The following is a 276,854-nucleotide window of genomic DNA, read 5'->3' as shown; positions in this document are numbered from 1 at the left end:
GAGCGCCGAAGAATTGATGCTTTTGAACTGTGGTGTTGGAGATGACTCTTGAGAGTCCTTTGGACAGCAAGGAGATCCAACAAGTCCATCCTAAAGGAAATCAGTCCTGAATATTCATTGGAAGGACTGATGCTGAAGCTGAGACTGCAGTACTTTGGCCACCTGATGAGAAGAAGTGACTCATTTGAAAGGATCCTGATGGTGGGAAAGATCGAGGACAGGAGAAGGGGATGACAGAGAATGAGATGACTGGATGGCATCACCAACTCAAAGGACATGAGATTGAGTGAACTCTGGGAGTTAGTGATGGACAGGGAGGCCTGGCATGCTGCAGTCCATGGGGTCGCAGAGTCAGCAGGACTGAGCGACTGAACTGAACTATAAAACCATAAACAAAACCACAAGATATGCCCCAGGCCACTAGATGGAAGAAAAATGTCACCACCCTTCTAGTAATTTGATAATCCTAGTTTGACCTCATAGCATCAGACATGTCTCTACCTATTAAGAAGGAGGAGCTAGTGAAGGAGGAGCTCACAATGTATGCCTTACATCTGCATCTATGTCTACTTGAAGAAGATGGTCTTTTCCCCTCCCCCCTTTTTTTCATTATAAAATTGTAGCTCACTCAATCCTCAGGGCAGAGCTCCTTTGCCTGTCCGCTTGCATCTCTTATAAGCATCCTATATTAATAAATCTACTTCTTGCCTATCACTTTGCCTCTCCCTGAATTACTGCACTGAGACACAAAGAACTTGAGCCTTAGGAAGTCCAGGCACCAGGTGAGTGATTGTAATTATAAGATTATGGGTTCAAGTCCAAAGTTGGGTTTTGGTGCTGCTTGAGTCCCAGTCATGTGAGTTAGGGTCCTAAACTGGGTTTTGGCTGGGTTTGACTCCTGGCTTCATGGGCTAGAGTCCCAAACTGGGCTTTGGATGGTTTCAAGTCCTGGCTTCATGGGTTCAGTTTCCAAACTACGTTTTGGCTGGGGTTGAGTCCCAACATGTAGATTCAAGTCCCCTTTTGAGGTAAATGGATTCAAGAGGAGCCTGGCATGCTACAGTCTATGGAGCTGCAAAGAGTTGAACATGATTCAGCAACTGAACAACAACAATAAATATAATTTCTATATATAACTATAGAAGGTGGAGCTGGAAGCAAACATAGCAAATTCATGACAATGTTGGCCTTTGGGGAGGAGAAGAAAGTTAAATACCAATTTATTTAGGGTTGAAAGTCAAATACCAATTTATTTTCAGTATTTCCTTCTACTAGTGAAACAGGAGGGAAGGGGGAAGGGTACAACATTTAAAAAATGACATAGCTATAGGTCATGATAAAAACTGGCTAGGACCAACTAGCTCCAAGATGGTGGAAGATTCGACTTCCAATAGACCTTAAGCCTCACTATACATTGATTCTATTCATTAGCTAAATGACACACTCAACAGCACCATGAGTTCCAAGCTAATCATAAAACGCCAAAAAGTAGGCAGTGCCCAATTCCTGGAAATCTTCACTCCTTCCCTGAAATAGTTGAAATAATCCTCCCACTCATTAGCCTATGAAATTACCCAGATAATAAAAACTAATCACACCATATTTCAGATATTCTCATCTTCTGAGATGGCCCACACTCTGTCTGTGTAGTGAAAAAAAAAAAAGTGAAAATGAAGTCGCTCAGTCGTGTCCGAATCTTTTCGCGCCCATGGACCAGAGCCTACCGGGCTCCTCCGTCCCTGGGATTTTCCAGGCAAGAGTACTGGAGTGGGTTGCCATTTCCTTCTCCAGAGGATCTTCCCGACCCAGGGATTGAACCCAGGTCTCCCACATTGTAGGCAGAGGCTTTACAGTCTGAGTCACCAGGGAATTCTTGTGTTTCTGTCCAAATAAATTCACTTATCTATCACTTTGCCTCTCACTTTATTCTTTCTGCATCGAGAACCTGAGCTTCATTACATCCTGAGACCCACTGTGTGATCTAAATTAAAAAGCCACAGGTTCAAGATCCAACCTGAGTTGCACAGTCTCACTGGGATTTTCTACTGAGCCAATATTTAAGAATGGTCAATTCTGGTGGTGGGAATATAAGCATTTTTCTGTCGGTTCGGTTCAGTCGCTCAGTCGTGTCCAGCTCTTTGCGACCCCATGAATTGCAGCACGCCAGGCCTCGCTGTCGATCACCAACTCCCGGAGTTCACTCAGATTCAGGTCCATCGAGTCGGTGATGCCATCGTCCCCTTCTCCTCTTGCCCCCAATCCCTCCCAGCATCAGAGTCTTTTCCAATGAGTCAACTCTTCGCATGAGGTGGCCAAAGTACTGGAGTTTCAGCTTTAACATCATTCCTTCCATTGAACACCCAGGGCTGATCTCCTTCAGAATGAACTGGTTGGATCTCCTTGCAGTCCAAGGGACTCTCAAGAGTCTTCTCCAACACCACAGTTCAAAAGCATCAATTCTTCGGCGCTCAGCCTTCTTCACAGTCCAACTCTCACATACATACATGACTACTGGAAATTTTTCAAAGTAAACCAGATGCAGATTTTTGTCTTAAGTAATTGAAACACAAGCCTCGCAATGCTCCTTAGACACTTTAAAGGTGCCTTCCCTTGGTTCTTTGGTCTAAGTAAGGGTGAACCTATAAACCCCACTCTCCAGATGACTCAGAACAAAATCTATTTTCTTCTAAAACTGCAAATGTTTCTGGTGTGAAGTTTATAAATTCATCTTGACTGATCCTACTCCACTTTCTGTGTTTTGTGTCGGGAGAGCAGAGGCTCTTTGTGCTGAAGGAGAGAGGCCCAAGCAGCGGCAGCCTGGCTGGAGCAGTAACCTGGTTACTGGACTCATGCTGACACACAGTCCGCTGAGTCAGAATCCTGGGCTTTTGAACGTCTCTGTGCAGCTTCCATTCACACAGAGCCAACAGTCACGCTGGACCAATACTGGAAGGGCACGTGGGAAGTTTTAAACCTGTAGGTATCAGGTGATGTAACTTTTCCCTTTAATTTTGATGTCCATTCTTGCTGTTTGAGAAGTAATTTCAGAAAATCCATTAATTCATTAACAATTCCCTTTTCCAAAGGAGGCCCAATGGAAGCACAGACTACTGTGAATGAAAGCGCTTTTAGGCGCTCTCTTAAATCACTGACGTCTGTGGGTGGGCTGGTGAGAAGTAGTTTGAGAGGATAGAGCAACAAACATCCAGGCACTTCTCGGGAAACAAGAAAATAATCTGCAAGTGGAAATAAAGCCAAGAGCAGGATTACCAGGTGAGTATGTTTCACACTCAGGTCAATACCTTTCACGGTGTTTTGTTCACACTTTCTTTTCCTAACAATCCTCTTTGATAACAAGCGGCCATGCCTACCTCCAGTGTGCTGGGCCCAGGGAATAAGTAGGTAGAAAAGACAGCCTAAACTGGTATGTTCCTTAATTCCAGATGCCCCAGAAACTATACCCAAGAAGGAAACATTGGCGCAGAATAAGCCAGCGGCAAAATGAGACTGCCTCACCTATTCAGGGGACAGACTTGAATGCACTTGATGAGTGGGCTGAGCCCCTCTGCACTCTGGGGCCCTTAAGCTAGGGGCTCCCCAGACCCCCAAGACAGGATCTATATTCATGTACAATACTTTTCTAACAGCAGACTCTGATAATATGACCTTTTAAAATTCTACAGGCTGGCTTCATGTGCTGGCCCTGCAACTTCTGTAGGGCTTTGAGTCTCTGTAAAATGGGAATAACTACTGGACTGTTGTGAGAACTGCAGGCAATACTATACAAGGCACAAAGCAAGCATTCAATAAATTATACCTTATTGGTCTTGTAAAAGATATTCTGATTCCCAAAGTTTTACAAGAAAATATGATCCTTCACTAAACAATATTTTTCAGCTGCTGCCCAACCAGGGTTTCCTGGCCCTCACCCAACAATTCACAAGTGTTTCTCAGAAGATCTAAGGACAAGAAAAAGGAATTAGGGATGCATCTTCATCTATTTCTGGAAATTTCCACTCTGGGGCCTTTTGCCTTCTTCTCTATCTCCCTGGTTCATTCTTTCAATCATCATTTATTGAAAAGTCTCTATTCAAGACACTAGTGCAGAAGAAAATGCAAATATGAAAAGTCTTTGTCTCCAGGGAGCTTTCAATACAAGAGCAAACAAGAAATCAGTGCTCTCTAAGCAGAATCCCTGTAACATAATTTCCCTAGAAATTCAGTCCATTACTTCGAAGACTAGTTAACCTAATCAACAGATTCTTCTTTATTGTTTCTCAACTGCTCTTCTCTCAGATACTTGCTCAGCATCCTCACTACCAATCCCAGAGGTGAAACAATCCTTCTTTACATTAACACCAGGCTGAGGGAAGAAACTATACACTGGGACCTGCGTGTCCCTTTGCCCTCCAATCTTGAGAACCCTTTCGCATGTTTGTTTTGCTGCTGAACCCATTTTTCACAGGGACCACTCACTGCTCTTTTCAGATGGCCCACTCACCCATCCCCTCCTCTGCAGTGATTGCTGTCTCTTCCTTAACGAAAATCAAGGCCACCTGAAACATTACTCAGGTCTACTCTTCATTCATTCAACAACACTTATCAGAGCATAGTAGGAGCCTGCACTGTGCAGACGTGGGAGCTGCTACAGTGAGAACCAAGCGGCCGTGGTCCTTGACTTCACAGACCTCAGCCTACTATTAAGCTGCGAGGGAGCCATGCTCCCTCCAACTCTTTGCTACCCCATGGGCTGCAGCCTGCCAGGCTCCTCTGTCCATGGGATTCTCCAGGAAAGAATACTGGAGTGGGCTGTGGTGCTTCCTCCAGGGGATCTTCCCAACACAGGTCTCCCTCATTGCTGGCAGATTCTTTACGGCTGAACCACCGAGGAAACCCTATTATGCTGTACATTCAACAAAGATTACACGAATATTTGCACAACTTGAACAGAACTGAGAATTCCAGGTGTTGCAAGCCTTAGGATAGTTTTTCTTAGGAAATGACATTTGACGAACAATCTCAATCTCAATGGAAGTTAACTAAGGGAAGAGGCAGGGAGGAGCGTCCAGGCAAAGGGAAGAGCATCTGCAGAGGCCCTGGGCTGAAGGACTTCACATCATTTGAGGATCTATCTAAACGAAGCCAGGGGAGACTGGGCCAACATCATACACGGGGCCTCATGCCCATCCTAACGAGTTTTGATCTTGCTAGGAGTAATCAGAAGCCTTACAGAGTTTCAAGGAGACAATGCTATGATCGTTTTTACCTGCCCCGTGGCTTCAGAGCAGGCAAGGTCTGGTTTTGCCTACCCGGTTCACTCCAGCGTCCAGCCAGCGCCCGCTGTCAGCTGGTTCTTACGGAGGCGTCTCGGGAAGGAGTAAGAGTGCAAAGCCTGCCGCGCGGACCGCGGGCGGGGCTGGTGGCCGCGCGGGGGAGGGGCGGGCGGCGGTCGGCGCTGGGCACCTCGGGGACCCGAAGCGCGACAAACAGTCGGCGCGCCCGGAGCTCTCGCTTCCACGGAGGCTGCGTCTGGTTCTCGGCGAAGGGCCTAGGAGGTCCAGTCGGCGGAACCCACCGGTCTCTGGGCCCAGAGCCCCCAGAGGCCCACGGCGCCCAGGTGAGCCTCGCTGCCCAGGTGGGGCGGCGCGGCCGGCCCGGAAGGCCCCGTGCGCAGCGCCGGGCGCCCCCGCCGCGGTGCGAGCGGCCGCCATCTCCCGGCTGCGGCGACGGCGGCGGCGGCGGCGGGCGTGCTGGGCAGTGGGCGGGGTCCTGGCGGCGGTGCGACCCCGCGGTGAGGCCTAGGCCCGCGCGGGAGGTGGGGAGGGGGTCCGGGCGTCTCCCAGAGACCCGGCCGGGCGGCCGTTTGCTCCTGCCCGGCCAGGCCCTGGAACCTGCGGCTCCGGCCTCTGCCTGACTAAATTCATTTTGTCGCAGTCGGAAAAGTGGAGCAGACGTCACCGGGAAGCTCCCGGGGAGCACCGGGTTCGCATTAAGGTGTCTTTCCGTCCAGTGCCCTTTTCCCTGCAAAAATGAGCCGGCTGTATTTTTGCAGAACCCGGATCACAAAGTGCTGCAGCCTGGCTTCTTTGTCTTACCAATACATCCCACGCGTCTGCGCGCGGCTGATGTTTGTCTCCATCGTTTTTATTGGCCGCGAACGGGTGCTTTGGTGCCAGGTTTTCCGCGCCTGACCGGGCTCCAAGCTTGCTGAGTGACAGGACTGTGATTCACTCCACGGATTATCTTCACGATGGTGAACCAACAGGTGGTTTTTGGTTCTTACCTATTACAAAAAACGATTCGTTGAACACTGTTTCGTCTGGTTTTTTGGTTGTGTAGAGAGGCTTGCGGTACTCATTGCAAAATGCTCCTTGGAAAAGTTATTCGCGTCTTTTGTGCCTCACATTTGGGAACACCTGGCTCAGAGAGCTAACTGACAGACTTTGCCAGAGGTCCCGGTGCTGATCCTGCGGACACCGTCAACACCTCTTTGTTAAGTTTGTTCAGTAGCTGGCCTTACCTAGAGCTTTGCGGAAAAGAAACTGAATACCTTAGTAATTTTTAAAACCGACTTAGGTTTAGCTTGGATAAACCATTATAGTCCCCAGTACGATTAAACCTAAGTTAAAGGAAAATTCAAGCTGGGATTAGATAAATAGTGGAAACGTTTTAAAGTCCTACTCTGAAACATGGATGTTGAGTTGCTAGGACAGGGATTTAAAATGATTATGCTGAGGGATGTGTCACTAGAGCCTCAAGAAACTTGCCCTGAAGACCTGTAAACTTTCAAGTAAGTGACTTTGTCCTTATCAGTGAAAATAATTGGGATTTGTTTTTCCATCGGTTTTACTTACATTTTAAAATCTGTGTGCTGAAATAGAGGGAATTTTTCTTTGTAATGATCATTTTCCAGTTTGATCTCATGGTCCTGATAATTAAATGTATGTATAAGTTTAAAATGACAATGGATGAATTCCTTTCTCTCAAGTTTTAAAGGGTGGGCTTCCCTGGTCTTCCCACCCATTTGGCAGGGCTAGGATCCTTTCTCTGGGGGCCTTTTCTGGTTCTTTGTGTTTGTTTAGTCCCTAAGTCGTGTCTGACTCAGTTTTGAGACTTAGCCCGCCAGGCTTCTCTGTCCAAGGATTTTCCAGGCAAGAATACTGGAGTGGGTTGCATTTCCTTCTCCAGGTGATCTTCCTGACCTGGGGATATATCGAACAGCACCCCCCCCCCACCCCGCAACGCCCCTACCCCCCCTCCCCACCCCCATCTCCTGCATTGGCAGACAGACAGATTCTTTTTCTCTGAGCCACCTGGGTCGCCCTGTTCTGTTCTTTACTGTTTCCCTTTCCAAGGCAGTCCCATGGCTGTGCTGTAATCATCTTTGTCTCTCCAGAGTCTCTCACTCTGAGCTTAGTGCCTGGCATATGAGTGACTGATGACTGCTAGCATGGTGGATGAATTTAGAATATGACAGTAGCTTAGAGATTTGTGTGACAGGTAAATTTGTTATTCAAATGAGTAAGGTAGAAACCCAGGACATGGACAGCTGTGATCATCTCTTGGTCATAAGCGAAATCATATTCCAAGAAACGCTACTGGCAGGACACCTGGATTGGTTTTTTAAAAATAGTTTTGCTGAGATATAATTCATATACCATACAATTCACCCATCTAAAGGATACAATTCAATGGTTTTTTTTTGTGTATTACGGTATTAATTTTTAAAAGTTGTGATCACTATATGACATAAAAATTGCCATTTAAAAATGTCCAATTCAGTGACTTAAATGAACCTAAAGTTCATTTATGATGTACAGCCATCACCACTATTTCCAAAACATTTTCAAAACCTTCAACTGCTACTTCTTAAATAAATGTGGAATGTATGAATGAATGTTGATAGTAGAGAGAAGAATATTTTATGTGACCTTGATTTCTAACCTCTCTTCTAATTTGTGTTGTCTTTTATGCTTTATATGAAATATAATTAAGAGGGTACTAAGCCTTATCTTAGTGTGGTAATATTTGAAATTCCTTAAAGTGAAAAACTGGGCAGTTCTTTCAAGTTTGTTGAATTACTGAACATTCTAGAGTGTCTAAAAGTTGCAGAGCAAAATCTGAGTGATATCCCAAACTTTACTCTGATTTACAAAATACACATACCCGAGGTTATATTATGCTATTTAGCTTACTCTATTGCTCTGTGTTCTTTTTACTTTGATAGTTGCAGATACCCTTCACTTTCATAGGAGATATCCTAAGAGGTATTTTTAAGACTAGAAAAATCCACAAATATAGAAGGTGCTAATTTTAAACAGGGATTTATTTTAGGTACAATGTATTTTGAATCTTTAGTTTTTATTCTAAAGCATTTAGCTTTTCTTTGCCTGTTGGGTTGCTTTTATGGGTGCTAAGGTCTTCTTTAATATCTTTTAAAAAGCAATTTGTCACGTTTGGTTATTTCCAGACGAAAAAAGATTGGCAATCTCCCATTTTTACAAGGAGAGAGCACCCTTGGACATCTGTATGGAAAAGACTAGACTAGAGTAGGTCTTGGAAGTAAAACAATAGTTGAATTTATTATTCAGTAGGTTTGACAGGGGTACAATTGTTAATCCTAAATCTTCAAATGTGGATGGTTTCCTATGCATGTGAGTATTACATGTGCTTCTGATTTTTAGCATTATAGCTCAGATAATTACACAGGTGTTCTGGACTCGATTTGGCTTGGACTCTTCTGGTGACCTGAGCAAACCATATAACTTTTGTGAATTCATTATTGGCACTATTAAATTAAGTGGGTTTGAGTAAGTGGGCAAATTTCTAAGAGCAATTAAGTTTGCTCTTAGAAAGCAAACTAGTACATCCCTAGCTCCTTCTTGCAACTTAACGTTTCTTTGAAGTTATCTTTAAAAAATTTTTTAAATTATGTTTTGTACCATAATACACTTTCTAAATTTTAATATGAAGATTGAATTTTAAATTTGTTACTACCATGTAACATGGATGCCTCCAGAGGGTCCATTCTGTTTATCCTGGGGTTTTCTGTATTCCCTGACCTACTGCCTCATACCCTTAGGACTTCTCAATTTGAGAAGGAAGGGACCCAGAGGACCTCTACATCTCTTGCAACTCTGACATGGTATGATACTTGAAATAAACTAGAGTTTATTCTCTTGGTTTTAGGAAATTATAAATCCATAACAGGGAAAAATATGACTGACTGGTTTGCATGATTTAACTTATTTCCCTGACAATTAGAGATTGCAATTCTATTATATGTAAAAGCTGTTTCATCAGAAACTGCATGCATTTTAAGAAATGGATTGCAAAGTTAGAAAAACTCTTTGCACGTGTCATCTTTGTTGCTCTCAGTCTTTCTTTGCTGCACTTCTGCTTTTTTCTTTCCTGGCTCCTAATTGGATTAAAGACTGTTTTGCCAACCATGGCATCTGGAGATGACAGTCCTATCTTTGAAGATGACGAAAGGTAAATGTCTTGCATTGTGATAAAACTGGATTATGAAGCTTTAAAGATGGGCTTTAATCATTCAGGAGAGTATCCAGGCTACTTTTTTGGAGAACACATTTTGTAATACTGCAGAATCCATAGTTTTGCTTCTCTTTGATTTCCAGCAAGGGTGAATAACACCTGGCATGGAGGTGGTCACCACTAACGTGGCATCCTTTCCCATAAAACCTGGACGTGAGGTCTGCAAATCCCTCTCAGCACAAAATTCTTGGCAGTCACTTCCAAAATGATATAAAACCTATTTACTGTTTCTGGTTTAGAGCCTACAAAGGAGATTAGAGTGAAGGAAGAGGAGGATGTGTGTGGTTAAGAGAATAGACTCTGGGACCAGACTCCTAAAATTGTACCCCATCTGCCACTTACTGTCGTGATCTTAGACAAGCCTTTAGCCTCTCTGAGCCTCAGTTTCCTCATCTGTAAATAGAGGAATAATAGTACCCACCTCATGGTGAGGATTCTTTGAGTTAATGTGTGTAAAGCTCTTAGAACAGTGATTGGCACACAGTAAGTACTGAATAACTGTTAGCTATGAACATTACTGCTGTAATGTTACTTACCTCAAAGCTAAAAATCTGTATCAGTATAAAAATATTACTTATATGTTATATATGCATTATATATAATATATATTTTATAGGAAGACATTAATATAAAATACATGTTTAAGTTGTGCCAGAAACATCACAAAACAGAATCCTTTATATTTTTAATAAGATTTCCTGTAATAATGACAAGATTACTATCTTGCATAACATTTTTGTATCTATTAGAGAACATTTCTTCCATGACTTTTTTTCTCCATCTTAGTATTTTTAAATTAGAACCTTTTTTGTTAAAATGAATCCCTAGTTTTTGGTTCAAATATAAAAGGTTTTAAGAATTCTTGCTTTAGAGTGATAGGATCTGAAATGATAAAACCAAAATTAAATACTGTGCTTTTTAAATGACAGGAGGGAGGAGTAGAAACTTTTTACTGACCTTTCTGTGGCCAAGCTTAGAATACTGTCCTGGATAAGCTGATTGATTCTTAATCCTATTACTAATAAGGTGACTTTGGAATTATCTGACTGTATACCCATAGATAGTAATTTCATCTTAAAAGAATGCATAACAGGGTGAAAATAGTTACATGGATTGTAAGTAGGCTTTCTTAGCTTGTATCACTTTAATATTTTGTAATTTTAGGGCTTTTTAAGATCTGATATTTTTATCTTGGAAGGATTAACTGGTTATTCTGTTACTGTTTTTGCCTATTATAATTGCTTAATTTTATTCCCTTAGCCCTCCTTACAGCCTGGGAAAAATGACAGATCTTGTAGCTGTTTGGGAAGTTGCTTTAAGTGATGGAGTCCATAAAATTGAATTTGAACATGGGACCACATCAGGCAAACGAGTGGTATATGTAGATGGGAAGGTAGGAAAAAATGTTACTTTGTGAAATATAGTGTACAGAGAAGCTTGATTTTGCTAATGTATATTCATCCGACGTGAATTTAATGCTTTTCCCTTACAGTGGTTATATATACATTGGGTTTTATCATTTTGCCATACAAAGCAGACTAATAATAGTTGTGGAATTCATAGACTATAACATCTAATATTTAACTTTAAAATGCCTTTATTTTCTAAAATCTTTGTATCATGAAGTAATAAAATCACATCTAAATAGCATTACCATTTATTCCCTTTAATTATATTATTTCCAAAGTTAAACATTAAATTTTCTCCCATTTATATGTTTTTAACTTTTGTATTTTTTACTTAGGAAGTGATAAGAAAAGAATGGATGTTCAAATTGGTTGGCAAGGAAACCTTCTGCGTTGGAGCTGCAAAGACAAAAGCAACCATCAACATTGATGCTGTCAGTGGTTTTGCTTATGAATATACTCTGGAAATTAATGGGAAAAGTCTCAAGAAGTATATGGAGAACAGATCAAAAACCACCAATACTTGGGTATTACATTTGGATAGTGAGGACTTTAGAGTTGTGTTAGGTAAGTGAGAGCCATTTCTGCAGAATTTATTGGCTTATTATGACAGCTGTTTACTTTAGTTCCTCTAGCTCTCCAGACCTTTTATGGGAGCTTTGAATAGGAGAGTGTTACGTGCAGGTGTGTTTTTCATGTGTCCTCTGGGAATGAAGAATTTGTTAATTTGACCGATTTATATGGAAAATGTGAGAGTCAGATTTTATAGTGGTAGATTTGAAAATTATAAACTTGAGTTTAAAAAAAGAAATATTGATGTAAACATTTAATTTGTCATTATTTGATATTTCTCTTCAAAAGAGTGTCTAAAGGCAGTTGGAAATTTAAGGTTTATCAGAAAGAAGGGAATTTTTCTCTAGGTTTAGGACTATAGCAGATCAAAATAATCAAAGTCCAGGTAAAGTAGATTAAAAAATAAAAAGTAAGCCATTGATCCTTAAGCTAAGTTCTCCTGTTACAGATTGCCATCTGTGTTCTTGATTTCTACTGGGCCTACAAAACTTGAAAGACATGTATTTGCTACGTTTGTTCATTACTGGTTACTCCTAGTATTTTCTGCTTCTCATATCACTGAAGGTGAAAGTGTTAGTCACTCAGTGGTGTCCAACTATTTTGCAAACCTACCAGGCTTCTCTGTCCATGGAATTCTCCAGGCAAGAATCCTGGAATGGGTTGCCATTCGCTTCTCCAGAGGATCTTCCCAGTCCAGGGATTGAACGCAGGTCTCCTGCATTTTAGGTGGATTCTTTACCATATGAACTAGCCTCCTATCACTAAGTTAAGAATTACCAGGGAATCCAAGATTATGTAGATCATCTCATTGATTTATTGATTGATTTAGATAATACTGAGAACCTCATAAATGGCAGCTTATGTACCAGGCCTTGAGGATACATAAATGAAGAGACTTTGTCCGTGTCTTTTAAGAGAGTGTAGTTTAATTGAATGCTAGAAAAATTTTTAAGAATGAAAAATACTTATCAAGTAATAAATGCATATGGTTGGAAAAAAGAAACCAGAAAAAAAACCTCCTGTATGGTTTATTTATTAAAGAAATTGGGTCAGATTTTTCTTGAAGAGGATAGGATATGGTCTGAATTTTGTGGATTCCATTCCTGTGATATTTTTCTATTAGTATTTCCTGCAAGTTGGTATTTGAAGAATTGATCAAATTTAAGGTTTTTTTATTTTTCAGGCAAGACCACTTTATATTTATTCTATCAAGAGGCACATGGTTTTGCTTTGTCTAATTTTTTGATATTGGCATTACTAATACCTAAGTGTCTATATCCATTAATTCATTGGCAGATGAATTCATTAATTCATTGGCAGAAGGATATATTCTGATTCTATCATTTCTTGTTCATTAGCTGGAGTGCTCATACAGTGAGAAACTTCCTGTGTACAGTGAGAAACTTCCTGTTGTCTACTGTTTAGTTATACAGAGGTACATTTTGTGTAACAAATGTAGGATCACAGCTTGTTTTCCCTTAACTACCAGTTTTCAAGATATTAAATTGACTCCTTTTTCTTTCCTAAAGGTGATCATTTAAGTTTTTTTTTTTTAATCATTGGGCTTCCCAAATAACTTGTGGATTTAAACAAATTGTGGTGTTTCAGTACACTGCAATTATTATCCTTACTGATACTCAAATTGTCCAATTTTTGGCCAATATGGTGCTCTTTAGATTGGCTCCTATGTCAAGGGAACTGTGTACATGCATAGGTAGATAGATATCAGGAGGAATGGGGAAGAGAGGGAGAGACTTTATAAAAAAAAATAAAATAGCTTATGAGTTCATACTGATGCTTATAATTCAAATTCCGGGATACCAGTTCTTTTATTTAATCTCCTCTAATATCTTTATGTTTATTCTTCCACACTGAGAATCCTTCTTCTCAGGGATACAGAGGATGATGCAAATAGAAGATAATTACTCATTTCCTTTGTGCCATAATTATGCACATACTAATCTCAGTTAACAACAGAAATACTCTACCACCATTAATAGTGACTGCCCAAAATTTGTCTTCCTTGGTGGCTCGGTGGTAAAGAATCTGCCTGCAATGCAGAAGCCACTGGAGACACAGGTTTGATCCCTGGGTTGGTAAGATCTCCTGGAGGAGGGCATGACATCCCACTCCAGTATTCTTGCCTGGAGAATCCCATGGACAGAGGAGCCTGGCAGGCTACAGTCCACAGGGTCACTAAGAGTCAGACACGACTGAAGCGACTTAGCAAGTACACTTGCCCACAATTTAAAACAACTTTTAGCATATCATTTTCCAGCTGTACTGTATCTACATTGTCAGAACATACAGCTGTTATATACTATGCCAGGCTACCATTGGGTGGCCACTCCCATATCTCCTGGGCCCTCTGCCTTTCACTCTGTGCCTCTAGCCCAGCTCAAAGTCCTTTCTCCATTCTCCAGGTGAGGCTTCTGTCTTGAGGTGCGGGGAGAAAAGACTCTGTTCCTGGAGTAGATGGCTTGTCAGATGGCACCTCATCCTTGACTCCCAGGCAGCCTTTGACCCCCAGACTCCATATAAACACACAGGTCCTGCTTCTCTCTAGTCTTTGTTATGACATCCAAAGCTTGTCTTCTGGCTGCTTGATGACTGTAGTCTTCTCTCCTGACACTCCTGGGGACCCTGACATTCACAAGTGGTTCTGGGAGTCCTCCCCAAAATGCACATATGTCTTTGTGTGCACATGGCACACATATAGCTCAGTTGGTAAAGAACCCACCTGCAATGCAGGAGACCCCGGTTTGATTCCTGGGTCAGGAAGATCCTCTGGAGAAGGGATAGGCTACCCACTCCAGCATTCTTGGGCTTCCCCTGTGGCTCAGCTGGTAAAGAATCCACCTGCAATGCAGGAGACCTGGGTTCAATCCCTGGGTTGGGAAGATCCCCTGGAGAAGGGAAAGGCTACTCACGCCAGTATTCTGGCCTAGAGAATTCCATGGTATAGTCCATGGGGTCACAAAGAGTTGGACATGACTGAGTGACTTTCACTTTCACTTTCCCTGGAGTGAACTGTGGCCACTTAGCTAACGCCCAAGTGTATCATGGCAACATTTTGCTCTATTGTGTCGGCACTGTACTCAGCACAGCCCATCAAATACTATATTTTTTATGATGATTCTATTGTACTCTTCAGTATGAAATTTATGGAGAGGGCAATGGCAACCCAACTCCAGTACTCTTGCCTGGAAAATCCCATAGACGGAGGAGCCTGGCAGGCTACAGTCCATGGGGTCACTAAGAGTCGGACACGACTGAGCGACTTCACTTTCACTTTTCACTTTGATGCACTGGGGAAGGAAATAGCAACCCACTCCAGTATTCTTGCCTGGAGAATCCCAGGGATGGTGGAGCCTGGTGGGCTGCCGTCTATGGGGTCGCACAGAGTCAGACACAACTAAAGCGACTTAGCAGCAGCAGCAGTATGAAATTTAAGGCTAAATTGCTGTCTGTCTGTATGAATTCTATGCAGCCTGTTTTGTGGTCTCTTTGTGCCTTCGTCCAGGTGGGTCACTATGAGAGGCAGGGAGAATCAACCAGTCTCTTGATGTTAAAGAAAATAAGGGGAAGGATAAATTAGGAGTTTGGGATTAACAGACGCACACTGCATATATAAAATACATAACCAACAAGAACCTATTATACAGATCAAGGGACTCTATTCAGTATTTTGCAATAATCTATAAGGGAAAACAACCTGAAAAAGGAAAGCAATATTGGCTACAATCCAAAAAATAAAAATGAAAAATTAAAGGGATAAGGTCAAATATTATATTATTTGAAATATGCAGGTTTTTAAAAAGCCCAAAGCACTCTTTAATTTGCTAAAATATATTGATATCCTAAATGGAAACATTTTGTAATCCTGGGAGTGGGTAAACCCTTCTTTGATTCAATACCAGACCTTAGAAATTTAATTAAGACACTTCAGATGATATTTTTTAGAAAGACATTCTCATATGGAAAGGTCTCTTGTTACATTCGTCTGCATCCTCCTCTATAGATTTTCTGTAACAAATCTTCATCAGTATATATTATATCATGATTTTGTCTTAAAAGAGTGGTTTCATTTTGATTTTGTCTGTGAACAAAAACACAATTTCTTCAAATTTGGAAGAATTTCAAACCCATGTAAAGTTAATGGAGTTTTCAAAATCCAGTGTATCAAACTTTTCTTAAAATAATAAAGAGTTAAAAAAAAATAGTTAACTTTATCTTTAGATTCCAGGTTATAATTTGTTGTAATCGGTTACCTTTACAGAGAAAGACACTCTGGATGTATGGTGCAATGGTAAAAAAATGGAGACAGCGGTAAGTTGATCCTTTGATTACTGTCACCATGGGCATGAGTGACCAGTGAAACGTTGCTGTGTTTCCTAACTGTGCAGATTTTTATAATTAATGAAGGTCCTTTTGGTTAAAAACAAAAAAGAGATGAAGTAATCCTGACTCCAGAATCTGAAGCCTGGGGTAGTGAGAGTTTGGAAACAGTTCATCTTGTGATTTGGCACCAGCCTCGGACCCTGCTTGTCCTCTCCTGGACCATCGTCTATCCTAAAAAGATCTATCCCACTTTTTAAAAATTCCTCCCTAAAGGTTGCATCCTCCTGTGTTTATCCTCGTTTAAGTGGTGCTTTATACTACTGTTTCTCAAATTTGCATGCACAGAATCATCTCAGATCTTGTTAAAATGCATGTTCTAGCATGTCCTCAGGTGATGCCCAAGTTGCTGGCCCATGGTCACACTCTGAATAGGAAGGCTTTACATCATACACTCAAAACAGATGATACTTTCTAAAAGCAAAGGTTGTGAAAAAGAAACGAAGCACATGGTGTCAGAAGATACAAAGGCAAACAAAAAAGGGCACTGTCACAAACCCCAGAAGACAAGTGGAATTTGTAGACTAGCAGTGCTGAGAGGCTGCCCAGCTCGTTGTAGCTGAGAAGACCCTAGTATGTTGGACTTTTGCTGCCTTGCACTGTTATGGCTGTGGTGGGATGAGTATAGAAGTGAATTTCAAGTAGGGAGGATATAATCGTTGTGCACACAGCACAAGGAGGAAGTGAAGCAGAGGAGACAGTCCTGGACACAGGGACTGTGGGCCTAGGAACTGGAATCACTGGGGGAAAATATCCACATGTTATGGGATCAGCTGGCAAGTAGGGCGTACCATCCTGGGTGTCCCCTTTCATGCTGACTTCAGTTGTGACACCAGAACTAGAGATGATAAAAAGCACGAGAAGCTCTCTTTGCCGGGCATACTGTAGCTAGCTACCCATTGTGGTTGCTGCTATTACCTTCTTTATCTGTTGTACGTCTGGGAGGGTGAGGAGATGTCCTTGGAGGGAAGGGAATGAATTTATTCAGTAGACAAGCTAGAATCTGCTGGGCCTTGCAACTGCTTCTAAGGAAGTGCACAAGCCAGAAATCAAAAGTTACAAAGATTAATGTGTTTCTGTTTCTTAATCCTGATATTAATTCTTGAAGGGAAATGCAACCAGGGTTCACTCAAAATTGAATGTCAGCGTTTCAGCCACCCTCCGGGTTCCATCCACCCATTGAGACTTTTATGCAGAGAGGCTTAGTGAGCTCTTCAGTATTTTAGGGCCTGTTTTGGACCAGATTCAGTTACCATTAACATGGATTGGGTACCTGCTGTGTGCCTGATGCCATATCTGGTGGTCCTTTCTGTTCTTTCTGTCCTACCATGGAAATTTCTAGATGGAGAGTCAGCAGTTTGGGGTCACATTCCCTCCAACCCTCTAGGAATTCTCCCTTGCAAAAGTAGCATTGTTTCAAGAATGTGGTTGTAAATAAGCAAGAAGTTGAAATGATATCCATCCACAATGTCTTTCTTCCTAACTGACAAGAAGCCAGAAGTGTTTGGACAATACCTCTCTCTCACCCCGTTGTCTCCTTGTAACTGCAGCCTAGTTGGCAAAGTAGTTTTGGCAGCTCTGTGTCAGGCAGCCTTCCCCAGCACTATGCACACCTGCTCTCGCTGCCTGGGAGCTGCAGCTTTTTTCCTCCATTTCCTTTTCATCTCAAAGCATCATGACCAGATTATGTATCTGTCAAATTGCAAGAAGCAACTTACAAGTATTGTGTCACTCAACCCTTGCTCTCCTCTCTAAATTGATTTTGACAGAAGTATGCCTTAGAGGCTTTTTTCAAAGCTCAATGTGAAAAGGGCTAAAAGAATACATTGGACCCCAGGATCAGCACCCCACCACCAGTCCTTGTGGTGGTCAGTATACATCCGTGTTGGCCAGATTCTCCCCAGAGAAAAAGAAAAAGCTTCCCTCTCTGATGCCTCCTGTGCTTTCTTTGGTTAGATAATGTTAGCAATGGAGCCTTGCTCTGTCTGCTTTGGCTGCCAGGAAGCTCATAGCCAAGTTGTACATCTGATAGTGCTTCTTTTGCTTCTTGGCATAATTCATTTTTATCCTCTTAAGCCTCATGCTCTTCCTTTTCTATGCTACTTGGCCCCTATCTTTTTACTCTAAATCAGTGCTGTTCAACAGAAATATAGTATGAGCTACAGATATGAGCTTCATATATAACTTTTCTAATAACCACATTTCAAAAGTCTTATGGTGAAGTTCATCTTAATAAAAATTTAGGTCACTGTATCGAAAATATTATCATTTAAAATGTAATAAATATATAAAGTTTCCAATGAGTTTTTTTAACCATTCTTTGTTTCATACTAAGTCTTCCAAATCCAGTGCATATTTTCCCCGTTAATAGAGTATCTCATTTCAGACACACCACATTCCATGCTCGATTGCCAACTGTGGCCAGGGGCTATTGTACCATATACAGCAAGTCTAGACTCAGTTCAGTTGCTCTGTTGTGTCCAACTTTTTGTGACCCCATGCACTGCAGCACGCCAGGCTTCCCTGTCCATCACCAACTCCCGGAGCTTACTCAGACTCATGTCCATCGAATCGGTGATGCCATCCAACTATCTCATCCTCTGTCATCCCCTTCTCCTGCTTTCAGTCTTTCTCAACATGAGGGTCTTTTCCAGTGACTCAGTTCTTTGCATCAGGTGGCCAAAGTATTGGAGTTTCAGCTTCAGCACTAGTCCTTCCAATGAATATTCAGGACTGATTTCCTTTAGGATTGACTGCTTTGATCTCCTTGCAATCCAAGGGACTCTCAAGAGTCTTCTCCAACACCACAGTTCAAAAGCATCAATTCTTCAGCACTCAGCTTTGTTTCTAGTCCAACTCTCACATCCATACATGACTACTGGAAAAACAATAGCTTTGACTAGATGGACCTTTGTTGCCAAAGTAACATTTAAGCTTTTTAATATGTTGTCTAAGGTTGGTCATAGCTTTTCTTCCAAGGAGCAAGTGTCTTTTAATTTCATGGCTTCAGTCACCATCTGCAGTGATTATTTTGGAACCCAAGAAAATAAAGTCTGTCACTGTTTCCATTGTTTCCCCATCTATTTCCCATGAAGTGATGGAACCGGATGTCATGATCTTACTTTTCTGAATGTTGAGCTTTAAGCCAACTTTTTCATACTCCTCTTTCACTTTCATCAAGAGGCTCTTTAGTTCTTCACTTTCTGTCATAAGTGTGGTATCATCTGCATATCTGAGGTTATTGATATTTCTCCCAGCAATCTTGATTCCAGCTTGTGCTTCATCTAGCCCAGCATTTCACATGACGTACCCTGCATATAAGTTAAATAAGCAGGGTGACAATATACAGCCTTGACGTACTGCTTTCCCTATTTGAAACCAGTCTGTTGTTCCTTGTCCAGTTCTAACTGTTGCTTCTTGACCTGCATACAGATTTCTCAGGTGGCAGGTCAGGTGGTCTGGTATTCCCATCTCTTTCAGAATTTTCCACAGTTTGTTATGATCCACACAGTCAAAGGTTTTGGCGTAGTCAGTAAAGCAGATGTTTTTCTGGAACTTTTGCTTTTTCAATGATCCAGTGGATTTTGGCAATTTGATCTCTGGTTCCTTTGGCTTTTCTAAATCCAGCTTGAACATCTGGAAGTTCATGGTTCACCTACTGTTGAAGCCTGACTTGGAAAATTTTGAGCATTACTTTGCTAGTGTGCAAGATGAGAGAAATTTGTATGGTAGTTTGAACATTCTTTGGCATTGCCTTTCTTTGGGATTGGAATGAAAACTGACCTTTTCCAGTGCTGTGGCCACTGCTGTTTTCCAAATTTGCTGGCATATTGAGTGCAGCACTTTCACAGCATCATCTTGTAGCTCAACTGGAATTCCATCACCTCCACTAGCTTTGTTTGTACTGATTCTTCGTAAGGCCTACTAGACTTCGCGTTCCAGGATGTCTGGGTCTAGGTGAGTGATCACACCATCGTGGTTATTTGGGTCACGAAGATCTTTTTGTATAGTTCTGTATATTCTTGCCACCTCTTCTTACAGTAGTGTTTTATGTTATTTACATTATGTATTTATTGTAAGCCACCTATAGCCTGAGGAATCTGATTTTTAGAGTGGCAAAGAACACTCCATCCCTTACTGACTGGGGTCTTAAGCAAGTTATTTATTGACTGTGTGCCTGTTTCCTCATGTATAAAATGTGGATAATAATTATACTCCAATCAGGTTATTGTGAGGATGCCATAAAGCAATGCATGTAACCCATTCTTTGTATAGAAGGAATCACAAATTTCCTATCATTTTTACTTTTGAAAATAGTCTATATTTTCTGCATAGTATATGTTATAGACACATAGCCATGAGATATACTTTTTTTTTTTCCTCTGAAACAAGATTCTTAAAGACTATAGTGGTACAAATAAAAGAGTTTCAATTTATGACTGAGACCTTAAAACACCTAAAAATAAGCTTCTAATTTTAATTTTGCGAACATGTACTTCATCATGCCTCCCTTTCTCAGTGATGTTAATGCTCTGGACAAAGATCAATGTTTCTGGAACACTAATTCCTCCTTCTTTTGTTTGCCTAGGGTGAGTTTGTAGATGATGGGACTGAAACTCACTTCAATATTGGGAATCATGACTGTTACATAAAGGCTGTCAGTAGCGGCAAGCGGAAAGAAGGGATTATTCATAGTCTCATTGTGGATAACAGAGAAATCCCAGAGACTGTTGAATGACTTCATATTAATGAATTTTAATCTTAAGAAGTAAAGATCAGGACTTTTAAATTACTGTGGTAATTAAATATGTTCAGCATGTACTTTTCAGTACATCTAGTCATCCTGTTTTTTAGTTACTTGAAACTAGTGTTTTAAGCATCAGGAAAAAAATATGTACCATGAAAATTGCAATTTATTTTGTAAATAATGTAAAATGTTTTAGAGTCAAATGGAAAATAAGATATGGACCAAAAAATCACTAATGTTTCATAGGAGCAACTTTTACTATAATAAACACTATAAAGTAACATCGGTGCTGCTTGATTTGTATTTCTGACCAATGCATTCACTTTAAACTTTTGTTGTTGTTTTTATTTTTTGGCCACACTGTGTCTTCATTGCTGTGTGTGGGCTTTCTCTAGTTGTGATGAGGAGGGGCTACTCTTCATTGCATCGCACAGGCTTCTCATTGCAGTGGCTTCTCTCGTGGAGCACAGACTCTAGAGCAAGGGTTTGAGGCAGGAGACAGTGGATCTCTGGGCCAGACACATGGTGTTTGTCAAGTGCAGTAAAACTGAGCCTTTGTTCTCACCCTGATACTCCAAGGACAAAGCTAGTGGTAGAAGCTGAGTTCTGCTAAAGCAAAGAGATAAGGTGCCCACTCCTGAGGTCAAGGAAGACTTCCCTGTCTCTACATGCGCAGGAAGTCTTCTTGGGAGTCGAAAAGTGAGGAGACCCCACTCCATAATCAGTGTAGATATGCAGCCATAGGCCTTTACAGTGGGATCCATCTTAGCAAAAAGTTGTGCATACATCTTGGGGAAGGATCTGTGGACCACTCAGGTGTGAAAAGAGAAACAATTGGCCAAGAATAAGCAAAGACCCAGGACTGTCCTAATAAGTGAATGACATCGCCTCAGTACTGTGCTCCTCCTCACTCAGGACACCCGCATTTCTCTCCAGGTGTGTCTCTGCCTAGTGTCTGATGTACTGCACTCCTCCTCACTCAGGATGCCCACACTCCCCTCTGGGTGTGTCTCTGCCTAGTGTCAGATGCACTGCACTCCCCATTAGAGAGGCTGCCCACATCCTTTCTCGTGGGTGTGTATCTCTGCCCTGCTTCTGAGGTGGCTAAACAAACTGGTTTCCTGTGTGCTCTCCTATACATTGTGCTGTGCCTCTAATAATAAACTTTGTACCTGTTTTTACAGTTTTTGCCTCCTTGAAACATTCTTGCTTTCAAATAGGAGCAAAAACCAGAGTCACTTTGCTTCTAGCCCCAAGTCCCTGGTGGTCTAATGGGTAGACTCTTGGTCTTCTTTCAGGCTGCTGCTGCTGCTGCTGCTAAGTCGCTTCAGTCGTGTCTGACTCTGTGCGACCCCATAGACTTGGGTTTAATACCTGGGCAGGGAAATAAGATCTCTCCTCAGGACCATTCACTGCTCTTCCTCCGAGATCAGGTTCAGTAGTTGCGGTGCTTGGTCTTTGTTGCTCGATGGCATGTGGGATCTTCCTGGACCAGGGATCAAATCCATGTCCCCTGCCTTGGCAAGTAGATTCGTAACCATTGGACCACCAGGGAAATCCTTTTTGTGTATTTTTAACCTGTGCAGGTAGACTGTCTAGTTTAAAGCAGTTGTTGTTCAATGATATTAATTGGAGAAAATGAGAAATTTCCAGAAACTTAAGGAAATGTCAAATAGAGTCACATAAAAATTTAATTAAGAATCCGTTCACTTCAGTTCAGTTGCTCAGCCGTGTCTGAGTCTTTGTGACCTCATAAACCACAGCACGTCAGGCCTCCCTGTCCATCACCAACTCCCGGAGTCCACCCAAACCCATGTCCATCGAGTCGGTGATGCCATCCAATCATCTCATCCTCTGCTGTCCCCTTCTTCTCCTGCCCTCAATCCTTCCCAGCTTCAGGGTCTTTTAGGTTTCTGAAAATGCAATTATTTTTGTTTCAACACCAGGAGGTCACAAAAAAAAAAAAAAGAGGAAGAAGCAAAGCTTCTTTATAGCAGACAGCATCAGTTGCATCGTCAGGAAGTGTTTAAAAAAGTCAGAGTTGAAAGCCTGTGTGGAGGTAGCACCAGTGTTAGCATTTTGTGAAAGAAGCAGGCCCACCCAGGCAGACTCACACAGTCTACTCATCTCTGAAGTACTTTCAAGGCAGGACAGTTTAATAGTAGAGCCTTTTATTAGGGTATTTCATGTCTATTATCACACGGGGATCCTCCATGAGAGGGAGAATACTCCATTTTCTAGACTTGTTCTGTCCACTACAGTAGCCATTAGTCATGTAACTATTCAAGTTAAATAATTGAAATACAATCAAAAACTCAATTCCTCTATCACACTGACCACATTTCAGGTCCTCAGCAGTCACACAAAGCTAGCAGCTACCATGCTGGACAAACAGAACATTTCAATCATCACACCAAGTTCAACTGAACAGCACTGGCCTAGAGACATTTTCTCAAGTTTAGTGAGCTGTTTTGTACTAGCACAGTCAGGGTTTAAGCCCAGGTTTTTTGAATGCTAAACCCCATTAGCTTTACTACTCTCTCCCTGCCACTCACTTATTTCTAAGAGATGTGTGGTGGAACAGAGGTACAACCACTTATGCTCTAACATAAGGCAGAGAAACAGAACAGTGAGGGAAGGTGGCCTGCCTGGTTCACGCGTTCCCTACTCTGACATTGTTTTATTTGAAGCCTTATGACTGGCAGATCAGCACACCAGCTTTACAAAAACCACCCTCCTGCTTTGCCCATGCCACCCCACACTTTCCTTCACTGCCACTGAAAGACCAGGAGATGAACCAAGAGGGACGATTCTGAGGCTTATTAAACTCATTTTGCATTTGCTTTCAAGTGTTCGGGTGTGGTGGTTTTCAGGTCCCTTGAATAAAGGGAGTCTTTTAATGGCCATATTTTATCTGGTACAAAAAATGTTTTGTGCCACGTCCATAAGTAAACCAGTTATTTTTAGTCACTTTGTTTTAAACTCTGATTGAGTGTTTTGAAGATCAAACCTTGTGAATGTAGTTTGCCTTTGACTTGGTGAACTCATGTTTTTTGGTTAGTTTTGTAAATTTAAAGCAGCATGTTAATGAGGCAGGGGTACAGCCTGTGTTTGAACTTCAGCACAAAAGGTTAAGTTCTCCTTTTGTTTTAATACTATATTTTATTTAACTGGTATACAAAATTTAATTTCAACATGCAATCAGAATACAAATTATTTGTGAGATAGTTTCCATCTTCTATTTTTAAGTTCTTGAGCCTCAATTTCTCCATCTCAACAAATAAAGTTGTTTGTTTCGTTTAATGAGATAGTTTAGATGTACAAAAAACAGAAATATGACAAACCCTTGTGTTATTTTGCGGGTGCATCTATCATCTAGTTTAGTAATTAAAGCATTAAAATACAACTGAAGAGCCACATGCCCTTGTTATCCCAATACTTCTCCCTTGCCCAAGTAATCACTATCATGAACTTGACGATTATTATTCCCATGCAAGTCTGTATTCTTTATCTGTATAGGTGTACAGCCCTAAAAATATTCAGTATTACTTAAAATTTTAAATGTTAGATTCTATAGATTGTTCCTGCAACTTGCTCTTTTCCCATTCAGTACTGATTTTAAGACAGATCTGGGGTGGTACGTGTAACTTCAGTTCCTTTTAACCCTTGCATTCAGCCATATGAATTTGCCATCCACTTGCCTCAGTAGTTTTCAAACGATCACTATACCATCAGAGCTCTAACAAACATCTCTGTGTCTCTGTGTATGTCCCTTGAGGATATGCTTGACTTTCTCTTGGGCTTAGCTATTTAAACTGTGTCCCTGGACCAGCGGCAATGACATCACCTAGGAGCTTGCCAGAAATAAGAATCTCAGGAACTGGGAGATTGGGACTGACATATATACACTACTATTTATAAAACAGATAACTAATGAGACCCTACTGTATAGTGCATGGAACTCTACTCAATGCCCTATGGTAACCTAAATGGGAAAGAAATCCAAAAACAGTGGGGATATATGTATGGCTGATTCACTTGGCTGGCTGTACAGCAGAAACTGACCCAGCAATGTAAAGCAACTATACTCCAATTAAAAAGGAAAGGAAAAAAATGAAAAAAGAAAAAGAAAAAAAACCCAGAATCTCAGATGGTCAAAATTTGATACAATCAGGATCTCAGAATTATGCCAATCTTTTTTTAAAATGGTATGTCATTTTAATTTTCTCTGATCAATAATTGTGTCTTACATGTTTATTGACCGTTCAGGTGTCCTTTCTCAAGAATTACCTTTTTCATTTCTTTTGCCTATTTTTCTGTTGATGCGTAATCCCGTGACTGTAGTCTTTCCCTGATAGCAGTACAAAATGTGCAATAGATCAACAAGTCTCCCCATCATGCCTTCCACTTCACCTACTATTTATATCCTCTAACGAGCTCTGAAGGCAGGGATCATGTACTGCTGTATCCCCTAGGATCTAGCACACCCTTCAAAGATGAAGGGCAGTGAGATTTGTATTACTGTAGCCAGCTCAGAGGAGAGATCTGGAATGGAGATATATAATGAGCATTGTTAGCATATAGAAGAGATTTAATGCAATGGAAATGAGTAACATCAACTAGCAAGGTTGTAGAAAAGTGAAAAAGGAAGATTAAATTCTGAAGGGCTATAGCGTTTAGGCAAGGGAGATCTTCAATGAGGAAGGAAATTTTAAAGCTATCAAGCAAAAGACAAACTTTGATTATCTAGAAATCTAAATGTTGTATAGTAAAGGATACCATAAGCAAAGCCAATATACAAACAATAGACTAGGGGAAGAAACTTGTAATGGAGATGACAAGAGTCAAGATATATGTAAAAAGCTCTTAAAAACCGATAAGAAAAGTCTGGCTAACTGTAAAATGGATAAAGGATATTAATAACCTATTTAAATCCAAATAGCAAATAAATATATTTTTTAATGCTGAAATTAATTTATGATTAGGAGTATTATTTTAAAAATGAAAACAGGAAAAGATTTGAAAGAGCAATGACTGAAATGTGGAAGAAAGTGTACCCCCTCACACTTTGGTGACAAAATTAATAAAATAAGCCTCAATGAAATGAGGCAGAAGCCATATGAAAATGGACAAATAATTAGTAGAGGATGGAATAAAAGTGGAAAAGTTAATGGTGACAAATCTCTTGCTAACAACTGAAAAACTGGTCAAAATATATGAATGGGCAGCAACAGAAATAACCAACAATAGAAATAGACCCATATGATTTGTAGATTAAGAATTCATTAGATATAAAGCTTAAAATGATTATGTTTAAAATGTTCAAGGTAATGAAAAGACAACTCTGAAAATTTCACAGAGAACAAAAAAATATTAAAAGGCAAAGGAAAATTTGAAAAGAACCATAGAAACTGTAGAACTGAAAAGTATAATTATGAAATTAATAACTCAAAATCAGAAAAATAATAAATTGGGAAATAGGTGAGAAGAAAATATCTAGGAGAAAAATAAAAAGAGATTACAGAGAAGAGTAATTAAAATATAGACTATACAGTTAAAGGTCAAATACATGTAAACAGAGTTCTAAAAAGACAGAGAATTATGAAAAAGTAGATCTGAAGAGAATTTTCCAAATGGAAAAAGGTAGCAAGCAATAGACTGAGGGAGATCTGCAGATACCAAGTAGGAAGAAAACCAGCCCTCGGTATATTATAGGAAAACTGCTAAAAATCAAAGAAAAACATAAAAAATTTTAAAAGTGTCTAGTGGAAAAAAATGCATATTAAAATATAGTTAACTTCTTAACAGAAATGATAGAAATAAGAGAACATTGGAAAAATTCCTCCAAAGTGCTGAAATAAATAACTACCAAGCTAAATTTCTGTATCCAGCAAAAGCACCATTTACTAATCAGGCAAATAAAAGCTGAACAAATTAATCAAGTGGAGAACAACTTAGGATTTCCCTGGTAGTGCAGTGAATAAGAATCCTCCTGGCAATGCAGGGCACACAGGTTTGATCTCCAGTCCAGGAAGATCTCACATGTCACAAAGCAACTAGGCCCGTGTGCCACAGCTACTGAGCCCACACCCTAAATCCTGCTAGTAACAACTACTGAACCCACTTGCTGCAACTACTGAAGCCCAAGTGCCTAGAGCCTGTGCTCCTCAAAAAACAGAAGCCACCACAATGAGAAGCCCTCACACCACAAGGAACAGTGGTGCCTACTCACCACAACTAGAGAAAGCCCATGCAAAGCAATGAAGACCCAGTGCAGCAGGAAAACAAAACAAGGGTAGAAAAACTTTAAGAATTATGAAAGGGTATTCTTTGGTCTAAGAGAAAAATCATCCCAGATGAAAACTTGAAAATGCAGAGGAAAAAAAGATAAAAACCAAAGATAATAGTAAAAATATACAGTTGACCCTTGAACAAAATGGGTTGGACTTACAGAGGTCCACTTACAACAAACTTTTTGTTCCCCAATAAATACATCAGTTGACTGAATCTGTGGATATAGAACCGTATATATGGAAAGTGAAAGTGTTAGTCACTCAATCATGTCCAATTCTTGGCGAGACTGTGGACTATAGCCTGCCAGGCTCCTCTGTCCATGGAATTCTCCAGGCAAGAATACCGGAGTGGGTTGCCATTCCCTTCTCCAGGGGATCTTCCTGACCCACAGACTGAACCCAGGTCTCTTGCATTGCAGGCAGATTCTTTACCAGTTGAGCCATTCTGCCCTCGGACTAAAGTCTACTAAATGATCCACAGTTAATTGACTCTGTGGATACAGAACTCCATACAGGGAGGGGTGACTAAAGCTACATTCAGATTTCTGATTGTGTGGGATATTGGCCCCCACAGCCTCCATGTTGTTCAAGGGTTAATTGCATATTTAATGAACAATGGCTGTATAAAATAATATTTTCTTGTGGGATTTAAGACTGATATATGATTAAAATTCAATAACAACAGCATATAGGTTGGTAGAAACTTAAACAGATTTAAAGAGTTCTAAGTTCTTGTGTTGTCTGGAAAGATGATACAAGTACATTAGACCTGGATAAGTCTATATACTTTCTCATATCCATTGAGCTATACAAGTTCTTTTTTTCCCTTTCATCCATTAATGTGATCACCTTAACTGATGTTTCTTTCTAAACCAGAACCATCTCTCTTTCCTGGGATAAATCCTACTTAAAATATTTAGCTAGCCTGATATCTCACTTAGGTTTTATACACTAATGATTCAAAGTGGTACCTACAACTTACATCCCCTTGGACTACAAAGAGATCCTACAGTCCATCCTAAAGGAAATCAGTCCTGAATATTCATTGGCAGGACTGATGTTGAAGCTGATGCTCCAAAACTTTGGCCATCTGATGCGAAGAGTTGACTCACTGGAAAAGACCCTGATGCTTGGAAAGATAGAAGGTAGAAGAAGAACGGGGCAACAGAGGATCAGATGGTTGATGGCATCACTGACTCGATAGACATGAGTTTGAGCAAGTTCCAGAAGATGGTGAAGGACAGGGAAGCCTGGCATACTGTAGTCCACAGGGTAACCAAGAGTAACATATGACCAAGTGACTGAACAACAACAATAAATCATCTCTAAATTTGGATGCATTTAATAATATTGTTTCAAACTATAAAATAAAAATTGACATAACCAGTATAGGCAAATTCAAAATTATAGTAGGATATTTTAACTTACCACTTTTATAAATGCTTGGCAAAAACTCAGTAAACATAAATAAATCTAAACAATAAACTTAACAGCAGAATAGTTCTAATGAACATATATAAAGCAGTTGATCTAATAACTTAAATAGGGATTTTTTTCATGTGCACACTGAACATTTATGAAATTTGACGTCATAATGACAATATTGTGTCATAAAAAGTAACTTTCACAATTTTGAAAGAATTTAAACTCATGTTGTATGAATGCCATCCAATCTAGATATCAGTAACAAAATGATAATAATAAAATCCATGTGTATTTGGAAATAAATATACTTCAAAGTAACCTGCAGGTCACAAAGACACCAAAATGATAATTTTGGAAATATTTTCTATTGAATTGTGATGAAAAGTCTTTGTATCAAAATTTATAGGATGCAGATAAAGATTGTTATCATAAAAGCTAAAACTGATCAGCTAAGCAACCTTCTTATAAAGATGTAGGAGAGGAATAATAGCAAAATAAACCTAAATAAACTACAAAGAAGGAAATAATAAGGATAAAAGGAGAGTAGAAAACAAATGTACAACAGAGGCTCAAAAAAAGCCAAAAACTGATTTTTGTAAGAATTGAAAAACTTCTAATGAAAGTAACTGAGAAAACAGAGAAGACACTAACCAAAACCAAGAATGAAAAGAGGATATCACTATCAATCCTGCAACATTAATAAACTCTTAACATATGGATTATTTTATAAAAATGTTTTAAACGGTAGGTGAAACGGACACATGCCTAGAAAATCACAACTCTTCAAAACATATTTTTATAATCTAAATACTCTTCTAGCTATTAAACTAAATCCGTATCTCAAAGAAACATCAGACATAAGGTCATTACCAAGGTTCTATTAACCATTTAAGAAATAATGCAAACCTTACCTGTGTTGTAAGGTCATCAAAAAGTTAATGACAAAAGCTGAAACAGACCTTAAAAAAAATTTATAGGCCAATACAACTGATAAAAATAGATACAGAAATCTCAAATGAATTATTAGCAAATAAAATCCAGGAATATATATATTTTTAAATTTTACATCACAATCAATTTGGGCTCATTCCAGAAATGTAAGTATTTGGTTAAATATATGAACATCAATCAATATAACTCAGTGTTTCTCAAGTGGCTCAGTCGTAAAAAGTAGGAGATGTGGGTTTGATTTCTGTTGGGAAAATCCTCTGGAGAAGGAAATGGCAACTCACTCCATTATTTGGGTCCGGGGAAATCTCATGGACAGAAGAACATGGCAGGCTACAGTTCTTGGGGTTTCAAAGAGTTGGATACAACTGAGCAACTAGCTGGCACACAGTGATATAACTCACCAAATGAGAACAATTATTTGATCATTTTTGTAAAATGTAGACAAATAACTTCCTAATATTCAGCATTCTTCATGATTTTTGAAACAAGTCCTGTGAGAACTGAAGCATGCTTCCTTAACCTGATAAAAGATCCAGATTCCAAAGTAAACACCATACCTATTGAAGATTTTCCCTTTGAGATCAGCAAAAGGTTAAATACTGCTTCTATTCATCTTTTGTTGGAACTCCTAACCAGTGCAGAAGGGCAAGAAAAAGAAATAAAATGCTGAAGGGAATGGAAAAGAAGAAATAAAGCTACTAATCATCTGCACGATATATACAAAATCAAAATGACTTCTATAAATGGTTAATAAGAATGTTAATGTCTGCTAAATAGAAACATCAGTATCTATTGATTGCTCTGAAACTTTAGTTAAAACTACTAAAACACAGGTTGCTGGATTCCAACTCTCAAATTTCTGATTAAGTTTTGGGGTGCGGGTCAAGAATTTGCATTCTGCTCAGTTCCAAGGTGATGATATTACCTCTAGTCAAATCACTGTGGATAGATACTCCATTGTCATGGACTGTAAGAGTCAATATTCTGAAGATGTCAATTTACCTCAACCTAAGTTAGTGCAACTCCATTTAAAATTTTCATATTTGGGACATCTCAACAAGTATATTCTGAAATGTATACTGAGGCATCACAGATAACTGAGTAAAGGGCATGGACACTTAGATAGACTCCCTGAATTTGAATACTGCTTCCTACTTAGTGACTGTGCATTCTGTCACTTGTAAAATAGGAAAGAATTATCATATTAAATATATAAACTATATATATAAATATTATATATATATAAATATATATAGTTTAGATGTATGCCCAGCACATATTAAATACCATGCATGAGTTTAATGATAAAGTAAAATAAAATTAGGAAAATGAAATCTACTGGATATCTTCTAGAGTTCAGATGCAGACTCATGCATATGTAGACGGATAGTTTATGACCAACGGGGATATAGGACAGTGGGGAAAGAGGATTATATTTCCAACTGAAAGGTATTTGGAAAAACACATTATATGTAAAAAGCAGTTCCAAGTAGATTACAGATCAAAACAGATTAGGAAAAAAATTAAGCTTTCAGAGGATAATCCAGATGAATATCTTCGTGACCTTGAGATAGGGAGATTTCTTAAATACTATACAAAAGATATTAACCAGAAAGGAAAATAATGATAAATTGGACATTACAATTAAGATTTTATGTTATTAGGAGAAACATAACACTTGTATACAAAATATATACAGAATTTCACATAACAAAAATTGAAAAAGCAACATTAAAAATATTCTTCCTCAAAACAAAAATCCAAAACGACAAGTAACTAAGTAAATAGATAAAGGACTTATTCCCTTGTGGCTGAGATGGTAAAGAATCCGCCAGCAATGTAGAAGACCTGGGTTCGATCCCTGGGTTGCTAAGATTCCCTGGAGAAGAGAAAGGCTACCCACTCCTGTATTCTGGCCTGGAGAATCCCATGAACTGTAGTCGCAGAGTCAGACATGACTGAGTGACTTTCACAAGCAGGCATTTCACAAAGGAGAAAATCCAAATGGCTAAAAACAGGTATGAAAGAGCAATTTAATCTCATTACTAGTCAGGGAAATGCAAATTAGCTTACGATAAACACAAATGGCTAAAACTCTTTAAACGTTGGTTAAGTGGGTGTTGGAGAGAACAGGGAGCAATAAGAATTAAGTACAAGGGGAAAATAAATTGTTATAGACACTCATTTTAGCATTACTTGGTAAAAATAAAGATGTATATAATTCGGTGACCCATCAATTTTAACCTCAAGTATATACATCCAAAGAAATACATACACATGTGAAATAAGAGATGAATTCTAATAATCACAGCAGCATCATTTGTAATAGCCTCAAACTAGAAACAACCTGTATGTGCCCTAGACAGGGTATATAAATTATAGGGTATCTATAACATGGAATACTATACAGTGATGATAAAGGATGGAGATGCATGCAATTAATGGCTGAATCTTAAAATCACAATGCTGACAGAAAGAATCCTGATGATTGCCATAGAAGAATATATGGCGATTACCTTGGCAGAGCCTTTACCAGGAAGGGGAACTTGAATGCTTTCTGAGATTTTTGTCAATGTTGTTTCTTGATCTGTGTGGTGGTGACCTGGACGTTTGCTCTATATGCTAATATTATTTATATGTATTATTGCTTTATGTTCTTTATAGTATGTGCCTTTTCCACAATAAAAATGGTAGAAGAGCAGGTGGAGAAGATCTGAAAGGCCAGACTTGTAAGTATTAAACCTGGGTTTTGTAAAAAGTGAAGGGGAATCAGGAGTTCCAAAAATCCATTAGTTATATATTTTCATGTAGTAATAACCCAGAAAGTGATGTCAGTTTTTTCTTCATTGGAAAAGGGAATAAAACCACTACCAATACTGAAAGAGGAGGCTCCAGGATGACATGATCCTACCTGGAAAGAGATGTAGCATTCTGGTGTGCAGAAGGGGAAGAGACAGGTAGAAATAAGCAATTGTTGATCTGGTTAATGCCCATGAATCATGCTTTATATACGCTGTACCTCCCTGCCGACTATGCTCTTCCCACTACCCCTTCACCTAGCTCCTATCTGTCCCTGAAGAACTCAGCTCAGTGGCCCACTTCTCCAGGAAACTGCAGCCCCTGCTCCCTCCCTCCTAAGAGCTGCTTGCCCCCAACAGTCAGGCTAACATGGCACAGCACCTCTCTGCTCTTCACCTTGTGGACCAATCTTTCACCTCTGCAGACAAGTGATCCCTGCATTTCAGGCTAAGGTCTGGCGGTGACGGTCAGGGCTATAGGCTGGACAGGGCAGAACTGAGAAGACACTGGAAGACTGGAGACAGGCACAGAGCTCTGGAGCTTTCCATGAGATTCCTCCCTTCAGTGGCCTTCAGGAGGGGGAAGCAGAGAAATAAATGAGATTGCCTCTGAGTTGAGATTGCCTCTGAGTTGGGACTCAGCACGTTTCCATTCAGTCTTAAACTAGCCTGTTCCACAGAGTTGAGTACAGCAGTTATTACCAATCCCACACTACAAACAGGAAGCTCAGACCCTCAGAAAGAAAATAAACACCTTATTACAAGGTCAGAGAGGCAGAGCTGGACTGCAAATACTAGCCTCTGTAGCTCAGGGTCTGACTACAGACATAAGGAGAATACTCAGAAATAACAAAGTCATCCTTTGTCATCCCAGATGTGGTAGACATAGACGTTGTCCTCAAGTATGGAAATGTATAGGGTTTCCAAGACCTTGTTTTGGGAAAGAACCAAAGGCAGGGAGCCAAGGCAATGACTAATCAGCCGCCAGGCAGGAAACTGTTCTCCAACCCAGACCCCTAGCCCACGATGGACGTTGGCTATCGTTCATCTTTCTGACTCAGGAGAAGCCCCTGAGAATCAGACATGCAAGTCAGCAAGTGTGTACGGAGTACCTGCTCGGAGTGCTCAGCAGCTACAGAGTGCTACCATTGCTATCTATGGGGGCCTATGACAGCGGGCAGGACAGTCAAGAGCCATGCCAGCCTCAGGCCCAGCACTGTCTGAGCAGGTTCATTTCTCTTTCTTACTCATGAAGACATTCACTGATTAAGCATATGTTTACCAAGGAACCCATGGGCTGAGATGTCTTTGGAAACAGTGGTACCCAATTCTACATGGCAATGCTCACCACTTTCTAAACCCCTGACCCATATCCTAGTGTGTGTAACGGTGGATTGCTATAGAACAGAGACTCCCCAAACAAACCTGTCCTTCTTCGGTCCTATTCTTGGCACTCTCATCAAGTCTAGAACAGTCCCTGTTCATCGAGAACTGAACTGAATGGTCAGACAGTTCAGAGCTCCACCCCCACCATCAGCTGAGTTATTTCTGAGAAACTGTGCTCTGAGCTTCTGCCTAATGGAAGAGAGCTATAGAGTGACTAGCCTGGTCTTGGGTACCAAGTTTAACTGAAAGGACATTTTTCCAGACCTCAGGAACCTTCCCAAAGGCATGGGAACTTGGTGAGGACACCTTCATGTCTCAGGCTCCCAAAGTCCAAGAGGCCTCCCCATACTGCGGGAAACAAGGAGAAGTCACTGAAGAGATCATGATCCTCAGCTTACTCCTGAGGCTGCTTTGTCTGCTGACTTGACCATTTCTGACGGTTCCAGCACCAAAGTTCAAAGGCCTGTGCTGCCCATAAAGAAGAGGTCCACACATCCCAAGGGCAACCAAAACCAGCTCACCCATTTATTTGACTGAGAACATTAAGGAAGACAACAAAATTAAACAATTTTTAATAAAATTCCTATAGAAAATTCAGTCTCAGGGCAAACATTCAGTTCTCTTTTCCATGTCATTGAGGACTGAGAGCTCCCAACAGTCTTTGGAGAATAAGTAGTTTTGCTGGATGTTGCCAGCACTCAGAAAGAGCCTCCATTTACACATTCAAACCAGTAGTTCCTATTGCACATATTAACATCATCTGCAATCTAGCACCCTAAATATATGGTACCTCAACAAATAAATTAAAGAGTTCCATGTGGCATGAAACATTTCAATTTGAACTAATATTCTTGAAAAATCACATTATTACAAGTTTTAATAAATACAGTAAGAACAGCTGGCATTTTACTAAAACATTGAATTTTAGGTCTGGAGTTTATTCCATAAATAGTTTCCTGTTCATTTTCTTTCTGTCTTGGATACATTTGCTCAAGTATTATGCTCTATGAAGTGAACTCTTTCATAGATACCATGTAAAACCTGTATTAATATGTGCCTCATTATAGAAGCAGCTGGAAGAACTGGATCACATATTAACTAAAAAGTAACTTAGGAAAAAGCTCTGCTTTTGTAAAACTTTAAAACACAGGCTGAAGAAAATCAAAATAATATCTTTTTATATAGAACCCCCACTAGAAATTTTATAAATATATATGCAGCATAAATTATATTTGCCTCACCAAGCAGATTTTCAGCAATTCTGGCTGGGATGATGCTATCATGGTAGATGAATATCAACAAAAGAATTAATATTTCCACAGGTTTAAAAGATTTCTCTTGAAAAACAATCATAATTTCAAATTATATTATAATTTGTAGTTTACACAATTTAAAAAGGGAGGAAAGCAAGCCTCATTTGGAAAGTAAGAACAGCTACTAGTCCCCAGGTACGGATAAGTTGGCTGAGTGATAACACTTGGTCACAATATGAAAAAGAAGTATTTACATCTTTCCAGAAAAGTACCAAATACTTAAAAAAAAAAAAAGACAAAAAATAACCTCTAGTAGCATTCCTTGGCGTGCAAAGTCAGCAGGAAACGATTATCCATAATGTTGAGTTTTCATGATGAAACTTGGAAGCACTCAAAAAGCAGCGGGTGTTGTCAGGGATTATTTAGATTAGGTTACTGTGGGATGCCCCATTCTTAATTTAACTCTTGGGTTCCAGGATTTCATTCCCTTTGTAACATCTCTGGCCAGGGTCATGTTCAATTTAGTGCAAGTGCAAAATGAAAACTAAACGAAACCAACAAACACATTAGGAGCAAAGGCTGATTGTTAAGATCTGTAGTCTTTCCGAACTGTGTGGGCCATCCAATTGACTTTAGTAGTCCAGCTTTCCCTGAGTGCCTCATCAAATTTTTGCTTGAATTGCTTGAGTGCTTCTTCTTCACTCTTCCCTAAGGCAAGAGAGTCCTGGCAATGAAAGAGAAAAATGTGATTGTATATATTCTCCGTAGTGAGGTGCAAACCTCAAAGTCTGTAGAAGGCCAGCTCGGCCATACAGTGTATTCCATGTTCTTATTCAAATACCATTTACAGGAGAGAAAATGAACACCAAGGTATGGTGATAATACGACCTCTGCCAAAGGGTTTTTGTAGATGAAATGAATTTACAATTACTGCAAGACAACTATTTAGCTTCTTGCTGCCACCACTCAAGGGTAAATGATTTATTCCATTTCCTTTGAACGTCTGGATAAAAGAGGTAGATACAGCTGAGCTCTTTGTTTACAAGGCCCAAATTACAAAGGAAAGAGGTTTATACCTTAAGATACTGTATATCCTTGACTGAGGTGAGCTCAGGAAGCCCTGCAGTCAACATCAGTGCAAACAGCGTGATGAAGAGATTCCCATGCCGGCGTAAAATCAGATATGCATCCTCACAACACTGGCGGAACCTTAGGTTGATGCAAGCAAATCACAGGAGTATGATATCAGAACGAAAACAGCATATTTCATAAATGAAAATGAGACATATAGCGAAACTTTCCATACAAGCCAGAATTTTTACTTTGAAAATTGTTCCAGGACTAAAATTTACATAAAATAAATCAAGCTCTTTGAAACCATATATATCTTTTCCAGAAACAAAACTAAACAGAAATATATAAAATACAATGTCACACTTAATCTACACATTTTTATTCTGTGAGACATAAAAAATTAATTGTAAAAAAGTGGCAATTATACTCCATAAGGAACTCTAACCACATTTCTAGATTCTAGATTTGTGGGCTGATTCCAGAGACTTAATTTCTTTAATGTCCCCCAAATATATTCTGCAGAAGCCCACACAGATCTGGAAATAATACTAGGAATCATTTGTTAAGCCTATTGTATGAGTTGATCACATCATATAACATATCTCTCATTATCAAAATACCCCTGAAGCTTAATTATTTTTGTCACCATTGAAAATAAAGAAACAAAGATGAGATGCTAAGTAATGTGTTTGGAAACATCAAACAGCAAAGAATAGATCCAAGATTACAGTCTTTCTGTGAACCCTGACTCTCTTACATACTTCACACTGAATGACAGCAAAATGCCAGTCTCTTTCAGCATTTCAATATCAAATGTCTTAACAGTTTCAGAGAATTTTCCAATGCAGGTAAAAGGCAGCATTCTATTGGAATAAAACAGTAATTTATCTCAAATTCCTAGCATTATTTTTCATTCTCTGAATCAGAACATGGATCTCACAGGCCAATTCCCCGAAACCTCCTGTTAGCAGACTATCTCCCCAATTAAATATCTCTCAGCTAAGAAATGCTAGCCTAACTGGTCATTCGAGAAAACAGTAGATGTGTTTACTCTGACATGAGGACAATACTTACCGGCCAAATTTTTCTGTGTTTCCTGTTTTTCCTTGTTGAATCACATGAATGAAATCATAAGTAAGAATAAAAGGCACTCGCTCCCTTTTAATGCCAAATTTAGACTTGAAATTTCCAAGAATATGTCCAAAGTCAATGTGGAAGAGCTGGAAAACAAATGGGATTTAATTTCCACCCCCTCTTTTTTTTCTGGTGGGTTCTGAATAAAAAGGCAAGGTCTCAGCAGTCTTAGACCCTGAAGTACTACATCCAAAGTCATGAGACCCCTTCTCACTTTTCATTGACTCTTGGATCATTTGGGAAAAGTGCCTCTGATATTCATAGGTCTTTTATATTTAACAATAACCCTGATATTAAACTGCATATACCCAGTGGGAAAGAAGAATCTTTAAAAAGAAAAATATATGCAAATCACAAACATGTCTGATTTTAAAAAGTCAAATAGTTTTATATACAGAGCCAAACCAAAACAGAGTGCATCCCTGCCCCACCAGTTCCCTCACCACCTTAAGTGCTACTTAGAGGTAACTTCCTCCCACACTTTCACATGTTTTCCCTGATATTTGCCTCCATTTTCCTAAATAGTATTAATATGTTTATACTTATTTTTTACTTCCTAATTCTGGATTACTGTGAAAGGTAAAGATTTAGTTGTCTTGTGATGATGTAATGCCTCAAATGCAGCACAACTATATCATAATTTATGGTTAAATCACTGTTGTTGTTCCATTGCTAAGTCGTGTCTGACTCTTTCCGACCCCATGGACTGTTGCACACCAGGCTCCTCTGTGCTCCATTATCTATCTAGTGTTTATATTGTTCAAACCGTGTAAATATATTTCAAAGTTCAGTCATGTGGTAATGGTATATACTATTATTACATTTCCTTTTTTTTTTTTTTTTTTACAATTTTATTTATTTATTTTTGGCTGTTCTGGGTCTTTGACGTACAGGCTTTTCTCCAGTTGCAGTGGTGGGCTTCTTTCTCACTGCAGTGGATTCTCTTGTTGCGGAGAATGTGCTCTGGGGCATGCCGGCTTCAGTGGTTATAGCATGTGGGCTCAGTAGTTGCAGCTTCTGAGCTCTAGAGTACTGGCTCAATAGTTGTGGCTCATGGGCTTCACTGCTCCACAGCATGTGTGATCTTCCTGGATCAGGTCAAGCCCATGTCTCCTCCACTGGCAGGCAGATTCTTTACCACTGAGCCACCAGGGAAGCTATACATTTCCTTTTCTGCTCATCTTTTTCCTTGACAAAACTTTTGTTGTTGTTTTCTTAGTGTTTTACGATCCGGTCATTAATTTTTCACAAAATCTTAAAATTCTAAAGATCATTTCAAAACAGTTGTCCACATGGCCAGGTAGTCTGTCAGTTCCTGTCTGTGCCTGGCTGTTCTCCCGGCCTGCCCCAGAACCGTCACCCTGTGCTCACCCTTCACTCTTCTATTTGGAGTCCCTGATTCTCAAGTCCCACATCACTGTCTCTTTTGGTATACACCAGATTTTCTCAATATTGGCACCACATCTGGGCCCTGTAATTCTTGGTTGTGAGGTTCTATCATATACACTATAAGATATCTGGCGGCATCTCTAGCCTCTACCCAGAGATGCCTGAAGAACACCCCCATTTACAGTCAAGACAACCAGAACCATCTTCAGGCACTGACTAATGTTTCCTGAGGCAAAAGCACCCCCTGTTGAGAATTACTAGTTTAGACCTTTGTTCTGACATCTTCCTGAAAAAAAGGCACAGAGGTGACACAGCTTTGGAACCATTTTTCTACTTTTATACTGAAAGTCTGGTATAGAATTCTAGGTTAGAAATCATTTTCACTCAAAATTATGAAGGCTAATTTCTACTGTCCTATAGTTTCCAATGTTGCTATTCAGAAGTCAAATCTTTCTGACTCATGAACCCTAGTATGCAGCCTGCTGTGTCTCTGGGAAGGTTTTAAGATCTTCACTTTATGCCTGATGCACTGCAGTATCATGGTGGATGGCCTTAGTAAGGGTCTTTTCATCCACTATAACGGAACTTTTGTGGCCTTTTGGCTGAATATTCATGAACATCAGCTTTGGGAACCGTCTTTATTTTCTGGGTAAGTTCTTTCCCTTCCTCTTATGAGCTACTTCCTTCTGTAACTTTAGGATAAGATGGTAAACCTCCCTGGACTGACTCCTTGTCATTTCTGAATCTTTATTCTACATATTAGGCATTTTGTTCCTTTTGGGGACATTAAAGGGCAATATATACCATGGTGCCTCTAAAACAGAATCGGGGCCAAACTGCCAGGATTTAAATCCTGGTAGTCATTCTCTGTTTTATCAATGTTCTCGCCTGTAAATGAGGATACCACTACTTAATCTGTAAAGTTGTCATCATGATGATTGAAGGAGTTAACATATAAAGAATTTAAAGAACTATGCTTTCTACAAGTAAAAGAGTTCAAGAAATCTTAGTCGATCTTTAATCTATATTATTCTAATTTTATTTGTTCTTCTTAACATCCAAAAATTCCACTTTCTGATTTTTAAAAATAGAATCTTATTACTTCATAGATACAGTGTCTTTTGTTTTTTCACTTTTTAAATCATCCTCTGTTTACTGTAGTTACTCTGTTTTCCCAGAGTTCTTTTCCCATCATTTTGCTTCTTTTTGGTCTCCATCTCCATCTGTTTCATGGTGGAGGCTTTCTACAAATGTCTAATAATCTTTGGCTGACCATTCATGTTTAAGAATGAGTCACTAAAAAGATAAATGAAAAATCTAAGGATGTGGTAGGATTCTTGATCAGTGGGCTTCCCTGTAGAATGACTGGGGAGAGACCTCAACAGTCAGGATCTGTGAGCTTCTCTGGAACAGACCAGATTCTCTTGAGATGAACCACCTTGGGACAGTGGGAATATACACCTGGTTGCTATGTTCCTGGAGCAAAGCAAGCAGAAGTGGCTGGGAGTCATACTGTTTATCATGACAACATAATCACTTCATCTCCATTTTTAATATGGCAACTTACTCTTAAGCTTCTGTAGAACCTGTGTGTCCTTGAGTCAGAAGAATTGGTTTCTTTGGAGAACCGTCTAGCCCTTCTTAGAGTCAGGAAGAAGACATGAGTACCTAACTGCTCCATATATACACCACCAGTCAATCCTGTTTTTAGCTTCTTCTCCTCTCCCCTTCTTCAGCAGCACTCACTGCCTCTAATTCCTTAGGGTGACACACCCACCTACAAGTAGCCATTTCCTCAGCTATGCTAAGTCACTGCTATTTCTCCATTTTGCTTTTGCTCATCCCCAAATCTGCTGATGTCTTTCACCCACTGTGGCCTCTTTCCGTATTATCTTTGACATCTTGGATTTACATATTGTTTATTTTTTATTGAAGGATAATTGTTTTATAAAATTGTGCTGTTTTCTGTCAATCCTCAACATGAATGAGCCGTAGGTATACATATATCCCCTCCGTATTGAAACTCCTTCCCCATCTCATCCCTCTAGGTTTATACAGAGCCCTTTCCTGAGCCAAACAGCAAATTCCCATTGGCTATCTATTTTACATATGGTAATGTAAGTTTCTATGTTACTCTTTCCATACATCTCACCCTCTCTTCCCCTCTCCCCATGTTCAGAAGTCTATTCTCTGTGTCTGTTACTGCACCGCTGCCCTGTAAATAAATTCTTCAGTACCATTTTTCTAAATTCTGTATATATGTGTTAGAATACGGTATTTATCTTTCTCTTTCTGACTCACTTCACCCTCCATAATAGGTTCTAGGTTCATCCACCTCATTAGAACTGACTCAAATGCGTTCCTTTTTATGGCTGAGTAACGTACCATTGTGTATGTAAACCACAACTTTATCCATTCATCTGTCGATGGACATCTAGGTTGTTTCCATGTTCTAGCTATTGTAAATACTGCTGCAGTGAACAATGGCATACATGTGTCTCTTTCAATTTTGGTTTCCTCAGTGTATATGCCTAGGGGTGGGATTGCTAGGTCATTTGGTGGTTTTATTCCTAGTACTTTTAAGGAATCTCCATACCAACTTCCATAGGAGCTGTATCAATTTACATTCCTACCAACAGTGCAAGAGTGTTCCCTTTTCTCCACAGCCTTTCCAGCATTTATTGTTTGTAGACTTCTGGATGAGGGCCATTCTGACTGGTGTTAGGAGATATCTCATTGTAGTTTTCATTTACATTTCTCTAATAATGAGTGATGTTGAGCATCTTTTCATGTGTTTGTTAGCCATCTGTATGTCTTATTTGGAGAAATGTCTGTTTAGGTCTTTTCCTCACTTTTTGATGGGGTTGTTTGTTTTTCTGGTATTGAGTTGTTTCAACTGCTTGTATATTTCGGAAATTGTCATTTCTGTATACAGTTCTTTTGTCTCTTTAGAGCTAAGTTTATTCCTAGATATTTCTTTTTGTTGTAATGGTGAATGGGATTGAATCCTTAATTTCTCTTTCAGATTTTTCACTGTTAATATATAGAAATGCAAGTGACTGCTCTGTTTTGATTTCATATCCTCCAATTTTGCTAAATTCACTGATTAGCTCCAGTAATTTTCTTATACTATCTTTAGGGTTCTTTGTACAGTATCATGTCATCTGTAAAAAGTGAGAGCTTTACATCTTCTTTTCCAATCTGGATTCCTTTTATTTCTTTCTCTTCTCTGATTGCTGAAGCTAGGACTTCCAGAACTATGTTGAATAATAGTGGTGAAAGTGGACACCCTTGTCTTATTCCTGATCATAGGGGGAATGCTTTCAGTTTTTCACCACTTCAAATAATGTTTGCTGTAGGCTTATCATATATGGCCTTTACTATGTTGAGGTAGGTTCCTTCTATGACCATTTCTTGAAGAGTTTTAATAATAAATGGGAGTTGAATTTTGTCAAAGGCTTTTTCTGCATCTACTGAGATGATCATATGGTTTTTATCTTTCAATTTGTTAACATGGTGTATCATACTGATTGATTTGCATACGTTGAAGAATCCTTACATCCCTGCAATAAACCCAACTTGATCAAGTTGTATAAGCTTTTTGATGTGTTCCTGAATTCTGTTTTCTAAAAGTTTGTTGAGGATTTTTACATCTGTGTTCATTAGTGATATTGGTCTGCAGTTTTCTTTTTTTTTTTGTCTTTGTCTGCTTTTGGTATCAGGGTGATGGTGTCCTCCTAGAATGAGTTTGAAAGTGTTCCTTCCTGTGCAATTTTTTGAAAGAGTTTTAGAAGGACAGGCATTAGCTCTTCTCTAAATGTTCGACCCATTTCTTCCAGGTTATGTATTTTACTGCCATATGGTTGTTTATAATAGCTTCCTATAATCCTTTGTATTTCTGCACTGTCTGTTGTAACTTCTCCTTTTTCATTTCTAATTTTGTTGATTTGATTCTTCTCTCTTTGTTTATTCATGAGTCTGGCTTAGGGTTTGTCAATATTGTTTATCTTCTCAAAGAACCAGCTTTTAGTTTTATTAATCTTAACTATTATTTCTTTCAATTCTATTTCATTTATTTCTGCTCAGATCTTTAAGATTTCTTTCCTTCTACTAATTTGGGGATTTTTCTTCTTCTTTACCCAGTTGTTTTAGGTGTAAAGTTAGGTTTCTCTCTTCGATGTTTTCCTTCTTTCTTGAGGTAGGATAGTATTGCTATAAACTTCCCTCTTAGAACTGCTTTTGCTGCTTTGAGTTGTCGTGGTTTCCTTGTCATTTGTTTCTAGAAATTTTCTTATTTCCCTTTTGATTTCTTCAGTAACCTGTTGTTAATTTAGAATTAATAACACTAACCTGTTGTTTAATCTCCATGTCTTTGTGTTTCATCCAATTTTTTTCTTGTAATTGCTATCTAGTCTCATAGCGTTGTAGTTGGGAGAAGATGCTTGATACAATTTCAATTTTCTGAAATTTACTGAGGTTTGATTTGTGACCCTATATATTTCTTATTCCTCAATATCTTATTAGAAGGGAGTGAAGAAAAAAATGGAGAAAAACTTGTCTTTCAATCTGATTAACGAGTAGTCTAAGGGGATTCTTTTAAGTGTGGACACAAGGTTCATCTCTTTATAATAAATAACCTGGTATAGTTCCTAAGCTACCCCAAAATGATATTACTCACACTCCATTTCTCCTTACTCCCACAGATGATTATATTCGATATTCTAAAAGAAAAAAATAAAGTGGGATTTGTCTCAACTTTTCCGTTTCTTAATCTTTTCTTTCTTTACACCCTACATAATACTGCTTCTTCTATTCGCAGGTACATGTGTCCCCCAAATACAATTTCTTATATTGAAGGAATAGGTCACTTATAAATAACCTCAATAATTTTAAGCATTTAAATAAATGTTTATCACCTAACTTTAAGCAAGCAAACCAATAAATGAAGCAGATGGTATATGAAACAAGGGGTGGGAAATAAAAGAAAAGCCAAAGACATGACTCAGAGAATCATAAAGAATCTGAGTTTCATTAAGAGATTGTGCTGCATATAACAGCATCACTGAGGTCCTTGGCAGACTCTGGCAAGCTGCTTACCTGGCCAGTTTTTTTGACCATGATGTTATCACTATGTCTGTCACCAATCCCAAGGACATAAGAAGCTACACAGTAGCCGGCACAGGATAGGGTAAACTCCTCAATGGCTCGGTCCAGGTCATCCCTGAATGAGAGAAAAAAACAGAAGAAAAGATTTTCGTCTCCAAATATCGGATGGAGCCAATCCACATTTCTGTTTCCTTTCAGAGGAGCAGGGCAGGGAGGAGTCACCAGGCTGGCTCAGATACCAGATAACTAGAAATCAGCTATTCAAACTGCTGTGTCCTAGGGCTCATGTTTCAGTGGGGATGGGGGGCAGTTTCATATGAATAGTAATGAGAGGAGACCACAGCTTTGCTGGGTGATACTGGGCTTTGGAACCATTTGTAGTTTTGAACAAAAACTAAAATCCATATTTAAGAGTTAAGTATTGAGGTTCCAATCATTTAAGTCACTGATGTAAATCAGAAGCAACTAATATAGACCCCTTAGGGACAAGGCCCTAAATCAGAATCTGAAAACTGATTCTCATATACAAGGTTTTGGATTTTGCCAATGATAAACATTTAAGTCTGACTTCAGAGTCTTAAGCCAGTAATACTTTTAGTGTTTTCTTCTCATTGAAAATTCTTTAATTTCCTATGCATTAGGGCTTGTCCAACACAGTAACAGAATTCCTGGGCTTCCCTGGTGGCTCAGGTGGTAAAAGCATCTGTCTGCAATGCGGGAAACCTGTGTTTGATCCCAGGGCTGGGAAGATCCCCTGAAATAGGGAATGCCAATTCACTCCAGTATTCTTGCCTGGAGAATCTCATGAACAGAGGACCCTGGCAGTTCTCTGGGGTTAAAAGAGTTGGATATGACTGAACGAATAAGCACACACAGCACAACACAACTCCTAGCACTATATTGTTTAGATTGGAGAGACCACTTGACAAACTCATTTACTGCTACTGTGAAAATCTACTGAAAATTTACTTAGGTTCATACATTCCCATAATTACAGAAGTTCATGCACTTAAAAAGTTACGTTACTTGTTAAATACTTAAACTCTTAGTTTTGTTAAACAACTGCTAGGCTCTGAAATTTGATCTAGATGAAGTAGAATTCAATGCCAATCTGCTGTTAGACTCTAGGAAGGCCTGTTTGTCATTTTGATCTAACCAGGAATAAAGCAATAGATAATATTAATATTTCCTCTAGGACACTGATGAGTCTACCTGAGAGAATAGTTATTTGTTTGACAGTTTGTTCAGAAGAATGATAAAGAAAAATACACGAACCCAGAATTGTATTCTTTAAGCCAGTTCAGAAGGGCATCTTTGTTGAAGGCTGCTGCTGCAGCAACATTGCTACTGTTCAGCTGAATGTCAGCAATTGTTTCAGAGGTGCTCACAACTTCAATGAGGCCAGAACGGTCTCCTGTTGCTAAGCAGCCATAAGGTAGCATCCTGAAAAGAAGAAAAGGGATATAGAGAGTCACAGGTCTATGCATCCATAAATTGAGAGATTGACAGTTATTTTTTTCTTTGAATTTTAAAAAAAGTTTTATTACTATTGATACCCTTGTCACTATTGTATCAGTCATATAAAAAATATTAGTTCCACTTTCAGTTAGAGTATAAATATCTGGGCCAACAAATAAGAGTACTTTATAGAACTCCAAAGTGCCAGCTAAATGTATCATTTATAACCTGATTATTCTGGTGCAATATTCTACTCATTTATGCAGGGAGACGGAAGCATATCAGAGAAAAGAAAAGTCTTTCATCCTAACCCTAAATTTTGGAGAAGAGAATCACCCTTTACAGAGCGTCTAGGTGCCACACTGCAGGCTAAGCACTTTACACATTACCTTGGTTAACAGCAACCCATCCTTCCACTGTTCAAGCCACAAACGTAACATAATCTATGATTCTTCCTTCTATTCCCAATGTTTACCTATCTTGAAAATGCATACAGTCTAAGAAGTTCTTTGTCTCCACCCTTCCTTAACCTACCACCCTAGTTCAGGTCACCACCACCCCTATTCAATTACTCACATTTCCTAACTAGTCTCCCTGCTTCCACAGTATAGCCTGTTCTAAACCCAACAGCAATATGTGCTGTATGCTCAGTCATGTCCAGCTCTTTGCAACCCCATGGACTGTACTGGAGTGGGTTGCTATTTCCTTTCACAGGGGATCTTCCTGACCCAGGGATTGAACCCATGTCTCTTGCATCTCCCTGCATTGGCAGGAGAAATTCTTTACCACTGCGCCTCCATTTAAAATACATCCATAGGGCTTCTCTGGCACTCCAGTGGTTAAGACTCCATGCTACCAATGCAGGGGGTGTTGGTTTGAACCCTGGACAGGGAACCAAGATCCCACATGCTGCACTTTGTGGCCAGAAGATTTTAAACAACAAACACCCATTCATGTCATTCCCCTGATGCAATTTTCGGCAATCACTACCCACCTGATCTGAGTGTAAGCCAACGTGCTTGTTGGACTCCCAAGACCTTCAATCTAGTCCTGCTTCCCCTCTCTTAGTATCTTTCCCTTGCTCACTTGTTTTTACTACACGGACTCCCTTGCTACTCCTCATACATATCAGGTACAACACTCTTTCATTCCTTTATCTGTGTTATTTTCTCTGCCTGGAACATTCTTCCCCAAGACATCTACATGGCTTATTCCCTTACCACTTTGAAATCTTTCCTGAAATGGCACCGTCTCAGTAAAGAATTCCCAAATCATCTTATATGACAAAAAACTACCTGCTGTCTCTTCCCTGCTTTATTTTCCTTGATAGCCCTCAACACTCCAAAATCCTGTACATTTGTTTATGTGTTTGTTTATTGTCTATCTCTACCATTAGGATGTAAATTTCTCAGACAGGGATAATTTATGCACTGTGTATATTCAGCACCTGAGAGTGTGTACAAAGCAGTCACTCAGTAAGTATTTCTGAATGAATTAAACAAAGTTAACAACAAAATTCCTATAACTAAGGTGAGTTCCTTACTTATCAGTTTTACAAGCAAAATGTAAACTTAATTTGCAAAAAAGTCATCCATTTAAGTAGAAGATCCAAGACTTAAAACTAGGTCTAGGTGGCTCTAAAGCTATCTTTTTAGTCTGATACAGTCTACAGAGTCACTGTGTAAAAGATCTCTCAGGCTGCTTCCTGTACAAAATAATTTTAGCTAAATTGGTATGTAGCATTTTGCTTAAATTTGCATTTATATGATCCCTAATAAAAATAAACATTTTCTCAGGTCTCTTTTAGACATTTCAAGTAGAGTTTCTTTTGTGAATTAGTTAATCAGATATTTGGTCTATTTATTACAGTTTTAAACATTTTTCTTAGAGATTTATGTGAATTCTTTATATATTAGTATTATCCTCTCATTTTGGTTGTCAACATTTTCTTTGGTTTTCTAAAAACTGTATTATCACTAGGACAAATACAAAATGGAATAAGATACCTTGTAAATTTCAAATATAAGGCTGGTGTCTACAGAAAATGCAAAGTATATAGAATTCACTGATTCAATACATACAAGCGCACCTATATGTCAATCATTGTATTAGCTGCTGGTGATACAAAAAAGTGAGCAAAAAAAGAGAGTCCCTTTTCTCACTGATCAGATAAACCAGAAATGTGTAATGTGCATGTGACTGTTGGATGAATGAGAAGTGCCACTAGAACATGTCAAGGACTAAGAAAGGGCTCTGTGAGGAGGAAGGACACGAGGGACAGAGGCAAGTACAAGGCAGAGAATAAATGCCAGATGAGGAGAGGAAGTGGTCAGTGTTGGAAAGACCAGGTGGAGCTTTATCTGTCATGTAAGAACTTTACCAAAGAGAAACAAATATGTGTGTGTGTTGGCGGAATGAATCAGTGTGTTAGTGTGAGTAATAATCAGATAAAAGAGAGTTTCATTTAAAGTTTTTGAATTTCCTTCTAACCACAATTCAATTTTATGGCTCTTTAAGCTATTTCCTAGTTCTAACAAAATATGGTTGGGAGCAAAATTGTGAAACTACATGCTGACAGCCTGATGATATACAAATAGCCTGCCTTTACATCTGCATTATTGATTGATTTCTCTTTTTTAAAGTTTACCCTTCACTAGAAAAGGCAGCTATGGAGCATGACAGTTTTTACCAATCCCCCCATCCTTATCATGACACAGCACATGTGAGGTAAACACAGTCCGGTAAAGTGCACTTTGGCTCACTTTCCGACATCTCTTCCTACCCTACTTGTAGCCAAACTGGGCAAAAGTCCAACAACTTCCTTTTCAAAAGCAGACACTGATGAAAGCATTTAGTGTCTTGAGGATAAAGTGCTCACAATGGGTAGGAAAAAACATCCTTGTCATAAAGACAGTTTGACAGAAGTCAAGCTGGGGACAAACTCTTGGAGCCCTGACAACCTTACAGCAGCCCCCTTTGCACTCAACTTCTCATTAAGGCCATGACAACACTTAGTAAAGTTTATCTTCCCTTCTCAGACTCTCTGACTCAAGGTGCAATTTGTTATCTTTCCATAAAGCAAGAATTGTAAAACGAGATAAATTCTAAAGCAGCAGGGATGGCAGCCCCATCACCCTACTCTGAATGGGTATGTAGAAAGTTTTCTCTGGCCTTGACTCTGACACACTGACCCAAGTCTTGGTGGTACTTTAGCCCACTGCCTCAATTGGCTTGCATTGCTTCCATCTTCTTCCTTCATCCTTTTAACTACCAATACCAGTGTCATTAGAACTGCTGTGTAGCTCTCTTAAAGGGAAGTAAACCCCCATTAGTACGACACAGATATAAAGTCACAATGAAGACAACTCTCCAAAATTCAGTACCTATTTGATGACCAGTGGTCAGAGTTCTAATACTGATGGCTTATTAAAGTTCTAATTCGGCAGGGAAGCTATCAAGAGTATTTTGAGACATCAGAGAAAAATGAAAAATATGTACTTTAATTCATGCTAATGTAGCACTTTTGCAGGAGCTAAAATATTCTGATCAAAATAGTAATGTGTAGAAGGTATCTGAAGATTTGACATTGAACTTAAATGTAACTTTGCTAGAGGCTCAGTGGTAAAGAATCTGCCTGCCAATGCAGGAAACGGGTTCTATCCCTCACTGGGAATGATCCCACATACCACAGAGCAACTAAGCTCATGGGCCACAACTATTGAGCCCTTGCTCTAGAGCCTGCGAGCTGAAACTACTGAACCCATGTGCTGTAACTACTGAAGTCCATGCACCCTAGAGACCATGCTTCACAACAAGAGAAGCCACTGGAATGAGAAGCCCTTTCTGCCACAGCGAGAGAGTAGCCACCTTTTATCGCAACTAAAGAAAAGCCGGAAGAAAAATAGAAAAGAAAAGCTAACACAGCATGAAGACCCAGCAGAGCCAAAATTAATTAATAAATAAAATTATTTTTAAAAAATAGTGTGTGCTACATGAACCAGTTTAACCTGAACAGCTGGCCAAAAGAAAAAAACACAACACCAACACTGGGGCATGTATATTTATAGAAACTTAAAAAAAAAAAAAAAGTTTGGTGGAAAAAACAGCTATTGGTTTGAAAATGAACTCAAAAGAATTAAAATCCTGCATATTTTTAAAAACATGGGGTCAGAGTACAAAAAGTCAGCAAAGATCTCACTGAACAGACAAGTTCCTTTTTCTTGTCAGACACACATTGTTTCCCCTGAGACAGATACCAGGTTTATTTCTAGCACTCCCACATGTGGCTGCCTCCCTTTGCCTGAGGTCACAATGAACTTCATTTGATGCTAACTGCTTTAAAGCTAAATAGAATGGCCAAAACAAAAAAACTAGGAGAAAAGAACTTAGTTTGGATTTCAATTAGTCTGATTAAACTAAGGATAGTCTTTAGGTCAGTCTTTTGTAATTAAAAAGACTCATCAGATGGCTAGAAGCTGCTCAACTTTAGTATAGTAGCCCACTGTGGAGCTTGATGTGCTGACCAAGGAAACAAGTGACAAGTTACCAGCCAAAGCTTGAAAAGTTTTCCCCATTTTTTATGGACAAATTAAGTAAAATCAGTTTCATTGGGGTTTACTTTATAAGAACAATTAATAAACTTTTACTGAACTGAACCAGACAGTAAATATTTTAAGTACTGTAGGTAATTAAATCATTTTGTACCTACAGCATAAATGCGGCCATAAAAAAAAGAAGGAAAAACAAAAAAGGTAGGTCAGACCCCCTGAGTTTGTGTTCCTCAGGAATTTCTTACATTCACCCATTCCCCTCTTATCTACATAATATTTCTTATGACTAAGTTATTGACCAAAAGTTTGCTACCTATTCAAAACTACCTGTTCTATTTTGACACATATGTATTAGAAATTTCTGCTAATTGAAAAGCAAGAATCTTTTAAAATGACAGTAGTCAAAGGTCCTTTTTAGATGTACTATAATCTTACTTCTGTATTCCAATCACACCTACAAGTCCTATTTATGGAAGAAAACATATGGGAAATTGTTCAATCTACCTCAACAGTATTGGAAAAGTTTACAACGGAAAAATTCAAAGACCAGAGAACTCTTAAAAACAAACAAAACAATGGACAATTACATACTTGGGCCACCAGAATACTTTTATATACAAAGAGTTACTAGGTAAGTCTTACCATAATTTTTTCTAACTGCCAAATAATAAAGCAACTGAAATCAAATTTAGAGTCTGACAGACTGCAATTTGGATCTAGCTCCACCACTTACTATTTCTATAATTTTTGACAAACTGTTTAAAATCCCTTAAACTTTAATTTTCTCCCTTAAACTTTAATTTTCTCATCTGCTGAAAAGGAATTTTCTCATTTTCTTGTAAATTACATGACATTACATATGTGAAGAAACTAATACAATACATTGTTCAATAAATAAATATTTTAGGTTTTAATACATAGAACTTAAACAGAAATAAATAAATACTCCTAATCTTGCAGGGATAAAGTCAAGCACAAGTGTAACTGTTGCTAGCAACCTTGTGGACAAAGTTGCTGTAGATACTAAAACACATAAAAATAATAAAGTAAAAAAGCTTTTAAAAGTTACAATTAATAAGAAAGAAAAGGAGACTTCTATATTCCAGATATATAGATTATTTACAGTAGTGGCTCAGGAAGTTACTGACTTGGCTGACATTTTAATGTGCATGAGAAAAGAGACATGGCATTGAGCCCCCGAGAGGCAGGATCTGGACTTGAAATCCTACACAAAGCTGGGGCTAGAAAAAGGCTATCAAATGTATGAAGAGAACTAGAAAACGTCTGTCTGCTCATTTATAACAGGATATACCATAAGAGTTTGCCTTAGATCTAACCTGGGCCTGGGGTGGGCAATAAAAAAGGAGAGATTCACGAAACTGCAAAACACTCAAGCCTTCCCATATCCTTATGAGACTCAAATATAGTCTGAAATATGAGAGCCTGAAGGCAGAGTTAACATAAAAACTGGTTGCTCATGCATGAAGATCTTGGGCAAAAGCACAAACGAAACCAAAACTCATTTTGGGAGGACCTTTCACACCCCAGGTGGCAAAGGACCATCACAGAAAACACTATATTCACCAATAATGAATTCAAAACTAAATATTAGTAACTACACAAGGAAAGGAATAAGATTAAGCATGTAAATGAAAAGGTGATACCCTAAGAGAGAAAAGCGTGAAAGAGATGCTAAGATGATAAAGACATAAAAAAGGAATAGAAAGTCTAAAAAGAGAAAAGTACAGTATTAACGGGAAAAGAGGTATACAAAAATCAAATCAAATACAACAGCTAAAAAAACAATTACCAAAACAAACACACTACACTGATACACAAGAGATTAGACAATACTGAACAGATAATTAATGAACTGGAAGATAGAATAAAAGAAACTACAAAAAAGATAAAAAGGAGAGAAATAGCAAAGATATTAAGAAGACATGTAGGAAAAAACAGGAAAAATCAAAATACATCTACTTAACTTTCAAGAGAAAATGAAGGAAACTGCAATGCTGAAAAATGTGGATGCATTCTGCAGAAACTAAAAGATGTGATTTTCTATTAAAAAAAAGATACAAAGAAAACAGGCAAGTAAAAATAAATCAAAAGAAATCCAAACAGACAAATTATAGAAAAACTATAGAAACAAGGGCAAAGAAAACTTTTCCTGCAATGGGAATTAAAAAAAAAAAAAAAGACAGATTGTTTAGATTGACAGAAGACTTTAGAAAATGACAACAGAGGTCAGGATACTATGGAATAACATCTTCTAGATTTCTAAGGAAAGTAGCTATCAATCTGTAATTTCAAATTCTATAACCAGGTAATATAAGCAAAAGGAGTACATCAAGGCTATATATTGTCACCCTGCTTATTTAACTTATATGCAGAGTACATCATGAGAAACGCTGGACTGGAAGAAACACAAGCTGGAATCAAGATTGCCAGGAGAAATATCAATAACCTCAGATATGCAGATGACACCACCCTTATGGCAGTAAGTGAAGAGGAACTAAAAAGCCTCTTGATGAAAGTGAAAGCGGAGAGTGAAAAAGTTGGCTTAAAGCTCAACATTGAGAAAACAAAGATCATGGCATCTGGTTCCATCACTTCATGGGAAATAGATGGGAAACAGTGGAAACAGTGTCAGACTTCATTTTCTGGGCTCCAAAATCACTGCAGATAGGGATTGCAGCCATGAAATTAAAAGACACTTACTCCCTGGAAGAAAAGTTATGACCAACCTACATAGCATATTCAAAAGCAGAGACATTACTTTGCCGACTAAGGTCCGTCTAGTCAAGGCTATGGTTTTTCCAGTAGTCATGTATGGATGTGAGAGTTGGACTGTGAAGAAGGCTGAGCACCGAAGAATTGATGCTTTTGAACTGTGGTGTTGGAGAAGACTCTTGAGAGTCCCTTGGACTGCAAGGAGATCCAACCAGTCCATTCTGAAGGAGATCAGCCCTGGGATTTCTTTGGAAGGAATGATGCTAAAGCTGAAACTCCAGTACTTTGGCCACCTCATGCAAAGAGTTGACTCATTGGAAAAGACTCTGATGCTGGGAGGGATTGGGGGCAGGAGGAGAAGGGGACGACCCAGGATGAGATTGCTGAATGGCATCACTGACTCGATGGACATGAGTCTGAGTGAACTCCAGGAGTTGGTGATGGACAGGGAGGCCTGACGAGCTGTGATTCATGGGGTGGCAAAGAGTCAGACATGACTGAGTGACTGAACTGAACTGAACTGATAAGCAAAACCAGGAAGTTAAGGACCTTTGAAAATCCCCTCTGCTATAATAACAACACTGGCAAAATATTGTAACAATCAACTATTTCAGTAATACGGAAATATAAAAATGGTTTGCACTGATCTGGGGAGTATTTTTTGGCTGAATCTCAGTTGTGTTTTACTGTTACTTATCCCATCTACTTTCTAGTTCTTCAGTAGACATGGCAACAAATGTCTCATAATCACTGTGGTTACAGCAATCTGGAGCCTCTAGAGGGGACAAAAAAGAGGTTGGAGCACCTTCAAAGCCTCAGTTCTACCTAACTGTCATTCTTTGAACTCTTTTGCAATTTCTAAGAAGATCGCACTAACAATTCTGTGTTTCTTTGACCTGACTGAGACCTTGCCTACTGTGAACTGCCTTTTAGCTAAGGGTGTTTCTCAAAAATAACCAGGAATAAGGTGTTCAACACTGAGGCTGTCTTAAGGGTAAATAATTGTTGGGTCAAACAATAAAGAAAAACTTTAACAAAAGACTTAAAGGAAAAACTGTGGAATGAGATGTTCATAAAGGATATGAAAGACTACAACACATCCAAAGGAATCTAGAAGCTGCATGGTTGTATGCCTTTCTGGGGTTGTGCAAAGGGAGAGAAAAGAATCGAGAAGGCCCTAGCACTCACTTCTTACTAACTGAGGCTTGCACAAATTAGGGGTCACAGCTCTAAATTACCTGGCTGCCTCAAGATATGTCCCAACATGCACAAGAAACCTCAGTAAAGATTGGAAGACTTAAGAATTCCAGGCGTTTAAGGAAATCTGTGGTTAACCATTAGCTGACCAATAAACTAACCAAGCAGAGAAATCAGTAACCATGCATGACAAAGAACACAAACTTTACAAAATTAGTTGAGAAGTCATGAAATAAACAGCAATAACAAAAAAGTCCTAAACAAGGGAAAGAACCTGATTTTCAAGGTTCACAAGATTAAAACCCTATATTATGTATGTTCAAAGAAATAAAGGAGCCATATTTAAAGAACAAAAGAGAAGTATAAGAATGATGAATCAGATTTTATTAGTGGTCCAGTGGTTAAGAATCCACCTGCCAATGGAAAGGACATGGGTTCAATCCCTGGTCTGGGAAGATTCCACATGCCGCTCGCCAACTAAGCCCATGTACCTTGGCTTTAGGGCCCTACTGAAGGCCGTGTATCCTGGAGCCCATGCTCCACAGCGAGAAACCACTACAATGAGAAGCCCATGCATCACAACTGGAGAGTGGCTCACACTCACCACAACTGGAGAAAGCCCACATGCAGCAACTGAGACAGCACAGCCAAAAATAAATTTTAAAAGTTAGAGGGAAAAAATGATGAATCACCAGAGACTATATTTAAATAAACAGAAATTATTTAAATGAACCAAATACCATGACATTTTTCAAAGAACCTGAATAATCCTAAATCTTATCACATACCTAGATTTCAGAATGCGCTACAATAATCAAAACATCATGTAACCAGCACAAAAACAGACACATAAATCAATGGTACAGAACAGAGTCCAAAAGTATACTCATTCAATGGCTCAATGAGTCTATGACAAGGGAAGCAAAACTATACAACTGTGAAAGGACAGTCCCGTCAATAAGCATCACTGGGAAAACTGGATGGCTACAAATAAAGAATGTAAACAATATCTTCTAACATCATATACAAAAATAAACTCAAAATGGATTAAAGATCTAAATGTAAGACCTGAAACCACAGAACTCCTACAAGGGAATAGAGGCAGACAATTCCCAATTTCAAAACTTACTACAAATTAATCAAGACTATGCATAGAAATAAGATATATAGGTCAATGAAATAGAATTTAGACTCTAGGAAAATTCCCTCACATTTATAGTCAATTCATGTTTCACATAAGCGCCAAGAAAATTCAATGAAGAAAGAACAATCTTTTCAACAATGGTGCTGCGACAACTGGATACCAACACACTAAAAAAACGAAACTGGACTCCTACCATGTACCATACAAAAATATTAACTAAAAGTGGATAAATGACCTCCTAGATAAGGGCTAAACTAAAATTTTCAGAAGAAAGCATAGGTGTAAATCTTCCTGACAGTGGACTAGATAATGGTTTTCCAGACCTGACACCAAAACCACAAGAAGCTAAAGGAAAAAACAGATAAACTGAACTTCATCAAAGTAAGTATTTTATGCATCTAAGGACAGTATCATGAAAGTGAACAAACCCACAGAATGGGAGAAAATATTTGCCCATAATGTATTCACTAGGAGTCTAGTATCCAAAATATAAAAGGAACTCATAACTCAATAGATAAATATAATAACCCAATTCTAAAATGAGCAAAAAACTTGAATAGGTATTTCTCCAAATAAGATATATAAATGACTAACAAGCACATGAAAATCTGGCGGACATTATTAGTCATTCAGTTCAGTTCAGTCGCTCAGTGGTGTCCGACTCTTTGCGACCCCATGAAGCTCAGCACGCCAGGACTCCCTGTCCATCACCAACTCCCGGAGTTCACTCAGACTCACGTGGAAAATGCAAATTAAAATCACAATTAGAAGATTAACAAAATTGCAAGCTAGAAACTGACAAATATCTATTATATTGGGAGGTTTTAACATAACTCTGAAGTGACAAGTAAAACTTTAATGAGAAGAGAGATCTGGACATAATCAACAAATTTGATATAACAAACCAGTTTATGACTTTATAGTTATTAACTACAGCATCTGAAATATTTTCAATCAATGAACATCACAATCCATCTGACAGAAAAACTGGGCATATGGTAATGCATAAAAAATCTTAATAAACATGATATTGATCTTACACAGACCACAAAATCTGACAGTAGTCAGGTACAATAAAATTAAGACATCTTAGACTCACCACCAACAAAAAGTTCAATGTAATTTGGGAGTCAAAATAATTTAAACTAGTTCAGGACCTGAATAAATAAAAATGGAAATAATAAAACATTTAAAAGTAAATTCTATATAGTGTGATGTATTATAAAAAAGGACAAACAAGTACATTTTAAAACTTAAGGGAAAAAAATTTATGGGAAGCAGTTAAGGCAGTTAGAAGAAATATATGTATGGTTTTAAAAACCGGAAATTAATGTCTCTGTAGCACAAATGGTAAAGAATTTGCTTGTGATGCAGGAGACCAGGGTTCGATCCCTGGGTCGGGGACATCCTCTGGAGAAGGGAATGGCAATCCACTCCAGTATTCTTGCCTGGAGAATTCCATGGACAGAGAAGTCTGGCGGGATGCAGTCCATGACGTCACAAAGAGTCGGACATGACTGAGCAACTATCACACATACACATGCAATGTTCTGTTTCAAAAAATCAGAAACAGAATTAACACAAGTAAAACGAAGGAAACTATAAAGATGAAATCAATGATAAAAAGAGAAAAATTAGAAGACGTTCTTTTAAAATACTTAAAGAATTTAAGATGCAATCCTCTAAGACTAATCTAGAGAAGAGTAATATGGAAAAAATACTGCATACAAAATAATTTTACAAATGTAAAAGGAGGAAAAAATTAAACATAGCAGAAGTTGACAAGATAATATAAATAGTATGGTAATAAATTAAAAAACAATGAAGAAATAGACAATTTTTAGCCTCAAAAGGGACTCAAGAAGAGTAGTCAAAAAAACCTAAATCCCAAAAAAGTCAATACTAGGACTAAACTTTTGCAGAAATAGAAAAGAAGTCAAGTTTAAAATTCAGAAAAAAAAAAAAAAATACAGCATCTATAAGATAACTGTACAGCAAAGGGATTTTTTAAAAAATAATACAAAAAGCATAAACCTTAAAGGAATCTAAGTAATTCACAGCAGAGAGAAAACACACTAATTATAAACACTGAAAAATTATTCAACCAAAGAAATGCCAATTAAAACTCTATGAGATACCATACTATATCCACTAGATTTGCAAAAAACTAACAAGTCTGATTGGCAAGGAGATATTTCTGGGGAGAAACATAACACTGGTATAAACATTCTGGAAGCCACTTAGGCAACAGTGGTAAGGGTGAAAGTATACAAGCTTTATGACCCAGCAATTCCACTTCTGGCTATATAAACTAAAGAACTCTTCCAAATGTAAGTAAAGAGAAGTGTACAAACAAATAAACACAAACAGCTGCTAATAGGGGAATGGATAAATTTGTGTATTTACTCAAAACATTAATACAGAAGTAAAAATAACAAATTAGAAACTTCACATATTAATCTTGATAAACCTCAAAACATGTAATTAAAGTAAACTGCAAAAAATTACATGTGATATGATAGTTATTTATTAGAAGTTCAAAACATTCAATAGATATATAATATATAGTTTAAGCACAAACATACATGTATTACAGTTTAGAATAATGGTAAATCCTGAGTTGTGAGAAAGGAGAAGATCATAAGAATGCATCAATTTGATCTGCACATTTCTCTTTTAAAAAAGTAAATATGAAAACATGTTAACATCTGTCATTAAACTATTAAATATCTACACAAATCTGGGTTTAACAGCACAAAAATATTATCAATTATCATCTATATTTCATGTTTAAAATATTTCACAGTTTAGAAAAACAAAGAAGTAAAAGATGAAGTTGGAAAAAATTTTTTTAACTGTATGGTTCTATATTATATCATGAAATATGTTTAATGTTTTTCTCTCCTTAAAAGGAATATACTGTAGAAATCTAGAGAACCAGGTGTACCAAGAGCAGAGGGGATTGTATCATCTTTAATCCTACCACCCATAAGTAATGTCTATTATACCATTTTAGTTTCTGTAAACATTTTAAAATGTGTGTCATTTTTCAGGAAGCTTTTCAAATGGTTGAAATCATTCTATTAAAATATTTTTTGCATCTTACTTGTTTGCACCTCCAAACTGATCGAAATTCTCTATAAACAATACTTTTAAATACCTGAGATGTTTCGTCATATGTGAAAGCACATCATTTTTTAAACCATTATACTATTGAACAAACGTTGAAAAGGGTGGCCCAGTTTTTTTTAACTGTAAATAAAGCAAGAATGAGTACCTTTGTATATAAATCTCTTTTTACCTTTTTAATTTTAAATTAAATTATGGAAATATTGGATATAGAGTATAAATAAATGATACAGAGCTTTATATTAATTTATAATGGTATACGACAATATTTGTGTTTCTGTTACTGCAACAGTGCTCCAGACTGCATTTCATTTAACAAAATTTTTGGTAAGAAATCAACGGTATCTAATTGTTCTTTTAATTTGAACTGCTGCTGCTGCTGCTAAGTCACTTCAGTCGTGTCCAACTCTGTGTGACCCTATATATGGCAGCCCACCAGGCTCCCCCGTCCCTGGGATTCTCCAGGCAAGAACACTGGAGTGGGTTGCCATTTCCTTCTCCAATGCATGAGAGTGAAAAGTCAAAGTGAAGTCGCTCAGTCATGTCTGACTCCTAGCGACCCCATGGACTGCAGCCTACCAGGCTCCTCTGTCCATGGGATTTTCCAGGCAAGAGTCCTGGAGTGGGGTGCCATTGCCTTTTCTGATTTGAACTTCTACCTTAGAACAAATGGTATTTGCATAATTATTAGCTTATTTATTTTATAACCTGAATGGCCTTTTCACATCTCCCTATATATTTATTTCTATGAACTTTTTAATATTTAGAATTTTTATCCCTTTGTCCTGTTCATTATGAATCAAATAATGGGGTGAGTCTTGAATTTGCTTTGCTGACATTTGAACCTTATATTTTTATATAAATATATCAACAGTGTTTCCAATTAAGATTTATAATAATTAATCTTTAAAAATCCATTATGTTTCCTTTTTCTTTGTCACCATAAACCTGTTCTGCTCACTGTCTACTCCTCACAATGGTGGCAAGCAAAAAACCCTGAAAGTCCTAAAGACTTCACTTTCAGGAAGGTTAAAAGAATCCGGGTTACAAGGCTGAAAAAAAAGAGGCACAGGCCCTTCTCTGGCTTATCACTCTTGCAACCACCAGTGCATCTTTCCTGAGACCACCTCCAAAACCGCAGATTGGGATGTGACTCTTGCTGTCATAAGTGTAGTTTTACACTTGATGAGATTTCAGTAAGATAATGTATTGAGAGATTGTTGTAAATATAAAGTATTATATGGATATGATTATGAACAACAACCAATAACAATATCAGGAAGAAATCAACAAGAAGTTTTTAAAACTCTTTCGTGGAAGGAATACAACATGAGATAAAAAGAAATTCACTAGAAATCTTACCGAAGGTCCAGACCAGCTTCTTTCCAGAGTAAATCCATCAAGCGCAGCATTTGGAGTGTCAACATATCCTGCCGTAAATCTAAGCGAGAAAAGCCCTTATATAAGTGCTTCCTACTTTATGCTTAATAACATTAATTTAAGATTAACTAATTCAGCCAGAATTAACTGGCTGGAAAATAAACACTGAATTTTTTCCCAGAATTTTAAATTTCTTTTAAAATAGTTGTAAGCACATACACTTAGGTTCACTTAATTCCATTTAACAGACCCAACACAGAGATGATATAATCTTCATGGACAGGGAGAACCTGAAGCTCAATGAATTTCACGTGATTTGCCTGCAATCACAAAACTAATGAATGGTAGCAATCATGACTACCTTCTCCTTGGTGTGATTACTTCAGAGGCATTTCTTTTATAAAATATGGGTAAAATGTTTAATTAAAATATAAAACTATGGCAGCAGTATCAAAATTGTTATCACTGAAACAATGTTATGAATGTATTGAAAATATTCTCTTATACTTTATAAGCTTTTAACCAAAGGAATACACAGCATTGTATTTTGTAGGAAAAAGGGAAAGTTTATTAGAACAATGCATGTAAGTGAGCTATACAAATCACTTTCCCAAAGGAGAAAAAACGGGGGTTTATGATAGGTCAAATTCAACTTAATGACCATTAATAGCTACCTATTGGCTGCCATCTGTTTGTTCTACATTTTCACATCATCTTTCAGAGAAAGCAAACAGATGACAAACGAAAAATACTAAGAAATTTGGCACTGTAAATAATTCAATACATACCATCACCATTTTTAAAAATCACTCCAACTGAATCCTCACCAAACACCTTGTTGTTGTATACAAGCCACAAAGGCTTCATTTTGGAATCCATGTATTTACACTTCTCAACACTGAAAGGAAGAAAGGGAAAAATTAGCCCACTTCAGTTAAAACATATGGCAAGATTGTAACGTTGCTATGAAATACTAGGCCTGGGAAAACCCCTCACCTGTTCCATTCAGGTCTTCCATTCAGGAAGTCAAAACTATAACACTTCTTCTTGGCAGAAAAGCAACTGTGACCCTAGCCTTGGTAGGCATGCAGTGATTACAAAGAAGCTGAACTGAAAATCCAGATTTGTCCTTCTCACCCTTCTCACCGCTATATTTAAAATTCCTCCTTTTCCTTCCTTATTCTTCTTTAACTTTTGTTATCATACATGGACAATAACAATAAGAATATAACACTGGATTGTGAGTTTATTCGTGATTTCCTAAGAGGGATCAACTTTGAATCCTGATATACTGAACATAATAATTACTTTCCCATTGTTACTTTTACAGGAAAAGTAAAATTACGAAATCATTTTCTAAGTTCATTGAAAAATTTCATTTTGATGGAACGTTTAACTAGTAAATAATCTATGATGGCTGCCAACATTTTGCTTACTAAGACTTTCAACTAAGAAACCAGTAATACAGAAAACAAATTTAATTACATACAATTGAACGGAAATTAACTTCCACTAACCCCACTGGTAAATTTAGCTAGAAGGCAAACATCCTACTAACATGAAGAGTAACTTTTGAGAACTTTAAGACTTTCCTTCTTTAATTTTATTCCAATTACCAAGAGCTGTCTTCACTGCTCCCCTAAGGCAGTCACTCTGAAATCCCTCTTACAATATTATTTAAAGGGAAGTTCACCAAGCACAGTATAGAAGGTCACTTACTAGAGTTCTGAGAGGATAACACATGGATTCAGAGGTGACTGCAGGTCAGAGAGGGCTTCACGGTAAGCATTCTGTTTTAGACAAGTATGCATTGCTTCTTTCCCTTTGGCTCTATTTAGCTTCACTGCATTCAGTTTGATTAAACTATTTAAAGTTTTTAGTTTATTGAGTGCTTCAACCTGAAAAATAAGTTTCCACACCACCAAAATTCATTTTTGGTAAAAACAGTATCACATGGTACTATTAATCAATAACCTTTCCCTATTAACTCTCCTCACCACAACATACAGGCAGGATAATCAGCTAAAGTAAAAATAGTACTCGCTTTATGACAAATATATTACATACAAGGAAATAAATTAATTGTGAACACTTGTTACTTAAAGTATCATTTTTCAAATGTTCACAAATCCTTTTCTTAAATAAAATCTTATAAACTAGAGAAAAGTAAAGAGACCTAGATTGCAGGTAAGAAGATAAGTATGAAACTTTACTCAGAACTCTGTAACTAGTTGAGTTCAAATAGAATTTGAAACACAATAAATCTGAACCACACTAACTGGGCAACTCTATAGTACGAAAGGGAAATCTGCATTTTCAAGTAACCCAGGATTGACATTACTATCTTTGTTTAACATTTTGTTTAACACTCCTGTTTTACATTTTCTCAGTATATTCTCTTTCCACTAAGGGTGTATCGTAAATGGCTGTTCAATAAAATAAATATGAATACAGACAACAATAGCTATTGTTCAAGGCTAAATTACTTGTTTGTTTTTTTTTTTTTTAAGTTGAACATTTTATTATTAAATTGTTTATTCTCCTGCAAGGCTGTTACTTCACTGTATAAAAATAGCACCAGCAAACACAGTATACTGCAAAATTAAGATAGTAATATTCTTCATTGGACACTATACAACTAACAAACTTTTCTCCACTGGCAGTTATTTCTAGTGGGAAGATAATTTTGACCCAAATCCAAGGATAGCTGTAAGCAAGTTACAGTGTCATATAAGGTTTAAGATAACCATGTTATCCTTGAATTACATAATTTTTGTACTTAGTTTTACCAGAGATAATTTCAGGAATTCTGAATATTATAACTGGAGCCTAGCCTAAAAATCACAGGATGCTGTGGAAAAGATGCACAGTGTTTATCTGAAGTCATTAGAAAGTTAAATGGCATTTTCTTCAGGAAACATTGTTACAAGTAGTTTCTTTTGCTAAAAGTTGCTTTTTAAATATCTATCCACCACTAATTTAAGACAACTATGCTAGATTAAGTTGTTTCAAAGTAGTTTATTTAGGGGTTCCATTTTCACTCCTCAATAGATTTTATGTATTTCTCATATGCTTCTTCACTCATTAGTTCATCTAGTTCTGAAGGGTTACTGAATGTCATCTTGATCAGCCAACCATCTTCATAACAAGACTTGTTGACAAGTCCTGGATTTTCTGCTAGAGCTTTATTAATTTCAGTTACTTCTCCTGATAGAGGAGAATAGAGTTCACTAGCAGCTTTCACACTTTCCAAAGCACCAAACTCCTCTTGTTTGTTCAACTTTGTCCCAACTTCAGGCAGACTACAATAAACAACATCTCCCAAAGCTTCCTGTGCAAAATTGCTGATTCCCACTGTTCCAACACCATTTTCTGTTGTTACCCATTCGTGTTTTTCTGTGAATTTCCGCACCGACAGCAGAGCAGGGCCGGTGCGCAGCGCCCGGACGGCACCCGCTCGCAGTCCCCAGGGCCGCAGCGAGCAGGGCGCGCTGGGTGCCGAGATGGCGCGGAGGCTGCCGACCGCGGCCCGCACGCTCCGCACCGCGCGCAGCGCCATGTTCGCACCAAATTACTTGTTTTTATAATGAGTTAAACTCTAGTTATCAAAACTTGAAAGTGAAAGTTGCTCAGACGAGTCCAACTCTGTTTGCGACACGATGGACTATACAGTCCTGGAATTCTCCAGGCCAGAATACTGGAGTGGGTAGCCTTTTCCTTCTCCAGGGAATCTTCACAACCCAGGGACTGAACCCAGGTCTCCCGCATTGCAGGCTGATTCTTTACCAGCTTAGCCACAAGGGAAGCCCAACAATACTGGAGTAAGTAGCCTATCCAGTGGATCTTCCTGACCCAGGAATTGAACTGGGTCAAATCTCTTGCATTGCAGGTGAATTCTTTGACAGCTGAGGTACCAGAGAAGCCTCTATCAAAACTTACGCAAATAAAAAAAAACTTACGCAAGTAGTACAAGGGGAATCAACAAGGGCCAACTGAATCAAAATCATGTGTTTAAAAGTCAATCTTATTTTTACTAACTTAAGGACTATCCAGGTCATATTAGCCAAATTCTTTAAGACCTAGCCTTGGCCAGCCATAAAACATAGAAAGGAATATTTCATTTTATTATTATGTCATTAAAACTGGAAATAACTGATAAATGTTAAATACATACATCAATATGTAAATTGCATATAACAAGCATATAGAATATATATGCAACAAACATGAACTCTATGGTCTGCATTTCCATGAACAGATTTATTTTACACCATGTTTTCATTTCTGAATTTTGCTTCTATACAAAGAAACCTCTAAGACTCTATAGGGATGTGAATTCAGCATGCAGTTTCTACAGAAAGGCTGAGGGCCTGCTCACAGGAAACTGCAAAAGGTTCTATGTAGTTGGAAGATAAAATCAAGATTGCTGAAGCTTGCCAAGTCAGCCATCTGTCAAAACCACATACAGCCCATTTCTCAACAATTTCAGGAGCTGTACAAACACTTGTGGGAAGGGAACTAGCTGAAAAGTGGACTATGCAAATAAGAACTTTTTGTAGTATTTCAAATATGAATTTCTTCCAAATCTGTACAGTTGCAAATGTTCAGGGCCTATCCATAATTATGTTGATATCCATTTCCTGGAACAGTGTTCTGAATACCCACATGGCCATTAACCAAATACCTTTAAGAGTTTCAACACCTTGTCATACAGTAAGTTTACAGTGATAAGAATTGCCATGTAAAGGGTACAATCTTACCCTGACTGTCCATTAGTCAAGAAAGAGTAAGAATAATGTGATCTGACATATGCCATATTTTTGGTGTTATAAAAGGAAAACTGGGGTTCTCAGAGAAACAAGAAAATGCCCAGTGTAGTTTGATCATATGAATAGTCCAAAGAAGTAGGGACTTTATCAAGGTGCGGGGGATCGTGGTGTCTTAAAATTCAATTATTATTCATGCAATGAAAATTACTGCAGGGATTTTGACAAGGGAATTATTGTTGTTTAGTCGCTAAGTCATATTCAACACTTTAGTAACTCCATGGAGTGTAGCATGCCAGACTACTCTGTCCACAGGATATCCCAGGCAACAATATTGGAATGGGTTGCCATTTCCTTCTCCAGGGGATCTTCTGCACCCAGGGATTGAACCAATATCTCCTGTACTGACACGTGTATTCTAAACCCCTGAGCCAGCAGAGAAACCCTGAACAGAAGGTTAGGAGTTGGGAAACAAATGGCGTTCAAGTGAGAGAATTTAGAAAAGGTAAAAAGGGAGAGGAGTCTTTACCACAAAGAAAACACAATGTAGTATCAAAAAACACAGTCTGGGAGAGCATATTTAATACTACATAAAATGTCAGTTACGTGAGTTTAATATACTACTTTCAGTTTACATCAGCTAGATGAAACTTGGATTGCAAGGAGATCCAACCTGTCCATCCTAAAGGAAATCAGTCTTGAGTGTTTACTGGAAGGACTGATGTTGAAGATGAAACTCCAATACTTTGGCCACCTGATGAGAAGAGCTGACTCATTTGAAAAGACCCTGATGCTGGGAAAGATTGAGGGCAGGAGGAGAAGGGGACGACAGAGGATGAAATGGTTGGATGGCATCACCAACTCAATGGACATGAGTTTGAGTAAACTCTGGGAGCTGGTTAGGCCCAGCATACTGTGGTTCATGGGGTCGCAAAGAGTCGGACACGACTGAGCGACTGAAGTGAACTGAGATGAAACTACCCTGCTAATACTTACAGCTTACATACTGTAATAATTACAATCACATACAGCTTATGGTCTAAATTTATCAGCATTAATAAACACCTAAGTAGTAAACCTTCAGGACTCATTTTTCTAACACGTACTCATATATGTAGAAAAACTGAGTTGATAAAACTCCCGATACTTTCATCAACATCAAATGACACCTGCAAACTCTACAGTATCAACCAGACTGAAACTGACTTTACCCTGGCTTCCCCAGAGAGTCTGTGGCCTTTTGCCACAGTAACTCCACACTGGGAGAAAGGAAATAATCAGGCTTTTCAGGGATTTTTGGACATCGTCTCTAAAATGACACTAACGCAAAGTGACTCAAAAGGTCACTGACAATCACCAAACCAAGGAGGGGCTTATGGAGGTCAAGTTAACAAGAGAGTTTTAGCATAGATCTTCCTTGCAATGGGCACAGTTGGTTCCAAATACATCTTGTGGTTATTTCTGTAGTTCAGGAATGTATAACTGAAACAGATAATACTCAGAAGGTGGCAGAATTCCCGTGTTGGTTCCCTGATTTCTGGAGTGAGGGCTACTATGGTCAGAAAGGCTGGGTGGAAGTTATTACAACTGTTTCCACCTAGTGTTAGTCGCTCAGTCCTGCCCGACTCTTTGTGAATCCATGGACTGCAGTCCACCAGGCTCCTCTGTCCATGACATTTTCCAGGCAAGGGTACTGGAGTGGCTTGCCATTTCCTTCTCCAAGGGATCTTCCCTACCCAGAGATCGAACCCGGGTCTCCTGCACTGCAGGCAGATTCTTTACCAACTGAGCTACAAGGGAAGCCCGTTTCTACCTAAGAAAATAGTAAATACATTCCTGGAATAACTGTACAGATTAGTGTTATCATCAAGGACTTGAAAGATGCAAGGTGGTGATTCCCATCACATCCTCATTCATCCCGCCTACTTGGCTTATGCAAAAGATAGATGACTCTTAGAGAATTACAGGGAATTGTTATAGCCTTAACCAGGTGGTATATATCAGAGGCAGTTTCACTGCGTAAATAAAGTAATTTATCTCCTGGTATCTGGTATGCAACTACTGATTAGACAAATGCTTTATTTTCCATACGTGTCAATAAGGACCACCATAAGCAATCTGCTTAAGTTAGCAATGCCAGCAATACACTTCCATTGTCCTAACTCAGGAGTATATTAATTCTCCAGCTCTATGTCATAGTTCATTTGAAGGAATCCTGATTGACTTTCCCTTTAATAAGATACCATGCTGTTCCATTACAGTGATAACATTATGCTGACTGAACCCAGTGAGTAACACACAGCAACTTCTCCGGACTTAAATTTGTATTTCAGAAAGTGGGAAATAAATCCAGCAAAAAATCTGAGGCCTTCAAACTCAGTGAATTTCTAGAGCTCAAGGAGTGTGGAACATGTCAAGATATCCCTTCTAAGGTAAAAAATAATTTGGTGCTCAGAACCCTCTTTACAAGCAAAATAAGGCACAACCCAGTGAGCCTTTTTGGATTTTGGAAACAACATATTTCTCTTGTACCTTGGCCTATGTACTGGTTTTGAATGAAGTCCAGAACAAGAGAAGGCTCTGCAGCAGGCCCAAACTGCCACACACGTTGTGGCCGCATGATCCAACAGACCTAATGGAGCTTGAACTGCCTTTGGCAGGCTCCTAGAGCTGAATCATAGCACAAGTCCTTAGGATTTGGCAGAGAAACAAAAAATCTACCATCCCCTGCTGATAGCTACTCTCTTTTTGAGAAATAGCTGTTCGAGTTTGCTTCTAGGTTTTAGTAGAGAGTGAATGTAATCATGCAACCTGAGCTGCCTGTCAAAAACCAGATTTTATCTAACCCAGCACACATAAAGATGGGCGAGCACAGCGGCACTTCATGATCAAGTGAAAGTGGTTATATGTAAGACTGTGCCCAATCTGGCCCTGAAGGCTCAAGTTACATGAAGGAACAGCCCACATATCCATGATTTTCCACTCCTGTTACACTATCTTCTTTCTCCTAACCTACACCATGGCCTCATGTGGAGTTCTTTATGATGAGTAGATACAGAAAGAGAAGACTTAATCATGGTTTACAGATGACTGGATTATAATACATAGGCAGCATATAGCATACAACTGTGGTACGACAGCCACTTTCAAGAATATATCTAAAGGACAGCAGTGAAGGGAAATACTCCCAGTGTGCAGGACTTTGAAAAGTGTACCTGGATGTTCATTTTACTTTGAAGGTGAAATGGCCATGTGTGTAATTATATACCAATTCAGGAGCTGTGACCAAATTTCCAAATTTGCTGGCATATTGAGTTGCAGCACTTTCACAGCATCATCTTTTATGATTTCAAATAGCTCAGCTGGAATTCCATCACATGCATTAGCTCTGTTCATAGTGATGCTTCCTACCTATTCTATGGAATATAAAATCCTTGATGGCAGCGACATAGCTAACGTGGCTTCACATCACCAATACCTAACAGAAATCCTGGCATATAGCAGGTTCTGAATAAGTATATATTAAGTCATTTTTTAAAAACCTTCTAGTGGTAGGTTAGATAACATTCAATTCAGGAAAAATTACTGCTAAAGAACAGGAGCATGTCACTGCTATTTGCTAATGAAGAATTTCAGCAGGAAGAAGCTAATACAGGGTTGCTTTCCTTGATGGCAGAAATGCTCTCATTTCATCCTTTAGGGCACCAAAAAAGCCACCAACAATCAAGCCTGGGCCATGGTTATGCATCTCATTTGGAAGAAAGCACTTGAAAAACCATTGCTATTTGCAATGACTTAGCTGTATGAGTCAAGACTATCTCCAAAACAAAAATACAAAAATAACTGGATACTGAGACAACTGTCAACAATAACCCTTGATGGAATTCTGTGTTGAGTAAAACAGCATCTGTTTATTGGCTTATGTTTTACTTTAGCTTCAAAGATACATTTATAATGAAACAATGAAATTGTTGTCTATTTTATTTTGATTTAAAAAAGAGAAGTGTTGCTAAAAAGTGTGAAAACTCCCAGTATAATAATAATAAAAAAGACTTAGTTTTATAGTTGGACAGAACTAAGTCTGATTATTCTTTTACTTAAAAACTGAGCTTTTAGCCAATTTACTTAATCTCTTAGAACCTTGTTTTTTACCTTGTCAAATCCAGGTAGTATCAGTAACTACTGTGGCACATTATTAGGAGAGTAAAACAGCATACTTAAAACACTTATTATGGTTCCTGGCATACAGTAAGCATTTAATATCTGATCTATAAAAATGACTAATACCTCATTATCTGCAATGATTAGAAAATGAAGACCTAGGAAGAAAATGACGGAATATGAGAGAGATATTTCATATCTGAAGTATCACAGTTTCAGGCATGTATACAGAGTTTGTAAAAGCAGCTTGAGTATATTGAATTCTAGAAGTTATAACACCTACGAACTCAGGTGTCAAAATATCTCAATATAAAACAAATGACAAATGACAGAGCATATGAATCATATATACTATTCTTATAAGAAAGAGTATCTCAGAGGTATGAAAAAAACAGGGTCTAAAGATTTCACAACAGTTGTTACCATCAAACCCATTGTTGCTGCTGCTACTGCTGCTGCGTCACTTCAGTCGTGTCCAACGCTGTCACCCTATAGACGGCAGGCCACCAGGCTCCCCCGTCCCTGGGATTCTCCAGGCAAGAATACTGGAGTGGGTTGCCATTTCCTTCTCCATTGCAGGAAAATGAAAAGTGAAAGTGAAGCCGCTTAGTCATTGTTGCTGCTGCTGCTGCGTCGCTTCAGTCGTGTCCGACTCCGTGCGACCCCAAAGACAGCAGCCCACCAGGCTCCCCCGGCCCTGGGATTCTCCAGGCAAGAACACTGGAGTGGGTTACCATTTCCTTCTCCAATGCATGAGAGTGAAAAGTCAAAGTGAGGTCGCTCAGTCATTGTTCAGTCAGTTCAGTTCAGTTCAGTCCAGTCGCTCAGTCGTGTCCGACTCTTTGCAACCCCATGAATCACAGCACGCCAGGCCTCCCTGTCCATCACCAACTCCCGGAGTTCACTCAGACTCACATCCATCGAGCCCGTGATGCCATCCAGCCATCTCATCCTCGGTCGTCCCCTTCTCCTCCTGCCCGCAATCCCTCCCAGCATCAGAATCTTTTCCAATGAGTCAACTCCTCGCATGAGGTGGCCAAAGTACTGGAGTTTCAGCTTTAGCATCATTCCTTCCAAAGAAACCCCAGGGCTGATCTCCTTCAGAATGGACTGGTTGGATCTCCTTGCAGTCCAAGGGACTCTCAAGAGTCTTCTCCAACACCACAGTTCAAAAGCATCAATTCTTCGGTGCTCAGCCTTCTTCACAGTCCAACTCTCACATCCACACATGACCACAGGAAAAATCATAGCCTTGACTAGACGGACCTTAGTCGGCAAAGTAATATCTCTGCTTTTGAATATGCTATCTAGGTTGGTCATAACTTTTCTTTCAAGGAGTAAGCGTCTTTCAATTTCATGGCTGCAGTCACCATCTGCAGTGATTTTGGAGCCCCCAAAATAAAGTCTGACACTGTTTCCTCATCTATTTCCCATGAAGTGATGGGACCAGATGCCATGATTTTCATTTTCTGAATGTTGAGCTTTAGGCCAACTTTTCCACTCTCCGCTTTCACTTTCATCAAGAGGCTTTTTAGTTCCTCTTCACTTTCTGCATAAGGGTGGTGTCATCTGCATATCTGAGGTTATTGATATTTCTCCCAGCACTCTTGATTCCAGCTTGTGTTTCTTCCAGTCCAGCGTTTCTCGTGATGTACTCTGCATGTAAGTTAAATAAGCAGGGTGACAATATACAGCCTTGACATACTCCTTTTCCTGTTTGAAACCAGTCTGTTGTTCCATGTCCAGTTAGTTATAACTGCTGCTTCCTAACCTGCATACAGATTTCTCAAGAGGCAGGTCAGGTGCTCTGATATTCCCATCTCTTTCAGAATTTTCCACAGTTTATTGTGATCCACACAGTCAAAGTCTTTGGCATAGTCAATAAAGCAGAAATAGATGTTTTTCTGGAACTCTCTTGCTTTTTCCATGATCCAGCGGATGTTGGCAATTTGATCTCTGGTTCCTCTGCCTTTTCTAAAACCAGCTTGAACATCAGAAGTTCACGGTTCATGTATTGTTGAAGCCTGGCTTGGAGAATTTTGAGCATTACTTTACTAGCGTGTGAGATGAGTGCAATTGTACGGCAGTTTGAGCATTCTTTGGCATTGCCTTTCTTTGGGATTGGAATGAAAACTGACCTTTTCCAGTCCATGTCTAAATAGGTATTTGGTACTAAAATTTAAGTCATGGTACTAATACTATGAGGAATCCTAATTTTTCAAATAGCATTCAATAACATTCTGCTAAATTTGCCGAAACTTCATTTCTAAGCTTACATTTTTTTATTAAAAAATGTATTAACTGAATTTAGTTATGGAAATCTCTTATGAAACAATGTGTTGGGAGAAATAGCACAATTTATCAAATATCATGTGGCAAAGTGAACATGAAGATTAAAGCAAGCAAGCTGATACCTGCTTAGAAAGAGCTTTCATGTGACCTACGCTTCCCCGGCAGTATGCTTCAAGGATAACACCAAATTGTACTGAAACAGCAGGAATGTGTACTTCAGATCTGCAAAAAGGTAACAGTAAAGAAGATTTATCAAACACTTCAGATCCCCAGATGAAAATACTTTTTTATGAAATTAACTAATGATGCTTATCAAAGAAAGGAAGATCATATCATGTATACAGTCACTGGTTGGATGCTAAACTTTTAATTCTTTAAAAACTGTAGTTCTAAAAGAAATGTGATATTAACATTAGTTAATGGTTTATTCCATGAAATCTGAAGTTTTTACATTTTGTTTTTTGCAGTGAAATGATATTACCAATTTACAGACAATTAAGATGAAATAGATCTGATTCATATCACACAACTAACAAATCCCTCAATTGACTTCTATTTGATTTATTTCTCATTTAAAGAATGGTAAACACACTTGAAAAAGGAAGGAATATCTTATTCTGTTATTCCTTTGAGGATTTAAAAATAAGATTGAACTAGATGAGAAAGAAAATAAGTTAAAAAGTTAATAATAAAGAAATCAAGATTCAGAACTACAACCCCTAAAATTACATCAAAATATTATACAGCTTATTTTCTTTAAGAAGCTAAGCCAAAGAGGAGAAAAGTTATCTTTCTCTGTTACTGATTAGCTTCAAAAATATGAAGTCCAGGTGGAAAAAAAGTCACAAATGTCTGAGTAGAGTCAGAAACAAAGAATTGACAATTTTCCTAGGAAACAAAAGATCTTTAGTTCTCTTTCTCAATTTTACTCCCATATAAACTTGGTTTACTAAGACGGATATATTTCTGAAAATGACCTTGTCAATAAAGAAGCTAAAAATAAAGTTGCTGTTATAGGAAAACCTAAAGTCTTTTGTGTGTGTATACATAATTTTATTTATTTATTTTTTGGCTGCCTTGGGTCTCTGTTGCTGGGTGGGCTCTTCTCCAGTTGTGGTGACTTGGCTTCTCATTGCAGTGGCTTCTTTTGTTTCAGAGCCTGAGCGCTAGGGCGCATGCCCTTCAGTAGCTGCTATTCCCAGGCTCTACAGTGCAGGCTCAATAACTGTAGTGCACGGGTTTAGATGCTCCATGGTGTGTCGGATCTTCTTCTATCAGGGACTGAACCTGTGTCTCTTTCGTTGGCAGGTGGATTCTTTACCTCTGAGCCACCAGGGAATCCCTAAAATCTTTACTTACACAATAGTAGCAATGATGATACAACTATCTACGATCTTTTGGAGGCATAAGTAAGTCTATTTCTTAATCCAAATATGTTAACACAATAAGTATACTTTACTGGAAAACAGCAATACTTATAACCTATAACCATCAGTAGTAGTAATAAAAATTACTATGATGAAAAGTTATTAATTACAGTTAAAAATTAAGGAGGCATAGAGGGACATTTATCTGAGTTACACTGCCAAATCATGAAAATTGAGAATCTGGGTATTGAGAAATAGGAGAAGACACCAGGAAAGCATAAATGTTATGGATGACTCAAACAAAGCAGCTGGACTGTTCTGCTAAATGTCCTATATTATGTTGATTAATACTCACAAAAGCATATCATGGACTCAATTTGAAATATAAAAGACTTACCTGAGGTGCCAAAATAAAAACTGCCCTATCCTCCGATTAGCAAGTGCTCTTTCTAGTAGGAATCTAGACAAGGCACAATCAAGAAAAGGCTCATATTTTAAAACTTGCACCAACTGTAAAAGATATTGAGAGAGTTCTTCATCACTGAAAGAAACAAAACACAGAGTAAGTCACTTAATAATCAGAGCTGGAAAAAGACCGCTTCTTACTTACCAAACTTCAAATACTAACTTTGAAACAATGGTTCTTGTGGGTCAAGCTTGTTGCATGCCTATATTCAGCTTCATGACTACAATAACACAAAATAAGCTGAGGATTTCTGGTGGGCAAAAAAGTGTATGAAAAGGAGCAAAGAACAGCTAATATGGGGCACTTTCAGTAAGTTAATGAGGTTGATACAACTGATGACTGTATTTACAATGACCCCAGAGTTGTAATAAAAATAGTTTTCTGATCATGCTGAAGTTTACATATTCATTCAACCAGTTTTTTTAAATACAAATTCCATCAGTACTTCAGCAACTTAGTTTTCCTTTCCTATCAAAAGGTTAAAATTTTTGCTCCCTGATAATGAATGAACAATTAAAATCTTCAAATACTTTGAAGAATAAAGAGTGCATTTATAAGCTGGAAAGACTCAAAGAATTAACAAAACACTATAATTAAGAGAGCTAAATTAATTAAGATTGTGGCTCTCTATTTTGTATCTATCTCCAAACCATTCACATGTAAACAGTCTCATTAGAGGCAATTCCTGTAGTCAGGTTAAGATTCGTTATCTTAAGTCCTCTACTTGGTGACTAATCTTGGACAATAAACAGTTAAGAAAGTAGTCTAAATCAGATGTGGAACCTAAATCTAGGACATTATTCATCAAAAAAAAAAAAAAAAAAAACTCATACGCAGAAAATTTAACAGAGGAAGATGCATTAGAATTCCCTATATGGAACATGAGATCACAGCAATCTCTGCCTACGGGTCAATATATTTGAAAAAAAACAATTGGCTCATTCCAAGGAGGTGGCCAGGTAGCCCCTCCCCATCAGGTATCCAATGCAAACTTAGGGAAGCTGAGGAACAATGGAGAGCCTCATTTTTAAAAACTATCTATGTAACAATTTTAAGCTTACTGTAAAATCCATGCCCATTATAAAATCTATAAATAGTGTAAATGATAGAAGTATAGAAGAGGCTTCCTCTTTCCTAATACTTAAAAAGATGTCTCATAGGCATACCTGAAAAAATATTTTGTATAATTTGCTTTGAATATCACACAATTTAAAACATGATGATTTATTTAAAAAAGAAAAAAAAAATCACTGTATCCTTAATTTGCTGAGAAGTTTTGCTTTTTAAATAATCATACAGAGACTTCCCTGGTGGCCCAATGGTTAAGATTCTAGACTGCCAATGCAGGGGGTGCAAGTCTGACCCCTGGTCTGAGAACTAAGACCCCACATGCTGTGCGTCACAGCCAAAAGAAAAAAAAAAAAAAAATACAGTATAACCCCTCCTTTTGAGGCTAGAAGGAAAATGGAAAAAAAATTTAAATGCTCATTGTCTGAGATTGTCTCTATAACAATATTTTATCAAATAAATCCCACAGATTCTCACACATGTATTACCCTAAAGGGACTATACAAACATGTTCTCTGCATTGTTAATAATGGGAAATTTTGAAAAAATCTAAAATGTTCTTCAATAGAGAAATGGAGAAATATAATAAATCTCTATGACAGAATATTACACACTAGTGGAAGGAATAAACTACATTTATACGTAACAAGAGAAGACTGTCCTCAAAAACATAATGTTTGATAAAGGAAAAAAAATATGTAAAACAATATATATATGACAAGACACATTTATGTAATTTTTAAATGTACAATATTATTTCATACCTATACTGTATAGATATATAAAACTGATAAAAACAGAAAAATGATGTATAGTAGAATACACACCAAATTTGTGTTAACAGTTGTCTCTGGGAAGTGAAAGTAATCAGGACTGAATAAGCAAACTATGAAGACTAACTGTAATGTTAATTGCTTAAAAAATACAAACTTAAAAGTAAAAACTTTAAAAATACAAATTAAGAAATTAACATTTCTTAGTTCTGGGTAGTGGATGGAAAAGAGTTAATAGAATAGCAAGCCAGATTGCTATCCTTTGAAAAAGTAAGCATAGAAGGTTAGCCCTTAGCTGACATCTGGGAATGTAGACGGGGAAGGCTTCTCACCACCCTAACAGATAAGACTGGGTCACTGCTTAAACTGTTTTTGCAAACAGTACAGCTTATGCCCAACACCCATTTTCATTCTGGGAGTCTAGGATTTGGGAATATGCTAAACAGAAGTACTTAAGTGACTAGGTCTTAATAAAAATCAAACTAACGAACAAACAAACTACAAGTCTCTAACAAGCTTTCTGGTAGACAGTATTCAGGCATGCTGTCACAAATTGTTGCTGGGGGAATTAAGTGTAGTCAGTGCGACTTCTTTTGGAAAGAACTCTTTGAAGCATCTCTCTGGTTTCCTCTGGATTCTGCCCCATGAATTTTTCCTTTGCCAATTCTGCTCTGTATTCTTTTGCTATAATAAATCTTAGCCAAGAGTCATGGAACTGGAGAGTGATCTTGGGGACAACCAGAAGCAGTTTTTGATTGTTTTTTTGTTATAGAGAGGGGACTGCCCTGATGGTTCAGGGGTTAAGATACCGTGTTTCCACTGCAGGGGTGTAGGTTTAATCCTTGGTCAGGGATCTAAGATACAGCCATGTGGTGTGGTCAAGAAGAAAAACATCTGTATCGTGTGTGTGTGTGTGTGTGTGTGTCTGTGTGTGTGTGTGTGTGTGTGTGTTTTGGATAGGAGAGACTTGAGAGTATGAGAGAATAACAGGGACGAAGGGAACAAATGCTTTGAACTGAATCATTCCTAGCCTTTTCCTTTCTTACAGAACATCCAAGCAGATCTCAACTTTTCTTCTCACCCACAAGTTATTCCTTGACCCCAAAAAGCCTCCTGCAGGAGATACCTCATCTGTTGCAGGCAGCCCACAGCATATTCTCGCACATACTGATCTGGATAGTTGAAATCTAGAAGCTCAAGGGCCTCCCGGGGGGGCAGTTTAGGCCAAATCTGAAGCAGTGCTTGAAGCTGTTTAAAAATTGAAAGGAAAAAAGATTAGTTTTCTCTCCTATAACTTTTGAACCACTTATGTTTTTTCTCGGTACACAGGAACAGAGATGGGTCAAAAGAAAGGAAAAGTATACGTATAATTACTAAGGCCTCAAAAATCCATTATTGCTAATATAGGTTAATAAAGATGGTCTCTGCTGACATATTCTATAGGTAAGCAGGCAAAAAAGCAATTATGTACTTAGCTGGAAGTAGAATGATACACTGAATATATGAACTCTACAATCATTAACCATTAAAAAAATTTTTTAAAGGAAATAAAGGCAGGGACAAGAGGAGAGAAGAAGGTGAGAGGAAGGGGAGGAGAGAGAAATGACTAAGAAATACTTAAAGGCCTTTGAGGGAGGCTAAAGAGGGAGGGATATATGTATACTTATAGCTGATTCACCTTGTTGTACAACAGAAATCAACACAACACTGTAAAGCAAGTATCCTCCAATTAAAAAGAAAATTTTTAAAAAAGAAATACTTAAAGGTAAAATTCAAAGTACAAATATAAGCTGAAAAAGTACATTAATAAATAAACATAAAACTATCTTGAGAGTTTAAGAGAGTTTATATCTATCACTTTATAAAACTTTATTGACTAGAATACATTTAAATCCTTTAAATCATAGTAAGTTACCCACAGGAAATAAAGAGTACCTAGTTTATTAAATACAGCCAGTTTCCCATTTACAGATGCCACTTAGAAACTTATGAGACATAGGATAAAAAAGCATCCCATGGGGGAATGACCTGGGATTACCAGTGAAGGCTGGGTTCAGATGGACATGGAAACCTAAGTTCCAGAAAACCCAAATTTCTAGAAAGGATTTCATCTGCCTCCCATGAGAATGAGTGAGACTCATCAGAGTTGATTTCCTTTTATGAAGGGTTGATATTGGAAAGAGTCCCTTCCTCTTCATGATTTTGATATCTTTATAGCTTACATTCTTATTTCTGAAGGGAAGTGTGAGGAAAAGTGGTTATGAAGGAGAGTGAAACACTTTTTTGATAATTATGAGTTGTGGCTGTCCAAAGCGCAACCCTATCTGACAGAGTCTTATTCCTTAATTTCTGATTTATGTCGCTGGGTTTTTTTGGGTATTACTTAAACAGCACTGACATCAAGACCAAGGAAGAAGCACAAAATGTATGCAAGACCAGAGTTACAAGAATATGGCAAATAGATGGCAATGGCTGAAGGCTTCTCTCAATTGCATGTTCAACCTCAAAGTCATGTTGCAGGAGGTGGCCTGTGAAACCCGCTGCCTGCCTTGTCATTTGTCATTTCAGCATTTGTGAGAAACTTGGGCTTTGACAATTTCATAAAAATAACTTAAATTTGTTGTTTTAATTATGAAAATTATAAAACTTCTCATTAGTTTCTCAAGTGTCCAAAAAAAGCCAACATCTAAATGAGTAACTAGTTTCATAAATTTAAGTTCTCTAATGATAATTTATTAAAAAAATTAACTTTAAATTGCTTTACATTAGCAGAAAAAATAACCCTCTTGAGTCATTTTTAGAGATTGATTACATTACTATTATTAGTATACATTTACATAAATTACTAACTTGGATATGAAATGTGATACTTTGCAATTTACATAATAGATTATATCAAAGTTATTCAACAAATACAGTGAAATGTTACTTTTTACATTTTAACTTTTACCTTAAATCTTGATTCAATTATTCTTAAACTACTAAAGGAAAAGATTGCCTCTTATACTTGTTCTTTTAATGTATACAGTACTTGCATGCATACAGGACACAGGCAGACATACATACACTTACCTATGGTATCAAAATCCCACGGGGATAGGGCTGTTAGGGGAAAATTACGTAAAAATGCTCCTCAGGAGTGTAATAATGAAAAAAGATAGAGGAATACTGGTTTAAAGATATGAAACACCTACCTAATCCCAGGTTTTACCACACAATTCCTCCAAAACTCTAATGGACCAGTAGTCCTTATATAGATAAGGAAGACTGTTCCCTAAGGAACTGAAACAATAGTTTAAAAAACACTCCTTGCATTCCCAGTTAACACATGGAATACACTGCTCCACAAAAACAATACTGGGATAGATAATGTTATATAATACCAGAGGTTCAACTATGTTATGGGTTAAAAATAGCCCCACTACTGAGAAGTAATTCTTTCAGTATGTTATTTATAATTTTTAAATTGAAATATAAACATTAAATTACAAACACTCATCACTTCAGTTTGATGAAAACTATGGAAGCAAATAGGGAAGGCAAATCTGACTTAGTCAAATAAATAGTGAAATAAGTTTCACTATTTTAACTATTTTTCACTATAAATAGTGAAATTAACATGTAATTAATTGCTCATCTCCTACAGAGAGGACTGAATTAATTTCACTATCTATATGGCTATTGAAATCCCTTCTGCAGTAAGCTAAAAGAATACTTTCCTGTGGATTAATGGGAGGCTAATCTTTTTTATAGGATTTTCACCCATGGCTTATACCTTCAGAATCACAGTACAAATTTGCACCAGGTTCTGACTCGCCACTTCTCTTAGGCAGTCAATTTTTAAAAAATTTTTATTTATTCATTTATTTATTTTTGACTGCACTGGGTATTAGTTCCTGCACAAGTGCTTTCTCTAGTTTCAGCTAGCAGGGGCTACTCTCTAGTTGTAGGGCATGGACTCTAGGGCACGTGAGTTTCAGTACTTAATGGCTCACAGGCTCTAGAGAGCACAGGCTCAGTAGCTGTAATGGGCTCAGCTGACCCATGGCATGTAGAATCTTCCTGGCCCAGGGATCAAACCCATGTCCCCTACATCATCAGGTGGATTCTTAACCACCTGACCACTAGGGAAGTCTAGTAGTCAATTTATTGAAAATATGGTTTATATTCTCTTTTGCCAGTTCAGTGTAACTGGCAATGGTACAGGACTGGGGAGAAGCCAAAACACACAATTTTTTATTCTGTTGCTCTTCCTTTCTAGACTACTAAAAGGGTGGCTTAGGATCATGAAATTCATGTCTTCCTGTACTTGCTTATACATGTATAGGTTTTTCTATTAGAGTATTAAGTTATACTACTGACTTTTTCTACACAATGGAGGAAATTAACTTGTATCTGAAAACAGTAGATTTCAGATTCACTCATGGAAATGAGACAAGTATACTAAACTCCTCAGTATAAAAATCTGTGTCCCGGGGTTTCAAATAAAAAAATACTAAGCTTGAACTCTCTTACTCTATTTTCTGACAGATAAAATACAAAATCTCTTTTTCAGATATCTTAAAGAGTATAGTAAGAATTTTTTTTCTATTCTAATTCTATAAAAAATAATAAAATGGTGCATTTCTTAGATAGGCACTTAGAAACGAATGCTATTCATGAGAAGTAGGCAAATGTGCCAACTAAAAAATTCTTATATCTTACATTCAACCATTACGGGGGTTCACAGAAAACTAACCTTGAATTTGAAGAAATAACTGGTTAGATGACAACTATATCGGAACAATTAAAATCTAGCTTTAAAAAAAAGATATCCTGACAAAAATAGCTTCTTTTCAAAATAAGTAATGGTGATGTGGGCTAACTGTATAAACAGTTCAAATAAGGCACATCATATAATTTTGTAACATGATTCCAAAAAAAACTGTTAGACACTAGGAATAAACTCAAAAGAAATGCTTTCTAAACTTAATTTGAGAAATAAAACAATAAAGCAAAGATTTTAAAAATACAAGATTAAAAGAAATATGTATTTCTCAACTAAATTTAACTCATTATAGATTTAACAAAACAAGAAAAAAATTTAAAGACCAATTGAATTTAAGTAACTAAGGTGAATAAATGTGGTTCTCTTAATATACCAAATGTATTCATTCTGATTAAAAAATCATTTCAAGAATCTTTCTGGAGAACGTTGATAACCAAATGAATTTAATAACACCACTGTTTTTTCATAGGTTCTTGAAAATAAAATCAAGGAGCTAAAATTTGGTGGCTTCTTCTGGATCCAAAATTTTTTTTCCTTTTCTCTATACTGCCTAAAGGTTCATCAACACTGCCCAACTTTAAATAAATAGTAAAAATGATGTCTTAGATCATTTAATTTATGATCTAGAATGTTAACTTCTAAAAACAGAGGTTACTTTCAAACAATACATATGCATTTTAGACATTCATTGCAAAGGGTCTTAAAATGAAAACCTAGGAGTTCATTGACAAAGCTGGTAAAAGTAACCCAGGATCTACCATATGCTGACAGAAATTATGGATGATTATTCCAAGACCTAAGTTTTAGTCATCTCTAGTAAAGGACATAGAAAACTTACTCAGAATTTGGGATTTTGAAATCTTAAAACTTTCTGGTCTACCATTTAGATCAGAAGGTCTGAGAGTTTAAAACCTGAAAACTTTTCCTGCAGAAAATTATCCTACCTATGGAAACATACCTTTGTAGGAAAAGACAATTTACATGAAATCAATAAAGTAATATAACGACCAAATGGAGTTACAAAAACAATCTCTTGTTACCTGAGCAACATCCTCAAGTTTATTCCACTTGATCGACAGCAGCAATTTCGGCAATGCGTGTGGGAAATTCTCTCTGCAGTCTTGTCGCAAAGTCCAAATAAGATCCATTTCATTCTCACACAGTTGAGACAATGGATCCCTGTCCAAGATTTCTTTCAGTACAGCAAGAAACTTCTTTCCACCTCGACTCTAAGAGAGCAAAATTACTCGTTACAAAACTAAATCGTGTAAACATAACTGGTAAACCTTGAACACAGGGGTTAGGGGCACCAACTCCCAAGCAGTAGAAAATCCCTAAATTCGTGCATTTAACGAAACCACGAATCATGTGGTAGTGTAGAATATGTATATTTTTTAAAACTTCACTTGATCTGCACAGCTCAAACCTGTGATATTCAAGGGTTAATTATACCATGAATTTTTAAAATAATTAATGAACTTTAAAATGTGAGATACTAACAATCTAATTCATTAAAAACTTGGAGCTTCCTTTAAAAGTTTTATTAACCTAAGTATTAAATTTGTAAACTAATGATGAAGGAAAAATTATTCTTAGTTTTTTAAAAGAATAAAAAAGAATCCTCTTTTAAAGTCCACGTACAAACACTAGGTGGCAGAATTGCAATTTGGATTAAAAAGAAGTCATATTTGAACTGAGTTTCTCATCTTTTGATATTTTTAATTGCTATAAAGAAAAAAACAACAGCAAAGATGTACCAAACATATGAAGTTTTTTTAGAAAAAAGTAATAGGTGCCTTCTCAGCTCTGAGGCATTAAACCATTTAGATTCAGAACTGAATCTTGGCTAAAATCAAACATTAAAAAAAAAGTTATCCCATTTTCTTTCCCAATCCTTATAAGAATATATTAAAATAAAGAAAATGGACCATACTGTTTATTCAATCCAGACTCTGAATTAAGACTAACATGAAAGAAAGAGATACAAAATTTCCCAAATATAAAGAAAAACTATAGCATTTAGGCAAAAATGTATCTCCGTTACCCCACCCCCTCAAAAAATCTCTAGAACTATCTGATAAGATTGTGTAAGGAGTTATTAATACATTCTATTACTATGCTATTTGGTACTTGAAATTACTTTAGCTGGGATTTCATATCAACAATAAACTGAATAAATCAAACCACTAACTTTCTAAAGTAGTGAGATTCAAAACAGTATATGCATATGTTAAAAAGAATTAGGATAACATAGAGAAAATCTGAAACAGTCAATGAAAACACCATTGTAATCAATAAGCAATTACACAAGTGTAGAATACAAGGTTAATATATAAAAGTAAATCATATTCTTATGTATTAGCAATACACAAGTGGAATTTGAAATTAAACAACACAATACCATTTATATTACTACCACAAAATAAGGAAACAGGCATAAAGTTAACAAAATAAATATAAGATCTATATGCGGAAAACTATAGAACTCTGATGAAAGTAATCAAAGAATTAAATAAATGGAGCTATATTTCATGTTCATGGATAAGAAGACTCAAAAATACTGCCAGCTTTCCTCAACTTAATATCAACAGATTCAATTCAAACCCAATTAAGATCTCAGTAAGTTATTATGTGGCTATCAAAAAACTGATTCTAAAGTTTATATGGAAAGGCAAAAGACTCAGAAGAGTCAACACATTATCAAAGAAGAAAGAACAAGGTTAAGGTCAACATGACCCTTTGGGTCAACATGACATAGGTAAAAATAAATATGAAATACAAAACTATAAAACTCCTAGAAGAAAACAGGAGAAAATCTAAATGACCTTGGGTTTGGTGATAACTTTTAACATATAACACCAGATGCATGATCCACCACTGAAAGAACTGATAAGCTAAACTTCCATGAAATTTTAAATTATCTGCTCTGCAAAAGAAGCTGTCAATGGAATGAAAACAAAATCCACAGACTGGGGGAAAATATGTGCACATATCTTATAATAAAGGACCGGTATCCAAAATATACACAGAACTCTTAAACTCAACAGCAAGAAAACAAACAATAGACAAATATACAGATCAAAGACCTGAACAGATACCTCATCAAATAATAAACACAGATGGTAAAATACATACATATATATAAGGAAATCAGTCCTGAATATTTATTGGAAGGACTGATGCTGAAGTTGAAACCCCAATACTTTGTCCACCTGATGCAAAGAACTGACTCATTGGAAAAGACTCTGATGCTGGGAAAGATTGAAGGCAGGAGGAGAAGGGGACGACAGAGAATGAGATGGTTGGATGGCATCACCAACTCGATAGATATGAGTTTCAGCAAGCTCTGGGAGTTGGTGATGGACCAGGAAGCCCAGTGTGCTGCAGCCCATGGGATCACGAAGAGTCAGACACGACTGAGCAACTGAACTGAACTGATATATGAAAAGATGTTTAACATCACATGTCAGCAGGGAAATGAAAATTAAAGCAAAAATGAAATATGACTACATACCTATTAGAATGGCCCAAATCCAAAACATTGAACATATCAAAAGCTGCTAAGGATGTGGAGCTACTCTTATTCAATGCTGATGGGAAGGCAAAATACTACAGTCACATAGGAAGACAGCTAGGTAACAAACAATATCATGCTCCTTGGTTTTTTATATGTACCAAAAGGAGTCAAAAGCTTATGTCCACACAAAAACCTGCACATGGATGTTTATAGCAGCTTTATTTAAAGTTGGCAAAACTTGGAAACAACCAATATGTTTTTCAGTAGGTGAATGGGTAACTGAATGGATAAACTGGAATACACAGAAAGGAAAACTATTTAGCACTGAAACAATTGAGCTATCAAGTCATAAAAAGACACAGAGAAACGTTAAATGCATATGACTAATAGAAAGAAGACAATCTGAAAAGGCTATATGTGAAATGGTTCCAACTACAACATTCTGGAAAAAGCAAAACTATGGAGACATTAAAAAGATCAGTGGTTGCCAGGGACAGATATGTCATTATGCATGTGTGCATGCATGCTCAGTGTGTCCGACTCTGCTACCACACAGACTGTACCCACCAGGCTCTGTCCATAGAATTTTCTAGGCAAGAATACTGGAGTGGGTTGCCACTTCCTCCTCTAGAGAATCTTCCTGTCCCAGGGATGCAACCCACGTCTCCTGAGTCTCTTGCATTGACAGGTGTTTTCTTTATGACTATACTACCTTGGAAGTCCTATATGTCATTATACATTTGTCCAAACCCACAGAATACACAACAGCAGGAAGGAAATCTAAGGCAAACTATGGCTGTTGAGTGATTATGATATATTAACGTAGATTCTTCCCTAGTAATAAAGTACCATTCTGGTGAGTGATGCTGATAAACAGGAGGCATATATATGTGATATGTGCAGGGGCAGGGATATATGGAAAATCTCTGTACAGTCCTCCTAAATCTGTTTTGAGCCTAAAACTTCTCTTAGCAAAAATAAACTCTTTTTATACACATGTATCCATACACACACAAACTCTCTCTCTCCTCCCATGTATGAATTATAGTGGGTTTATATTCAGAGCTTCAATCTAAAAAAGGTATGGTTTATTTCACGAAAGTGACTAAGTTTCTTTGAAAAATGATCATGATACATAATCAGAATTTGAAAATGAAACTCCTACACTTACATATAAAAGTGAAAGCTTATACTGCAAACAATGAAGAATATAAATTGTTCGTGCGAGAGAAAGGCAGACTGCTGTTGAGTTAAATAGTGAAAAAAGCTAACAGACCTACTATAATCTCATGGATCAAAATAAGACTTCACAGACCTGCTACAGGTAAATATCCTGAAGACACAGTAGTGAAGGAAGAGGGAAGAGCAATGAGTTAGCTGTGTAATTGCACTGTGATTGTTTACTGAGCTATGAAAAGCACAGTACTGAATAAGTCCAAGATAAAAACAAACAACTACCAGAAATGTTGCAGGAGGCAAAAAAAACTAAGAACCTTACGTTCTTTTACAAAACAATCAGCAATGAAAAATTATATTTCAGTGCAACTGAAGAACTTACACTCATGCTAAAATGCTGGAATTTAAGTAATGATGGAAAAAAATGAAAATTAACACCAATATTCTCTACTTTGTTTTTATGTTTATATTTTTCAACTTATATACATATTATGAATTACTGACCAAAATAAAACACATCATATGTATCCTGCCATGAGCATACGAAAAAAGACTATGGCTCTTTCCCCTTGCACACTGGAGGTAGGGGGTCAGGGGTCTGGAAAATTAATCTGTCATATTCAGAGAGGCTACAAACTCAAAATGTGTTAGCAATAAGCTATCAAAGGACAGAATTAACCATGCATTGGCCAGACTGGGGACCAGACAAACACACAGCTGAGGATGAGACAGCCCATGCAGTCATGGCTGGTGGGACAGAGAGTGAGAAGATAGTTAAATGATTGGGAGATTAATTACAAACAGAGGATTGAGCAAATAAATATGTTAAGGTTGACAGGAATCCAGATTACGCACTGTCAGAAAAGGTAAATCAAAATATATTAAGGCAGAGACTAAAAAGAAATCCTTTGGTAGCGAATCCAAATAAGAGACAGAGATAAGAACTCGTGGTTTTCAGTAGATAGACAAAGCAAAGAAACTTTGTTGTCATTTAGTCCCTAAGTCATGTCTGATTCTTTTGCGACCCCATGCAGTGTAGCCCGTCAGGCTCCTTTCTCCACGGGATTTCCCAGGCAAGAATACTGGAGTGCATTGTCATTTAGTTCTCCAGGGGATCCTTCTGATGCAGGAATGAAACTTGCATCTTCTATATTGGCAGGTGAGTTCTTCACCACTGAGTCACCAGGGATGCTTAAATATGCAGCTAGGTGATAAAGATACCACCCAGCTCTGTTTCATGAAAAGACCTAACGCTATTGCATGCAAAGGACAATGAGAATACCGAGTGCCCAGAATTTGGAATCGAAATACTTTTGACAAACAAAAGGAATCAGGACTCCCAGGAGGAATGACTGAAACCAAAGTTCAGTTCAGATCAGTTCAGTTCAGTTCAGTCGCTCAGTCGTGTCCCACTCTTTGCGACCCCATGAATTGCAGCATGCCAGGCCTCCCTGTCCATCAACATCACCCGGAGTTCACTCAGACTCACGTCCATTGAGTTGGTGATGCCATCCAGCCATCTCATCCTCGGTCATCTCCTTCTCCTCCTGCCCGCAATCCCTCCCAGCATCAGAGTCTTTTCCAATGAGTCAACTCTTCTCATGAGGCGGCAAAAGTACAGGAGTTTCAGATTTAGCATCATTCCTTCCAAAGAACACCCACGACTGATCTCCTTTAGAATGGACTAGTTGGATCTCCTTGCAGTCCAAGGGACTCTCAAGAGTCTTCTCCAACACCACAGTTCAAAAGCATCAATTCTTCGGTGCTCAGCTTTCTTCACAGTCCAACTCTCACAACCGTACACGACCATTGGAAAAACCACAGCCTTGACTAGATGGACCTTTGTTGGCAAAGTAATGTCTCTGCTTTTGAATATGCTGTCTAGGTTGGTCATAACTTTTATTCCAAGGAGTAAGCGTCTTTTAATTTCATGGCTGCAGTCACCATCTGCAGTGATTTTGGAGCCCCCAAAAATAAAGTCTGACACTGTTTCCACTGTTTCCCCATCTACTTGCATGAAGTGATGGGACCAGATGCCATGATCTTCGTTTTCTGAATGTTGAGCTGTAAGCCAACTTTTTCACTCTCCACTTTCACTTTCATCAAGAGATTGCATCAAGTGATTGCATTTAGTTCCTCTTCACTTTTTGCCATAAGGGTGGTGTCATCTGCATATCTGAGGTTATTGATATTTCTCCCGGCAATCTTGATTCCAGCTTGTGCTTCATCCAGCCCAGCATTTCTCATGATGTACTCTGCATAGAAGTTAAATAAGCAGGGTGACAATATACAGCCTTGACGTACTCCTTTTCCTATTTGGAACCAGTCTGTTGTTCCATGTCCAGTTCTAACTGTTGCTTCCCTGACCTGCGTAGGTTTCCCAAGAGGCAGCTCAGGTGGTCTGGTATTCCCATCTCTTTCAGAATTTTCCACAGTTTATTGTGGTCCACACAGTCAAAGGCTATGGCATAGTCAATAAGGCAAAAATAGATGTTATTCAGGAACTCTCTTGCTTATGCGATGATCTAGCCGATGTTGGCAATTTGATCTCTGTCTGCTCTGTCTTTTCTAAAACCAGCTTGAACACCTGGAAGTTCACAGTTCACGTACTGCTGAAGCCTGGCTTGGAGAATTTTGAGCATTACTTTACTAGCGCGTGAGATGAGTGCAATTGTGCGGTAGTTTGAGCATTCTTTGGCATTGCCTTTCTTTGGGATCAGAATGCAAACTGACCTTTTCCAGTCCTGAGGCCACTGCTGAGTTTTCCAAATTTGCTGGCATATTGAGAGCAGCACTTTCACAGCATCATCTTCCAGGATGTGAAACAGCTCAACTGGAATTCCATCACCTCCACTAGCTTTCTTCATAGTGATGCTTCCTAAGGCCCACTTGACTTCACATTCCGGGATATATGGCTCTCGGTGAGTGATCACACCATCGTGATTATCTGGGTCGTGAAGATCTTTTTTGTACAGTTCTTCTGTGTATTCTTGTCATCTCTTCTTAATATCTTCTGCTTCTGTTAGGTCCAGACCATTTCTGTCCTTTATCGAGCCCATCTTTGCATGAAATGTTCCCTTGGTATCTCTAATTTTCTTGAAGAGATCTCTAGTCTTTCCCATTCTGTTCTTTTCCTCTATTTGTTTGCACTGATCGCTGAGGAAGGCTTTCTTATCTCTTCTTGCTATTCTTTGGAACTCTGCATTCAGATGCTTATATCTTTCCTTTTCTCCTTTGCTTTTCGCCTCTCTTCTTTTCACAGCTATTTGTAAGGCCTCCCCAGACAGCCATTTGGCTTTTTTGCATTTCTTTTCCATGGGGATGGTCTTGATCCCTGTCTCCTGTACAACGTCACAAACCTCAGTCTATAGTTCATCAGGCACTCTATCTATCAGATCTAGGCCCTTAAATCTATTTCTCACTTCCACTGTATAATCATAAGGGATTTGATTCAGGTCATACCTGAATGGTCTAGCAGTTTTCCCTACTTTCTTCAATTTAAGTCTGAATTTGGTAATAAGGAGTTCATGATCTGAGCCACAGTCAGCTCCTGGTCTTGTTTTTGTTGACTGTATAGAGCTTCTCCATCTTTGGCTGCAAAGAATATAATCAATCTGAGTTCGATGTTGACCATCTGGTGATGTCCATGTGTAGAGTCTTCTCTTGTGTTGTTGGAAGAGGGTGTTTGCTATGACCAGTGCCTTCTCTTGGCAAAACTCTATTAGTCTTTGCCCTGCTTCATTCCGTATTCCAAGGCCAAATTTGCCTGTTATTCCAGGTGTTTCTTGACTTCCTACTTTTGCATTCCAGTTCCCTATAATGAAAAGGACATCTTTTCTGGATGTTAGTTCTAAAAGATCTTGTAGGTCTTCATAGAACCGTTCAATTTCAGCTTCTTTAGCGTTACTGGTTGGGTCATAGACTTGGATTACCGTGATATTGAATGGTTTGCCTTGGAAACGAACAGAGATCATTCTGTCATTTTTGAGATTGCATCCAAGTACGGCATTTCGGACTCTTTTGGTGACCATGATGGCTACTCCATTTCTTCTGAGGGATTCCTGCCTGCAGTAGTAGATATAATGGTCATCTGAGTTAAATTCACCCATTTCAGTCCATTTTAGTTTGCTGATTCCTAGAATGTCGACATTCACCCTTGCCATCTCTTGTTTGACCACTTCCAATTTGCCTTGATTCATGGACCTGACATTCCAGGTTCCTATGCAATATTGCTCTTTACAGCATCGGACCTTGCTTCTATCACCAGTCACATCCACAGCTCGTACTGTTTTTGCTTTGGCTCTATCCCTTCATTCTTTCTGGACTTATTTCTCCACTGATCTCCAGCAGCATATTGGGCACCCAGCTGACCTGGGGAGTTCCTCGTTCAGTATCCTATCATTTTGCCTTTTGATACTGTTCATGGGGTTCTCAAGGCAAGAATACTGAAGTGGTTTGCCATTCCCTTCTTCAGTGGACAACATTCTGTCAGAGAAACCAAAGTGGGGGTAAAGAAATCACCAAGTTAGCCTGGAACACTTTCTTGTACCAGAGAGAAGCAGATGCTCAAAGAATTATGTCGAGAGGTCAAACAGACACAAGATAGAACTTGAGTTGCCACAGCCAAAATCTGGGTCAAATCTGCACATCAAAATTAACTATGTCATTAAATAAAAAAGCAATCACAAATTCAAACTACTATAATTTTTTAAGTAAATAAATGGGGGGTGGGGATGTGAGAAAAACATCTACCCTACAGTATAAGTCAACTAACAAACCCAAAAGGAAAATAAATTTGAAAATCACACTTTGGAAACCACTGTAATTAATACTGGTTCAGACAATCTGTATTAATAAATACTAAAACAAGTGGGTGAAAGTTAGCTGTGAAACAGTATGTTTCCTAAGTCGCAAAATAAGTCCACAAACTTCTTAGTTATTAACTTCGTAGTAGAAGAACCTAGTGGACACTATCCTAACCAAGTAATAACAATTAATATCATCAGTAATGGAACAACAACAACCAAAAGACAAAACAAAACAAAAAAAAACAGCCAAAATGACAAATTGACATTGTTTGCCTGTAAACAATGAGTAAAATGTAGTAAGGACACATCACCACTTAAATGTGCTCAGTTGTGTCCGACTCTTTGCAACCCCATGGACTGTAGCCCACCAGGCTCTTCTGTCCAGGGGATTATCCCAACAAGAATACTGTATCAGGTTGCCATTTCCTCCTCCAGAGGATCCTCCCAACCCAGGGTTCAAACCGACCTCTTGTGCGTCTCCTACACTGGCAGCAGATTCTTTACCACTGAGTCATCAGGGAAGCCCCCAAAAGTTCAATGTATTCATGCTAAAAATGCATAGCTAGAATCCAATCATGACAAAACATTAGGCAAATCCAAACTGAATGACATTCCACAAAGTAACTGATCTGTATCCTTAAAAAAAAAATCAGTCATTAAAGACAAGGAAAGACTGAGGAACTGTTCTAGAATGAAGGAAACTAAAGACACATGTCAAAGAAATACAACAAGTAATCCTGGGTTGAATCCTGCGCCTAAAGAACACTCCTGAGACAACTGGCTAAATACGAATGGAATGTGGGGAACAGACAATAGAAGTGTATCAACATTATTTTCCTGATTTTCATGGATTGATTCTGGTTAACTATGAGAATGTCCTCATTTTTAAGAAATATATACTGAAGAATTAAAGGATAAATGGCATAATGTATGCCACTTCATCTCAAATGATTCTGAAAGAAATGCATACACACACATGGAATGATAGAACAAATATGGCAAAGTGTTAACAGTTGGGGAAGTTGGAGAAAGCTGTATGGGAATTCTTCATACTCTTCTCTCCGGTTTTCAGAATGTCTGAGATTTTTTTTTTTAATGTTTGCTCTTTTCTTCCATCAAATGGAGGGCATTAAAGATTCCAAATCATTCTATTAAGAAAACATTCTAGACAGATCCCCAGAACCTCTGAACTAAAGGCTGAGTCACTATCTGCATTCACAAAAGCCAGTCGTTAAGATTTTGTGCCTGAGATTCAGCAATAAGAAAATAAAACTTTTCAACACACATGTTTTAGATGATTGCAGGGTTTCTAACCCCCATGCTATCTCATAGGAGGATGGTCCTGTGCATTGTAGGAAGTTGAGTAGCACCTGAACTTCATTCACTACCTGTCAGAAACAACCTCCAGTGAGTTGAGACAAATAAGAAAACTTTTAGACATACTAAATGCCCCACTTGAGGCAAAAAAAGAAGCCACAGGTTGAGAACTACTGGCTAGGAAGATGAAAAGCTGCCAATTCAAGAATCATAATTCACAAAGATCCCATTTTTTTCTATTTTTCAGATATCCCACAATCTTTGGCAACTACATATTTTTTAAAATGCCAATAGCTATTAGGCTTAACACTTTTAAAAGAACAGAAGTGCTGTTGAGAAGGATATGAAAAAACTAGAATCCTTTCGCAGTTGGATTTTGCAGGTGGGAATGTGATATGGAACAGTTATTTTAGAAAACAATGGTAGTTCCTCAAAAGATAAAAAACAGAATTAACATATGATCTAATAATTCTACTTATGGGTACACAGCCAAAAGAATTGACAGCAACATCTCAAAACTATATTTGCACACTCATGTTCATAGCAGTGTTATTCACAATAGCTAAAATGTGGAAGCAAACAAGTGGATAAACAAAATGTAGTACATAAACTGGGTATTAGTGGCACTAGTGGTAAAGAATTTGCTTGCCAATGCAAGAGACGTAGGTTAGATCCCTGGATGGGAAGATCCTCTGGAGGAGGAAATGGTACCCTACTCCAGTGCTCTTGCCTGGAAAATTCCATGGGCAGAGGAGCCTGGCGGGCTACAATACATGGGGTCCCTAAGAGTCAGACATGATGGAATGACTGAACACACACACACACAGTTCAGCAAGCGAACTTATCATGATCTTATTAAAGAATGTAACATGCTCTTGATAGATACACGAAGAGAGGATTAAAACAGTGAAACGAGAACATAGTTCTCTCTATTCCTTTCATTCAAAAAGATGAAGTATTTTAAGTATTTAAAAATACTCACCAGCAACAGTTCTGGGATACAAGAGAAAGTGCCTAACATAGGAATCCTTTACTGAGAGAAAGCAGATAGGATCAGGGATCAGATCTGCTAAGATTCAAGCGGTAGTGACACAGTTCCAGGATGCATTCCAGCTTAGAATCAGAGGATTCAAGGAATGAGAGGTGGCCAGGGGGAATCATCAGGGAAGTTAGTAGTAATGGATCTGCAGGTGGAGCAGCTGCTGTGGTCACACATGCCCCTTGCTCTGTTTGTGCTGAGCTGAAACAGCAATGGGATTAGCCCAAAATTGAGATGAGGAGCAGGGTACTAAGTACTTGGGAGACACTTGATCTCAGAAGGGAGGAAATCTTCACATATAGGAAACTCATTTTCAGCACAGCCTACCCCAAATCCTACAGACACTGAATGAAGGTTACAGTGAAAAAGCAAACAACCAGGGAGCCACAAGTACAAAAGAGCTAAACTAAGAATCACCAAACATTGAGAAACGCCGAAATAAGAAGAAAAGACAGATGCCAAAAGAAGAAGCAAGACCACTTCAAAGATAAGATTGTTTTATTCCTCAGAGAGAATTAATGTGACAGAATAGCCATGAAAAAGGAATAAACAGAAATCTTTTAAAAGATAATGAAACAAACTCCAACCTGACTAATCACAAGAAACTGCAAGTTAAAATAATGTGACATCAGTTTATGTTCACTGAATCAATAAATTAAAAGGGTTAGCAGATGCAAAAGGACTGAAACTCTCCCACAGTGTGTTTTAACCCTTTTAGGGTATGCAACTTGAATTTAGAATTCTTACTAAAAGGGTACAAACCTTTCAATCTATTATCCTACAAAACACAAACATGTATAAAGACATACAAAACATTCACTGCAACAAAGCTTTAGTAGAGAATAAGTGGAAATAAGCAAACATACACCAGTGGAGGTATGAATATTTAATAACTAATGGTATCAGTAATTAATCTCATGAAATATTAACAATGCTTTCATAAAGAGAGAAGTGGAACTCTTCCTACAAACATTACAAGATCCATAAAATTCATTGCATGAAAAAGGAACAAAGTAAAAAGATCTCAAACTTTTCAAAAAATGTACAGATATGTACACACAAAGTTAAACTGTTTATACACTTATCTCTAGGAGAGAAAGGTAAGTAGCAGTTAGCAAAAAAACTTACATTTTTGGTTCCATATAGTTTATTCATTGTACTATGACAAACCTAGATAGTGTATTAAAAAGCAGAGACATTACCTTGCCTACAATGGTCCGTATAGTCAAAGCTCTGGTTTTTCCAGGAGTCATGTTATGGATGTGAGAGCTAGACAATAAAAAGGGCTAAGTGCTAAAGAATTGATGCCTTTGAATTGTTGTGCTGGAGAAGACTTCCGAATGTCTCTTGGACAGCAAGGAGGTCAAACCAGTCATTCCTAAAGGAAAGTGACCCTGAATATTCATTGACGGACTGATGCTGAAGCTAAAGTTCCACTACTTTGGCCACCTAATGCAAAGAGCTGACTCACTGGAAAAGACCCTAATGCTGGGAACAACTGAAGGCAGGAGGAGAAGGGGAGGACAGAGGATGAGATGGTTGGATGGCATCACTGACTCGATGGACATGAATTTTGAGCAAACCCCAAGAGATGGTGAAGAACAGGGAAGCCTGACGTGCTACAGTCCATGGGGTTGCAAAGCGTCAACGTGACTGAGTGACTGAACAACTATGTGCCCACTAAAAACAAAACAATACAGCAAACCTGGACAAGAATATTGCATCCTCATTAAGGAAAGAACCTCTGATTTATGTAAGATAGCAGTAGATCATAGGAGAAATAACACAAATTAATTTAGCCTTCTGATATCCAAAGAGCAATATTAAGATTAATAAAGGGTAACTAAAAACAGGCGTGAGAATAAACAGAGGAGTATATACATAAACGTATATACATGTCTTAGACTGCAATTGTATGCTTCCATAATTTCCAGACAAGCTGATAAGTGTATACTTGTGATAAAATTATTTTATTTCACTAAAGAGAACTACAGTTGACCCTTACACAACATGAGGATTAGGGATGCAGACTCTCGGAACAGTCAAAAACCATGTGTAATTTTACAGTTGATACTCTGTATCTGAGGTTCTGTATCCACAAATTCAATCTGCTTGCAGATTACGTGGTACTATAGTATGCATTTAATGAGAAATCTGAGTGTAAAAGGACCTATGCAGTAACTGTGTTCTTCAAGGGTCAACTGTACTCTGAAGTATTTGTAGTAGGAGTTACTTGCACTGCAGGGCTATGGACATTTTTGAGAACTCTATAAAAAGCAGAAGACATCCTGGGAAATATCTGAAACAATCTTAAGAAAGAAGAACAAGCAATCATACTCCCTGACTTCAGACTATACTACAAAGCTACAGTAATCACACAGTATGGTACTGGCACAAAAACAGACACACAGATCAATGGAAATGAACAGAAAGCCTGGGAATATATCCATACACTTATCGTCAACTAATCTACAAGAAAGGAGGCAAGAATATACAATAGAGAAAAGACAGTCTCTTCAATAAGTAGCCTTGAGAAAACATGGACAGCTACATGTAAAAGAATGAAATCAGAACATTCTCTAACACTACATACAAAAATAAACTCAAAATGGTACTATAAAACTCCTAGAGGAAAACATCAGCAAAATACTCTTTGACATAAATTGAAGCAACATTTTTTTATGTCTCCTACAGTAATGGAAACAAAAGCAAAATTAAACAAATGGGAGCCAGTTAAACTTAACAGCTTATGCACAGTAAAGGAAATCATAAACAAAATGAAAAGACAATTTACAGAATGGGAGAAAATATTTATAAACAATGCAACCAACAAGAGATTAATTTCCAAAATATACAAACAGCTTATACAGCTCAATAATAAAAAATACATACCAAAAAAATTTTAAATGTATAGAACATCTAAATATTAATAGCTGTTTCTCCAAAGAAGTCATACAGATAGCCAATAGGCACAAGAAAAGATTCTCAACATTTCTAATTATTAGAGAAATACAAATCAAGACAAAAATGAGGTACCACTTCACACCAGTCAAAATGGTAATCATCAAAAAGCCTTCAATTCATAAATGCTGGAAAGGGTGTAAGGAAAAAAGAACCCTACTACACTGTTGGTGGGAATGTAAACTGCTGCAACCACTATAAAAGACAGTATGGAGCTTCCTTAAAAGACCTAAAAATAGAGTGGCTATATGATCCAACTATTCCACTCCTGGACATATATCCAGACAAGATGAAAACTCTAACTTAAAAAGATCCCTGCACACCAGTGTTCACAGCAGCACTGTTTACAATAGCCAAGACATGAAAGCAATGTAAACGTTCACTGACTGACGAATGGATAAAGAAGACGTGGTATGTATACACACATATATACACATCTTACAATGGAATATTAGTCATAAAAGAATGAAGTATTTCCTACTGTATAGCACATGGAACAATATTCAATATCCTGTGATAAAACATAATGGAAAAGAATATGTACATATATGCATAACTGAATCACTTTGCTATACAGTAGAAATTACCAAAAAATTATAAATCAACTAAACTTCAATAAAATAAAATTTAAAAACAGAATGAAACATTGCCACTTACAGCAAAAGGAATGAACCTAGAGATTATCACACTAACTGAAGTATAATTCACTTAGATTATCACACTAAGCGAAGTGTTATCTACAAAACAGAAATAGATACAAACACCAAAAAACAAACTCTACAGTTATCAAAGAATAAAGTTAAGGGGAATAAATTGGGAGTTTGGAATTAACAGATACACACAACTATATATAAAACAGATAATAAAGATCTACTGTATAGCAAAGGAAACTATATTCAGCATCTTGTAATAATCGATAATGGAAAGAATCTGAAACAGATATATAAACTGAATCACTCTGCTGTACACCTGAAACACTGTAAAGCAATTGTACCTCAATCTAAAAAGGGCTCCCTTGGTAGTCCAGTGGTTAACAATATGCCTGCCCATACAGGCAATACGGGTTCCAATCCCTGGTCTAGGGAGATTCCACATGGCACGGAGCAACTAAGCCCGTGCATCATCACTACTGAGCCCAGGCTCTAGAGCCCACAAGTAGAACTACTGAAACCCATACGCCCTGTAGCCCCTGTTCTGCAACAGTGAGAAACCCATGTGCTGCAACTACAGAGTAGCCCCTGCTCACTGCAACTAAAGAAAGGCAGTGCACAGCAAGGAAGACCCAGGGCAACCAAAATTTTAAAAGCAATTTTAAAAAATTTTTTAATTAAGGAAAAAAAAAAAAAGAAGGAAAAGAAATGAAGAAGACAGCCCGGGCCAGACGTTTCTCTAACTACAACATTAAATATTGCATTCATTCTGTACAAATAATAAAACCATATACATTATCTCCATTTGTCTCCTGGCTTCTAACTAATGACCATTCTATATAGAGTGGCATCACTACAGTCACTTGAAAATTATAAACTGATGACATGAAAAGAAAATATCAGATTAAAACTCAGAAAAGTCTTAAGGTAAAGCAGGAAAAATTATTATTTAAAAATATAGATGGTAGAAATATTACATATATTGTAAACAAAATAATTTATTTTGAAGTCCTTGGGCAGAAACAATGGGAATGGTGTGTGCAGCAGGGACTATTTGTCTGTCATTATGCACTGCCCCCTTCTAGCTTTATTAACTATAATCTGTTACTCTTAGCCAAGTACATGACTGCCGGCCAAGGACTATATTTCTCAGTCTCACTTATCGTTAGGTATGGCCTCTAGTCTAACTTTTCCTGTTCCTGCGGCCCGGAAGGTAGTAATGTAGAAAGTTGAAGCACCAATATTAAATGAAATAAAAACAACATACCAACGTGAAAGATTACCAAGATGCAAGAAACCTGGGTCCCCAGCAGTGCAAAACCTGCCTTAAATATATCTGCTCTATTCTGTCAGAGAAGTTAAGAAAATATAACCTCCTCATTCAACTGAATAACATTCAAAAGATGGTATCGTGAATTTATGAAGTGTCAGAGCATCCCTCACAGACCACCTTCTGAACCTGTGCTTGAACCGGAAAAGTGCTTACTAACTAAACACAGAACAACCTGAAACAGCTTCCATTTAACAAAACATTAGCATGTACATACTCATGCACACTCAGACTATTCTTGCATATGAGGATGGTCTTCCATAAGTTCATTACCATAAATGACATGACAGTGACTAATAATAAGCACAACTTTGTAACATAAGGCTATTTTAAAACCTTGATACTTACTGATACATTAGCACTATCACTGCTTGCAATCTCAGCTGCTTTTTCAATAATCTGTTTAAAAAAACGGAAAAAATTAAAATTTGGCTCTTGTATTTATAAAATTATAAGTGTAAATGTCTAGACTTGTACATAGACTTATACATCCACATGTACAGGAGCTACATATGATATGACATTTCTATGGTTTATAACGTAAGTGAGAATTTTAAATGCAAAGTGGTCTTATCTTCAAACACTTGACAAACTCTTTCCTATAAAGGACTACTGACTCCCAGACTATGCTAGGATTCTCTATAGATAAAATAAGCAGTGACTAGTATATATGAACAAATTTTTAATATAGGTAAATATTTTCTGGTTAAGAAAATGCAAAAGTATGTAATAGCTGGGAAATAGCAACCCACTCCAGTATTCTTGCCTGGAGATTTCGATGAATGCAGAACCTGGTGGGCTACAGTCCATGGTGTCTCAAAGAGTTGGGCTCGATTTAGCAACGAAACGATGTAATATTTACCAAACACAGAATAAGTTTTTATCATTTCTCACATTTTATTCTGAATTAGCAGATAACAAAGCAGAAGTAATGTCAAGAGAAAACATAAAAATATTTTCTGAATTTAGTAAGTTCAAAAGAGGTTCTGATTCTTGAAAAGATGGGGAACCCACTACTCTACGAGAAAGGCTCAGCAGGTAAAAAAACCTGAAGATCCATATCCAGTTACTGAGTTAACTAATTCTCTGGAAATAACTTAATTGTATCCATATGTATGAAGTATACTGGTAATTTCCATCCTATTTCATAAGGTTATGTGATAAAATTATATCACAGTTATTAATATTAAGCAATAATCATAAAACTAATTTGAAAACTAAAATGCATACAAGTGGGTAAAGCAGAAGACATTAAAAACATACGAAATTTTCCCTTTTTATATCTGCATTATGTTTTTTAAATGATCATATATGCAACTGGACAATTAAAAGAAACTAAAAAATATAAATATATTATACACATTTAAAGACTAAACTTTCCATCCTACGTAGACCTTCAAAAACAGACTCTCCAAGGGATCAAAAAGGCAAAAGTAAAGTTTAATGACCAGGTGTAGACGATTCTGTTGACAACAATGCTGAAATAGAACATTTCAAAAAACTGGACTGCTCTTAAAATATTAGATTAAAATTCTTAATATTGCACAAGATGTTACATTTGTAAAACCACCTCAAAAAGCATTTCTTTTGATCCAAAAGAAATTATAAGTGACTGCTGAACACATACAATAACTGAAGACAAAAAAAGTCTGAGCTTGGACTATTAACTGTATCACAAGTAGTTATAGCTTATGTATAAATTCCTAACCTAAAGAATAAAGCCACAGGATAAATGTAATGGATGCATCAAAACGTACCTTCCACCCAGTGTGCACTAAAGTATACGGTTCTTGACATATTTGAGATTTCTACTTAATAATCACAAATTTTAATTTGGTTCTATATTACTGAACAGAAAAAGATTCTAGAAGAAAATGAAAAATTACATCTACGTGGATAAAATTCAATTAAAATGAAAGTAAAGGAAGAAATATTTGGTGGTACAGAATGTTAAAATACAATTAAGTGTACAATATATTAACTGAAATTGTACTATAGCATAAATGTTTAAAGGCAGCTTGGACTCAAATGACTTAATACTATAAACTTCTTATTTATTATCTGAGAATTTGCTCAAAGATTTCCTCACAAAAATCAGCATCAATCATACCTGAAACAAAGATGCCAAACCTGAAGATAAAACATATGACAGCTTAACTCTCTTAGCATGTAAATGATGATAGCCTAATTTTCAACCTCCACCACTCTCCATATCCCAAAGACATGCAGCTTATACACTAAAAAGTTATGTTTAGAAACAGAAGCCCTTGCTGTAGCTTTTACAAAAGTAAGTCTGACTAACACCATATTCAACACAAATAATCTGTTCTTTGCATACCAACTCTAATCACACTAGTGATTATCTTTAAACTGAACTGACACACTGGCACGTTTCACTGAATATTTCACACGTTTAGAGCTATAAATGAATGCATTTATAGCCCTTTTAAATTGGAAAGAACCTCAGAGAACAATTATGATTTCCTCATTTTACAAATAAGGAATCTGAACTCCAGAGATGCCATGTCTCACTTGCTCACTGATAAAGCCAGTACTAAACAGAGCTGGCTTCTGGCTCAGTGGTCTTTCCACTGAACCAAGTTGTAAATGTATATACCATCTTCAAAGAGAAACAGACATATCTAGCTTAAGTGATAAAGATAGAGAGCTGAGAACTAATAACTGAATTATTTCATACATAGTGCCCCTTTAATTAGCTTACCTTATCGAAGGGAGGATAGTAATAAGGTTGTTTTTTATTCTCTGGGAATTTTATGTGCAAAGCTGTTGCATTTTCTGTATATGGATTTGTTTGAACAGTTCCCATTGGATTCAACATTTCTTCAAGTTCATCTAAAATATGCAAATAATTTTGATTCTTAGGAAAATGTTTTTAAAACTAAACTAAAACAAAACCTTACTGGATTTTTATCATGAAAATTACCTTAAAAGTGCGTCACCAGGACCACTCTGGTGGTCCAGTGGCTAAGACTCCCCGCTCCCAGTGCAGAGGGCCCCAGTCTAACCCCTGGTCAGGGAACTAGACCCCGCATGCTGCAACTAAAGATCCTTCATGCCACAACTAAGACCCAGCACAGTCAAATAAATAAACATTTGGAGGTGCGAGGGTGGGGAGGAAACGACTGCGTCACGTATGGAAGTTTGATAGACAATATCACTAAGCCTCTAATCTTCTTCATACTTGGCACAAAATTTGAATGTAAGTTTATGTAACATCTTTAAAATGAAAAAAATTAATAAAAATTAATAGCTACCTCACATCTTTCTTAAAATTTGTTTAAGTATATTCAATCTACAAATAAAAACAGTTGGAACTATTCTTAATTGCTCAAAATTAGGTGGTGCATAGGAATTTTTATTATTTCAACAACATTAATCTCTGAGTCACATATGTTCTAATTTTCACAGTCATTACAGTACCCAAACTGGTACTTTGAGTGTCATTGATGATATTCCTTTTGACAAACCTAATGTTGGTAATATTTCTCTGTGATCTCAAAGCTGCTGATATAAACACCTTCTCTGGTAGTTTCTGAAACATTCCATCTAAGTGGTTCTTCTTCAAGACACGCCTTCATTTTCTCTATCATTCTAAGTATAGTCCATTCACAGATAATGCATAGTAATCAGAAAGTCAACATTATCTTAAACTCTGGAGATCATATAACTTTCTCACTTCACAGAGAAGTAAACTGTTGAAGAGACATTAAACTCTGAGGAAACAGAATTAGCAGTACAAACTAAAGTCTCCCCTCTTCAAACTATTTCTCTCATAACAGATTTTTCGCACATTCTTTTGCACTTTAGTAAGGAAATAAAAGATAAAACTACCTTCTGTCCAGACCTGATGTCTAGGTAGTATGCAAATTCAGAACTGTCTCTCAAAGCTAGAAAATCTTTACAAAATATTTAAAAGTTTCAGCTCTTTAATCAGTCCTTTGCTTATCATGTTTAATACTCTCAAATCTCACAGATTCCATTTTGACCTAGACTGAAGGAATTCTCATAATTTCCACACTTCTAAAGCTGACTGTTCAGCAAATTAATAATATCCTCTATTTGTGTTATCTACATAGTAGTGTTATCTTGTCCTATCAGTTGCATCCTATCTAAAGTCCAGTGTAACATTTTAGCATTATCAGCCCCAAACATATGGAGAAGAGAACACTGCACAAAATATGCTATTTTGCTTTAAAATAGGGAGAAAGCTAGAAACTGGAGCTTGTAGTTCCTGCTATATATATAGATAATTAATGTGGTTATAAACCTTCTAATGAGAAGCTATGAACTCACTAGAGTATTTAGAGTTCCTGTGTTTCTAGCTTGTACCTACTAGGATAAATGTGAATTCTAGAAACAAAACAAGCAGAACAAATATCTCTAACATTTTGTTAGAGATAAATTCAGGTCCATGGGATGACAAGTTAACTGCAAAAATTGTCAATTTTTCCAAAAATGTCAGTCAAGTAACTTACTGATTTTGGAGAACATGTGTGAGTCTAAATTAAAATTTTCAGAAAAGTATACTGCTGAACGGAATAATTTTTACTCTGAAACTACAGCTCCTCTTAAGAAACTTGTAATTGCACACCACTCGCCTATATTTAGGGAATAACGTAGTTAGTGAAAATTAATAGAGGTGTATGGAGGAAAGGGTGGAGAAGGCAATGGCACCCCACTCCAGTACTCTTGCCTGGAAAATCCCATGGACGGAGGAGCCTGGTAGGCTGCAGTCCATGGGGTCGCTAAGAGTCGGACACGACTGAGTGGCTTCCCTTTCACTTTCATGCACTGGAGAAGGAAACGGCAACCCACTCCAGTGTTCTTGCCTGGAGAATCCCAGGGACGGGGAAGCCTGGTGAGAGGCCGTCTATGGGGTCGCACAGAGTCGGACACAACTGAAGCGACTTAGGAGCAGCATGCAGGAAAGGGTAGGAATTAAAGAACATACACAAATAAAATACTAGGATGTGAGCAGTTTATAAATATGTCTGTGGATAACTGATTATCCAAAAACAGTTTCTCAGGTAGGAACTACTAAGATAGAACATTTAAAAATGTTTGTCACCCACAAAATAAACTTTTTAAAGCAAGAAGGTTCACAATGTTATGAAATAGATTAACCAACAATGAAGACGGGGGGAAAAAGCCAGTATTTTAACACAAAATAAAATTTCCAACATTTGTGAAAGCTATGAGAACAATGGAAAGAGTCAAGTAATCTTTTGCACAAATCCTAGGTTTGAACCAATTACATAAGACTGACTGACTTATCAGCAACTTTCCCTTTTTCATCCATAAAAAGCCATCTCATCTCTTAACATGAGAATGTAAGCATTTCCTCTAGTTATTATCATATCGTTTTTAAAAATGAATATTATTGTTTAAAAGTCAGATAAGAATTATTTCCTAGGTATTTTTTTCCTCCACTGATACATAATTTTAGGAGTACTATTTAAGCCATCTCACAGGAGTACTATATATGAAATACAGGCATATGGAGGATGCTCCTCTCCTAGCTCAAGTTTCAGGCTAAAGCCAACTAAGGAATAAGTGATTTTACTATCCTTCCAATGTTAGTTAATGTTTCTTCTAGGGTGGAAGTTTAAAACAACTAGCAATAACAGAGGTTGTTAAAAAAAGACATTCTTCTTGAGAATTTCTCAGAAACCTATAAAAAATAAAACAGTTAATGTGAGAAAATACTCATCAAAGTAAATATATTCAGATACAAACCACTTGTAAGTATATTAATATAATCTTTCAGAAAATCTGTTTTAGAATAAACAATAAAAATATGAAAAGATGGTTTCTTTACTGGACTGAATAAAGAGTGAGCCATAAAAACATGTTAACTAGTCCCCACATGCCAAAAATTACTCTTTAACACTAAGTATTAGAATGTAAATCTTACCAGGAAATGAAGACCAGCTGTGTAATATTATATCTCCAGATCTCAACTGTCCTTTAAAGTCAAAAACCATCGTATTTACCCAGGCTACAGGATAATGCTGTTGAAAAAGATACCATTGCATAAATATGCTAAGAATGAACTTTAAGGTATGAACAGGCACATGCCTTTTGCTTCAGTATTGTTTCTAGAGTTCTAGATGATTTCCCCCAAAATCACCCAATATAAAAACAAGATGTACATGGAAAGATGTTCAACATCTTTATAATGGTTTAAGAAAATTCTAAAAGCTAATTAATGTCTCTCACAATAGAGTATGCAAAAAATAGAACATTTATTGTGCATCTGTTGCAAGTGATGAGGAATTTTTAATAATTCAAGAAAATATGTCTGATATAATGTCAGATTATATGTCTTAAGAGCTTTCAATCTACATAAATCTCAATTTGGCAAAAGGCAATGTCTCTAGGTATTGTAGAATTTATTCACATTTCTAAAAAGGAAATACCAAGCTAACAGAACTTTTATGTAGACAATTAGACTAATTAACCTAGTCCCAGGAAATGGCAACCCATTGCAGTACTCTTGCCTGGAGAATCCCGGGGCAGAGGAGCCTGGCGGGCCACAGTCTATGGGGTCGCAAGCGTCAGACACGACTAAGCACATACGGTGCAGCACAGTACAGTAGAGAAAAGGCTATAAAAGCTTGGACACTTTGACTGAAATTATGTATCCGTGGAGGGAAAAAACACTAAGGAAATAACGCTTATCTGACTTTTAAACAATAATATTCCTTTTTTAAAACTACATGATAATAACTAGAGGAAATGCTTACATTCTCAGGTTAAGAATAAAAAGATACTAATTCTTGCAGATAAATATAGTAACCACATTTTTAATGTATAAAATTCATATACCCATCCTCAAAAAAAACCCTTTCCGTAAAGTAAGAAGAAAACAAAAAAGACTTGAAAATGTGAAATCGAAGATGAGCTATGAGAACAGGTTCACCATCCTTTATCCACAATTTCAAAGTCTAAGAAACTCTTGAAAAGCAAAGGTTCATTTACTACTCATTTGACAATAAAACATGACCAGAAATGACATGAAGCTAACTGACAGCCTTCTTTTGTCTCATTTAGTGTGTATACTCATATATTTCACGTCTAGAAACAGATGTGTTTGATTACTGAGTTGTCCCAGACCCTACATGGGGTGTTCAGTGATGTACGATCTTTCTAAAATACATAAAACTTTACATTCTGAAATACATATGACACCAGAAGTTTCAGTTAACCTGTAATATTTTAACTCCTTTCATTCTTAACTATATTTTCTAAAAAGCAAACATTTATAATAGAACACTTATATTAATGATATTTACTAAATTTGCCAAAAGAAAAATGAAAAAAATATAAGGGAGACTTACTGTCTTTTTAAAAATCAATTCTTAGGGACCAAAGTTATATGATATAATTTCATTTATATTAATCCATTATTTTAAATTTTAAAATTATTCCATTATGTTATTATTATTCCATTATAAAACTTTTTCAGAAATTAGTATATAACTACCACTTTTCCAGATTTCCTGATGGTCTGATACTTAGAGGGATTCATGGTTTTAGTTGATTTCTTAGTTTTCACTTTATCCAAAACTGCATAAACAGCAAAACATAATCGAGTCATTCGTGGCAGGTCACAAGTATTGATATCAAATTCCAGTGGTTCATTCCAAATATGATCATTCTTCCCTGATATCTCTGAGCTTACAACAGTTTTACACAGGAGTTCGGTACCATGAAAAAGGCCAGCCCTGACATGAACCTGTAATGATGGAGACAAAAACAGAGAGTCATGAATACTGCACCAGTAGAACATCTTTGTTTTGAAGAATGGAGAAGCGCGTACTGGCAGAAGAAGCAGACAAACTCTAGGACAGTCTATTAGTCCACAGAACCATTACATGATAATTAATCACCATGTAATTCACAAAACTGTTAGTTAAAACCTATTTTCACGTACTAAGCAGACTAGCTAAAGAGTGTCTCAATGGTGTAAATGGATCTAAAGAAACCAAGACCATAAGTATAAAAACTACTACTATATGCTTACTTCCAATCAATTCATTTACTAAGGGCCTTGTCTTAGTCTTTTGTACAGCTGGGAAGGAAAGGGTGGATAAAACGTCTCCAAAATCTCTACTTACAAATAATTTATGAATCAGTCATTATAAAGGTCAACTTGAAGATATTCTATCCCTATTTACGGTTATCCTACACAGCACTGTCTTTCATTTTTAAAAGACTCAGGTTCAAAGTGATGCAGGACATGTGCAATATGTCCCAGGAAATTTTATTTAGTTATTTACATTATTTATAAAACAACACGACATGATTATCTTCAATTTAAAAGTGAGTGGTAAAAGTAGAATGAGTACTAAAACACAGAGCCTGGGACTTTCCTGATGGTCTAGTGATTACCATTCTTTACCTCTACTGCAGGGAGCAAGGGTTCAATTTCTGGTTGGAGAACTAAGATCCAACATGTCACCCTGCACGGCCAAAAAAAGAATTTATACAAAACCCAGTTTTGAGTAAAAACACACATATGGAACTTCCAGAAAGTCTTTGACTTTGGAAGTCCAAATATTACTATTTAATTAAATACTCACATGGCCAAATATACTACAGACTGAAATATACAGAATGACTTTTTCTGAATTGCACTGTCAACACTGTAAGTCTATCCAGTGAAAGACAGTATAAAGAATATATATATATGTAACATTATTTTACCGACTACAATGATGCTGGCAGGGGTTTTGGTGTGCATCACCCACTGTGTCTCCTTCATAAGAAACTGTTAAACATCTCTCCATTAAAATAAAACGATGAACTACAACCACAAGACTAACAAGACTGTTTCTACCTTAAAGAGATTCTGGGCATTATAACTGAGCATGTTTGCCTTGCTTTGGATGCAGTCTATATTGCAGGCAGAGAGCAAATCCTGCAGTATACATCAAGTAGTTATATAGGATCTTACTATATAAATATCTACTACAAATCTTGCTCCTGGCTTTTTAAACTATTAAACATCTGAATTATTTTTTAAGAAGTCATATTTTATATATTCTTTGTTTATATATGAGACTGTGTATGAGTGCATGTGCATGTGTGGGGTGGGGGGAGGCGTGCTTACCTCAAACCATTTGTGAAATGAGATTAGGGAAATTATAAATAAAACAAAATGTAAATAAACCATATTTTGCATCTTTTGTATGACAGAATGGAAGATAGGAATTTCAGGAAAAAAATGATATTCAGTTCTTACTCTCAGTGACATTAAAGGCTTATGAACCTATCACCTTTTGTATACAGAATATATAGTTTATTCAGAAAAATCGCAAGTTTAAAAATAAATATTCTTCCATGTTTTTGTGATAAAGACAAGATACTAAAAATAAACTGCTAAGCTTAAAAACATTTGCATCTCTTAGTTTTTGACAATTTTTGAGAAATAAAAATAAATTAGCCCACTATATAAAAAGTACTCAATAAATGTTAATAATTTAAAAACAAAAACAAAAAAAATGTTGGTTATCATTGAATCAACCAATTATTAGCAAAATGCAGATATATGGAAAAAGTGAAAGTGTTAGTCTCTCAGTCGAGCCCAACTCTTTGCAACCCTGTGGACTGTAACTCCATGGGCACCTCTGTCCATGGAATTCAGAGAGAATACAGGATAGAATACTTGAGAGGAATGCCTGGGTCAGTTGAATATAAAACTCAAAAAAGAACTCAAGTAGAATGAACTAGAAAAGTTCACTCAGTTACACTAGCTGTAAACAGCAACAGCCAAGGCTGTTGTACGTAAAAGAATAACTATAAAGAATGACTCTAACTTGGGTGTGGTAACAATAAACAAAAAGAGACCCAGCACATTCTGAAGAAAACTGCTGAAATACCAATCATTATCTAACAGTCAAACTGTGATCATTTAAGACCAAGTCACTAGAACTAAGTCTGATTGAGAAATCTCCTCGTAATCCACTAATATAACTGAATTTCATACATGGTTAAAAATAAACAAGAGGAGAAAAACTTATCTACATTTAAAATGAAATGAAAAATTTGTGCTTTCTGAACTTAGAATCTCCTGTAGAAGACATTAACATGGTTTTTGTTTTCAAAAAAAGCAGTAAGAAAAATTATTCTCTACATTTACATCATGTGAAATTTTGTCAAAATCGCCATATTTCCTGATGCTTTGTCTGAATCACCATCAGGCTCTGAAAAGTTGAGAATTTTAAAACAGCATCTTGTTTAATTACAATCACACATTTTTTTGGCCAACTCAGTAAACTTCCAGACACATTTTCACAAATCCCAAATATCTGGAGATCAAGAGAAGGCAGGCTTTGTCATGGAAATGACTTTCCACTGTGCTACAGCTAGGATGTGTCAAGCCTACACATAGCCTACATTCCTGAACTCACAAATTAAGAATACTGTGCTGGGTAAGAAATGAAACTTTTTCCAAACATCAACACCTAACTTCGTTTTTGTTCCACTATATATTCCCTTTTAGACAACTCAATAACGATCAGTAGTCTGAACAGAGCCAAAGCCTTTGACGGTGTGGATTACAACAAACTGTGGACAATTCTGAGAGATGGGAATACCAGACCACCTGACCTGCCTCTTGAGAAACCTGTATGCAGGTCAGGAAGCAACAGTTCGAACTGGACATGGAACAACAGACTGGTTCCAAACAGGAAAAGGTGTATGTCAGAGCAGTATATTGTCACCCTGCTTATTTAATTTATATGCAGAGTACATCATGAGAAACACTGGGCTGGAGGAAGCACAAGCTAGAATCAAGACTGCCTGGAGAAATACCAATAACCTCAGATATGCAAATGACACCACCCTTATGGCAAAAAGTGAAGAAGAACTAAAGAGCCACTTGAAGAAAGTGAAAGAGGAGAGTAGAAAAAGTTGGCTTAATGCTCAACATTCAGAAAATGAAGATCATGGCATCTGGTCCCATCACTTCATGCAAATAGATGGGGAAACAGTGGAAACAGTGTCAGACTTTATTTTTCTGGGCTCCAAAATCACTGCAGATGGTGACTGCAGCCATGAAATTAAAAGACGCTTACTCCTTGGAAGGAAAGTTATGACCAACCTAGACAGCATATTCAAAAGCAGAGACATTACTTTGGCAACAATGGTCCATCTAGTCAAGGCTATGGTTTTTCCTGTGGTCATGTATGGATGTGAAAGTTGGACTATAAACAAAGCTGAGTGCCTAAGAATTGATGCTTTTGAACTGTGGTGTTGGAGAAGACTCTTGAGAGTCTCTTGGATTGCAAGGAGATCCAACCAGTCCATCCTAAAGGAGACCAGTCCTGGGTGTTCACTGGAAGGACTGATGTTGAAGGTGAAACTCCAAAACTTTGGCCACCTGATGTGAAGAGCTGAGTCATTTGAAAAGCCCCTAATGCTGGGAAAGACTGAGGGCAGGAGGAAAAGGGGACGATGGAGGATGAGTTTGTTTGATGGCATCACTGACTCGATGGACATGGGTTTGGGTGGACTCTGGGAGTTGGTGATGGACAAGGAGGCCTGGCGTTCTGCATGCGGTCCATGGGATCACAAAGAGTTGGACACGACTGAGCGACTGCAGTGAACTGAACGGAACTGAGTCCGAACAGGCTGAAATTCCCATGGTTTCATGAAATACGAGTGTACGTATGAATGCGCAGTTGGGTCTGACCCTTTGCAACCCCATGGACCGCACACAGCACGCCAGGCCTCCCTGTCCACCAGGTTCCTGTGTCCATGGAATTTTATAGGCAAGAATACTGGAATGGGTTGCCATCTTTCTGACCCAGGAATCGAACCCACGTCTCCTGTGTCTCTTGCATTGTCAGGTGGATTTTTTACCACTAAGGCAGCTGGGAAATCTTCAAGAAGTATGGGTGTGTGTTCAGTCACTTTAGTCGTGTCCAACTCTTTGTGACCCCATGGACTTGTAGCCTGCCAGGCTCCTCTGTCCATGGAATTTTCCAGGCAAGAATTCTGGAGTGGGTTGCCATTTCCTCCTCCAAGGGATCATCCCAACTCAAGGATCAAACCCTCATCTCTTACAATGCAGAGGATTCTTTACCACTTAGCCACTGGAGAACCACTTAATAAAAAGGCATGGTTGCTCTGACTTAGTGGGAGAAGGCCTGTCTTACATTTAATTAAGGATTTACAGATGTCAGAGGCAGCTACATTAAAATGTATTAATTCATTGCACAAATATTTATCTAGTGTTACAGGTACTGAAATAAGAAAATAAAAAAGATTAAGATAGTTTTTTCTTTCCTGAGGTAATATCTATTTTAACATGATAGGAATGCTGATAGCCACAAAATTAGGCTTATGAGGTGTTAAGATTTTTGACTAATAAGAATCAAATTATGATTTTGAAAGAGAAAGTATCTGGCCTTGGAACTGTCTGAGTTTACCATGTTTAGGGTTCACTGAGTTTCTTAAATGTTATATTTATGTCTTTTGCCAACTTTGGAAAGTTCCCAGTAATAATTACTTTAGTTTTTCTCAGCCACACTCTTTCTCTTTTCTTTCAGAGACTCAGATTAGACAAGTGTTAGACCTTCTGATATTGTTACTCAGGTATCTGAGGCTCTATAGAGTTTTTTCTCCTCCATTTTATTTCAAATTGTTGTTCAAAATGGAAAATTTTATTGATTACTCTTCAAGTTCACTCTTTCTTTTCACACTATTTCCATTATGGAGTCCATTCAGAGTTTTTTAATTCACTATTTGTTTTTCACTTAGTTCATCCTTTATTCTCCCTCCATATCCACAGGTACTACATCCTCAGACTAAACCAATCAAATATGAAAAGTATTTTGGAAAAAATTCCAAAAAGTTATAATAAGCACATTTGAATTTGCTGCGCTCCAGTAACAATTGATCTAGCATTTACATTTTATTAGTTATTTTAAGTAATTAAGACTTCCCTGGTGGCTCAGATGATAAAGCGTCTGGCTACAATGTGGAAGACCCAGGTTCAATCCCTGGGTTGGGAAGATCTCCTGGAGAAGGAAATGGCAACCCACTCCAGTATTCTTGCCTGGAAAATCCCATGGATGGAGGAGCCTATTAGGCTACAATCCATGGGGCTCCAACAAGTAATTAAAGGAGGATTTAAAGTATAGGTTATGCATAGGTTTTATCAAACTACCATGCCATTTTATATAGTAATTTGAACTTCCTCTGAGAATCCTGGAAGCAAACCCCTCCAGATACTGAAGTACAACTGTGTATTGTGGCTAAGACTTTCTCATTTTTTCCCATTATTTTCCATTGTGTTTGCTTTGCCCTTAGTTGCTGGAGCATTTTTATAACAATTTCTTTAACATGTTTGTGAAGACTTCCAACATTCATGTCATCTCAGCATTGCTGTCTGCTGATTCTCATAGTCCATAGGGCTTGAGATTTTCCTGGTTCTTTTTATGCCAATTAATTCTGAATAGTACCCTGCAAATTTTTTTAATTTATTTATTTTTGGCAGCACTGGGTCTTCGTTGCTGCTCAGGGACTTTTTCTAGTTGTGGCGCAGGAGCTTCTCATTATGGTGGCTTCTCTTGTTGTGGAGCACAGGCTATAGGGGGCTGGGCTCAGTAGTTGTGGTGTACCGGCTTAGCTGCCTGTGGAATTTTCCCAGACCAGGGACTGAACCCATATCCCTGCATTGGCAGGCAGATTCTTATCCACTGCACCACCTAGGAAGTCTACGATAGGACTTCCTATACATTTTGACTATTATAAGTCTCTGGGTTTTATTTTTATTCTATAGAGACTGCTGATGATTTGTTTTAGGAGATAATAGTTTCAAGCTGCAAGTTTCAACAAACCTTCTGTGAGCTGTGGTTCCAATACCAGTTCAGTTTTCAAATTCTTTGTAGGGCTATTTGGAACTATCCAGTATGTGCACCAAAATACAGTGACTAGTTTGAGATGCTGGTTATGGTTTATGCCACAATTCTCAAAGTATATAGGCAGTTGTGACTCTGATCCATATACGTACAGCTCAGGAATAAACCTAGAAGTTTTGTGAGCTCATCCCACTCTGAAATCATCCAAGTATATTTTGTGGCTGCCTAGGGCCCCCCTTTTATTGTCACCCAGCAAGAAAACTGAGGCTTCATTCACTCATATTTCCTACAACAATGTTGAACAGAGAAGGCAGGGGCAGGGGAAGTGGGCGAGTGGGTATCAGGATATTCACCATTTCCCTTAGGACGAACGACAACTCCTCTAATCAAACAGGGATGTTCAACTCTGCATTTTTAGCAACCACTGCTGTTCTGCTACCACTAGCGCTCTGCTACTGCTGCCTCAGGACTTCTAGGGAGACTGGGGCAAATGAAAATAGAAAACAAAGAAGAAAGGCCAAAAATGGGGAGATCCCTACTGTCTTTTCTGAGAGTCAGAAGAAACGATTTCAAACAGTGGTTTAACTACAGGGCAATCTGAGCTCTCTCTCTACACAAATACCATCTTCTAGATTTTGAGCAGCATTGACTTCAGGATTCTGCTGAATATCAAGCTGGACATATGAAACGGCAAATGCCACAAGGTAGGTAAAAGATCCACCAGAAAGCTCTATGCTACAATATTCTAAGCACTTTCACAGTGAAAGCCATTCAAGTGCCAACCAGGCAGAGTAATGAATCTTTATTGAACACCTAGGATTTCATTACAGACTCCATAGAATCATGTGATCTTACTCCAGTAAGATCTCTGGGACTGTGATTACAATGGATTTCACTCCCATGATTAGGTTTTACTATAAAACACAGGTGACTTTAAGAAAGGGAGGGACTTCTCTGGCAATCCTATGGTTAAAGCTCTATGCTTCCACTGCAGGGAGTGCAGATTCAATCCCTGGTTGGGGAACTAAGGCTGCACATGCCACATAGCATGCCCAAACAAAACAAAAAGGGAGGGAGATTATCCTTCATGGGCCTGACCTATTGATGAGCCCTTAAAGGGACCAGATTCTTCTGGCAGGAGATTCAAACCCAGAAAAAGATTTAATGCTTGAGAAATACTCTGTTTCAAGAATTGAAAATACAGCCAAGAACAAGAAACTAAAAGATTCTGAGGGCAATTCTCCGGCAAAAGCCATCATGGAAATAAGAACCTCAGTCCTATAACTGTAAGGAACTGAGTTTGGCCAATAATTTGAATCATCTTGGAAGCAGATTCTTCCCAAGAGCTTCAGTAAGTAATTTAGCCCAATTAACATCTGGATTTCAACCGTGTAAGATTATAAGCAGAAAACCCAGCCACACCATGCCTAGACTTCTGAACAACAGAAATATGAACTAACAAATATGTGTTGTTTTAAGCTGCTAGGTTTGTGTTAGTTTGTTATACAGCAAGAAAAAAACTAATTTAAGGGGCTGTAATGAACTTAATGCCAAAATTTAAATAAATTTTAAATTCTTCAAAAGACGAAAATAATCAGAGTTGACACAAAAGAAATAGAAATTATAACTGTCTATCTATCCAGTAAAGAAATTAAATTTCTAAATAAAAACATTCCCACTAAAAAAACCCTACATTCAGGTGCTTGGAGTAAATTCTACCAAATATTTACAGAAGAAACAATACCAATCCTACTTAAACTTATTCAGAAAACTGAGGAGGAAAAGGCTTCTTACCTCAATTTATAAGGTCAACATTATCCCAATTCTAAAATCAGAGAAAGATATTATAAGGAAAGTAAAGATGAAGATTCCCCATGAGCACAGACATAAAAATGCATACCAAAATATTAGTAAGTCAATATCAGCAATAGATAAAAAGGCTACTACATCTTCAACGTGTAGTACATAAAACTTTTGAAAATCAACCAAACTGGGGCTTCCCCGGTGGCTCAGTGGTAAAGAATCTGCTTGCCAATGCAGGAGACGCAGGTTTGCTCCATGATCTGAAAAGATCCCACTTGCCAGGGAGCAACAAAGCCCTTGTGCCACAACTATTCAGCCTGTACTCTAGAGCCGGAGAGCCACAGCTACTGAGTCCACAGGCTGCTGCTACAGAAGCCTGTGTGCCCTAGAGCCAGTGCTCTGTAACAAGGGAAGTCAAGGCAATGAGAAGCCAGCACACCGCAATTGGGAGCCCCCACTTACAATTAAAGAAAAGCCCATGCAGCAGGGAAGACTGCACACAGTCAAAAAAAAGTAATTACATTATAAAAATGAAAAGGAAATCCAATTAACAGACTAAAATATAAAAGCTACAAAATCATCTCAATAAATACAGAAACCTATATGCAGGTCAGGAAGCAACAGTTAGAACTGGACATGGAACAACAGACTGGTTCCAAATGGGAAAAGGAGTACATCAAGGCTGTATACTGTCACCCTTCTTATTTAACTTCTATGCAGAGTACATCATGAGAAACTCTGGACTGGAAGAAACACAAGCTGGAATAAAGATTGCCAGGTGAAATATCAATAACCTCAGATATGCAGATGACACCACCCTTATGGCAGAAAGTGAAGAGGAGCTAAAAAGCCTGTTGATGAAAGTGAAAGAGGAGAGTAGAAAAAGTTGGCTTAAAGCTCAACATTCAAAAAACAAAGATCATGGCATCTGGTCCCATCACTTCATGCAAATAGATGGGGAAACACTGGAAACAGTGTCAGACTTTATTTTTCTGGGCTCCAAAATCACTGCAGATGGTGACTGCAGCCATGAAATTGAAAGACGCTTGGAAGAAAAGTTGTGACCAACCTAGACAGCATATTCAAAAGCAGAGACATTACTTTGCCGACTAAGGTCCGTCTAGTCAAGGCTATGGTTTTTCCTGTGGTCATGTATGGATGTGAGAGTTGGACTGTGAAGAAGGCTGAGCGCCAAAGAATTGATGCTTTTGAACTGTGGTGTTGGAGAAGACTCTTAAGAGTCCCTCGGACTGCAAGGAGATCCAACCAGTCCATTCTGAAGGAGATCAACCCTGGGATTTCTTTGGAAGGAATGATGCTAAAGCTGAAACTCCAGTACTTTGGTCACCTCATGCGAAGAGTTGACTCATTGGAAAAGAGTCTGATGCTGGGAGGGATTGGGGGCAGGAGGAGTAGGGGACGACAAAGGATGAGATAGATGGCTGGATAGCATCACTGACTCAATGGACGTGAGTCTGAGTGAACTCCGGGAGTTGGTGATGGACAGGGAGGCCTGGCGTGCTGTGATTCATGGGGTCGCAAAGAGTGGGACACGACTGCGCGACTGAACTGAACTGAACTGAAATACAGAAAAAGCACTGGACAAAGTGAAACTGTTTCTATCCCTTTTAGTATAAAAACTCTCAGCTAAGTAAAAAAAGAAGAAAAATTCTTGAATAAAGGGCATGTGTGAAAAACCTACAGGTAATATTGTACTTAAAGCTAAAAGACTAAATGCTTTTCTTTACAATAAAGAACAAAACAGAAACATCTACTGTGATGGTTAATTTCATTTATCCATTGACTGGATCTTGTGGTGTCCAGATATTCTGGTTATTTCTGTGACAGTGTTTTCTTTTTGATAAGATTAACATTTAAATGGTAGGCTGATTAAAGCAGATTACCTTCCTTTGAGTAGGTGGCTCTAATCCACTCAGTGGAAGAAATGAACAGAACAAAAATATTGGCCCTCCTGAGTGTAAGACAGAATTCTTGCCTGACTAACCTAAGCTCTTCTTGGGCCTTGAGCATACAGAACTTCCAGAGGAACTAGACCATAGGTGCCTCCTGTTTCTCAGGCATTCCAGGTGGCACTAGTGGTAAAGAACCAACCTGCCAATGGGGGGAGGCAAGATATGCCAGTTCAATGCCTTGGCCTGGAAGATCCACTAGAGTCGGAAACGGCAACGTGCTCCAGTACTGTGGCTTGGGAAATCCCATTGACAGAAGAGCCTGGCGGGCTATAGAGTCAGACACGACTGAGCGACTAAATACAAACAGACTCAGAGTGGAACAAATCATCAGGTCTTCTGGTTTTCCAGCTTGCAAACAAACTTCACAGACTGTGGAACTTAAACACCTCCATAATTATATGAGCTGACTCCTTAATAAATCTATGTGTGGTGGACTTTCTTGGTGGTTCAGTGGTTAAGAATCTGCCTGCAAATTCAGGGCACATGGGTTCTATCCCTGGCCCAGGAAGATTCCACGTGTGCCACTATTACAGAAGCCCGCAGGCCCTACAATCTGTGCACTGCAACAGAAGAAGCCTGCAAAGCATAACTAGAGAACAGCCCCTAATTGAAGCAACTAGAGAAAGCCCATGCAGCAACAAAGACCAAGCACAGACAAAAATTAAAAATCAATAAATCTCTGTGTGTATGCATATATATATACACACACATACACATACACAAACACCCTATTATTATTTTTCTTGGGAGAAACCTGACTGATATGTTTGCTCTCATCATTTTTATTCAGTATCACACCAAGGTCCTAGTCAGTACATCAAGAAAAGAAAAGTTTGGAAAGAAAGAAGTAAAGTTCCCTGCTCCTCATCTACCCCTAATCTTTTTTTTCCCCTCCAGATTTCTCTTCAACATTATACTGGAACTCCTAATCTGAACAGCAATTAAAAAAAAGAAAGAGGGATGTACGTACAAGAAAGTGATGTCATAATTGCATTAACTTACTTCAATTCATCTATGTAACCTCTCTGAAAAGAGAAAAAGGGTAAAGGAGGGAGAACCAGAGAAGCAGATGGAGTGGGGAGGGAGAGGGTACTTTAAATACTATATTAAGCCCACTAGTCCTAAAAATATACGACCACAAACAATAAAATCAATCCATCTTAGAATAGCTGATGGAAGTTGGTAAAACCTATCGAAATAAAATGTTACTCATAAGTAATCTGTCAAAGACAAAAATAAAGCATAATGCTCAAGAAAAATAAAGGCATATAGTAAATGCTTCTTTGGTCTTCTTTAGGAATAAACTGAGTAAGGATGAAAGGCTTCAGAGAAACAATAGCTAGAAAAGAATTAAATAGCTAATAAATAACAATAACCTAACAAATGGGAAGAATAAGTAGTAATTCCCATTTTTAGAATGCAAATTACACATGGATTCATACAAACCACTAAGCAAAATGATACATATATGTTTTAAAAAAAACACCCCATATGTAAAGGTAGGTATATTGAGGGCATATTTGCCAATATATGACTTCTGCCCTTAGAAAAGTAATATCCAAGGAACTCTACTGAATATTTAATAATCCAGAGAATCATCTAAGATATAAAATCAACAAATCAAATTATAGATTAATATATATATAACATCATCCCTTTTCTTTAACAAACCAACCAATCAATAAAATAAACACGACCATAAGTTTATATATATTTGTATAAACATGGAGGTCACTCAAGGCTTATTGACCTTTAATCCCATGTGATGGTAAAGAGATGAGGAGAGATCGACAACTTCTTTCTTAAATCATATTTGGACTTTTTTTAACTGCTGCAACAATCATGTTATACTTTTACAACTGGAAAAGATTAAGAAAGAAAATTTAAATTCAAGGGAAAAATTAAATTACCATTAAAATAGAAAAGAAGGCTAGTTGGTATTAAAAATTAAAATCTAGCTAAGAATATAAGAGAGAACACCCTTATTTTAATGACAGCTACCCAAAGAATCTTTAATGTCCACTTAGAAAAACAAGGCATTGGTAATCTTTGGCAAGGTACTCCTGAATATATCCTCATGCCAGCAAACATCTCAAACTAACTGAATCTCTTTCTTGGATCACAAAACTATTCACTTCATTTCCTGCCAAGCAAAATAGAGGAAAATGCATGCTTTACACTTTGAAGCAAAATGCCTTGTTAAGTCTTTACTTAATTGTAGGGGTGGTGCAATAAATCCCCATGTGTTAACAAGTTGTGGTCTACAATGTAGTCATCTATTTTATTTCAGGAATGGTATTACATTTTCTGTCTGTTCAGCAAGTTTAAAAGGAAAAGAAAAAGGCAGGGGGGGTGGCACCTAAAAGAGGCTGAGGGAAGCTCTGACCAAAACTGAAAAAGAAGAATAAGCCCGCACAGAAACATGTGACCTACAGTTTTGGCTTAAATTTCACTTGCTGAATTCTTGATCTAAACCAATTTCTTTTCCATAACATACACTGGGGAAATGTCAATCTATCCAGTACATCTCCAACTATGCAAAGAATATTTTAAAACAAAGATTTATAATTTTTCTATAATAAGCTGCCATATTCTATATCCTGTAACTGACCAAAATGGATAACATGTAGTCTCCCATCTGTCCTTAACTGAGCATATTAGTGAATTCAAATAACAGAGCAGAAGACAAATTCAAATCTAAACAAGTACTCACTTTTACAGTTTCCTCTGTGTTAAGTTTATTTCCTTTAACCAAGACAATTTGGAAAGGATTGTTATTTTCCCAAACATGCTGGTAAAAAATGAAAAAATACAGGGTATTAATGTTTAATTTTAATTAAGAATTCATTTAATTACTCATTTCTCAATACTTAATTAAGAAATGGATATTTGAGGCCAACAATGAAACTGCCTTGTCAGTTCGCATGTGCACCGGTAAAATAATGAAAATACAACTCTGAACTAACAACTGAAAACCACATATATTAACTTAAGCATCACAACCACTAGCCCTTAGTTCTCAAGGTAAAACAATACTGCTACAAAATTCACTAGACACGATAAACAAATGGTATTAAAAGCTTTGGATAAATAAAGAATTGACAATATAAATTAATATACAGGTAATATATTAATTATCAAGGAATGGTTTTTCTTAAGACGGAAGAACTATTTAAAAACTGTTAAGTACTCCAATGAACACAAATTTAAAGGTCTGCTTTATAAAAATATTATATGCTAGAAGAAATGTCTTTGTTACATTTAAAGTCTAAAAGTTCAATAAGAAGAAAACAGACAAATTACACCAAAACACTATTATAAGCTAACACAAATGAGATATACCAGAAAATCAACTATCTCAGCACACCTAACTTTTCTACTGGAATGCCTCAACTTGCTCTCTGAAGTCTCACATTTAGCTCTAATCTCAAAATATACTCAATTTGAGGGCATTTTTATTTAGCACCTAAAGATAATCAAAAAAATAAATGACCTATTTAGAATCATATGTAGCTTGGGTATGGAAAAATAATAGTAGCTTTAAAAATTACTATTAATAAATGGTGATGGATCTTTAGCAAAACATGAATTAGTTTCCATAGGAGAACTGAGCAAAGAATATGTGTGGGAGGATTAAGCATACAAGCTAACAACAGCAACAATAAAAAAAATCACATGGCTTTTAAGGTCACCAAAAGTTCACATGTGAAACTTACAGAAATAATTCGAGTTTTCTTTGGTGGTAAAGGAAGAGGAAGGTTAGATGAATTTCGATTTATGGCAGCCTCTATGGCAACCATTTCCTGTTCATACAGCTTCTTGATCTTGCAACATTCCACAAGTATAAAATGGGGCAATGTTCTGTTCATCACACAGTTCCGGATATACTACAGTGCCAAGGGAGAGTAAGGCAAGGATTTTTAAACAAAACTTAAATCAAGAGAAAAATAAAATTAAGCTGAACAACATTAGAACAATGTTGAAAGTCTATATTAACAATTCAATGTAAAAGATATGAGAAATTAAAATCAAAACATAAAATAGCTATCATTAAGTGAACACCTAAGTATCTAAGAACTAGATACTTCTATGTCAGAGCTAATCTTCTTAACTCTGGAAGACAGATTTTCCCCCTTTAATAGATTATAGAACTAAAAACCCAAAGGCTAAGTTACACATCTAGTATCTCTAAGACCTGGATTTAAATCCACCTGATTGAATTTTTTTGGTTGCTAAACCTTACAGAAATATGTGTCACAGTATATATGTTGTTTTGGTTTTTTTCCTCTTTTCTGCACTCCATACTTGACAGGATGACCAACTGGCATACTTTTCCAGGGGCAGAACTTGATCATAGATTGTGATGCTACAGTGCAAGCTCTGGCCAGTAAGTGAAAAAAGGTGAATATGCAGTACATGAGTAGCCATTTTTTAAAAGTCCTGAGGTGGCCAGCTTTCCATGGATCCCTGAGGTAGACATGGTACCTTATTAGCACAGACCTCAAGGCAACCATTAGTGTCTTTACATCAAAAACCTACTGGCTATCCAAGTGTGATGCTCCGTTTCATTTCCATGAAACCAAAATAACTCTCCAGAGGCATATAAAGAAAAGGGTGATTGTTTACGATACCAATGATTCTAACAAAATGAATAAAAAGACAATGTATTCCTCACCAGAATAAATTTCCTATACAGATATAAAGTGTGATTCACTTTAGATAGTATAAAGTGTACAGTATACTGCATTCAATTTAGAACCTCTGAAAATACATTTCTGATATTAAAAAAAAAAATTTCAAGAATGGCCTATATGTGGGAGTTAACATGATACTATGATAAATATATTCATGCAAAAACTTTTCACTATGAAAGATGCATCATTCCATTTCTTTCAAAGTCCTTCGCCTACATTCTACACTTTCTTTCTCACACAACCTTGCACACAAAAAAAAACATAACAAAATGCACACATGCTTTTAGTTTTCTTTGTAATAACAAATTCCAGTTTGGGCAAAACAATATACTTTCCCCGTGCTAAGGTTTTTTTAAAAAAGTATTAAAGAAGCAGAAGGCTACTTAAAAGATGGCAGAACATGAATGGAAGAAGTCAATACTTTTATGTTACCACCAAGCACTTTTCATCTTCTTCCTCTCAGGGTTAGAGTTCAAACTGTCAGAATGCCACAGATCCCAAAGCTCTGCATGAAGGTTATAACTGCCAGAAGATTTTCTACCTACTAAACCAAGAACTAAAGGCTACACTAAATACCTGAAAAAAAGAGAAGGGAGATATAAAATCCCCTGTTACCTGGCTAATGAAGCAGAGCTCCTTGTCAAAAGAGACATCACTTCATAATTGGCAGGTCATTATCCCTCTTACTTCATACAAACACCAAAAATCACAAATAAAAGTAATCAAATACTTTTCTAAAATTCAGTTACTATTTACCTCTAACGTGTCACTTAGTCTATTATTTTTTATGCAACAACTATTTTCAGCCTCCAAATGTAATTTCAACAAAAATATCTTCAAGTTCCTTGAAGGCAAAATCAGGATTCTCCTCTTTAAATAGCGTACCTTATGGCTGGGGAAGGCATCTCTCACTACATGTATCTTAAACTCCACTATACTCCAAAAATAATCTGAGGCACTTGAATGCTCTGCATAAGACATCTACTCAAAGAATTCATAAATGGTAAATTGACAGTTAAAACACATACCTGGAACTGAATTAGTGAGTGATCACCAAACACATATTCTACTCTCCCACTGACTTGCAACACATAGTCATAAGGGCTAACTTCATCTTCTTTCCCATGAATAGTTAGACGTTTTTGGATTGCCAATTCATTTATTTTGATAGGATTCATATTAGGAGATACCTGAAAACTAAACACATCCTAAAAAGGAGGGTAGAAAAAAGAAAGCAATTTTATATTTACAGTGAAAATATCACTCTTTACATTTGTACTTATTAGTAGTATTATTTATACCACATTGTATCCAACGAGACACAATGCTTACACATATACACCCTTTACATTTAATGTTTCAGTACATTTTCTTCACTCCTACCAATCTTGGAAAATCATTTTTTAACCTAAATGAATACTTTGTTACAATTCATCTCATGTTTACTATAGTGTCCCCACATGCTGGTTCCCAATGCTGGTCATCAGCAGTGATGCTGAAATGGCCAAATAAGGATTCTACAGAACCGGGCAGGGAGGGAATACATGCGTGATGGTTACCAAACGTACTTTACTCTGAAATTTTGCCATTCCTAACATGAATGTTTATTCAATTACAAAATAGTGTTGGTAATGAATCACGGTATAGGGTATTTTTAAAGGATTAACAGCCTTAAAAAAAGCTATAAACTCTATGTGACCTGCCAAATTGATTTAATAACTTAAAATTTTACTATTCTACATGATCCAAAACTCTTTTGGTTTAGCCTCTGGGAAATAGGTAGCCAGAAGAAAAGGAGACTAAGGAGAGATATAGATATATTTCAATTAGCTGAATACATGGCATGTACAATAAAGGGAGACTGAACGGATACTTATTCAAATAAGAAAGTATAACCAGAATACCAGAAATCACAGAAAGCCACTATGAATTTCTTTTAATTTTTTAAATATAATATTTAAATGTGTTCTTGCTCCCAATGAAAATATGCTATCAATATTTTATAAGCAGAACACTCCCCATAGCTAATGGATATATCAGGTTAGGGACACAGGCTATAAAGAATGGTGAAAGAATTATTATATAAAGAGCCTGCCAAGATGATCTCTAAACTCCTTTTACTGTTAAGTTCTATGACTGCTTGGAATCCAGTAAGATTTCACAATGAAATCTTTTTTTTCATTTTTTCTGACTTTAGAACACTTCTTTTCACATATAATCAATCTGTTACAATGATGATCACGGGGCTTCCCTGGTACCTCAGACAGTAAAGAATCTGCCTGCAATGTAGGAGATTCGATCCCTGGGTTGGGAAGATCCCCTGGAGAATGCAATGGCTACCCACTCCAGTAATCTTGCCTGGAGAATTCCACAGACAGACAGAGGAGCCTGGAAGGCTACAGTTAGTTCACAGCCTTGCAGTCAGACACCACTGAGTGACTAACACATGTACACATAATAACGATCATATTAAAATTTATATATCTAGTAGAGATTTGACCCATATGTGATGAAATTCAGACTGACCTAGATTTCACAAATAGCCCACAGTCAGTATTTTCAAGCTAGATTCTAATTACCTTCTAACAGTGAAATTCCTATTTCAGCTCTTTCAACAATGCACGATTCTTTACCACTGAGTCACCTGGAAAGCCCTCAATATAGAACAGTTACTGATAAAGGTTTTGTCATTTTTATCATAGTAACTGAAGGACAAAACAAAATATCCCTGCTCTCATACCCTAATTCTAAGGCCAGAGCCTAAATGATAAAATAAGTATACTTGAAACAAAAGGAGAAACAGAATTTAGCTTGTGAAATTCTATGAACATTCAGATACAGATTAACTGTATATATTCTCTATTATAATGCCCAATTCCATATCAGCACTTAGATCACATATTCATAGAATGCAAAATTAAGAAAATAGAAAAAAGCGCTCTTTTGATCAAATCTTTCATTTTATAAACAAGAGAAAAACAACATGAGAAAATAAATTATATCTACATTAAATTATATCTACATTATTTACAACCAGGATTGGCAAACTTTTTCTCTAAAGAACTAGACTTTACTGACAAAAAATGAGTCTCTATTGCATATTCTTCCTTTTCTTTCTTTTTAACATCCCTTCAAAATTGTTTTGAGTTTTCTACATAACCTTAAAAACCATTCAAAAACACTGCAGTTTCTGGACCCTGATATAGACAAAAATGCATCAAAAAACTGTATGTGTGCAAAGGATATGTCACTTTAGATTGTCATACCTAATCCTAAAATATATTTCCATCTTAAGTCTAAAATGATCTTCGACAGTGTTTACTAGGTGAGCAACAGCCTCCTCTAAGATTGGTGCTGCATTCTGGGAAAATTCACAAGTTTATTATAAAGTATTTCTTAATATAATACTACCTGACAATTTTCAAAATGAACAGCCACAATGAGCTTTCCTCCATAAAGTTTATCTTCTAAATTTTCAGGGATGGATAGTTCAAGTTCAGGTGGATAGGTATGCTTTAGCCAATCCATCCAAGATAATCCCACAAGCGACTGAATCTTTTCCTCACTGAATCTGCGCATTTTTATTCGGAATTCATTCACTTCAGGATCCTTCAAGGCATCAAATTCATGCAGACCTAAACAAAAATTTTAAAGGTGTCATTTTGAGTACCTAACAATAAAGAAAATACAAAATAACTTAAGGAAAGCTAATTTGGACGCTCGATTTTTATGAAATTAAAAAAAAAAAAACTAGGCAGGAAAATATTATGAAACATAAGAATACTCAAGATAAAATAATGAATTTCATGTATAGAAGATGAACATACAATTAAGATTTCAAAAGAGGACAAACTTGAAACCGCTTAAAGAAATATAGTTGGTTACCAATTAAAAAAAGATAATCACTGAAACTCACACTACCATTTTAAAACTACACCTGAAAAGAGCTGCATGTTTTCTTTACAAATCAAAATACAGTTAAAATATCTAACAATGGCTAAGAATCTGAAAATGTTACAAATAAGCCTAAAAGTCAAGCTATTACTGAAAACTCAGTAAACTTAAATTTTATAAACTTTTAGTTTACTGTGACTTTCCAACAATCGTTACAGTATATCAATTAGTAAAAAATCTCATAAATATAAAATTCTTTGTTGTATGTAATTGAGTTACTTCTGCCATGAAGTGACATATAACAGCTTTTTCATAGCTTATACTTATTCTAATAAATAATTCTAGAAATTTAAAATAAACTGAACATGTACACATTTTTATATGTACATTAATTTTTACGTATCAGACTGGCAAACACTTTGATAAAACCTTGAGCTGTAAGGGGTAGAAGAGAAATGAGCATATTTAATAATTTATTAAAAATTACACATACAAACACACATTTTGACCTGGAATTCCAACAGGAGACTTAGGACAAACCAGTGAAAGTCAAATATGCTCCCAAAACCAATCATGGAAGATGCCTAGCTTCTTCTGGGCCTACCTCCAGCTTCCCACCGCCCACTTCTTAATCAGGCAAACAGGAAAGTCAACCACTTTCTCCAGAATGAAACTAAACGACTCCCCTGCCTGACTCTGAGTTACTGCCAAACACAAAGTTTCTTTACTTTGGCAAGCTGTGATTAAATATTATGTTCTCAAATTTGAGTGGTTATTTTCCACACACCTATGGAAATAATTTTTCCATAGTAATGTATGGTTTTTCCAGTAGTCATGTATGGATGTGAGAGTTGGACTTTAAAGAAAGCTAAGGGTCAAAGAATTGATGTTTTTGAACTGTGGTGTTAGAGAAGACTCTTGAGAGTCACTTGGGCTGTAAGGAGATCGAACCAGTCCATCCTAAAGGAAATCAGTACTAAATATTCATTGGAAGGACTGATGCTGAAGCTGAAACTCCAATACTCTGGGCCACCTAATGTGAAGAACTGACCCACCTGAAAAGACCCTGATGCTGGGAAAGATCGAAGGTGGGAGGAGAAGGGGATGACAGAGGATGAGATGGTTGGATGGCATCACCAACTTGATGGACATGAGTTTGAGCAAGCTCTGGGACTTGGTGATGGACAGGGAAGCCTGGTGTGCTGCAGCCAAGAGTCGGACACAACTGAGCAACAAATGTTCCCTGTTGCTTTATTATAAATAAGAAATTGGAAATAACCTAAAGATAATCATTAAGACATGGTTTAAAAAGTTAAAGTATACCCATACAGCAATGCCACAATGGTACAAGTGATAAAATGAATAAAATGTTCTGTTATTAGGGGGAAAGGTCACAGATATATTAAATTTACACAGCAGGGACAGAATGGGTCTCACAAGATTCCTTTTATGCAAATTCAAAAGAAAGAATATAGAATATGTATACATTTTTGCCTTGGAAAGAAACTTGAGATAATATTAACAACATTTTATAGTGTTGGAGAGGGAAGCACAGTAAAGCAAGTTGTTACTGTTGATTCCACAAAACACAACCAATATCATATTAAAAAAAAAATTGTATCATTTGAATATATATATGTCAATGAGTATTACCTTGATAGCACACTTATCAGCATTGTCTACTAACATTAAAAGTTATCATTTTTAAAATATTAGCATTGATTTGTGATATTAAATATAAAAAATGTTTTAAGTTGCATAATACAACAAAGGTAAAATCCTGAGGGTAAAATGTAATTTCATGGATACTTTAACAAATTACTCTAAATCAGTTATGAAGGAACCATAATTTAAGTTAATGGCTACAGGATCTATAAGAAGTAGGTAGAGACATTTATAAAGTAGATTTGACATGACTTTTTTTTTTAGTAGATAAAGGGTAGATCATTTGATTTTTGTTAGATCTTCTCACAATCCATTTCCATTCCCCAATGTGAATAATTTTTCTAAACTGAAAATGTAATGCTGTAATGCCCCTATTTAAATCCTTCCAATAGCTTCCCAAGTGCTCGTATGAGTTCTCTACTTTTTATATGACTTGGATAGGCCTGCATACTCTGAAACTGGTTGCCTTTCTGAACTTCCTGCTTATCCTGGCTGTCCCCGTCAACAAATCATAGTCAATTTCTTTTATTCCTTGAATAGACTATCTTTCACATATGCCATTCTCATTTGCTTTTCCTTCTTCCAATCCCATTCACCTGGTCAACTCCTAATGAGCACTGAAATCTCAGTTTAAGAGCATCTTCCTGTCTTACCTAGCTGAGAGAGGTGACCCTCCTCGACTCAGAGCAGCAAAGTCAACATCACCTAAGTTCACTGCTATGGTTCTCAAGTAAAACCACTCAAAATAAACTGCTGAATTGCAATGCTATCATTTTGGTCATTTTTTTCAATATATTACAAATATAGAACTCTTTCCATAAAACTATGAGAGTCAACTGAAAAGTACACATTTCTTTCATTTATTTCAGACTCACTAAATCCCAATCTCTGAGAATTCGTATTTTAAGAAACTGATGAATGGGCACCTAATCTGTGACAAAGGAGATGAGAATATTCAATGGAGAAAAGACAAGACTCTTTAATAAGTGGGAAAACTGGACAGCTATATGTAAAGGAATGAAATTACAGATGTAGAAACAAGCTTATGGTAATGGTCACTGGGGGATGGGCAGGGGGGAAGGAATTGAGAGGTTAAGATTGACATATACACACTGCTACATATAAAATGTATAAGCAACTAGAACCTGCTATATAACACAGGAAACACTACTCAGTAATGTGTAATGGTCTATATGGGAAAAAAATCTAAAATAGAGTGGCTATATGTGTATGTATAATTGAGTCACTTTACTGTACACCTGAAACTAACACAACATTGTAAATCAACTATGCTCTAATAAACTTTTTTTTAAAAAGAAGAAACTGTAGAAGCCTGAATTTGGGAACTCCCACAAAGATTTCTTAAAAATAGAATCTTTTTCAAAAATAAAAAAGCTAGGCTGAGTAATTTTAAACCTAGTTAATTCCCTATGTGTCTTGTGTATGAAAATTTGATAGCAAAGCTTAAATCTTAAGAGTACTGTATAGTTTACAATCAAATAGAATTTTTTATATTAAAAAGCATTGAATGAACAATTTCTACATACTACAGATACCTTTAAAATCCTTGGACTATATATTTCCGTCATTTTAAGGAATATTAAGGGGAAAAAGGAAGTGTTCAGATACCTTTATCAGAATGCTGACAAAATTCTCTGATCAAGATTTACTGCTGGGTGTTTGAAGAAATTAAGGAAAGAGTGACAAGTACCTTCACTACAGAGAATAATCAGAGCCCCAGCATCAAAGCTGTAAATAATTATTTAGAATACAGAGAAAATACAATGATTAGTCATATCATTTTTCAGGAAAAGGTATTTTTAGACCCATCAGGGCAGTTATGTCTGTAAAGGGTCTATTCTTTTCTTTGAGGAGGAAGAGGCAGCAAACTCTCGCTCCTCAAGTTAAACTGAAAGAATTGTTTATTGTTTTCCCAGGAGGCATGACCTCACCAAGTCCCGGTTGTAGTCATCACATACAAATCAGCAACTGCAAAACTTGACTTGTTGAGTATTTAGTGGAAATTCACTCTAAAACATCAAAACAGATTTACTCAACTTCGTAAATGAACGTTAGTGTTTGAATTTTTGTATACAATCATAATGCTAGCTATCCTAAAGTATTGAGGATCTGAAGTATATAAAACTTATCATTCAAGTTGCAAAACATACTGAATAAAACCTTTGTACAATAAGCTTTATACCAGATAAAACATGATGCATTGTTTAAAGAAAGAAAAATTCAATTCTAATATATATTAGATCCCTGTGCTAAAGTTAGAATTGTCAAATTTTTTAAAAAAATACGTCCTTTCTATTTGAATTTTAGATAGTGAATGACTTTTTGGCAATAAGAGTATGACATGAATCTCCTGTATTTTTATATGATAAATCTGACAAGCACAGATCAACATAATGGTGGCTCATGAATCCATATGCTTTGGAGATCAAAATCCAAATAGAACACAATGATCTAAGTTTTCAAAAGATGGTCAGTCTCAAAAAGACACCTATATGTTAACTGATAAATGTTAACTCTATCTGTGACGTGAACCTTTTGAATTATCAAATATTTCAGCTTGTCTAAAAATCAGCAGAAAAATACAGACAAATAGTATTTCATTAACAACTATAAAACCCTTAAAAATCACTGTATCAAAATATTATCAGGGGATATTCTTATTCTGGATAAGACAATAAGTGATTTTTTATTCTTTCTACTTTTATATATACTCTTCAACTCAAAGGAAAAACTTCTGATGGAGACTACAGTTTTTAAAAAATCTTTGAAGCTCTAGAAAATAGGAATGCTTTCTACTGAAGCTATCAATATATTTTCAAAAGATCTGTAAGGTATACAATTACAAAGCTACTTAATGGGGAAAAAAGTTACTGCCAAAGCAAACTAGTTATAATCTGAAATAATCAAACGTTTTTAAAAAACAGAGTGTCACATATAAATCAATAAGCTTCTGTTCTAAGCACTCAAGAGAATTTAGTCCCCCAATGTAATCATCAGAATTTTAACTACAGGGTAAGATCAAAGAAAAGTATCTTACAAAGAATTGTACTATAGTATCCTGAATTTGGAGTAAGATCATGGCATCTGGTCCCATCACTTCATGGGAAATAGATGGGGAAACAGTGTCAGCCATTATTTTGGGGGGCTCCAAAATCACTGCAGATGGTGACTGCAGCCATGAAATTAAAAGACGCTTACTTCTTGGAAGGAAAGATATGACCAACCTAGATAGCATATTCAAAAGCAGAGACATTACTTTGCCAACAAAGGTCCATCTAGTTAAGGCTATGGTATTTCCATTGGTCATGTATGGATGTGAGAGTTGGACTGTGAAGAAGGCTGAGCACTGAAGAATTGATGCTTTTGAACTGTGGTGTTGGAGAAGACTCTTGAGAGTCCCTTGGACTGCAAGGAGATCCAACCAGTCCATCCTAAAGGAGACCAGTCTGGGTGTTCACTGGAAGGACTGATGCTGAATCTGAAACTCCAATACTTTGGCCACCTCATGCAAAGAGTTGACTCACTGAAAAAGACCCTGATGCTGGGAAAGATTGAAGGGAGGAGGAGAAGGGGACAACAGAGGATGAGATGGCTGGATGGCATCACTGATTCGATGCACACTGAGTTTGGGTGAACTCTGCGAGTTGGTGATGGACAGGGAGGCCTGGCGTGCTGCGGTCCATGGGGTCGCAAAGAGTCGGACACGACTGAGCAACTGAACTGAAATGACCCTGAATTTGATCAATATAGGCAGCCAATCCAGATCCAACAAATTGGATTACCTCAGTTACAAATTGGATTATCCAACAAAATTACCTCAGTAATCCCTTGTAGTATGTAATTCAAGTTAATATCTTGTCTAAGGCAGAATACCACTGGTCCAGTAAACACCTAAGATTACTAGAGCAAGAGTGACTGCTCCACATTGTGTTATTCACAATTTTCCCTGGATTTAATATGCAAAGAATATGGACTTGACTTGCTATAAAAATAACTTCTACTTAAAAGATAATTTTACTTATGAAGTAAAACTTATAGAAACTTATCAATCACCTTAAAGTCTCAATTATCACAGAGAGCTGCGTATAAATTATGTTCATACTTCAGGGGGTAGTTCACAAGAAACTGAGGATGCATCTCTTAGAAAAGGGCTTCTCAAACTAACTGAGGCAAAGGAACAACTTTTTGATTTCCAATCTGACAAAAACCAATACTTTTATAAAATAAAAAGAAGTCAAAGATATATAGATGGCCAAAAGGCACATGAAAAGATGTTCAACATCTCTAATTATTAGAGAAACACAAATGAAGAGTACAATGAGGTATCACCTCACATCAGTCAGAATGGCCTTCATTAAGAAGTCTACAAATAATAAATGCTGGAGAAGACGTGGAGAAAATGGACCCCTCCTACACTGTTGGTGGCTATGTAAATTGGTGTAGCCACTGTGAAAGAAATAGAATACAAGTTCCTCAGAACAATAAAAACAGAGTTGGCCCATGATGCAGCAATCCCACACCTGGGCATGTACCCAAAGCTGTAATTCAAAAATATAGATGGTTCCCTATGTATTCAGAGCAGCACAATTCACAAAGAAACAGCCTAAATGACCATCAACAATAAATGGATAAAGAAAATGAGGTATATATACACAGTGGAACACTCAGCCATGAAAAAGAATAATGCCATTTGCAACAACATGGATGGACCGAAAGGCTATCATACTAAATGAAGTAGAAAGAAAAAGACAATACCATATGTTATCATTTATATGCGGAATCCAAAATATGACACAAATGAACTTATGTACAAAAAAGAAATAGATTCATAGAGAAGATTCTTATGGTTGCCAAGGAGGATGTGGGTGGAGGACAGATGAACTGGAAGGTTGGGGTTAGCAAATGCAAACTATTATATCTGGAATGAATACACAACAAAGCCTACTTACTGTGTAGCACAGGGAACTATATAAAATATCCTATGATAAATCATAATGGGAAAGAATGTGCAAATGAATGTATGTATTATATGTATGTGTATATAAAACTGAATCATTCTTTGTACAGCAGAAATTAATGCAACAGTGTAAATCAACTATACTTCAATAATAAATTAAAAAAATAAGTCACTGGAAAAGAAAAAGACAGAAACTTTAAAAGCCCTTTTTGTGGCAATATCACATTGTTAGAGAAGTTTCTAAAGATTTATTTTTGATTTCTGTTTTTACTCTATCTAACACTGGTAACATAAATACCATAGACCACTCCTTGCAAAGCAATGTTATAGAGAGTACTTATTACATGTTTATAGATTTATCTGGCAACAAACATTAAATTCATACTAAGAATTGTTTAAATTACCTCTTCCTATAAGGACTCCAATTTTTGAGTCTAATTTTTCCCCTGGGTCACAACTTCTTGTCACTAATTTGAGAACTGGAAGAAAAGGTCTGACATCACAGAGTCTTCGTGTTTCATCTTCGAGCTCCTCATATACAGCAGTTTGATTCACACATGCAAACATATAGGAGTCGATTTCCATAAGGAGGTTAAACATTGGGTAATTGGTAACTTGTTTCCATAACATCTGCAGAAAAAAAATCAGACATTTTATGAAATGGAAATACTTGTTCAAATGTACAAAGACATATCTACAAGGATGCTCACTGTAGAACTTGTTGGAAAACTCAAAAACTGAGGACAAGCCAAATGTTTAGCAATACTGGTTTGGTTAAATGAATTACAGAATATTACAGAACTATGAAAATAAGATAGACAAACGGGGTAATGCATAAAGTATACAAGGTATATCACAGTTGGTTTCTTTTAAAACAGCAAATTGGAAGAGAATACGAATAGTATTAACCGCCTCTTATAAAATAAGATAATGGTATAATTTTAAAAATACATTTTAAGAAACTAAAGTATTAAAAGTAAGTATCTATTAAGAGCAAGAATCAATGAAGACTTTCACATTCAGCATTCTTGTAAACATAAACAACTTCTAATAAAAAAAGAACATTTAAAGTATGTATCATCTATCACTTTCACACAAAATTTACATTATTTCTGTCCTGAATTCTTTTCTGTTCACCAGAGTTATCTCCATTAACTATGATTGCCCTGTCAGGACGAGCACAATCAATCTCTCATCATCTCTGAATTCTCCTAACTGATCCTATAAAAGAAGGTCACTATACAAATACAAGGTGGATTACATATTTTAATTGCAACCAGGACAAAAGCCAACAGCTCAAAAATGAAAATCATGGCCAAACCTCAGATTCAGTTACATAAAACAGAAAAAATCAATGTTAGGCAAAAAAGAAGGAAAGAAAAAAATAGGTAAATTTGATTTCATCAAAATTTAAAACTTTTCTGTATAAAAGGACACTATTTTGAGAGTAAAAAGGCAACCCACAGAATAGAAGAAAATATTTTCAAAATATATATTTCACAAGAGATTACCATCCAGAATACATGAAGAACTCTTACGACTCAACAACAAAAAAACAACTGAATTAGAAAATGGGCAATGGTCTTGAACAAAAAATTCTAAAAAAAGTCCACAAGAACATGAAGAGAACATGATATTATTAGCCATTAGGGAAATGCAAATAAAAATTAAAATGAGGTATCACTTCACAACCAGAAGAAGGGTTATTTTTTTAAAAAAATGAAAATAAGTTCTGGCCAGCATTTTGAGAAACTGGAACCCTTGTGCATTTCTGGTGGGAACGTAAAATGGTATAGCCACTATAAAAAAAAAGGTTGGCAGTTTCTTAAAAAGTTAAAACAGAATTACCATATGATCCAACATATGGAGAACAAGGATTCATACTGAAACTTAAACATCAATGTTTAGAACAGCATTGTTCAAAATAGCTAAAAGTTGAATATAACCAAAATGACCAACAAAAGATGAATGAATAAACAAAATGTGGTATATCCATACAATACAATAATATTCAATCTTAAAAAGGAAAGAAATTTGGACACATATTACAACATGAATGAAATTAAAAATAGTATGACTAAGTGAAAAAAGCAAGACACAAGGCTGACTGTTGTGTGATTCCACTTACATGAGGTAGCTAGAATCAATACTAGAATGGAGATTACCAGGGGTTAGGGGAGCAGAAGTTTATTATTTAGTAAGTACGCAGTCTGTGTTTAGATGATGAAAAGTGTTAGAAATGGATAGTGGTAATGAATTGGGGCTTCCCTGGTGGCTCAGAGGTTAAAGGGTCTGCCTCTAATACAGGAGATCTGGGTTCGATCCCTGGGTCAGGAAGATCCCCTGTAGAAGGAAATGGCAACCCACTCCAGTATTCTTGTCTGGAGAATCCCACGGACGGAGGAGCCTGGTGGGCTATAGTCCATGGGGTCGCAAAGAGTCGGACATGACTGAGTGACTTAACTTAATGAATTGGACAACATTGTGAATATACTTAATACCAAAAATTATGTGCCTAAAAATCACTCTGATTAATTTTAATTTTATTTGCTACTGATTAAGTCACTCCCAGAGGAGACACCCACGACTGAGGTCAGGGGCGGCCGGGAGAAGCCACCTCGCGCCCAAGGCCAGGGGTGGTAACCCTGAAGAGTCACCCCGAGCCCGAGGCCAGGGGCAGCAGCTGGGAGGAGCCACCCATGCTCGAGGCCAGGGACAGCGGCCGGGAAGAGCAACCCGAGGATCAGTGGCTGAGCAGGCACAGGAGGGCCTAGAGGAGCTATCCCATGCTGAAGGTCAGGAACGGTGGCAGTAAGGAGATACCCCTGGTCCAAGGTAAGGAGAAGCAGCTATGCTTTGCTGGAGCAGCCGAGAAGAGATACTCCACGCCCAAGGTAAGAGAAACCCAAGTAAGATGTTAGGTGTTGCAAGAGGGCATCAGAGGGCAGAAACACTGAAACCATACTCACAGAAACCTTGTCAGTCTAATCACACTAGGACCACAGCCTTGTCTAACTCAATGAAACCAAGCCATGCCTGTGGGGCAACCCAAGATGGGTGGGTCATGGTGGAGAGGTCTGACAGAATGTGGTCCACTGGAGAAGGGAATGGCAAGCCACTTCAGTATTCTTGCCTTGAGAACCCCATGAACAGTATCAAAAGGCAAAATGATAGGATACTGAACGAGGAACTCCCCAGGTCATTAGGTGCCCAATATGGTACTGGAGATCAGTGGAGAAATAACTCCAGAAAGAATGAAGGGATGGAGCCAAAGCAAAAACAATACCCAGCTGTGGATGTGACTGGTGATAGAAGCAAGATCCGATGCTGTAAAGAGCAATATTGCATAGGAACCTGGAATGTCAGGTCCATGAATCAAGGCAAATTGGAAGTGGTCAAACAAGAGATGGCAAGAGTTAACATTGACATTCTAGGAATCAGCGAACTAAAATGGACTGAAATGGGTGAATTTAACTAAGATGACCATTATATCTACTACTGCAGGCAGGAATCCCTCAGAAGAAATGGAGTAGCCATCATGGTCAACAAAAGAGTCCGAAATGCAGTACTTGGATGCAATCTCAAAAACGACAGAATGATCGCTGTTCGTCTCCAAGGCAAACCGATCAATATCACAGTTATCCAAGTCTATGCCCCAACCAGTAACGCTGAAGAAACTGAAGTTGAATGGTTTTATGAAGACCTACAAGACCTTTTAGAACTAACACCTAAAAAAGATGTCCTTTTCATTATAGGGGATTGGAATGCAAAACTAGGAAGTCAAGAAACACCTGGAGTAACAGGCAAATTTGGCCTTGGAATGCGGAATGAAGCAGGGCAAAGACTAATAGAGGTTTGCCAAGAAAATGCACTGGTCATAGCAAACATCCTCTTCCAACAACACAAGAGAAGACTCTACACATGGACATCACCAGATGGTCAACACTGAAATCAGATTGATTATATTCTCTGCAGCCAAAGATGGAGAAGCTCTATACAGTCAGCAAAAACAAGACCAGGAGCTGACTGTGGCTCAGATCATGAACTCCTTATTGCCAAATTCAGACTTAAATTGAAGAAGAAAGTATGGAAAACTGCTCGACCATTCAGGCATGACCTAAATCAAATCTCTTATGATTATACTGTGGAAGTGAGAAATAGATTTAAGGGCCTAAATCGGATAGAGTGCCTGATGAACTATGGAATGAGGTTCGTGACACTGTACAGGAGAAAGGGATCAAGACTATCCCCATGGAAAAGGAATGCAAAAAAGCAAAATGTCTGTCTGGGGAGGCCTTGCAAATAGCTGTGAAAAGAAGAGAGGCGAAAAGCAAAGGAGAAAATGAAAGATATAAGCATCTGAATGCAGAGTTCCAAAGAATAGCAAGAAGAGATAAGAAAGCCTTCTTTAACGATCAGTGCAAAGAAACAGAGGAAAACAACAGAATGGGAAAGACTAGAGATCTCTTCAAGAAAATTAGAGATACCAAGGGAACATTTCATGCAAAGATGGGCTTGATAAACGACAGAAATGGTCTGGACCTAACAGAAGCAGAAGATATTAAGAAGAGGTGGCAAGAATACACAGAAGAACTGTACAAAAAAGATCTTCACGACCCAGATAATCATGATGATGTGATCACTAATCTAGAGCCAGACATCTTGGAATGTGAAGTCAAGTGGGCCTTAGAAAGCATCACTACAAACAAAGTGAGTGGAGGTGATGGAATTCCAGTTCAGCTATTTCAAATCCTGAAAGATGATGCTGTGAAAGTACTGCACTCAATATGCCAGCAAATTTGGAAAACTCAGCAGGGGCCACAGGACTGGAAAAGGTCAGTTTTCATTCCAATTCCAAAGAAAGGCAATGCAAAAGAATGCTCAAACTACCACACAATTGCACTCATCTCACATGCTAGTAAAGTAATGCTCAAACTTCTCCAAGCCAGGCTTCAGCAATACATGAACCGTGAACTCCCTGATGTTCAAGCTGGTTTTAGAAAAGGCAGAGGAACCAGAGATCAAATTGCCAACATCCGCTGGGATCATGGAAAAAGCAAGAGAGTTCCAGAAAAACATCTATTTCTGCTTTATTGACTATGCCAAAGCCTTTGACTGTGTGGATCACAATAAACTGTGGAAAATTCTGAGAGATGGGAATACCAGACCACCTGACTTGCCTCTTGAGAAATCTGTATGCAGGGCAGGAAGCAGCAGTTAGAAGTGGACATAGAACAACAGACTGGTTCCAAATGGGAAAAGGAGTACGTCAAGGCTGTATATTGTCACCCTGCTTACTTAACTAATATGCAGAATACATCATGAGAAACGCTAGACTGGAAGAAACACAAGCTGGAATCCAGATTGCCAGGAGAAATATCAATAACCTCAGATATGCAGATGACACCACCCTTATGGCAGAAAGTGAAGAGGAACTAAAAAGTCTCTTGATGAAAGTGAAAGAGGAGAGGGAAAAGTTGGCTTAAAGCTCAACATTCAGAAAACAAAGATCATGGCATCTGGTCCCATCACTTCATGGGAAATAGATGGGGAAACAGTGTCAGACTTCATTTTTGGGGGCTCCAAAATCACTGCAAATGGTGATTGCAGCCATGAAATTAAAAGACGCTTACTCCTTGGAAGAAAAGTTATGACCAACCTAGATAGTATATTCAAAATCAGAGACATTACTTTGCCGACTAAGGTCCGTCTAGTCAAGGCTATGGTTTTTCCTGTGGTCATGTATGGATGTGAGAGTTGGACTGTGAAGAAGGCTGAGCGCCGAAGAATTTTTTAGATGAGTTTCAATAGTTAATTAAGCTTCAGCTATAGACACAGTCATCCATACCTGTCACTGGTGACTAGAAAAATAAATGTACTCTCTGCACCTGTCAGGTGCCTAAAACAATTTTGAATTTTTTTTCACTTCAGGGATCATACAGTTCTAGAATTTTTATGGCTCCCCAATGAAGCAGCTTGGAAAACAGTTGAGAGGCTGTTCCAACTCTAGTACTTTGTCATAAACTTTTTTCTTAAAAAGATCACAGTCCTATACTGGGCTTCCATATTGGGTTCAGCTATTTGAAATACATTTAAGAGAGAGTTAGAAAAATAATTTCACTTAAAAGTCACAGTCTTTACAAATCAAACAGCACTCATCAATTCAGTTGAAAAAAATTAGCCAACAAACAGGCAAGCCTTGTTATATGAAAGAATTTGCTTTCAAGTGAGGACATACCATTCATATGGGGGTGGGGAGGCAGAATCTAGTAAACAGCAGAAAACCTCTTCTTCCCCGAGAGTGACCATGAAAACTAGTGGGGATGGGACAGAAGAAGGGGAACACAAAAGGAACGAAAAGGAGAAAAGAAACGACAAACCAAAAGTCACATTTATTTAAAAAAAAAAAAAAAAGTGACAAATTCAAAGACAATAAGTACAAAGACCTTACCTTAAAACTTTCTCTGACAATGTCAAATTCCTTTTGATAATCTGAACAAGTCTTTCAAACTAGCCGACATAAGCTAGTGTGTCTTAATTCAGGTATCACACATGGATTTTTTTTTTAATTAAAAGTGAGTAGGAGTCAGAATGAATTTGTTTATTTATATATATATACATACCCATACAGAAACACACACACACATGAAATTCAAAGTGGCTCAGCCATGTCCGACTCTTTGCGACCCCATGGACTATACAGTCCATGGAATTCTTTAGGCCAGAATACTGGAGTATGCAGCCTTTCCCTTCTCAAAGCGATTTTCCCAACCTAGCGATTGAACCCTTCTGCATTGCAGGTGGATTCTTTACCCACTAAGCCACAAAGAAAGCCCAGGAATACTGGAGTGGGTAGCCTATCCCTTCTCCAGTGGATGTTCCCAACCCAGGTATCGAACCATTGCATTTGTTACCAACTGAGCTATCAGGGAAGCCGTGTGTGTGTGTGTGTGTGTGTGTCTGTGTGTCTGTGTGTCTATACACATATAAACCAAAAAGAAGATCCAAGACAAAATGTGGATTGAAATCTTTAAAATATAGCAACTTACAAACTTCTCTTAAATTCATCATATGATTTACATGAATACCATTCTAAAACGGAGGAATATATCCTCCAAGTGATAAAGTAAGTAAGCTAGATTTATAGAAAGCTCACCTAGTAACATACCTGCTTAATACAGGAAATGGTAGCTTCACGAGGCACCTCCAACTGGATATAAATCCCAGTGGGCAAAAGAAAATCCACGGGTATGGAGCCATCAGACGCTATCTGTGAGTCCACTGCCCAGATGTCAAGGACGTCTGCCATAGCAGGAGGCATCATGAAGTAGAAGCACATTCATAACCATGGGGCTCTAGAAATCAGTAGGTAAAACTCAGTGAATTAATAAACCAGATTTTATACTAAAACGTGATAAAGCCCACCAACCCATAATTAGTCCTTGGATTTCAATACAACCAATAATATAACAGGAGGCCAATTAAATTAAGCAAGACTAAGCCACATTACTTAAAATACTTTTGGGTATCACTACATGAATTATGTATATATACCATACTGACTCAAATTCAACATAACTATATGACATGTAAAAGATGAAAGGTTTAAGAAGTACAGGGTCCTGAGAAATTCAGTTAATGACCACTCAACAGAGGATTCTCTCCAGAGAATCCTAGAGGATTGATATTGGATTCTTCAGCCAAGTTTTTCTTGGCAAACTCCATGAAAAGTGGGAATCAAGAGAGCTTTCTTTCAAAAATAATTTTCTATCAATCGATGTGAGAAACAAAATGTCATGAACTTCGATCCATGACCCATCATCAAAGTATTAAAAAAATCAAATCCCACAAACCAGCTGCCAAGGCCTTTTGCCCTATGACTCTAGCCTGTTTTCCTTTGCTTCTCCAACAATTCCACAGTCCAGGCTCTTACGCCACAAGTTTTGCCTCCTGCTGGCTAGACTTGTGTTCACAGATATGTTGAGATTCCCCTTACCAAACCAGTTTTCCAACAAATGCACCCTCCAAGTGGGCCATTTAAGTCTCAGCTGTTTTAAGCGTTTCCTTCAAGAAAACACAACAATAATCCTAAGAAGAACATGGGCACTAAAGTTAAAAAAGAAAAAAAAAAAAAAAAAAGGAAAGAAAAAGGCTCAAATCTCATTTATTCAAAAAATCCAAATCTTGTGTCAAAAGAGACAAGATCCAATTTAAAGCATTTAGGTCATCAAAAACAATAATGACATCCGTGGACTGAAACACATCACATATATACAACTGTGAGACAATAATAATAGAGAAAGGCCCTTTACTGGTCAACTTTAAAGGCTGCTTTGAAACAATCTGGGAAATTAAAATACGAATTAAATATTAGATGATTTTAAGGAACCTTCATTGTGTGAGGTATAATAATAGAATGCTTGTTATGTTTCTAAAAATCAGTCTTTATCAGTCAGATGAATAATAAATATACATCGGGATAAAATGTAATTATCCTTGGCATGTGCTTTAGATTATTCCATTTTTTAAAACGTGAAAGGGCAGCTGATTTCAACAAAGACATAAAGGTAATTTCATGATAAACAAATTGAACAAATGGTGTTTCAACTAGTTATTCTAGTTTGGAATACCTAGACATCCATAAGCTAAGAAAATGAAGCTCAATTCATACCTCATACCACTAATAATGGATTGTAGGTCTAAATGTAAAAACTGAAACTGTAAAACCTCTAGAAGAAAACATAGAGAAAATATTGTGCTCTTGGATTAGGCAAACAGTTCTTAAATATGATACCATAGGCACAATTCACAAAACAAAAAATTGATAAAATGAACATCACCAAAACTAAAACCTTCTGCCCTTAAGGATGACACTGTTTATAATATAAAAAGATAAGCCACAGAAGGGAGACAGTGCTTGCAAACCATATAAAGATTTGGTATCCAGAATACATAAAGAACTCTCAATATACAATCATAAGAGAAAAACTCAGTTTACTTGAATTGGCAAAAGATTTAAACAGAAACTATCAAAGGAGATAGACTGATGGCAAAAAGGCTTAATAACAGTCATATAAACTAAAATTACAATACGATACACACATCTTACAGGGGCTAAAATTAAAAACACCAACCATGCCAAGGGCAGACAGGGAGAGGAGCTGGAACTTCATACACTGCTGATGGGAATGTTAAACAGAGCTACTTTCGAAATAGTTTGGCAGTTTCTTAACATATATTTACCATATGATCCAGTCATCCCACTTCTAAATATATACCTAATGATATGAAGGTATCAGTTCAGTTCAGTGGTTCAGTCGTGTCTGATTCATTGCGACCCCATGAATCGCAGCAGGCCAGGCCTCCCTGTCCATTATCAACTCCCAGAGATTACCCAAACTCATGTCTATCAAGTCGCTGATGCCATCCAGCCATCTCATCCTCTGTCGTCCCCTTCTCCTCCTGCCCTCAAATCCCTCCCAGCATCAGGGTCTTTTCCAATGAGTCAACTATTTGCATGAGGTGGCAGGAAGCAGGAAGAGGTAAAAGAGGATTACCAAGGGACACAAGGAAACTCTTGAGAGTAATGGATATGCTCATGATCTTGTCAGATGATGGTTTCAGGGATATGTACATACGTCAAATTACACATTTTCAATATGTGTAGTTTAAGTCAATTATCCTTCAGTAAATGTTAGTCCCGTGTCCAACTTTGTGCTCTCATGGACTGTAATTCACCAGGCTCCTCTGTCCATCGAATTTTCCAGGCAAGAATACTGGAGTGGGTTGAAATTTCCTTCTCTAAAGGATCTTCTTGATCCAGGGATTGAACCTGGGTCTCCTGACTTGTGCAGGCAGATTCTTTATCATCTGAGCCACCAGGGAAGCCTATACCTCAATAAAGCCGTTTTTAAAAATGAGAGAAATAGATAAAATGAGAGGCAAAACATTGGTACTGACTGAGGTTGGGACATGAGGAGTACACTGTATTACTTCTCTGATTTTGTATATGTTTGCTATTTTTCATAACAAAAAGGTTTTGTTAAATTCCATCTACACCATTTATCAGTTATTTGATATTTTATAAGTCACTTAAACTTCTTGAGGCTTCAATAACTAAAAAAAAAAAAAAAATTCATACTAAAATATTTCTCCTGGGAACACTGTGACAATGAAGGAGCTAAAACGGAGTGCCTGACACACTGCAAGGACAGCTTTCTCCCTCCCCTCAACATCCTAGCCATTACTGATCCCTCCTTCTTAACTCTTACACGTCATAGCCTAGATCCAGCACACTGCCACTGTGATAAAGGTTTTGAATCTTTCAGACATGCCAGCCTTATTTCTGTAGACAGAACAGACAATAATTAAAGATTGTGTTTTCAGAGTCTAACACCTGAGTTGTAAACCTGGCTCCATCACTCAATAATGAAGATGTCTTGGGCAAATCACATTATCTTCTTCCTAATTAAGTTCCCTTACCTGTGAAATGATGAAAACAGCAGTAACGACATTATATCATGGTTATGAAAACTGAGTAAAGAATGCCCAACCATAATAGGCCCAAGGTTTGTTTTGAATAAAAAAACCAAAAGTTCTTTCGAGCTGTGAGTTATATATATTCAACTACTTTGTTTCTCCAAAAGTGATTACACATAGTAGCCATTTGTAATTGTTTAATGAATTTAAGACCAAATACTATTGTTGCTACTCCTACAGTAATTTTTTAAAAAGCTCAAGGGATAATGGAATTTATAACACTAAAGGTAAGTACTTCCTATGTATCAGGATTCTACTAAAGTCTTTACATGCATTACTATATCTTATCCTGACTACTACCCTGTGGTAATACTACTACTCCTTAAGGAAGTACCTAAGACTTAGATAATTTGAGATCTCATTCATGGATAAAAAGTAGCGGTCTTGGGATATCAACTTGGTTCTAACTCTGGAGAGGGAGCCCAACTCTACACTGTACATAATGACTGCTAAAGCACCAGAAAAGGAGTCTGAGACATTTGTTGTTGTTCAGTCACTAATCATGTCCGACTATTTGCAACCCCATGAATTGCAGCACGCCAGGCTTCCCTGTCCTTCACTGTCTCCTAGAGTTTGCTCAAGCTCACGTCCATTGAGTCAGTGATGCCATCCAACCATCTCATCCTCTGTCACCCCCTTCTCTTGCCTCAATCTTTCCCAGCATTAACGTCTTTTCCAATGAGTCCAAACTTGGGTCCAACTCTGGAGGATGAGCCCAACTCTACACTCTACATAATAACTGCTGGTGGTGGTTTGGTCGCTAAGTTGTATCCAACTCTTGCCACCCCAAGGACTGCAGCCTGCCAGGCTCCTCTGTCTATGGGATTCTCCAGGCCTGCCAGGCTCCTCTGTCCAAGGGATTCTCCAGGCAAGAATACTTAGTGGGTTGTCGTTTCCTTCTCCAGGGGATCTTCGTAACTCAGGAATTGAACCTGGGTCTCCTGCATTGCAGGCAGAGTCTTCACCGACTGAGCGATGATACTATAATATACCATAATAGCTGATAAAGCACCAGAAAGTGTGAGACATTTCACCATATTAAACCACATTACCTGACTGTAAGCTCCTTGACATCTTGTGCCAAGCTTTTTAAAAGACTGTCTCTCACCACAGCATATAGTGAAATCACTATATTTAGTAATTTTAAACTGATAACTTTCACAGACCAGAACAAAACCACACAAAGTTACTACAAGATGCCATTAACAGACATGATCCTGGAAATGCTTTACACAGATCAATGCAGAACAGCCTTAGAAACTGTTTTCAGTGGAGGAGCTTCTCAACTTTGCAAGTATTAGATATTCAAGAAACATCTGCATAATGAAAACATTCTACATCAAATTTTAAAGACCATGCTTTGCTTATATTCAAGTAACACCATGCAAAGACAAACAGGAAAAAGCTATCTCCTGAACACCAAGAGCCAGGATACATACGAGAGTCAGGAGTTGTCAATAAAAACTGAGAGGACAAACTCAAGTTAGCATTTAAAATTGAGATGGGTTTATAAAACAACAGAATTATAATCAAGATAAACCTGTATAGTCCCCTGGTTGCTTTAGCATAGATTTTTGGCAAGATTCTCACAATTGAAACCAAATCACCTGAGGAATATCAATAGTAATATAGGAGCACAAAACTATAAAAACAAAAACTCTGAAACCTCACCCTTACCAGCAACTAGAAATGATGAGGATTCCTGAGCCTCCCCAACAGCACCAACTCCCCAGATTCAAAATTCTAAACTTCTCAGTTATTAAAGGGAAAATCACCATGGTAGATTTAAGAATTTCTTGATGAAGTAGTCACATCTAAAATGAATTACAGGAATGAATTCTTGGGCCCCTGCCTTCCCTTCTTTCTAGATCTGTCATTCAACTCCCACACGTACTATCCTTAATCCTGCCCTGCAGAACTGCTGACACTTACCACCAGGTCTCATACTCTTTCCTGCCTTCTACCTTAAATCTATCATTCCTCTCCCCAGCATGTCATCCCGACCAACTCTCACAATTCTAGGCTCTCAGAATCTGTCCCTAATACTCCTCTGTGCACCCAAGTACCAGGGCATATCCGTGTCAGTGAAGGAGTACACTATACTAAAATTCATTGCTATGGGATAGTTTCCCAGTTTATTGCTATTTCCAATTCAATAAACACTTACTTCTGGCTGAATGAATTAATGAATTCAAATTCTATGGAAATCATTAGTAGACCAAATATATTTTATCATTAAAAATGTGATTTTTTGTTTGTTTGTTTTTCTTTACCCCAAAGTACGGCATGCAGAAACTTATTTCCCTGAGCACGGATGGAACCCACTCCCCCTGCAGTGGAAGCACTGAAACTTACTCAGTGAACTGCCAGGGAAGTCCCATTAAAAATGCAATTTATATCATGCTTGACAGGAAAAAAGGAACTATGTGGCCATCAGTGTGGTCTTTCAGTGCCTAGTATAATGAATACCATAAACAGCTTCGAAATAGATATCACTTTTTCACCAGGGCTGGGCAGAGGATGGGGGTGGTGGGACTGGGCAGGTATTTCCTGGGTCTTTCATGCACTACATACGCTCTTTGTTGAGGCACACAGGCTTCTCTTGTGGAGCACTGGCTTTGGAGCACATGGGCTCAGTAACTTGTGGCCTGTGGGCTTATTTGGTCTACCGCATGTGAGATCTTAGTTCCCCAACCAGGAATCAAACCTGGGTGCCATGCATTACAAGGTAGATTCTCAACCACCAAACCACCTGCGAAGTCCCAACATACAGAATTTCGATTGCTTAGTACCATCTGTCTCCAATCCATAAATACCTGTCATGTGAAGAGAAACATGAAATAGGTCTTACCAAGTACTGTATTCCCTCTGTGCCGCACTTCTAATAATGTTACAGCTATTACCAAAAATTATGTATTTTCAACTAATGTGTGACTATAGAACTGTTTATTCCATAAAATGGCATCTTCTATTAAATTTAGATTAGGGAACTCCCAACCTGGTGTCAACCGACAACCACTGTTTTTAATATAGAGGAAAAGAAAGCAGAATTTTACTTCAGAATATGCTATATTTAACAATCATAATGCCTTAAATATTTAAAAACTGGCAAAATATTATAAATTGCAATGATGAAATATTTTTTCCTGCCATCTCAAAATGCATTATAAAGTTTAATCCTTTAGCTTTACAGTTCACCATGGTCCTTGCTTACTAAAGCAACATCACACCAGTCTCCAAAATCAATTCCCCTATCTTCAATTTCTTATTCTAAAAATACATCTTACTGAAGTATAGTTGATTTATAGTGTTGTGCAAAATTCTGCCATTCAACAAAATGATTCAGTTATACATATAAATACACACACACACACACACACACATTCTTTTACATATGCTTTTCCTTTATGGTTTATCATACAATATTGAATATAGTAGGAGGGCAGATTTTGGTATTTGTGAGGCTCCTGGAATCTAACCTCTGCAGATAATGAAGGTGAACCCTAATGAAAAGTTACATCCAGGTATATAAATTTCTACCTTGATATTTTCATATTAATCATTTACTAATAACTAAGCTAGAATGCTTGTCACACTGTAAATATTCCAGAGAAACCTACAGTATGTAATTACAGCCTAACACTGTACTTGTGTGTCACTTTAATAAAAGTACTTTTATTAAACCAGTTCTCAAGGTTTTCAAAGTACTTCAAGGTAAATACTACCTAAGAGAATGGTTTTCAGTCCTCATGTTCAGTACTTTTTAAGTAATTTACAAATACTTTAAAAACCTGAAATGAAATTATTAATATGATTTACATACATATATACTTGATTTCAAAATAAACCCATATGATCTTCTAATTATAATACAAAGAAGAAATAAAATAAAAATGTGTACTTCACTATGTAAAAAACTGGACATAACCATTATGTGCACAATAGAGTCGTCAGAGGTTTGAATCTCTACATATAATCACCATGGATGTGACAACTACAAATGCAGACTGATTAAATGCCACAAAAGCCACCGGTGCCAGAGATTTTCAAAATCTCTATCTTCCAAAATTAATGTAATAAAATCATGAAAAACTACTTTGTATTATTTCTTTATGTAAATAAAGTTGAGATCTAGGATCAGATAATAAGAAGAATTTTAACCATTACGTAATAGTAGTACCTCCCCCAATCACTGTAATAACAGGAATAACAAAATCACCATCCACAAATTTCAGAAGCATCTTATAGGAGGCATTTCACACTGCCCAGTTTGAGAATCGCTGCTCTAGAATAATTCCTACTGTTTCTCAAAGGATTAATGGGATCTCCACAATTTATCTAGTCTATACAAAAGAACTTTACAAAAAAGATCTTCAAGACCCAGTAAATCACAATGTTGCAATCACTCACCTAGAGCCAGACATCCTGGAATGTGAAGTCAAGTGGGCTTTAGGAAGCATCACTACAAACAAAGCTAGTGGAGATGATAGAATCCCAGTTGAGCTATTTCAAATCCTAAAAGAAGATGCTGTGAAGTGCTGTGCTCAATATGCCAGCAAATTTGGAAAACTCAGCAGTGGCCACAGGACTGGAAAAGGTCAGTTTTCATTTCAATCCCAAAGAAAGGCAATGCGAAAGAATGCTCAAACTACCGCACAACTGCACTCATCTCACACGCTAGTGAAGTAATGTTCAAAATTCTCCAAGCTAGCCTTCAACAATACGTGAACAGTGAACTTCCAGATGTTCAAGCTGGTTTTAAAAAAGCCAGAGGAACCAGGGGTCAAATTGCCAACATCCATTGGATCGTAGAAAAAGCAACAGAGTTCCAGAAAACCATCTATTTCTACTTTATTGAGTATGCCAAAGCCTTTTGACTGTGTGGATCACAATAAACTGTGGAAAATTCTGAAAGAGATGGGAATACCAGACCACCTGACCTGGCTCTTGAGAAACCTGTATGCAGGTCAGGAAACAACAGTTCGCACTGGACATGGAACAACAGACTGGTTCCAAACAGGAAAAGGAGTACGTCAAGGCTGTATATTGTCACCCTACTTATTTAATTTATATGCAGAGTACATCATGAGAAACGCTGGGCTGGAAGAAACACAAGCTGGAATAAAAATTGCTGGCACCTGGACCCATCACTTCATGCAAATAGATGGGGAAACAGTGGAAACAATGGCTGACTATTTTTCTGGGCTTCAAAATCACTGCAGATGGTGACTGCAGCCATGAAATTAAAAGCCACTTACTCCTTGGAAGGAAAGTTATGACCAACCTAGACAGCATATTCAAAAGCAAAGACATTACTTTGCCAACAAAGGTCCATCTAGTCAAGGCTATGGTTTTTCCAGTAGTCATGTATGGATGTGAGAGTTGAACTAGTAAAGAAAGCTGAACACCAAAGGATTGATGCTTTTGAATTGTGGAACTGGAGAAGACTCTTGAGGGTCCCTTGAACTGCAAGATCATCCAACCAGTCCATCCTAAAGGAGATCAGTCCTGGGTGTTCATTGGAAGGACTGATGGTGAAGCTGAAACTCCAATACTTTGGCCACCTGATGCGAAGAGCTGACTCATTTTAAAAACCTCTGATGATGGGAAAGATTGAGGGCAGGAGGAAAAGGGGATGACAGAGGATGAGATGGTTGGATGGCATCACTGACTCAATGGACATGAGTTTGGGTAAGCTCCAGGAGTTGTGATGGACAGGGAAGCCCAGCATGCTGCGGTCCATGAGGTCACAGAGTCAGACAAGACTGAGCGACTGAACTGAACTGAATGAACAGTAATGAACAAAATTTCTCATACATTTCTACTTGTCAATTAATAGTGTTTCTTATACTTGGCCATTTTCTTTTCAGCTAATTCTTGAACAACAAAAGAAACTCTTAAGTCAATAAGACTTTAGCCCCTTATTTGATGAGAGTAATGTAAGGTGAGTATAAGTGGCTCTTAGTTTTCAAGACCCTCAGTAAACATACTGATGGGGTAGTCTACCTAAAATCACAGTGTAAGTTGCAGCACTTTCACAACACTTTTAAGCTAAGTACTGAGAGAGGGGGGTATACTCTCAAAATGTGATGTGCTGAAATTAAAAATAGTATGTCCTTTATCTGATCTAAAACAAATAAGGTACCAAACCAACTGGTATCAGATAAATCTTTTATAAAGATATTCTGAAGAAAATTAAATTACTGCTACATAATTGTATAAAAATAAATGTGTTTTGGTTCCTATTCCCCTAAGGCACCCTTATCTTATAAGGAGCATCACACCCGAGTGTCCAACCTGAGAAGTAACTCATGGTTTCAGGTTAGGCGGTACCTTAGGAATGGCAGGCTCTTCTTATTTTAAAAATTAGGAAACTAAGGCCCAGAGAAATTACGTAAATTATCTAGGCAACACAGAGACACAGCCAAGACCAAAGTCAGATTTTTTTTCCAAGCAATTAACATACTTTATAATGATTTTTTCTTTGCCTTTACCCTTTTTCCCTCTCCTTCCTTAAAGGAAATATTTTTCACAGGGTTGCCCTAGCACAACAACCCTTCACAGGGTTACTGTAGCACAGGCTTACCCTGGCTCAGCAAGCACAAGACCCTGCCTCTGTCAGGTATGGCTCTTTAGTTTGAGCATTAAGCAAATGATCAAAGGCTGAAGACAAGCATGAAACTACTTATGAAAACAACTTTTCAAGGAAGCTATCAGAGGGCAAAGGAACTTCAGCAGTGACAATTAGCTCAACTAAGCCCTTAGGCTATAATTACAAACCCATATCCTGTCAATTGTTCACTGGCAGAAAGAGAGGAAGGGGTTTAAACATTCTCAATTTCCCTAGCAATGTGCCAGCAGAACTACTGGATTTTACTTCTTTCAATAAAGTGATAAGCAGAAACCAACATCGACCTCATACAGATGAACAAGTTCAGACAAAAACTTCCTAGAAAATCATGGGGAAAAAATTTGGTAGAAATTGAAAGGGAATTTTAAAAAATATTAAATGGAACAGCATTTACTCAATATTTATTTCTTTACTATTATAGGATATAGCTAGAAGACTAGTTAATGATCATTAAAAAAAACTGGAAGGGGTAGTGCACTTATCATGAACACATTTACTATCTAAACCTGCAGGTTCTAATCACAGACAAGTGACAGGATTTTGATTTATCTGGGTTTCTGTACCCCCATGTCTATCAGCCTTACTTATTGACTGATTTACAATGAAGTATCCATTATACTGAACACTGAAAAACTGAACAGTATAGCACTCCATTTATTAAACATGGTTATTTTATCTGAATCATTATCATTTCATGTAAAAGATCTCTCTAAAGTAATTCTAAAAATTACTAAAGAATAACTGCTAAATCATTTAGCAGTTATTTCAATATAATCTTATCATTTGTATTGAAATATTAAAATTTATCATCTAAAAACAGAAGCTGGGAGGCTTCCCTGGTGGTCCAGCAGCTAAGAATCAGAGCTTCCACTGCAGAGGATGCAGGTTCCACCCTTGTCAGGAACCAAGCTCCTGAATTCCATCTGGTTGGGGAAGAAAAAAAAAACATGGCACTCTAAAGAGCTTTTAGAAAATATCTGCAAATATGCATATGAGATAACAGATATTCATTAACCCTACTGTGGTAATCATTTCATGATGTATGTAACTCAAATCATTATGTTGTACACCTTAAACTTATACAGTGTTGTATGTCAATTATATCTCAACAAAACTAGAAGACAAAAATGAAAGGAACAAATTAAGGCTGGAAGGAAATATATAAATTTGGTTCAAAAGTAACTATAAATAAATATTTGCTATTTTCAATATTTCATCAATGAGAACATACAGATTATATACTTTTTTAAAAGTTTTACTATTCAGGACACTTAGAATAGTCCAAAGGAAGAACTCAGGTCAGAGCTGCTGCTGCTAAGTCACTTCAGTTGTGTCCGACTCTGTGAGACCCCATAGAGGGCAGCCCACCAGGCTCCCCCGTCCCTGGGATTCTTCAGGCAAGAACACTGGAGTGGGCTTCCATTTCCTTCTCCAATGCGTGAAAGTGAAAAGTGAAAGTGAAGTTGCTCAGTCGTGTCCAACTCTTCGTGACCCCATAGACGGCAACCCACCAGGCTCCTCCGTCCACAGGCTTTTCCAGGCAAGAGTACTGGAGTGGGTTGCCATTGCCTTCTCCAATAGAGCTAGGCTATCTCTACTTAATGTCTGTGTTCATCAGTATCTCTAAACTGCAGATTTTCAAGTGGCATACAACATGACAGAGTAATTTCTACCTTGTGTGTATATTAGTGGAAATTGTGCTTCATGAAGCCCCAAACCCCTGCCTGAAGTGTCTGTTACAATTCCTAAGGGAGCGGTGTTCAGTGACATTTGGCTCTGTATACAAATGAAAAGCCATGCAACCAGAGTAATGGTTTTTCCTTTTGGTCTGTTATTTTGTGGTCCATGATACAGATTCAAAAGTAGCAGCTACATGTACTATTCATGGAATTTAAGTTACCAACACAAAATCTCAGTGTCAGTCTTTACTTGTCGTCAATATGTTCACAAGTGATCAAACTACCCATATAAGCATCTGACTATCAGGCTACAGATCACAGGGTCACAAAGAGTTGGACACGACTGAACCAACTTACCACCTATGCATGGTCTACTACTGGAGAAGGAAATAGCAACCCACTCCAGTATTCTTGCCTAGAGAATCCTGTGGTCAGAGCAGCCTAGTGGGCTGCTGTCCATAGGATCTCACAGAATCAGATGTGACTGAAGCAACTTGGCATGCATGCATGCATTGGAGAAGGAAATGGCAACCCTCTCCAGTATTCTTGCCTGGAGAATCCCAGGGACAGAGGAGCCTGGTAGGCTGCAGCCCATGGGGTGGCACAGAGTCAGACACGACTGAAGCGACATAGCAGCAGCAGCAGCATGGTCTACTCTATGGGCTTCCCTGGTGGCTCAGACAGTAAAGAGTCTGCCTGCAGTGCAGGAGACCAGGGTTCAATCCTTGGTTCGGGAAGATCCCTGGAGAAAGAAATCGCTACCCACTCCAGTATACTTGCCAGGAAATCCCATGGACAGAGGAGCATGGTGGGCTACAGCTTGTTAGGTTGCATACAGCAGTTAGTTGCTCATGATTGACCAACTAACACTGTGATCTACTGCAATTGTACCTGAGTGTCTTTAGCATGTAAATAGCACACTATTTTTAGCACATAAATAGCACAATATTTTTTATCACAACTGACTGTTCTTTTAATTAAATCACATTTTTCTTAATGTATGCAAGCAGATATTACCTATAAATTTCTTATTTAATACAGCAAAATAAGTATTATAAAACATACCACAATGACTTCCCTGATGGTCCAATGGTTAAGAATTCACCTTGCAATGCAGGGGACACGGGTTTGATCCCTTGTTGAGGAACTAAGATCCCACCTGCCGCAGAGCAACTAAGCCCACGTGCCATGACTAGAAGGCCAAGTGCCACAACTACTAACCCCATGGACTTCAATGAAAGATCTCACATGATGCAATCAAGACCTGATGCAGCCAAATACATTTTAAAATAAATAAAACATGCTACCAAAAGGGGGGTTGGCTCTGACAGGGTTTAGAATCTTTATTATAAACTTCTTTTAAGATTCTTTATATATATTGCAAAACAAACTAGAAAGGTATTTTCAAGAAAGGATTTGGGACTTCCATGGTAGTCCAGAGGCGAAGACTTTGCACTGCCAATCCAATGGACCAAGATTCAATCCCCTGTCCTGGAACTAGATGCCACATGTGACAATGAAGATAAAGATCTCACGTGCCACAACTAAGACCCAGAGCATGAAATGGTTGGATGGCATCACCAACTCACTGAACATGAGTTTGAGCAAACTCCAGGAGATGGTGGTGCACAGGGAAATCTGGCATGCTGCAGTGTATGGGGTCGCAAAGAACGGCTGAACAACATCAGTTTATCCAGTAATGTAATGCCCTAAGCGAACTTCACAAAATACTGACATATCTACTTATCACTCACGTTATATTAAAAATTATTAGGAATTATATGTCTGTTTTAATTGAATCAGTTAATTTTTCTTTAAAAAATTCCATTCTTGGGACTTCCTTGGTGGTCCAGTAATTAAGAATCTATCTTACAGAGGAGGAGACGTGGGTTCAATCCCTGATTTGAGAACTAAGATCCCACGCGGCTCAGAGCTACTGAGTTTGTGCGCCTCAACTAGAGATCAGCCTGTGCAATGCAACTATTGAGTTGAGCCTATGTGCAGCAACTAAGACCCAGCGCAGCCAAAAACTTTTTTTTAATTGTATTCTCAGCATACTCTGTGTACTAACATAATGTATTCAGCATTCAAATAAAACATATTCAGTTCTTAAAATAAATTAAACCAACTGTTGTCATCCACTGCCCATTTCGGAGTGTCAGTGTTCTTCATTTCTAACTGGTATGGTATCTTTCTCTATTAAGGATCTTTATGTGGTAAGAATTTAGGCCTCTCCAAAATCAGAAATAGTCAAAGCTAATCCCAGAGGCATAAGGTCTGAGAAGTACAATCCTGAAGATCACATAGAGCAGCAGAATCTCAGCAGTAGTCTACACTTTAGGACACAGGGTATAGCATAGTGGTATAAAATTCACCTCCCAGTGTAGGAGATGCAAGAGACACAGGTGAGATCCCTGGGTCGGGAAGATCCCCCGGAGAAGGAAACTGAAACCCACTCCAGTATTCTTGCCTGGAAAACTCCATGCACAGAGGAGCCTGGCAGGCTACAGTCCATGGGTTGCAAAGACCAAGCAAACACACATAGAGCAATGCAAAGCATCTCAGAATGCCAGGGGATCATCAGACCACAGGGTAGCTCCACGATTCACACTTTCACCTTAATTTTTATTTGCTCCTTCCACTGATAATCTCTGAACACTTGATAAGGTTTGAAACAAGCCATATAAATCAGCACTGTTTATTTAAAGGCAGTAGAAAATTTTAAGTAACTCCCACATTCCCAACAACTTTGTAAAAGTCATTACTGTCAGATAAAAGTATCAACAGAAATTTAGATACCTAATCCGTAACAATGGTACTCCCATGGGGAGTGGGGACAGTACATTATTGGTATTATTTCTTCACACTCAATAGGCTAATGAAAAATTTAGTTCAGCACACTACCAGGTCTAAAGAATGTTAATCTTCTTACAAAAATTAAAAAAATAAAAACCACATCATTCCATTATTCCAAAATATTGCAAACGGTTAGCTTCTTAAGATACTCAATTTAAAATTATTTAAACATTTTTCATTCAAATATTTAATTTTTTGTTTTGCTTTAAATACTTTTAAATTTATTTTGGTTGTGTTGGGTCTTAGTCACAGCACTGGGGATCTTTACTGGTGGTGCACAGATTCTTCAGCTGTGGAGAGCTCGAGGGCACACCCAAGATCTCAGTTCCTGGAACAAGGATCAAACCTGGATTCCCCCAAATGGCCAGGCAGGGGAAGTCCCAAAATAGTTCCATTTTTTATTAAATAATGCTATTTATTTTTTCCAGTGTTCCTAATTTTCAGTCTGCTCTCCTGGCTTTTAATCTAAATGTTCAATCATAATAAAAAGATAAGAAAAAAATAAGAAAAAAAGAAATAAGAAAAAAATAATAAATTATCTTAATTGGATATTTATTACCAAGAAGATGTATTTCATCCCCACAGTGTTCTCCCTTCACCTTGTCCCTTCTCTTCTACTTCCAATGAATAGTATTAGGGTCACAAGAAAGTGAAAGTGAAGTTGCTCAGTCGTGTCCGATTCTTTGCAACCTTGACTGTAGCCCGCCAGGCTCCTCTGTCTGAGGGATTCTCCAGGCAAGAATACTGGAGTGAGTTGCCATTTCCTTCTCCAGAGGATCTTCCTGACCCAGGGACTGAACCCGGGTCTCCTGTATTGCAGGCAGACGCTTTATCCTCTGAGCCACCAGGGAAGCCCAGCGGCACGGGAACTAACCATTAAAATTGCTTCAGTCACTGGTGGACCATTACCATGATTTAGAGTACATGTGATTATTTTTCTAAATATATCAAATTAATCAAAGACTCACTGCCAATTCCTAATATATGGGGATCTTCTCCAACCATTAAAAATAAAGCTGATGGAATTCTCCAACACGATGTACAAGTATTTTCTATTTCAAAATGTTTTTTTGCTTAAAATAACACATAAACAGAAAAGTACTTTACAAACTACTATTAAAAAAAAAACACCATCTATATCAAAAATTAGAACACTGCCAGCATCCCAGCGACTCCTTAGATATTCCGTCCAAATATCAACCGCCTCCCTCATCTCTCAGCACAACTCTGTGGTAAGCTTTTCTCTGCATTTACTCATTTTACGTAATAGTACAAACTGCAAAGTAAAGCAAATATTATAATCCTGGCTTAGTGGATATACTTTGTACCTATTATGGGATACATACTTTAGACAAAAGTTTCATAGTCTGGACAACTACTGCTTCTGTTTTTCAGTCTAGTAGCAATGGAACCAACAGATTAACTAGGGTGGGTTTTCTTTTCTTTTTACATGACAACAAATCTTGATTTCAGAAATCCTAATCAAGTATGGTACTTGTTTATAACAACTGACATCAAACAATCAAAAATTACTGTATAGCAAAGGGTATCCACATATAAGTGCTGTGAGGGTGAGTCATGAACCAGATTGTACAAGTGAGTAGGGAGGCTGGTGAGTAACTACCCAACAGCCCTCGCATCTAGGAACTGATTCAGTGCCAGAAAGCCAACTGAATGGCAAACAGTAACACGAGAAGAATTTTAAATAGGTTACAGCTGTAGAAAAAGCACTATTACAGGCTCTGAACCTTTTAGTTATTTCCGTCTGCTGTCATTTTGAATGTTAAATTGTAGGATGTAAAAATTAAATGAGAATCCTAAAAAGCCAGCATTTCTCCCAAACCATTTCAGGATTACCCTTCTGCACACTGGTCTAAGTTTGGTCTATGCAAGAATTCGTCTGTTTTAAAACTTTTCCTTGGGCTTCTCTGGTGGCTCAGTGGTCAAGAATCCACCTGCCAGAGCAAGAGATACGGGTTTGATCGCCGGTCCGGGAAGATGCCACATGCCGCAGAGGAACTAAGCCTGTGCACCACAACTACTGAGCCTGTGCTCTAGAGCCCAGGGGCCCAAACTACTGAAGCCTGTGCTCTCCAGCAAGGGAAGCCACCAAATTAAGAAGCCCGCACACCGCAACTAGAGATGCCCCTGCTCATCACAACTAGAGAAAAGCCCACACAGCAACTAAGAGCCAGCAAAGCCAAAAACAATAAATAAAATTACCCAAAGAATTCCTTAATTAAAACAAACAAAAATAAATAAAACTTCCCTGTCGACCAATTTTCCTCATAAACTATCCAACAATGAATGACAAAATGCTTCTGTGGATAGTTTCATAGCCCCTTCATGCTGCAACTAAAGATTTTGGATGCCGCAACTAAGACCCAGTGCAGCCAAATAAACACATATTTTTAAAAAAGCGGTTAGGACTCCGTGCTTTTACTGCCAAGGCTCCAGATTCAACCCCTGGTCAGGGAACTAAGATCCCACGAGCCATGCAGCATGGCCAAAACACAAAACAAAACAGTATGGTACCAGCACAAAAACAGACACACAGATCAAAGGAACCTAACAGAACTCAGAAATGAACTCACACTTACATGTCAACTAATCTATGACAAAGGAGGTGGAGGTAAGAACAAACAATGAAGAAAAGACAGCCTCTTCAATAAATGGTGAGCAAAAAACTGGAAAGCTACATGAAAAAGCATCAAACTGAATTACTTTCTCATATAGAATACAAAAATTAATTCATAATGTTGATTGAAGACTTAAATGTCTGAAACCATAAAACTCATACAAGAAAACACTCTTAGACATTGGCCTTAGCAATATTTGGGGGGTATGTCTCCTCAAACAAAGGGAACAAAACCAAAAATAAACATCAAACTAAAAAGGTCCTGCACCACAAAGGAAACTATCAACAAAATGAAAAGGCAGCCCACTGAATCGGAAAAAATATCTGAAAACAATATCCATTAAGGGGTTAATACCCAAAGCATAAACTCATACAACTCAACATCAAAAAACAGCACAATTACAAAATGGGCAGAGAACCTGAACAGACATTTTTCCAAAGACATACTGACGGCCAACAGATACATTGAAAAGATGCTCAACATCACTAACCATCAGAGAAATGTAAATCAAAACAATAATGAGATACCACCTCCACCTGTCAGAATGTCTGCTGTCAAAAAAACCAAGTAACAAGTGTTGGCAAGGACGTGGAAAAATGGAAACCCTTGTGCACTGTTGGTGGGACTGTATACTGGAGCAGCCATTATTGAAACACAGTATGGAGGTTCCTCAAAAAGTTAAAAATAGAACCGCCAGTAATTTCACTTCCGGGCATTTGCCTGAAACAAACCAAAATTCTAATTCAAAAAGATATATGCACCCCAATGTCCACTGCAGCATTACTTAAAACAGTCAAGATATGGAAGCAACCTAAGCATCCATCAATAGACAACTGGATGAAGATGTAATATCTGTATCTATAATGGAATATTACTTAGCCATAAAGGGGGAAGGCGATCTTGCCATTTTTTACAACACGGATCTAGAGGGTATTATGCTAAATAAAATAAGTCAGACAGAAAAAGACAAATGTATCATCTCACTCACATGTGCAGTGTAAAAATTAAATAAACAAAATGAAAACAGATTCATATATAGAAAACCAACAGGTGAGGAGTGAGCAAAACAGATGAAGGGAAGTAAAAGGTGCAAAGCTCCAGTTATCTAATTAAAAAAAAAAGCCACAAGTATCTAATATACAGTGTAAGGAACAGGATCAGTAATAAGTTGTAATAGCTTTGTATAGGGATAGATGGGTACTAGACCAATCGTGGTGATCATCTCATAATGGATATGTGTGTGCTAAGTCGCTTCAAGCATGTCCGACTCTCTGCAACCCTATGGACTGTAGCCTGCCAGGCTCCTCTGTTCATGTGATTCTCCAACCAAGAATACTGGAATGGGTAGCCATTCCCTTCTCTGAGGGATCTTTCCCAATCCAAAGGTCAAACCTAGTCTCCTGTATAGCAGGTGGATTCCTTACCATCTAAGCCACCAGGGAAGCCCTATTCATAATGTATGCATAATGCAGTCCACCTGAAACTAACATAATATTGTACATCAACTGTTTCAGTTTATTTAAAAAAAAACCCTCACATGTGCTCCCTGACTTACATTCAGTCCTATGCTGTGTACTCTACCACCGTGTTCTTCGCATCAACCTTCTCCATTCAAATAGAAAACAGAACTATGAAGAGGAGTGGAGGGCACCGATGATACCATCATGATGTTCGAAAATCATTCATCATTTAGCTTTCATCCTTGTTTATGACTCTGCACTTTTTAATCCCCTGGTAGAAATGGACATGTTGACAGCTTTCTTTCGCCTCTTGACTAATCATCTGACTAAAATTACACTATTTTTCCTAAGTATAGAGACACAAAGTATGTGAATTTGAGGCAGGTATAGACAAGAGTACTTTCCAAGAGAAAGGGATATTTGAACAGTCTTGAAGAGAGGAAATTGGCTAGCCAAAATGAAAAAGAACATATGCAAAGGCCTAAGAAACCTTAATTATCTGAGGAATTCAAGACTACCATTTGGAACAGAAAGAAGTGGAAAACAGAGGCAGAATGGTAGTGGAGGGGCTGGCCAAATGCACATTCCGGTAGGCCACATTAAGGTTCTATGCTTTATGCAAAAAACAACAGGAGACTCAACGATGAAAGTTAAACAAGTGAATAAAAATTGATCAAATAAACAAATTTTATATATCACAGTGAGAAAATGAATATACAAAGAACACAAACCCAACAGAAAAATGGGCAAAATAATTAAATAGAAATTTTCACAGGAGCCAAAAGTCCCATTAGCATATCGGGAGTATATACCATAAATATCATTAGTCACCAAGGAAAGTGAATTAAAATCACAATGAGATACCATTTCATAGATCTGTAGGGACAGTAAACTGATTCAACCTCTTTCAAGAATTTTGGCATCAAAAATTCCTTTACTAGGCATCCATGCCAGGAAACCCCTTATCCAAGTTGTCACATGTACATGGGTGTGCAATGTGAAATTTTTCATAATATCCAAAAACTAGACACAAACTAAATGTGCATTAATAGAATGGATCAGGACTTCCCTGGTGGCACAGTGGATGAGAGTCCCCCTGCCAATGCAGGGGACACAGGTTTGATCCCTACATCAGGAAGATTCCACATACTGCGTAGTAACCAAGCCTGTTTGCCACAACTACTGAACATGTGCTCTAGAGCCCGTGGGCCACAACTACTAAAGCCTGCACACCTACAGCCTGTGGTCCTCAACTAGAGAAGCTACTGCAATGAGAAGCCTTCACACTGCAGTGAAGAGTTGCCCCCACTCACTGCAGCTGGAGAAAGCCCACGCACAGCAATAAACACCTAGAGCAACCAAAACAACTAAAATTTCAAAGAACAGAATGGTTCAATAAATTATACATTTTAAAATATAGGAAATTATTGAAGCTATACACACTACCATAAATGAATCATAAAATAATATTAAGAGAAATAAAGAATATATACAATATGATTCCATTTACTCAAAGCCTTATATCGTTCAGAGATAAAGATGAACAGAGATAGTAAGGTTAGAAAGAAAAGCAAGAAAATAACAAAAACTCAGTAAAGAAGAGCTTGGGGAGAGGAAGGGAGATTGATAGAAGAAAGCACCTATGATTACTCTGGCTGTTATGCAGAGTTGTTCACTTTTCATCATTCTTTAAATTATAAATTTAGGTTCTCATGTACTCTTCTGCATAGATGCTAAATTTCACACTCTTTTAAAATGGATTAACAGCAATAACAGATGTAAAGCTCCTCAGCAGCACCTAGCCTGAAGAATCCATTTGATGGGAACCCATTCCCCATTTTACTGTGCCTATGACCTCAGGGTTAATGACAATCAAACCCAAGCTCTATATTTTTTCTATCACCGGCACTTGCTTCTTTTCCAGCATTATTCCTACCTAAGAATCCTAACTATCCTCATGGCCCTAACTACTACTCCTCATCACCTTTGTCTTTATCTCTAGATTCCAAGAGGGAAGTGGCATTAGCATCTGCAGCAAGGAGTTGTGATCCTGCTCAGCTCTACTCCTGTCTCCTTTGCTGAAATCTAAATGGTGAGTTCCTGAATGACAGGGACAGGTTCTGTCATCTTTGCGGTTCGCTGTGCACCATGTCTGATGCAGGACCTCAGTAACTATTTCCTAAATGATGAATAAATAAATACATTACAGAGCTAAGCTACTAGTGGAAAATAAGATTAAAGTTTAAAATCAAGTTGGTGCTTTCTCAGGTTCCCTAGACCCTTTCATAGTTCTAAAAAAGAATCTTCAAGAACAAGAGAAACACAATTCCAAAGTTGCTTTAAAATCTTTGCCACAAAATAATCTCCATTAATTAATAATTCTCAAAACTCTGAAAAAAAAGTCAGACCTTTCTTCAAAGTAACATAAATGATTTCCCATTTCAATTTTTACTACTGTAATTTACTATTATTTTCTTTTAAAAATTACACTTAAGGGGGAGGGATAAATTGGGACATGAAAACTGACATACACACACTACTTCATTAGTTACCTATATACCTATATTAAGTATTTTGCATGAAATAGGTAACTAATAAGAACCGATCTACTCAATAGTCTGTGATGGCATGTATGGGAAAAGAATGTTTAAAAAAAAAAACAAGAGTGGATATATGTATAACTGATTTAATTGTACATATGAAACTAACACAGCACTGTATTGCAAATCAACTATACTCTAATAAAAAAATTTTTTTTAACTTACACTTAAAATGTACTCTATGTATAATGCATAAAACTAGTTCATCCCCAACATAAACAAGATCAACAAGGCAGTCATTTATATCGCCTTATATATACTACTTCCTCTGTCATGTGGCAGTCAAAAGGCTAAGTGAGATGTTTGCAGCAAAGAAAACAGTTTTGAAAGGTCATGCTATGCAGACAGCAGAATTTCTATCACAATATCCTTACTGTCTGTGGCACACTATATGACAATCTAACCACAGTTATTTTCTGAGTTAAAGCAAAAAGCATGTTATCAAAGAACCAGAAACAGTAGACACAAACAATACAATCTTTATGAACACTTTTCTAATACATAAACAAAAAGAATCCTGAGGCAACGAACTGGGAGAAGAGGAACTAGTAAAAACTAGAAGACAAGTTTAAACCACTCAGTTTATTCATAATATTCATATAACATGATAAGAAGCTACTAAAATAAACTTTTTCAAGTTTATTATTACCCTATGATCCAGTTAAAACATAAGATTTACCTAGGAAAAGCAAAATTATAACAATGTTGAAGCCAATGAATATAATCTATTTCAATATTTCCAAATCTTAATGACAACTGCAAACGAGGTACAAAGTTTCAAAAACTGCAGAAACTATAATCCCATCAGCACTTTTTTTTTGCTTAATAACTTTGATTGGTCTTCTATCCATCTGAACAATTAATGTCTTTCCCAACTATTAAACAGTGTGTCAGTCAACAGCACAATGAAAATCTCTCCACCAACTTACAAAATTTCCAATTTCCAAGCACATCTGTTGGAGGAGGGGAAGTATTCTAACCCATTTAATCATCCTGTCCAGTCCTTGGAAATCATAGTTATTCCTGCTCAGAAATTAAAACACATAGCTTTCTCTTAAGCCAAGTGAAGGTCCTTACTACAGTAAACATCACAGTCAGATTACACAGAATAACTAAGTTTTTGGCAATGCATTCTTTTCAAAGCCCAATAATTTTCATTTTTGTGTGGATCTGTCACTAAAATTTATTAATAACTAGGTGTTCTTGCCTGGAGAATCCCAGGCACAGGGGAGCCTGGTGGGCTGCTGCTATGGGGTCACACAGAGTCGAACACGACTGAAGTGACGCAGCAGCAGCAGCAGGTGACAACTTTCTTTACAATTTCTGACGGCAACAAAGCATGAAGATTTGTGTTTCTACTAAGACTACTAGAAAACAACCTATGATAACCTTCTTTTAAGGAAATATACTTAAAATGTTCCACTGTTTAAAATCAAAAACACACTATAAACCAAATTCAGGCAAAGATGTGAAGAAATTGTAAACCCTTGTATATTACTGGTGGGAATGAAAAATGGTGCAAATACTGTGAAAGAGTATGGTAGTTCCTAAAATATTTAAACAGAATTACCATATGATACAGGGCTTCCCTTGTGGCTCAGCTGGTAAAGAATTTGCCTGCAATGCAGGAGACCTGGGTTCGATCCCTGGGTTGGGAAAATCCCCTGGAGAAGGGAAAGACTACCCACTCTTAGTATTCTGGCCTGGAGAATTCCATGGACTGTACAGTCCTTGGGGTTGCAAAGAGTCGAACACGGCTGAGTGACTTTCACTTCACTTCACCATATGATCCAGCAGTTCTACTTTTCTTGGTATATAACCCAACCAGTCCATTCTGAAGGAGATCAGCCCTGGGTGTTCTTTGGAGGGTAAGATGCTGAAGCTGAAACTCCAGTACTTTGGCCACCTCATGCGAAGAGTGGACTCTTTGGAAAAGACTCTGATGCTGGGAGGGATTGGGGGCAGGAGGAAAAGGGGACGACAGAGGATGAGATGGCTGGATGTCATCACTGACTCGATGGATGTGAGTCTGAGTGAACTCTGGGAGTTGGTGATGGACAGGGAGGCCTGGTGTGCTGCGATTCATGGGGTCGCGAAGAGTCGGACACGACTGAGCGACTGAACTGAACTGAACCCAAAAGAATGAAACGAAAGCAGTCACACAGATATTTGTATACCCATGTTTAAAGCAGTATTATTAACAATAGCCAAAGGTGGAAACAAGTCAAATTTGACTCAATAGATGGGTGGATAAACAAAATGTGGTACATATTCATACATACAATGGAATATTTAGTCAGCCTTAAAAGAGACGTTGTGATACATGCTAAACAGAGATGAACCTTGAAGACCCCTATACTAAGTGAAATAACCCAACCATGAAAGGACAAACACTGTATGGCTGCACTTACAAGCCCTAAACAGAAGAGGCAAATTCTCAGAGACAGACAACTTCACAGAATAAGGGATATCTGGGTTTAGAGGTGATACAATAAGTTGTGGAAATGGACAGTGTTGATGGGTGCACAACACTATGAATATATTTATGTCAGGAAATTGTACACTTAAAAAACAGTTAAAATGGCCAACGTTTAGGAGAACGTGTTGAGCTCTTTCCAAATGCCCACATTTGCACATACCCCAAATTTAAGGATTCCTTCATCTATAAAATGTGGATAACTTCCACTTTAGAGGGAAGTTGTTGATAGGATGAAATACAATGATAAAGTAAGAACAATAAAGTCACATAGAGTTGTGGATGGCTTAACATTTATTTAAGCTCATTTATCTGAAAACGTGGCCCACTGGAGAAGGGAATGGCAAACCACTACAACATTCCTGCCTTGAGAACCCCATGAACAGTATAAAAAGGTAAAAATGGGAACGGGCTTCCCTTGTGGGTCAGACAGTAAAGCATCTGCCTACAATATGGGAGACCCAGGTTCGATCCCTGGGTCAGGAAGATCCCCTAGAGAAGGAAATGGCAACCCACTCCAGTATTCTTGCCTGGAAAATCCCATGGACAGAGGAACCCAGTAGGCTACAGTCCATGGGGTCACAAAGAGTTGGACATGACCGAGTAACTTCACTTCAATGTATTTTTATACTTCATTAGCTTTAGGAGCTAAGAAGCACAGGATTTAGAGACAATCTGGGGTCCTACAGCTGTGTTTTTTTCTTAGTATTCAATGTCAATGAGCAAAGCAACCAGACTCTTCAATTTAGAGGGAAATTTTGTTTGTGTTATTTTTGCTTAATTTTTTTATTTTTTGGCCTCACCTTGCAGCTTACAGGATCTTAGTTCCCAGACCAGGTATTCAATCTGCGCCCATAGCAATGAAAGTGCGGAGTCCTAACCACTGGACTGCCAAGAAACCCAGGAAAAAAAAGACCTTTTCGTTGCTTCTGTACTCTACCACCATCTGTTAAGTTAATCACGATGTGGTTTCGAAATCTCCTTTTTATTAAAGTTTTTAAAAAGGCAGTACTCTTGGGTATTTCATTTCTCAATTTATAGATAGAAGCAACAGCAAGAGAAGAGACCCTTGACAATATAAAATGAAACGATTAATTCTTTCAATATTTCTCAGTCCCTATATCTGCTGTGAGTATAGAAAAGCGAACACTATACAGATGAAACTGAACATTCAGATGCTTTGTACACATGAAGAAGCATACCTAATTCATATATAGCAAATGTTAACGTAACATAAAAAATGAAAATAATAATAGTTAAATGGTCAATTTTGTTATGCACATTTTACAATTTAAACAGGGACTTCCCTGGTGGTCCAGTGGTTAAGAATGTATCTTGCAATGCAAGGGACAGAGGTTCAATTCCTGTTCAGGGAACTAAGATTCCACATGCCATGGAGCAGCTGAACCTGTGAGCCACAACTACTGAGTCTATACACTCCAGAGCCCATACCACAACTTGAGAGCCATGTGCCACATCTACTGAAACCCCCATGCTCTGGGGCCCACGCTCCCCAAGTAGAGAATGTCTGTGCGCCACAACGAAAGGCCTTGTGTGCCACAACTAGGACTCAACATAGCCAAATAAATAAATATTTTAAAAATAAAATAAAATAAATCCAAATAAATTTATCCATCAGGAATTACAAGCCCTCCATGTATCCAATTCACCTTTTTCTATACTTCCTTCTTTCCTGTGGTATTAAAAAATCTTTTTTTGTATTAAATTCATCTCCTGGAGTAGGAAATAGCAACTCACTCCAGTGTTCCTGCCTGGAAAATTCCATGGACAGAGGAGCCTGGTGGGCTACAGTCCATGGGGTCAGAGAGTGGGGCATGACTGAGCGCACGCGCACACACACACACACACACACACACACACAGTGCTAAAATATCTTCCATTTGGCTAACTTTCCCAATGATTGCTGTCTTATTTCCTGCACAAACTTCTTGAAAAACATTCTGTTTTATTCTTCATGCTTCTTTGTACTTTGTAAAACCATTCGCTTAACCTCTTATAATTCATCTTGGTCTATTCAATCTGTTCTCACAGGTCAAGAATCTCATACTAATTACGTTACTTTATTATATAATTAACCTAATTATTAGTTATTAGGTTATGTTTATACCTTAGAAAGGTTATTGAATTTAATTAAACTTAATTCCCTTCTAGGGTATTAAAATCCTTTCTAATCATCTCATCCCTCTTCATACTTTTCTTATTTTTCCTTTATCGATTCTTTTTGACACCAATATTTACAATAGGCATTTCTAAAAGTTCTGTGCTTTACCTTTTCCTCTATGCTAGGATACTAGAAATGTTACCTACTTCCACAGTTTAAACTCCATGTGAATTACTCCAAAGTTTGTATCTTTGGGCCCTAAATTATCATTTTTCTAAATTATAGTCTCATATTTCCACCTTTAGGGAAAAACACTGAAATTCTACCTGTACTTTCAAAATCAAAATAGGTCTAACAGAATTCATGCTACAGTCCCATCCGCTTGCCCCCTAATAACCAGTCTTTCTTTGTGGTTTCCTTACTTTTCTTATGCTACTATCACACTTTTAGCCACTCAAAATCCTACATTCATATACATGATTTCTCTCTTCCATATGCCCTGCCAAACCTGCCTTTAAATCTATCCTGCTCAATGAACTCACAAACCACCAACTTCCACTCCCACCCGCCACTCAGGTAGTCATTATTTCACTTTTGTAGCACTTATCACAGTGACCAGTGCTGTTAAACACCTAACTTGCCTGCTAGACTACCAGCCCCGTATAGCAAACAAGTTATACCCAGGCTGGGAATATCTGTCCCTGTTAATGGTATAACTAGGATGGACCATGTAATTTATCACACAAAACAGTTAAAAAAAAAAAGGCGTAAAAATAGTTAGGCAAATACACAATGTTGTATGTCAATTATATCTAAATAAAGCTGGGGGGAAATATTTGTGCATTAAATCATCTATAAGAAGCTTGAACCAAGATACATACATATATATATATATATATGTATGTTAATACTTACACACTGTAACTACAGTGCTTAGAGAAATGATTGCTACATACTAAGTACATACCATATATTGGTTTAATAAATCACATAAGAGGTACAATATTCACTTTTTCAACTTCTCTTCACTCTTTACTGCAAACTTACTTTTAGCAACAAACATAGACAGAAAATGGCCTCTAACAGGCCAGCAATGACCTCGTAACTGCTAAATCCACAAAGCTCTCAGTTTTTAATTAACCTCTCTAACATCTTTAAATACCACTGACCCCTCCTCTCTCCTGAAGTTGTGTTAAAATATGTGGTAAACATAATCCTAAGTATCTATCTTAAAACAAAGCTTACAATTTCCTTCTATGTCCACCCTAGAAGAACTAAAAGATTCTAAATGTAACCAATATTCAGATCTTCCTTCTATATTTAACTACTGAAAAAATAATGTGATGAAGATGTGAAATTGATACTTACCTTGAAATAAGAGCCCCCATTTCACTGTTTTAGAAAAATAGACGGCATTACTTGTTTTTTTGAAAGTGAAGTTTTCATGGAAGACTTTTTCAGATTAGAAGATACACTACAGGAAAAAGGGTAAAGATAAAAGATATTAACACCTAAATGGACTAAATTAAAAATAATTAAATCACTTATATAACATAGCTGCTTATAACACTGTAATTTTGAATATCGGAAAAACACAGAAAACACATAAACCACAATATTTAAATCATAAAATGTTAGAGCTGAGAGGGAATTAACTTCATATCCTATTCAACTATCTGATCTCTTATGCAGATCACCTCCTTTTCCGTGAAACCTCTTTTCTGTAATATGCTAGCTCTTTCTACTTTTCAAGCCACCCCTCCATCTACGTTATAAGTGGCTAACCATGAGTAGCTTTCCCGTTACTTCTTTAATGTAATGTTTGACACACACAAAATATATGGAAAGATGAATGTAAGCATGCATAAAATAAACAGTTAATTGTAAATCTCCACATCACATTAGAACACCAATAACATAATCTGAGTGCTTCTGTCCTCCTAACCTTCATCCTAATTATGTCTTATCCCATCATTTTTTAAAATATAACACTGTCACACATGTATATGTCCTTAAATAATATTTTGTTTAGGTATGTGTCCTCCCCCAACCCATCATCATTTTTTCAGCTTGATAAACTGATATGTTGAATGAAATATTTGGGGATGTGAATTTTTTCTGTTTTATCCATGTTACATTTTCACTGCCTTATATGATATTCCATAATATAAATGTGCCACAATCGATTTATCTATTTGTTCTATTGACAAACATTTGTATGGCTTACTTTTTTGCTTTTATCAACATTACTATTCAAGTCGCCAGGTATACTTTACAAGAATGTCTTTGGGATATGCAAAGCGGGAAACTGGTGGGTCACAAGGCATCCCAATTCTCAAATCTATCAAAAATGCCCAAGTGCCTTCAACTGGATCACCTTTCCAATTCACCAGTAGCATATGAACACATTTTCTCCAATACTAGGTAAAATCAAATTTTATAATTTGTAGCAGTCAGTCAGTCAGTTCAGTCACTCAGTCGTGTCCAGCTCTTTCTGACCCCATGAACCACAGCACGCCATGCCTCCCTGTCCATCACCAGCTCCCAGAGTCCACCCAAACCCATGTCCATCGGGTCGGTAATACCATCCAACCATCTCATCCTCTGTCGTCCCCTTCTCCTCCTGCCCTCAAACATTCCTAGCATGAGTCAGCTCTTCGCATCAAGTAGCCAAAGTATTAGACTTTCACCTTCAATATCAGTCCTTCCAACGAACACCCAGGACTGATCTTCTTTAGAATGGACTGGTTGGATCTCCTTGCAGTCCAAGGGATTCTCAAGAGTCTTCTCCAACACCACAGTTCAAAAGCATCAATTCTTGGGTGCTCAGCTTTCTTTATAGTCCAACTCTCACATCCATGCATGACCACTGGAAAAACCATAGCCTTGACTAGATGGATCTTTGTTAACAAAGTAATGTCTCTGCTTTTCAATATGCTATCTAGGTTGGTCATAAATAATTTTCCTTCCAAAGAGCAGCTGTCTTTTAATTTCATGGCTGCAATCACCATCTGCAGTGATTTTGAATCCCAGAAAAATAAAATCAGCCACTGTTTCCACTGTTTCCCCATCTATTTCCCATGAAGTGATAGGACTGGATGCCATGATCTTAGTTTTCTGAATGTTGAGCTTTAAGCCAACTTTTTCACTCTCTTCTTTTGCTTTCATCAAGAGGCTCTTTAGTTCTTCTTCACTCTCTGCCATAAAGGTGGTGTCATTTGCATATCTGAGGTTATTGATATTTCTCCCAGCAATCTTGATTCCAGCTTGTGCTTCTGCCAGCCCAGTGTTTCTCATGATGTATTCTGCATATAAATTAAATAAGCAGGGTGACAATACACAGCATTGATGTACTCGTTTTCCTATTTGGAACCAGTCTGTTGTTCCATGTCCAGTTCTAACTGTTGCTTCCTGACCTGCATACAAGTTGCTCAAGAGGCAGGTCAGGTGGTCTGGTATTCCCATCTCTTTCAGGATTTTCCACAGTTTATTGTGATCCATGCAGTCAAAGGCTTTGGCATAGTCAATAAAGCAGAAATAGATGTTTTTCTGGAACTCTCTTGCTTTTTTTGATAATCCAGCAGATGTTGGCAATTTGATCTCTGGTTCCTCTGCCTTTTCGAAAACCAGCTTGGACATCTGGAAGTTCATGGTTCACGTATTGCTGAAGGCTGGCTTGGAGAATTTTGAGCATTACTGTACTACTGTGTAAGAGGACTGCAACTGTGCGGTAGTTTCAGCATTCTTTGGCACTGCCTTTCTTTGGGATTGAAATGAAAACACCTTTTCTAGTCCTGTGGCCCCTGCTGAGTTTTCCAAATTGGCTGGCATATTGAGTACAGCACTTTCACAGCATCATCTTTTAGGATTTGAAATAGCTCCACTGGAATTCCATCACCTCCACTAGCTTTTTCATAGTGATGCTTTCTAAGGCCCACTTGACTTCTCATTACAGGATGTCTGGCTCTAGGTGAGTGATCGCAGCATCGTGATTTACTGGGTCATGAAGATCTTTTTTGTACAGTTCTTCTGTGTATTCTTGCCACCTCTTCCTAATATCTTCTGCTTCTGTTAGGTCCCTACCATTTCTGTCCTTTATTGAGCCCATCTCTACATGAAATGTTTCCTTGGTATCTCTTTTCTTGAAAAGATATCTAGTCTTTCCCATTCTGTTGTTTTCCTCTATTTCTCTGCATTGATCGCTGAAGGCTTTCTTATCTCTCCTTGCTATTCTTTGGAACTCTGCATTCAGATGCTTGTATTTTTCCTTTTCTCCTTGTTTTTCGCTTCTCTTCTTTTCACAGATATTTTTAAGGCCTCCCCAGACAGCCATTTTGCTTTTCTGCATTTCTTTTTCTTGGGGATGGTCTTGATTCCTACATCCTGTATGATGCCACGAACCTCTGTCCAAAGTTCCTCAGGCACTCTGTCTATCAGATCTAGTCCCTTAAATCTATTTCTCACTTCCAGTGTAGTCTTAAGGGATTTGACTTAGGTCATACCTGAATGGTCTAGTGGTTTTCTCCACTTTCTTCAATTTCAGTCTGAATTTGGCAATAAGGAGTTCATGATCTGAGCCACAGTCAGCTCCAGGTCTTGTTTTTGCTGACTGCATAGAGCTTCTCCATTTTTGGCTGCAAAGAATATAATCAATTTTATTTTATGTATCGACCATCTGGTGACATCCATGTGTAGAGTCTTCTCTTGTATTGTTGGAAGAGGGTGTTTGCTATGACCAGTGTGTTCTCTTGGCAGAACTCTATTAGCCTTTGCCCTGCTTCATTCTGTACTCCAAGGCCAAATCTGCCTGTTACTCCAGGTGTTTCTTGACTTCCTACTTTTGCATTCCAGTTCCCTAAAATGAAAAGGACATCTCTAGAAGGTTTTGAAGGTCTTCACAGAACCATTCAACTTCAGCTTCTTCAGCGTTACTGGTCTGGGTATAGACTTGGATTACCATGATATTGAATGGTTTGCTTTGGAAACGACTGAGATCATTCTGTCATTTTTGAGACTGCATCCAAGTACTTACTGCATTTTGGACTCTTTCTCTTCACAAGTTTATTCATGATTCATGTTCCTTTCTGCATCCCTTTGTTCAGAATCTTTGACATTTTTATTGGATTGTCTCTTTCTTATTAAATAATACTCCTTGTTTTTCAGGACCAGGACTGGTTACGTAATTTGTAGTCCCAGTTACAATATAAAAAAGCAAAGCCACTTATTCAAAAATTAAGAATTTCAGGGACTTCCTTGGTGCTCCAGTGGTTAAAAATCTACTGTGGTTTTAATCCCTAGGAAGGGAACTAAAATCACACATGCCCTGAAGCAACTAAGCCAGAGAGCCACAACTACGGAGTCCCCATAGCACAACTAGAGAGTTTATGAGCTGCAACAAAAGATTCTCCCATGGCATAATAAGGTCCCACATGCCACAACTAAGACCCAACACAGCCAAATAAATAAAATAAATTTTATAAAATTAAGAATTTCAACACTCTTGACAGCTTTGCATTAAAATAGACATAGGGGGATTTCCCTGTTGGTCCAGTGGTTCAGAATCCCCTTCTAACGCAGGGGACACGGGTTGGATCCCTGATTCAGGAAGTTTCGAGATGCTGAGGGGCAACTAAGGCCATGTACAACTACTGAGCCCACGTTCTAGAGCCTGCACTCTGAAACAAGAGAAGCCACTGTGATGAGAAGCCCATGCACCATAACAAGCATTTTACCTTTATGACAGCATCATCCTAATCATTAACTCATTTCTGGACTAGCCCATTCAAACTAAATTGGAACTTGTACCCCATGGTAGGTCTGGAATCATCTATCTATATTTCTCAGTAGTACTACAAGCCAGAATTTTTTTTTTTAATATTTATTTATTTGGCTGCGCCTGGTCTTAGTTGCAGTACTCTGGATCTTTGATCTTTGCTGGAGCATGTGGAATCTTTAGTTGTGGCATGTGGCATCTAGTTTCCCGACCAGGAATCGAACCCAGGTCCCCTGCATTGGAAGCACACAGTCTTAGCCACTGGATCAGCAAGGAAGTCCCCAAATCAGAAACTGTAATAAAAATTTCAAACATCCGGTTTGAACGTTTTACATTTAAAAGAAAGGAGAAAAGGCTGAAAAATCTTCAAGTTTCAATAAATTCAGTTCAGTTCAGTTGCTCAGTCGTGTCTGACTCTTTGCGACCCCATGAATCACAGCACACCAGGCCTCCCTGTTCATCACCAACTCCCAGAGTTCACTCAAACTCACGTCCATTCAGTTGGTGATGCCATCCAGCCATCTCATCCTCAGTCGTCCCCTTCTTCTCCTGCCCCCAATCCCTCCCAGCATCAGAGTCTTTTCCAATGAGTCAACTCTTCACATGAGGTGGCCAAAGTACTGGAGTTTCAGCTTTAGCATCATTCCTTCCAAAGAACACCCAGGGCAGATCCCCTTTAGAATGGACTGGTTGGATCTCCTTGCAGTCCAAGGGACTCTCAAGAGTCTTCTCCAACACCACAGTTCAAAAGCATCAATTCTTCAGTGCTCAGCTTTCTTCACAGTCCAACTCTCACATCCATACAGTCCAACTCTCACATCCATACATGACCACCGGAAAAACCATAACCCTGACTAGACGGACCTTTGTTGGCAAAGTAATGTCTCTGCTTTTGAATATACTATCTAGGTTGGTCATAACTTTCCTTCCAAGGAGTAAGCGTCTTTCAATTTCATGGCTGCAGTCACCATCTGCAGTGATTTTGGAGCCCAAAAAGATAAAGTCTGACACTGTTTGCCCATCTATTTGCCGTGAAGTGATGGGACCAGATGCCATGATCTTCATTTTCTAAATGTTAGCAGGAATCAAAGGAGAGCATAACTGTTGCTATTAAAGTTGAAAATCTTCATTTGGAAACTTCAAAACAAAATTTGGCTAGGAAGCAAATAATTTAATTCCAGTCTTGGTTTCTTTGCTTTTGAAATAAGGTCAATAATATGCTTTCTAAAATGAAAAGAATGTTATAATTTTAGAGTAATGTCAACATATATCAAACTGCTTACTTTCCCAAAAGTAAGGGAATTAGTCAACTCAAAAATTACCAACATGCTGGTGCAGGATGTTGACAGCGAGGGAGGCCTTGTGGTGGGCAGGGGCGCGGGGAGGGTAGAGGTTGCATATGTGGGAACTATGCACTTCTCATTCAATTTTACTATAAAACTAAAACAGCTCTTTAAAACAAACCAAAAAAAAAAAAAAAGTCCATTTAAAAGGGAAAAGAGAAAAGGAAAGCAAAAAGTAATAACTAATTTAATTCAGGCTATAAATGAATGTAAGTATAGTGCTTACTCTTGTTCAACAGTCAATTACTCTGACTTACTCAAACACAGAATTAAATACAATTTATTCTTAAAGTTCCTAGTATCCTTTAGATTAAAACAATGTTATTAATAACCTAACACATGAAGATCCACTCAAAACTTTATTGTCAAAAGAAAACAGAACATACTAAGAGAACTTCTGGACAAATATTCATTAAATTTTAAAGGGGTGGGGGTCGGGGGAGGGGGGATTTCAAAAACTCATCCAAGCACTGAGAATGGCACATGATGATACCAAAACCCCCACACAAAGCACCACAACTAGAGAAGCCTGCAAGATCCAATGAATACCCAGCACAGTCAAAATTTAAAAGAAAAAAAAAATTCTAAATTCCAACATAAAAAAGAAACAAACTCACAGATACAAACTAACGATTGTGGGGGCAGAGTAGGGGATTAAGAAATACAAACTACTGTTAGGTGGAAGATCCCCAGAAGGGGTAAGATCCCCAGGAGAAGGTAATGGCAACCCACTCCCCCATATTCTTGCCTGGAGAATTCCATGGACAAAGGAGCATGGAGATCTACAGTCCATACGGTTGCAAAGAACCGAACACAACTGAGTAACACACACACACACAAAGAGTTGGACACATATAACACACACACACATACACACACACACACACACACACAGAGGAAATTAGGCATGAGCAACAGAGGGGTAGCATACTGAAAAGGATGCAAGTTGATTTCTCAACCCCACCCAAGACACGCCCAGGAGAGCTCAAGGATGTGCTACAAAAAATAACCACAGAGATCTTCCAAGTCCTGCCCAGCACCCTAGCCACAATGTGGATACAAACTAGCCATAGGGGCTTCTCCAACTCCGACACAAGAGCCACTGACGCAAAGCTGTGTCCTCAAGTAACCTTAGGCAGCCAGGAGCCCATTATGGGTTCATAAATATTCTATACATACATACAACTGATTATAACAGACTGAATTATCGGAAAGACACACACTAGAGCTTGTTGTTATGTCACGTGCAATTGTCAATCAAAACAGTCCAGCCCACCTAGAGGAACATGTAACAGCCCAATTTTGCAGGGTCCCAGACATACCCCCTTCCCTGACTGGCCTTGAAAGTACACCCAATTTGCATTCCCTTTCCTGATTGGTGGCGGGTACAAGCCCTATTTTGCAGAACCAAGAGGAAGTACAAAAAGGAAAGCCAAGAGGGATTGCTGCTCCTCCTTCAGGGTTGCCTGCTCCCAAGTCTCTGGTGTCCTCTATCCACTGTCTCCTTAATAAAAGTTCTGTCTGCCTGAGCTGTAACCAGTCTGTTGTTTCAAATTCTTGCTACAAGACAAGAGCTGAGAAATCCTGCTTGCTTGAGCTATAGTAATTATAATTAGTCTGTCATGCAAAATCTTTGTTATGATGACACAAGAACTCAGGGAGAGAAATAAACTGACCTGTTGTTATTATATATAAAATAAATAAGCTACAAGGATATACTGTACAGCACAGGCAGTTTAGTCAATATTTTACAAGAAGTATAAATGGAGTGTAAATGATAAAATGTTTGAATCATTATGTTGTACATATACCTCCAAACTAATATAAACTAATATTTTAGATTGACTATCTCAATAAAATAAACCAATAAACAATGTTGATATTTTTAAAATAGCAATTCTTAAAATTTTATTTATTTTTGGCTGCGCTGGCTCTTCATTGCTGTGTGCAGGCTTTCTCTAGTTGTGGAGAGCTGGGACTACTCTTTGCTGCAATGCACAGGCTCCTCATTGCACTGGCTTCTCCTGTCGAGGAGCAGAGGCTCTAGGCACTCAGGCTTCAGTAGTTGTGGCTTAGTGGCTCTTTGACATGGGTAATCTTCCTGGACCTGTGATCAAACCTGTGTCCCCCACATTAGCAGGGGGATTCTTAACCACAAGATCACCAGGCAAGTCCATAAAAATGATATAATTAAAAATTAAATTCTAAAATCACTTCATGGTAGAGGTGCTAATCTCTCTCCTTTCCCTACTGGACCAAGAGTATTCCTCACATACTACCAAAAAGTCCTGGCCCTACATCAAAGGAATGTAATCTCTACTCTAACATTTATTTTTATAAAATGCAATTAGAACACTCAGAATATTCTTTGAAGGAATTCCCTGATGGTCCAGTGGTTGCTGCTGCTGCTAGGTCACTTCAGTCATGTTCGACTCTGTGCGACCCCATAGACGGCAGCCCACCAGGCTCCCCCGTCCCTGGGATTCTCCAGGCAAGAACTTAGGACTCTGCATTTCCACTGCAAAAGGCACGGAATCAATTCTAGTGAGAGAGCATGTGGGAGCTAGTATCCCACATGCTGACCGGTCCAGCTCTCCTCTCAAAAAAAGTTTCTTTGATACCCATGAAATCAAATACTTCTTGATTATCCAAGAAATAACCAGATTAAGACTACTAGTATATGAGTTTGTTAGTCTTTCTTTTTACAGGTGGAAATTATATATTTTGGCTTTTTTAAAAATACAGTTTCTGAAAGGACCAATACAGTCAGTAAATAAAGGGGGAAATTGGCAATCTTATTAATACTCTGAGTGAGTGAAGTCGCTCAGTCGTGTCGGACTCTTTGTGACCCCATGGGACTGTAGCCCACCAGGCTCCTCCTCGATGGGATTCTCCAAGCAAGGGTACTGGAGTGGGTTGCCATTTCCCTCTCCAGGGGATGTTCCTGACTCAGGGATAGAACCCGGGTCTCCTGCATTCCAGGAAGACGCTATAACCTGTGAGCCACCAGGGAAGCCCATTAATATTCTGGAAAATAAAAATTAAAACCACAATAAGATACCACATGTGTACTCATCAGAATGGGTAAAAATTAAAGAAACTAATAATACCCTGGCTTGTTGAAAATATACAGCAACGGAAATCTACATTGCTTATGACACAGAAATTCCACCCTAGATATAAATCCAAAAGAAATGTGTATATATTTCACCAAAAGATATTTACTAGAATGCTCACTGCAGCATTATTTCAGACTAGCCAAAAAGTATAAATGTAAAACAGAATGGATAAATGATATATTAGCATAATACTATATTGCAATGAAAATGAATTAAGTACCTTAGAGATAATTAAATATGGTCTGATATATTAAAAATATGCAAGATGCTAAGCAAAAGAAAAAGTACAGATAGTTGTTATAATGTGTTTTAGGCAGAGGGATAAAGATGTAATCTATATTCATATTCTCTTTGGGCCTCCCTGGTGGCTCAGATGGTGAAGAATTTGCCTGCAGTGCAGGAGACCTGGGTTCAATCCCTAGGTAAGGAAGATCCCCTGGAGAAGGGAATGACAACCCACTCCAGTACAGAGGAGCCTGGCAGCCTAAGGTCCATGGAGCTGCAAAGAGTCAGACATGACTGAGTGTCACGACTGAGCAATTAACACTACCACCACAATAAAAGACATTGGAAGATTATATAGAAACTAGTAATATTAGTTTCCTAGGCAGAGTCAGATGTTAGGCAATTGGGGTAGACATGAACTGGATAGTTGTAGAAGTGGGAGACTCTACTTTTTTTATACTTTTTAATCTTTGAACCACAGGAATCTATTACATATTACAAATATAAATAATTCAGAAAAAGGATTCAAAGACCACAGATATATGTTTTAAATCTATTCAGATATGAGTATCTGAATTACAAAAAGATATTTCAGCAATAAAAATGATTTGCAAACTCTTCAATAAAACAAAAATCATAAGTGATTCAAACATACACAAATAATGGGAATCACTCTTACACACTGTAAGAATGAGAACATATTTTTGTTCATTTTACTAAGCCACATGGAACAACTCACAATGACACTTAATAAGGATAAATGTTACGAATATATTGGAGTTTTCTCTTTTTTGAAGGGGGAGATCAACTTAAACAAAAAATATCAGTTCCAGAAGCTGGAAATCTGAAATTAGGCTGCCATCATGGTCAGGTTCTTGCTGAGGGACCTCTTCATGGTTTACAGATCACCATCTTCTCACTGTATCTTCACATGGTGCACAACAGAAGAGAGAGGCAGCAAGCTCTCTCAACTCTCCTTTTATAAGGACACTAATGCCATAATGGAGCTTCCTGGTAGCTCAGATGGTCATAAATCTGCCTACAACTTGGGAGACCCGGGTTCAATCCCTGGATCAGGAAGATTCCCTGGAGAAGGAAATGGCAATCCACTCCAATATTCTTGCCTGGAGAATTCCATGGACAGAGGAACCTCGCAGGCTACAGTCCATGGGGTCCATAGAGAGTCAGATCTGATTGACAAGCTAACACACACTTTTAATGCCATAATGAGAGCTCTAACTTATGATCTGATTATCTTCTAAAGGCCCCCACCTTTTAATACCATCACAATGGGAATTAAAGTAACAATATCACCATTGTTTCACTGTTGAGCATTTTCACATGTATTATTTCAGAGAATCCTCACAGAAAGCCTCTCATATAACTGGAGTAGGGATCATTATAGTCACTGAGTTCATGTGATCTCAAAGTCATCCAGCTGGGGCAAGGCAGTATGAGAATCCTAATTTGGGCTCCTGGTTTCTGACCATTGCCCTCCCCATCCTTATGGCCACGATCATGAAAAAAAGTGTTTCCTTTTGAAAATAATGCTATTCTCAAATGTAAAGTATTTCCGTTTTTTCCTCCCCTGGTGGCACTGACATATTGGTTTGTTTACAATATTAGTTTCGGGTGTCACCAGGATATTGTTAAATAAAAGACATCAGATACAAAGATTCATGTACATAACATTCAAAAAATGGGCAAAACTGATTCTACAGTGTTAGCTTTCAGAATAGTGACTTCTTTGGGAAAGAAACACGCAGAAGTGAGTGGGGTGGGAGGTGGCAGACAGGTGGACTCTTGGCAATGTTCTACTTCTTGGTGGTGGTTACATGATCTATTTCCTTTGAGATAAAATCATGATATTATACACTGATGATTTTTTGCCATTTACTGTATGAGTTAGACTTCACTGAAAAAAAAAATTAAAAGGAGGAAAAAAACGGTGAACTACTATATTACATGTGAGACTGACAAAAAGATCTGACAGTATCAACTATTTGAGAATGTGAAACAACCAAAACATTTTACCTTCCTGTTGACAATGTAAATTAGTATGAACTCTAAGGAAAACAATCTGACATTATCTAACATATTTCATCATTTTTAAGATGAAGTGTTCTCTGCATTTGAACACCTCTGACATAGAAATGCATCTTACAGTCACTAACAGGCAGCAGGAACGCCTCATGTGCACCTGGTTTTTCTTCCTCATGGCCCAATGAGACAACTACAACCCTTTAACATTTCAGTACACAAATCACGTAAGGACCATCCGAAAAGAAAAAAAACCATCTTGGCTGTTGTCTGAAACTTTTGTTGACATCTTTTGGTAAAAAATCACCAAAAATATCCAGATTGAGTGTCAGAGGCTTATAAAAATCAAACCTTACTATATCCTTAAGATTTATACACTCTGCTGTAGCTCTTAAACTTGAATTAGGGGAAAAAATGTATAACTAAGGATAACAATTTCTGCTTCAAAACCCCTAAAATAGTTAAGTTCACAGAAAAAAGCAGGGGGAAAGGGGAAGAGTCTTGAAACTATGGACAGACTCTTAACCTCACTCATTAGAAAAATGCAAATTGAGATTATACTAGACCCAATTTTCAACCTCTTTGCCATGGTACATTGTTGGCAAGGTTGTAAGGAAATACATATCACCCACCTTAAGAACAGAACAGTAAGTATATAAATTATGTGACGGATATTTTAAAGAACCTTATTGTGGTAAATCTTTTGCAGTATGTACCTGTATCAAATTATCACACTGCACACCTTGAATTCAAACATGTTATACGTCAATTAAATCTCAATAAAGCTGGGAAGGAGGAGAGAAACACAAATTATCCCTTTTCACTGGTGGGAGAGTCAGGGTGCAAACATAAGGGCAACCTAGCAATATCTATAAAAATTACAAATGTATATGGCCTTTTATTAGTTATACCACATCTGGATTTATTCCATAATTATTTACTTGCATACAGGCAAATGCCAGATGTACAAGGTACTTCACTGCAACACTGTTACAATAATGAAAAGACAGAAACAAGTCAACAGAACTGGTTAAATAAATTATCAAAGGGAAATCATACAAAACAAAAACTGGAAAATGAAACAAAACTACTCTACAGGAAGATCTTCTGTAAAGATCTCCACTGTTAAGTAAAAAACACAACATACAAAGGGGAGGGTCGATTGTTAAGTAAAAATCACAATGTACAAAGGAAAGGGTAAGAAGACCAACCTGCAGATCAACAGGTGTAATGCCGAACTTTTGGAGTTGGTGACCTTTTTGGATAAAGACAGGGGAAAATGTCTGTATTTTTATTGCCTTTATTTATCTATATAAACTCTACAACACTACATCAAAGGCTAATGAACAGTTCCCTGGAAAGGAGTTTTGGAGGAATGACATAAATAGGAACAGGGTGGTTGAGGGCTAGGGGCAGAATAGTTTCTATATTGGAAATGTTTTTTAAGACCATGGGAAAACCAATATACATAGATTGGTGCTGGTGGTGGTGGTGGTGGTGGTGGTGTGGTCAATAAGCTATGTCCAACTCTGTGACCCCCATGGACCACAGCCCGCCAGGCTCCTCTGTCCATGCGAATTTCCAGGCAAGAATACTGGAGTGGGTTGCTATTTCCTTCTCCAGGGCATTTTCGTGACTCAGGGATGGAAACTGAGTCTCGTGTATCTCCTGCACTGGCAGGCAATTCTTCACCTGCGGGGCCAGTCTATACACAGATTAGTAAATTAATAAACCAAATTAGGGTCCAAATACTACCAGCATACACATATGATGACAGAAACTATTCTTTTACAGTCTCTGTAACTGAGGCAACAGCAGTATCCATCTCACTGAAGTCTTGTAGTGTGAACACATCCACCTGGCTTGTCATCATCTCTAACAATAGCCTCCTTAAGAAAGTACATTTTCTCCCAAAATTCCATTTGCTTCTCTCAGAGTCGGGTCAACCTCCTCTCCTCTAGTTACAGAAAACCTCAAGACTCTTCTGAACAAAAGACTCCCTGAAAGGTTCTCACACTCCCACTTGTAGGTCCAAGGGCTAGTTGTTTCTACTCACTACTAATTAACCCTAACAACTAAATCATGGTCTAATAAATAAGGGGACATACAAAAGGGAGCATTTAGAGTTTTATTTTCCAGGTAGTAGAGTGGTAAAGAATCCACCTGCCCATGCAGTCAACTCAAGAGACTCAGGTTCAATCCCCAAGTCAGGAAGATCCACTGGAGTCTGATGTTACAGTGTAACCCACTCCAGTATTCTTGCTTGGAAAATTCCATGGAGAGAGAAGCCTGGGGGGCTATAGTTCCTGGGGTTTCAGAGTCAAACATGACTGAACACACACACACACAAACACACCAATGTGAGGCAGCTGGAATATAAAAAGGAGTCCAAGATGGGCATGGCTAGAAGAACCACTGAGAGGGCACACAAAAGACAAAAAAAAAAAAGCCCAGGAAAGAGGAGGCTGAGTGAGGACCAGAGTGAGAGCCTCTGGCAGGAAAACATGCCCCCTTCCCTGATTGGCCTTGAGTGTATGCCCATTTTGTTGGCAGGTACAAGCCTATTTTGCATAGGGCTGAACGGATCAGGCTTCAGGGGGAGGACACAGTATAGAAAGGAAAGCCAGGAGGGACTGGGACACTCCTTCAGAGGTCTGCCTGTGCTCACATTTCCAGGGTTCACTGCCTGTACCCTGCTTGAGCTGTGACAGAGCTGTAACTAGTCTGTCCTTACAAAAACTGCCTGCTTAATAAAATCCTGCCTGTTTGAGCTGTAAGCGTTGTTGTTCCAAATCTTTGCTACGATGAGATAAGAACTAAGCGACACCAAAAATATCTCCTACTTAAACTAAAACAATGAGATAACCCCTATTTTGAACTGTCCTCCATAGTGAATTATATCATGCATCTCTCTTTTATCTAAAATACAAGACATTATTTGACTAAATTCTGGTAACAACAAGACTAAGTATGAGAGTTTGCAGTATAAACTTCTTGTGCCGATACAGACAGTGCCCATTCCATCACCCTGTCCATCAGGTCAGATCCTATGCACCCACCCCAGATCAGCGACATTCTCTCTAGAGCCTTTTCTGAGCCCCCAAGGCTCACTACCATGGGATCCTGCTGTGGCTTCTATCTCATTTATCACAGTAGGCATTATAAATAATAGTTTGCTTATATCCTTTGCAGGACAAGTAGAGAATAACATTCAAATTTACAATCCAAGTACCTGTAAAATAACTCTGAGTACATCAGGTAATAAAAAATGTTCACTTAGAGAATTAAAGAAACTGCACATGTGGCTAAACTCCCACTTAATGTTCTGCTTCACTCCTAAAGCATTTTACTTCATCCAATCCCTGTTTTGAGGAAAACAGCAACTCCAATAATACTTTTTCTTACTGAAATATTATCAGTGTCTTCAATATAAGGCTTCTATAGATATAAAGCTGATGAAAATATTTAGAAAACATGTCACTCACTTCAGAAGTGTTACATAAAACTATGTAAAAAGTAAGTATGTCTATTAAATGGTAATAAAATAAAGAGACTTCCCCAGCAGTGCAGTGGTTAATAATCTGAGCTTCCACTACTCGGGGGTAGGGGAGAGCGTATTCATTTGATTCCTGGTCAGGGAACTGAGATCCTGCGTGCCCCATGGCCAAAATAATAAAAATAATAATGATTAGTAGTAGTATCCCACATGCTCTGCAGAGTGGCAAAAAAATATAATGAAGTAAAAAATAGCTGATGTTACAGTGCTAAATTTTCACGACCTTTTGTTCTTCTCTTGTTTTAAAGAAATTATAATATATAATGATAACAAAAAATAAGTACATACAACATTTTGCAAGAAGGTAAGAGAGGGTTATAGGAACCAAGCATTTCTCCCAGAGTCCCAAACACTAACTTACACAAACATTCCCACATGGGCTATTCCATGTGATCCAAGGAAAAGGAACAGAGAACAGAACAATTCACTACTCACATACACCAAAGAACTGTGTGACAAGTGTTTACAATTCAAGATGGGATTTCAAATTTTATCAAACACTGGTAAAAACTGGGAAACAAGGAGAAATGCAAACTTGAAAGATGCCTTTTAAACACATCTTAGTTAACCAAGTTAACATAAAAATAGTCACTCCTCTGTACTTGGTTTTTTGGCTTTTTTTCCTTTAGCAATAGATCCTGTAAATCACATTATATCAGTTCATGGGCATATTCCTCATTCTTTTTTTCAACATCTGGATATACCAATGGTATAAACATTCTGTGGATATACATATGTTAGGTGGCTCAGTGGTAAAGAATCTGCCTGCCAATGCAGTAGACACGGGTTCAATCCATGGGTCGGGAAGATCTCCTGGTGTAGGAATGGCAATCCACTCCAGTATTCTTGCCTGGAGAATTCCATGGGCAAGGGAGCCTGGCAGGCTTCACTCCATGAGGTCACAAAAGAGTTGGACATGACTTAGCGACTAAACAACAACAGATTGTTTCCAATACTTTTACAATGTAAACTACTGATATCCTCCTGTCTGCTCCCGTCAAACAACATCTCAGATGAAAGGACAACAAAAAAACGGGCTTTGAGCTCAAAACATACCAAATTCAACCAACACTTACACTGTCCCTGACCCAGCCTCAGTCTAAGCCATTATCAGCATTTATGCGCTATTCTGCTTTGCTGGAGCAGCTCTGAAGAGATACCCTACGTCCAAGGTAAGAGAAACCCAAGTAAGACGGCAGGCACTGAGAGAGGGCATCAGAGGGCAAACAGACAGAAACCACAATCACAGACAACAGGCCAATCTGATCACACGGACCACAGCCTTGTCTAACTCAATGAAACTAAGCCATGCCATGTGGGGCCACTCAAGATGGATGGGTCATGGTGGAGAGGTCTGACAGAATGTGGTCCACTGGAGAAGGGAATGGCAAATCACTTCAGTATTCTTGCCTTGAGAATCCCATGAACAGTATAAAAAGGCAAAAGGATAGGACACTGAACGATGAACTCCCCAGGTGCCCACTATGCTACTGGAGATTAGTGGAGAAATAACTCCAGAAAGAATGAAGGGATGGAGCCAAAGCAAAAACACCACTCAGCTGTGGATAGGACAAGGGATAGAAGCAAGGTCTGATGCTGTAAACAGCAATACTGCATAGGAACCTGGAATGTTAGGTCCATGAATCAAGGCAAATTGCAAATGGTCACACAGGAGATGGCAAGAGTGAACGTCAACATTCTAGGAATCAGCGAACGAAGATGGACTGATATGGGTGAATTTAACTCAGATGACCATTATATCTACTACTGTGGACAGGAATCCCTTAGAAGAAATGGAGTAGCCATCATAGTTAACATAGTCGACAAAAGAGTCCGAAATGCAGTACTTGGAGGCAATCTCAAAAACAACACAATGATCTCTGTTTCTAGGGCAAACCATTCAATATCACAGTAATCCACGTCTATGCCCCAACCAGTAATGCTGAAGAAGCTGAAGTTGAACAGTTCTATGAAGACCTACAAGACCTTCTAGAACTAACTCCCAAAAAACATGTCCTTTTCATTATAGGGGACTGGAATGCAAAAGTAGGAAGTCAAGAAACACCTGGAGTTAACAGGCAAATTTGCCCTTGGAATGCAGAATGAAGCACAGCAAAGGCTAATTTAGAGTTCTGCCAAGAGAACACACTGGTCATGGCAAACACCCTCTTCCAACAACACAAGAGAAGACTCTACACATGGACATCACCAGATGGTCAACACCGAAATCAGACTGATTATATTCTTTGCAGCCAAAGATGGAGAAGCTCTATACAGTCAGCAAAACAAGACCAGGAGCTGACTGTGGCTCAGATCATGAACTCCTTATTGCCAAATTCAGACTGAAATTGAAGAAAGTGGAGAAAACCAATAGACCATTCAGGAATGACCTAAATCAAATCCCTTATGACTATACACTGGAAGTGAGAAATAGATTTAAGGGACTAGATCTGATACATAGAGTGCCTGGTGAACTATGGATGGAGGTTCATGACATCGCACAGGAGACAGGGATCAAGATCATCCCCATGGAAAAGAAATGCAAAAATGCAAAATGGCTGTCTGGGGAGGCCTTACAAATAGTTGTGAAAAGAAGAGAAGCGAAAAGCAAAGGAGAAAAGATATTATCATCTGAATACAGAGTTCCAAAGAACACCAAGGAGAGATAAGAAAGCCATCCTCAACGATCAATGCAAGGAAATACAGGATAACAACAGAATGGGAAGACTAGAGATCTCTTCAAGAAAATTAGAGATACCAAGGGAACATTTCATGCAAAGATGGGCTCAATGAAGGACAGAAATGGTCTGGACCTAACAGAAGCAGAAGATATTAAGAAGAGGTGGCAAGAATACACAGAAGAACTGTACAAAACAGATTTCCACGACCCAGATAATCATGATGGTGTGATCACTCACCTAGAGCCAGACATCCTGGAATGTGAAGTCAAGTGGGCCTTAGAAAGCACCACTACGAACAAAGTGAGTGGAGGTGATGGAATTCCAGTGGAGCTATTTCAAATCCTGAAAGATAATGCTGTCAAAGTGCTGCTCTCAATATGCCAGCAAATTTGGAAAACTCAGCAGTGGCCACAGGACTGGAAAAGGTCAGTTTTCAATCCCAAAGAAAGGCAATGCCAAAGAATGCTCAAACTACCACACAACTGCACTCATCTCACACGCTAGTAAAGTAATGCTCAAAACTCTCCAAGCAAGGCTTCAGCAATATGTGAACCGTGAACTCCCTGATGTTCAAGCTGGTTTTAGAAAAGGCAGAGGAACCAGAGATCAAATTGCCAACATCCACTGGATCATGGAAAAAGCAAGAGAGTTCCAGAAAAACATCTATTTCTGCTTTATTGACTATGCCAAAGCCTTTGACTGTGTGGTTCACAATAAATTGTGGAAAATTCTGAAAGAGATGGGAATACCAGACCACCTGACCTGTCTCTTTGGAAATCTATATGCAGGTCAGGAAGCAACAGTTAGAACTGGACATGGAACAACAGACTGGTTCCAAATAGGAAAAGGAGTACGTCAAGGCTGTATATTGTCATTTATTTAACTTCTATGCAGAGTACATCATGAGAAACACTGGGCTGGAGAAAGCACAAGCTGGAATCAAGATTGCCAGGAGAAATATCAGTAACCTCAGATATGCAGATGACACCATCCTTATGGCAGACAGTGAAGAGGAACTAAAAATCCTCTTGATGAAAGTGAAAGCGGAGAGTGAAAAAGTTGGCTTGAAGGTCAACATTCAGAAAACAAAGATCATGGCATCTGGTCCCATCACTTCATGCAAATAGATGGGGAAACAGTGGAAAAAGTGTCAGACTTTATTTTTTGGGGCTCCAAAATCACTGCAGATGGTGACTGCAGCCATGAAATTAAAAGATGCTTACTCCTTGGAAGGAAAGTTATGATCAACCTAGACAGCATATCAAAAAGCAGAGATATTACTTTGCCAACGAAGGTCCATCTAGTCAAGGCTATGGTTTTTCCAGTGGTCATGTATGAATGTGAGAGTTGGACTGTGAAAAAAGCTGAGCGCTGAAGAATTGATGCTTTTGGACTGTGGTGTTGGAGAAGACTTTTCAGAGTCCCTTGGACTGCAAGCATATCCAACCAGTCCATCCTAAATTAGGAGATCAGTTCTGCATGTTCACTGGAAGGACTGATGCTAAAGCTGAAACTCCAATACTTTGGCCACCTCATGCGAAGAGTTGACTCACTGGAAAAGACCATGATGCTGGGAGGGATTGGGGGCAAGAGAAGGGGACGACAGAAGATGAGATGGCTGGATCGCATCATTGACTCAATGGACATGAGTTTGGGTAAACTCCAGGAGATGGTGATGCACAGGGAGGTTTGGTGTGCTGCGATTCATGGGGTCACAAAGAGTCGGACACGACTGAGTGACTGAACTGAACTGAACTGAAATTGGCAATTTAGCAAACAACACAAAATCAAAAACACAATCTTTCTAACCTCCTTAGATTTAAAACTATATCTACAGTAAAATAGCTTCCAATATCTGATATCTGAAGAAGTACCTGTGCCAGAGAGAAATTCTTTTGCAGTAAAGCCAGGAAAGGGGTTAGGGTAGATGTCAGGCTAACCAAGATAATTTAAAAAACTCTTGGAACAATTCTCAGACGTGAAGGGTAAATTCAGTGAAGAGCTTCTCTATGTGCCCTAGGGAATCCATTTCAGCCTGCACACCCTAGAGCTGGTAGCCTCCTTCTCCAAGTTCCTATTACTCAACTAAAATAAAGCTCTAAAATGCAGAGGTTATCTGCCACAGTTTTCATGAAATCTCTAACCTGTGTGCGTAGGAAATCCCGAACCTCTCCAAAGAATAATCTGGCATTCCCAAGGTCTGAATTTTAACCAGAGTCAGCTCATTAGTATTCCACACTGTATTAGCAAAGCATTCAATTACTGTTAGATCACTTAACAACAAATGGGTTATCACTGTTATCACATTTTCTAGATAAATAACAGAAAGAACCTGACAAATTATTTGACCTCTTGAAACAGCGCCGTGAATATTTCAGAAACAGCCATTAAAATAATTTTCCAGTTCCTATTATGTTTTATAAAAGCAGATTACTTAAACTTTTAGTAGTTAAAATCACAACATATTTTTCATTGGCATCATAACCTGTAAATATGGCCACTACACAAAGACATTCACTTTGGCATACCCTTAGAACAAGGTTCACAGAGCTATATTAATGGCATAGTTTAAAAAACAGGCTTTTCTGGGAATTCCCCAGCAGTCCAGTGGTTAGGACTCAGCATATTCACTCCCAGGGCCGGGGTTCAATCCCTGGTCTGGGAACCAGGATCCTGAAAGCCATGGTTGTGATTTAAAAAAAAAAAACAAAAAAAAAACAGGCTTTTCTTCTACAGGGTAGAGATGTTCACTAAAATTATCCATAATGTTCACTTAAATTTTACTATATTCTCATTTTTGTTTTTTATGTTAACTATTCAAAAAGCCTTATGTGGTCTTTAAGTGGATACAAAAATGTTTATTACTCTCACCAACTTTTAAGAACATCTCTAAAAAATCAGCTAAAGTCTGGTCATTGAATGCATGATATATAATTCCTTAAGAATTCTTACATTCTGCAATTTCTTTCCCAGCATACTTTGAGCATCAGCCTTTAGAAAACTCAGTTAAGTATTAAAATCAGCAATAGGAAGTCAACTTTCCATTTCAAAAGGATTCTTCCCCTTATAAACATAACCAGAATTTCCTTAACATAGGCAGGGCAATAGTTTCTATATAGACTAAGGGACAAGTATGTTAACAAACACACAATTATAAGCACATCAATGGTTTGTTTATAAAATCTTCAGTAATTTTTCAGACTTGAAAAAAAACATTCAGAAGAAACATCACTATTACATTCATTAAGTCAGTCACATGATACCTTATGTTATGTGGTCAGCAGAATGAAGCATCCCAGGAATGACTGAGTTGACATATTACATTAAGTAGAGGTACACTGGCAGGGGTTGGGGGAGCAGAAGGGGGGTGGCATTCCTTAAATCCGTTTCCTCCTTCCCTTATCAGATAAGATTATCTCCACTTGTCAGAAACGAGGCAGTAGCTCCCTTTCTGCCTAACAATCTAGATTTTGTCCCATCCTTCAATTAAGAAAATTTAATCACCAAATCCTGACTTCCAGGATGCCTTCTCTTACTAGTCCAGCTCACATTGACTTTGGTCTCCTCAGAATTTTAGGGTTTTTTAAAACACAATTACATACATTACACTGTATATTGCTGGCATGCTGAGTGCAGCACTTTAATGGCGTCATCTTTTAGGACTTGAAATAGCTCAGCTGGAATTCCGTCACCTCCACTAGCTTTGTTCATAGTCATGCTTCCTAAGGCCCCCTTGAGTTCACACTCCAGGATGCCTGGCTCTAGGAGAGTGATCACACCATTGTGGTTATCTGGGTCATTAAGATCTTTTTTGTAAGTTCTTCTCTGTATTCCTGCCACCTCTTCCTCGTATCTTCTGCTTCTGTTAGGTCCATACCATTTCTGTCCTTTATTGTGCCCATTTTTGCATGAAATGTTCCCTTTTATCTCTAATTTTCTTCAAGAGATCTCTAGTCTTTCCCTTTCTATTGCTTTCCTCTATTTTTTGCATTGAGCACTTAAGAAGGCTTTCTTATCTCTCCTTGCTATTTTTTGGAACTTTGCATTCAGATGGATATATTTCTCCTTTTCTTATGAATATATTTTCCTTTGCCTTTTGCTTCTCTTCTTTTCCTAGCTATTTGCAAGGCCTCTTCAGACAACCATTTTGCCTTTTTGCATTTCTTTTTATGGGGGATGGTTTTGATCACTGCCTCCTGTACAATGTTACATAGTTCTTCAGGCACTCTATCAAATCTAATCCTTTGAACCTGTCTGTCCTTTACACTGTCTAATCATAAGGGATTTAATTTAGGTATTGAATGGTGGAGTAGAAGGATGTGCACTCATCTTCTGCAAACTCCAAAATTGCAACTAACCACTGAACAACCATCTACAGGAAAACACTGGATCCCATCAAAAAAAGATGCCCCAGCTCCAAGGGCAAAGGAGAAGCCCCAACAAGACGGTAGGAGGGGTAAAATCATGTTTAGAATCAAATCCCAAACCCACCAGACACTCGGAGGGTTCAAACAAAACCTTGTCTGCACCAGGACCCCACAAGAGACTGAGGCAGATCTGCCTTTGAGTGTTTGAGTGTCTCCTGCAGATGCATGGGTCAGCTGTGACCTGCCATGGGGACAGGGGCTCTGGCTACAGCAGACCTGGGAGGTATGGTGTGTGGCATAAGTCCTTTTGAAGGAGGTAGCCATTGTCACCACTACCCTACAGGGAGGGAACACAGCCCCACCCATCAACAGAAAATTGGATTAAAGATTACTGAACTCTGCCCATCAAAGCAAGACCCAGATTCCCTTCACAGCCAGTTCCTCCCATCAGGAAGCTTCCAGAAGCCTCTTATCTATCAGAGGACAGACAGAATGAAAACCACAATCACAGAAAACTACCCAAACTGATCACATGGTTCATCACCTTGTCTAACTCAGTGAAACAATGTGCCATGCCATGCAGGGCACCCAAGACAGACGGGTCACAGTGGAGTTCTGATGAAACATACTCCACTGGAGAAGGAAATGGCAAACCACTTTGGTATTCTTGCCATGAGAATCCATGAACAGTATGAAAAGGCAAAAAGATATGACACTGAAAGACTGCTATGAAAACCAAAAGCCAGATTTCTAACCACCACAGTGGGGCAGCTAAGCAACAAGAAGCTAGAATGATTTAGAGTTGGAAACATCAGTAAAAACTCATGTTTTGTTTAATAATGGGTTGAGACAGTTAAAAATAGAAACACTTATTAAAAAATTTTTTAATAAAGAAATAAATAAAAAATACAGGACTTCCCTGGTGGTGCAGACTCCACACTTCCAATGCAGGAGGCAAGGGTTTGATCCCTGGTTGGGAAACTAAGATCCTGCATGCTTCATAGCACAACCAAAATTTTTTAAAAATCAAGAACAAAATAAAAGAAATATCTATTTATAAATTATTTATTCACAGGTTCATATACTTGAGTATTTCCTTGCTCTGTCAGTCAAGAAGGCCTAGAGGCAGTGACAACCAGTAATAATAAGTACACTTAATAGGCACATCTTAGTTTCTAAATACCAGCCTCCAATAAAAGGAACCAAGGTCCCTTGGGGAAATGACTGATCCTAGGAGTGTAGCAGAAAATAAACAAGATAAGCCCTGAGCTTATCTTTTAAGAAAGTGCTAAAACAACAACAATGTCAAAAGGAAACAGGAGTCAACCAAAAAATTCCCAGTAGCCAAGTGGAACATCTTGAAGAACACAATAAAGCAAGTAGTACCGGATTATAACCTCAAGTATAAAATAAATATCCACAAATCCATAATAATATAAATGACCAAATAAATGGGGGTGGGGAAGGAGACACATATACCATGAGGAAGAATTTATGTACAATCACCCGACTCCTCAAAGAGATGGAGCACAGCTCCCCTCTCCTTAACAGTGGGCCGCACCCAGTTCTTTCAATCAAAGAGTATACGCTTTCATTCAAAGAGTATACGCTTTCATTCAAAGAATATAACATGAAAAGAGGAAGAAAACAACTTTACAAGGGAGAAACCTGACAGGCACCTTCTCAGCCAGGTGATCACCAGCAACATCAAGTCATGTTGAGTTGAGTGACAGCACACAGCAGGCGGAGAGGACATGCGCGCCCTCTCTCCTTCCTCTCCTGACTCCATCTTCGGGGTAGTGGCAGTGCGGTCCACAATCTAGTCACCAACATGCTCATAGCCAGGAGCTACACACTCTCAAGGTGACCGGCCAGGAGATAGTCACCCAGATCAAGGCTCATGTAGCCTTGTTGGAGGGCAACGCTCCCTCCAGAAGATCAAGTCCTGCTCCTGGCAGACACACCCCTAGAGGATGAGGTTACCCTGGGCCAGTGTGGGGTGGAGGCTCTGAGCACTCTGGAAGTAGCTGGCCACATGCCTGGAGGTAAAGTCCATGGTTCCCTGGACTGTGCTGGGAAAGTAATAGGTCAGACTCCCAAGGTGGACAAACAAGAGAAAAAGAAGAAGATGGCGCCAGGCCAAGACGTGTACTTAATACAACCCGTGCTTTGTCAAAGTTGTGCCCACCTTTGGCAAGAAGAGCCCCAGTGCCAACTCTAAGTCCTCTGTAATCTTGGCTTTCTCTAATAAAGCTATTTTGCCTAATCAAAAAAACAAACAAACAAAACAAAACAACGCAAACAATGCATGGTGACAGTATGTGATGAAAATGGCACTTTATCTCTGTAGTCTTCCTCCCAAAATTTCATAACACTAATCATAAAAAATCAGAGAAATCCAATTGAAGGATACCATGGCAAAAATACCTGATCCGTATTCCTCAGAACTATCAACGTTTTCAAATATAAAGAACATCTGAGAAACTGTCAGCTAAAAGAAAGGAAAGGAAAAGGAAAGTGAAGTCATTCAGTTGTATACAACTCTCTGCAACCCCCATGGACTGTAAGCTACAAGGCTCCTCTGTCCATGGGATTTTCCAGGCAAGAGCACTGGAGTAGGTTGCCATTTCCTTCTCCAGGGGATCTTCCCGACCCAGGGATCAAACCCAGGTCTCCCGCATTGCAGGCAGACACTTTACAGTCTGAGCCATCAGGGAAGCAAAAGGACCTTTCAGGAAATACAGCAACTAAATGCAATGTGGTATTTTGGGTGGAATTCAAAAATAGAAAAAATACATTAAAGTCCAAAGAAATCTGAATATAACATGGACTTCAGTTAATAACAATTTATCAACACTGGTTTATCAATGTAACAAATGTACCACGGTAATGTTAATAAGAGAAACTGGATGCAGAGTATATAGGAACTCTGGGCAATCTTTGTAAATTTTTGGAAATCTAACACTGTCCTAAAAAATTTTTTTAAACCACCTCTACCTTCAGATATTCAAACAAGCTTTTATAATTTTGTAATTCACCATCAAATCTTAACTTCTCAAGAATTACTCCTTACTGCAACATTTTTCTCTTATAAATTATACTTTTGGAAAGGGTCTAAATTTATTATCCTTTTCGATACAATTTAACTCTTTCCTTTTCAGGCTTGCCTTTATATTATTAACATATATATAAGAATTGTTCTTTCTACTTGTTAACTGGACGCTGAAGTATAAGTCAGCTTTGCCTTTTCACTGATCTTTAAAAGTTTATCACCATTTTGCAACCTTGATAATAATTCAGGGAAAAACAAACCCTCAAGGGATGCTAAAATTGGTGACAGTTTTATAAGAAACATGATCGTTACTTTGACTCCCACAAAAATATTTATTAACAACCAAAGCAAAAATTAACAACTTTAAACAGAGAAATCAGGCCAACATCACTTTAGTCAAGTAATCAAACATGGTGCTCCTGCCAAAAACCCACAATCCATAATATGGATCTAATCATGATGAACAATCAACCCAAATGAGCAACATTCTACAATATAAACTGACCTATACTTTCCAAATATATCAGTTATTAAAGGAGAAAAAAAAAGTTCCATATTTGAGGGAACTACTGAGACCTGACAATCATAATGTGACAGTTGCTTTGGCAACGGCAGAGACAATATAAAGTGAAAGAAGTGAAAGTGTCAGTCAGTTGTATCCGATCTTTGCAACCACATGGACAGTAGCTTGCCAGGCTCCTCCGTCCATGGAATTCTCTAGGCAAGAATACTGGAAGTAGGTAGTCAGTCATTCCCTTCTCCAGGGATCTTCCCAACCCAGGGACCAAACCCAGGCCTCACTCATTGCAGGCAGATTCTTTACCATCTGAGCCACTAGGGAAAAAATATACTTAATACAACTGGTGTAAGTGGAATATGGATTATAGACAATAATATTTTATCAATGTTAAATTCCTAACTCTGATAACTATACTACAGCTATGCAAGAGAATGTCTACTGATAGGTGCAATACCTTGGATGGATCTTCAAGGAATTATGCTGAATGAAAAAAGCCAATCTCAAGGGTTACAAACTAGAGAATTTACATAGCATTCTTTTGTGTGTTTGGCAGGGAGGGACATGTCACACAGCTTGTGGGATCTTAGTTCCCTGACTAGGAATCTAAATTGGGCTCCCAGCAGTGACAGTGCTATGTCCTAACCACTGGATGCCAGGGACTTCCCTATACAGCACTCTTTTTTTAACACTTATTTACTTATTTTTAATTTCTGGCTGCACTGGGTCTCTGTTGCTGCACTCAGGCTTTCTCTCGTTGTGGCAAACAGAGGTTTACTCTCTAGTTGTAGTGCTCAGGCTTCTCACCGCGGTGGCTTCTCTTGTTTGCAGAGCATGGGCTATAGAGCTTGGAATCAGTAGTTGTGACACAGGGGCTTGGTTGCCCCAAGGCATGTGGAATCTTCTCCAACCAGGGTTCAAATCCCTGTTCCCTACACTGGCAGGTAGATTCTTAACCACTGGGCCACCACAGAAGTCCACAGAAGTCACTTTAAGAAGCAGCATTCCTGGAGTGGGAAATGGCAACCCACTCCAGTATTCTTGCCTGGAAAACGCCACAGTCAGACGCGCCTGATGGGCTACAGTCCGTGGGGTCGCAAAGTCAGACACCACTGAATGACTGAGCACACAATACAAACACGGTTCTCACCTTAAAGGCTTTGAGAATTTAACGCAGTGAAAGTAATCCCTTATTAAAATTAAAGTCACCCATTTTTAAAAAAAAGCAAAATTCTTAAAGTGACAAAAATCATTGAGAAGGAGAACATAGAGTAGTTGTCAGAGGTTAAAAAGATGGGAGGGAAAGAGGTAACATGCAAGATTGTGATGTAACTGTTGTTATCTTAACTGTAGTGATCACACAAATCTATACATGTGATGAAAATGTACAGAAATAAATACAAAAATTACACAAAAAACTGATGGCTTTTGAATAAGGTAGATGGATTGTATCAATTTCCTAGTTCAGATGTTTTTTCTATAGTTACGCAAGATGTTACTACTAGGGAAATATGAGTAAAAGGTAGCCAGGATTCTTCTGCATTATTCTTATAGCTACATGTGAGTATACAATTCTCAAAATTTAAAGAAAAAAATTAAATGGTGCCTCTCATTACTTTCAAGATGTTAAATTTTTTTTACAAGGCTTCTTTGTTGGACAGAAAAAACATGCTCTTATAATCTCACTGTAATTAAGACAGTTGACTCACCAATCACAGCTACTGATACTACAGCAGGAGTCTTGTGTGAAAACCTAACAATGCTTACAATTTTATATGGGTGAAGTGTGCACAGAATCAAACATCATTCTTTTGGGGGATGAGTACAATGTGCATAACAATGTTTAGAGTATGATACTGTTTTAATTTTAAAGAGGGGGCGATATATAAATACGTACATATATATGTATTTGTTTATATAAACCAAGGAAAACCACATTGTCAACCACTAGTTGCTTCAGGATTGAAAACTGGGTGACTGGGGAAAGGGTGGAAAGATTAGCATTTCTCTAGGTTCAATGTTCCTAAAGCCCATGGCTTTCTTCAGTTTGAGACAAATATTATCAATGCCTACTATATGCTAGTGAGTGGGTTAATAATGGTCACTCAGGCGTGTCTGACTTTTTGAGACCCCATGGACTGTAGCCTAGCAGGCTCCTCTGTCTATGGAATTCTCCAGGAAAGACTGGAGTGGGCTGCCACTTCCTCCTCCATACTATATGCTAGACACTGTGCTAAGAAGTATTTTAGTGGTGGTTGCAGGGTAAAACTTAATTATACAAAACAGTACAAAAGATGGTCCTCCACCCTCAGATAGGGGTAAATAATTTGATATGGGAATTTCAAAGGAATGAGGTGACATCTAAGACAAAGGTATAGGACGCAGAAGTGGGGCTCTTGGTGTAATCAAGATGGTTTGGGGGAGAAGTACACTTGAGCTGTAAAGACTGAAAAATAGCAAAGCAGGGGTGGGTCAGGGAACACAAAGCTTTCTCAATGTGGATGGATGCTGTACCAACAGTTTTACAGCAACATACGATGAGGTGTTACTATCCCATTTTGCAGATGAGGAAATGAACGCACAGAGAGAACAGGCAACTTGCCCAAGATTACATGGTTAATAACTTGGAACAGTCTGGCACCAAGACAGTAGTTTTAGTACCTGCCTTGGAAACATCCGGTTTATTTCACCCCTATCCTTTAATCCTGCCTCCTTCAATTGTTTGCTCTCTCCCTTCATTCTCCTACCTCTCCAGATTTTCTCCTGCTATCTTCCTCCCTTGTCTCAAACATTAGAATGGCCTTTTTCTCTTTTTCAGTCTCCACACGTAGCTTGCAAATCTTGAATTCAAATCTGGCCACATCAAAACTATCAAAACTAGAAACAAGGTACATGTTAATTCATATACAAATAGAGAAAATTTATGTTACATTGACACAACAGAATGCTAAGAAGCCATGAAAAATAATAAAGCAGTTCTGTGACTCTAGATACATAATATCAAATATCTTGCTAAGTAATAAGAAAAGACACAAAGAAAAATGCATATGCCAGCTACCATTTCTGAGGGTGGGCTTTTACCTCTGTGTATATTCATTAATTAATAATAATAATAATAATAGGGCTTCCCAGGTGGTTCAGTGGTAAAGAATCCATCTCCCAATGCAGAAGACGTTAAGATCCCCTGGAGAAGAAATGGCAGCCACCAGTATTCTTGCCTGAGAAATCCCATGGACAGAGAAGTCTGGCAGGCTACAGTCCATGGGGCCACAAAAAAGTCAGGCACAACTTAGCTACTAAGAAACAACATATTCATTAATACATAGGTTGGGAATTCCTAGGTGGTCCCATGGTTAGGACTACACGCTTTCACTGCCAAGGGCCCAGGTTCAATTCCTGGTAGGGGAACTAAGACCCCACAGGCTGAGTGGCACAGTCAAAAAAATAAATAAAATAAAATAAATAACATGGGTTATCTAAAGAACAAAAAAACTTAAGAGAATAATTATCTCCTCCCCGAGAATTAGGAGAGGCATAAGACTTACATTTCACTGTATTCTTTTTAAATTTTAAATGATAGGCATGTACCTACTATTAGAAATAAATATGTCCAAGAATTTCCCTGGTGGTCAAGTGATTAATAATCCACCTGCCACAGCAGGGGACACAGGTTCCATCCCAGGTCCAGGAAGATTTCACATGCCTTGGGGCAACTAAAGCAATGTACCAAATGACTGAAGCCTACCCTTTACAGCCTGTGTTTTACAAGAGAAGCCACTACACTGAGAAACCCAAGCACTGCAACCAGACAATAAGCCCCCTTTCCACCACTAGAGAAAGCTCTTTCAAAGAAACGAAGATCTAGTGCAGCCAAAAATAAATTAAATTTTTAAAGAAACAAACTTAGATACAGAGAAAAAACTACTGGTTACCAGTGAGAGGGGAAGGGAAGGGGCAAAACAGGGGTAAGGCATTAAGAAGTACAAACTACCATGTAAAAATAAGCTACAAGAGTATATTGTAGAATCAAATCAACAAAATTAGAAATGAAAAAGAGGTTACAACAGACAATGCAGAAATACAAAGGATTATAAGAGACTATTATGAACCATATGGCAACAAAATGGAAAACCTGGAAGAAATGGACAGATTCTTAGAAAAGTTCAATCTTTTAAGACTGAACCAGGAAGAAATAGAAATTATGAACAATCCAATTACAAGCACTGAAATTGAAGCTGTGATCAAAAATCTCCCAAAAAATCAAAAGCCCAGGACCAGATGGCTTCACAAGAGAATTCTTTCAAATATTTAGAGAAGAGCTAATGCCTATCCTTCTAAAATGCTTACAAAAAGTTACAGAGGAAGGAACACTTCCAAACTCATCCTACGAGGCCAGTGTCACCCTGATACCAAAACCAGACAAAGACAACACAAAAGAAGAAAACTACAGGCCAATATCACTGATGAACATAGATGCAAAAATCATCAAAAAATTTTAGCAACCAAAATTCAGCAACACATCAAAAAGCTCATACACCATGATCAAGCTGGGTTTATCCCAGGAATGCAAGAATTCTCTAATATAAGCAAGTCAATCAATGTGATACACCATATTAACAAATTGAAAGATAAAAACCATATGATCATCTCAATAGATGCAGAAAAAGCCTTTGACAAAATTCAGCATCCATTTATGATTAAAACTCTTCAAAAAATGGGCATAGAAGGAACCTACCTCAACATAGTAAAGGCCATATATGATAAGCCTACAGAAAACATTATTCTCAATGATGGGAAACTGAAAGCATTCCCCCTAAGATTAGGAACAAGACAAGGGTGTCCACTTTCACCACCATTATTCAACAAACTTCTGGAAGTCCTACCAGAGAAGAAAAAGGAAGAGAAAGAATCCAGATCGGAAAACTAAAGTTCTCACTATTTGCTGATGACATGATACTGTACATAGAAAACCCTAAAGATAGTATCAGAAAATTACTAGAGCTAATCAGTGAATTTAGCAAAGTTGCAGGATATAAAATCCATACACAGAAATCACCTGCATTTCTATAAACTAACAATGAAAAATCAGAAAGGGCAATTAAGGAATCAATCCCATTCACCACTGCAACAAAAAGAATTAAGTATATAGGAATAAACTTATTTAAGGAGACAAAAGAACTATCCATAGAAAATTATAAGACACTGATGAAAGAAATCAAAGATGACATAAACAGATGAAGAGACAGCCCATGTTCCTGGGTAGGAAGAATCAACATCGTGAAAATGACTATACTACCAAATGCAATCTACAGATTCAATGTGATCCCTATCAAATTACCAATGGCATTTTTTTACAGAACTAGAAAAAAAATTTCACAATTCATATGGAAACACAAAAGGCCCCGAAAAGCCAAAGGAGTCTTGAGAAAGAAGAATGGAGCTGGAGGAATCAAGCTTCCTGACTTCAGATTATACTACAAAGCTACAATCATCAACACAGTATGGTACAGGCACAAAAACAGAATATAAACAAATGGAACAAGATAGAAAGCCCAGAAATAAACCCATGCACCTATGGGTACCTTATTTTTTTTACAAAGGAGCCAAGAATATACAATGGAGCAAAAACAGCCTCTTCAATACATGGTGCTGGGAAAACTGGAGAGCTACAAGCAAAACAATGAAATTAGAACACTTCCTAACATCATACACAAAGATCAACTCAAAATGGATTAAAGACCTGAATGTCAGACCAGAAACTATTAGAGGAAAACACAGGAGGCACACTAGATGACATAAATCAAAGCAAGATCCTCTATGACCCACCTCCTAGAGTAACGTAAATAAAAACAAAAGTAAACAAGTGGGACCTGATTCAACTTAAAGGCTTTTGCACAGCAAAGGAAACTCAAGCAAGGTGAAAAGACAACCCTCAGAATGGGAGAAATAACAGCAAATGAAACAACTGACAAAGGATTAATTTCCAAAATATACAAGCAGCTCACACAACTCAATACTAGGAAAACAAACAACCCAATCAAAAAGTAGGAAAAAGATCTAAACAGACATTTCTCCAAAGAAGACATACAGATGGCTAACAAACACATGAAAAGATGATCAACGCTGCTTATTATTAGAGAAATGCAAATCAAAACCACAATGAGATATATCACCACACACCAGTCAGAATGGTCATCATAAAAAAGTCTACAAACAATAAGTGCTGGAGAGGGTGTGGAGAAAAGGGAATGCGCTTGGACTATTGATGGGAATGTAAATTGATACAGCCACTATTGAAGAAGTATGAAGATTCCTTTATAAACTAGGAATAAAACCGCCATATGACCCAGCAATCCCACTTCTACGCATATACCCTGAGGAAACCAAAACGGAAAAAGACACATGTATCCCATTGTTCACTACAGCACTATTTATAATAGCCAGAAGATGGAAGCAGCTTAGATGCCCATCGACAGATGAATGGCTAAAGAAGTTGTGGTACATATACACAATGGAATATTCAGTTCAGTTCAGTCTCTCAGTAGTGTTCGACTCTTTGCGACCCCATGAATCACTGCATGCTAGGCCTCCCTGTCCATCACCAACTCCCGGAGTTCACTCAAACTCATGTCCATCAAGTCGGTGGTGCCATCCAGCCATCTCATCTTCTGTCGTCCCCTTCTTCTCCTGCCCCCAATCCTTCCCAGCATCACGGTCTTTTCCAATGAGTCAACTCTTCACACAAGGTGGTCAAAGTATTGGAATTTCAGCTTTAGCATCAGTCCTTCCAATGAACACCCAGGACTGATCTCCTTTAGAATGGACTGGTTGGATCTCCTTCCAGTCCAAGGGACTCTCAAGAGTCTTCTCCAATACCACAGTCCAAAAGCATCAATTCTTTGGCACTCAGCTTTGTTCACAGTCCAACTCTCACATCCATACATGACCACAGGAAAAACCATAACCTTGACTAGACGGACCTTTGTTGGCTAAGTAATGTCTGTGCTTTTCAATATGCTATCTAGGTGGGTCATAACTGTCCTTCCAAGGAGTAAGCGTCTTCTAATTTCATGGCTGCAGTCACCATCTGCAGTGATTCTGGAGCCAAAACAAATAAAGTCTGACACTGTTTCCACTGTTTCCCCATCTATTTCTCATGAAGTGATGGGAACAGATGCCATGATCTTCATTTTCTGAATGTTGAGCTTTAAGCCAACTTTTTCACTCTCCTCTTTCACTTTCATCAAGAGGCTTTTTAGTTCCTCTTCACTGTCTGCCATAAGGGTGGTGTCATCTGCATATCTGAGGTTATTGATATTTCTCCAGGCAATCTTGATTCCAGCTTGTGCTTCATCCAGCCCAGTGTTTCTCATGATGTACTCTGCAAATAAGTTAAATAAGCAGGGTGACAATATGCAGCCTTGATGTACTCTTTTTCCTATTTGGAACCAGTCTGTTGTTCCATGTCCAGTTCTAGCTGTTGCTTCCTGACCTGCATATAGGTTTCAGCCATGAAAAGGAACGCATTTGAGTCAGTTCTGATGAGGTAGATGAACCCAGAATCTATGATACAGAGTGAAGTGAGTCAGAAAGAGAAATATCGTATTCTAACACACATATACAGAATCTAGAAAAATGTTTCTGAAGAATTTATTTACAGGGCAGCAATGGAGAAACACACATAGAGAACAGACTTATGGACATGGGGAGAGGGGAGGAGAGGGTGAGATGTATGGAAAGAGTAACATGGAAACTTACATTACCATATGTAAAATAGATAGCCAACAGGAATTTGCTGTATAGCTCAGGAAACTCAAACAGGGGCTCTGTATCTACCTAGAAGGGTGAGATGGGGAGGGAGACCGGAGGAAGGTTAGAAAGGGATGGGATATAAGTACACCTATGGCTGATTCATGTTGAGGTTTGACAGAAAACAACAGGGTTCTGTAAAGCAATTACCCTTCAATAAAAAAATAAATTAGAAAAAAAAGTATTGTACAACACAGGGAATATATCAATACTTTATAATAACTCTAAATGGAATATAATCTTTAAAACTTATGAATCACTATGTTGTATACCTAAAATGTTGTACAACTATCCTTCAAGAAAAAATATTTCATTTTTTTAAATTAAATAAATAAATGTTAAAAACCAGAAGGCGGTAGTCTCCTTGGAGATTACTATTTACTTCCTTAGTAACAATGGGCCTTTCTTCACTGAGTCATGAAATAGTACCAAGCATTCCTGAGCTTATTCACCCTACCTGACATGAGTTTGAGTAAACTCCGGGAGTTGATTATGGATAGGGAGGCCTGGTTTGCTGCAGTCCATGGGGTCGCAAAGAGTCAGACACGACTGAGCAACTGGACTGAACTGAACTGAGTAGATAATGTACCAGTATACAAACAAAACATGGTTATTACTATACAGAATTAAGTACACATAAAGTTCTCTACAAAATTAATCTTCTGGAGAAATCCCTGGTGGCCCAGTGGCTAAGACTCTAAGCTTTCACTGCCAAGGAGCTGGGTTCAACCCCTTGTCAGAGAACTAAGATCTCAAAAGATGTGCTGTATGATGTAGCCAAATAAGTAAGTATATAAATAAGTAAAAATAATCCTCTGAACAAGATCTCAACCACACAGAGTTACTATTTCCCGATTTTCAGTATTATTGTAAAGTTTCCTTGGTGGAGAAGAGCTTTGCTACAGAGAGCATGAACTAATCTTTGCAGGCAACCACTAGTCTACTTAACCAAAATAGACACCCAGGTAAAAGGTCAATGCAGGGGGCTTCCTGGTGGCTCAGTGGTAAGGAATCCACCTGCCAATGCAGGAGACATGAATACAATCCTTGGTCTGGCAAGGTCCCACATGGTGCAGAACAACTAAGTCCATGTACCACAGCTACTGCAGCCCATGCGCTCAAGGGCCCGCATGACTCAACAACTGAGGCCACATGCCACAACCACAGAAAGCTGCGCACCGAGAGCAGGTACTCAACAACAAGACAAACCACTGCAATGAGACTGTGCAACGCAATCAAGAATAGCCCCCACTCACCACCACGAGGGAACGTCTGCTTGGAGCAACAAAGACCCAGCGCAGCCAAAAAATACAACAGATAAAGAAAGTGTTAAGCCAGCATGTATAGGAAGTAAAAGGCATACTATCTATCAATAGAAGGGTAGATAAACATGCTAACACAGAAAACGACTAATTAACTGAGCATAAGTTAAGATCATAACTTGTATTCAGTGATTCTATTTAACCAGAGGATAAAATCATGGTTAACAGCCTTGTCCTGGCAAATGGACTTGTGTAACTCAACAAAGCCATGAGCCATGCCCTGAAGGGCCACTCAAGATGGACGGGTCATAGTGGAGAGTTGTGAGAAAATGTGATGCACTGTAGGAGGAGATCGCAACCCACTCCAGTATTCTTGCCTGTAGAACCCCATGGACCATATGAAAAAGCAAAAAGTTAAGACACCAGAAAATGAGCCCCTCGTAGGTTGGCAGATGTCCATTATGTTACTGGGGAAGAGCACAGTACAATTACAAATGGCTCCAGAAAGAATGCAGCTGCTTGGCAAAAGCAAAAATGATGCTCAGTTATGGACGTGTCTGATAGTGAAGGTAATGTCCAGTGTTGTAAAGAACAGAATTAAATAGGAATCTGGAACGTTAGGGCCATGAATCAAGGTCAATTGGATATGGTCAAGCAGGAGATGGCAAGAGTGAATACTGCTAATTTAGAAATCAGTCTACTAAAATGGACAAGAATGGGCAAATTTATTTTAACTCAGATAACTATTGTATCTACCACCATGGGTAAGAATCCTTTAGAAGAAATGAAGTAGCCCTCATAGTCAACAAAGGAGTCTGAAATGCAGTACTTGGGTGCAACCTCAAAAATGACAGAATAATCTCGGTTCATCTCCAAGGCGAACCATTTAACATCACAGTAATCCAAATCTATACCCAAACCACTGGTGCTGAATAAGTTGAAATTGACCAGTTCTAGGAAGACCTACAAAATTTTCTAGAATTAATACCAAAAAGAGATGTCCTTTTCATCACAGGGAATTGGAATGCAGAAATAGGAAGTGAAGAGATACCCAAAGTAACAGGTGAATTTGACCTTGGAGTACAAAATGAAGCAGGGCAAAGGCTAACAGAGTTTTGTTAAGAGAACACGATGCTCACAGCAAACATCCTTTACCAACAAGACAAGAGACAAAGACTTTACACATGGACATCACCAGGGTCAATGTTAAAATCAGACTGATTATATTCTTGGCAGCCAAAGATGGAGGAGCTCTATACAGTCAGCTGGAAACTCTACACAAGCTCTGTACAACACCTGAAGCTGATTGTAGCTCAGATCATAACCTTCTTATTGTAAAATTCAGATTTCAATTGAAGCAACTAGAGAACACCACCAGGCCATTCAGGTATGACCTAAATCAAATTCCTTAGACAAGGGAAGTGAAGAAGAGATTCAAGAGATTAGAGCTTGTAGACAGAGTACTCGAAGAACTATGGATGAAGGTTCATAACACTGTACAAGAGGCAGTGGCCAAAACCATCCAAAACAAAAAGAAACACAAGAAGGCACAGTGGTTTTAAGAGGAGACTTTACAAATAGCTGAGGAAAGAAGAGAAGCAAAAGGCAAAGGAGAAAGAGAAAGATACACCCAAAGAGTTCCAAAGAGTAACAAGGAGAAATAAGAAGCCCTTCTTAAATGTACTATGCAAAGAAACAGAGGAAAACAATAAAATGGGAATGACTAGGGATCTCTTCAAGAAAACTGGAGATATCAAGGGAACATTTCATATGAGCATGAACACAAAAATGGACAGAAATGGTAAGGACCTAACAGAAGCAGAAGAGATTAAGAGAAGGCAGCCAGAATACAGAGAAGAACTCTACAAGAAAAGTCTTAATGATCTGAATCATCCACAATGTTGCGGTCATTCACCAAGAGCCAGACATCCTGGAGTGTGAAGTCAAATGGGCCTCAGGAAGCATTAGAATGAATGAAGTTAGTGGAGATGATGGAATTCCAGGTGAGCTATTTCAAATAGGAAAAAACTGATTCTTTAAAGTGCTGCACGCTGTAAGTCATCAAATTCGGAAAGCTCAGTAGTGGCCACAGGACTGAAAAAGCTCAGTTTTCATTCCAATCCCAAAGAAGGACAATGCCACAGAATGTTACAACTACCGGACAATTGTGCTCGTATCACTGGCTAGCAAAATAATGCTCAAAATCCTTCAAACTAGGCTTCAATAGTACGTGAACCAAGAACTTCCAGGTGTACAAGCTGGGTTTAGAGACGGCTGAGGAACCAGAGATCAAATTGCCAACATTTGTTGGGTCATAGAGAAAGCAACGGAAAGGCAATGGCAACCCACTCCAGTACTCTTGCCTGGCAAATCCCATGGATGGAGGAGCCTAGTAGGCTGCAGTCCATGGGGTCTCGAAGAGTCAGACACAACTGAGCGACTTCACTTTGACTTTTCACTTTCATGTGTTGGAGAAAGAAATGGCAACCCATTCCAGTGTTCTTGCCTGGAGATTCCCAGGGACGGGGGAGCCTGGTGGGCTGCCATCTATGGGGTCGCACAGAGTCGGACACGACTGAAGCCACTTAGCAGCAGCAGCAGAGAAAGCAACAGAATTCCAGAAAAAAGTCTACTTCTGCTTCATTAACTACACTAAAGGCTTTGACTCTGTGTATCAGAACAAACTGGAAAATTCTTAAGAGACAGGAATACCAGACCACCTTACCTGTCTTCTGAGAAACCTATATGCAGGTCAAAAAGCAACAGTTAGAGCCTTACATGGAACAAAGGACTAGTTCAAAATTGGGAAAGGAGTACGTCAAGGCTCTATATTGTCACCCTGCTTATTAAACTTCTATGCAGAATACATCATGCAAAATGCTGGGCTGGATGATGGAAACATGACTGCCGGGAACAACCCCAGATATGCAGATGATAGTAACTGGAGAGGAACTACGGAGCATCTTGATGAGGGTTAAAGAGGAGAGTGAAAAAGCTGGCTTAAAACTCAACATTCGGGGGACTTCCCTGGTGGTCCAGTGACTAACGTTCCTTGCTCCCAATGCAAGACCATGGGGATGGTCTTGATACCTGTCTCCTGTGCAATGTCACAAATCTCCATCCATAGTTCATCAGGCACTCTATCTATCAGATCTAGGCCCTTACATCTATTTCTCACTTCCACTGTATAATCATAAGGGATTTGATTTAGGTCATACCTGAATGGTCTAGTGGTTTTCTCCACTTTCTTCAATTTCAGTCTGAATTTGGCAATAAGGAGTTCATGATCTGAGCCATAGTCAGCTCCCGGTCTTGTTTTTGCTGACTCTATAGAGCTTCTGCATCTTTGGCTGCGAAGAATATAATCAATCTGATTCCGGTGTTGACCATCTGGTGATGTCCATGTGTAGAGTCTTCTCTTGTGCTGTTGGAAGAGGGTGTTTGCTATGACCAGTGCGTTCTCTTGGCAAAACTCTATTCGCCTTGGCCCTGCTTCATTCCGTAGTCTAAGGTCAAATTTGCCTGTTAGCCCAGGTGTTTCTTGACTTCCCTCTTTTGCATTCCAGTCCCCTAGAAAAAAGTCTAACCACTACTAAAAAACAAAAACCTCAACATTAAAAAACTAATATTACAGCATCCAGTTCCATCACTTCATGGCAAACCAAGGGGAAAAAGTGGAAACAGTGACAGATTTCCACAGATTTTATTTTCTTGGGCTCCAAAATCACTGCAGATGGTGACTGAAGCCATGAAATTAAAGACGCTTGCTCCTTGATGGGAAAGCTATGACAAACCTTTCTTGTTCAGTCACTAAACCGTGTCCAGCTCTTTAAGACCTCATGGACTATGGCACCCCAAGCTTACTTGTCCTTAACAATCTCTGAAAGTTTGCTCAAATACATGTCCACTGAGTCAGTGATGCAATTCAACCATCTTATTCTCTGCAGATCTCTTCTCTTGCCCTCAATCTTTCCCAGCATTAGGGTCTTTTCCAATGAGTTGGCTCTTTGCATCAGGTGGCCAAAATACTGGAGCTTCAGCGTCAGCATCAGTACTTCCAATGAATATTCAGGGTTCATTTCCATTAGGATTGACTGGTTTGATCTCCTTGCTGTTCAAGAAACTCTCAGAAGTCTTCTCCAGCACCAGTTTGAAAGCATCAATTCTCAGGCCTTCTTCATGGTCCAACTCTCACATCCATACGTAACTACTGGAAAAAAACCACAGCTTTGACTATATGGACCTTTGTCAGCAAAGCGATGTCTCACTTTTTAATTTGCTGTCTAGGTTTGTAGAGATATCACTTTGCCAACAACATAACTATTATGGAATTTATAAGATAGGATTTTCCTGTTCTAAATGTTTGCTTTCTATTTTGTAAAATGACAGTTTGGGAAATGTTAATAATGTTAAGGGAGAATAGGTATAACTAAAATAACCCTGGTGGTCACTGAGATAACTGTTAACAGAAAAAATTCAGACTTCTAAGAGAGAAAAGTGATTCCACCTACCCCAATTTCAGCCCACTAGAGCTTGTCTATGGGAAGAAGCATATTCAGTAAGATCTCAACTCTTCAGCAGTAAAGAAAACAATCACACAGATTTCCCTGGTGGCACAGTGGATGACAGTTTGTCTGCTAATGAAGACATGGGTTTGATCCCAGGTCCCAGAGGATTCTGCATGCCACATGGCAACTAAGTCAATGCATGGAAACTATTGAAGCCATTGAGCCCTAGAGCCTGTGCTCAGTAACAAAAAAAGGCAGCACAATGAGAAGCCTGTGTCCACAGCTAGAGTAGCCCTGCTCACTGCAACTAGAGAAAGACCATGCAGCAACTCAGTGTAGCCAAAAAGAAATAAAGAAATAAGAAGAAAATCACCACAAATCTCCCATTTGCAGATCAGATATGCTGTCATAATGGCTTGTAATGGAATCACAACCAAAAACTTGCCTGAAACAAGTTACCTGGACTCCAGAGTTAGAAAATCTCCATTCTGTCCTATGCATCTCCTTCTATGTATCCAGGTACTGCTAATGGCAAATGTAATGTTAATGCTCACATTCCTTTCTCACGTGAATATGAAAAGGAAAAAAAGGCCAAATAGTACTAATTCTTCTCAAACCATTTTTTTTTATGTTAAGGGATTAAAAATTGTCTACTGGTTCATTTATTTAAAAATAAATTTATGTCTGCTACTGCTAAGTCGCTTCAGTCGTGTCCGACTCTGTGTGACCCCACAGACGGCAGCCTACCAGGCTCCTCCATCCTCGGGATTCTCCAGGTAAGAATGCTGGAGTGGGTTGCCATTTCCTTCTCCAATGCATGAAAGTGAAAAATGAAACTGAAGTCGCGCAGTCATGTCTGACTCTTCACGACCCATTGACTGCAGTCCACCAGGCTCCTCCATCCATGGGAGTTTTCAGCAAGAGTACTGGAGTGGGAAATTTATGTCTACCTTCCTCTATTCCCATTAATTTAGGATCAAGCTTAGTAATATGTTTTAATGAACCACCCAAACAACCTATAAAAAAGAGGGGGGAAAAATACATCTTTTTTATTTAATGTAGATCATTATTAAAGTCTTTATTGAATTTTTTATAATATTATTTTCATTTTATGTTTTGGGTTTTGGCCATGAGGTATGTGGGATCCTATCTCCTGGATCAGGGATTGAACCCACACCCTTTGCATTGGAAGGTGAAGTCCCAACCGCTGGACCACCAGGGAAGTCTCTGTATTTTCTTATTTTAAAACTCCGTAAAGAGTTTTACAAGAAGACTAGGACCTCTAACTACATGAGGTCATACATTAAGTATAGTCATTACTTACATATATATGACAAACCACACAACCACACTCCAATTATAAAGCCAAGGGAAAAGGAAAGCTTATCTTACATTCAAAACAAAAGTATACTATATCACATAACTAATTTATTGTTTAACTCTTATCCATAAAAAAGGACTATACACATAAAAATTTGTTTAAGAGTAGTGAGTGAAGAACTCTCTGGATGGCCAGTGGATAAGGCTCCATGCTTCCAATGCAGGGGGCGCAGGTTCAATCCCTGGTCTGAGGAACTAAGATCCTATATGCCACTCAGTGCAGACAAAGGAGGGGAAAAAAAAGAGTACTGAATGAAAGAAAGTTAGTGGTTAAATGACTAAAAACCTGCTTCCTATATCCAAATACACAGGTACTGTCAAATCAAAGTGGTGATTATCATGCTAAAAAACAACACTTCAAACTTACAGTCTCTTCCAACCTTCCTCTGAAAAAAACAAAAAATAAGAAAACTAAGTGAAAGCGAAGTCGCTCAGTCGTGTCCGACTCTTTGTGGTCTGCCTGCAATGTGGGAGACCTGGGTTCGATCCCTGGGTCGGGAAGATCCCCGGGAGAAGGAAATGGCAACCCACTCCAGTATTCTTGCCTGGAGAATCCCATGGACGGAGGAGCTTGGTGGGCTACAGTCCATGGGTTGCACAAAGAGTCAGACACGACTGGGCAACTTCACTTTCACTTTCACTTGAAGGAAGAAAGCTCACTTGTACAGTCTCTATGAAAGCAACTATCTCTCAAATAACAAATGTAAATACCCTTTAACGCAGCTATTGCTTCACTAGGAAATTATTCTACACATACCTGAGATGTATACAATTATTCACCACACTCTGCAATCTCAAATGATTAGAAAACAACTAAATGCCCATTCACTGGTAGACTGGGTAAATAAATTATGGTACATTCACACACAAAAAAACAAAGCATCGCTAAATATACAATGAAATGATCCCTTTAAAAAAAAACTATTAAGGTGATCAGTTATAAGCATAAATTCTATCCCAGTTTTCACTGCAACATGTTTACAATAGTTAAGATATGGACACAACCTAAGTGTCCATCAACAGATGAATGGATAAAGAAGAATGGTATACATACAATGGATAACTACTCTGCCATTAAAAACAAGAATGAAGTTTTGCCATTTGTAACAACATGGATGGATTCAGAGGGTATTGTGCTAAGTGAAATAAGTCAGACAGAGAAAGAAAATACTGTATGATAATATTTACATGCGGAATATAAAAATTAAAACAAACTAATGAATATAAAAAAGAAAAAAGACTGACAGATATAGAGAACAAACTAGTGGTTACCAGTAGGGAGTGGGAAATGGGGAGGAGTAAGGGGGGGTAGGGGATTAAGAGGTACAAACTACTACATATAAAATAAATAATCTAGAAGGGTATATTGTACAACACGGAATATTTTTTAATAACTATAAATGCCATATAATCTTCAAAAAATTTTTATCACTATGTTGTATACCTGAAACTTATGTAACATTATAAATCAACTATTCCTCAATAAAAAATACATAAACTTTAAAATAAACAAGAACAGAAATTTCAGAGTCATACAGATTCAGATTTGAAACCTGAGTCTGCCACTTAAAATCTGTGTGCCACCTGGCATGTTAATTTCCGAAAGCTTCAGTGTCCTCATCTCTTTTTTTTTTTTTTTTTTTTTTACTGACTCAAATATTTACTGAAAACTAATCTTCTGAAAAACTCATTTCTTTGCTAAAAAGCTACAATTTACTATTGTTTCTATAAATTCAGTCTTTGAAAACATCATGTTTTCTGGATAATGAAAAACACTTTACAATACTTGACATATTTAACAATATGAGATTGGTTAAAGAAATTAAGGTATTCTTATAAAGCCATTAAAATTATCCTAAAATAGTTAATGACATGGGACATACGTTCAAAACATATTAAATGAAAATGTTACAACAATGGATTCCTCTTTTATAAGAAAAACATCCATGTATATATTTTATTTCTTTATTTTTTTTTTTATTTTTTTATTTTTGGTTAGGAGCACAGGTTTTATTTTTTTTTTCCTGAGTAATTTTTTTTTTTATTAAATTTTAAAATCTTTAATTCTTACATGTGTTCCCAAACATGAAACCCCCTCCCACCTCCCTCCCCACAACATCTCTGTGGGTGATCCCCATGCACCAGCCCCAAGCATGCTGCATCCTGCGTCAGACATAGACTGGCGATTCAATTCTTACATGATAGTATACATTATAGAATGCCATTCTCCCAAATCATCCCGCCCTCTCCCTCTCTCTCTGAGTCCAAAAGTCCGCTATACACAGCTGTGTCTTTTTTCCCGTCTTGCATACAGGGTCGTCATTGCCATCTTTCTAAATAAGGATATCATTAGTACCATCACTACAAGTTTGTTATGAAGATAAACTGAATAATACACAAAGAGCACTTAGCATAATCTGACACAGTCCAGTTCAGTTCAATCACTCAGTCGTGTCCGACTCTTTGCAACCCCATGAATCGCATCACGCCAGGCCTCCCTGTCCATCACCATCACCCGGAGTTCACTCAGACTCACGTCCACTGAGTCTGTGATGCCATCCAGCCATCTCATCTTTGGTCGTCCCCTTCTCCTCCTGCCCCCAATCCCTCCCAGCATCAAAGTCTTTTCCAATGAGTCAACTCTTCACATGAGGTGGCCAAAGTACTGGAGCTTCAGCTTTAGCATCACTCCTTCCAAAGAAATCCCAGGGTTGATCTCCTTCAGAATGGACTGGTTGGATCTCCTTGCAGTCCAAGGGACCCTCTAGAGTCTTCTCCAACACCACAGTTCAAAAGCATCAATTAAAAAAAAAAAAAAGTATCAATTCTTTGGCGCTCAGCCTTCTTCACAGTCCAACTCTCACATCCATACATGACCACAGGAAAAACCATAGCCTTGACTAGATGGACCTTAGTCGGCAAAGTAATGTCTCTGATTTTGAAAATACTATCTAGGTTGGTCATAACTTTTCTTCCAAGGAGTAAGCGTCTTTTAATTTCATGGCTGCAATCACCATTTGCAGTGATTTTGGAGCCCCAAAAAATAAAGTCTGACACTGTTTCCCCATCTATTTCCCATGAAGTGATGGGACCAGATGCCATGATCTTCGTTTTCTGAATGTTGAGCTTTAAGCCAACTTTTTCATTCTCCTCTTTCACTTTCATCAAGAGGCTTTTTAGCTCCTCTTCACTGTCTGCCATAAGGGTGGTGTCATCTGTATATCTGAGGTTATTGATATTTCTCCCGGCAACCTTGATTCCAGCTTGTGTTTCTTCCAGTCCAGCATTTCTCATGATGTACTCTGCATAGAAGTTAAATAAGCAGGGTGACAATATACAGCCTTGACGTACTCCTTTTCCTATTTGGAACCAGTCTGTTGTTCCATGTCCAGTTCTAACTGTTGCTTCCTGAACTGCATACAGATTTCTCAAGAGGCAGGTTAGGTAGTCTAGTATTCCCATCTCTTTCAGAATTTTCCACAGTTTATTGTGATCCACACAGTCAAAGGCTTTGGCATAGTCAATAAAGCAGAAATAGATGTTTTTCTGGAAATCTCTTGCTTTTTCCATGATCTAGCGGATGTTGGCAATTTGATCTCTGGTTCCTCTGCCTTTTCTAAACCCAGCTTGAACATCAGGGAGTTCACGGTTCACGTATTGCTGAAGCCTGGCTTGGAGAAGTTTGAGCAGTACTTTACTAGCATGTGAGATGAGTACAATTGTGTGGTAGTTTGAGCATTCTTTGGCACTGCCTTTCTTTGGAATTGGAATGAAAACTGACCTTTTCCAGTCCTGTGGCCCCTGCTGAGTTTTCCAAATTTGCTGGCATATTGAGTGCAGCACTTTCACAGCATCATCTTTCAGGATTTGAAATAGCTCAACTGGAATTCCATCACCTCCACTCACTTTGTTTGTAGTGATGCTTTCTAAGGCCCACTTGACTTCACATTCCAAGATGTCTGGCTCTAGATTAGTGATCATATCATCATGATTATCTGGGTCGTGGAAATCTGTTTTGTACAGTTCTTCCGTGTATTCTTGTCACCTCTTCTTAATATCTTCTGCTTCTGTTAGGTCCATACCATTTCTGTCGTTTATCAAGCCCATCTTTGCATGAAATGTTCCCTTGGTATCTCTAATTTTCTTGAAGAGATCTCTAGTCTTTCCCATTCTGTTCTTTTCCTCTATTTGTTTGCATTGATCGCTGAAGAAGGCTTTCTTATCTCTTCTTGCTATTCTTTGGAATTCTGCATTCAGATGCTTATATCTTTCCTTTTCTCCTTTGCCTTTCACCTCTCTTCTTTTCACAGCTATTTGTAAGGCCTCCCCAGACCCCCATTTTACTTTTTTGCATTTCTTTTCCATGGGGATGGTCTTGATCCCTGTCTCCTGTACAATGTCACGAACCTCAGTCCATAGTTCATCAGGCACTCTATCTATCAGATCTAGGCCCTTAAATCTATTTCTCATTTCCACTATATAGTCATAAGGGATTTGATTTAGGTCATACCTGAATGGTCTAGCGGTTTTCCCTACTTTCTTCAATTTAAGTCTGAATTTGGCAATAAGGAGTTCATGATCTGAGCCACAGTCAGCTCCCGGTCTTGTTTTTGTTGACTATATAGAGTTTCTCCATCTCTGGCTGCAGAGAATATAATCAATCTGATTTTGCTGTTGACCATCTGGTGATGTCCATGTGTAGAGTCTTCTCTTGTGTTGTTGGAAGAAGGTGTTTGCTATGACCAGTGCATTTTCTTGGCAAAATTCTGTTAGTCTTTGCCCTTCTTCATTCCGCATTCCAAGGCCAAATCTGCCTGTTACTCCAGGTGTTTCTTGACTTCCTACTTTTGCATTCCAGTCCCCTATAATGAAAAAGACATCTTTTTTGGGTGTTAGTTCTAAAAGGTCTTGTAGGTCTTCATAAAACCATTCAACTTCAGTTTCTTCAGCATTACTGGTTGGGGCATAGACTTGGATAACTGTGATACTGAATGGTTTGCCTTGGAGACGAACAGAGATCATTCTGTCGTTTTTGAGATTGCATCCAAGTACTGCATTTCGGACTCGTTTGTTGACCATGATGCCTACTCCATTTCTGCTGAGGGATTCCTGCCCGCAGTAGTAGATATAATGGTCATCCGAGTTAAATTCACCCAATCCAGTCCATTTTAGTTCGCTGATTCCCAGAATGTCGACGTTCACCCTTGCCATCTCTTGTTTAACCACTTCCAAAATCTGACACAAAGGTGCATTTACAATGTTAACTATGGTTATAGTTTAATCCTATATAGTAAATCACACAGTTTCTCTACTATACTATATTGACAGCCACAATTTTGAAAGGCAAAAGAACATAAAAGAAACAGGTAAAAATAGACAGAATACATGGATTTACAGAAATCACTGATTAAAAAGTAACTGCCTATACCTCAATGAGAAAACAGTGACTTCTTCACAAATTAAAGATAAAATAATTGTTGCTGGTTGGTATGGTATTATAGTTCTCGTAACACAAACACAGAGAAATATTCCTTTCTTGTAGGTAGAATGAGAATCTAAACTCAGAAGCCTCTCAGGGGATATAACAATATAATTTAATAGTGGAATGGTAGGTGAAGTACATCGTTTTAAGACAACTAATGACAACTAATGATTTCCAATGAAAATGTGAAATTTCCACTGCTATCAAGAGAAAATAAATTAAAGAACTACAATTGATCACAAAACCAACAACTACCTTCTTCTGTGGATGTTTCCTTAGGCTCACAGAGCAAAAAACAAGCACATTAAGAGAACTCCAGTTGGTTTTCCCCCAGGACATGCCTCCAGCGATTAACTACAATGAATCTCAATTGCAGGAATGATATCCACATAGCTAATGAATATGGAACCATAAAGAAGGCTGAGCACAGAACTGATGCTTTCAAACTGTGGTGCTGGAGAAGACTCTTGAGAATCCCCTCCACAGCAAGGAGATCAAACCAGTCAGTCCTAAAGAAAATCAACCCTGAATATTCATTAGAAGGACTGATGCTAAAACTAAAGCTCTAATACTTTGGCCACCTGATGTGAAGAGCTCACTCACTGGAAAAGACCCTAATACTGGGAAAGATTGAGGGAAGAGGAAAAGAAGGCATGGCATCACTGACTCAAGGGACATGAGTTTGAGCAAACTCTGAGACAGTAAAGGACAGGGAAGCCTGATGTGCTGCAGTTCATGGTGTCACAAAGAGTCAGACATGACGTAGAGACTGAACAACAACTTTTGAAAATATATTACAACTACAGAAATAAGTTTTAAATAAATTTTTGTTCAGATAACATAAAGGCAGAAATTTGTAATGATTTATAAAGCCAGGGGAAAACATCCATTTTAATAGCATAAGATCTAAATACAAGACCCACACTAAATCAGTATCTCAAGAATCAGTTCAGTTCAGATCAGTCGCTCAGCCGTGTCCGACTCTTTGCGACTCCATGAACTGCAGCACACCAGGCTTCCTTGTCCATTACCAACTTCTAGAGCTTACTCAAACTCATGTCCACCTAGTTGAAGCCATCCAACTATCTCAACCTCTATCATCCCCTTCTCCTCCTGCCTTCAATCTTTTCCAGCATCAGGGATAAGCACTTTTAAATAACTATATTTCAACTATTTAATAGAAATTAACTACTGTGTAACTACATGTAAGTAACATGTCAGAGGCAGTAGGATAGCTGCCTGGCTACTCTTCAGTTTAATTCCTATGAAAATGGTTAGCAGGTTAAATGATTAAATAAACATTAAAGAGAACTTCAAATCACAGTAAATTTATAATTCTGACCATCTCCAGTACTCATTTAAATCACAAAAGGCCAATCATTTAAGCTAGTAAAGTACAAATGTCTCAAAATGGAGTTTGGCCTCTTGTTGACAATCACCTCAAATTTCCTCCAGTGGCTCAGCAGGTGAGGAATTCATGGAATTCTGGTCTTCAAGGTCTAGTAAGCACTGTGGTTAAACCATCCAGTCAACACGGAGTCATGTGGGGCAAGGCCTACAGATTATCCAACTCCTTTGTTCCCTCCCATATCTTCTTTACTTTGTAACTACCATTACTTCTAAATGGTACAAGAAGATAAACATGAAATTGGTAAATATTATAAATTAGTTATTAGAAATGCAAGGAAAAACTATGGTCAGGAATGTGGTTAAACTGCAGTTTAAATAAAGCTTCTGGATTATCCATGGATTTCTTTTAATCCACATAATCCTCCTCCTGAAGGCATGGATAATCAGGATCGCATTTCCACTCTAGGCAAATGAGCATTTGTCTGGTGGTCTCCCAAGTAGCCAGAGCAGCAGAAGACAAGCTACAGGGCCCAGGACGCGCCAGTCCCTCCTGGGTGTGCATCAGGGCCTTGTGGACTGCTGGCGTGGGCTCTAACAATACCACAACACAGGGGACTGCCAGATTGACATTCTTTGTTTTGGCAATAGATACTCCCAATTAAAGGGGTAACTGCCAATAACCTTAGGTGACCTGCGTTAAATACTTAAGAAAATGAGGAACTATACATTCTTGATGAAGTCCGGGAAAGACCTACAGCCAGGACTTAGGGGAAGGATTTGTAAAATTTTTTGAGGAAATGAGGGAATTTCTAGATTACTGACTATTTTAGGCTGGAAACAAGAAAACTACCTTTGCAAAACACTAAAGCTATAAAGATATCACACTTTTCCCTCCAATCCTAGAAAAGTGGAATACCTAAAATAACTAAATGCAGAATAAAATGGATAAGCTAGGAAAAAGTGACAATGTTAGAGAGAGAAAAGGGAGAAAAGCTGAGACTTCATAACATAACCCTTCGAAAAATTAATCTCTAGTTTACCCTAGCCTCCCCTGCAATTGCAGTAAGTGGGAATTCTGGATTTATCGAAGGGAAATGAAAAGATATGTGATGTCATCCATTATGATATTATCACAGACTTAGCCACCAAATTTCTTTGTTAGATGGTCCCTATTGTAACTTGACATTATGGGATTTGCCTCATTTGACAGGTTCCAGAAGTTTTACAGTAATTTTTTTTTAATTTAAAGCCTTTTGGGAAAGGAGTGCGTCAAGGCTGTATGTTGTCACTCTGCTTCTTTAATTTATATGCAGAGTACACCATGCGAAATGCCAGGCTGGGTGAAGCACAAGCTGGAATCAAGATTGCCAGAAGTATAGACAACCTTGGATAGAAGAGAAGGCAAACTAAAGAGCCTCTTGATAAAGGTGAGAGAGAGTGAAAAAACTGGCTTAAAACATTCAAAAAACTAAGATCATGGCATCCAGTTCCATAGCTTCCTGACAAATAGATGTGAAAAAGTAGCAACAGTAACAGATTTTATTTTCTTGGGCTCCAAAATCACTGCAGAAATGAAAAGATGCTTGCTCCTTGGAAGAAAAGCTCTGACCAACCTAGACAGCATATTAAAAAGTAGAGACTCATCACTTTACCGACAAAGGTCCATATAGTCAAAGCTACGGTCTTTTCAGTAGTCACGTAGGGATGTGAGAGCTGGACCATAAAGAAGGCTGAGCGCTGAAGAATTGATGCTTTCAAACTGTGGTGCTGGAGAAGCCTCTTGAGAGTCCCTTGGACTACAAGGAGTTCAAACCAGTCAATCCTAAAGGAAATCAGTCCTGAATATTCATTGGAAGGACTGATGTTAAAGCTGAAGCTCCAATACTTTGGCCATCTGATGCAAAGAGCCGGCTAATTGGAAAAGACCCTGATGCTGAGAAAGATTGAGGGCAGGAAGAGAAGGGGACGACAGAAGATGAGATGGTGGGATGGCATCACAGACTTAATGGACATGAGTTTGAGCAAACTCAGGGACATAGTGAAGGACAAGGAAGCCTGGCGTGCTACAGTTCAAGAGGTCGCAAAGAGTCACACATGACTTACAGACTGAACAACAATAGAACATTCCTCCATCTACAAAGTTTAGTACTTTTTTCTAAAAGAATACCAACAATTACGTTGATCAATTATCCACTTATTCCAAGTTCTAACCTTTTCTTGCCAATGAGAAATATTCTGTTTAGAAAAAAAGAACAGTAAGGCCAAGTGTTAAATAGGAGAGCAGTGGGCTTCCCTGGTGGTTCAGAGGTAAAGAATCTACCTGCTGATGCAGGAGAGGCTGATTTGATTCCTAATCAAGGGAGATCCCATATGCCATGGTGCAGCTGAGCCCATGTGCCACAACTGTTAAGCCTGTGCTCTAGAGCCCAGGAGCCGAGACCACTGGGCCCACATGCTGCAACTACATGCCCTCAAGCCTGTGCTCCACAACAGGACAAGCCACAGCAATGAGAAGCCCACAACTAGAAAGTAGCCCTCACTTGCAACTAGAGAAAAGCCAGTGCAGCAATGAAGACCCAGCACAGCCCCAAAAGAAATTAATGTTTTTATTTTAATGAAGGGGAATTGACTGCAAAGCGGTAACATGAGAGAATTCTTTGGGGTGTTGAAATTATTCTGTACACTATTAGTGGTAGTTACAGAAATCTAGGCAGAAAAAGATTTTTAAAAAACGATTTAAAAAAAGTAAAAGAAAGTAAGAAACAAATCCAAGTACGTGTTAAAACTCATAGGACTGTACATGAAAACGTTTTGGCAAAATTTTTAAAGTTCAATGTCACTCTCCTTTTAAAAATGTCCTCTTACTTTAAAAAATCTAGTAACTCAGAAAAAGAAAGGTCTAAATTAGACATATGCAATCTGCAGTATCAAAGCAACTGGTAGGTAACACACTACACACCCAACCATACATCTAATTCCTTTCATTTTTCCTCTCTCAACTAGAAGCTTGTGACTCAGGATTATTTAACCTGGAGATGATAACATAAAGGTTACCATGATATATGAGAGAACAACTTTAAAAGGAAGTACAGGCACTTCCCTGTTGGTTCAGTGGCTAACATTCCGTGCTCCCAACGCAGGGGGCCTGGGTTCAATCCCTGGTCAGGGAATTAGATCCTACATGCCTCAACTAAGTTTGCATGCTTCAGTTAAAGGTCCCACATGTCACAACTAAGAGCCAGCACAGCCAAATAAAAATATAATTAATTAAAAAAAAAAAAAAAAAAGGAAGTACACCAGTTTAGAGTCACTCCAAAAGGTAAAGCTGGACTGACTGAGTGGCTGGAAAATCCAGAGAGTCAGACCTTGATTATGAGAAGTAGAAAGGCCTCTTCAAGAAAGAATTAGTATCCTCTCACAAAAAGTGTCCCAGACTACCAAAGATACATACACATTCCTTAGAAAAATAGCCCATACAAATCAGGGAATGCAGAGAAGGCAGAGCGAAAAATAACCCAAAGTGTCAAAGTTTGGAGATGTAGGTGAGAAGGTAAAAGAAGTAAGAAGAGAATTTGTCCCACCCAAGCCTGAAAATCTATAATGCTCTCCTCTATCTTCCTTTTCTTTTTCTCTACTGAATGTTCAATATTATTCCTCTTGTCTAGGATTTCCTTATCCAACATATCTTTTTCCTATTATCTACTCTGACAATGGAATTCTACACTTTGATTTTTCCATACCCTTCTTTCTTCACAAACCTGCTAGGCCGTTTTAAGGGCTTCAGTCTCAGGCAGGGGGGAAACCCTAAATTATTAATATTTGCCTCTTTCTACAACATGACAAAGCTTGCAAGTGAGCAGTTAACAGAAGACAAATGATAGAGATTTATCTCCAAGATATGCTAGGATACAACTGAATCAAATAGTTCAGAGGAAACACATAAACGCACATAGGCAGGGTAGGGGGAGTCTCACATTAAAATATATATAATGCAACTGAAACAAAAATGCCTGTTCTCTAAAAGTTTCAACTGCTACCCTATACAATCTGGTATGCAATACTGGATTAAAGTACCACATTCTACAGAACCAGTTCCCTCCAGTCAAGACCAAAATTTAATGCTTCTAAAGAACAAAACAAGGCTGAAAAGCTTGCTTGGTTTCTTATTCACAAAAATACTAATGATCCAGTATACAATGGACAAAATCCACATTTGTTCTTGCTATCAATGGCTTGACGTCTAAATGCTTAGTCTTTTCAGGAGGTGCAGTATCTTAATGAAGACTGAGAGAAGAAGGATACCTAATAGAATAGAATAATTCTACACCCTGTGATTACTTCCTCATTTGCACAAACCTGGCACAAAAAAAAAAAGATCGTGTGTTCAATACATGTTATACTTGGAATCAGAAGATTTTATAATGTATTTCATTCATACATTCATCCATTCAATAATAGTTTAATTTTCCAGATACTGTTCTGCTTACTGAGAAAACCTCAGAGCAGAAAAAATTTCTTCCATCAGAGAGCGTATAGTATGTTGGAGCGAAAAGACCACAAACAAATGAACAAGGAAATAAACAAGATAATTAGTTGATAATGCAGGAAAAGAGTTGGGTTTATTTTTTAGTGTAATAAGTCACTGGAGCAGGAAAGTAAGGAAAGTTCACTCTGACTGCTGTCTGCAAATGGACTGTAGGAGAACAAGGTCAGGGGCAAGGAGACCAGTTAGGAAGCTACTAACCAGGAAGAACTGGAGTGGTGGCAATAAAAACATAAACATAGACTTCCCTGGTGGCCCAGTGGATGACAGTTTGCCGGCCCATACAGAGGACACGGGTTCGATTTCTGCTCTGGGAAGATTCCACATGCCATGGAGCAACTGGGTCTGAGCTACAACTACTGAAGCCCATGTACCTAGAGCCCATGCTCCACAAGAAGAGAAGCCACCGTAATAAGAAGGCCAAGCACCACAACAAAGACAAGCCCCCGCTCACCGCAACTAGAGCAAGCCCAAGCAAAGCAATGAAGATCCAGTGCAGCCAAAAATAAATTAATGAAAATAAATAAAATAGAGCTGGCTTCATTTTTAATAAATAAATAAAAATAAAATAAATATATCTTGAAGGCAAAATCAACAGGGTTTGCTCTGGGTGGTGGAGGAGCAGTAAGGCAAAGTGATGAATTAAGGATGACCACAATTCAATTAAAAAAACATTTTTTTTTTAATTTAAAAACACAAAAAAGGATGACCACCAGGGTGGTCCAGTGGTTAAGAATCAGCCTTCCAATTCAGGGGATGCAGGTTCAATCCCTGATCGGGAAACAAAGATTCCACATGTTTCAGGGCAACTAAATCAGCATGCCGCAACTAGAGAGCTGCTATTAGAGAAGGCTTTGAGCCACAACAAAGACTCAGGGCAGCCAAAATTTAAGAAAGAAAAGAAAGAATGACCACCAGATTTTTCACTTAAGTAGATGGAAGAGGGGGCAGACGGGTGCGCTTATGAAATCCAGACTGCTGGAGAAGGAATGGATTGAAGAATGAAAATCAAGAGCTCCACGTTGAACACGTCAAGTTTAAGATAAGACAAATGGAGTGAAGATGTATAGGCAGGTAGAAGAAATCTGAAGGTCAGGGCTGGAGATAAAAATCTGAAGAGTCCACAGCACAGTGGTAGTATTTAAACCACCAGACAGGATGAGATCACCCAGAAAGAAGTGGAAAAAAGGAGAAAGATGGGCTTGGATGCCCTGAGGCATTAGGATGTTCAGAATTCGGTAAGAGAAGAAAAAGTCAACAGAAGAGATAAAGAGAAAGAAAACCATAAAAATGTAGTATCCTGGAAGGTTCCTTTATATAATGATTCTCTAATGAACCACAACCCTCCCAAATCCTGGCCACAGAGACTCTCAAATTCTGTAAACAAAAACTAAGGCCCAAAAATACAGGTGGCTTCCCAAAGTCCCAGATATTTGGGACCCAGAACCAGTCTTCCCTGGTGGCTCAGTGGTAAAGAATTCACCTGTTAAGCTCTGCCAATGCAGGGGGCACCGGTTCAATCCCTGGGTTGAGAAGATACCCTGGAGAAAGAAATGGCAAAATATTCTAGTATTTTTACCAGGAAAATCCTAGGGATAGAGGAGTCTGGCGGGCTACAGTCCAAGGGGTCACAAAAAGTCAACTTAGCGACTAAACAATAATCAGCTCTAAGAACCAAGATGTGACTTTCGACCTTTTCGCAGTGACTAGCAGTGCTTTTTACTGTTCGGTTCATCAGTGAAACAGGGAAGGTCTTAATTTAGGAAGAACAACAATTAGACTACAAGGAAGTACCTAATTTAGATTACAAGGTTAATTTTAATTTTTTCTATATATTTTGTTTACAGTCACAAAGCAAGTTGGATCAAAAACCTTTCCGGACAGTCTCTAAGAAAAGTAGGAAATACAGACAAGAGGGGCAAGATGGAAATAAATCAAAACCCAACTCAATTTTCTCCACCTCTAAAAAACTCTCTGAAGGCAGAAGACCCTCAGGATGGGAATCAGAGATTGTACAACAAAGTTTTCGGTTTCAACCATTTTTGCTTTGGTGAATAAAATTTCAGTTCTAAAGTTTAAGATTTTAACTTTGTTCCACACTTTCTTCTGAAACTAACTTAAGATCTTTATCCTGACCACCCTCTCCGATTCTACATTATCGTGACTTAAGCAGTTCTTTTACCATAAAAATCTTAACAGTGTAACCTAAAAATCCCCAAATGATTAATGAACTGCTGAGAATTCTGACTCGTTGGCGATGATTTTATTAGGACTCATATTTTCAAACATCCATTCAGTGCTTCAAAATAAGTACTCATCTAATTTAATTATGATGACTTCACCAGACAGTAACACTGCCCACAATGATGTTTACAAAACCACTTGTCACTCCCTTCGTGTATGTAGCAATGCAGAAAAAGAAACCTGTTTCCATATTCTTCTGTTTATACTCTGTAACAAGTGACAGAGTTTAAGTGGCACTTAAGATTTTAAACAGCAAAGCACTTCAAGTTTAATGCGTCCCACCATCTTGCATCCGAAGAGAATGGTAAATTCGCTCAGTTTTATTTCAGCAGCAACTCCCATTCAGTACCTGAGACAGGTATTCCAAGAAAGCCTTCGCAAAAAAATAAAGGAGAGAGACTCCAAGATCTTAGCTACTGTTAAGACAACAGGCTCTAACATTAAGCAACTTCAGTAGAGGTTACTGCAACATCAAAGCACTTCGGAAATAAGCGTGCCCCCCAAAAGTACACCGGCAACCAGGTATCAGGAACAGTTAACAAGGTAAGATGCTTCAGCAGAGTTACTCCTGATAGCCACCCACTGATCCAGCACTCCCTGTTCGGTCACGCACATCACAACAACCCGGGTGAAGTTCGTGGAATTATTCCCTCTAACAAATCCGGATACTCAGATTCAAGGCCCCAGGACTGGCCACCAGAGGCTCTGGGATCTGAAAACACGACCCTATCCCAACAGTCCAGGAACCCCGGCCCTAAAATACACTGCGCAAAAAGGCATCTGAGAGTCGGCAGCTCGCTGGTGTCCGCAGAGACGCAGGGAAAGAGGACGCCGCCTCTCCGCAGACGCCCCTCATGAAAGCGACTCAAACCGCCGGCAGACCGGGGCGCCCGGCCCCGTCCCTGCCGCCCAGAGGCCGGGGAGCGCCGCTCACCTTGGAGAGCCCGGGAGGCCGCAGGCGAGCCAGGCGCCCCCTCGGGCCGGCGAGCGGCTGTCCGCGGCGCCAGCAGGAAGCGTGGCGCGGGAACCCCAGTCGCCGGCGCCGCAGGCTGTGGCGGGCAAGAGCGCGCCCGCGGCCCGCGCGGGGGCACCTCAGAGGCCCGCCGCGACCGCGCCGCGCCTCAGCCGTGCCGCATCCGGGTCCCGCGCCGCGGCACTCACCTGCTCAGCGCTCCGCCGTCGCCGCCGCCGCCGCCCGCTCTCAGCTCCTGGTGCGCGTTCAGCAGACCAGGCCGCCGCAACCTTCCAGCTGCGGCGCCCCCATCCCCGTCTGTCTCAATCGCCGACCGCCTGCCCCGCGCGGCGCTACACCAGCCCGCCGCCCACTGCCATGGCAAGCTCCGCCGCCGCCGTACCGACCGACGGAGCACGCGCGCGCCGCCGCCGTGCCCGCGCGCGCGCGCCTCCCTGCCCCACCTCCCAGCAGCCCTCGCCCCGCCCCGCGCGCCGCTCCGGCCAATCCCCGATCTGCGGTCCTGGCCGGGCCGCGCCGGTCCCAGCTGGGAGGAGAGTTAGGCGGAACCCGCGCCTCTTTTTCCACGGCTGCCCGCCCTGTGGCGGTGGTGCTCTGTGGCAGTTCTCTTTGCCGCTCTGGGAGGACTTGCTATCGGGAATTCCCAGCAAGCTACTTTCAGGAGAGACCCAGCACCTGCCTCGACCTTCGCAGCCACCTCCGAGAGATTCCTCTGTTCCTAGGTTTACTTGCCGGCTTTCTCTTCTCAATCACTGGCCCCAGTTCTGCGACTTTGATCCGATTGCTAGGTTCCTGGGTACGCACTTTGCTTTTCCCTCTCCGGCTCTATCATTCCTGTTCTGCGGGTTGGGGATTTTAGGTTGGCCTCCCAGCCGCTGACCCTTCAATCCCTGCATTGGCCAGCAAAGCAAAAGTTCAGCCTTTCAAGCCCAAGATTCTTTCTCTGTGTGCTCATTTTTTTTGCGATAACAACCAGCGTTTATCTGCAAAGCCTTACAGTTTACCCAGCTCTCTTCGCATACCTTATCTCCTGTTATCTTTTGACCTCAACTGGGAAATTTCATGGTTCTCTTTCTTAATGGCTCACTTGAATTTCTCTGACTGAAAACCAAAATTTTAACTTACTGTAAAGGTACTCTGTTGTAAAGTTGTGTAATAATAGCTCAGGTAAACAGTCCAGTAGTCTGGGATGAAATCTCAAGTAAACCTAATAGTAAAGCAAAGGTGACATACAAGCCAGTGATAAAAGAATAGTTTATTTGATCAGTGATCCTGATTTAATTGCTTCATAAGTAGTCAAATCTAGAGCCATGCCATATTCCAAAATTAGGTTCCAGAAGAGATAGACATAAAAATATACAAAACAGACAAGAAATTTTTTAAAAGAATAGTAATATAACTTTAGTGAGGGGAAACGTTAAGACAGGAAGCCCAGACTCATCCCCCCCCCAAAAAAAATACCTAAATACTTTGCAAGTTTTGCATGAAATCACACTAAGACAAGTTCTTTATAAAAGAAATAAACAGATGGAGTAGAACTGCACCAAACATGGCAAACACACTATATCTCTAACATAGGTGAGTCCCTCTAAGTGGATAGGCTACCCATTCCAGTGTTCTTGGCCTTCTTTTGTGGCTCTGCTGGTCAAGAATCTGCCTGCAATGTGGGAGGCCTGGGTTCGATCCTTTAGTTGGGAAGATCCCCTGCAGAAGGGAAAGGCTACCCACTCCAGTATTCTGGCCTAGAGAATTCCATGGGCTGTATAGTCCATGGGGTCACAAAGAGTTGGACACGACTGAGTGACTTTAAATAAAAGAAAATTTGGCTTTTTAAAAGTCCACTTGAAGTGAAGTGAAAGTTGCTCAGTCCTGTCTTTGTGACCCCATGGACTATAGCCTTTCCCTTCTCCAGGGGATGTTCCCAACCCAGGGATCAAACCAGGGTCTTCCGCATCTTTGGCAGATTCTTTACCAACTGAGCTAACAGGAAAGTGTTTTTATAATACAGGCAACATGTATAAGCAGGCAATTAATGGATGAGAAGATCCAAATGATTCATTAAAAAGATGCTTATTTCACTAATATTCATGGTAAAGCAAATTAAAACAGTAATCCATTTTTCACTCATTAGATTGGCCAGCATTAACAAGTTGTATAACAAGACCAATCAATACTACTTAGGGAAACAAGCTCTGATGGGACTATAAATTGCCACAAACTTCCTAGGAGTAATCTATTGAAATTTAAATACATATACTTATTCAAAGACCAAGAAATACATGAACTCCACCCTATTGAAAAATTAAAACACTAGTTACAATGATGGGATCCAAGGATGCTGTGGCAGGTTAAATGTTGGCCCTCCAAAAGATTTGTCTGCAGGAACCTGGGAACATAGCCTTTCTGGAGAAAGGATCTTTACAGATGTAATTAAGGAGTTGCTGCTGCTGCTGCTGCTGCTGCGTCGCTTCAGTTGTGTCCGACTCTGTGCGACCCCTTAGACAGCAGCCCACCAGGCTCCCCCGTCCCTGGGATTCTCCAGGCAAGAACACTGGAGTAGGTTGCCATTTCCTTCTCCAATGCATGAATGTGAAAAGTGAAAGTGAAGTCTCTCAGTCGTGTCCGACTCTTAGCGACCCCATGGACTGCAGCCTACCAGGCTTCTCTGTCCATTGGATTTTCCAGGCAAGAGTACTGGAGTGGGGTGCCACTGCCTTCTCCAATTAAGGAGTTAAGGATCTCGAAATGAGATCATCCACATTTGGGGGTGGGTCCTAAATTCAATGACAGTCATCCTTTCAAGAGAAAGAGAAAGATTTGAGATAGAGACAGGGAGATAAAGGGGATGTAAAGAATGAGGCAGAACTGAAGTAATGCACATAGAAGCTAAAGAATGCCAAGGATTGCTGGCAGCTTCCATAAGCTAGGAGAAGACCACAAAACAGATCCACAGAGCTAACACCTTGATTTCAGACTTTGGAACTCCAGAAACTGGAGAGAATAAATTCTGTTGTTTTAAGCCACCCAGTTTGTGGTAATTGTTAAAGTTGCCAAAGGAAATTAATATAGATGCTTATTGTGTTACTTGAAGTGCAAAAGAAACACACACTAGGAATGATGTGATTGTCCATTGGTAGTGGAATACACGTACCAATTGTACTGTCTCCCTTCTATGCAATATTTTACAGCATTGAAAATGAGTTACAAAAAAAAAAAAAAAAATGAGTTACACCTATCTGTATTGACCCAGAGGGATCCCCATGATATATTGCTAAAGTGGAAAATGCAAACTGAAGACTGATAAAGAATGCTATGATCCTATTAGTATATTGCTGACCATTTATAGATATATTCCTGTGGCCATAGAGAAAGGGGTGGAAAACTTTAGACTAAGCTGATCACTGGATAGTTCAGAGGACTGAAGAAGAGGGGTTAGGTGGGAGGGAGTTATCTTTTCCTTTAAAGATATCTGATATCTTACTGTTAAAACCATTGTATGTTTTATCTTAGTCCTTTAATAAGTAGAGCTTTAAAGGAAAAAAGCAACGTGTGACTAGTTTTTAAATCATGATTAAAGTTGTGAATCTAAAGAAAAGGTTCTCTCCAGATTTTAGAAGATTCAAATGTCCTACATGACCCCCACTCCCCCACTACTGAGTATTGAGTTATATGTTCAGTATATGATCTTTTGGTGTTTGGGGAGGTGTTTCACCCGTGTTTTCCTTCTTCTTGCTTATGAGTACTTCCTTCTGAGTATTTCTTAGGCTCACAAAAATTTATTTTTCTGTTTAGAATTTGAGTGCTTTTCATTTTATAATACAATGGAACTTTATACATCTTATAATGTACCACAGAATACACAGAAGTCTCTCTCGGCTATGAGTCTCTCTTCACACACAACCAAAGTTGTCGGTTTCTTGAGCATCTTTCTGAAAGTATTGTATGAATATATAACCAAGTACAGGTATACTTCCCCAGTTTTTCACACCTATGGAAGAGTTTGATTCATGCTTGGTTTTTTTTGTTGTTTGTTTTTTTTTTTCACATAATATCTAGCAGGTTGTTTCATATCAGTGCTTATAGAGTTTATGTATTCTTTTACAATTTTACTGCTATATAAAATACAAAACAAACTGCCCACATCATAAAATTTTCACAAACAGAACATACCTGAAAAAAAAAGAACACACCTGTGTAACAACTTCTCAAATCAATAGAGAACACGACAAAATATCTCAGAACACACTTGTGATCCTTTCAGTCACTGCCCTTCTCCTGGGCTAACTACAGTCTCAGCTTCTATCACTAGAGATTCCTATTTCCTGTTTTTGAACTTTAATTAAATAGATTCACACAGTGTGTGCTTCTTTTGCTCTACATTTCCTCTACATTGTTTTGATATTCCTACAGTACTGCATGTAACTAACTGTATTTTGCTCATTCTCGTTGTGATACAATATTTCATTGTATCTGCATTCTATTTTCTTGTTCCATTGTAAAGATATACTCTATATTTATCTGGCCCCTTATTGATAGATATTTTTAGACTACTTCCAGTCTTTTGATGTATAAATAATGTTGTAATGAACAACCTTGAATCTATATCATTTTGTACATATGCAAGTGTAGCTACAGAATAAATCCCTAGAAGTAGAATTATTGGGTCACTAGGTATTGGTATTTGTAATTTTGAAAGATATTGCCAAATTACCCTCTCTGTGAAATGTACCCTTTACACTCCCACCACCAGAATATCTGAGAGTTAATTTTCTTAGAATTTTAGAGCTTGGAGCTTGGGAGACTCAGAAATTACATTGTATACCATACTCATCTTACACAGAGAGAAATCTAAGCCCTTAGAGGTGAGCAGACTTACACAAAGCCCTATAAGTTATTTATCATCCCCAAATTCTGAAGGAGGAGGCATGGAAGCTGGTCTTGCATATCAGAGAGAGCCGATAAAGCCACAAACATCCTGTCCTGCCCACAGTGCTTGGCCTGCTGCCTCTCTCTCCCCTCCTCTTCCCCAACTGCCTTCAAAGACCACTTCAAAAAGACCTAGCCTCCCCCCTACAAATACACACACACTCACCAGGGCCACCAAACATTGGAGGAAGGGGACAGAAAGTGAAAGGCAGTGGAGAACAGAGAGAACTCAGAGGGAACCAGACCCCACATGCTTCCAGAAAGCAAAATAAGAAAGAGCTAAATAAGGCTTTGAACAGAAATTCAGTAAAACAGTTATACCCGTGAGCACTCTCATACACATACACAGGTCATAACTGAATTATATGATAGTGTACAACTGCAAAAATAATGAAGCATTTCTATATGAAGTGATGAAGAACAATCTCTAAAATACTATTTTATGAAGTAGGCAAGATGCAGAACAGTAAAGTCTGCAAGTATCTGTATATGCATAGATTATTATCAGAAAGACACAAGAAACTAACAGTGGTTGCCTTGGAAAAGGAGAACTAGAGATTGGGAAACCAGAGTGGAAGGGAGAATTAGTTCTTATGGTTACTGTCTTTTATGCTCTTTGAAATTTTTATCATGCTCATATATAACCTATTATATAGTTAGAAATAGACACATAAATATATATATAAAGAAATCATATAAAAGGGATATAATTTAGCCAGGGATATGATTATCACTGAGGAATGAGAGACAAAAAACAAGAAAGGAAGGGGTGGACCCTAGTAAGGGAGCCTGTGAGGCAATGAGGGCAATAGAAGGACAGGAAGTAGACTCAGGGACCAGCCTCATAAATCGAGAAGTCTGATCACAGTGTATTTCAAGTGCAATTTGTCTTCAGCTCTATTAACTTGCTTCCCTTGTGGCTCAGCTGGTAAAGAATCTGCCTGCAATGCAGGAGACCTGGGTTCAATCCCTGGGTTGGAAAGATCCCCTGAAGAAGGAAAAGGCTACCCACTCTAATACTGTGGCCTGGAGAATTCCATGGACCGTATAACCCAGGGTGTCACAAAGAGTAGGACATGACTGAGCGACTTTGATCATCTATTAACTTGCAAGTCTAGAATGGTGCCATTCACTAAAGAAACATAAGTTGAATGCTGAAAAAAAATAAATCAGGTACTTCTAAAACCAATTAGCTCTGGTATGCAGAGTTAACTAGATCAAAGATTGTAGTCCTGATTCCCAAGAGGTTTGGGTGTGACTCTGCCTTGTGGAATGTGAGTTATTTATCAACAAAGGCTCTACCCTGTTTTTTGTTGTGGACAAGCCACTTGAAACTGCAGTTTAACCTGTTTTTATAAATAAAGATGTAATGAAATTAATGTTTTAAATAATCTGCTAACTTAAACAACTGGAATCCAGAATTTTCTGGCCCATTAAAGAGGAGTCTGAAGCAGAAATGCCTCAAACAGGCTAGGGGCCTGGTTACATTTTCACCCTGATAAATCCATTGCTGAAATTTTATTGGCGAGCCTATTTTCAGGTCCTTTGACAGCACTCAGGGCCTAGTATCTGCACAACAAAGCCCAAATTTCAAACAAAATATCTTTAGCTAAAAAAATGAGCTTCATCAGAGACTTTTTTTCAAGTAAACTCCAAACCAAAGAGTTGACTTTACTTTCTGCTTCTTAATCAAGTTTTTATTTCAAAATGTAGGTAGAGGAGATGGTTTGCCTTTTTGCAGCAACTTTTGATACTTCAGTCAAGCCCAGCTCACAGGTCTAGAGTAGTCTGGAAATACTTACGCAAATGAATGGGGAAACTAGCACGTACAGGATGGGTCTGGAAAACAGAAACCTGGATTGCTCAGTCTGAAAGGGTGGGGACCAAAGCAAAATGTGAAATGGTTCCTCGAGTCCTCAATCTCCCAGATTGGTCAAGAGGTGGATAAATGTACAAGAATCAAGACCTACACATTCAGAGGGTTCAGGGATGTTCCATCCAGATGGAACTTCCAGAATGAAATCAGCAAGTATTTGTCATGTCAAATTCCAATAATACACAACTCTTTGTAGGGGAAAATAAATAAATAAAATCTCTGCTTCTTGAGAATATTTACTTCTTCATTCACCAGCAATAGCCTCAGGCACTGGATAAATGATGGAGGTATGGGGGTGGACAAAACAACATGATTCCTATAGCATCTGCAGCAGAGAAAGAAACAGTCTTTACTGAAATCATCACATGATTAACTGCACATTACAGCAAAATGCCTTAAGGTAGGGGCACCTGACGCTTTGAAAGTAATACCAGAAGAATTGACTGAGAAGAGAAAGCAAAACTTTCCCTAAGGAAAGGCAAACTTGCTTCAGTCTGAAGGAAAATTAGACTAACCAAAGAGTGGGAGTTAAAAATGTCATAATCAGGGACTTCCCTGGTGGTCCAGTGGCTAAGACTTTATGTTCCCAATGTCAGGGGCTGGGTTCAACCCCTAGTCAGGGAACTAGATGCCCAGATGCCGCAACTGAAGATCCTGAATGCCACAACTAAGACCTGGCAAAGTCAAAGGGTCACAATTAGGGAGAGAGAAAAAAAAAAAAGCCAAGATGAGCGTGCTGTGGCAGGAGGGAGCATGGCTATTTAAAAAATCAAAAAGATGGGCTGGAAGCCTCATATTGTTATTGAATTGGTCAACTAGACGAGCTCCAGGGTTCTAGCCCCAGCCAAGACCCCATGACTCAGGGAGGTTCCTTTCCAATCAGATTCACACATCCAATGAGGATACCTATGGTGAGACTAGAACAGCAGGATCTTTACTCTCAATGGAGAGTGGAGAAGCAGGATTCTAGTTGGCAAATCAACTTCTCAACCCAATTCTGATGGAGACACCATACATACTAAAGAGTCAAAGTGAAAGGGAGGGATTTGGGAAGAGTGGGAGGAATATTCATGAGTTATTGGAGAACAGGGGTGTGGTTGGGACCTAGCACTGATGCAACCCTCCTTTTCAGTCCTGCTAGAGGCTTTTCTGGTTGTTGTCATGGTGATTGTCAACTGTCAAGGCCTGATGGCTATTTCACTGAGCATGCTAATGCATTCTAGTGAGCATATAATGAGGCTCAAGATATATTGCAAGTCAAATCTTCCACCATATTAGGCTTTAACAGTTATTTTTTTCTCTCTGCGACTCAGAATTTTATTAGAGCTTGGAGCCTGGAGATTTACATTGTATACCCTACTCATCTTACACAGGAAGAAATCTGAGCTCTTAAAGGTGAAAAGCCTTACACAAAGCCCTAAAACAAGTTACTTATCATCTCTAAATTCTGAAGGAGGAGGCCTGGATGCTGGTCTCCAAGATCCACAGCACCTATCCTTTCTCAACATAGGTTTCCTTGTTGGATGTGCAAATCTGATCGGAAAAAGAACTTCCCTATCTGAGACAAGGGGTCTCAGCAGGGGCTAGGAACTTGGCACTGGTCTAGTCCACCAATTCGGTAACAATATCATGCTTCCTGCACTCCTGCCAATCTTTTTGATTTTTCAAATAGCCATGCTCCCTCCTGCCACAAGACCCGTGCCTTGGTTGTTTTGTTTTTTTCTTTCTCTGAAGCTTAATAAGAGTAATTGGTTTCCATTTGAAAGAGGGACAAGTGTATGATTCTGGGACAACAGCCTTGGTAACAGTATCAGACCCTTGGTAGAGATTACCACCACTTGCTAATATTTCCAGTTCTCCTGCAGAGCCCATGAGCGGACTATACTTCCTCTCTCCCTTGAAGTTAGATGGAATCCTTACAGCTGAATGTATACATAAGGCTTGCTTTGGCCAATGAAATGTGAGAAGTGGCATCTGCTACCTCTCAGTTCAGTTCAGTTCAGTTCAGTTGCTCAGTCATGTCCAACTCTTTGCGACCCCATGCATCGCAGCACGCCAGGCCTCCCTGTCCATCACCATCTCCTGGAGTTTACTCAAATTTTTGTCCATCGAGTCAGTGATGTCATCCAGCCATCTCATCCTCTGTCGTCCCCTTCTCCTCCTGCCCCCAACCCTTCCAGCATCAGAGTCTTTTCCAATGAGTCAACTCTTTGCATGAGGTGGCCAAAGTACTGGAGTTTCAGCTTTAGCATCAGTCCTTCCAAAGAACACCCAGGGCTGATCTCCTTTAGAATGGACTGGTTGGATCTCCTTGCAGTCCAAGGGACTCTCAAGAGTCTTCTCCAACACCACAGTTCAAAAGCATCAATTCTTGGGTGCTCAACTTTCTTCACAGTCCAACTCTCACATCCATACATGACTACTGGAAAAAACCATAGACTTGACTAGACAGACCTTTGTTGGGAAAGTAATGTCTCTGCTTTTTAATATGCTATCTAAGTTGGTCATAACTTTCCTTCCAAGGAGTAAGTGTGGAGCCCAAAGTGGAAGCATTTAAGACACAGAGTGTGTTTTTCTCCAGATCCTCTCCTTTCCACATGCTGATGTAAAGGTACCACAAGAAAGGATCAGTGCTGTGGATCTTGGAGCTAACACTTGAAGGATGGCTACCCTGCAAAGCTGACAGGAGCAGACTGGGTATAAACCTTCGCCATGTTCGACACTATGATTTAGAAGTTGTTTGTAATTGCAGTAAACCTAGCAAGCCTATACCTTACTGATACAATCCCAAATTTGAAAAACTCCTCAGAGGAAACACATAACCCAAAGGAAAAACACTAAAATAATTCAGAATTTACACAGACTTTCTTTCATCTATAACTATATCTACATCTCATCTACATTCACGGACCTTTATTCAGTTATAAATTTCCATATCTAGCTTTTCAGAACTGCATCTGACTTGCAGCTTCTGACTTTCAGTCTTAAACACTGAAGAAGAGTGTCTTTTATTTTCATTTTATAAAACTGAATAGAAAACGTTTATCAAGCGCCACTCTACTATTAGTACCAAACTAAGTATCTGAATTCACTCATTTAATGTTCCTAACAGATGAAATGAAGGCCTATTATTATATACATTTTCCAGATGAGAAACTGAGGCTCAAGTGTACTGTATTTCCTACCAGATTGTAAATTCCTTGGAGACAGGATATGATATTGTTGTTCAGTCGCTAAATCATGTCTGACTCTTTGTGATCCCGTGGACTGCAGCACACCAGCCTTCCCTGTCTTTCAATATCTCCTGGAGTTTGCTCAAACTCACGTCCACTGAGTCAGTGATGCCATCCAACCATCTCATCCTCTGTTGCCCGCTTCTCCTCCTACCCTCAATCTTTCCCAACATCTGAGTCTTCCAATGAGTCAGCTCTTCACATCAGGTGGCCAAAGTATTGGAGCTTCAGTTTCAGCATAAGTGTTTTGTTTTATTTGTTTAAGAGTTATTTATTTTTGGTTGCACTGGATCTTTGCTGATACGTGCAGGCTTTCTCTAGTTGCGGTGAATGGGAGCTATCCTTTGTTGCCGTGTGCAGGCTTTTTCTTGCAGTGGCTTCTCTTGTTGCGGAGCACTGGCTCTAGGTCACACGTGTTTCAGTAATTGCGGTACATGGGCTCAGTAGTTGTGGCTCCCGGGCTATAGTGCACAGGCTCAATAATTGTGGCCCACAGGCTTAGTTGCCCTGTGGTAGGTGGGATCTTCTCAGATCAGGGGTCAAACCTGTGTCTCCTGCATTGGCAGGTGGATTCTTTACCACTGAGCCACCTAGGAAGCCCATGGTGTTTATTTCTATACTTCCCACAGTTGACACAGGGCCTCCCTCTCAGTGAGTCTTCAACACATATGTATTAGATCCCTTCATCCGAATCCACATAGCAAGTCATGAAACAGGGATTCAGACCCCATCTGTTCAGGACAATAGCCCCAGTTCCTTCCACACCATACTCACACCGCTCTAGCCTCCCTGAGTTCTATTCCTCCAGGTTGTTAACTAATTCAGTGAATTCTAGGAATATGCAATTTATGACCCAACCATACATGCCAATGGGAAAAAGTTTTTTTTTTAATTTTGTATTCAGCTTTGAAAAACATTAAGTCATCTGTTATTTGAAAAAGAAAGAATAGAGAAAACACACTTAATCGTACATATGATTAAATGGCTTGAGGATGTAACACAAGCCAATCAAAGCACAGAAACCCAGAGTTCACCCTGCAAGAGCATCCTGAAATTGTGTCTCTACTTCCACTCTGGATATTTGAATGAGAATGAGCTTCCCAGGTGTTATTTTCCAAAGATGATATAACTTAATATCTGGAGGTCTGGACTGCTCTGAACTGGAAAGATAGTATCTTACCATACTTTAGTCCAAGCAGCTTCATGCAGAGCTTCCAAAACTTTTTGACCCAACCTACAGTAAAAGATGCATTGTACTGCAACCCAGTAAGTACATAAGGAGGGATGTATGTATATATGTATTCGTAATATTATATAATGAAATAAGAATGTGATGGAATAACACACATCATGTGAGATGCAACATCATGTCTGATGTTTTCTAGGCCGTTTCTATTTTCTATGTTATACTAGTTCATGTTTTAAGAATTGTAGTTGCAATCCACCGAGTTAATTTTACTATCCATTGAGTCTTGCAGTTTGAAAATTACTGGTCTAATGCAAATATAGAAATGATGATGAGGAACAGGGAGGCCTGGTGTGCTGCAGTCCATGGGGTTGCAGAGTCAAACACGACTGGGTGACTAAGCAACAACAAGCAACACTCCTTGAATGCCGAATATGTGTGTGTTCAGTTGCTAAGTTGTATTTCACTGTTTGTGACCCCGTGGACTGCCAGACAGGCTCCTCTGTGCACAGGATTTCCCAGGCAAGAGTAGTGGAGTAGGTTGCCATTTCTTCCTCCAGGGAATCTTCCCAACCCATGGATCAAATCCAAGTTTCCTGTGTCTCCTGCATTGTCAGGCAGATTCTTTACCACTGAGCCATCTGGGAAGCCCTGAATCCAGGGATACACATCTTATTTACCTGAATCGTTAGCACTTATCACCTCCTTTTATTTATTTATTTTTCTGGATAAATAAGGGAGTGAATACCTACCATAGGCAACCAAACTAGGAGCTAAGTATGCAACCAAGAGCAAAACTAAGAGCTAAAGCTGAGGGAATCCTTGCCCTGGTGGAGTTTACAGCCTACTGAGGGAGACAGACTTTCAACCAGTACGAAATTAAATAAAAAACTATTTTTGAATGACAAAATTGCTATGAGAATGTCAGCAGATATATGTAACAATGTGTGGGGTCGGGGGTGGCATCTCTCAGAGAGACGTTTAAGCTGAGACCTAACATCCCGATAGAAGTTAACCACGTGGGATGCAGCTAGAGATGATCATACTAAGTGAAAAAAGTCAGAAAGAGAAAGACAAATACCACATGATATCACTTACATGTATAGTCTAGCGAATGAACCTATCCACAAAACGGACGCACAGACATACAGAACATACTTGAGGTTGCCAAGGGTGGGGGCAGGGGGAGCAGTGGCCTTCCAGTTTAGAGTTGGTAGATGCAGACTATCACCTTTAGAACAGATAAACAACAAGGTCCTGGGACTTCCCTGGTGGCTCACTGGTTGAGACTCCTTGCTTCCCCTGCAGGGGCAGGAGTTTGCTCCCTGGTTGGGGAAGTTCCACATACCTTTCAGTGCCGAAAACAAAACAAACAGACAAACAAACAAAAGGTCCTAATGTATAGCACAGGGAACTAGATTCAATACCCTGTGATAGACCATTATGAAAAAGCATATTTAAAAAAGAATGTCTATATGTGTATAACTGAGTCCCTTTGCTATACAGCAGAGATTGGCACAACATTGTAAATCAACTATACTTCAAGTGAAAAAAAAAAAAGAAGTTAGTCACATAGGATGTGAGTGGCAAAGAGATGGGGAGAGCATTCAAGGCAGAGGAAAGAGCACCCATTTCAGTGAACAGAGGCAAGAAGGAGTTAGGCCCACATGAAGTCTCTTCCCACACAGAGTCTGCAGAAAGAAGCCTGGACCTCTACCGGATCTGTCCCCACTTTTCTTTTAGAAGCCCCGACCCCTTACTCTACAAGGGCTTGGTGGGACTGCTTTGGGGGAGCTTTGCTCTTATCTCACAGGCATGAGTTGGGGCCCAGCCAATCAGAGCTCTGCACTTCCCTGGCCACAGTAATAATTGTGATTCATTCAGGGAAGAGCAGGTGACTTTAACCGGACCAACGTCACCTTTATAATTTGTATGTGGAAAGGGTATTTTTTCCTCTGGAACTCTAGATATAAAATAAGTAAAGCCAGAGCTCGCTTCCATTGTGTGAAGGAGTAGGTTAGAAAATGAAACCAAATGCAGAGGAAAAAAGCGCTAAGAGCAGGACAAATAGAAGGAGAAAGAACATCAGTTGAAACTCTGGGTCCAGGACTTTCCTGGTGGTCCAGTGGTTAAGACACCACACTTCCACTGCAGGGGTTCAATCGCTGGTCTAGGAACAAAGGTTCTACATGCCATGAGGCCAACAAAAGACAAAGAAGCAGAAACAAAAACCACAAAATCCCTGTGGGTCCAGATTGACCTCAAGCCAGGACCAGCATTACTTCATAATTGTTTGAGCTAATAGCTCCATTTTTCCCTATTACTGGTTTTAGTTGGCTCTCAGCTATTTGCAACTGACTGCAAGTGTGAAAGAAAAGGTAGAAAGCCAATTAATTTATTTTTTAAGAGAAAAAATATGTTTGTGGGGTCACAGACACATTTCTTCCATAAATGGGAAATTTGCCTGGAATATGCCAGGTTTCAAGATTTCCAGATTTATGAGATTGGTCATTTTCTCCCTTCCTTCCTTCCTTCCTTCTTTCTCTCTCATTATTGTATCAGCTGAGTGGAGAAATGTTAGGGGAGTTTTTAGAGAAAGCTGGGAAGCTACAATATATTCCCAGCTAGAAAAAATATCTAGATAATGTGGCTTAAATGAAGGTGTGGTGCCAACAATAGAGATCAAGAGAAGCAAATTTAAGAACAATTTTGGTTGAGTTGCTAGGACTTGGTCATGGATTAGATACAAGGGACTGAACTGTCCAGATGAATGGATAAAATGGCTAATTAACAAATGCTAAGTTAAACAGTCACAGAGTAGCTGAAATGTCTTAGACCCTGTAGTAGGAGCTAGGATAGCAGAGATGAAAGCAGTCCTTGCCTTCAAGGATTTTACAGAAGAGGAGCCCTTAACATTCAGAAAAGAAACAAAAAATGAACAATAACAACATACCAAAGCAGGAGTAGTGAAGGGCTCACCTGGAGTTGAGAGAATGAGCTTTGTAGTCCCAGATGCGGGGGCCTTAGCCTTGCCTTTGGAAGACAGGACTTGTGTTGATGTGTAACCTAGTCTACAGATTCCTCAGGCTGTTGTAGGGGTCAGCGGAAGGACTTGGAATGGCATTGAGAGGACAGTGTTTGAGGGGAAGGAAAAAAGAGGAGGGCAAAACTGTGTGCAGGGTGGAATTGCTGAGTTTCCAGCTGCATAGGATTTGGAGAAACAAGGGGTATGAGAGTAGCTGCTTCATGATGATTGAATGGGAACCTGTAAGGACAGTATCAGGCCACTTATCTCAGAGGCCATGTGATTAAATGCTTGGATTGCATGCTTTATTGAACCAAGGAAAAATACATACGGAAAAGCAAGGGGAAAGAGTTAGAGTCAGTTGTCACATTTAAAATAGGAAGCAAAGAGGTAGAAACATGAGAGAATTTGAATCTTGGGCAAACACAGGGCTTATATATTGTCCCTTGGTTGCATCAGCCTTCCCCGCTAATGGTGAGTTACAGACCAGAGTTTTGAGGTTTGAGCAAAGTTATGCCTATGGATGGAAATTTCCTCATCAATAAACAAATGCCAAAGAAATGCCCACAACAATACACTTGGCCGGATTTTGCTCACCAATTAGTCAGCTGAGCAGTTATGAGTTTTATTTATATATTTTGGAGAGGATGGAGCCACAGTGGTTGCTATCTTCTTCATTAAGATTTCACGCATGAATATTTAGTGCCTTATATATTTAGGGTATCATGAATACTTAGAATTCCAGTACCTCACGTATATTTAGTACCTCAAAAATATTAGGTGGGCTTTCCAGGTGGCGCTAGTGGTAAAGAATCCCCCTCCCAATGCAGGAGACGTAAGAGACGCAGGTTTGATCCCTGAATCAAGAAAATCCCCTGGAGGAGGACATGGCAACCTACTCCAGTATTCTTGCCTGGAGAATCCCATGGTCAGAGAAGCCTGGCAGGCTATAGTCCATGGGGGTTGCAGAGAGTCAGACAGACTGAAACCACTTAGCACACATGCACAGAATACTAAGTATCTCTTGATCCCTCCATCTCTCCTCTCTGTGTTTAAACTCACACACCTTGTACTTACTATCTTTTTTTAAAAATTGGTATAGGCTTGTCATGCGGTTTGTTTGTTTTGTTTTTTAGGTTTAGGTCGTGCCACTCAGCATGTGGGATCTTTGTTCCCCGCTAGGTATCAAACCTGTGTCCCCTGCATTGGAAGAACAGAGTCTTAACTACTGGACTACCAGGGAAGTCCCTGTACTTACTATCTTTACTTCACAAATCTATATAGGGTTTTGCCTTCCTCTTACAAAACTATAAACTTGTTCTTTTTCTAAAATAGACTCAAATAGTCTAGAAACAAATGCACAATACAGTAAGACTTCCAGGTCTCCAAGTTGGAGGAGCTTCCGCAAGTGGTGAAAACTATTCCGGCCAAGAGGGCCTGAAGCCCTGGCAAAGGCTCTTCAGATACCAAAGAGGAAAGGGACCTTCTCCTTCAGGAGTCAAGAGCTGAAAGCAGGAAAGGAAGAGGGGCAGCCGGAGCCTTCCAAGGGGTGCTTGGGGGACAATAGCCAGAGGTGTGATAGGGAAGCAACCGGAATAAGCAGAGCAGCCTAACATTCAACCGAGACAGGTAGGATGGTTGACACCCAAAGTTGTAGCAAGTGGCTTTTCCCTAGGATTCCAAGAATGGACACTTAAGGGAAGACGTGAGAGGAAGCCGGGCTAGGTCCAGCCCAGCCCTGCCCAGCCTTCAGTCATATGAATAAAGACCAGCTCATACCAGGACTCCCCAGGTTTCTTGCAAATCTGTAACTTCCTTAAAGTAGGTTATTTTTGTTATTCCTTGTTTCCCTGCAGCTCAACTAGTAAAATGAATAGGCTTTAAGCAAAGAAAGGAGGAAGTGCAATGGGGGGCTGGCTACTTACTTAAAAACCAGCCTGGGGAGCTGAGAACATCCCCAGATGGGGTAGGTGGGGGTGGGGTGGCTGTGAATGGACAGCACCCAGGGGGTCTGTGAGGACAGAGGAAAAGGGGTCCATTGCAGTGGAGGTGTGAATGCTGGCTGGGGTGAGGGCTGGGGGTGGGGCTAAGAGCTCAGTTAACTCCTCAGGCTACACTTGGGCTTTCTAAAACCGCTTTGCTTTGTAGTCAGAGGTGTAGGAACTGACTGCTGCGGAAAGAGGGAAGTGTGGGAAGCAGTTCTGCCCCCTCCCTCTCTGCTCCCACCATTCCCTGGGCTGCCTCTTCCATCACTGTACCCTCATTGTCTGCTCTTCTTAGGTCTCCCCCCCTAGACCATGAACGTCCCAGGAGCAGGCACTGTGTCCCATTCACCTCTTTCTGCCTCACAATGTGGCCCAGCATGGGGTCTGACACTTGGAAGTTTCTCAAAGAGTTACTAGTTGAATGAATGAACAAATGAATGCTTTCTCCAAACTACACTGAACTCTGGATGGGATTTACAAAGAAGGAAAGGCCTGATTACCCACTTATCCTGTGCCTCCAGGATTCAAGAAGGCAATGAGCCCCTAAGGTTTGGTTTCCGTGTTTATATGTGTTTTCCTAGGGATAGGATTCTGAATCATTTGTCGGATTTTCAAAAGGGTGTGTGTCCCCCAGAAGGATAATCACTTAAGAACATAGTCCAAGATGGATGTTTTATATAAATTGTCTTCCAATTCATTTTCCTGAACCGAATTATTTTTTCTTCCCAACACTACTGTTTTCTTCCTATATATAATCTCTTGGAGTGTGTTACTTTGTAACGTCAGAATCTCCCATTCATCTGAGGAAATGGTAACGAGATGCCAGTGAGGTTCAAGACATGCCACTCCAAAATATGACACCTTGGCATATTAAATACCTTAATTGGAAGAAATTTTAAAAAGCAGCAGAGGGACTTCCCTGACCGTCCAGTGGTTAAGACTCTGTGTTTCCACTGCAGGGGGCTCAGGTTTGATCCCTGGTTAGAGAACTAAGAGCCCTCATACTTCTTGATGCAGCCAAAATTTAAAAATAAAATAATAATTTAAAAAGACAATAACATTTTTAAAAATAAAATAATACTAAAAAGTGGCAGAAGCAGGATGGTCATTCTAACCTCCCTGCCCTTCTTCCCTGAAACAGGTCATAAAACTCCCTTGTGAAAGTACCCTCCCTAGACCAGGAGGAAGGAGAACTTTCTTGTTGCCAGGAACAGTGAGTTTGGGGCAGAGGCTATTTAAGCAAACTGCTAAGCTAACCCGTATCTTCCTAGTCACTTCTCGGCCATTTACTACTCCTAGCACAAACCCTCTGTCTTGTCAATTCTTCACACATTCATTATTTGCTTACGAGATGGAAAAACTTCCTGCTCTGATCACATCTTCATTCACTCGATGAATTAAATAAAAATGTGTTAAGAGTTGTATGCAGTTTTCTTGTTACCCTGTCTTTGCCAGTTTCATTTTCATGCCCAGCCAGGGGTCCTAAGAGGGCAACTTTTTCCTCCTCTCCCCTGCCTCAGCCTCAGCCCCCTTGTTCCTTTCTCCCACACTCCCAGCTCCTTTGTTCCAGATTTTGCAGGTGGGAAGATAGTGTGGAGGGGGTGTGGGGCTTGTTGGAAGGGAGACCTCAAGGGCAGAGGCAGAACCCGGAAGAGAGCTGTGGAATCACCCTGCTACCTAATCCAGCTCTCCGTGCCTGCATAACAATGGAAGGAAAGAGGAAGTGGGAAAGAATCAGGTCATCTACTTGAATTAGAAGGGGAATTACCCAGACCCTGGAGCAGAGGTGAAGCAGGTCCCAGAAAGAAGGGCTGAAGACAGCACACAAAGATGAGGAGGGGGGAAATCAGTAACAGACATTCACTTGCATCCAGAAGCAAAAAAGTCAAAAGCCCAGAGCTGAGCTGCATAGGCCCTGAGGAAAGCTGAGACTGGCAGGCAGGTGTGAGCCGGGGCAGGATCTCCAGAGGAAGAGAGAAAGCTCCAAGCCCCACCAGGATTTCTCGGCGGCTGCCTTGGCCTAATACTGAGTATCGGTGCCTCAAGGGAAGGATGAGTCAGCATCAACAGATCCAACTTTAGGATAAAAGCCACTGGAAGGCACTGGGCAAACACATTTCCTGTGAGAGGGCTCTCTTATCACCCAAACCCTGGCCCTTTGCAGGAAACTAGGGGGTCCCTGGACCCTGCAAAAGAGCTCCTTCTTTAAGAGAATGAGAGTGAAGTGCCTGGGTAATTACCTTCTTTCCCTTGCAGAAGGTTTCAGCCAGACATGATGCCCATTGGTTTCATAAAGCTATCTAAAGCCAAGGTTGGCATAGCACAGAGGGCAAAGGGGTGAGTACCAGCTGATGGCTGTGACTGTCACACCTTACTGCGGGAGGCAAGGAAACCTGGAAACTAAAGAATATTCTTGGTCTCGGGCATGCCTGTAAGTGCACAGAGTGCCTGGGTGCCTGACGGGGGAGACTGAGAAATGGTGTGGAGATCTGGCCAACTGGCATGTGGTTCCTCTGAAGAAGGTAAATTCTACCACCCATCACGGCATTCAGGATTGTTGAGAGGACGGCAGGACTGGTTGCATCACTCAGCCTGAGAGCTCAGCACGTAGCCTGTGAGAGCGGTTCACAGTGGCTAAGGAACCGATGATTATATTGCATGTAAGGGAAAGATTGCCATCTTTGGAGGAAGTTTGAGATCGGTGACTTTGCTTATATGGTTTTATGGGTGTTTTTGGTTTTTTTTTAGGAGCTTTCCTGGTAACTCAGCTGGTAAAGAATCCACCTGCAATGCAGGAGACCTGGTTTGATTCCTGGGTTGGGAAGATCCACTGGAGAAGGAATAGGCTACCCACTCCAGTATTCTTGGGCTTCACTGGTAGTTCAGCTGGTAAAGAATCCACCTGCAGTGTGGGAGACCTGGGTTCAATCCCTGGGTTGTGAAACCATTTACCACAGATTGGGACTTGAACCTATGTGCGGGGACTCGAACCGAACCAAAACCCTGCTTGGGACTTGAACTCATGTGGCTGGGACTCAAACCCAGTCAAACCCTTGGTACCTGGTTTCAGGACTTAATGAAGCTCAGGTTCTTGATGTTTCATTGCAGAAAGAATTCAGTGAGAGACAAAGTGATAGGTAAATGGATTTCTTCACAGTCAGAGAGAAGCACACTCCACAGACAGAGTGTGCACTGTTGCAGAGGGCAAGTGCAACCCCAAGATTTGGTGCGATTAGTTTTTATAGACTGGGTAATTTCATATGCTAATGAGTGGGAGGATTATTCCAACTATTTATGGGAAGGGGCAGAGATTTCCAGGATTTGAGCCACTGCCCACTACTTGGTCTTTTAACAATGCCTTGAAATTGTCATGGCACCTTTGGGTGTGTCATTTCACTTGCTGACTGAGGATCTAGGTCTAATCGGTTTATACTGTGTCCTTGGGCTACAATACATGAACCGTGAACTTCCAGATGTTCAAGCTGGTTTTAGAAAAGGCAGAGGAACCAGAGATCAAATTGCCAACATCTGCTGGATCATTGAAAAAGCAAGAGAGTTCCAGAAAAACATCTATTTCTGCTTTATTGACTATGCCAAAGCTTTTGACTATGTAGATCACAATAAACTGTGGAAAATTCTGAAAGAGATGGGAATACCAGACCACCGGACCCGCCTCTTGAGAAACCTATATGCAGGTCAGGAAGCAACAGTTAGAACTGGACATGGAACAACAGACTGGTTCCAAATAGAAAAAAGAATACGTCAAGGTTGTGTATTGTCATCCTGCTTACTTAACTCATATGCAGAGTACATCATGAGAAACACTGGGCTGGAAGAAGCACAAGCTGGAATCAAGATTGCCGGGAGAAATATCAATAACCTCAGATATGCAGATGATACCACCCTTATGGGAGACAGTGAAGAGGAACTAAAAAGCCTCTTGATGAAACTGAAAGAGGAGAGTGAAAAAGTTGGCTTAAAGCTCAACATTCAGAAAACGAAGATGATGGCATCTGTTCCCATCCCTTCATGGCAAATAGATGGGGAAACAGTGGAAACAGTGTCAGAGTTTATTTTGGGGGGCTCCAAAATCACTGCAGATGGTGATTGCACCCATGAAATTAAAAGACGCTTACTCCTTGGAGGAAAAGTTATGATCAACCTAGATGGCATATCAAAAAGAAGAGACATTACTTTGCCAACAAAGGTCCGTCTAGTCGAGGCTATGTTTTTTCCAGTGGTCATGTATGGATGCGAGAGTTGGGCTGTGAAGAAAGCTGAGCGCCAAAGAATTGATGCTTTTGAACGGTGGTGTTGGAGAAGACTCTTGAGAGTCCCTTGGACTGCAAGGAGATCCAACCAGTCCATTCTAAAGGAGATCAGCCCTGGGTGTTCTTTGGAAGGACTAATGCTAAAGCTGAAACTCCAGTACTTTGGCCACCTCATGTGAAAAGTTGACTCACTGGAAAAGACTCTGATGCTGGGAGGGGTTGGGGGCAGGAGGAAAAGGGGACGACAGAGGATGAGATGGCTGGATGGCATCACTGACTTGATGGATATGAGTTTGAGTGAACTCCAGGAGATGGTGATGGACAGGGAGGCCTGGAGTGCTGCAGTTCATGGGGTCGCAAAGAGTCAGGCACAACTGAGCGACTGAACTGAACTGAACTGAACTGGGCTATGTCATTCTTTCAGAAGTTGTGCCCTGCCCCTTTCCCTCCTGTTACGGTTGGGATGATCCCCTGGAGAAGGGGTAGGTTACCCACTCCGGTATTCTTGGGCTTCTCTAGTGGCTCACGTGGTAAAGAATCTGCCTGTAGCACAGGAGACCTGGGTTTGATCCCTGGGTTGGGGAGATCCCCTGGAGAAGGGAAAGACTACCCACTCCAGTATTTCAGTTTGGAGAATTCCATGGGGTTGCAAACAGTTGGGCACAACTGAATGACTTTCACTTCACTTTTTTTTATTTTGCTATTTTGTGGGGTTTTCTGACCGAATCTGGGGTCTTGTGGGAATCTTAGTTTACTGACCAGGGATTGAACCAGTGGCCCCCCTGCAGTGAGATCATGGAATCCTAACCACTGGACTGCCAGGGAACTCCTCTAAATGTACCATTTTAACTAACCATTTCTAAATTATACAATAATTAATTACATTCACAATGCTGTAGAACTGTCACTACTAACTCACTCCAAAACTTTGTTTTAAATTTGGCTGTGTTAGGTGGTAGCTGCAGCATGAGAGATATTTCTCTGTGGCACACAGACTCTTTAGTTGTAAACTCTCTAGTTCTCTAGTTGTGGTGTGCAGGCTCCAAAATTCAAGAGTTCAGTAGTTGTAGCCAAGGACTTGGTTGCAACAGGGCATGTGGGGCCTTATATCCATCTCCCCTACAATGCCAGGTGGATACTGGGCCACCAAAAGTCCCTCCAAAACCTTTTCACCACTCTAAACAGAACCTTTGTACTCCTTTGTGTACTTGTTTCTGTGGCTGTTTTTCTCTCTAGAATATGGTGATCCTTGTACTGGCAGAGTCTTGCCTGGTTAGTCACACCTATTCAAGTTCTCCTCACCTGAGTTTCTTTCATCACAGGATTGCCATGAGTTCTTTCTGTGTAAACAGTACTGATACTTTTGTCCTACATATGCATACCTATTTCAACAAATCAGGTATTTGGCCACACTACTTCAAAACTTAGTGCTTAATACTACAACCCTTTCATTGGCTCACAATACTATGAGTCATCAGTTTGAGCAGAGCTCAGCTGGGCATTTCTTCTGGTATTATCAACTAGGATCATTCATGCCACTGCAGTCTTCTGGTGGCCCAACTGGAGCTGGATGCTACATAATATGACCTTATTTTATGAATAAGACATTCAGTGTCTGGCACTGGCTATGGGCTGGGTAGTTTATTTCCAGCATGCTACCTAGGTAGCAGGGTTCCAGAAGCAACAAGAGAGAGAGGTCAAGACCCAGTGTACAAACAGTTTTTAAGCTGCTGTTGGATCATCTTTGCTGATGTCTCATCATCTAAAACAAGTCATATGGGAAAACCCAGAGTCAGTGTGAGAGGGGATTTAATGAAAATCCAGATATAGGCAGGTATGGCTCATTGGGATCATTATTGTAACAATCTACCACATCTACATACTATTATGCATTTTCATTTCCTCCTTAACAGTATATCTATTTTCAAGAGTTACACAGCAGGAATCAAAATTGCCGGGAGAAATATCAATAACCTCAGATATGCAAATGACACCACCCTTATGGCAGAAAGTGAAGAGGAACTAAAAAGCCTCTTGATGAAACTGAAAGAGGAGAGTGAAAAAGTTGGTTTAAAGCTCAGCATTCAGGAAACGAAGATCATGGCACCTGGTCCCATCCCTTCATGGCAAATAGATGGGGAAACAGTGGAAACAGTGTTAGACTTTATTTTGGGGGGCTCCAAAATCACTGCAGATGGTGATTGCACCCGTGAAATTAAAAGACGCTTACTCCTTGGAAGAAAAGTTATGATCAACCTAGATAACATATTGAAAAACAGAGACATTACTTTGCCAACAAAGGTCCGTCTAATCGAAGCTCTGGTTTTTCCAGTGGTCATGTATGGATGCAAGAGTTGGGCTGTGAAGAAAGCTGAGCGCCAAAGAATTGATGCTTTTGAACTGTGGTGTTGGAGAAGACTCTTGAGAGTCCCTTGGACTGCAAGGAGATCCAACCAGTCCATTCTAAAGGAGATCAGCCCTGGGATTTCTTTGGAAGGACCAATGCTAAAGCTGAAACGCCAGTACTTTGGCCACCTCATGCGAAGAGTTGACTCATTGGAAAAGACTCTGATGCTGGGAGGGGTTGGGGGCAGGAGGAAAAGGGAACAACAGAGGATGAGATGGCTGGATGGCATCACTGACTTGATGGATGTGAGTTTAAGTGAACTCCAGGAGATGGTGATGGACAGGGAGGCCTGGAGTGCTGAGATTCATGGGGTCACAAAGAGTCGGACAGGACTGAGCGACTGAACTGAACTGAACAGATGTGGAAAACAAATTTATGGTTACCAGGGTGTAAGGAGGCAGGGATAAATTGGAAGATTGGGATTGACATATACACATTACTGTATATAAAATAGATAACTAATAACAGTGTATATAAGTGTATAACTATATATAAAATAGATAACTAATAAGGACCTGCTTTATAGCACAGGGAACTCAATACTCTCTAAAGGCCTATATAGGAAAACAATCTAAAAAAGAGTAAATATATGTATAATAGAATCACTTTGCTGTATCCCTGAAACTAACACAACATTGTAAATCAACTATACTCCAATAAAAAACTGTTTAAAAGAGAAAAAGTAATATATCTATTTTAGTTATACAATTTTTTTTTTTTTTTTTTTTTAGTGCTGTGAGTCAAGTTTTATTTGGGGCAAAATGAGGACTATAGCCTGGGAGACAGTGTTTCAGACAGCTCTGAGGAACTGCTCTGAAGAGGTTGAGGAGATAGGAAGGATATAGGTTTTATAATTACATTTGTAATAACTGTAAAATAATCAAAGGACTGCCAAAATGTACTTAATCATTATTACTCTAGTTTTTGCATTTGTTTCAATTTTCACTATTATAAATAATTTATTAGTTAAATGGATACATATGAGTACCCACTATGTATAAGGAATTATTCAAGGCCATTAAGGACACCATTTGCTTTGATTCTTTGTGAGCAGTGGGGAGGAAACACAGACAAACACATGAATATATAATATGCAATATGGAGAAAAGCAAGAAAAGAGATTAAAGCCAGAGGATGGGGAGAAGGGACGGGGTTTGGTACTTTAAAATCTTTAAAAAAATGTTTTGGGATTATATTCTAAGAATAAAGGATAATTTCTTTTGTATCGCCTCCTTGTTATGAGAAGTGAGGTCACAAGGACATAGGGCAGCAATGTTGTTAAGGCTTTCAAGAACGATGGATGGCCCAGTACTCTTCCAAGAGTTTTCCCAATTTATATTGCCACCAGTAGGAATTTGCCAGATTAGCATCTTGGACAACAGTAACACTGAGCATTCTTAGTAAAAAAAGAAAACTTTGCCAATTTAATAGGTGATTCTGGATACCTTTCGTCAAAGTGTCATTTTTTTTTTTTTTAGTTTAACTTTTCTTTCTTTTTTTAAAAGATTTTGGTTTTTATTTTTTGGCTGTAGTAGGTCTTTGTGCTGCACTTGGGCTTCCTCTGGTTGCTGTGAGTGGAGGCTAGTCTTCCTTGTTGCACACAAGCTTCTCATTGTGGTAGCTTCTCTTGTTGTGGAGCTTGGGCTCTAGCCACAGGGACTTCAGTAGTTGCAGCTCCTGGGTTCAGTAGTTGTGGCACACATGGCTTAATTGCTCCATGGCGTGTGGGATCGCCCAGACCAGGGATCGAACCAGTGTCCCCTGCATTGCAAGGGGGATTCTTAACACTGGACCACTAGGGAAGCCCAAAGTAGCATTTCATATAATTATTTATCTTGACCACATTTTGGACTTTGTAAGCTTTGGGACTGTAATTGCCATTTGCTGTTGGTATGGTGTGTATGTGTGTGAGTGTATACATTTGTATGAGAGGAAGAGAAAGAGGGAGAGAATGAAACAGAGATTAAAAAAATTTTTTGGATATGATGACACTTGGACATATACATGTTTCCTGCTGTGGAGGAAAAAAATATTGGAGATAGAATATTGAATCATAAAGAGTCAAATATGGAGAAAACTTTTTTTTTTCTGTAGAATTAGGCAATTTATTGTCAGTTCAGACCTTGGAATTAAATAATCACTTAAAGAAAGTGTCAGTCACTCAGTCGTGTCCTACTCTTTGTGACCCCATGGACTGTAGCCCACCAGGTTTCTCTGTCCATGGGATTTTCCAGCAAAAATACTGCCGTGGGTAGCCATTCCTTTTTCCAGGGGATTTTCCCAACCCAGGAATCGAACCCTGGTCTCTCGCATTGCAGGCAAGTTCTTTCCTATGCCCTGAAATAATTCCTTAACATCCCCAAATTTACATACATTTGGTAAAGGGAAATATATGAAGATAAAATAAAAAGATTACCACAGGTCTAAAATATATCATTTTATGCTAAAATTGGGAAACTGTCCAGAAAATGAAATGTAGAGTTCCTAGATGGCAAAGAATGTGTAATTTATTTTTGTTTCCCTGGAGTTCCTAAGAGTTTCACAGTTAATATTGGTTGAACAAATGAAGCAACCATTTAACTTGTTTGCACTGTTATGCAAATATATTTCATACCCTGCAGGGTCCTGTGAGGCTCCTGAGCACAAAGCCTTTTCATGTCACCCATTTTTTTGATTATAGGAAACAACCTTCATTCAGCCTCCAGGACCTTCCCTGAGTTTCAGTGGGCAGATTCAAGCAGTTGTCAGTTAGGGACTGGAGGGGACGTGAGACCAGGGAGAAAGAAACAGCCTTGGGACAAGGTGCCATTTCCCCATCAATGGAAACCCACAACATCTTTGAGCTATTTTGTGGATACTGAAACCCCCTCCAGGTGGGAAAAGTTATGGTATGCTGCCCACAAGCAAGAAGACCCAAGGTCAGTTAAACCTAAAGGCTGACAATGTTGACTCCTACTTACCTCACCACAAATCCATCAGAAGAATGTCCACAAGCCAATTACTCCCTCTTTTACTATAAAACCTGTCATCATCTTCCCCAAGTTAAGACACATGGTTTTGAGGGCGTTCGGCTGCTATCTCCACTTTTGCCTGGCAAAGCAATAAAGCTACTCTTTTCTACTTCCCCTCAAACTCTGTCTCTGAGATTTGATTTGGTACTGGTGTACAGGGAAGCTGAACTTTCAGCATCGATTTTATCTCTTTGGAAATCAGGAGGCTTAGGTAGGTATTTTTTGAAGTAGTAGCTGAACCTTGGCCCTCAGGAAGGATAAAGTTTCCTTTGTAGGGACCCATACATGGTAAGCACCCACTTAAGGCTGTGACCCTGTGCTATTTGGGGATAGTCATGGGCACTGACCAGGAGGTGGGGCCATTTTTGGTCCTAACAGGAAGCGCCCCAGTTTTGGGCTCATTGTGCTCATTTTGTCTACCCCTGCTTTTTTTTTTTTCAGGGTGATGAAAAGTTTATTTGTTGCTTGGTGCAGCATCAGGTAGGGGATAAATCTGGAGAGAGAGCCTGGTTTGGAGGTGTAGGGACTCCAGTAGGCTTCCTTTCTGTGCCAGAGGGTACCAGGGAGGACTTAAGGCTGTTTTCCTGTACGGCTAGAGGGGTCTGAGGTGGGGCAGGGCTTTCATTAGGGGGCCCTAGACAAAACAGGTTAGAAAGGGCTGGGAATGGACAGGAATTCTTCTGAGGGGTGATGTCGAGTGCTGCCTTCACCCAACCAGGCAGAGAAGAAGGGCACAGAGGATGGACGTGGAAGACCAGTCAGAAGAGGAAGTGCTCACCTGGCACAGTTTGGCCCAGAGGGCACAGGGGATTCTTCACCACCAGCTGAACGCACAGCACACTGCAGGTGTGGCGAGGCACCTCTCAGCTGGGCCCCACACCCAATCAGTAGTCATGACAACCCTTGATCCCAGTGAATGTCTTGTAGTAGTGGAACTTGTAACGACTAGTTTGGAAGTCCAGAAAGCTGTCCTTCATGTCTGGCGGGGACATCTTGCAAACAAAGGGGTGGGTAAAGAAGAGCATCCCATACGTCAGCTTGTACGCTGCCTCCTTGGGGATCCCCACTTGCTTCTTGCAGGCCGCTGTTGCAATGCAGACACACTCCATTCTGGTCAAATAGGCGCAGGTTGTGGACCATCATTAGAACTGCTCTGAATGCCTGTCACTCAGTACATCCTATCTCTACTTCCTCAGTCTGTCCGTGTCCATGACCCATACATAGTTTGTCTGACTGTCCCCATGAGAAAGTGTATCATTAATTAATGCATGTATTTATGCATGTATTTACCCATCTATTCATTTGAGCATGTATTCGTACACTACTGCAGTCATTCATTCAGTACACATTAAGTGTAAGTTCTGTGGGAATTCCCTGGCAGTCCAGTGGTTAATTCTGCACTTCACTGCAGTTAGTGTGGGTTTGATCCTTAGTCTGGGAACTACTGATGTGAGAGTTGAACCATAAAATAGGCTGAGTGCTGAAGAACTGATGCCTTCAAATTGTGGTGCTAGAAAAGATTCTTGAGAGTCTCTTGGATAGCAAGGAGATCAAACCAATCAATCCTAAAGGAAATCAACCTTGAATATTCATTGGAAGGACTGATGCTGAAGCTGAAGCTCCAATACTTTGGCCACCCGATGTGAAGAGCTGACTCGCTGGAAAAGAGCCTGATGCTGGGTAATGATTGAAGGCAAAACGAGAAGGGGGCAGCAGAAGTTAGATAGCATCACTGACTCAATGGACATGAGTTTGAACAAACTTCAGGAGATAGTGGAGGACAAGGAAGCCTGGCATGCTGCAGTCCATGGAGTGACAAAGAGTTGGACACGACTTAGTGACTGACCAACAGTCATAACTGGGAACTAAGATCCTGAGTGCCACATGGCACAGCCCCCAAAAAAGTTACAACTTTTTACTTTGGTACCAGAAAAATCAATGATAATTAGAGACCCAAATGGGTGTCCAGGGAAAAGCCGCAGGCTCCAGACCTACAGCCCCATTGTTGGTGTTGTGTAAATTGAGATCATGACAATGTGCTGGCCAACCCTTCTTGGTTCACTGACTTTGAACAAATAAATTCTTATTTTACCAAACCCAAAGCAAGATGTGCTGACTAAGCCTTCTTTACCAGGATAATTGTATTATACTTCTCTTCGTAATAGCAAAGGTTAGAACAACAATGTGTGACCTTAACAGCTCCGGGCACTGAATCTGCACTATGTCAGCTGTGAAAAAACAGATATCCCAGCATTCAAGTGAGACTATTTGGCAAGTTTATGTAACTTTGTATTATGAGATGAGGGAAATGTTTGTTTGTTTTAAAGCAAAACAGACTCTCTGACCTTAAGGAGTTATAATCCAGGTGAGAAATTAAGGCCAGTCTACCAAAAGTTACGGATCATAGATCTCAGGAATGCGTTATGTTGAAAGCTGTCTAAAGACCCATCTGGTCTGAAATTCCCTACCAAGGTGGAACTCCCCTGACAAAGTACTCTGGACTCTGCAAATAGTCTTTTCAGCTTTGTACCAACATTTTTGTGTGAGGAAACTATTATTAATTTTTTTAATTAGAAAAACTGTATATGCTTAATGTAGCACATTGAAACAATATGGCAGAGTATCACAGTAAAAAGTAAAGCCTCAGCTCAAATCCCCTCCCCCACCATTTGTTACCAGATGGTGAGAATGGCTATGTTCTATACTTGCACAAGCATATATATAAAAATTCCATCCCATGCTTTCAATTATAATCTATTTTAAAAATAACATGTACAATATAAAAACCAAAAGCGTATAAGAGAATACAGTAAAAAAAAAAAAAAAGAAAATTTTTTCAAAAGGGAAAAAAATGAAAAAAAAATTTAGAAAAAAGAAAACAGGAAAAGAAAAAAAAAGAAAAATTGAAAAAGAAAAAGACAAAAACAATCAAACAAAAAAAGAATATACAGTGAAAACAAAATCTCTTCTAACCCTTTCCCTCTAGTACCTCAGTTCTGATCCACAGAGGCAGCGACTCTTACTATCTTTATATACATCCTTCCAGAAATAGTCTGTGCACTTTCCAAGCATATATGTTATTCTTTCTTTTAAAAAAAGGCACAAGTGTTAGCAGATTAAATACATTATTTTCCCCTTAATGACATATCTTAGAAATAATTCCATATTATAACTTGGAGTCAGTTCCTTCATTCCTTCTAACAGGTACATAGCATTTCATTTTAAAGATAAGTCATAATTTAACAAACCAATTTATTATGAATATTTTGGTGTTCCTGCCCTTTTGCTATTACAAACAAGGCTGCAATGAATAATTTTGGCTGCATTACATTTTTTTTTCATGCAAGGTTGCTGTATAAATATTTAAAAGCCAAATTGCTGGATCAAAGATCAGATGTACTTGTTGTTTTGATAGATATTGCCAGTTCCTTTCAATAGAAGTACCATTTTGTATTGTTTTTTAGGTGCTAAGTTGTGTCCAACTCTTTGCCACCCCGTGGACTGCAGCATGCGGTACCTCCCTGTCTTTCACTGTCTCTTGGAGTTTGCTCAAACTCATGTCCATTGAGTCAGTAATGCCATCCAACCATCTAATCCTCTTTTGCCCCCTGTTCCTCCTGCCCTCAATCGTGTCGGATTCCTTGCGACCCTATGGACTGTAGCCTGCCAGCCTCCTCTGGAATTTCTTATCATTTTCTTTTACAGTGTTTTGCTTTTATCTATTTATTTCTGCATTTGTTTCACCATATTGAGTAAGGCTTATCCACAGCAAAATACAAAAATCCTACTATATTCTCTTCTAGTACTAAGATAGGAAGGGGGTCAGTTAGTTCAGTTCCTCAGTCATGTCCAACTTTTTGTGACCCCATGGACTACAGCACGCCAGGCCTCCCAGTCCATCACCAACTCCCAAAGCTTGCTCAAACTCATGTCTATCGAGTTAGTGATGCCATCCAACCATCTCATCCTCTGTGGTTCCCTTCTCCTCCTGCCTTCAATCTTTCCTTGCATGAGGGTCCTTTCCAATGAGTCAGTTCTTCCCATCAGGTGGCCAAAGTATTGGAGCTTCAGCTTCAGCATCAGTCTTTCCAATGAGTATTCAGGACTGATTTCCTTTCAGATTGACTGGTTTGATCTCCTTGCAATCCAAGGGACTCTCAAGAGTTTTCTCCAACACCACAGTTCAAAAGCATAAATTCTTTGGTGCTCAGCTTTCTTTATGCTCCAACTCTCGCATCCATATATGACTACTGGAAAAACCATAGCTTTGACTAGACCGACCTTCGTCATCAAAGTAATGTCTCTGCTTTTTAATATGGTGTCTAGGTTAGTCATAGCTTTTCTTCCAAGGAGCAAGCGTCTTTTGATTTCATGGCTGCAGTCACCATCTGCAATGATTTTGGAGCCCAAGAAAATAAAGTCTGTCACTATTTTCACTTTCCCCCATCTATTTGCCATGAAGTGATGGGACTGGATGCCATGATCTTAGTCTTTTGAATGCTGAGTTTTAAGCCAGCTTTTTCACTCTCCTCTTTCACTTTCATCAAGAGGCTCTTTAGTTCTTCTTTGCTTTCTGCCATAAGGGTGGTATCATAAGGGTATCATCTACATAAAAGAGGTTATTGATATTTCTCCTGGCAATCTTGATTCCAGTTTGTGCATCATCCAGCTCCGCATTTTGCATGGTGTACTCTGCATATAAGTTAAATGAATGAGATGACAATATACAGCCTTGACATACTCTTTTCCCATTTTGAAACCAGTCTGTTGTTCCACGTCCAGTTCTAACTGTTGCTTCTTGACCTGCATACAGATTTCTCAGGAAGTAGGTAACGTGGTCTGGTATTCCCATCTCTTGAAGAATTTTCCACAGTTTGTCGTGACCCACACAGTCAAAGGCTTTGGCATAGTCAATAAAGCAGAAGTAGATGTTTTTTGGAAACTCTCTTGCTCTTTCTATGATCCAACAGATGTTGGCATTCGATCTCTGGTTCCTCTGCCTTTTCTAAATCCAGCTTGAACATCTGCAAGTTCTCTATTTATGTACTGTTGAAGCCTGGCTTGGAGAATGTTGAACATTACTTTGCTAGTGTGTGAGATGAGTACAATTGTATGGTAGTTTGAACATTCTTAGGCATTGCCTTCCTTTAGGATTGGAATGAAAACTGACTTTTTCCAGTCCTGTGGCCACAGCTGAGTTTTCCATATTTGCTGGCATATTGAGTGCAGCACTTTCACAGTGCTTGAAATAGCTCAGCTGGAATGCCATCACGTCCGCTTGCTTTGTCTGTAGCCATGCTTCCTAAGGCCCCCTTGACTTCACATTCCAGGATGTCTGGCTCTAGGTGAGTGATCACACCATCATGGTTATTTGGGTCATTAAGATCTTTTTTGTATAGTTCTTTTGTGTATTCTTGCCACCTCTTCTTAACATCTGCTTCTGTTAGGTCCTTGCTCTTTCTGTCCTTTATTGAGCCAATCTTTGCATGAAATGTTTCCTTGGTATCTCTAATTTCCTTGAAAAGATCTCTAGTTTTTCCCATTCTGTTATTTTTCTCTAATTTTTTTTTCATTAATCTCTTAGGAAGGCATTCTTATCTCTCCTTGGTGTTCTTTGGAACTCTGCATTCAGATGGGTATGCCTTTCCTTTTCTCCTTTGCCTTTTGCTTCTCTTCTTTTCTCAGCTATTTGTAAGGCCTCCTCAGACAACCATTTTGCCTTTTTGCATTTCTTTTTCTTGGGGTGGTCTTGATCGCTGCCTCCTATACAATGTCACAAACCTCCATCCATAGTTCTTCAGGTACTCTATCAGATCTAATCCCTTGAATCTATTTGTCACTTTAACTGTATAATCATAAGGGATTTGATTTAGGTCATACCTGAATGGTCTAGTGGTTTTCCCTACTTTCTTCAATTTAAATCTGAATTTTGCAGTAAGGAGTTCATGATCTGAGCTACAGTCAAGTCCCAGTCCTGTTTTTGCTGACTATATAGAGCTTCTCCATCTCTAGCTGCAAAGAATCTGATTTCGGTATTGACCATCTGGTGATGTCCATGTGTAGAGTTCTCTCATATGTTGTTGGAAGAGGGTATTTGCCTTGACCAGTGTGTTTTCTTGGCAAAACTCTGTTAGCCTTTGCCCTGCTTCATTTTGTACTCCAAGGCCAAACTTGCCTGTTACTCCAGTTTCTCTTGACCTGCTACTTTTGCATTCCAGTCCCTTATATAAAATAGATAGCCAATGGGAATTTGCTATATGACTCAGGGAACTCAAACAAGGGCTCTGTGACAATCTAGAAGGGTGGGATAGGGTGGGATATGGGAGAGAGTCTTGGGAGGTGGGGACATCAGCATACCTATGACTGATTCTTGTTGATATATAACAGAAAACCACAAAATTCTGTAAAGCAATTATCATTCAATTAAAAAATAAACAAAGTGAAAAAAAAAAGCTCAAGTTCTCTCTCTTTTTAAAAAAATCATTTTATTTATTTATTTATTTTTGGGTGTGCTGGTCCTTCATTGCTTCGAGCAGAAGCCTCTCTCTAGTTGAGGTGCTTGGGCCTCTCATTGCTATGACTTTTCTTGCTACAGAGCATGAGCTCTAGAGCACAGGCTCAGTAGTTGTGGCACACAGGCTTAGTTGCCCTGTAGCATGTGGGATCTTCCCAAACCAGGGCTCAAACTTGTGTCTCCAGCATTGGCCGGAGATTCTTTACCACTGAGCCATCAGGGAAGCCCAAAGGTTAGGTTCTTGATGTCTCATCACTGAAAGCATTCAGTGAGAGACAAAGTGATAGGTAGATTTATTTATAGAAAAACACACTTCACAGCGTGGCCCATGTCAGAATGTGAGAACAGCACCAAGGTATGGGGTTGTTTTTTTTATGTGTGTGGACGTGCTCAGTCATGTTTGACTATTGGCAACCCCATGAACTGTAGCCCCCAGAATCTGTCCATGGGATTCTCTAGGCAAAAATACTGGAGCGGATTGCCATTTCCTTCTCCAGAGGATCTTCCTCACTCCGGGATCAAACCCACATCTCTTGTGTGTCCTACATTGGCAGGCAGATTCTTTACCACTTCGCCACCTGGGAAGCCTGTCAATTTTCATAGGAGTGAGTAATTTCATAGGCTAATGAGTGGGGAAAGTATTACAACTAATTGGGGGAGGTGCCCAGGAATTGGACCACTGCCTACTTCTTGAACTTTTTGATTGGCCTTTGAATTGTCTTGACATGTAGGTGTGTCATTTAGCTTGTTGATGTGTTACAATAAGGATAAGCTGAGGCTCAAGTTCTAGTGGAAGTCCACTTGTCTGCCATCTTGGAATTTGTCAGGAAGCATTTAACAGGAGGCTTCCTGTGTGCTGTTTTGGATCTGTCAGGAATCCTCTCTTCCTTATTAATTCCTGAATATTCAGGAATTAAGAGGAGAGGCAAGCCTCTCCCGGGGCTGAGGGATCCAGGCATTTCCTTCGTTAGTTTTTCAATATGGTGATACGTACCCTCTTTCTTCTTGTGAACCATGCAGTAAAAGTGATTGTTTATAACTCTCTCTCTCTTTAATATGGATCGCCTATGTTTTGTAAGTCTGGAATTTTAATCTTTATCTTTGCTGAGAATACAGTATATATGCCCACATCATGTTGATTAAAACACCTTTGCTCCATCAGAGCTTTGGTCCCCGTGTCTTGCTTTCTCTCTCTCTCTCAGTGTATTTCTTTGGAGAGCAGAGGTCCTCTGGGTTCACTTTCCTGCCCGGGCTTCTAAGACCCTCTGGAGAAGGCGCTCTGCGCCTTCACCCCATCGAGAGGGCGCCTGAGGCCTTCGTGAACAGAGCCAGCCCCGTGTCAGGGACTTTATTGGTTTTCTGCGTAAACCAAGGAATATCAGCCTCTTTCTCTCTCCTTTACTTTCTTATCGTCAACTCCAGACCACTAGGTTCCTGTCCATTAAAGGACCTCAACAGGACTTGCTTTGTTCTAATCAGTTTATGTCATGTCCTCAGGCGATATTATTCTTTTTAAGGTTGTGCCCTGCCCCCTTCCCTCCTGTTTTAGAAGTGCCAAGTGGTAATCACTGGATCTGCAGGGAACTCCCTGAAGAATCCATTTTTAGAATACCATCTCTATAATAAACTATAAATATATATATGCACAAATTTTCACATATATAATTTCTGGGCTCTTAATTTTGTTTCATTAGTCTATCTGCCTAGTGTTTAAAAGCAAAATTCAACCAAGTAAATTTGAAGAATTACAATTGGCTTCATTGGGCGCTTCATGATTTTTGTAGAGCCTCATTTAGCAACTAGAAGAACCTCCAAAGATTTGTACAAAATGGAAGGTTTTTATAGAAAGAAGGGTGGGGAAAGGGAAAGTCGCTTCAGTGGTGTCTGACTCTTTGAGACCCCATGGACTGTAGTCCACCAGACTCCTCTGTCCATGGGATGGATTCTCCAGGCAAGAATACTGGAGTGGGTTGCCATTTCCTACTCCAGGGGTACTTCCCAACCCAGGGATCGAACCCTGTGCTCTTAAGTCTCCTGCTTTGGTAGGCAGGTTCTCTACCACTAACTAGCACCACCTGGAAGCTCCATGTTGGGGAAAGAGAACTATTAGCAAAAGAAAAGAAAGGATTATCTTTAGGCCAGGGCATCTATTTTATTTTATTTTTTTTTTTGTTGTTGTTTTTTTTTATGGGATTCTCCAGGCAAGAATAAGGGGCATCTATTTTAGAAGAAAAGGAATGGCAAAAGTTTTATCATGCACACTGACACTTCTTGAATGGAGGAAGAGGGGTGGAAAGGGAGAGGGCCAATGTGACAGATTACTTTACTGGTGTTGGATCTGAAAATTCCAGGCTGGTTGGTTCAGATTACATTTCTGGAAGAGGGTGAAACTTCAGTTTTGTTTTTGTTGTTCAGTCACTAAGACATATCCAACTGTTTGTAACCCAATGAACTGTATCAAGCCAGGCTTCCCTGTCCTTCACTATCACCTAGAGTTTGCTCAAATTCATGTCCACTGAGTCAGTGATGCTATATAACCATCTCATCCTCTGTCAACCTCTTCTCCTTTTGCTCTCAATCATTCCCAGTGTCAGGATCTTTATCCAGTGAGTCTGCCTTCACATCAGGTGCCAAAGCATTGGAGCTTCAGCTTCAGCATCAGTCCTTCCAACGAATATTCAGAATTAATTTTCTTTAGGATTGACTGGTTTGATTTCCTTGCTGTCCAAGGGACTCTCAAGAGTTTCCAGCACCACAATTTGAAAGCATCAAATCTTTGGCACACAGTCTTCTTTATGGTCTAACTCTCACATCTTCACATGACTACTGAAAAATCCATAGCTGTAGGCAAAGTGATGTCTCTGCTTTTTAATACACTGTCTAGGTTTGTCATAATTTTTCTTCCAAGGAGCAAGCATCTTTTAATTTCATGGCTGCAGTCACCATCTGCAGTGATTTTTGGAGCCCAAGAAAATCAAGTCTGTCACTGTTTTCACTTTTCCCCCACCTATTTGCATGAAGTGACGAGACCAGATGCCATGACCTTAGTGATTTGAGTTTTAAGCCATCTTTTTCACTCTCTTCTTTCACCCTCATCAAAAGGCTCTCTCGTTCCTCTTCCCTTTCTGTCATTAAAGTGGTATATTATCTGCTTGTCTGTGATTATTGATATTTCTCCTGACAATCTTGATTCTAGCTTGTGAGTCATTCAGCCCGACATTTCACATGATGTGCTCTTCATAAAAGTTAAGGGTGATAATATATAGCCTTGATGTACTCCTTTCCCAATTTTCAACCAATCCATTGTTCCATATAAGGATATAACTGTTAATTCTTGTCCTGCATACAGGTTTCTCAGGAGACAAGTAAGGTAGTCTGATATTTCCATCTCTTTTTAAGAATTTTCCACAGTTTGCTGTGATCAACACAGTCAAAGGCTTTAGTGTAGTCAATGAAGCAAAAGTAGATGCTTTTCTGCAATTCCCTTGCTTTCTCTATGATCCAATGGATGTTGGCAATTTGATCTCTGGTTTCTCTGCCTTTTCTAAACCCAGTTTGTATGTCTGGAAGTTCTCAGTTCACATACTGTTGAAGGCTAGGTTGAAGGATTTTGAGTATAATCTTGCTAGCATTTGAAAAAAGTCCAATTGTATGGTAATTTGAACATTCTTTGGTATTGCTTTTCTTTGGGATTGGAATGAAAACTGACCATTTCCAGTCCTGTGGCCACTGCAGAGTCTTTCAAATCTGTTGGCATATTGAGTGCAGCACTTTCACAGCATCATCTTTAAGGATTTGAAATAGCTCAGCTGGAATTCCATCACCTCCAACAGCTTTGTTTCTAGTAATACTTCCTAAGACCCACTTGACTTCACACTTGAGGATATCTGGCTCTAGGCGAGTGACCCCACCACAGTGATTATCCAGGTCATTAAGATCATTTTTTGTAGAGGTCTTCTGTGTATTCTTGCCACCTCTTCTTAATCTCTTCTGCTTCTGTTAGGTCCTTGCTGTTTCTGTCCTTTACTATGACTATCTTTGCACAAAATGTTCCCTTGGTATCTCTAGTTTGCTTAAAGAGATCTCTAGTGTTTCTTATTCTATTGTTTTCCTCTGTTTCTTTGCATTGTTCACTTAAGAAGGTTTTTTTTTTCTTAAATCTCTTCTTGTTATTCTCTGGAACTCTGCATTCAGTTGGGTATATCTTTCCCTTTCTCCTTTGCCTTTTGATTCTCTTCTCTTTGACTTTTCTCAGCTATTTGTAAGGCTTCCTCAGATAACCACTTCGCCTTCTTGCATTTTTTTTTTCCTTTGGGATGGTTTTGGTCACCACCTCCTATACATTGTCATGAACCTCTGTCCATAGTTCTTCAGGCAGTCTGTCTAACAGATCTAATCCATTGAATCTACTTGTCACTTCCACTGTATAATCACAAAGGATTTGGTTTAGCCCCTTCCTGAATGGTTTAGTGGTTTTCCCTACTTTCTTCAATTTAAGGCTGAATTAGGCAATAAGGAGCTCATCATCCGAGCCACAGTCAGCTCCTGGTCTTCTTTTTGCCGAATGTTTAGTGCTTCTCGGTCTTCAGCTAAAAAGAATATAATCAATCTGATTTCAGTATTGACCATCGGGTGATGTCCACATGTAGAGTTCTCTCATGTGTTGTTGGAAGAGGCTGGTTGCTATGACCAGCGTTTTCTCTTGACAAAACTGTTAGCCTTTGCCCTGTTTCATTTTGTAGTCCAAAGCCAAGTTTGCCTGTTACTCCATGTATCTCTTCACATCCTATTTTTTCATTCCAATATCCTATGATGAAAATGACATCTTTTTCTGGTTTTAGTTCTAGGTCTTGTAGGTCTTCATAGAACTGTTTGCCTTCAGCTTCTTTGGCATTAATGGTTGGAGCATAGATTTGCATTACTGTGATGTTGAATGGTTTGCCTTGGAAATGAACCAAGATCATTATGACATTTTTGAGACTGCAGGCAAATACTGCATTTTGGACTCTTGTTGACTATGAGGGCTACTCCATTTCTTCTAAGGAATTCTGGCCCACAGTAGTAGATATATTGGTCATTTGAATTAAATTTGCCCATTCCTGTTCATTTTAGTTCACTGATTCCTAAACTGTCCATGTTCACTCTTGGCATCTCCTGCTTGACCATATCCAATTTACCTTGACTCATGGACCTAACATTCCAGGTTACTATGCAATATTGTACAGCATCGGACTCTACTTTCACCATCAGCATGCGTGCTAAGTCGCTTCAGTGGTGTCTGACTCTTTGTGACCCCATGGACTGCATCCTGCCAGGCTCTCTAGGCAAGAATACTGGAGTGGGTTGTCATGCCCTCCTCCAGGTATCTTCCCAACCTAGGGATTGAACCGACATCTCTCACAGTCTCCTGCATTGGCAGGCGGGTTCTTTACTACTGTTGCCACTTGGGCACCAGACACATTCAGAGCTCAGCAAGGTTTGCTCTTTAGCCTAGCCCCTTCATTCTTCATGGAGCTGTTTCTCCATTCTTCCTCAGTAGCATATTGGACACCTACCGACATGGTCGGCTCATCTTCCAGTGTCATATCTTTTTCTTTTCATGGTGTTCATAGCGTTCTCAAGGCAAGAATATTGAAGTGATTTGCCATTCCCTTCTCTAGTGGACCACATTTTGTCAGGCCCTGACTAGCAGGGACATTAAATCAAGTATTAAATCTAGGCTTTGTATCATGGACTTTTAAGAGCAGTGATGCCGTTTTTAGGACTATGATTTTTCTTTTAACTTTTCTCATGTTACTTACCATACTGTTTTTGTTATTCTATGCTTAACATGTTTAATTCCTAGAAGATATGGTCATCTGTTTTTCTCAGCTATCTTGTGGATTTTGTGCTATTTTTTGGGCAAAATAGCTTTCAGGTATTTTTTAGCACAATGGTTTTGATCTATTTTGTGGATACTGAAACTGCCTCCAGGTGGGAGAAGTTAAGGTATGCTGCCCACAAGCATGTAGACCCTAGACCAGTTAAACCTGAAGGCTGACGATGTTGATTCCTACTTACCTCACCACCAACCCATCAGAAGAATGTCCACGAGCTGATCACACCCTCTTTCACTATAAAACGTGTCACTATCTTCCCCAAGTTGGTACACATGGTTTTGAAGGCATTAGCCTGCTGGGTCCCCCTTTGCCTGGCATAGCAACAAAGCTATCTTTTTCTACTCTCCCCCAAACTCTGTTTCTGAGATTTTATTTGACACAGATGTAACTTATACACTGAGCAGATCATGAGAAATACCAGGCTGGATGAGTTATAAGTTGGAATCAAGATAGGTGGGAGAAACATCAACAACCTCAGATATGTGGATGATACCACTCTAATGGGAGAAAGCAAAGAGGAACTGAAGAATCTCTCTATCAGGATGAAGGAAGAGAGTGGAAAAGTCAGCATAAAACTAAAAATTAAGAAAACTAAGATCATGGCATCTGGCCCCATTACTTTATGGCAAATAGAAGGAGAAAGGTGGAAGTGGTGACAGATTTCCTCTTCTTGGGCTCTAAAATCACTGCAAATAGTGACTGTAGCCACAAAATCAGAAGACGATTGCTTCTTGGCAGGAAAGTTATGACAAACCTAGACGGTGTGTTGAAAAGCAGAGGCATCACTCTGCAACAAAGGTCCAGCTAGTCAAGGTCTTCCAAGAGGTCACATATGGTTGTGAGAGCTGGACCTTAAAGAAGACAGAGTGCCAAAGTATTGATGCCTTCTAACTGTGGTGTCAGAGAAGATTCCTGAGAGTCCCTTAGAGACCAAACCAGTCAATCTTAAAGGAAATCAACCCTGAATACTCATTGGAAGGACTGATGCTGAAGTTGAATCTCCAGTATTTTGGTCACCTGATGCGAACAGCCAACTCATTGGAAAAGTCCCTGATGCTGGGAAAGATAGTGAGGGTAGAAGGAGAAGCAGGCATCAGAGGAAGAGATGGCTAGATGGTATCACCAATATAGTGAACCTGAACTTGGGCAAACCCCAGGAGATGGGGAGGGACAGAGAGTCCTGGCATGCTGCAGGCCATGAGGTCACCAAGAGTCAGACACAACTGGCCTACTGAACAGCAACAAAGAAGCTAAACTTTCAGCATCAAAAGGAATTCATACATGTACATGGAACACTGGGTAAGTAGATGAGGCTTTTTCAGTCCAAGATGATGGTGGTGGTAGGGAGCAAATCAGGCTACTCCAGGCCCTACTTCCGATGTGGGGGCTGAGGGAGCCACAGGTGGGACATGGTGAACCCCCACTGGGGCACATTATCTGGGAAGCTCTTCACTAGAAGGTCCACTCCTTTCCTCTCTCCACTTCTCCCTTCATTTCTGCTCCCCAGATTTGCTTTTCTTTCTAGACCTAAATATACCAAGCACATTCTCTTTCTTTCTTTCTTTCTTTCCTGTGTGTGGCTGAGCTGGGTCTTTGTTGTTGGGAGCAGGCTTTCTCTTGTTGCAGCAACGGGGTCTATTCTCTAGTTTCAGGGCACCGGCTCTAGGGCTTGCGGGCTCAGTGCCTGTGGCCCACAGGCTTAGTTGCCCCTCGCCATGTGGGATCTTCCCTGACCAGGGATCGAACACTTGTCCCCTGCGTTAGCAGGCAGATTTTTAACCACCGGACCACCAGGGAGGTCCCATATTCTCTTTTTAGGACCTTTGCATTTGCTCTTCCCTCTGCCTAGCTAGCTGTGGCCCCAGAAGTTCACGCAGCTGGCTACTCATTCTCTAGCTCACTTGATGATCTTGCCTAAAGCACCACCCCTCTCCTGCCCCAAGTCATGCTGCTTTCTTGGTATCACATCTGTTTTAGAAACTCCCAGAAGATATGTGTGTTTGTTGTCTTTCTCCCTACCACTAGCATGTAAGTTCCAAAAAGGCAGAAGTCAGATCTGTTTTGTTCTCTTCTATCGCCAGGGTCTTTCTCAGTGCCCTGCCCATGCACTCAATAAATATTTGGTATATGAACGAGGGAGCGGGCTTCCTACTCTAGATCTTGGAGGATATTTTTTATGACCACATCAGTTCTTATTCCCAGGTTGACCCCTCTGTATCCATCTACTTCTCACAACCAACCGGTTTGATCAAAGGGCTGTTGGAGGTGTTTGTCTAGCTATTTATGATTCCTGCTATCTACCCTCTGTTTCATTTTTGGGGCATCTTGGCCACAGAGACACCACAGGACCTTATCATCCCCCTTGCAGAACCCAGATAATACTATGCCTGCAGTATTCTTAGAATCTATTCATTTAGTAACCTTATCAAAAACGGAAATGAGGTTAACTTGGCAGGAAATGAGGTCAGTTTGGCAACTGTAGTGAAACACTGAACAGTGTGAGAGCTAATAGTCTGAGTTGACAATGCAAGACACGCACAGCAGTGCAATAGAAAGATCAAATAGACTATAAGCCATGCAGGGCAGTTTGGGCTCAGAGAGAGAAGATTCCAGTAAACTGGTGATTGATGGCTTTCTCTGTACCTTGGGCAGGTGAGTATGTAGTGGAGCACTGCTGAGTCCTCCCAACCTGGGATAAAGATCTCTCAGGGTGTTGAGGGGGAATGGCTTTGGTTAAAATTGATAAGCACCACTTATTAAGCTTCCCATACCCTGTATTAAGCATCTGTTATCTCTACTTCTGCTTCTAATCCCTAAGTAGGTGATGTTAACCATTTCAGAGAGAATGAAATAGAATTTTAAATGACTAAAGGACATATCTAGGGTCACTGGGTGCATGAAAAGGCAGGGAGGGAATCCAGCCCACACCCCCACCCCAGTTTGCTTCCCCCATTTTTTTTTCTTTTTTAAATTATTTTCTTTTCATTTTTTCCCCTATATTAAATGTGGTGGAAAATGCAAACATAGGGCTCTAATTTTTTTTTTTCTTTCTGGCAGCAATGTGCAGTATGTGGGATATTAGTTCCCTGACCAGGGATCTAACCCATACCCCCTGCAGAGGAAGTGTGGAGTTTTAACCAGTGAACTACCAGGGAAGTCCTCTAATGTACTTTTTAAAAAGTAAAGTATGGTTGATTTACAATGTCATGCTAATTTCTGCCATATAGACTCAGTTATACACACACCTGCTGCTGTTGAGTCGCTTCACTTGTGTCTAACTCTTTGTGACCCTATGGATTGCAGGACTGTGAAGAAGGCTGAGCGCCAAAGAATTGATGCTTTTGAACTGTGGTGTTGGAGAAGACTCTTGAGAGTCCCTCGGACTGCAAGGAGATCCAACCAGTCCATTCTAAAGGAGATCAGCCCTGGGATTTCTTTGGAGGGAATGATGCTAAAGCTGAAACTCCAGTACTTTGGCCACCTCATGCAAAAAGTTGACTCACTGGAAAAGACTCTGATGCTGGGAGGGATTGGGGGCAGGAGGAGAAGGGGACGACAGAGGATGAGATGGCTGGATGGCATCACGGACTCGACGGATGTGAGTCTGAGTGAACTCTGGGAGTTCGTGATGGACAGGGAGGCCTGGCATGCTGTAATTCATGGGGTCACAAACAGTCGGACACGACTGAGTCACTGAACTGAACTGAAGGCTTCTCTATCCATGGGATTCTCCAGGCAAGAATACTAGAATGGGTTGCCATGCCCTCCTCCAGGGGATCTTCCTGAACCAGGGATCAAACCAGTGTCTCCTCCAGTATTAGTAGGCGGGTTCTTTACCATTAGTGCCACCTGGGAATCCATGAAAGTGAAAGTGAAAGTTGCTCAGTTGTATCTGACTCTTTCCAACCCCATGGACTATACATATACAGTTCATGGAATTCTCTGGGCCAGAATACTGGAGTGGCTAGCCTTTCCCTTCTCCAGGCATCTTCCCCACCCAGGTCTCCCACATTGCAGGTGGATTCTTTACCAGCTGAGCCACAAGGGAAGCCCATACACCCACATATATATCTTAAAATATTCTTTTCCATTATGGTTTATCCCAGAAGATTGGATATAGTTCCCTGTGCTATACAGTCTAATGAATTCTTTTGCAAGTAAATGTTGGTTTGAATCTACCTACTTAAAAATGCTTAATTAATTCTGAAATGTATATTTAAGTCTTTGGAATTATTCTTGTTAATGGGCCAAATACTAAAATAGAAGTTAAGAGTCAAGAAAATCTACAGAAAAGTCTAAAATAGTTATTAAAGATGATCAACACACTCAAATTTCCAAATGTCACAGTCCATCAAAGCCAATAGCCATAAAAGCAATCAAAAGAATACATCGATAAATAAAAATAATGATGCTGCTGATGTAGATGAGGGATAACAGTTGAGCCCATTTACCTCTTGTTTCAGCCAAATCTTTTCTGAATCTGTGAGGTCAATGAGGCATTTATAACCAGAAAGAAATGAGGCAGATTAGAATTATAACTCCACGCGAAGGACACTAAATGTTTTCATCACAGAATCATATGTCCCCATTTCTCTTGTATTATCATTGCCACTGGTTGCCTCCTCTTCCCCTCTGCTAACTAGCCCTCTATTTGAAAAGACCCTGATTCTGGAAAAGACTGAAGGCGGGAGGGAAGAGGACAACAAAGGATGAAACGGTTGGATGGCATCACCGACTCAATGGACATGAGTCTGAGTAAACTCCGGGAGTTGGTGATGGACAGAGCGGCCTGGCGTGCTACAGTCCATGGAGTCGCAAAGGGTCGGAAACGACTGCGTGACTGAAATGAACTGAACTGAACTAGCTCTCCACCCGCCCCACCGCAACCTCACCTGCCCCGCTGACTCTAGTTCTGCACCAGGATGCTTGAACTGGCACTAGGGGAAGGAGTACTGTTCTTGGGTGGGGTCGCTGGAAGGTGCAGTCTGAAAACTGCCAACAGCTATTATCACATTCACTTGTAGTAACTTGTCTGCAAGAGAATGGTTAACATACAGAGAGATGCACAGACAAGAAAAGGAAGGGGAGAGGGAGAGCCAGTCTTAGTTGTCATTGCCCTTGAGGCTCTTTCTGTGGTTATCTAAGCTAGTAGAACTGGGTTTCTTTCACTCGCAGCCAAGAGGCTGACTGTTTACTTTTTCATTCCAAACACCTCAGCCATCAGCTTTCTATTGACTGTTTGAGGTTCATCCTGTCTGATGGGGGAGAATTCTGTTCTCTGTGTGTGTTCACGAGGCCCTACCATTCTCTCCTGGGAAATCTCCCTTCTAGGCTCTTCCCCTTCCAGCAATGTGTTTTCAGGGACTATACATAAGCTTTAATACTCATTTACTTGAAATAAAATTAATTCTACTTTTTGAGTCACCCTCATTTATTTAAAAATAATCTGTTGGTGTTTTTCTTTCATTTTATCCCTACAACTGGGTGTGGGGAAGCCTTAGCCTAAACTGTGTGGTATAGTAGATAAAGCACCAGAGTCAGAACTCGGGGCCAGAATCCTATGTGATCTTGAACAACTGTCTTGAAAGTTTTTGAATCTGTCTCCATCTGTTAAATGACATGGAATATGTGCAAACATCTAGTACAGTGCCTTGTACACACTGTGATGCTGAAAGTTCAGCTTCTCTGCAAGAAAAGGAAAGAAAGGAAAGTGAAGTCACTCAGTCGTGTCCGACTCTTTGGGACCCCATTGGACTGTAGCATACCAAGCTCCTCCATCCATGGGATTTTCCAGGCAAGGGTACTGGGGTGGGTTGCCATTTCCTTCTCCAGGGGATCTTCCTGACCCAGGGATCAAACCCAGGTCTCCCATATTGCAGGCAGACGCTTATACTGTGCTTTGCCAGGCAAAGAGGGAGACAGCAGGCTTATGACCTCTAAACCTCTAAGTGTCTCAACTTGGTTCCGGAAGAGTGAAATTGGAGGAGGGAGCACAGAAAAGCCTTGTGCCCAGGAGCCTCACAGGTCCCTGCATGGTGCCAATCACATGTTCAGTAAACGTTTGTGAAATGAATAATTTAATGAGGGAATTGAACCCTGGTGTACCCTTTTGAGTTTACTATAGGGACAATAAATTCCTTTTGGTTTTTAGAGCTCTACCCCTCTCTTAGTCCACTGAGACCAAAGGTTATACCCCTTCTCTCCTGTTTGTTCAAATAGCAATGCCCTGAGAGAGAGCATTTGATTGGCAGAGCTTCTGTCACATGCCCCAAGGGAACAGTAAGGGGAATTTCCTACTGAAAGCATCTTCTCCAGACACTTGCCACTTCCTGCTAATTAATTTATGCTTAGAATACCAGGGTGAACTTACCATAAAATTATCACACTACCAAATCAAATATATTCACAGAGTCAATTATTTGTGCCTTTTCCCCATTCCTCTAAGAGAATAATCAGATTTGAATACAGAAAGTCAACAGCTTTGCCATCAACCAAAAACATTTATTAATATGAAGCTTCTCAATGTGGGATAAGAGCAGGGGATGTAAAGAGGTGGCAGGTCCAAACTATAATCATGAAGACCTTGCCCATTCCAAAGACAATATTTCTGTAGTAGTGTTCATCTGTAAATCAGCAAGTATGTTTCCTAAAGGAACATCTAAAATCTTCCAGGGTCTAGGTTGGGATAGCAGAAGATTAGATTTTTTTTTTGGCCACACTAGGCAGCTTGCAGGATCTCAGTTACTTGACCAGAGATTGGACCTGCACCCTTAGCAGTGAAAATGCTGAGTCCTAACCAGTGAACCATCAGGGAATTCCCAAAGAGGACTTTATTTTTTACTTTTCCCCCAGTCTTGTTGTGCTATAACTGACATTATATTACATTAAGGTATACAACATAATGATTTGATATATGTAACTATTGCAAAATGATTACTGTTCAGTGAATTTGAAACACCTAATCTGGATAACTTTTATTTTTGCATCTGTAATTGATTTTCATCTCCTTATTGACTCTTGTACACTAAATTTCCTCTAATTATAAATTAATTTATCCATGGATTTCTTTTTAAAAGCTCCAAGCTCTTTTTTTCCCCTATTTTAATATTTATTTATTTGGCTATGCCAGGTCTTAGTTGAGGCAGGAGGGATCTTCGATCTTTGTTTTGGCATGTGGCATCTAGTTCCCTGACCAGGGTTGAAACCCGGGCATACTGCATAGGAGCACAAAGTCCTACCCAGTGGACCACTAGGGATGGCCTGTCTATGGATTCTTATCCCATAGTGTACAGGATCACAATTAGATAAAGTACAGATGCCAACATAACTCCTTCCCTGGATGCCAGGACAGGCTCACACAGACACAGGTTTTGCTCAGCCCTAGCTGATGCGATCCTGGGCAGGTGCAGCTGGGACCCTGAAGGACTAGCCTCTGGCTAAGACTGGGCAAGCTTGGTTTGCTTCCTGAAGTTAAGTCTAACAGGGCATTTTCCAAGGGTCTTTTTTAAACCAGAAATATAGATTTGCCCTTGTGATCTAAGTAAACACTTTCCCCCTGAATTAGGCTCAGTGTTAAGCAATCGCCGACTGCCAGAGCATGTGATGCAGTCAACACCTTTACCCTGGTTCTCATCGCCTTGCAACCTGAATAGAGGAAGCAAAGTTCAGTTGGTGTGGGGTCCTGATCCTGGCAGAAGTGGTGCCCAGTCTCTCCTGGGGATACTTCTTTTACCAGTTGTTGACTTTGGAGTAGTTCTTTTCAGTAATCAAAGTTAGCCCCATCCAGGGTGTCCTTAGTTCTGTATTCTGATCCCCAAGCCACCAATCCTGCACCTTGGAATGCCTTTACTTCCCAGGGGCCTCAGAAGAGTATGAAGACTGCGGCTCCTGCTGGGCCATTCCTGTGCCCTGGGGCTGTATCTGGAGTTTCAAGCTGTCAGCAAGACAGAGTCCTGGCAGAGCCTGAATAAAGATAGTGACTTCAAAGGAAGAGGGAGAATTCCACACTAGAGATAAACTCTAGAGAAAGTTAAAGCAAGAATGGTAAACAAAATTTAAATACCACTCAGTCTCCTGGGTTAAAAAATTAGTTACAAAGAGAAGGAGCTGAAAAGATTAACATTAGCATGTTAACAGATTCATCTTTTAAAATGCGATTACAGCTAATTTTTCTTTTTAAAAAATTTTTATTGAAATGTCCTTGATTTACAAGGTTATGTTAATTTCTGCTATACAGCAAAGTGATTCACTTTTTTCTTTATATCTTTTCTATCAGTAGGTGTTAGCTTTTCCTTTTATAAAGTTTTTTTATTTTGCTGCTCTGTTATATGGGGTTTTAGTTCATGACTAGGGATTGACAGTGAGAGCACCCAGTTCTGACCACTGGACCTCCAGGAAATTCCCTTAAGTTGTTTTTTAAATCATGAAAGTATTGGAGGATCATTGTAAAGTGTTCAGATCACACAGATAAGTGTATATAAAAAAGGAAAGGATCACTTCACCCAATCAATACCAATCCCCCCCCCCCAATTTATAACCACTGATAAAATTTTATTGTAATTGTATACATGCATGGGTATACATGGGCCTTTCCCAGTCGGTGCTAATGGTAAAGAACCCGCTTGCAAAATGCAGGAGTTGTACTAGACGTAGGTTCGCTCTCTGGGTCGGGAAGATCCCCTGGAGTAATGGCAACCTACTCCAGTATTCTTGCCTGGAGAATTCCACAGACAGAGGACCCTGGTGCGCTGAAGTCCATAGAGTCTCAAAGAGTTGGACACGACTGAAACTACTTGGCACTCACTCATAGGCATATATATTTAAATGTATGATCAAAGTTTTTTCTCTTAACAGTGAGTATTGATGACTTCTCAATGTTAGGTCTATCACTTTTAAATAGCTGTAAAGTATTTTGTAAATTAATATTGTAATTTGACTAAATATTCTCATTAATGTTTAGTTTATTTCAAAAATCTTTTTCAGTTACAAATTCTGTTGCATTCAATATTATTGCATGTGCTAACCTGTGTACATCTATGTATCTTTAGGATCAATTTATGGACAAAGAACTTATGGGCTAAAGATCTATCCACTTAAATTCTGGATAGAACTTGCTAAACTGCCTTCCAAAAGACTTACCAATTTATTTTCTGCTCAACAATAAAACAGAGCACCCATTTTTCCATAGCTTTGCCAGTAATGGACATTATTGGATGTTTAAATTGTTGCTAATTCTGTCCTCCTCCTTCCAAATCATTTTACACTATTTTAATTCACATTTCTCTGATTCCTAAGAATGTTGAGTAACTTTTCATATCTTTATTGGATGTTTATATCTCTCCTACAGATTGTGTTGCTGTTATTCAGTTGCTAAGTTGTGTCCGACTCTTTGCAACCTCATGGACTTCAGCATGTCAGGCTTCTCTGTCCTCCACTATCTCCAGGAGTTCAGATTCCTGTCCACTGAGTTGGTGATGCTGTTTAATCATCTCATCCTCTGCTGCTCATTCTCCTCCTGCCCTCAATCTTTCCCAGCATCAGGATCTTTTCCAATTAATCAGCTCTTCATGTCAGGTGGCCAAAGTAGTGGAGCTTCAGCTTCAGCATCAGTCCTTCCAATGAATATTCAGGGCTGATTTCCTTTAGGATTGACTGATTTGATCCCCTTGCTGTCCAAGGGACTCTCAAGAGTCTTCCCCAGCACCACAGTTTGAAAGCATCAATTCTCGGGTCTTCTTTATAGTCCAGTTCTCAGATCTACACAAGGCTACTGGAAAAAACCATAATTTTGACTATATGGGCTTTTGTTGGCAAAGTGATGTCTCTGTCATCTAGGTTTGTCATAACTTTCCTTCCAAGGAGCAAACATCTTTTAATTCTATGGCTGCAGTCATTCACTGTCCACAGTGATTTTAGAGCCCAGGAACGTAAGATCTGCCACTGTTTCCAGTTTCCCCATCTACTTGCCATGAAGTGATGGGACTGGATGCCATGATCTTAGTTTTTTGAATGTTGAGTTTTAAGACAGCTTTTTCACTCTTCTCTTTCACCTCTTTCATCAAGAGGCTCTTTGGTTCCTCTTCACTTTCTTCCATTAGAGTGATATCATATACATATCAGAGATGTTGATATTTCTCCTGGCAATCCTGATTGCAGCTTGGGATTCATCCAGCCTGACATTTCATACGATGTACTCTGCATGTAACTTAAATAAGCAGGATAACAATATATAGCCTTGACAGGCAGATTCTTTACCTTCTTAGCCACCAGAGAAACCCAAGAATATTGGAGTGGGTAATCTATCCCTTCTCCAGGGGATCTTCCTGACCCAGGTATCAAACTGGGCTTTTCTGAATTGCAGGTGGATTCTTTACCAGCTGAGCTACTAGGGAAGCCCCACACTCTAGAGGGCTGACTAAAGAGCTGTGGCACCTGGGCTCGTTGCTCTGTGGCGTGTGGAATCTTCCTAGACCAGGAATCAAACCAGTATCCTCTCCATTGGCAGGATTCTTGTCCCCTGCACCACCTGGGAAGTCCTTCCTTCTGTTTTAAGTTTTGGTTTTTTGACTACAAGACATATGGGATCTCAGTTCCTCAAGGAGGGATGAAACCTGCACCCCTCAAGTGGAAGCATGGAGGCTTAATTACCAGACTGGCAGGGAAGTCCTTTTAATACTTTCTTGGGTTTTTATATTGCACTTTGAAATCTGTCTGGAATTTTTATTGACATGTAGTGTGAGGTATCATTTTTCTAACACCAGTTTTTTTTTTTTTTTTAAGATTTATTTATTTATTGTCTGTGGTGGGTCTTCATTACTTCAAGTAGACTTTTTCTAGTTGTGTCTAGTTATGGCAAGTGGGGGCTACTTTTTGTTGCAGTGTGCGGGCTTCTCATTGCGGTGGATTCTTTCGTTGAGAAGCACAGGCTCTAAGCGCATGGGCTTCAGAAATTGCAATGCATGGGCTCAGTAGTTGCGGCAGACAGGTTTAGTTGCTCCATGGCATGTGGGATCTTCCAGGGCCAGGGATTGAACCAGTGTCCCTCGTGTTGCAAGGGAGATTCTTAACCACCAAGGAAGCCCCTCCAACATCAGTTTTTTACTGTGATTTGCTATTTGATAAGGCAGCTCTCCTCATTATTGATCATTTTTTAAAAAGTTCTTTTCTCTACTCTTGATTTTGTTTTTATTATTATTATTATTATTTTTTTTAATTATGTACTCTTGATTTTCAACCTGAACAACATTTGAGACTCAAAGCTTGAGGATGACTTTATGGTCATTTCAATAGATGTCAAAATAGCATTTGATAAAATTGAAAATCTACAATACGAAATATGCAGTTGTCTAAGATAAAGAGAGACAAAGAGCAAGAAAAAGAGCTTTTTGTACCTTAATGGAAAGAACTCTAATACAAGTGAAGAAAGCAATAAAACAATGCATCTTATGAATCCTTTAATTAAAGAAAAGTTATGTGCATATATGCCTGTGTGTGAAAATATATATGAATCCCAAAACACAGGTCTGGAGGGATACATGTTTCAATGTCAAGGCTTTTGTTTCTGGGGAGAGATTAGGAGGGTACGGATGTCCTGGATACTGTGTGGTGTTCTGCGGATGCCCTTTCTTGGGACCAGCACACTTCACCCAGTTGCGAGAAATGTTGCCTATTGCCGGCTTATACAGAGTGCCTCTCCAGACAGTGCCCTCAGCTGCAAGTAGCTACCTTGCCGAGCCGAAGTTCCTCCCTGGGGACAGATTGCATCCAATGACTGGTTCTTATGTAGTACAAATGCATGTGCCCTTTGCTTCAGTTTGGCACAGTGATGAAGGGCAATCCTAGCTTCAGAGCTCCCCCCAGGGATGGCTGCAACCTCTGTTGCAACCTGCAACTACTTGGCAACCTGTTTTCTCTTGGCTTCATCTTGCTCCTTTCTTCCCCTCCCAGATGTTTCTGAGAGTACTTCCCAATAACTTGCACACAAGTTTCCTTGAGAGTTTATATCTTGGGATACTCAGCCTACAACAATGGGCAATACATTATTGACTGGTGGAGGGTAGGTGGGTATTTTTTTTTCTTCACGTTTTGCTCTCTTACTTAAACTGGAATAATTTATTTATAAGACTTGAATAATTTTTACTTTGTGTTTAAATATTACCATTAAATAGAAATCTAGCAAGGATGTTGAACTAGCTTTTTAAAAGGAACTCTCCTGCCATGCATATCTTTACCCCTTCCCACCCAGTAGTCTCACTCCTTAGCACAAGTCATTTTATTTCTATGTACTTCCCTGAGCGGGGATCACACACAGCCTGGCTTGCTGTGGTGGAAAGAACCATACGATAATAGACAGTTTTCATACAGGTGGACATTTCAGTGCTGTATAAGAATGATAAAAGAGCAAGGCATCATTGAACCAGAACAGCCATTCAAAGCATTCTGAGAGCTGTTGACTCTGCCTTGGATCCAGAGCAGGTGAGTGAGCCGCATTCCTTGAACAAGATTCCTGGAGGAACTTCACATCACAAACCTCTGAGCTAAAGCACCAGAATTGAAATCCGGGGTTCTGAGCTGCAGATTCTCAGTGCAGCTTTCTTTCTACCAAAGGAAGTCTCCATTTTCTACAGACTGAATATGCTCTGATTAGGATCCGCCTCCAGATGAACACAGCAGGTATCAATTTTCTGACAAGGGTAGAGGAATTCTTGTCCTTTGAAAGGAAGGGAATAAAGAAAGTTATTCAATCCTGAGGAAGTAGTTGTGTATTCCACAGGGCTGAATATTCCTTGAGGGAAGTGAGTGAAGTCGCTCAGTCCTGTCCGACTCTTTGTGGCACCGTGGACTGTAGCCTACTAGGCTCCTCCGTCCATGGGATTTTCCAGGCAAGAATACTGGAGTGGGTTGCCATTTCCTTCTCTGGGGGATCTTCGCAACCCAGGGATTGAACCTGGGTCTCCTGCATTGTAGGCAGACGCTTTACCGTCTGAGCCACCAGGGAAGTCTTATTCCTTAGCTGCTCAGAAATTCCTTCTTCCCCCAACTTTTCTCCAGAGAAAAGTTTTCAAGTTTCTCTGGAGACTGATCTCCAGAAGCTGTGGGGAAATACTCTCCCACTAGTTATTCTCACACTTCTGGGAAACCTCCTCTTTAGGAGCCAAGAGCTCAGACTGGCCAATGAAAACTTAAGCAGAATGAGGTAGTTGGAGACTTTCCTAAAAAACTAGGAATCTCAAAATTGTCCTGTTTATTGATCCAGGAAAATTGTGTTTTATTCTTCCTCAAACAAACTTCATACAACTCCAAATGCAGCAAATAACAAGTGCTGATGAAGATGAGGATGTGGAGAAATTGGAGGCTTTGTGAATTATTGCTAAGAATGTAAAATGTTCCAGCCTCTGTGGAAAACAGTATGACAGTTCCTCAAAAAATTAAAACTAGAATTATATGATCCAGCAAACCTACTTCTGGGTATATACTTGGAAGAATTGAAAGGAAGGTATCAAAGAGATATTTTCATGCCCATGTTTACAGCAGCATTATTCACAATAGCTAAAATGTAGAAGTAACCCAAGCGTCCACCAACGGATGAATGAATAAACAAAGTGTGGTATATACATACAATGGAAGATTATTCAGCTTTAAAAAGGAAGAAATCCTGTCACATGCTACAACATGGATGAATTTTTTCTTTATAAAATTTTATTGGAGTATAGTTGATATACAATGTTGTGTTAGCTTCAGGTGTACAGCAAAGTGAATCAGTTATACATATATATTAATCCACTTTTTATTTTTAGACTCTTTTTCCATATAGGCTATTACAAAGTATTGAGTGGAGGTCCTTGTGCTGTACAGCTGGTTCTTGTTAATTACCTATTTAATATATAGTGGTGTGTACATGTCAATCCCAATCTCCCAGTTTATCCCACCTCCCCTCCCTCCATAACAATGTTTGTTTTGCTCTGCTTTTATTTTATAAATTAGCTATTTGTACCTTTTTTTTTTTTCAAGATTCCACACATAAAAGATGTCGTATGATGTTTGTCTTTCTGTGTCTGACTTACTTCACTCAGTATGACAATCTCTAGGTCCATTCACGTTGCTCCAAATGGCATTATTTTGCTCTTTTTTATGGATCAGTAATATTCCATTGTATACATGTACCGTATCACTTTTATCCCTTCCTCTGTTGATGGACATTTAGGTTGCTTCCATGTCCTGGCTATTGTAAATAGTGCTGCAACGAACACTGGAGGGCATGTATATTTTCAAATTACGGTTTTCTCCAGGTGTATGCCCAGGAGAACGTGGATGAACTTTGAGGACATCATACTATGTGAAATAAACCAATCACAAAAAGACAAACACTGTATATGTGATTCTACCTATATTAGGTATTTAAATTAGTCAAATGTATAGTTTCAGAAAGTTGAAAGGTGGCTGCCAGGGAAAGGAGAAAATGGGGAGTTGTTTAATGGGTATAGAGTTTCAGTTTTACAGAATGAAAAGTTTCTGGAGACTGGTTGCACCAGTAATGTGAATATGCTTAACATTACTGACATCTACTTTTAAGAATGGATGAGATGGTAAATTTTCAATTATGTGGTTTTTCTTTACAGTTAAGAAATATATGAAAAAAAAAGAAATATATGGAATTCCCTGGCAGTCAAGTGGTTAGGACTCCATTATTTCACTGCCGAGGCCCCAGGTTCAGTCCCTGGCTGGGAAACTAAGATCCCACAAGCCATGTGGCATGGCCAAAACAAAACCAAACAAATACATAAAACATGAAATGAACAGGTCAAAAAGCAAATTAAATGTAATTGAAAAGGGAATTAATAAACTAGAAGACACAACTGCTGAAAGTATTCCAAATGCAAGAAAGAGGAACAGATGTTAGGAGACATGAACTACGCAATGAGAAAGCCTAACATATAGACCACTGGGTTTCAGCCGGAAAGGAGAAAATGAAAAAGAAATATTATTCAAAGACAAAATGCTTGAGAAAGTTTCCAGAATTGATGATGAGTCCTCTGATTTAGAAAAGAATGAATCTCAAGAATAAAAATAAACCCACATCTACACTTTTCATAGGGAAACTACAGAATATTGAAGTCAGGGAGACTACACTAAAAGTATCTTGAGAGCTACCCAGATGAATAATCAACTAGCGAAGGCAGTAGGTAAATGGGTAAATAGGCAGCAGTACATCATACAATGGGTACATTGTACATCAGTGCATGAAATATTTAGTGCTAAAAAAGAAATGAGCTATCATACTTCCCTGGAAGTCCAGTGGTTGACTCAGCACTTCCAGTGCTTCTGCTGCAGGGGGCAAATGTTTGATCCCTGGTTGGGGGAACTAAGATCTGCATACAGGACATGACAAAACATTTTTTTTTCTTCATAAACAGACTTGAAGTTGCCAAGTTGGGGGAAGGGTGGGAGAAGGATATATTGGAGTTTAGGATTAGTAGATGCAAACTATTGTATATCGGATGGATGAACAACAAGGTCCTACTGTATGGCATAGGGAACTATATTCAATATCCTGTGATAAACCATAATGGAAAAGAAAAAGAAAAAGAATTTATATATGTATAACTGAATCACTTTGCTGAAAAGCAGAAATTAACCCAACAGTGTAAATCAACTCTACTTCATAAATTAAAAAAGAAGCAAGTATGTTTATTATCTAAATTTGCAAAGCTGTGAAAAAAAATTTAATACACATTAAAAAGATTGGTTATTGCTAGGTATGGTCATGTCCTATTCCCTATTCCCTTCTTCTTACCCTCTGTTTGTCTTCATTAATGTGGATGATAGCTTTTATTTTGTAAGTAGAAGAAGGAATAGGCCAAGGTGCAGGAAGAGAGGAGAAAGTTTATTCAAGGAGGAAAGGGTGTTTGGTTTTAAATAATGATATTGACCTTGGGAGAGAAGAGATCCAGAAAGGCCATTGGTCTATTTTCATTTAGGGTGGTAAAATTCATTCTGCTTCAGTCTCTATGGGGCAGGGGACCACTGCAGACAGTTACAATGCTGGTGCCCATTCACCATTCACGGGAGCTTAGAACTCTAGATACATGGCCATCTCTGAGAGAAGTCGTTCACCAACTCTGTCAGGCAATGTCAACCACAATCTTTCTAGATATCTTGGTTGGTCTATATTATCTGATATGTATTGCCTGAAATTTTGCAGATTCCAACTTTTTTTTTTTTTGCTTGTGAGCAGAGCAAGGTAGGATAAGGTTTTGAAATTTTTTATCTGCAGTTTGGACCTTTCTCAGAAATCCCAGACTGCTAATTGAATACTTTCATTAGAATGTCTAAAGAAGCATCTCAAATTTAATATGTCCAAATATCAAGCCCTTGATTTAATACTTTCAACTTGCTTGTCTTGCTGTTTTTCCTCTCAGAAAATGCCAACACCACCCTTTCAGATACTGAGGTCCAAAACTTGGAAGCATCTTTCTCTTCTTTCATCTCTCATACCTTATGTCCACTGCTTCAGGGAATTCTGTTGGCTCTATCTTTCAAAATACATCCAGAGTCCACCCACTTCTCATCACCCCCACTATGATCATATCGGTCCAAGTCTTTTTTCTTTTTTTTGGCTGCGCTGGGTCTGGGTTGCTGCAAGGGCTCTTCTCTAGTTGCAGTGTGTGGGCTTCCCACTGCAGCGGTTTCTGTTGGTGTGAAGCATGGGCTCTAGCTGCACAGGCTTCAGTACTTGGGGCACGTGGGCTCACTAGTTGCAGTTCTTGGGCTCTAGACATAGGCTCAACAGCTGTGGCACACAGGCTTACTTGCTCCGAGGCATGTGGGATCTTGGTAGGCAGATTCTTTACCACTGAGCCACCAGGGAAACCCTCCATTGTGTCTTACTTGGATTACTGCAATAGCCTCCCTAACAACCACCCATGGTAGGACCTGAGCAAATAGTTGTTGAATGAATAAGTGAAGCAGTTCCTACATATGAGTTATCTTTGGTGGTTCGATGGCGCATAGTTACTTTTGAGACCCTTTGCCATATTTTGGAGAGAGAATAGGAAGAAGTATATTTGGGCAGCGAGTACTGTGGACCCATGGAGGAGACAACAGGGAGGAAAGTTGAAGCAAGCATGAAAAATACAGGAGACTGATTCATGGCAATGTATGGCAAAACCACTACAATATTGTAAAGTAATTAGCATCCAATTAAAATGAATAAATTTATTTTAAAAAATACAGGAGAGAGGAGTCAGTGGAATTGGGAGTCTGAGTGGGAACCAGCAAAGACAGTCCAGGTCACTGAGTGCCCCTGTCCCTGCTGTTGTGATTGCCTGTTCTTTGCATGTATAGAGAGCCTGACTGGATACCGGTTTCTGCCTGCTGACCCATCCAACCTGGGGTCTGTGAGGTGATCTCCATGAAGCCGGGACAAGTGAATGACCCTCACTGAAGATCAGGTGAAGAGCGAGTTTCCTTCTGAGCTTCAGAGATGCATTCTCTAGAGGGAGGGAATTGAGTGGATCAAGCAAGATCTCAAAACTGGGGCTGGAGAGAAAGGTAAGGGAGACATCTTGGTATGGCTTCATCTAGGATTGGTTCCTCTCCTCCTGGGGAGCCCTGTGACCCTTTCTTCTCCCCGTTCCTGTAGGAGATCCAGCAGCTGCTTCCAGCAGTCTAGGTCTTCTGCCTATGTTGAGTCCTTCCAGAAGTTCATCCTTCTGTCCCTTAACTCTTCTCAGTCATTCTTCCAGTAGGCAGCTAAGGTGTGGTCCTGTCCTCTTGGTTACTCAGAGACTTGTCTCCAGATTAATGGCTAATGGATTATGCTTCAGGGAAAGTGCTTGGCTTGGTCCCCTACATGTGAGTTCCATTTCCTCCCTTGGGTGTGTTTCAGTTTCCAGCTGGGATCTTTGCCATAGTAATTATAACAATCACACTCTGCATAGAAGATCTTAAAGCTATGTAGGCAAACAAACATAAAGGGATTCTTTTTTTTTTTCTTTTTAATATTTATCTTTTTGTCTACATCAGGTCTTAGTTGTGGCATGGGAGATCTTAATTATGACATGTGGGATCTAGTTCCCTGACCAGGGATCAAACCCGGGCCCCCTGCATTAGGACCATGGAGTCTAAGTCACTGGACTACCAGCGAAGTCCCCACAAAGGAATTCTTAAGGAAAGTCAAGTAGTTGTCAGAATCTCCAACTCCACCAGACCCAGAAGCTTTGTACTCATCTGCCAGTAACTGCTTGGTGAGGCTTATTTAAGCAGCTTGAAATTCTTTCTACAATCACATTGACATAGGATATCCTGAGGGAAAGGGAAGTTTCCCACCCCAGCCCTGCTCCTCCCCAAGCCTTCCCCTTCCAGCCAGTAACACTGTTATTCACCTGACTGCTTGAGAGAAAAGCCTAGAAGTTTACCTTCATTCTTCCTTATCCCTCACCTCTCATCCTCTCTATCAACAAGGCCTATGGTGTGTGCAACTAGAGATTATCACACTAGGTGAGTAAGTCAGAGAGAAAAAGACAAGCACCATATGATATCACTTATATGTGGAATATAAAACATGGCCCAGGACTTCCCTGCTGGTCTAGTGGTCAAGAATCCACCTGCTAATTCAGGGAACACGAGTTCAATCCCTGGTCTGAGAAGATCTCACATGCTGAGGAGCAGCTAAGCCCATGTGACCAACTACTGAAGCCCGTGTGCTCTAGAGCCCATACTCCGCAACAAGAGAGTAGCCCTCACTCACTGCGACTAGAGAAAGCCTGCGTGCAGCAACACAGACCCAGCACAGCCAAAAATAAAATAGAATGTGCACAAAAGAACCTGTCTATGAAACAAACAGAATCTGGAATGTAAAGAACAGACTGGTGGTTGCCAAGGGGAAGGGGGCTGGGGGAGGGGTGGAGTGGGAGGCTGGGGCCAGCAGATGTAAGCGTTTATATATAGAATGCAGAAACAACAAGGTTCAACTGTGTAACACAGAGTACTACCTTCAGTATCCTATGATACGCCATAACGGAAAAAAGTCTACAAAAAAGAAATGTATATATATATGTATAACTAAATCACTTTTCTGATAGCAGTAATTAATGTAACATTGTAAATCAACTATACTTCCATTAAAAAATTGATTAAAAACAAAACAAAAACCATGAGCTTTTGTTTATAAAACATGCCCAGAATCTACTTTCTTCTCCTCCCCACTTAGTGACCTTTGCATTCAAGTTGAACAGCTGCAGTGCTGTGCTAACCAGTCTTCCTGCTTCTACACACCTTGCTCCAGATCACCCTCTCCAGAGCAGCAAGAGCCATTTCTCAGGGACAAGCGCTTCCCACTATTCTGCTCATACCCTCCAGAGGCTCCCACAGAACTTTTGACACATTTCAAACTTCCTACCGTGGTGCAGGAGGCGCTGCATGATGAGTCTCCAGCCTTCCTCTGTAGCCACCTGTCTTACTGCTCCCCTCCTTGGCCTCGCGGCCTTGCCTGCTCCTTCAGTGTGCTTAGAGCCATGGGATCTATTGCCATTGTTGCTGGCAGTGCTTAAAAGGCTTTGTGAAGACTTCTTCATGAATGGCTCCTTAGTATTTAGAACTTAGCTCCCTAATGAAATACCTCTGAACTCAGTGGCTTCAAAAGAGCAGCTATCTATTTCACTTACGATGACTCTGTAATTCAGGCAGGGCTTCAGGAGGAAGATGCATTTTTGTTCCACTCAGCATCAGCGGGGGCAAATCAACTGAGGAACTACTTCTAAAGTGGCTCGCTTCCATGGCTGGCCCACTGAGACTGGCAGTCACCTCTTAGTTAAACCAGGGTTGAGGGCAAGGGATCTTGGTTGGGTCCCAAAGAAGTCAGGTGGAAGCTGTGCTGTCTTTTTATGACAAAGAAGTCACACAGCATCAGTAACATTGAACTTGGTTATTAGTTATGCAAACCGAAACACCTGTACAAGTTCAAGTGGAGAAAACAGACTCTACCACTTGAAGAGGGAATGGCAGAGTTCTGCAACAGAACACAGCAATAGGAATATCGCTTTTCTGGATGATTCTATCTGCAGTTACCTCCTCAGTGCAGCGTTCTCTGACAGTCCTATATAAATTATCTCCTCCCTCTCACCCCAAATAGTCATTCTTACCATTGCAGTCTCTAGTGACTTCATAGCACATTAAGTTATTTTGCTCATTGTTGGCTCATGTGCAGCCTATTACAAGAATATAGCCCCCACCTCTCCCACCCAAGAACAGAATCCTTGCATGAAGGGATGCCAGACCAGAGGCTGTTGCATTAGACTCTGGCACATGCAGTCGGAGAGGTAAAGACTATTTCAAGATATGTAGAGGTGGAGATATTGGCATTTTTGATTGAGGATGTAGGGGATGAGGGGGCTTCCCTGGCGGCTCAGCAGTAAAGAATCCACCTGCCAATGGAGGAGACATGCATTCGATCCCTGGGTCAGGAAGATCCCCTGGAAAAGGAAATGGCAACCCACTCCAGTATTCTTGCCTAGAGAATCCCGTGGACAGAGGAATCTGGGGGGCTACAGTTCATGGGGTTGCCAATAGTTGAACATGACTGAGCACACCCACAGAGTATTCTTGTCTGAGAAATCCTATGGACAGAGGAGCCTGGCAGGCTACAGTCCAAAGGGTCGCAAAGAGTCGTACACGACTGAGTGACTGAACATGCACACAGGGGATGAGGGGAGAAGGGAGGACACTGGGTTGCTGGTCTGTCTCAAAGCGAGGAACTGCATGAAACTGGGGGTATTCATGGCTTAGGGCTGCCTCGCAGAGGCCACGCTGAGCCTTGCATTACTAGAGGGGTAAGGGGTGCTAGGTGTGTGCCAAGCCTAGTTGGATGCTCAACATATTC

General features: G+C 39.1%; 3 protein-coding genes across 5 annotated transcripts; 1 reads left to right on the top strand and 2 right to left on the bottom strand.

Moving 5' to 3' along the window:
* The first annotated feature begins 5,527 nt into the window (after positions 1-5,527).
* On the top strand, positions 5,528-20,887 carry FAIM (Fas apoptotic inhibitory molecule). Of its 2 annotated transcripts, none has more exons than XM_068984475.1 (5): positions 5,528-5,617; positions 10,816-10,948; positions 11,300-11,528; positions 15,814-15,863; positions 20,521-20,887. In XM_068984475.1, exons 2-5 carry the CDS (start codon positions 10,838-10,840, stop codon positions 20,668-20,670), a joined length of 540 nt encoding a protein of 179 aa, XP_068840576.1. In that variant the 5' UTR covers positions 5,528-5,617; positions 10,816-10,837; the 3' UTR covers positions 20,671-20,887. The 2 variants fall into 2 exon arrangements, with proteins under 2 accessions (XP_068840576.1, XP_068840570.1); XM_068984469.1 differs by lacking the exon at positions 5,528-5,617 and adding an exon at positions 9,449-9,492.
* Positions 20,888-34,940: 14,053 nt separating this feature from the next.
* On the bottom strand, positions 34,941-135,776 carry PIK3CB (phosphatidylinositol-4,5-bisphosphate 3-kinase catalytic subunit beta). Of its 2 annotated transcripts, XM_068969740.1 has the most exons (22): positions 135,606-135,776; positions 128,842-129,067; positions 121,312-121,535; positions 118,929-119,108; positions 116,923-117,093; positions 115,920-115,997; positions 103,046-103,297; positions 101,474-101,570; positions 98,261-98,391; positions 95,887-95,937; positions 79,781-79,969; positions 75,099-75,220; positions 72,063-72,206; positions 70,421-70,520; positions 60,799-60,977; positions 59,868-59,977; positions 59,062-59,140; positions 44,764-44,931; positions 43,480-43,603; positions 36,934-37,079; positions 35,862-35,994; positions 34,941-35,509 (listed from the first exon to the last, which is right to left on the bottom strand). In XM_068969740.1, the coding sequence occupies exons 1-22, from the start codon at positions 135,774-135,776 to the stop codon at positions 35,372-35,374; spliced, it is 3,213 nt and encodes a 1,070-aa protein (XP_068825841.1). In that variant the 3' UTR covers positions 34,941-35,371. The 2 variants fall into 2 exon arrangements, with proteins under 2 accessions (XP_068825841.1, XP_068825849.1); XM_068969748.1 differs by lacking the exons at positions 95,887-95,937; positions 101,474-101,570; positions 103,046-103,297; ... (4 more) ...; positions 128,842-129,067; positions 135,606-135,776 and having other exon boundaries at positions 98,261-98,377.
* LOC138089997 (glycine cleavage system H protein, mitochondrial) lies at positions 61,776-62,638 on the bottom strand. Its single transcript, XM_068985574.1, has one exon. The coding sequence runs from the start codon at positions 62,636-62,638 to the stop codon at positions 62,117-62,119; it is 522 nt and encodes a 173-aa protein (XP_068841675.1). The 3' UTR covers positions 61,776-62,116.
* Positions 135,777-276,854: the final 141,078 nt, after the last annotated feature.

This window comes from Capricornis sumatraensis, chromosome 1, assembly GCF_032405125.1.
Source record: "Capricornis sumatraensis isolate serow.1 chromosome 1, serow.2, whole genome shotgun sequence".
Lineage (NCBI taxonomy): Eukaryota > Metazoa > Chordata > Mammalia > Artiodactyla > Bovidae > Capricornis > Capricornis sumatraensis.
This window is presented reverse-complemented; position numbering and strand designations above follow the sequence as displayed.

Bases quoted from the DNA above. Each gene is read 5' to 3' on its own strand.
- FAIM (XM_068984469.1), top strand. From the start codon at position 9,449: ATGGCATCTGGAGATGACAGTCCTATCTTTGAAGATGACGAAAG. The intron at 10,949-11,299 runs GTAGGAAAAAAT...TTTTTTACTTAG, and splicing joins TGGTATATGTAGATGGGAAG to GAAGTGATAAGAAAAGAATG. The intron at 11,529-15,813 runs GTAAGTGAGAGC...TTACCTTTACAG, and splicing joins GGACTTTAGAGTTGTGTTAG to AGAAAGACACTCTGGATGTA.
- LOC138089997 (XM_068985574.1), bottom strand. From the start codon at position 62,638: ATGGCGCTGCGCGCGGTGCGGAGCGTGCGGGCCGCGGTCGGCAGCCTC.
- PIK3CB (XM_068969740.1), bottom strand. From the start codon at position 135,776: ATGTGCTTCTACTTCATGATGCCTCCTGCTATGGCAGACGTCCTTGAC. The intron at 117,094-118,928 runs GTATGTGTTTTA...TTGGCACTGTAG, and splicing joins ACTCACTAATTCAGTTCCAG to TATATCCGGAACTGTGTGAT. The intron at 103,298-115,919 runs GTGAGTACTTGT...CCATCATTACAG, and splicing joins ACACAGAGGAAACTGTAAAA to GTTCATGTCAGGGCTGGCCT.